Source organism: Dromaius novaehollandiae, chromosome 3, assembly GCF_036370855.1.
Source record: "Dromaius novaehollandiae isolate bDroNov1 chromosome 3, bDroNov1.hap1, whole genome shotgun sequence".
Classification (NCBI taxonomy): domain Eukaryota; kingdom Metazoa; phylum Chordata; class Aves; order Casuariiformes; family Dromaiidae; genus Dromaius; species Dromaius novaehollandiae.
The window spans coordinates 50561252-50849609 of NC_088100.1; the positions used below are offsets into that span (position 1 = coordinate 50561252).

General features: G+C 41.7%; 2 protein-coding genes and 2 long non-coding RNA genes across 21 annotated transcripts; 2 read left to right on the forward strand and 2 right to left on the reverse strand.

Annotated features, from left to right (window-relative positions):
- Positions 1 to 5619: 5619 nt before the first annotated feature.
- AFG1L (AFG1 like ATPase) lies at positions 5620 to 80371 on the forward strand. Of its 2 annotated transcripts, XM_026119952.2 has the most exons (13): positions 5620 to 5765; positions 12998 to 13221; positions 22525 to 22576; positions 23208 to 23309; positions 25742 to 25872; positions 32425 to 32524; positions 35479 to 35537; positions 51965 to 52047; positions 55507 to 55577; positions 55834 to 55934; positions 73124 to 73264; positions 74968 to 75081; positions 75828 to 80371. In XM_026119952.2, the coding sequence occupies exons 1-13, from the start codon at positions 5669 to 5671 to the stop codon at positions 75954 to 75956; spliced, it is 1404 nt and encodes a 467-aa protein (XP_025975737.2). In that variant the 5' UTR covers positions 5620 to 5668; the 3' UTR covers positions 75957 to 80371. The 2 variants fall into 2 exon arrangements, with proteins under 2 accessions (XP_025975737.2, XP_025975739.2); XM_026119954.2 differs by lacking the exon at positions 23208 to 23309.
- On the reverse strand, positions 68574 to 103508 carry LOC112995158 (uncharacterized). Of its 16 annotated transcripts, none has more exons than XR_010388324.1 (10): positions 103333 to 103508; positions 98533 to 98720; positions 91592 to 91657; positions 88532 to 88583; positions 85267 to 85334; positions 83967 to 84130; positions 74856 to 75012; positions 73726 to 73861; positions 71684 to 71769; positions 68574 to 71597 (listed from the first exon to the last, which is right to left on the reverse strand). It is a non-coding gene; the product is annotated as an uncharacterized LOC112995158 (long non-coding RNA). The 16 variants fall into 16 exon arrangements; XR_010388325.1 differs by having other exon boundaries at positions 91545 to 91657; XR_003262105.2 differs by lacking the exons at positions 85267 to 85334; positions 91592 to 91657 and adding an exon at positions 72950 to 72993.
- Positions 103509 to 108942: 5434 nt separating this feature from the next.
- On the forward strand, positions 108943 to 209024 carry FOXO3 (forkhead box O3). 2 transcript variants are annotated; one of them, XR_010388326.1, is made up of 4 exons: positions 108943 to 110859; positions 190837 to 192271; positions 194438 to 194869; positions 204946 to 209024. XR_010388326.1 is itself a non-coding variant. In XM_026119955.2 (3 exons), exons 1-2 carry the CDS (start codon positions 110287 to 110289, stop codon positions 192235 to 192237), a joined length of 1974 nt encoding a protein of 657 aa, XP_025975740.2. In that variant the 5' UTR covers positions 108943 to 110286; the 3' UTR covers positions 192238 to 192271; positions 204946 to 209024. The 2 variants fall into 2 exon arrangements, 1 of the variants encoding a protein (XP_025975740.2); XM_026119955.2 differs by lacking the exon at positions 194438 to 194869.
- A 52836-nt stretch (positions 209025 to 261860) lies between these two features.
- Positions 261861 to 266708, reverse strand: LOC112995164 (uncharacterized). Its single transcript, XR_003262113.2, has 2 exons — positions 265114 to 266708; positions 261861 to 264972 (listed from the first exon to the last, which is right to left on the reverse strand). It is a non-coding gene; the product is annotated as an uncharacterized LOC112995164 (long non-coding RNA).
- Between the last annotated feature and the right edge of the window lie 21650 nt (positions 266709 to 288358).

Consider the following 288358-nt stretch of genomic DNA (forward strand, 5'->3'; position numbering starts at 1 on the left):
TGCATTTAATAGCAGTTTAACCGGCTGACCCAGATTTTATAACCTCAGTAGCTTATACAGAGATAAGAGTTTGGTGTATGGAAAGAAAAATGATTTTATTGTGTTTCAAAAAAAAAAAATTGGGCAGGGAGTTTAGGACCTTGAAGAAAGATAGAAAAAAAGAGAATGAGAGAGTGGGAGAAGTGGGGCTAGTGGGATTGTTCCCTGCAAAGTCCGAAGGTCTTTGCTTTTTCTGTACCTGACTTGAATAGATGGTGTGTTATGATAATGGAAGTATTGACAAAGAAGTAGAATGTTTGCCGTCTTCTTGCATGTAGCGCATCAGTGAATGCAAATTATGTTAACATGTTGCTAATACTTCCAAATGACTATGTTATCTGAGAGGTCTTCCAGAAGATTTTGTGTCTGTTGAGAGTACCCCTGCCAGTAATGAAATGCATATGTTATTTTTCTTCTTTCCTTATAAAAGAGTTTTGATGACTCAATGTAATGACTGTTCAGGTAGACTGAGACTGTAGGAAAACTAGTTAAGTTTTTCTGAAAATTTGTGTCTAAGCAGCAGGTGAAATGGCAGGTTGCCCAGAAATCAGATCCAAGATGCTTGAAGTTAACATCAGGCAAGTTTGGTTAGCAGTTGTCTGTGATAATAAAAAGATAATCAGAAAGCAGAGATGAACCTGAGGTACAAAACTAACCCATCCACGTAATGAGAATGCCATGGGTGGTTTGCTTTGTAACTTCTCTGTGGATATCCTTTTTGTGACTCCTGCAGTATTATTTCTCTTCCTTACTCATGCACCTTCCTTACTTCCTTTCTTTCTGCTAATAACTGCCATCTATTCACTTTTTAATTATAAACAGAAGTTAAGCTGACAGTTTTATGAAGTAGGAGTAAAAGGAAGCATCTAAACCGTACCTGAATTATATTAGTTATTAAACTGGTCTTCCAATGAGGCAGGAAAAACTCATTAATTCTAGTGAAATTATATATGCATACATCTGGATAAGCTTTTGTTTGTTATGTAACCTATGCTACTACATCTGATTGCAAATGTGAAAATATGGTAGAGCACTGGTATTATCTTAAGTATAATATGCTGGCTGCCCTCCAGCCAAATTAGTTTCATTGTCCACTCCAATAACAAAAAAAAGTGCCTAGTACTGTATATTTGGGAAAGTTTGTGAGCATAAGATGAATCAGGAATAATTTGTTTTCGTGGTAAGTAAATACTATTAATAGTGAGGCTTAAGTTGAATGCTTTTCCCACAGCAGATCATCTTAGCTACATCGTTCTGTCTCTGCTTTTTCTATCACAGATATCTGATGGTGGAGGCAAGCAGCAGGGAGTGAATGCTTTAGTGCCCATGTGTCAATAATTTTCTGAGGAGGCCACAGCGATTCGGTAAGATCTCCCTTTTTTTAATAAACTTAACTAGGGTCAGATACAAGTCTTCATCTGACCTGGGAGAGAGGGGAAGATGTCCAGTTTCATGCCTATCGTCCCCCATTTTACATCATGTAAAAGCAGACATGCCATGCTAACTAGGCTAATTGGGCAAAGAGGAGGGAATGAAGGCAAGGGAAGATCACAGTCCTCTGAGCCTCCAGCCCTCAGAAAATCTGTTTGTTTATTCCAACTTATATTTTGGAATTTGCAGCGATCCATGAGACTCTGGGCTTGCACTATCTATTGTTGCTGCTCCTTGCTAGAGAGATTCTCCCCTCAGGATGGAGAAAGTGAGGATAAGTTCAGGAAAGAAAGGTTTTTATCCTGTCTTTGAAATGAACACTGGGTCAAATTTCAAATCCAGAGGGAGGCAGGTCAGCTGTGTTTATAGATCCAGAGATTATATGCAAGAAATCAAGCATTTAGAGTAACAACCGAGAGATTAGGTACTCATGGATTTGTTACTGTACATTATTTATTCAACTGTGAAACAAAACTGTGCTGGCAGAACTTCAAGTGGCAATATGTATGCTATAATCTTATAGCAAGTACCCACAGCAGCAGGTATTAACATATGTTTAACTCTTAAATTTGTTATAGTATTAGCTTTTGGGTAATTTCATTTGTTTGTTTTTAAAAGATGAAAAAGTCACATTTAACTGGAAAGGAAACCAAATCTCTTCGTTACCCAGTTAGGATTCTCCAGCCTTCTGACAAGTGCCCAAGCTGACACATTTTAGTCAACATAGGCATATTTTGTCAAAACTTGTGGGGAATGCTGACTCAGGATAAGGCAAAAAAAGCACCACAAGGCATTGAGCTAATTGTGCAATGCTGTATGTGGAAAAATGACTTCCTGATCCCTGCACTAGGCAGCCAGTGCCTTGAAGCACGGTGTTTGAGTATCTGCATTCCTCATCTTCCAGTTAAAAATATATATTTACACGCTTAACATTTTTATTAGCCACATATTATATATATTTTTTCTATTAATGTTTAGCCATTGTATTCAATTCTTCTCCGTTTTTACACAATATTATCCCTTTCAGCAGGGATGATTATCAAATATATTTCTATATTCCTTACTTTCCCCACTGTTTGCATTGTTATTTACTCTCTCAAGCCTTACCTAACTGTGCTCTAGAGCCTATTCTGACTTGCATCTTCTAGCTTGTTGATGTGTAAATTCTACTACGTTAAACCTCTGTATTCATTGAAGACAGATTCAAGGACTGAGGGCTAATCCGCCTAGTCTTTGTACAAGTATTTTTGTGTTAAAATGACCATCGTCTCTGCCTTTGCATTCATACAGAATGTTATCCAGCAGCACACAGGCACTCACGTCTACTGTGAACCACTTGTTCTGAGAAAAGCTGAGTAGTGCCAGTGTAGCTGCAAAGTTGTGCAATAAATTTGTAACATATTGAGCTGGCTGAAATGTGAACTATAAACAGGGAAAATGATAATAAGCCCGTAAGTCTGGGAACATTTTTGCAGCTTTATTAATCTGAGGTCTTATAAGCAACACAGGCTGTTAATAACATATTTGATTGTTAATAGATGAGGCTAAAATCCAGCTTACTGCAGAGTGTTTTGACATAATTCTAGGAAATGGCTTTTAAAGGAAGCTACATTGATGAAAATAACCCACAAAATCTATCTTCCCAAAGTTGGCTGACTGGTCAGTATGGGATCAAAAGTATTTATGTATGTGTATGTATACGTGTGTGTGTGTGTGTGTTTGTGTGTATGAGGCAAAGATGTTTCCTGTGGTGGGAATACCCTGCCTTTCAGGCAGGTAAAACCTGCCTTCCTTCTGCAGAAACCCAGAGGAGGCCTGTCAGAGATCTAGAGATCCTTTGACATGTACATCCCCATAGGGTTCAGCAGAGGAGTTAAAACCTCGCTTTTTTGGAGGTGAACAAAAGGACAGGTATAGTAAGTGAAGTATACAAATGTACTGCAGCATGGATCTGTATTTTTTTAAAGGACATTAACCATGACAAGCCACAGAAATATAGTTGAAATTCTTGTTCTTTTAGATTAACAACAAAGCCCGTTTTTGCAAAGCGTTTACAACCACTACAAATTCAGTACCTTGGGTGTGCAATACAACGTACGGGGGCATTTCAGAATTTGCCAGTGTTTAAAGACTCATAGCGCTGCAGAAGGTTCATTCACTTAGGTAGAAAATATCATAATAGACCCAAATGGGAAGTTTTATCATGCTGTCTTGGATAACGAGGTTAAACAGAGGATCTGTTAAGAAAAAACAGTGACAATTTAAATAAATCAGATGTTTTTGCTGAAGATTATGCTGTCATTTTCTCCAATTATTCTTGACATTTCACCCATTCTTATTGTGATCTGAGTTAATAATGGAAGAAAAAAAGGCTCTTGTCGCTTGTTTATTCTTTGTTCTCAAGGAGATAAGCTGTTTATAAAGATAAGTTATTTGTTATTTAAATCACTTTTACTGAAGTTGTTTGTTTCCTTGTTTGAGTTTCTAAAAATATTGCAACAATTGTGGTGCATCTTTGAGATGTCTGTTCAATTCACGATGATTTGTACTGGAATTCATGGCTAAATGGGCACAGGTGTTGACAGCTATAACATGCTAGAATGAGTCAAAACCAATAAATGCTCAATAAAGAAAAGATGAAAGAAAATGCACTGAAATCGGCTCTTTTAAGATGTGATAAATTGGCACTTTAGCTCGCTACTTAATTAGGTATGTAACACTGAAGATGTGTCTGGAGAAATTATTTTAAAACAGATGAACATGTTAGAACATAACTTCAATCACTGTTAATATTTTCAAAATCATAAATATTATTTTAAAAATTAGCAATACTAGTCAGGCTGTAGTCTACTTTGTTTACAAATAGCTCTATCATGCCCTGACGTGACATTTTTGCTATACTTGCATTAAAAAAAAAGTGTTGAATAGTATTCTATGAAAACGACTTGTTCCCTTTTTTATGTTGCACAGAAATTTACCTCAAGAAAAAAATAGAGGAATTCTCATGTTGCAAAACTAAAAATTAGAAAAAAGGAGGGGGAAAAAAAGAAAAAACACACAGCTGTCAGGAAAAGCATTTCCTGTGCACTTTTAAAATGAGGAGACTTATTTTTTTTATCTTTTTTCTTGCACAATGCGCTCAGTAGGCAATGTCTTTTGAAGCCCCATGCTGACTTTCTAGTGCATTTCTGACAGGGCCAGCCAGCACAACAGGCAAATATGGTTGGTGATTCCTGTGTGCCTGTGCGTCTCTATAGGGTTTTTTTGGTTGGTTGGCTTTTTGCATTATGTCATTCTCTCAAAAGACCTTTGTTGTCAAAATCTAGGTGCTAGGATGAGGTAGCCAGCTCCCTAAAAAACGCAGTAGTCAGCTGCTGGGAGGGTACCTGAGCTGATTCCACCAGGCAGAAGCCTTGCTTAGTACATGCTGGCCACACACAGCGGGATCAGCCTGGGCGCTTTGCGTTATCTGTAGGAAAATGTACTTTTTTGTCATTGTAACTTGCCCTTGCAGTGTAACATGAAACTAATGTTCATCTGTGTGACATGTATTTGTGCAGTTAATGTGTACATGGGCCTGCCTCTGGTCGGGAATGTTAGTCCTTGTATTTCACAGGCCACACATTTAAAAATTAAAAATAACAAACTGGAAAACATCGGCAAATGCAAATTCAATTTTGCTAACTCCTCCGAGTTAAAGGCAGGTTCGGTAAAGCAGGTGCAGCTTTCCTGAAAGCTGCGGCATCACCCTCAGTCCTGGTATAAAACGACACAAATTACATGTGACGTGTAAGTTGTTTGGAAAATCTGAGTAAGTGGACAGGAGCAGTAAAGTACTGCAAATTGCCCCAGTTTGGCGCTGAGTGGGTCCGTGGCAGAAGCACAATTTGTGCCAAGCGGTGGCAGAGGCTGCAGCAGGGAAGCAGCCGTTGGGCGGGCCAGGCCTGCTCGGCCTCGCCGCCCCCGCTCCCCTCTCCCGCTCGGCGGCCTCGTCCCCCCCCCCCCCCCCGGGGGGCTGCCCCGCCTCGGCGGGGACGGAGGGGGAAAGCGGGTGAGGGGGGCTGGGTTGAGCCCCCCCGGCCGGACTGAGCCCCTCCGCCTCGGAGACACGCAGCAACCGCGGGCCTCCGCAGCGGCGGCGACGAGGGGCCGCGGGACTCCATTTCCCAGCGCGCCCCGCGCCGCCGCGCCGGGGAAGATGGCGGCGCCCGTGTTGCTCGTGGTTACTGCGCGCTGCCTGCTGCGAGCTGCGGCGCGGCGCGGCGCCCGCCTGCCGCCGCCGACCCTGCGGAGAGGTCAGTACCGCCAGCGGCGAGGGGGGCCGCCATGGCTGCCGGGGACGGCCCTTCGCCATGGCCGGAGCGGGGCGAAGGGAGAGCGACCGGCGCCGCCGGCAGCGGCTTGGCTGAGCCGGGAGGGGGGCTGCCGGTGCTGTGCTCCGCCGCGGAGCTGCGCCCGGTCGCCGCGGGGAGGCTGCTGCCGGCTCCCGAGGCGCAGAGGCGGCAGCGCGGCCTGCCGGGCCCAGGGAAGCGCCTTCGCTGCCCGGGCTAGGGCGCCTCGGCGGGCAGCGGCCGCGAGAGGCGGGGGGGGGGGGGGGGCCGTTGCGGTCCCCCCCCCGCCCTTCACCACTGGCCTGGCCTGGCCTGGCCTGTGCCGCCGGCCGCGGGCTTTTGGCCCTCAGCTCGTACAGAAGGGGCTTCTTCCTCCCCTCTCCCAGCGTTACCTCTTGTAACTGGCTCCCTCTTCTCCGGCTTCCTCTCGTGCCTGGCAAAGAGTTTCTTGTACTGTTGCAAGACCGAAAGACCTGTTGTCTTCAACCTGCCTTAAAGTATCTTGAGTCGTTAGCTGCCGTCATGCGTATCCGTGCTGTCCCACTCAAGCAGTTCACGTCTGTCCACCCTCTCCCTCTTCTGCGTTTTGCAGTTCAAGCACACCACATGACAAAGTCCTTGCCCCAGTTAGTGCTCTCAATGCTAGCACAGGTAAGCGGCAGGGCATTTTGCTGCAAGGTAGAGCTGCTGAGGCGCTCCTGGGTGCTGGAGACCAGCTGGAAGACTTGTGGGAAATTAATAAATAGTTTTGTGACTTCCAGAATTAATGATGTTTGTCCTCCAACAAATAAGAGTTTAGTTGATTGCCTTTTTAAATAAATTACATGTGGTTGCATCGTGAACTCATCTGCTGTTAAACACCAGAGAGCTCACGGAGGGGAGTGGCATTGCGGATATCCCAACTGCAGGCACAGCTTTAGGCAGAATTCACATCTCGCTGGACACCAAATAATGCAAATGGGAGAGAAAACCTGACAGAGGGATGAGTTCTTTGGTGTCCAACAAAGTGCAAATGTGGACTGAAACTTGTACAGTGTTTAGAGTAGTTACAGTGACTTATTCCCCACAGGGATCCTCTGATGTGTAGTAATGGCAGAGCTTTATCTGGTAGCCAAAATGACTTACCTAAAAAGTCAGTACAATATACATGTTAGTAGGAAGTTAGGCTTTGTTAATTCCAGACTTGTCTTAGAAGGTGATGGCTTTTGTGTTTTTTTTTTTTTGGTTCATTTGTGGAAACCATTTGTCCTCTGCCAGAATCTTACAAAAATGGAAGAATTCAATTAAAATTGGGGGTGCACAGAGGTCTGAAATACACTGAAGTTAGTCAGTGGGTCTGAAGGTTATGTTTGGGAGGACTGTTAAGTGTTCATATACACACATTGTATTGTGATGGTACAGTGCTTATATCCTCAGGAAATCAGACTGAAAATAGATTTGCTGATTAAATAAGCAGTTCAATCAGTACTATAGTTGAGTATGTTCTTTTTTATTTGATTTTATTTGATACTGGCCTAACACTTTCAATATGTGTAGATTAATTTAATTGAGAACATATTGCTGTTTTATAAAATGGCAAATTCAGTGGCTTTAGCCACTTTCTTTGGCTATTAGCTTTGTTCCTCTGAAGACTTAGGCGTGTGCTTAACTTTAATGCATGTGCTTAACCTATGCAAATCCTTATACTCCATGTGACAGTTTACATGTTTGAGATCGATTTTGCAAAAACTTGCACATGTTTAGTAATAGATGAGACAAGAGAGCGTTATTACCACCTAGAGATACTAGCAGTGCAAAAAGCTTGTCTTCTCTGATCTGACCTTCACTCCCATTCTCCTGCAGGAAAATAACCTTTGGAGCTACAAGACTGTACCATTGTCTTTCCCCATCGCTGTAGTACCATCTAAGAAGGAAAGATTTAGCAACAGTTTTGTTATCAACTTAATTATGAGTTTAGCAAGGTGTCTGGTACCACCATCTGCCTGTTAATCAAAGTGCCCTGTAACTTCGAAGTCCCTTTCTTCTGTCATGGCAGCTGTGTTTCACAAGCAATTTTAGCAGCTTTACATTAGGGGTTTGCGGGTTTGCAGCAGTTTGACTCGAATTCAGATTCTGAACTTCTGCTTGGATTGCTGAAGACAAGGACAGTTTATAGAAGTTGTTTTCTATTACATTTTTTTCCACGCTAATTCCAGTGTTTGTGAAAAGCTCTTGAGATGGAATCCTGTCTGCAGAGCAGTAATGAAACAGATGTGTTTCCTATATTGGCACTGTGCCTTAACGCTGGTTTAGCAGAAGCTCTTCCAGCTTTTTGGTTGTGGCTGTCAGCAGAGGTGGCACTTGGGTGATTTTGGTGTGTTAACTTTGGTGCAGTTGCAATCTCAGGGAAAAGAGTTTGGTTTAGATGCAATTCTCAAACAATTATTAGTTGGAAATTTTTGTATTGGTAAGACAAATAGTGATTAACCATTAGGATGATGTAGCATAGGAAATGTTTAATTCTCAGTCTCTTATGTCTTCAGAATATTTTCACCAAAATATCCTGTAATCAAACATAATTCTTGGCTGTAGCTAAGGATAATTAGACAAACTTACTGTCCCTAATAGTGAGAAAGGTTGATGTTTTCTTTCAGCCTTAATCTCCATGAGTGAAAACTACTGATCATTCTCGGGATGGAGTGGTTTGAAACTTACAGCAAAGGCAATTTTTTTTCATTATCAGTTTCTCGAACTGCTTACTTAAGTTTCCCAAATTAATAATAAATATTTTCATGTGTGCTATAGGTCACTCACCCTCTAGTGAGGTGAATAGTGTAGTCTGAACCATGACTCGCCTTTTGCAGTAAAAGGAGTTAAGTTCTATTTGTTTGACCTTTGCTTCTTTAGCTGGATGCTATATACCTCTCATGGTTTTCCTTTTATCCTTACATTGCATTGCATTTCAGGCTACGGTTCTAATCACATGTTTAAAAGATATTTAGTCTATTGTGGTAAGGAATCTTGCAGACCAAATTTTAGTTTTGCTGTGTGGAAGTATGACAATTCTTTTCTTCGGTAGTGAATAATCATTTTAAACACATGAAATCTTTTGCATGACTTTGAATTTATTAATCTGTGGGCTTTTGAGGTGTCAGTTTCTGCAGTAAAAGAAAGACAAAAAATAGGAAAGATGCATTAGGGAAACCCAGGCTCTTTTTTTTTCTTTTTCCAGGCCCTCAAATATGAGGGAGATGGGGGCTTGCTGGAATTCATCAAGTGAGTTCTTTTTTGTCAGATTTTAGATGTTACAGTTCAAAACCTTACATAATGAAATCCAACTACGAGGAAACAAAGGTCACCAGGGAGAGAGAGTGGTGTGTATCTCAGTTACCCTTCTTTGCTCCTGGCTGCTGTCAAGATCTGTTTTTTGATAAGCCACAATCTAGCTTCCATTTCAGATTATCTTCTCACAGAAATAACTCTAGTGGTTGCCTCAGCTGCGACTATTGCTTTAATAAGCAGTATCACTGAAACTCGCATGCCTTTTTCCTGTGTCATCTCAGACCAAAGTTCTAAGTGGCTGTAGGAAAAGTTGACAGTAGGCTGATTAGTTTTTCAATTTGCTGTCCTTTCCAGAGCAAAGGGTCACCAAATTTATGAACACTTTAAATATTTTTATTTAGGCACTTATCCTTTCAGTCACAAATTAAAGCTTGTTCACTGAAGAATTATACAGTTCCTCACTTTAAGGGAAATTTTATAGTTTCAGATTGGTATTTTCATTAAAGCATTTATACATTAATATGTTCTTGTTGGCTTTAGTGATTTCTCCAAGGCAGGATATTTTTTGTTTGTATCACAGTAGGTCTTTACTGCAATTTGGTCTGTGATGCTTGGATAGGCAAATAGGCAGGCGAGTGCAAGCAGGTAATTATGCCAATTGAAATAAAATGAGATTACGTTTGAATATTTATGATTTAGAAACAGATTTTTAATAAAAAGTTACAACCTGGTGGTGACTCCTTAAGAAGCAGTGAATATCAGGCTAAAGGTGACAGTATCTAACGCTGTCATGCACCCTGGAGATGCGAAAGATAGTTTGCTTTTATTAAATGTGTTTCTCATTAGTTTTACACTGTCTTATGTAAAACTAAGTGAATCGTGAATTGGCTTTGCACTTTATGGTAGTCATATCGAGAACTTTTCATGAAGATTAAAATGCTTTTTCTATGTGTGACATATTTAAGGATTGCAGAAGGGAATTAATAAAAACGAGTGACAGTTGTTTGCAATGCAAAGCTTAGATAGTGCAAGGGAAGAGATGCACACGAACCTAGTTTTTGCAAGAAAGGCTATAGAAGAAAAGGTTATAGGACTCCTATTAAACCATTGAGTTGTATGCAAGCGAGGGAACTACTGTTAAATAGGAATCCATCTAAAATTATAGAAGGTAAAAGTAGTCTTGTATTCTTTTGTGATGTATTAAAATTTCTAAAAGTTCCTTCTTTTTATTGGTCTAGGAATAGATTACCAAGTATAGTAGTGTGAAAGATTTAGTAATCTGTCCCACAAAATGCAGGTTAGAATGGATGACCCACAATTTTTTTCTGTCTCTTTTAGGAGAGTTTATTCACTTGAATAGCTCTTCTGTTGACTGACTTCCCTCTAACTCCGTTACATGCTTTCTTCCCCCCGGCACATGCCCTTGTTTTGCGGCTACAAGTCTGAATTTATCAATCTGCAGCTACTGTTCTTCTCCTGGTGAAGATATAACAGTGTATCCCCTTTTTATATTTAAATTCCAACACTGAATATTATTTTGGGAAAACAGTGAGTACCGTGAGTAATTTGTCCCATGACACCCTCTGTCATCACTTGAACATACTCTCCATCTCTGTCGTCTGTTAATGAAGTATTTTCTTCACGCTCCTGGGACAGTTAGCTGTAAGTACCTGTAATCTGAAACAAAAAAACATACTTCTCAGCAGTCCTAACAAGTGTGCTTTGTCCATGTCCAAGAAATTCATGAGCTCCAAACCCTTTCTTATCTCTAAATCAGCTTTTGGGTTTTTTTCATCTAAGCTTGTGGTAAACAGTAGGAACTTGAGGCCTTATAGATATAATGGCATACTGGGTTTTCCCTCGGATTGGAGCTCTCAGAATGAGAAAAGCTCTATATGTTGCAAAGGCATGGATAGTTTTGAGGTACGCATCACAGGATCCAGGTTCACTTTATATAGGAATAGAATGGTGGAAAAATAAGCTCAGGACACTTTGAAAGATCATCTGTTTCTCTCTCCCCCTCCATTCAGGGCCATGTAAGCTATCACTAACCTGTTCCTGATGGATGTTTGTGAAACTTATTCTTAAAATCCCCGTCCAGCAGTTAGGGTTTTGCAACTTCTAGACTAATAATCTGTTTCATTGCTTTAATTAGGTTTACAGTTTATTTCTTTTTTCCTTTTCTCAGTACCCTTTTATGTATCTGGTGATACCTATTATGCTTTTCTTTAGTCTTCGCTTCTCTGAATGTTTTGCTCAATTTTTGCAATCACAGACTTTGTGATCTTTCTAGCTTGAGATGAGCTAATTACTTTTAATTCATAGCAGTAACTCAGTTCCTTTAGGGCAGGAGAATTTGGTATAATTATTGGCTGCAGATGTAAACAGTGACTGTGTTGCTTTAGAGAAACTAAGGTGTTACTAGCAATAAATAAACATAATTTTGTTTTATTGTTCAATATTATTTTTTTCTTTTTATAACTGAATTCATTTCGTACTATTTTTATAGCAATTTAAAACTCCTCTTGTGCCTCTTAGAGCCCTCTTACAACTTCTCAGTGGGTTGTGACCCATGGTTTAACAAATACCGCTTTGAATAGTCTTCTAGTCTCTCTCATTTAGTCTGTATCTTCCATGAAATATGGTGAGAAAATTGAAAAGTGTGTTCCAGAGGAGATCTTACTCCCTTTGCTTATTGAGCATAACAACAGAGTTATTCCATGTGTGTTTATATTGCCCCCATATGTACATCTCAGTGTATTTGGCTTTTTTTTCCCAGTAGCGTTATGATGTCTTACTGTCAGTTTGTGACGCACTGTAGCCCCTAGATCCTTTTCTACGTAGGTGCTCTTTAGCTGGTCAATTCCCAGCTCTTAAGTTCACTTATTTATTCATCCGAAGCATAGTACTTCATGTTTATCTTTATTGAATTGCATCCTGTTTGCAGTAAACTGTCCAATATGTCAGAATTGCCTTGCCTTTCAGGAAGGGGATGCAAGTGCTCTGGCTTGGTGCTACTTGTGTGCTCCGTTTGTGTACTTTATTTTGACCTATAGAAGTCATGAATGGAAATGCAGAATTGCACCAAGTTGAGATTCTGAGCCCTTTCTGAATCTCTGATCAATGCATCTGTCCTAACTGCATGTCTTAACTGTAACAATTCCTGAAGCGTAGTCTTTCTAGCTGGTTTTATACCCCATCAAAAGCTGTTTCCTTTAGACCTTATTTTCCTACTTTACACATAAGAATGCTGTGTGACATAATGTTACTGCAATTAAGATGCCTCTTGTCTACCCACCCAGTACGTTAGCTGATCAGAGAGGAAAACTCTTGATTTTACGCTGTTCCTGAGGAATTAGTGTTTACTTCCTAATAGTTTACTTCAATAGTTTGAGCTGGCTTCCAACAGCAGAATTTCTGCTTAGGCATGCTTAGGTAGAAGCTATGGCAGCACATTGCAGGGCAGCTGTTGTTTTGCTTGCTGTGGTTTTGCTGACTCCTTAAATTTCCTTACAGAACTCTCCTGTTTTGCTCTCCTGTTCACTGGCTTTTAAACCCTCTTTGCCTAGATCAGCCCTCCTCTCTCAGAAGGATTCATCTATTCAGAAAAATACTTCGTTGGAATTTTTAAATCGTTTTGCCCCAATTTGCAACAAATACATGAAAACCTCTCCTTGCAACAGTATTTCCAAATCTTTTACCAGCTCTCCAGCTGGGCTTGTTTTTGTGTGTGTTTGTTCATGAACAAATGTTAAAACTACTAAAGGTGTCTTATAGGAGGAAGTTTATTTAATGAAAAACTAGGAGTAACATACTAAAATGGTTGTATAGGTAAGTAATGTATATCTGGCATGGCATAAATTGTTAAAATGTTATGAATATAAGAGGATGCTTTTCAAAAGTTCCTTATTAATACTCTGCTTTTCATTTTACAGCATATACAGGTCAGGGGGATGAGAAGACAGCCCCCGGTACTCTTACAGATGCTAACTCTAGAGCCTTGTTGGCTTGCAGTGGACCTTTAGAACATTACAACTTTCTGATTGAACAAGAAGAGCTGAAGAAGGATGAGCAACAAAGAAGAGTTGTGCAGCGCCTACAGAAGTTGCATGAGAGCCTTAAAGGCTACAGCATAAGTTCAAAATATTTTCTCTCAAAGGTGAGGCTTGTGATGATGCAAATTTATTTTTAAATTTATGCTTTCTCATAAGAATGTGCTTAAAAATATATCAGTTTCTGTCATTAACTTGGGCCTTAGTTCTGCAGCTGGGTCTTTATGAACAGATCACTTTTTCATTTGGGGAGTTCTGTTCTTTGGTTTGCAAAATGCCAGTGGCACTCTGACAGCAACCAACTTAATATTTAAATAATTTTGAAAGAAAATCAAGTATGACTTTGATTACATCTGCTTTTTGCCTTTTTTGCCATTTTAAAAATGAATTTTTACCATTCGGATATAGGAGAGAAAGGCTTAGACCAGATTTTAACTCTCAACTGCTGGTATAATTTTTGTGTAGTTGGGTTACACATGCTGAACATCAGTGTTTTGTGTTCTAGCAGACTTTTCCATGAATATAAGTGAAATTAGCAAGCAGAGTCTAAATAATCTAAAGTTTAATTATTTAGCTTATGAAACATTATAATATAGATCAGACATGGCTTGTTTAAAAATGTCCATTCCTTCCGGTGTTCTAAGTCCCAGCTGAGGCGAGGGAAAAAGACAGTGGTGTGGTGTGCATCTGTGTACCCCGGTTGCTTATTTTTGGGCATCACAGACTCTTCTCATAGTATTAAAAGTTCAAGCGTACCCCTGTCAAACAGTGCCTTACCCTTAGTAACGCTAAGGGCCTGCTCTGTTTGCAGCTCTGTAATGTTTCCTTGAAGCTATTGAGGCAGTGTTTCCCAGAGCCTCTGTGGCAGTATTTTTCATTTATTGTTCTCATGCTGTTATTCTCGGATTGTTGCTCTTGTGGCCTTGCACCTGCAAACCCTGATAGCGTTGTTATGGCAGGTTCTCATGGGAAGCTCCTGGAATAGGCGTGAGAAACACCCCTCTTTTGCTCCACTTTCCTTGCTTCATGTTTTGTAGATTTTAGTTTTTAGCAGAGAAAGCCAAAGATAGAGCTCACCAAGGCAGGTACTAGTTATTTAGATACTCAGTAAATGTTAGCCAGTAGTAAGTGTGTACAGAAGCTTAACAACCAACAAATGTGCACCATTTTCACCTGGTTAGAATACTCCAGTCAGCACAAATAGCATCCTAAATGGGAACACCCAATAGAGCTTTTGAGTGGGTCCTGATGAAAAGTGTTTAGTGCCAAGAAAAGTATGGCAAAAATCACCCTCACTGTCATCGTCTTGACCATCACTTCTGCTGTGATGGAGAGACAACACCCTGCCCCGAGGAGGGCAGTCATTTGGGACCTGTCACTGCTGTTCCCAGCCAGCCACTGGGAGTTTTCCTTTTGTGTCTTTCTCTTGCCCCACTTCTATTTTTATTTTTCTGTCAAAGTAGCTTTTATCATTGCAGTCAATGTATGCTATGTAGCTGCAGACCCTGCTAATAAATCTCTGTGCGTGTCAACCTCTCTCAACATTCTTTGTGCAGCACCCCTCATCTTATGGGCATAAGTCTAAATATCTAACTGATTGGATTTGTTACTTGACTGTATACTTCCTATTATAACCCCAAATTCTCCTATTACATGACACAGCTACTACATTTTGTCCATGTGGCAAGTCCAAGTGGTGTTGCATGAGATTAGAGATGCCAAATCCTGCAGGCCTCAAGTGCAGCTAAACGATAGGGCGTCCTCTACCCCTTAGGCACCAAATGACATGTTACTACTCCAAGGCTCTTGCGATGTACTGTATATTAGCTTCAAGAGATGAAAAAAGTAAAGATTGCTATGAGAGTGAGTATTACACTTGTAAATGGCTACTGATGTGCTTGTTTCAAACAGGCAAGTGTATCAGGGTGTGGAGCCTTGAGAAATGTGTTTGCGTATCAGACTGCCTCTTACATCCCTTGAATGCTTTAGAATAAGATTTGTAGTTGGAGATCATTTATTTGCTAATCATATCCCTCACTGGAAATACCATAAATCTTTTCCTGCCCCTTGATGAAAGGAAGCAGAATAGATACCTAGGAAGGAGGTACGGTGAGAGAAGAAGCTTGAATGTGAAATATTTTTCATGGAGCAGAAGGTAGACCCTCTGGAAGGAAATACACAAGAGTGATGAAGTACAGGAAGCAAAGTGCTAAGGCAAGATCCTAAAGAGCAGTGAGTGTGTCTTTGCAAGTTCTGTTGTGGAAGAAATTAGCCCAGCTTTGAGCAGAGGGTTAGACTACGTGTCTCCTGAGGTCCTTTCCAACCTAAATGATTCTATGTTTCTAACTCTGAAACAGGAATTACTCTCCAAACAATTGCTTAGCTCTATTTTTGCCTTCTACAGCTGGCTGGTCAGCCCATCACATTACTTACCTTTTTATATTTTGGATTTCTATGATTAAAAACTATTAAAAATACAGAAACAGTGTAAAAATGGCAGATACATTCTGAGGAGTGTACGATTATGGTATTTGGAAGCATTTATTTCATTGTATGTGGATGTTTACCTAAGTATCCACGTTGTCTTGATGTCTTTGTAGGCTAACTCTTGAGCCTAAACCAGACTCCTGACTAGATTTAGGCAAGCAGCAAATAAAGTTTAAAAAAAAAGGGGGGGGGGAGGGAGGGAGGGAGGGATCCCTTTTTTCAAAAATAGGTATTGCTTACCTGTGTTATCTAAACCAATATGGTGATACAGCTCAAAGGTACTGTTTTCCCCTGAGTATAAGGAGATCAAGCTGAATACATAAACCTCCTTTACTGTCCTCGATTAAGCAAACTACTTTCGTAAACATAATCTAACATGCCAGAGACTTATATCAGGAGGATGCTTCATGTGGAAATTTTTTTTTTCTCTCTTAGGTTTCTTTCCAGTTTCCATCTTGGGCTCATAGCCTTTTAAATTGCTTATCTCAAAATTGTCCCCATACACTGTACCTGAATTGTGAAGGAGGAGAGCACTCAAAAGGAAGCCGGTTATTTGACTTGCTGCTACATTATCTTCTGGGCATACTGCCAAACTTTGGTTTGCTTTCATTCTTTGGAAAAATGTTGTGACCAAGGGCTTGCTCTTACTGTGCAAGCCAAGGATCAGTAGGTTAGCATTCTCATCTCTACTGGTAAACTGTTTCGGACATTTGGACTTTCTGTTCTACGAACTCACCATCAGAGAACAACTTTTAGGACTGACTTGGGTTGACCAGAGTTCCCTGAGTCATTATCGTTGTTACAGCAGGTGTCTTGTAAGGGCTTTGTAGATCAGTAGCATTACGTCGGTTTGTTATTTACTGTTCCTTTAATTGGGAAGCATGAATAGGGAAGAAAGTCTCTCTTGCACAGAACAGAAGTAATACTGGTCTTATTTAGGAGATTGTGATAGTATTATGTTTCTGTATAACAGTGCTAACTGCAGTAAAGCCATCCTAACTGACATTTTCTTAAAATCAAAAAGTCAAATGCCATTGTGTTAGGGGGTGAACACGGTGGTCACTACTTCCTTTAAAATAGCCCACTCTTTCATTTAATATTCCTTCAGTTCCATGCTTTAAATTTGAATCAGCTTTAAAATATTGTCACATGACTCTGATATCGGGAAAATAACGCTGCCTTCACTTCATAAAAGGTGGCTGTAGAACTACTTGCTCTTGGAATAAGAGTTGTTGCACTTTGAGTTTTTCTTGTAGCACTTGGTATCTGTGTGAAAATCTTCACAAGATTGATGACCAGGTTGAGCACTATGATGTTGCACATGAGAACCCCAGAAAAGGAGGCGAGCAGTAGGTTTTGTGTAATTCTGATAAAAGCCTGCTAGCTTGTGTAATTAAATCAAATCATGGTCCATGATGGAGAAGCGCAAATAACAGCCTTTCTGTTTCTCTTCTGCTATCTTTGGGGAAGTTATTCATCAACTCGAACCGAGCTCCTTTTGGAACATAGTGAAGTCTTAAGCCAAATAAACTGGGGTTTAAATGCTAGTGCAGGCCAGGTTTTGCTACAGCAAAATTGTAATCAACACTCTTAATGAAGGTTTTCCTCAGAATAAGAGTCACAACTCTAAGAAGTAGTTGGTAAAATCATAGGCATCAAGCACTGTATCAGTTGTAGATAGTGACGTAATGGCATGTTCCTCTGTCTGCATCCAGTGAATTTTTTCATGCATGCTTTTCTATTGTGAATTTTTAGCCCAGGGTCTGTGATACTGTTGTACACTTGGTTCACTTTTGAAGAGCAGAATGAAAGCTTTTCCTTTCAAGAAGTGGTCAGCACTGCTCACTGAAGTGAGAATATGTTTAACAGAATTTAGGCTTGTGAGTGAAAATAGTTCACGTAGCTAGTATAAGGTGTCTCCAAGAAGTACTAGTGAATAGGGGCAGCTAAATCTTGTGTTGGTGTTTAGCTTGTTGGCCCTCTCCTCCCATGAAGATTTGTTAGTTTGTAGCTTTCAAATATACTAGGACATCAAGATAAACATTATGCTATAGATATTCCGTTGCTTTTATGATAAAAGTGTTGACATTGTATTTGATTACAAAATAATACATAATAGTGTGTAGATCAATGTTTTGCTTTCTCAGGAGGCTTCTGGAAACTTGACTAACCTCTTTTTATTATGAGATCACCTGTGTTCAAAAGAATCTAGTGGCGTTTTTTTATAAATTAAAAATAGCGAGGTGCAGCATTTCAAGCATATATGCTTTTTTTCTGGTTCTGTCATTGAAGAGAAAGTACTTGAGAAGTGGCAGTGAAAAAAAGGAGAGAGAGCAGGGAAGCTAGTTTTCAGTCTCTTCTTTAGTGTGATACTTATAATTTTATTGCCTGTGATAGAAATGCAGGAGCCTCTTCTAAGATGACAGTTACTCCAGAATTAGAACCTACTTGCAGTTATGAACCATTGAAAGAATGTTCTGCTTTGTTTTTAACTTTGTTCTTTTAGTCACTTTTTATCTGAATAGTTTTATTCAATAAAAATGCTGTAAAAATAAGGGAACAGTTATTAATATCATAGGCGATAGAAGCATTTCGTCATTTTTGAGAAACTTGCATTAGCTCACAGTCAAAACTTTTCTGAAGTAAGTAGTTTTGCAAAAAGAAAAAAAACCTGCATCCTTCATGATAATAAAATTATATATATTTTATTATGATGCAGGTTTTCTGTGGGGAGGGGGATTAGCTTAAAATGAGTTTGTTGGGGAACAATTAGTCTGTTGTTGTGAATCAAGTAGGCTTCCGTTTTTCAAAATTATTACTCAGGTTTGAACAATGACTTTGATCTTCGACTTGGTGAAAGGATGGCCTTGTATGTTGGGATATTTTGAGCTTCTCTGAATTGAAGTTCAAGGCCATGAGAGTTTGCGTAGCTGTTTCAGATCTCCAGCTTTTCAGAATAATACCAATTGGGACATCTTAAGAGTTGTTGAGTTGCTGTACTAATGACTTGAAATAAGCTCCATTATAAGTGAGGTCATGTTTTGAAGAGGTATGAACAATGCTAAACACCATTCAGGACCTTGAAAATATCTTCAGCTAAACAGCAACCAAAAAGAGGTCTGAAAGAGTGAGAGAAAGAGGCAGATTTGTTAGGTTTTTTTAATCTACTGTCTAGGTACTTCTGTATTTTGCATATTTTAATTAATGAACTTAATATTGAAATGTATTTTCACCTGGAAGTTTCTCAAATGAGCGTGTGAGTTTTCCCAGGAAGTGAATTGCTTGCTTTTAGCATCCAAGGCAGGAAGTATAGGGGGAGGTGGGAAGATGTTGTACATCATTAAAAATACTGAAGAAAGAATAAGTTGTCAGAGTGAAGGAGGTGTTTTGACCAATGTAATGTCTTAGAGGAGAGAGAATAGCAATTAATTAAAGCAAAATGTCTGACATGATAAAGCAAGGTATTGACATTTTGAAACAGAAATGTGTAAAAAGTTTTGACAGTAGAACAGAATTCTGTAAAGCAGTGGACACTGATGTGTGTTTTTTCTTGTGGAAGTGTAAATATTTTCATATATGAACAACTTTGAAGAAAATCTGTAAGACAACAGATCTATAAAAGCAAAAGAAGCTCCTGCTGTAAGCAGATACTAGTGATTATGAAACTCAGTCGAGCACATAAGCTATGCTTACTGGTTATTGCGAAGAATGTTACAGGACTTAAGAAACTTTGAGAACTGAAGGGATTTGACACATCTGTGGTGATGCTTTCATTTGGTAGGATGTTGTGAGCATTCAGAAAGTATATTTAAAGACTTCTAAATTATCCCCTTCAGACTCAAATTTTATCTCATCCGTTAATATCTTTGCTTTCATACATTTTAAATACAATTTTTAACATCCTTAAATCTTGTCATTGTAGCAAAAGCAAATTTGTTGTCAAGCAATTGAACGTAATTACTCTGAGATCCCAAGTACATCTTTGGATAATACTGAAGTACCAAGACCAGTCTTCCACTTTCACTCCCATGCGCCACTGACTTTTCTCACACAGTAGAGCAGATCGGCCTGCCTGCTTGCTCTGGTCTAACTTGAGCCAACAGCATTGACTGAATGTTATCAGAGATCCTAGCCAAAGTTGCTGTTTTCCTCATGCAGCTTTCAAGCTTCCAAAGATGTGTGAGGATCGCTACCAAAAAAAAAAAAAAAGTAGTTGTGTCCACTTAATGGTCATGCAGAATAGCTGCAAACCGTGATCCAGTTGTAAACTTCAGTTGTTTCTCATGTATTCTGTTATTTACTTTCCATCTTCTCTAACTTTAGCCACATAGAAGTTAAATCCCATGCAGCTTAAAATAGGATGAATCTACACCTGTAGGTGTGGGTTTTCTGCTTTGGCTGCAGAAGGAGCCTAGTTAATTAGGTTAGACAATGCAAAACTTTCAGATAGATTGTGTTGAGGGATATGAATTTCATCCAAATTTTATTCCATCTCTTCCATGTTCTTTTATTCATCACAAGATTTTTGGGAGGACTGGTGAATGATTTTGTATGTCTGGATTTCAGTACTAAAAATCTACAAATCAGGTTTATTTTTACTTTATGAAAGATATAAAAATAAGAATGCTTCTATGAATTCTTTATTTTCTGCAGTATCTGACATGATTGAGGAAGTGGGTACCTTAAAAGGGGCAACAGTATCACTTCTGGCAGAAGTATATGAAGGGCAACATAGTTTTGCTTGGATGTAAAACCATTTCCTGTAATTTTCTTTAATTGCTCAATGAGGGTAAAAATTTTTCTACTGTTAAATTTGCTTTTATGGAAGATCACTTACAGAAAATCCATTTAGATTTGCCCCAGTATCCCTCCATTTCTTTTAGCAATTAGATATCATTTTGCAATTGCTGCCTTCAAAGAAACCTAATTCCATTTTTAAAATCAGCCAGAAGTTGATTTAGACATTTATGGAGCCCAAGCTATTATATTTGTTTCCTTTAGCCAAGAAGAACCTTCTTCTTTAACATGTTTTCTGGAAATGGTAAGTATTGGAGTGAGAATAAAATCTGCCTAAAAGGATTTTTAAATGTAATTAATAAACACATTAAAGTTGAAACATCTGTATAAAAATGTAGGCCTTACTGCTTGTTCTGATTATATAATATTTACAAAGACAGATAAATCAGTACTTTAAACATTGATCTTTTTTTCTGTGTGTCATTCTTTGTGAAACTGTTCATTTCATTATTCATCATGATTTTGTCACTTTAATACAATCCTTTTATGTAACAGATTTTATATAATAGGCTTTCCCCTTGTAAGAATGGCTGTGTGCTTATGAATCTCAAATTAAAAGTAAAGAAATTCTTATATATTTGTATCTAATACAGATTTTTTTCCATTTCTCCTTTCTTAGCTGTGTAACTTTGACATTTAGTTATTTTAATGAGTGCAAGCTCTTAAAAAGGCACACAAAAATGTTTGTCAATTAAATTGTCTTGCTGTGCTTTTAAAGCACTAGCAACTAGTTGCAGCCATGTCTGTTAATGGAACTGTTTCAGAACATCTGAAGCCCTGTTCAGCCACAGATCGATGATACAAATTTTTGAGTATCCTATTAATATAACTCTAAATTAAATCCATGAGTGGATCTTTTATGAGAGCTATGCTTGCATATTTTCTGGATAAACTGGTACTGTAAAGGCACATAGACCTGAGACATTCGTCCTTCTACTTTTGGTCATATATTTTCTTTCATATTGTAATTATTGTTTTGCTACAGACTTCCCCATTTCTTTAAATACAATACTGTATTTTGAAAAGTGCTCTAGATTCAAGTTGTTTAGCAATTACCCAGCTCTAAATGAGACCAAAGGGTTGTAATTTTAATTTTCGCCTGTTTTTGCTCTGCTCACAGAACTCCAAGTGCAGCACTTTAACCGAATACTCTTGTGCAGCATTTTTGTAGATGTCAGTTCAGCTGCATGAATTGATGAGAATTTTATTGAGATTTCCAGCTTTTTAAGTACTGTTTCTTTTTACAATTTTACTTGGAAGTGGCTGCACAATATTGGGGGAGGTGGATTCAGATTGATAATCTTGAGGTTAGTGCGAACATTTCCATAAACATATATATTTATTGAGTAAAATAGAGAAAATAAACTGTCAGGCGTTACAGCATTTGTACTGAGTAAGATTAAGAGATTAAAAATTCTCAAGCTGTATTCATTCAAGATAAATGTAACTTATTGGAAAAATTATGATTAATAAAATACATACTTTGAAATTAATCCTTTTCATATATAAAAATAACATTTTTGCTGTGACTCCATTGATTTTAATCATGTCTAAACCATAGATAATTATTCATTTAAGATTCAAAGTGGAGAGGAAAGGGACTCAGAATGCTAACCAGATTTTCCATATTTATTATCTAAATCCTTATGGCTTATATCTTAAGCCATGTATCTCATATCTTAAGCTGCTTTAATAGGTATATAAAGCATATATCTGCAAGTACTGTGATACTGCTTAATTTTACATCCTTTTTCCTAGGGCTGCTTGTTCAAATGGCTTAGTGAGGACGAGGGTTTGTTCTGATGACGATAGATTGGGAAACATTTAATAATTTTGTACGTGTCCTGGTAAAACTGCATGTGTACGAAGACTGGAGGTGGTCATATTTTCACACTGATTTAAACAAAACTGCGTATGCTTTTGACCTCTTTATGTTTATAGTTTTCACACAAATACAGCATTAGATTGCTTACTGGTTCTGAGTTACTAATTCATTCAAGGTTATATTTTGCTAGCTAGTCCTACTTAGGTAGTTAAATGGAGCTACTTTCCTTCTTTACAACAGCTGTGTGCTCACTTTTGTTATACCCGGTATTCATATTTATTCTTGTTCTCTTGATTCGCAGCTCTTTGCAAAAAGCAAGCCTCCAAAGGGTCTTTATGTCTATGGAGATGTTGGTAAGTTGCAGCTGTGTAAACGCTGGTGGAATTTGATGTAGACGTGTGCTTATTCTGATCCTAAGCTACCTAAAAGCTTGGCGTTTATAGAGTATTATTACATAGTTTAATGAATCTTCCAGGGAATTTTTCTTCCAGAATATGATATGTTATTTAATGCAGTTGCAGTTAGTCTGGATACTGTCAGTCTGGACCATCTTAGTATATCTGAATTTTTTCCAACATGTTACCTACTCACCAATATTTAAGAATACAATTTAAAGATTTGGGAAGTAACAGAGGGGGGCAGGGAGAGAATTTATATAGTCTAATTGCAACAATGCAGAATGCAAACATCCTCACTTTTGAGAAGGAAACACTAAGGATGTTTTTTAGGAGAGGGAGCCATTTGTCCAGCCTTTGGGCCAACTCTCTACAGATCAAAATTTTAAAACGATAAAATAAAAATGTGATTGTTAGGGGTTTTCAAATGTAAAATGCAACATTTCTTCCCAGTCTGGTTTTCTAGTTATTTGGTGGAAGAATATAGTTTCACTAGTTCAAAGCTAATGAACAATCATTATTGTAATCAGTACATACTGTTTTTAAATTAACTACCTGTTGGATGTGTGTTTTTGTTTTTTGTTTGAAGGCACAGGAAAGACAATGGTGATGGACATATTCTATTCTCACTTAGAAGTAGAGAGGAAAAAGAGAGTCCATTTTCATGGCTTCATGCTAGATGTACACCAGAGTAAGTGCAGACACTGATATTTGCAAGAACTATATGAAATATGATATCTATGAAGAAAGCCTGTGTCATTCTTCTATGCATATTACTCTATGTAACTTCAAGTATTTAAGCAAAAAAAAAAAGAAAAGAAAAAGAATAAGTTAAAGGACTTCAGCATTGTCTGTCATCCTGGGACAGGTGTTAATTGGATATTATTTCTGAAGAATCTCTTCTCAAAGTTTCTGTATACCTGATTGCATAGAAAACTGGATGTATATTTAAGATTAATTCCTTAACTAAACATTCTCCAATTACCCATTAGCTTACCCTCAATCTGAAGAAGACAGTTCCTAAAACTGAATGATAAAGTGAATGTGGAAAGGAACATAATGCTGTCACAGAAAAGGACAGATAAGTATGTAGATGCTACATCATAATTTTCTGTGTTGCATCGAAATTCAGAGACAACTAAATCAGTGCTTCAGAGATATGGACTAATTTTATCGATTGTATGTGACTTATCAAGTGGTTATGTTATTTTAGGCATTACCACCTTTCTCCATATTTCTTTCCATCCCAGTCTGGAAAGAGTTTTTGTTTTGTTTTTATGGAAAAAATCAAGTGTTGCTCCTTCATGTGTTTTGGGTTTTAGTAGTAATTAGTGTTCCTCACTTTGTTGCTAAGGGGTAGGTTGTGATCTGTACACATTAAAAGAAAAAAAGATCATGTGAGAAAAGAGAAGATGTATAAGGGGAATGGAAAAATTAATTAAAACACAAATAACCCCAAAGTTGCCTTCTCTCCAGTTTGAAGAGCTGTGTGTTAATGGAAAAGCTTCAGCTCAACTGCTTCACGTACAATATTGGATATACTTTTTGATTGAAAGAGCCAACTGATACTGACAAACTTAGTTTGCATGAAACCAGATAGAGTGGGCACAAGATAAAAGGTCAAAAACAGAAGGAATTAAAGAAAAAAACATGGAATAAATAAAGTACAAAATACAGAAAAGTACAGCTTCTGTCTCAATTGTTGCTCTTGGGTTTTTTTTTTTTTTTTGGTAAAAAAAAAAAAAAAGTGCATAACCCAAATTGATAATGGGAAAAGGGTTATGAAGATTGCAGAGGAAAGTATTGGGTTCTTTAACAGAAAATAAAATGCTGAGAGAAGAATGGAAAACTCTTGTGCAAGATGGGAAATAAAAAATGATGACTTCACATCTTGGGAGTACCTATAAAAATTGTAGAAATGCTCAATCTGAGAGGTTGGGAAGTAATTGTTCATTCTCTGAGGCACTGGTACAACCAAATCTGTAATGACCAACTGATTACCTAGTCACCAGAAGAATCTTAGCCAAACTGTTTGAGAGCTGTATGTCAAACAGGAAAGACTGAATTCAACCTGTGCATATTGAATAAGGGATAACTAAATAACATACAAAAGCCAAGGAGAACTGCTCTGTGGTGGCAAACTTTATAATATATCAGTAATTTTGAGGAAAAATTATAGAGGGAAATTGATCATAAGTATCAGAAAACTTTCTGACGGAGTGACCTTATATGGAACAGCAAGGTGCTTTACATTGCCTGAGATACTGTTTTAGATATTTTTAAAAGTTGTGTCTGTCTCTAAATTCTGTGATCCTAAACTACTTTGGAGTTGCTAAGTAATGCTGTAATTTACAAGTATTGTGACAGCTACGTTTTTTTTCTTGGGAAGCTTTTATTGGTGTAAACAATTTCCACCATTACTTCTGTCCTCTTTCCTTTGTTGTGTCGCTGTTAAGATTTTCTTGTCATTTGTGTTCTACTTCCATTTTATCTCAACAAGGCTAGCCTCTTACTGCAGTATCCCTGTTTATGAAATATTTATTTTTAAGCAGATAGAATGCAGTCTGTGACATAGTAAAGTATGTACATTATCTTTTTTTACACCAGTATCATCTTATTGTAAGTTTTAAAATATAAATGTGTTGCTTTATCTGAGTTCTTTTAGCTAGATGTACTCTAAATATGTTTTCAGAGCATGTAGTGGACAGAGCTGTGCCATTGGTTTGTAAACACTGTAAGGGTTTCTTGATCTCTGAGGAGATAAGACAAAGTACCAGATTTTGAACAGATACTGAAATTAAGGTGATGAATTGGAACAAGATAAAACTGTAATATATATTCTTTTTTAAAAATAAAATAGGTGTTTAGCACTCCAGCATTCTATGATGATTTATTTTACATTTTTCTAAACAAGAAAATACAAATTACAGAATCTGTCAGCCTTTTTCAGTTATCTTGAAGTGATTGAAAACTAAACCTCTGTGTCTTCTTGAGGTTGTACTAAATTTGTCATTTCTACTGGACTGAGTAACTTCATTTGCTACCTAAACAATTTTGTTTTCCATATTTTTCCAAAAAGAAATAAATGTTTGATTTTTTTTTTCCTCTGTTTTATCAACTCAGGAATACATCGTCTCAAGCAGAGCTTGCCAAAAAGAAAACCAGGATTTATGGCCAAATCATATGACCCAATTGCACCAGTAGCAGAGGAAATAAGTGAAGAAGCTTCTCTCTTATGTTTTGATGAATTTCAGGTAAGGAATCAGAGATTACTCTTTGGTGTCACGGAAACGTCATAAAATTATTTATTATCTTTAGATATGATGCTTGCTACTACTAGTATAGCAGTTAAATAACTGGCCAGGTGTTCAAGAATAAAAGTCATTTCGCAGGTTTGAAGATATTTGTTTTTTCACAGATAAGATGTGAGTTGGCCATGTAAGTCTATTTGCAGTCTGTTTGCCTATCGCTATAGTTACTGCTCACTGTAGAAGATAATGAGAGTTTGGTGAGATGCTCATGAGTCGTTTGGGGCTGAGATTGTTGCATTATGGTAAGTCTGTACAGTGCTCAACACAATAGTGGCCTGATACTAGATTGGCACGTCAGTCGTTGCCGCAGTTCATATAACATAACAATTAGTCTTACTGTGATTAAGGACATGGAAATAACTTGCCAAATTCAACCTACATGCTTTCCCGGAGCTGTTGGAGCCTTTGGCATGTCAGTGCCTGATTGCATCAGCATAACTGACATTTCAAGAAACTTCTATTGAAATAAATATAAAAACTAAAAATAAATTGCTTAAAATACACTTTGCCCAAGCAGCTTGGTTGTTTCATTTGTTTTATACAGCTCATGAATTTTAAGGGCATGTCACAAATTTAAGCATGTAACTGCTTTGTAAGAATATTTTAGGAGAGAGGTTAGAGGTATTTGGCAGCTCTAATCAGCTGAGATTTTGGGGTCCAGAGAGGCACTGCAGAGCAGGATAAGAGCTGTTCTGTATTATTGTTCAAATCTATAGTATTGCTCAAAAGTAGAAGAATCGTATTAAGTGTAAATTGTCTGCATTAGGCTTTTGAATTAGTAAGTACATTCCTGCAATGGATAGAGCAATTTATATCTCGTAATTATTATTTTAAAAGCCTGTGCACCAGTTTATGATCGGTTCATGCGAACAGGGCTTTGTAGCTCTAAAGAGCTAGGTATTTTTGTTTTCAATTACTTCTACATTCTGCAGCAAGGAGTAATCTTTTGATCCATAGTTTCAAAATGTGTTAAGTCATTGCAGTCTCCTTTTAATAAAAAGTTATATTTGAGATATATCCTGCAGTGTTTTGGTAGGTTAAAAGAACGTTATCCTGATCTACTGCTAGTTTAGAGATTGTTAGTTTATACTAATGACCAAGGATGAGTTGTAGATTATGAAATTATGCAAATGAGTACCTCAACAAGTATGAAGATGGTACTATTACATATAGGTATATAGGTAATATAGGTATTATATTTTGTTTAGCATTTTGTCCCATATTAAACCTTGATTTCTATTTAGTATGCTCGTGAATATAAAATAGTAGAACACTTTAAAATTCTCTTTGAGACACAGGATGAGAGAGCTGTATTTTTTACCCAGTGTCCTGTGAAAATCAGTTTTCCAAAAGCGATGGGTTAATTGTTTTGGGAATCTTTCAGCTGTAAGTGTCAAACATATTTTGGTGGAATACTTTCTGTAAAATGCTTTAACTTTCTTGGAACTTTTCAAAGCATTATACATATGTTTGTTTGCATCTCAACTAAAAACCTTTAACTTGTGGTTTGGGTTTTATCTCTGCCTTAGACTTCAGGTGTTCATAGTGAAATTTATAACAACAAAGTTTAAGAGTAAATGTACTTTCTAACTGTAATTCTTATGGACGTCTCTAAAAAAAGTTTCATAATAGTCTTAAACTTTTTAAATGTGTGAAGGCATACATGCCATTTGGCATATTTGGGGGTGTATCTGCCTATCTCCATCACTGTATATGGTATCTGTTGGTACCGATCCAAGTAGGAGACAGATAAATGCTTAATGAACGTGTCCTCCTTTCCCCTTGTAGTGTTTTGTACTTAGGCTTAGTAGTGCTTAGTAGTGTTTTGAAGTTGTTTCACTGGTAGGCAAGATCGTTATGTCAAGCTCTTTTGTTGTATTTAATTCTCCTGTCATCCAAAAAAACCCCAGTGCCACTGCAGAGTTTAGAAGCTGTCCTGTACAAGCATAGCACTTGAACTCTTCAATGCCCAGCAGTTTGCTGTGGTTTTTCTATTGCTCGTCAGCTCTTTTTTCATATTTTCTAGTTGAATGCACTTGCAGCAACCTTATTCATGGATTGAAGAGAGGAATGGTTTGAGTTTCTGGTGCTGTACATATATTCATCTTCAGTTTTGAATACAGTGCTTTTTCTGATTTTGGTTGTTGTTGTTGTTTCATAATTTAGCATGTGCTCTATCTAGTGAACATGGATGTAGGGCTTTTGAAACTTAAGGTTTAAAATCCAAATACAGAGAAGTTGTACTTATGAAGAAATGGGAAGGTTTTTTGGAGGGGGAGTGGGAAGGAAAGAAGAGTTAACTGCCATAACATCAAATACTTAGATGTTATGAAGGGGCATCGTTGCTTGCTGTAGTATTATATATTAGCGTAAATACCTATTTTCCTGTATAAATGCTCTCTGCTTTCCTATACTGGTGTTGCAGTGTTTCCAAACTGTCTTCTTACCACTTTTAAGGAAAGATACTCTGGTAATTTCTCTTCCCCCAAAATTGGTTGGTTGCCTGCTCCCCCTGCTGACATGCTTGAGGTACATCAATCACTTTAATTATAAAAATCACCCTGTGTTTTCGTTGGTGGGCCACAGGTGGGAAAGTAATACAAGAAATATACTTTAAAATGTTTTTCTTGGACTTTGCATTCTTATGTTAATTTTTAAAAATCTACTTGTTCTTAACGTACTAAATGCGCTAAGTTCATAGATTTCCAAATAGCTCGATTTCTTGACTGTTTGGCTGTAGCATGGACTGCTATGTAGGCTTTGCCTACTGGTGGTGAGTCGCAGTTTTCTGAAAGTTAGCAAAGGGTAGTGAATTTGGGATAAGAAATCTTCTGCTTAAGTAGTCATAAAATAGTGCAGTGGCTGGAAGAGCAACTGAGACAGTGACAAAATTAACATTCATAATAAGGAGCCATACCTAATTCTGGACTTTCCCAGTTGATTTCCACAGTGGAGTTAATGGCCAGATTTCACTACAGCCTGGGTCACACATTTAAAGAATTGCTAGATTAAAATGAAGCTGGAAAGAGCTGGAGAGTCAGTACATTTACCGCTCTGACTTGCACTTAAAACTACTGTCCGCTTTGACAGCTGGAAAGTCAAGCTGGAGTTCCCACTTGCTTGGGAATAAATCTGCTTGTGCCCTGAGGAAATACCAGAGAAACTATTGAGACTTACTTGAAACACTTGAGTTTTCTTTCAAATATCTGTTGAAAATGAGAGAATATGCGGAATTTATTTATTTTCAGATCAGACATGGAGACAAGTGATTCTGTACCCGTGCCAGCAAAAAGCAGTGTTAATGCTCATATTTCAGAGGAAACCAAATGCAGAACTGTGAAAGAGAGAAGCATTACTGAGGTTGCAAATTCCTCTGTAAAAGTGAGCTGAAGCAAAATATAAGTACTTTGAAGTGAATCATGGTGTAAAGCCATGTCCCTTGACAATGTCAAAAAGAGTTTTTGTGTGTTCCAAAGTATGGTTGTGTTTTTTTTTGTTTTTTTTTTTTTTTTTTTTTTTTTTTTTTTTTTTTTTTTTTTTTTTTTTTTTTTAAGTCTTAAATGTTTCTTTTTGCAAATACTGTTTGGTAGCCAGGATTTCAGTGACAGTATTAAGCCTCTGAACTTTTCCATTCTGAAGCAGTTGTTAAGATTGTAAAAGCATTGCTGCTGCTTACAGATTTTTATTGTACATTTTACAACAGGATTTTTGTTGTTTTACAACCACAGAAGTCTTATGCCATTCTAAAAATTTGTCTTCACTTGGAAAAAAACCCCCTAGAATTAAGCCATTTGTAATTACAATTTTGATGTTTCAAAACACAGAGGTTGGCCAATAAAATGAGACTAGCTATTGTCTAGTGATCAAATAACTATACACAGGTAATTAGAAACTGTAATTTTGCAGTGTGACTGAAAACTCTGTTTGTTAGTTTTGGTAATAAAAATAAAATTCCTACATTTTGGTAAGTTGAATGATCATTCAGTGTTAGTATTTATATGCTATCAGTATCACTTGGACTTAAAGCGGTCTACAATTTAGAGAGTTTTTACTAACCTGCAATGCTATTAAAAGCCTCTAATAAAAATTAGGCTCTTATTTTTGTGCTAATACTAATTACTGATAATACATGCTTATGTTTGTCATTCATTACATGGAACTGCACCAATCAGTGGGTGACTGAGTCTCAAGCACTTACACATGTAAATTAACTATTAGATTTTTTTCTTTTTTTACTTAAGTGAGTCATAATGGAAAGCAGCACTAGGTCATAAAAATCTTTTCTCTTAAATGCTAATGACATTTCTCCGTTCTCTCCATTAGCAGGCTCTCCTTATTGGTAATTTGTAGCCTTTGCTTTTGTTCCTTGTTGTAGTGAATGCTGGATACAGAAAAAAACATGAGAAATGAGAATGCTTTAGCTACTGTCTTCTGCTCGCTTATGTTGTAGAATTCTGCTACCCTTCCAAAGCTGTACCAGATCAAAAGAGCATAAATTTGCATCTCTGTACTCAAAACGGCTGTTACTTTTTGACAGCGCTTTTGAGAGTTAATTTTCTGTTATACAACGAAAACATTAGAATTCGGCATCAAATAACAGTTCTCACTAGTAAGAGAATTTTATTCATTGTTTTCTTTTATATGAGTGTTAACATTCTTTCACTTCTGTTTTTCTGAAACTAGTGTGCATTGTAGTATTTTCATAAACAAAAATGTTTGTAACAATAATTTATATCATGATTTTTAAACCTTGGCTTGCTTGGTTTGCTTTGTGATACAAGAAATTCAGTTGTCTCTAAAATGTGCATATATCCTGATTTCTTTTATTTCTTGTTTTTTAAAGACAACTGGGAAAGTTCCTAAATTTTAATATTCAGGAGAAATAAATTATCAATAGATGGGTGCATAAGCAGCTACGTTAGACGTGTAGTATGTTAGTGAATCAATACATGTGCTTTGGAAGATCAGATCTTACTGATCAGAGGTATGCAAATATGAGGAGTGTGTTACTGATCCTGCAAAAGTTTATTTTTGAAAAAGAAAAAAAATACATATTGATGCATTCCGTAGAACAAAACAGAATAAATCTTAGGAAGAAGGAAACTAGTATTTACCTAAGGTCCTTCATGGACATTATAGCTTTCAAACTAGGTGTCAAAAATGTAACCGAAGTCTTTACTGTCCTAGTATGTCCCCCAAAAGGCTCAATAGCACCCAAGAGTTTGCAGTCTAAGGCCTGGTGTAGGATTAAATTTTTTGATAAGGTCATTTAGAAATGGGAGGGGGTAGGAGGGGCTTGAAAAAAATTATACTGATTGAAGTCTTTCCCTAGCTTAATCATAAGATATGTATCAAAACTGGCAAAGGCATAGCAGTCCATCAGTCCATTGTGTGATGAATGCACCTAACTCTCTGCATGCCACCAATTTTTTTTTTTATTTCCTTCTTCAGAATTGGGGACTGTGGTAAGTCAAAATGCAACAAGTGGCTATATAATAAAGAGAATGCAAGGGAAACAAAAGTACCGATTGGAAAGATGGCTTACTTATTAGGAATGCTGATCTCAGCTGGTGAACTCCTGTAAAATATAAATTACTGTTGTTACAATGTGTCTGTTCAGACAGATTTATTATGTTCTCTTTCATTCATAATGTTTTTTGGTTTGCATTCTTTTTATTTCTTGGTACGGTAAAGCAAGTTAGTTTAGCTTAACTTAGATATTTAAAGAAATTTTACATTATTGCTTATTTAATCTCTCTCTCTCTCTTTTTTTTTTTTTAGTATCACTTGCCCCACCCATTTTTATTTTTTGTTAGTGTTTTGTGCCTGAAGGTTAGAAGAGGCTGACTGTGCTGGAAGTGACTGCTGTGCCTTTTGATTATTCATGGACAGTAATAGAAGGCACTTAAAAAGAACAATGAAATTGCTTATTTTTGTGATGGGCCATCTGTTGAATTGTTTTTTGCAACAATCACACAATAGTATCTATGTCATATCATTCTATTTTCAACAGCAGCTGATTATGTATAGTTGGCTACTTGTCTTTATTTCTGAAGTCCCATAACCATTTAAATTCACCTCTGCAAACCTTTGCCTCAAAGGTAATAGAAATGTAAAACAGCCGGTGTGTATTTTCTTTCTCTGTCTTCTGTTTTTTCATGTTGTTTCTAATTAATTAGGCCTCTTAAATGTTTAGGTCTGTTTTCTGTGTCTCCCACCTGTAGTTTTATAATAGAAGTTAACATGGAATCATTTAGCAGTTGGTAAAGAAATGGTGGAGTTCTGTAATAAAGAGCAGGCAAGTTTTAAAAGACCATGGTACATTCACTGCTTATTAATTATCCCTTTTATTTCTTTCTCCCCAAGCAATAATTAGAATCTTTCTCTACGGCTTTCACTAACAAGCATTTTTTTTTCCCTAGCTATAAAGCCACTTGCAGATCTGTTGCGGCAGAAGCGGAAAGCAAGATAAAACAAATGTGTTGTCTTTCATAGGTCACTGACATTGCTGATGCCATGATTCTGAAACAGCTTTTTGAAAATCTGTTCCAAAATGGGGTTGTCGTTGTGGCAACATCTAACAGGCCGCCAGAAGGTAAAAACAAACATGCTGCTAGTGTTATCCAAATACAATGAATCTCAGTATCTTAATAAACAATCTTACAAAAATCATCCAGTATTTAATGCTAATAAACTCTGGAGTCCTTAAGAATTGACGATATTCCCATTTATGCCTCCTGTTTCTAAGGAAGAAAGGGTCTGTACTGCATCTTAGTCCTCTCTTCTCTCAAACCCGGAGATGTTTCCCCCCCATCCTTCTGTAATTTCTAGTCTTTTGTACTCTGTCCAAACCGATGGGAGGGTACTGGGGACAGGGGAGTAAAGGAGCGGTGAAATACTGCCTCTGGTTTGGGTGTATTCCACGGTAGGTAAAGACCATATTCAGCAGAAGAGAGGGGAAATGAGACAGAATACATTCCTTCCCCTGTTTAGTAGCTAGGAAACTTGCATACTTTATCCAGCAGCTCAAGGGAGAAACATACCCCTCATCAAGATGCCATTCTCACAGCCTGGTTTGAGATCACTCATTGAAAATTATTTAGGTGGAGAGTTGTTTCCATTTCTAACAATATTTTTAGATAGAGGGTGAATAAACAGGTAGATCCTTTTATAAAGCCCCCAAATCTGTATGTGAGTTTAACCAAACAATTGTATATTGTTTTAATTTTTTGGTAGATGAGGAGAGTGTTCGTTACAGCGTAGTGTTAGCAGTTAGCATAATGTATGAATTGTCTGCAACTTTTTTGCAGACATTTGAAAACTAATTAATCTGTAGTGTCATAAAATACTGAAGACTTACAGTAAATTAACTGGGTAGAAGAGAATCACTGCAGATTTGCAATGTACTTTCTTTTTAATCTTAATAAGTCTTCTAATAGAAGAAAACAATTTTTGTTCCTGAAAGGTGAAAAAATTTTGCCATAGGTTTATTCTCCTTGTTGAAGCAAACAAGTTGAAATCAATAACTACTATAGCTGGATCTTTTACAGGTAAACCTGGTGCTGATGCCTCACTCAGTTGGGCATCATCTTTGTGTTGTTTGAAGCACTGCTCTTTCAAGTTCAGGACAGATTTTTATTGTAATTTGGGGTTTGTGCCCCACATCTTAATTTAAAGCATCAATTTGTGGCCATTATTGTTGTTGAGGGGGCGGAAGGGCAGGTGGATGTTATACACATTAAGTCACTGTGTCAGCCTGAAAGACATGCACTTGTACTAGCTACCCAACAGAGAAGGTCAAGACAGGCATCTCTAGAACTGAACAACACTGCAGTCCAGAGATCAGTCACTGCCTGTCTTTACACCTTCTCCATCCTCCTGTGTGCTCATGGTGTGTGTCTGAAATCCTCCCACAGGTTAGGTGTTGGGTTAGTGCAATATGTTGTATCTAGATTTAGGATTGTATTCAGGAGATTCACTTCCTGTGGATACAATGGGAAAATGTGGTGTTTTCATTAGAGCAGTTGTAGCCACCTGATAATCATCACTGACATGTTTAATCGTATTAAATTTCTGCCCCAGTGGAATATGAGGGGAAGTGCTGAGGTGCAGTGTTTGAATCCTGGCATTATTTCTCCCCCAAAACTGTTGTATCTTTTTCCTCATCCTCACAAAATAAGGACATAATACAAAAATCATAGCCTTACTATCTAGAAGATCTAAGAGAAGTAACTTTCTTATAGTACTGTTACATGTTCACTAATTTTTCCAAGTGTGCAATCAATCACTGTTCTTAAAAATATATATATATATAAATATATATACACCTGTCATGATTTGTAGAGCTGTGAACGCTATGTGGCTTCCCACAACTTTGTTATTAATTAGGGTTCAGAACCAGATTCACTAATGAATTTCCTGAACATTTTTGCATATGTATCCACATTCCTGCAGACCATGTTGTAGGTGCCCTATTGGTTCCTCAAGCACGCTGTATCCTTTGTCTACCATGATACGTTGGTAGAGCAAAGAATGCTTAACCCAGTCATAGCCTGCGGGCATTATGGTGAATATAGGTGTTAATAACCTGGCATAGTCTTTGTGGGGAATTTTGGTAGAGATTTATAGCTAGGTGTCTGTATTTTCTTTTTTATTTCCCCTGTCAGCAATAGCTACCATACTGCCTTTTTATAAGGCTTCCTAGTATTAATGAAACAGAGCAGCCCATCATACAGTTTGAATGGCAGAGTTAGCAATGAAGAAGTCATTCTGTCATGAACGTGTTAGGCAGTTAGGTAGTTTCCAGGAAAGGGAACTTTAAACTGTATAAAATATACAGATAAATAGGATATAAAATGCTGCTTTGCAAATTGTTTTTATTAATATGTATTTCTTTGAGTGCAGATCTGTGTTTTGTTGCATAACATCCTAGTGCTTTTTATATTCAGCTGTGTTTTGCATAAGTTTACATATTCGTTTAATTTTTTTTTGCCCCAGGGATGACTGTTTTTCTTGCTTTGGAAAAAGGTTATATGTAGTAGAATTGCTAGAAGGCAAAGGGAATAACTACAGTACACCAAGTAGGGATAACACGAGGTTTATAAATTCAACTTCTTACTTCAAGTTGTGTCCCCTCCCATCCCCCCCTTGCCTCTACCAAATACTGGGGACTTAGCAGTTGCACAGTTTTGGCCTTATAATTGTACCAAGGTATACATAGCATTACAATTTTTTTATATCCTAATTTTAAAACAGATGCTATCCTATGTATTTCTTCTTCTAAAACCAGTTATTTCTCATTAGGGACTTAAGTCTTCTTTTGCTTCCTGCCTTTTTGAGACTTTCTTTGGATGTTCCTCTCTTCCTTAAGAAGGTAATGAATTTTCATACAGCAAAAGAACAGAAATCAATTTCAGTTCTCCTTTTTTCTCCCTTTTATTTATTATCTCTGTAGCAACACAGCTTTATTTCCCAGGCTAAAAGACAAGCTGGCCTTGTTACTAAGGCTAAGTAACAGAACTGTTAATGATTTTTTTTTTTTTCTTTCAGACCTCTATAAAAATGGGCTTCAGAGAGCTAATTTTGTACCATTCATTGCTGTGCTGAAGGTAAGGAGAGTCACATGCTCAATACTTTTCAGTTTTACCTGCTGTATTAATAAATCAGAGATTTGTACAGGATTATTTTGATATTAGTTTCCAGATAATATATACATGCTTTAACTGTTTGGGGCAAAAATAATTGGAGATAAGGCAAAAAGGAACTCTTCTGCCCTAGAATTAACATATCTTGAAAAGCTGAACATTTAGTATGACAAAAAGTCTTCTTTTTTGATGAAGATAGCAGAAATTGTTCACTTAGATGGGATTTTCTTACTGCTCTGTGTATGCCAAGTGATGTTGTAGTATTCCTGCAGTAGTTATAGTGTGGTATTTGTGGATGTCTTAGATTTATTATGCTACAAAAGGTTGCTTGCACGTTTATAGAAAAAGTGCTATTTTTTAAAAAAGCAAAACATATGATCATTTCACCTAGGCAGATTTTGGTCACTCAGCTCTGCAGTAAATCAAAGTATCAAAGTATACATACATACTGAATTTTACAATAAATTATATTTTTTTTTCAGGCACTTTGATTGTCTGGTTAATATACATTACGTTAAACAAACAATTTACTCTGACTTTCCATTTAGTCTTATCATTCCCATCTCATCCCAGCAAGGGGGGCCAAGTCTGGTGAAAGGGCAAGGAATCTGGAAAGTCAGACTAGTCAAGTAGTAAGCACAGCCGAGAGAGTTGCAGTCGTTGTAAAGGGGAGAGAGAAGTTGAAAAAAAACCTTGAACTTCTTGTAGTTTAACCCAGGCAGCTTTCTGTAGCTCCTTCAGAGAAGAACCACTGAGAATTGCACTTGAGCATGAAAAAATGGGTAATTTTGAATAATATTTGCCCTAAACTGTATGTTGAAGGATTAGACTGAGTCCTGTAGAGACCTCAGTGTGGGAGTGAATCCATTCTGGACTGAAAAGGGATTTCACTGGCTTGTATCCTTTCTTCTTTCCTCCTCTCAGATGTGTACTTCCTGCACACCTTGCCTCTTCCTTCTCCTGCTACATGTGTTTTTCCATGCCCTGACCAGATGGGTGCACTACCAATATGCCTCATTTCATTCTCTTCAGGTCCTGGATGTTCTGCTGGCTGGCATTAGACAATGTCAACCTCTCGGTTCCTGAGCCTTCCTTCATAGTTATTCCATATGTGTTAGGAAGTTGCTCAAATATGAGAGGTCACGTTAAGTAATCTTGCAGCTTCCTGCAGATACTGGCCAGCACTCCTTGGGCCGTGGTTTGAGAACCGTCCCTGTGCTAATTGCTGGATATGTTCTTACTGTTCTTTCTTGAGAAAGAAATATTTTGGAGAAGTTTTCTGAAATCCACCACTCTTTCAAGCCTTGAGTTAGTGTTAATAGCGTAGACGTACTAACAAGTTACCATGCTATGAACACGTTATCTTGTGTCATCTGCACTGTCATGGCTTCTCATACATGCTCACTGAATGAGATCTGCACGTAGGGAACTCAGTGTTCTGCATGGACTCCTCAATCACCTTGTTTCTGGGCTGTGCATTTTTTCTCATGTAGAAGTGACTTTCTGAATGGGTATTTGTGAGGTTATATACAACTTCTAACAAGTTCTGGAGCAAGCTTCCTGGAATTTGCATGTTGTGGTGTGGCAGGCTGGAAACTTTATAATTATTTCCTTTGGATTAAAAATGGAGCATGTTATTGAAATGTGAACAATATGATTGGTATTTATTTTGCTATTTAAAAGAACATATGCTGAACTCATGCTTTCAATTCTGGGCAAGTCACAGATATTTTTAATTCACAAACTATGATTGTATTGTCAAGTTATTCAGAGTTAGCCTGCAGCTGGTAGGGTTCGCATACAACTCCTGTGTTCTGATCTGCCTGGTTTGACATGGCATGTAAAATGAAAATAACAGCATTTCCCTACCTCACAATAATAATGTCAGCATAAATACATGACTGACTAAGGCGGACTATATCAATATCCAAGATAGAAAAAAAAGGAAGCTGGAAGTTTAGGGGAGGTTTGGATTAGTGAGATATTTGCATAATAAGTATATTGGTTGGCTGTTTCTGCTAAGCTGGTCAGCAGTGAAGTAGTTAAGTGTCGTGGGCTTTCAGTGGGGCATGTTGGAGTCATAAGACTGCTTAATTGCCTAAGTACCTTTGAAAATCCCATCTGATGTTGACATATGAGCAATTAGCAGTTTTCAAAGTTAATACGCCATTGACAGTGAATATGGCAATATTTGTATCTCAGAATGGCTGTGTGTAAAGTCAGAGAGGTTGCCGCTGAAGGTGGTTCTCATCTGGATGGCTTTAGAAAAGTAAGAAACAAAAAATAAATGAGCAACCACCTCCCCTTTAGAGTCTTGAAAAGGGTTTATTCTGTAGCCAGCTGTGTTAAATGCAAGATAGGTTCTGATTGTAGAATGTTTTCAGGAATACTAATAGTCTCATAGGCTTTTGCTTTTTGAAATGCAGCATCATGCTCAGTCAGTGTCTGTGGCAATTCTTTCTTTTCCTTGCTGTTAGCCAGCCGCCTTTCTCTATAAATTTTTCCTTGTTGACTCTTAATTTTCTTGCTTGATAAACGTATAGTTCTTTTGTTTGACCGGTGAGCAGACTTAATGAAAATCTATGATGGATGCTTATTTGTAGTTTGCCTTTCTCTTCTATTTGGCTAGCAGAACTAAAAATGCAAAATGTAGTTTATATCCATGTATACTTATGGGGACTGAGATAGTAATCTAAATTTTTAGAAAGGATGTTGTGGATAGAATGTTGAGAGAAACCTTAAAGGTGGGTTCATTTTAAAGCTGTGATTAAGGGTGAAATAGTAGGAAAAGAAACAGAATGTAGCACAACCCACACTAGAGATGCACAAAAATTACCGTAATAATGAATGAAGGGAGAAATAAGGTATTATTCAGCGTTCTATTTGCAAGGGCCTTTCTAAAATTCTAGATTACTTTCAGTTGTTTTTTCCCCTGCGTCTTTGTGTTTTTACATTGCTCTAAGTGCATTTGCCCTTAACGTCACTTTAACAAATATTACCAAAAATAACATGCTTTCCCAAAACATAATGTTTGTAAAGTAGATCAGGGGAAGCTTGTCAACAAATGCTGCTTTGGCCTTTATTTGGAAAACTGAGAGTAATGGCATGATATTAAAAATAATAACTTCCAAATCTACATTTCAAATTCAACACATCAGAAATGGGCATTAAAAAGAACCAACCAGCCTTGAATAAATTTTAAAATAAGATCTTAACAAATGATCTTAACATTCCACAGGCATCGATAAAACTAAATTGATGTTCTGGCTGTGGTGCCCGAGGAGGGCAGGTTTAGCCCTCCCCAAAGCCTTGAACCTGTGTATAATCCATATCAGTTTATCCCCATATCTTCTTATGGAAACAGTGGTACTGGATGGAGTAGCTTCTACTTAAGCTGTTCGTAATTCCATGTATAGCTTTAGGAAATGTAAAGATAAAATCCTCCATAGTTTTGCCTGAAACATGATGGAAAAATATTACATTAGGTGCTTGCAAAATGTTTGACTTCATATCTTCAATACCCTTCACCTCATTCCAAAATGTGTGTCTGGGTTAGTGTCATTCTAATGTCATTCTAACCTGTTTCCTTGAGGTAACCTGGACAACTCAGACTAACTCCTGTCTTAGTTTTTTCTGGATTCAGAGCCTCCTGTGGCTGTTTTGTTCTGATCTTGGAGGGATTTTTGTCATTTTTTTTTGCTTGTTTGTCCATTTGTTTTAGAAGTCGACTGCTATCATCCTAAATCTTAAAATAAGGCTTTAGCACTAAGCAATTCAAGTTCACTGCAGGAACTTTGATTTCCTTTAAATCGTTTTGGGGACATAAGATGAATGGCAAGTATCCACTTTCTGTCAAGGGACACTTTACTTCAAATAGCATAGATTTCAGGCTGTTTGTATTCATTCCATAAAGAGAATGAGTAGTTCCTGGGTATATGAGGTTATGCAAAAATCTTTCCTTATCTTCAGATGATCAAGAAAAACAGTCTGTTTCTCAGATCTAGAATTACCCACATTCATCCTTCATTCTGTTTTTGTTTTTATTTTCTTTGGGTTATATAATTGCCATATCTGTATTTTGAGTTTCTGTGTTGTACAAAGTTAACTAACACGTTCTGTGGAATGAGCAAGAAGGTAAAACACTGGTCTAGAGAAAATAGAGTTCTCTTTCAAGGTTTGCCCATGTTGCATTTCTAAAGATAGACTACTGGGAACAAATGATTGCTGAATACCTACAGTGGAAGGTGCAATTAAGGTAACTGATGCTACCTTCTTAAAGGCCACATAAAAGCTCAAGGTACAATAGCTTGTCTCTGTAGGTGGACAGGCCAGTAAGACTTTATTGGCAAATCTTTCTGTGGTGCGTGCAGTCTTCTGTCCAATTCTGAACCCATCCCAGGTGTACAGATCTTTTAAAATCTTAAGTAGATTGAGACCTATTTTTTCAGTGATTCTTTCATCCTGCAGCTTAAAGTATTAGTTTCCATAAATGGGGAAAACTCTCTTATTTGGTTCATTGTGGCAGCTAAAATTCTGTGGGACAGAATATTCTTTATAAATGGACTTGGTTTCTGCAACAGATAAGACTGCTTCTTCAGTCTGCTCAATTTCATAAACAAAGCTTTTCAAAGATAAGAAGTACTAGGAAGGAAAATCTTTTAATTCCGTAACAGCAATAAGATTCAGTCCCTTCTGACTGAGCTTTCAAAATGTTGCAACATCACTTTCTGAGCATTTTAAAGCGAACTTGTATGGAACTCCTGAGTTATTTATATCAACACTGTTCTTGACAAATAAAATGATTTATTGCTCACAGCTAATTTCTTCAAATGAGAGCAGAAATCCTCCAAAAATTATTACTTACGTAAAACAATATGAAAATATGAAACTTTCTACACATTTTGAAGATAATTTACAAATGGAGCTATACATCTTAATGTAAGATCTGAAATGAGTCCTTCAAAAAGGAGAAAGCATGTTTTAATTTGCCGGTTTGGCAGTAATTTGGCAACATTTTAATTTCTGCGGACGTTTAACGAAGATATTTGCATTAACCACTACATATTCTGAAATCCTAATTCTAATTCAGTGACTAGGTCAACATTTAATTCTTTGGACGAACAGGAAGGAAAGCTCCTCAAATAACTCGATGTGTATAAGCTATAGCTTATATTACCGGTTCTTGAGCTTTCAGAGATTTATTGGAACTGTAGCATGCATTTTTTTTAAATGACAAGCCAAGTCAAAGCGCCAGTTATGTAACTGCAGCATTTTGTCAGGCTTTCTTTGTGCAGCCGACCTGGCACTACACTAAGTTCTAACTGAAAGGCAGGAGATTTTAGGGGCGTTAGTAAGTATGAGTGTATCTTTAAAGGTACAGTTTTAAAATAAAATGTTTGGCTTTGGCTACCTGAATATTGCTTTAACTGAAGATAAATTGCAACCAGAAACCTGTTATCATTAAGACATAAATTTACTCTAACCTTCCTATCGTGGACTTTATTTTTTTCTTCTGCTATTGGGGACCAAAGCGTTATTACTTATTTTCAAACTGTTTAGTTAAAGTGGCTCATAGAGGTAAGTATTGTACACTCCTTTCAAATAGACAGCAAGGTGTATATACACTCTATTCTGTCTACTGTCTTTCTCAGAATAGTTTTAATTAAAATGTACTGTTTCTTACAAAGCAATAAATGGAGAAAGTTAAAAATATTGTCACTTTCCAATAATTTACTTTGAATATATGAAAAATACTTGTTTAAAACCTTTAGAACTGTTTAGAACTGTCTCTAAAGGAAATGTGTGGGTGTTAGTTTTGTACAAAGACACTTGGTGGATATAAAATTTCTTTTTATTGTGTATTCTGCTTTTGTCCAGCCACCTGTGTTAGAAATGCACGGATTTGTCGATTGGCAGATCTGCCCATTTCTATTAAAAAAATAAAAAATAAAAAAGTCATCTCACTGATGAAATTGATTTGTCAGCTTGTCCCATTCTCCTGGTGTGATAGCCCAGTGGCTTTCAGGGTGTTGAATAGTTAAAACCTGCTTTTGAGGTCAGTGTCAGCCACTCTGACCCCTGTGAACTGTCACCTGAGTCAGAATTGCTGGGATTAATCCTTTGATATTGTGATGGCTTCGCCTATCAATTGACTTTTTCATTACGGAAGATGTTGGGCCTTTTGTTTCCCTTCTTAGTATGTAACCAAGCAAACTCTGAAGTAGGAGGCGCATTTGTTCTTGTTCTCTCTCTCTTTCTTTTTCTCTTTCTCTTTCTCTCTCTCTCTCTCTCTCTCTCTGTGCAAGCAGTAGAAATACTCATCTTGTTTTGAGAAGTATATCTAATTAAACACAAAAAATAAAAATATATCATGGTTGTAATTATTTTTGTGCTTAACACTCATTTATGGGTAGTTTTAATGTGACAATTTAAAAAATTTTAGCGAACAAAGGGTTGTTTTTAGAAAGCAAAATGTTAGATTCGATGTATTCAAACCTTTCTGCATACAGCTTTCTATGTTTGTGTATTTGAATTTTGTAGTCAGAAGCCTTCAACTGTTACAATATATGATGTACCCACTGCTTTAATGTGTTCTTTAGATATGAAGCTGTTCAGTTTGTTTAGCTTCCACTTCTCTCTCTGTCACACACACTTACGTGTATGCGTAAACACATACACCTGGACAGTTTGTTTAGATGCAGGTCAAAACTTTATCTAAGGATAAAATAGCTGCTCCTGTAGCTCAGTGTTGGGCTCCCTGTCTTCTCCTTTTCCTTCTTTAGTTGTTATGATTTCCTGAGTTCTTGCTTGGTTAGTACCCCCACTCCCCCCCCCCCCCCCCCCGATTAAAATGAGTAAATCCAAGCATATCATAGATATGTAATAGTTGATTCTTGCCGTATCAGGGTAAATTAGTCTAATTACACGTGGCAGTTTTATTTGCTTGTGATGTAATGTGAAATGAGGTCCTGCCTCTCCCCCCAAAGCCCGAGCCAATTAATAAGGCTTTTAAGCTCTTTGTCACAGGCCACCGTGGAGGTCTGCAGAGAAGAACTTTAATCCAATAAACATTTCATTTAGATCATGAAAAGAAAGCATGAGGAGAAGCTCCTACAAGAGAGGGTGTTACCAGCAGTTCTAGCTATCAAGAGATGTGAGGAATTTGCCAAATTAACCAAGAGGCCTTCATATTTAACACATAAATGTGTCAAAACTAATAATGGAATTATTTAATTTGCGTTGAACCTTATATTGTTAAAATTCTAAGAAGCCACAACTGTTTTCTTCAAAGACTTTGCTGTTGAGCTGGATGGACAGGGCAAGGGGAGGTTATGAGAAACCCAGATAGCAAATAACAGTAGTTGAAGCTGGTGGAAAGGAAGGGGGACAGAAAAAAAAGGAATAGATAATTAGGTGTAATTAGCGTGTATGAATTGTTGTCTCCCTGCCCTTGGCTTGAATAAATTTTGGGGGAAAAAAACCCCTAGTGGTGAAAGCGCTTTGATGTGAGAAGAGTCATTGTGGTTTGGCAGCATAAAGGCAGTGTTTTATACTTCTTACATAATGGTTGTGATACAGAAAGAGTGAATGGGCTCTGCACCCCCCAGCCTGCTTTACAGCCAGGACTTTTGGAATCTCTTGAAACAAAATGCATCAGAAGTTTTCAGTTGTTGGTAATGAGGTAGTGGACCTCATCAGAGCTAAGCGTAAGCCATCTTTAGCCTTTGTTTAGATCTTAATCACTTTTTTTTTTTCTGGGAAATCCAGTTTCGTAAATCAGTACTACTTTTTTTTTCCCCTGCCTGCCAGCAGCTCTGGCAGGAGCAAAGGCTAACACTGGCAAAAGAAATACAAATCAAATGTTAAAAAGAAAAACAACGGCAAAAAAGAAGTCTGTCGAACTAACTTCATCGAGGGTATAATTCCTGTGAGATGCATGCGTTAGGGGTGAATTTGACCTGTAGTTTATGAAACGCTATGTTATAATTCAGTGTGAACTCCTGGCACCTCTTTTTACAGGACAGTACAGCTTGTTTATTAGAAGATTGAAAATTACAAATTCACAAAATTGTGAATTTTATACAGTGATTTTTTTTTTTTTTTGCAAGGAAGTTTTGTTTGTTTGTTTAAGTGACATGCAATGGAGGGAGCTGTTCAATGTAATTCTTACTGCATAAAGATTTACTCTTTGCCACTGTTCTGCTCCCTGACTGGAAAAAGGAGAGACTGCTTGTCTCAGAACAGCCACATCTGCACCTCCTGAAGTCTTTCCTTTTTGCTTGAATATCTGAAAAATTATTCATGTAACAGTAAATTTCTAGACTCTTTGACTTTATTCATAAATGACTGTTTTACAAATTAATTGTCCAGTTTTGTTGTTCTTGGGGGATAGCTGATTTATAGATAGATTTATAATAAGTTACTGAAAAGTTGTACAATTGATCATATGTTTCTTGTGGTAGCAGGGATAATGGGGTTTTTTAACTGTTAAATCTTTGAGGGCTGTAATGTAAATTTGTGCAATTTCTACTAAATTTTACCTCTAAATATTTTTCTATGCCGAATTATTAAGTTTGAGATTAAAAGTGTTCTGGTCGCAAGTGTAAGACAAAGATTCATATTAAAAATTCTGTTTGTCAGTATTTCACTTTGCAGATTTTTATGCACTTCCTAAGTTGATTTAAAAGTAATTCACAAATAAAATGTGCTTGCATCATCGAAAATAACGCAAACATTACTAGGTTCATTGATACTTCACAGCATCTTAGATGCTATTTTGAAAGTTCTCCTCAAAGTTTTTCTGTTTCTTTTTTTACAACATTTAGATTGGAACAAGCACAATATGTCTAAGGCTATTGTAAAAATTTTCAATATTTCAGGAACTGAAAAATACAGGGGAAAAGACTGTAAAGAAAATAATGCTGTTTAACCCTTTGAAGCAATGTACTATTTTGTAGAGCAAATAGCCTTTTGTACTTGAAGTTGATTTGATCTGTGAACGGTAACACCTGAATATCATGGAAGACTAAATAATTATGCCTGATTGTGTGTTTTTTTTTCCCAAGTATAGGTCACAAGAAATTCAGTTAGGGTAGAGTATGTACAAAGCTAAGAAATATGCAGATTTTCTGTTGTAAGATTGTGTAAAAATTATTTACAGTTAATACTTGCATAAAGGTTAGAAAGGTTGATGAAGTGATATTTAGTTTTGCTTTACTATTCACTGTGTGTCAGAATGTAATTATGACTGATTCATGAAACCGTCTTAGCAATGAACCATCTTTATTAAAATGCTGATCAAGATAAGAGCTGACAGTAATAAAGAATAGAACATTTTAGTCTTGTTGCTTTTGAATGATTGCTAATTACCCTAGAGGTCATGTATAGTGCTTGTGAGGATTCATTGACATTTTCTTTTAAGTCTACTGTTTCAACAACATCTGAACAGGAAGACAAAAATTGTATGCATACCCAACAATGCTTGGACCAAGTTTTATATACCGCAAAATACCTGCTGGTTCGTCTTGCCTTCTTCCTCCACCTCAGTCCACCTGAATTCTTATGATTCGTATGTAGCGGAAACTGAGGAGTGTTACAGCGTGATTTATTTTTTTAACAAGGGCAATTTTAAGTGTGGATGAAATAAGCAACCCTTTGAAGGTCCTGCCTCTGTACCATGCTTGCTTCTAAGCGGTGGTCTCGTTGATTTTGTTTTAGAGCTTGGAGACTTAGGGAGAGGAGAGCATGGCACGCGTTTCTTAGGCTCCTCTCGGCAGGTGGTGGACAGCACCCAGGCTGCCTCTAGCATCTAGGGCAGCCGGTGAATCGCAGGCAGACCAGTTTCAGGCTCTGAAACATGCTGGTGATTGTCACATGCTGACGACTTTGAGGCTAGGCCAATATGAAAGCCCGCAGGGGGTTTCGTAGGTAAGAAAATAAGTTCTTCATTGCACACAGCATTTTTGCTTGAGAGGATTCTTGTTTTACTAGTTATGTATAATTTGGGAAAACATGCATAGTCATATCCTTTGGGTGGAGAAACCTCTTTTTGTTTTTGAGATCACTTAAATAAGAATTTTAAAAACAAAGAAATAAAATTCTAGCTGCTAATCTGACACTAGGTGGGGACAATAAATGAAAATGAGTAGGCCGAGTGAGCTTTGTTTCCCAGAGGAGGAGTTCCTCTGTTGCAGGCAGAAGGCTCTCATAATGTGCCTACATGTTGTGCGATGTGAGAGAATTTTTTCTCTTGGGATGGAGGTAAATGTATGAGAACGATTGCCAATGAACAATTTCCTTTTATCAAATCAGGAAATAATGAAGGAATATCAGTGATCTTATGTATTGTCAGTAGAGACTGAATCAGAAGGGCAGGCATGGGTTTTTTGGGGTGGGGATTTTTGCAGGGGGATATCAGCTAATACGAAGAGTTAGACACTGAGGATGGATTTGAAAAGGGGAAATGATATCTAAGTGGAAATAATGACTCTGCTCGGAAAAAGTGGTTAGAAGTTGCACTTCTTGCTTAGCCATGGCTTGGCTAGAAATCGTAGGTGTTCCAATGTGGTGGTAGGAAAGGCTAAGAGTAATAATTCTATAGCTTTGCATGCCTGGGGATAGGACTATACTCTGCTTGTATGGAAAGTATATTTGATACCACAGATTCAGTGCCACCGCCTCATTTGCAGGTGTCTGGTTTGACAGGAATCTGAAAGGCTGGGGAAACTCAGCAAGTCAGAGAATTAAGGTAATGGTCATCCCAAGGTGAGTCACTGTTAACCTCTACCTCAGTCCCCCCACACACCCTCTCCCTGGGGTCCTCAGATTGTTGCTTGATCCAGTGGGCCAACAGGAGGATTTGTGTTTTAACTCATGTAGGGCACAGCTATTCCATTAAAATTCAGAGCAAAGAACAGCAATTGGGTTGACTTACAGTGGTCTGAAATAATATTGAGGTATCTACTCATCTGCACTAGCAAGAGTCATGAGCTGATTACAATTTTTGAATTCAGAGAGACACATTACATTTTGTATAGTGCCTAATATAGACCATAAGGCTGTCTATTGACATTTCAAATTTTTGTGACGTGTGGGAAATATGATGAGAACTTCCAGGCTATCCAATTAACTGCCTGCTTTTTGAAGTTTTTCCGAAATCTTTGCTCCTCCACTTTGCAATCTAACGTGTTATGTCTTTTAACCAATGGAGCATTTTAAACATTTGAATACCTACCATTCATGAATGCAGAACTGAAGGAATATGGGAGGTGCTTACAGGAAGAAAAATATATTTATACAAATCTATATTTAATAACGTAATACAATAGATGTACTCAAAGTCTAATCGTCTGTTCTGTCTGAAGACTGATACCATTTGAGGTTTTTTGTCTCAATTCAGCCTTGAAGTTTTGCCTTTTTTCCTTCTGGAATAAAAAGTTTTTCTGGCACTTCAGTGAAAATGAGTGCATGATTATGTCATATTTTTAACTTGCTAATTGTGTTTTCAAATTTGTAATTATATTTGTTCTTTGTATACATAAGTACATAGATTGCTTCAAAATAAATTGTATGACTAATTAATTTTATGTATTTGAATTGAATAGGGTAAGAAGTCAGACTTGAAATGTCTCAATAGAATAGAAAATCTGTTGAAAGCTATACATACTTCCACAAGAACAGATTAGACTAGCTGTAGCTTTGATCTTACGTGTTTACTTCAAACAAAAAATAGAAGTTTAGCACAAGTAAATGAAATCTGAGAGTTTAAATCTCCATCTAAAGAAATATAAACCAATAGTTACAATTGTGGCTTTGACAATTAAGTGCTAACAATCTGAGGACTCCTGTTAAAGTTCTTTGGCTGCTGATTAGGATTGCATGGCAGTGATTAGTGAGTGTGAGGATGCAATCACATCTGTAGGGTTTAATCAGCCCAATGATGGAGAAGTTAGTCCAAAGATGGAGAAAGAAACTAAAACTTCTATATGTAATTCCTATTAGGGTTTTTTACATGCTACAAAAAGATGAAAGGTAAAAAAAAGTAGAGAAGCCTGCCACTTTTCAGAATTTATAGGGTTTGTAGGTGGTACTATTGTTTTTCTTGTTCATAATGAAGAAGTATGATATCATTGGTGTCTGTGAACAGGAGAGAAGATGCATTGTGGCACTCAGATATGCACCCTCTGTGATGCTCAGTATTTCATTCTTATGGCTGTAAGCAGTATTTGGTTTCTCCATGCTGTACAACCATATATCTGTTTTTCATTTCTGTGAATCTAATACTTTAAGTCTTCAGCTTGGCAGTGTGCAATGTTTTAGTGTGCTTTTTACATTCTGATTATACGCTATCTTCTTAGTACTTAGAGCATTTCTCTTGGCAAATTTATTTGCTAATATGACCCTCTACACTCCTGTGACGCAAATAAGTGAATGTTTACAAGTATAGAAGCAAAAGACCTCAGTGGCTAGCCTTGTCTACATTAGTAAACCCTGAAAGGAGAAACTTTTGGATCTCTACTCTGTGCATAGCTTCTCTGTCACCCTTTTGACTCTTGCTTTGAGTAAAGGTAACCCTGTTCTGAATCCCCCTGTAGAGCGGCCTCCACCATACATTATTCACATGGATGAGAAATGCTGTTATTGCCTGGTGGGGCAAGCAGTCCTCCCACTACTGTCTTTTAGTTCACTGGTACTGTTGTCATATCCTTTCAGTGTTCTAATGGGCAAGAGCTGAGTTTACGTAAATAGTGCCAGTGCTTGCTTTTATGCCATTTTGTTGCATTCATTTCTTCCACATTATCATTTTATGATTGGTTTCTTTATTCATGCTTTCTGTTTGATTGGTTTTGTTGTGCTTTTTTCTAGTAGCACCTATAAATCTGTGCTGTACTGTCATAAATTCACATAAGGAGAAGGCTGTTCCTATCCTACAAAGCTTATAATCTAACAATAGCAATCGTGTTATAAATAAACATTTCCTAGGAGCATGTTGCCACGCAGATTGTAATGTTTTATTTTAATGGCCATCTGTTCTATGTATATTTATACAGTGCCTGACAGAATTAGTGCGAGTGAGCTTGGAAGTGTCTCAGTAAAAATAGTTAATGATGGACACTGGTAGATATTTATTCACATGACCCTTTAAAAGGGTTAGGAAATCTTGTGATTTTCTGTTTATTTAGAACATAGGTTGATGGGCAGCAGTTGGAGTACCTTGCGGTACAGAACGTTGGTCTGGAGAGGAGAAAAGACAAAAAAGCCCAAAACTTTGAAGTCTGAGTCAGTGGTTTTAGAGACAGTAATAAGTGAAAATTATGCTAGAGATGTGAAGTAAAACATAAAACAGAACTTGATTGGTTTGCAAAATAGAAGACAGAACTGTATTTGAAGAATAGGACAGAATTAAGCCAAAAAACTCCCCAAAACAAACAAAAAAAACCCCCAGTGACAGTTCATTTTGGCCACAACAGGAAAGTGAATTAGGAGCATCCAGAGAATAGAATGGTAAAATACCAAATATCTTCCAAAGGGGCCAGTATCCCTCTTTTCCAGCAAACTGGCCCCTACAGCTATACTTATTATCATGTGATACAGAACACTTCTGTGTATCAGACTGCTCTTTTTCCAATTTCTTCATGTTGCTTGCTAAGGAAGAAAAAGACTAATAACTGTATTTTATATTATTTTTGAACTGGATGCTGCTGTTGCCTTTCTGGGCATCATAGGCATGAAAGGCATCCTAGCCCAGATGTGTGTCTCTAATGGATTTTTCAAAATAAACTATGTAACGTCATAGCATATTAGAATCAATAGTAGTATGTTATTGTAAACATATGAGACAGCAATTGCAGGGAAAATTAATATCTCTCATTAAATTAACTGCTTATAGTTTGAAAAAGACCCAAAAACTTAGATAAGCTTTTGAGCACACAAGCCCTTCTTAACTAGTATGGCTAATGCTAGCAATTTTTGCTAAATAGTGATAATGCTAATTATTTTAAAGAAAGAGAATAGGGAAGGAAGGCTGAAGAAATGCACCTACTTCATAACTATATTTGATAGTATTCACATCTACAGTTCTTATTTCCAGAACTCATTCACTGTAAAATTATCACGGAGTCATTCATATAAGACTGTCATGGCATTTAAGCCATGGTAAGTTTGCTAGCAGAAAACAAGTGGACTATAATATTATAGCACTGAGTGTTGATATATACTTCTGCAAACCAGTGACCTGCATATTTCATCCTGTTAGCACTGTGAATTTAAGTGTTCAGCATGTCTGCTTTACACTGTAGTCGTTAGTTGAGCCATAAGCACCACTATTAATAGCGCAATAAATTTACACCAACTACAGTGTTTCAGGTGCACCCTTTTGTCTTTTAGCTATACAACAACCTTGCCACACACTCAAAAGTACATGTAGTTCTGTATTTACTCTTCAGTCTATATATAGCACAACACCCTGAAACAGTGGTAGAGTTTGAAGACCCTTCTTGAAGGCCAGAGAGGTGGAGCTCAATAAAGTTAATCTAAATAATCTCACAGTCCTGATAGCTGTAGTCAATAATTTTCTCCTACCAACATGAAGAAAATAACACCCGAGCTCATCTACTTCTTCAGAAAAATAAAGTACTAGAGGGAAAGATGGTCGGCATCAATACCTGTTAAGGAAAAGCAAAGTACACCAGCTTTGCTGTGAAATTTCAAGAATCCACCTTCTAGCCTTGACTGCCAGGCTGATGCCAAAGAAAAGCATGGACTTCTTTCCTCCCTCCCTTGTGCATATTATTAAATGCCTCTGGAACTTCTTTTTTCTGCTGCTGTGTTACTCTTTGTCTGCTTTCACCAGCAGAAAGGGAAGAGATTATAATAATATCGCAGCACCAACGCTATCATGTTTACATAGCCTTAGCCCAACATAATGATTTGATTAGCATGACTTTTTCACTTACCAGAATTAAAAATATTTGGATGTTCCTGGGATTTTGTGCTTTCAGGATGGGTTTTCTTTTTCATCTTGTTTCTTTAGCTATGTATCTCTGCAGGAAAGTTGGAGGGATAAAATATATAGTATCTTCACTAATAGACAAGGGCAAAAAATTAATGCAGTGAGTCATCACAGTCTCTCCTGCATGTGTTTATAATCAATAAGTCCAACAGGTAATGCATTTGTTCCTTAAATTGCTGACAGTAGTTCTTCTAAAACATGAGTTTTTTTCTCCCTGCAGTATAGTCATTGTCCATGAGATTTGACATTTCCAATTTTGATATCTGAATAACCTCAAGAAAGCTTTGAAAAATTTCTGGCATACAAAATATGAAATCTTAATGAGAGTTTTAGAGATAAACTAATAGTTCATAGTGCAGTGAAGATGCAGACTAATTTAGAGTAGTTTGGATTGCTAGAATCCACGTGCTACCAGAGTAGTTTAAACGATGTTGAATTACCTGCAGAAAAGAGGTTTCATTGCTTTAATTAAATTGTTGATAGAGAGCTATCTTTAAAATATTAAAACTTTTCTTCTCTTTCTTTTACAGCTTCTTTTGCTTGTAGTTATGTAGCACCCAGAAGCTGTGTATGTTGGCAGTAGTAATAAGATAAGCAGAGATATATTCCCTTTGCCAGAGGGCAAAATCTTGATCCTGCTGAGATTAATGGGAATTTTGCCACCAACATCAGATCTTGAAACAAAAATTGCACCCTTTAGTTATTTTGAGTTTTCTAGCAGGAGCAATTATTGTGACAGTAAACTTGGAGACTAATCAGCAATATCTATATCACACACTGAAATTTGGAGGTTGTTTAGAGAGAGGGAAAAAAAGCTTCCATTCTGAGTCAAGTCAGACTTTAGTCCATTTTGTAGCAAAGCTTAGGTTGATTTATATATTTAATGTTCGACTCAAAAATTTTAATCAACTTAGCATAAAAAGATAAAATTTTTTAGCTGATAAAAATAATTTTAGTCATCTCTGTTGTTAGAATTTGATTGTGGCCTTTTAAACATTTATCACTCCTGATTTTCAGTTTCTAAATTTGTATACCTTAATGTCAAAATAATTATTTCTGCCCCCCATAAAGCACTTTCCAGAGAGAACTGTTAATGACCACCCTGCTTTCATTCCCTTTGCTTCCAATCTATATTAATTTTCTGGTTGCTGGACTTTTGAAGATGGTCACTTTTTTTTTTTTTTTTTTTGAATATGTTAATGACTTCTAGCTTATTTCTTTGCTTAAATAATTGCAAAAGAGACTTCAGTTCTGTGGTCTTATTTCAGCTCTGTAGATGGTATTCATGCTGATGGTTTATCACAGCAGTGTGTCTTCTCTCTGATGCAGACAATAAATATAGCAGTGACTTGAGGAAAGCTATTCTTTTTTGTCTCTGTAGAAATACTGCAGCACAGTCCAGCTTGACTCTGGAATAGACTACAGGAAACGAGTGCTTCCTGCTGCTGGAAAACTTTACTACCTGTAAGTTGATCTATGATGAGGTATTTGCCCTCTTTTTCCTCCTTATTAGCCATTAATTTCCTAGTCAATAGGAAATGAAAAATATATAATACAATTAGCAGGGTGTGACTTTTCCTTTCTTTGCCTTCTGGTCCATTTTGTTCAGCAAACCGCCTTCCATTATGCCTTGATATTAACTTCATTAAACTACATTTTCAGTATCCCCACTAGCATCATTTATAATGTGTTACTGAATAAAAACTAATTAGATTTTTTGGGGAGGTGTGGTGTTTGGAGAACTGAAGTGACAGATGGTTAGAAAGTAATGAATATCCTCTTGTAAGGATTGCACAATTCTCTTATAATAGAAGAACATCCTTATTGTATTTAAGCAATTAAGTATTTATAGAAATCCAATGACAAGGATTCAGTTAATGTTGGGTGTTTCCAGTGCAGTGGATTAAAAAAAAAACCCTCTTATTTTGACAGATTAATTGTTTCTGTTTATCATGACAAATTTACTCTATCTCTTTAGTCTATATTTGCAAATAAAACATATTTAAAGAATACATTCACAGTTGTACTTTCAGTTATATATCTGCATAATGAAAACATCTTCTCTGTTATTTAAAATAACCTTAATGATAGCTTAAAATAAGATTTATAACCGCAATATATTTCAACACAATGTATAGTATTATTTTAAAAATAAAGCATGTTTCCCTTAATAAAGACACAGTATTTTCCCCGATGTGATGGACGTTTGAAGTGAAATATCCCTGTATCACTTTATGAAGTTGTAGTTGTTTGTATGGGAGAAGGAAGTCCTGCTTGGTAAAATTACAACAATGAATTGTTCCTGAAATATGCATTTTATAAAATAACGCAGATTAAATGCTAGGTTTCTTCTCAATTTTCTTTGAAATGCATGTGTTGAAATGTTATCCTTTACTACAGCTGTTAAGGTCTAACATTTACCACTGTTATTTGCACATGCTTAGGCACCAGCTCAGCCCTTTCTATTCTGGAAATAATGACATCCTTCTATATATGGAAAATGTATATCAAATATATACAGGTTTGTATCCACAAACGAGGTGTGACCCTATAAACTCAGTATGCTTAGCATCTGTGAAAAGTAACTCTTGTTTCTTACTGTTGCCTGGTGCCAGTTTCTTTGATAAAGTTTTCTGATGTTTTCTTAGAAATACTGTTTGAAGTAGCCACTGTTGTCTCAAAGCTGCTCTTTCTGGCACTTGTTCTGATGTCTGCGTAGCTGCCCTTAAGGCTCTGCTTACTGTGTCCCTTGCGCTCTTTGACCTCCTGTTTGATAGACAACCATGACTCTTTCTCACTGCCCGTACTCTGAGAAAATGAAGACCATATTTGTGGTTGCCAGCAGGCAACAGGCTCAACGTGGCACCCACAGCCTCAGCTCCCAGAGGAGAGGGAGTGTGGGAATAAGCTGCAGGAGTAGCATCCCACTAGGATATTTCATGGTGTTCTGCTGCAAAACTTCTGAGCAGGTGAATAGCAGAGATCGGTGCCAAGTCTGTCCCCTGTTCTGTCATTGGGAGGGTGTTGGTTCTCTCTAGAGCTCTTCGTGTGACACAATAGGAAGCAGTGAAAAAGGAGTAAAATCCTTTAGCTGCCCATGGAAATAAGATACTTGTTCCATCTTCCTTTCTATCTATCTGTCTTTGACAGAATCACATTCATTCTTCTATTGAAACTTGTTCACTGGGACTTTCAATCCTGCAGAGCCCAGCTTAGTGTTCTGGTTTTTAGTAATGTACTGTAAAATATTTTCCTACAGAATTTTGAAATTTATTTCACAGTCTTGTCCCAAAAAGAAAATGTTCTTGTCCTACAAGCTTACATTCCGCTATTAATGGATGCAGTATAATGATTTTTTTTTAAATCGTCTTGTTGCTTCATAATTTGTGTAGTCTTTTCTTCATTTAAAATATGCAACTAGAGGTTGGTTAAAGCTGTTTTATACTCATCTGAAAGCAATCAGTATAACATAATTACAAGATTCCCGATCAAAGCAACTTCCTTGATCTCAGTCTCAGGTGTCTGTTTTCAAAACAAATTTTCTTGGCAACATATTCGAGCATTTCTTCTTGTAGCCTTTACATCAGACTTTTTGATACATATGTGGATACCCGTGTGCGCACACTGATATAGATACGCTCTTTCCCCCCTTTATGACTTGTTTCTGGTTTTGTCTATTCCTATTCATTTGTCATTTTGTCACAGGAAAGCACTGCTGAAGTATCGGTGTTAGGAGAGAAAACTTTTAGGAAGTTAAAAATTTGAATTTATATAAATTTAAAAGTTATTGTAACTTCCTATTCAGAAAAGGTTTTTTTTAAGAGTTTGAAATGGCACTTGCCCCCTTCAGAAATTCTCTGTGCTATGCATACCAGCTTTGCTATAGCTAATCTTGAGTTCAGGAGTGGTTTTAATTCAGTTCTGTTGTTAAGGTTTTTAAGGTGTTTAGGGCCTAATGAACAGGAATGTAATTGTGTAACATGCTGATCATCACTCCTTATTTAGAAGAGGTGTAGAACTGTGTTAAGCAATGCAACTTGAGGGCATCCATGGTCTAAAACAGTCAACTTTTAATACAAACTAGATTATACAAACCTCAGTGAAGTTTTATGTATCTCAATTCTAGTCTGTGCTGTACTGTAGCTTTAACTTACTGTTCTCAGTTTTCAAACTCAGCTAGACATATTATTTATCCTCTTTCTTTAAGAATGAAGCACACAGAAATATTGGCCATAAACTCTATGGTGATCAAAAATATTCTGTGATCAACTGGTTTGCAATTCTTGTGGATTCTAGTGGAAGATGAATATAAACTTTGCTTATGCTCTGAGCACAGATATTTTGTATGGGGCTTCGCTGGCTGTGATTGATCTTTTCCCAAATTGTATTTGGAAAAAAAAGATGAAATTTCTAATGCAGCGATCATTCCAGTATTTCGAATTTAATAGTTTAATTTTGCAAATGTTTGATCAATAGAGTCAGTTGACTTGATTTTTTTTCAGAAAGCTGCTCCAATATTTAATTTCACAAAGTCCTCTCAGAAATTTGAAAGGATACTTCTTTAGATGCTTGACTGCCTTGCCTTGTCTATTTGCTCTTATTTTGCATGCAAGATAGAGCCAGAAGCCTTTTTTCTCATTGTGTACACATAGTGTTAATGGATCTGCTCTGCCTGTATTGCCTCATTACTGGAAACAGCTCAAAACACAGAAGTCTTTCAGTGTATGCAAATAAGGCAGAATCATCTACCTGAGAGTTAATATCCTCTACTTTAAAGTGTATTCTAAATCTAATGTTTGTATTTAGAGCATAACATCCTGTTCTCTTTTTTTTATGGGCAAAAAGCTAAGCAGGCTCAGGCAGCTGTTTGATGTTGGCTTCAAGTGTTATTAATTTCATATTCTATTATTCTTTTCACTGTAGCACAAGTGAAGCTGATGTGGAGGCTGTCATGGATAAGTTGTTTGATGAGCTGGCTCAGAAACAAAATGATTGTACGTAAGTTAATTTCTCTTGAAAGAGAATACATTTAGAACACAATGCCCAATCTCCACTGACCAATTAATAAGTTCCATTGCTGTATATGGGTTGATGCCACACTCAAGTGGCAGTCATTGTATCAGCATTTTGTCTAATTTATGTGTTGAATCATGTGCTATTATTCATCAAGCTATGCATTTCCTATCTGTAAGAGATGAATTTTATAGTAATTATCCAGAGAAGATTGAGTCTTTGTTCATGTTCCCATAGTAACTAGACCAAGGATTCTAAAAGTGCAAGGCAGAGAGCTGAGGCTGAATAAAGCGTGTGGAACCATTGCAGACTTCACATTTGAAGAGCTGTGTGACAGAGTGAGTACCCAGTCAAATCTAGATCAGTTAACGCTCAGACTTTTCACAGTTTAAAAAAAAAAAAAACTTGCTATTTTCCCATACTGAATTAAAAGGGCTTTTTAAACTTGCAAAAAGATTTTGAATGTAAAAGGAAAAAAGAACAAACTCCTGAAAAGAAGTCATTTGCTTTTAAATGATATAGTAAATTCACTCTCAATTATATCACAGACTGCTTTAAAAATCCAAGTACAATTATGTGTCTGGTGTAACATTATTGTTGGAATATGAGTAGTCACAGTGTATCAATTTGTAAATGGTATTCAAATACTATTTTTAAAACTTGGGATTGGAGTTGGTGCTCAATCAAAGGAATAGTAATCCTGACACCACTAGAGTAATGCTGTGCTGCTGCTCCAGTCTGTTGTTGCATGCCTTCATTGTGACTAGCTGTGTGGGCACTGCTCAGTCCCAGGCCTTTCCAAAAATATTGCCAAATTTTGCTAAATACTGCCAAATTCTCTGCTAGATTTGTGTTGTGATTGTATTTGGGATATGATTCTTGGAATGCTGCGTTTGTATGTGACCTCAGGCCGGTTTGAATAAAGGCCCTTAGAAGGTGAGCTGTAGTGCAACAACTTTTCTACTGACACCTGAAGTTATTGTTAAATGACCACAACTCTAAAATGGGCTGATAGCATCTTTTGTTCAAGATGTTACACACTCCTTTAAGATCATGTTTTCACTTGCTTGTAGCTACCCAGGTGCTAATTATTTGAACAGGAATTTCACTGCTTATGTTTCAGATTGTAGGCTTTGAGTTTTGTTGGTCTTTAGTTTCAGACAAATCCAATTCACCTTTTGGGAGAAAGGAAATATGTCATGCATAAAACAACGTACTGTTCATTAAAATTTTTGAGACTTTTTCTTAACTGTGTTATAGTATCTCTTAGTTTATCAGGAAAAGGTAGTGTGACAATGCTGACAGCACACACTGGTAAAATTCTTTAGCCCTATATATGCCTCTTAAACTTAGATGGGATGATAAATTGCTTCTAATGAGATGTGCTGTGGAAGGTTCTGATCCTGTGGGAACCGTGGGGTTCAGAACATCTTGATGTAAAGGAGTTAAGGTGCTTGGTTTGCTATCGAAACAAGCAAGGAGTCCTTATGAAACAACATTTAGAAAAAAATTCATTTAAACAGTCTTATGTTGGTCACTCAGGACTTTGGAGGTTATGCTATCTTAATTCGAATACCTTCTGCAGATGAATTACGATAGTCTTTAATAGGATAATCACATGCTTAAAATTAAAACAACATAGCAGACAAAGGTTTTGCTTTAACAACTTCCTCAGTTATTGTGACTGTACCTTAGTCTCTTTACATGTGCCTTCATTCATTTCTCCTTTAAAATAACTTATTATATATAATTGTTTGTTTTGCCCTGATTTTTCTCTTGGGATCACTGATGTACCTCCAGAGATATTACATTAATGTTTTGGTAAGATGGTATGACTGTGCTCACTTTATAGATAGAGAAGTAAATCATGAACTTCAAAACTGTCTGTTAAATTTGGGTGATTGGCTTGAGGTGCCTCTAACCTCCTTTTTTCCATGAATGTAAAGTTTTTTAGCATTGTATAGATATAATAAAAAACTACCATTGACTTGAGCTTCTTTTAAAAGTTTAGCCCTTCAGTGAATCAAGCCCCTCAAATTAGGAATCTGGAAAATTGCAAAAACTGGATGACATTCTGTGAGAAATTTTGGCTTAATTGCTGTTTCTTCCATTTTGCTCCATTCTCCTCCCTGTTTCCTTTAAACACTTTGCTAAAGGCAGAAGAAAAATCCAGGATGGATTCGGTTGTCAGACCATGAGACTGTGTTCCTTCTGCCTGAAATTTTCCAATGCTTTGTTTGAAAAATTTATAAAATAGTATCCTATTTGACAGACTGGTAAGTCATTCCCATTGATGCCACAGAAGAAAGAGAAAATTAGGTAGGATCCAGAAGAGTGTACACATGATTTGTAGCCAAAAACAAATGAAACCAAACTGAGAATAAAATGAAACCCAAAATCAGAAGGCATTCAACCTGTCTAGAAATATTGAGTCATTTAAATATATTCAAGTAATCTGGATAATAAAAGATCCTGTTTGTGGAGGGATAAAGCAGAAAGCTGCAAGAGACATAGCTATAAGGTATTTGTTAGTGATTATGATTTGGATAGTAGAAAATTGACAGGCATCACGAGTGCAACTATTTAAAAAAAATGGGAGGAGGGCAGGCAGAACGTGAGGTTTGAGGAAGGTGTAATGAAACGGAAGAAAAAGTCTGCACAGGAAAATATTGGAGGGGAATTGTTGGCTTTGTGGCTGGAGTGAATCTGCAGATTTGTATGAAACGTTGGAACAAAGTCCTATGGGATAGCAGATTGTATGAACGGACACTGGTGGGGGGGGCGAATGTTTCTAGCTGGAGCCTGTAGCAGCTAGGAGGAAGCCCTAGGTAGATGCATGGAGTTTGAAGTTGGTGTATTAGGAACATCTTAGACACGCATGACAAGAGAATTGAAAACAAGATTTGCAATTGATTTTATGTCAGTGATAAAACCTGGTGACAAGCAAGATAAATGGAAAATTCTCATTAATGGGGAAAAATATGATAAAATTGACATTATTGAAACCTCTAGGGACAATTCACAGAATAGGAATGTGAATTGGATGCTTACAGCCTGTTTAAGGACAGAGAAGCTAAAAACAGGTGGAAGGTAGGATGCAATGTTAAAAATGCTGGTACCTGCCTTAAAGTTAACTAATGCAAAGATCTCGAATATGTATTAATCAATGTGCTAACTAACAAACCCAAGAGGGTAGTACTGGCATGGGTCTGTTGCAAACAACATAAGACACAATCCTTAAGCAGTTGGCTGCGAAGTGTGTAAAGAAAAATTATGGTAGCACCTGAAGCTTATGCTGTAGATGAAATGCAGAAAAACGTAAAACGTAATTAGCCTAAAAATTGCAAATTGTAATTTTCTAGCATAAAAAGTACCGTATCCAATACAAGGTCATTTTGTTTTCAGTTGCTTTATGGTAGCACGTAGTGATCAGTTCATGTAGAAATTTGTGGTTGCTTAGGGACCCTCTTCATAATTTTCTTACATTCAATATGACCAAAAGATAGTTCCAAATAGTGAAATTACGCATTTGAGGGTTCAGAAAGAGTAATTTTCAAAAGCACAAGAGAAGTGTGACCAAAACAACTGGAAAGTGTAAACAAAAAACATGAATCAGAAGGACTTTATGAGAAAGCAGGTGCTAGAAGTATGCCCTGCATCACTGTCAAGACAGAATCAAATAATACAGAATGAATGGCAACTAATTAAGAAGTGCAGAAAAATTAAAGAGAAGCTAAAGGTAAGGGGCCAATACCATGTATGCTCAGCTGTAAGGCTTTTTAAAGAAAAGTAGAAGTTTTCATATGATTTATAGTATCTGAATATTGCTGGTTTATTCCTAGATGGAGGTGGCTAATCTTTTAATAATGATGTGGAAAAATGAAAAGGTTTTTCTTAAAATATTTTGTTCTAAATGAAGCAGAGTGAAATATTTGTTTCACTAAAGGATAGTAAAATAATTTTCAGTCTGTTAGTAACTAGAGAGTTTGTTTAAAAATACCCTGCAAATATGTTTCAAGTCACCAGAGTCCTGGAAATGTAGGTTGAGATCTCTGACTAGCTGTTTGTTTTTCATAAATGTTGGAGTGCAAGAGGAAGTCTAGAGTGCTAGAAGAGTGTTAATAATATATCAAAAAAAAAAAAATCTACAAGCAGGATGACCTGGATAACGACCGACTGTCAGTCACTGGATTCACACAATAGATAATTAAATAATGGAAGCAAAAAGAATTTCGCTTACCCTAGTTTTGTCAAAAAGGTTGACTCTTACACATGCCTTTATTATTAAGATGTTGGCATTATAGAATGTTGACAAAGTACACATTAAATGGATTGAGAAGTTAGCTAAGTAACGTATGAAAAGAATTATTAGTGAAGGATTCTTGTTGAATATAGGATTTCTAATGAGTTTCGACATGTCTTCATACCAAGCCCAATACAACCGTTCCCCCCACCCCAGCAGTTTTGAATATAACATAAATGCTAATTCAAATTTGTTGTAAATCTAAGGACTGCCACATGTATGGCAGGGGCAGGGAGGAAATTCCTGGGACTTTGAGAGGGGGAAGGAGATAACTTGTTTTGTTTTGGCTTTTTTGATATAGTTAACAAAAACTTACATCTTGGCTTTGGGAATGCAAGTCGTACCTACAGGAGGAGGAGGAGACTCTGTCCTAGAAGTAGTGACTTGGAAATGGATGGAAGTATTGTAATAGAAAAGCAGCTCATAATGAGCTTCCAGTCCAGTGTTAGTGTTAAAACCTAATTTCACCTGGAATAGGTGGGGTGGAAATAATCAGGAGGGTAGAGAGGTGATTTTAATTTTGAAAACATCTCAGGGAGGTTGATAGCAGAGTGTTGGGTTTGGTTTTGATGTCAGAATTTTAGAAAAGATACTGAAAAAACTGAAGAGACAAAAAAAAAAAAGCCACAGAAATTTTTGGAGCTGGAGAATTTGTGCCCTCAAATGGAAGACTTTAGAGCTCAATTTGTTGAGCTTATCAAAAAGAAGATTGAAAGGTGATTTCTAGAATACAGCTATCTTCACAGGAAAAAAAATATAGGTATTAATGGGCTTCCAAATCGAGCAGAGGACATCATGAAAACCAGAGACTACAGAGATTCAGCCCAAAAAAAAAAAAAAAAAGGACATGAAACAGTAAAGGAAATGGCAGAGCCTCCTTGTATTGTTTCAAGTCAAAACTGGATATTGTTTTAATTTTAGTTTTAGCTAAATGCTAGTTCTTAGGCTTAGCTGTCTGTAAAATTCAGGAAACTGGAGAATTTCATCATCTCTTCTGGTCTTAGACGGCCTGAATCTCCCGAGGTGAAAGAGCCGGGGTCCCTGCTCAGGGGTGACTAGAGCCTCTGCAGCGGCTCATACGGTAAGCGAGAGCTCAGCTCGCCCACTGCAGCCTTTGGGGCAACAAACCCAGTCCCTGCGAGGGGATAACCTGGGCTGTCAGCCACCTGCATTCAGCCCAGTCACACTTTTGGAAGGTGGATGTTTAGCTGACTGCAAATCTACGTAGTGAGTGCTGACTGTGTTTTTTTGGCACTTGTAACTTCTCCAGATTCGAGCGGAGTTTCACCAAAGGGGTGTGAGACACGTCCCTGATACCAGCACAACCTTTTTACCAAATTTGACATTCTTGATCCACAGCGTGGAAGTCTTCTTGTCTAAAAGTCGTCTTTGAGCCACTAGTAAAAGAAAGTTCAGCTTGAGCAGCAAGATCTATACTAGCCTTACAGTAACTAACTGAAGCTTCTACAAATAAATATGCACTGACACATGCAGACAGACATACGTTCATATTCATACATTCAAGTCAGTTTGAAGCATCCGTTCAGAATGGAAAACATTAGTGTAGCTAATGTAGGAAGCTTTTAAGATGAAAACTAGTTTCATAATGGAAGGTAGATACTGATTCTGTCTAGATTTTTATTTGCCTGTTTCCCATCTGCTAAATACAGTATGGAAGACTTTTGTGTGTGTGAAGATATTCTTGCGTTGTCACCATCTTCTGACAGGAAAATACCATACAATTTGATATCATACAATACATAATGCAGTTAATTTTAGTTAAACTTCTATCTTCTAAATTTCTTTCTTCTATTTAATTCATAATTCTGAAAACATTATATGATTTAGAGTGATTTAGGATAATTAAGATAAGTGAGTGCAGTGAAGGGAATCTGTTGTTTTTGGAAGTTATTTTTGATTGTGCTGAATTGTTGCAATGATACCTTGGAAGATATTACCTGGAGTTTTCTGAAATTGGCATGTACCAGTGTTCATGAGGTTCTTGATAATCAGCTTGGCATAAATGAGCAATGCTGTAGTTAAGACTTGCTGAATTTATTACTTTAGCTTCCTGTAACCCTTAATGGTTCCAGAAGGAAGAATTTAATTTGAGTTTATGCAAGAGTGCATATGTGAAAGGATGGATGCTCTTGTTATGTTGTAGAAGTAGCTTGTCACGATACTGTGTCATTTGGATGATAGTGTCTTACAGTCTGGTCTGAGATAACTCTGTTGCAGTGCAATCTATAGCGATAAACATCCAGGTCTAAGAACTTCATTTATGCTCCTTGGTGTAGGATTAAAGAGGTACATTTGGAGCCGCTTAGAAAATTTCTCATTTAAACAGTAATTTTGGTAACAAGACGTTTCATCTGAACTTTCTGTAAAACTTTTTCAAATTCAGTCGTGTTTCCTCTGAAATAAAATTACGATTTTGTTTCAAAAAGAATTACTAAAGTATATTTTTTAAATTTGGTATTACGTGATTTCCTGAAATGTCAGCCAGTACATAATATCAGATGAAAATAACAATTGAAGAAGCAATTGGTAACTTCACACTATTTGAAATGTCTCCAAGCTTAAAATACAATGTTCAAAATAGCTGCTCTTGTAATTAGTGGCCTGAGACTTTGGGAGATCGACTTGGTGTCCTTCTGGAATTAATCTTTTCTCGTTTGATCTATTAGTATCAAATTTTTGCCTGTCAACCAAATAAGGAAGTATTTCTGTCTAAAAAAAATAATGCTTCAGATCTTGGTAATTGACAATTGGCCTTTAATGTTTTTGAACATAAAATATAAAGAGTATATTGTATGCCATCCTGATGCCATTTGCAGTCAACTTAATAGAAAGCATCTTGACACATTGTTTACATCAGTCTTCAAATCATAGTCTCCTCGTTGAGGAAAATTTCAAGTTTCAGCTAATTTAGTTAAGATCAAATCCATCCAGTTAATTTTTTGATTTACTGGCTTATGTGATCATGTGGAAAACTAAGAAATGCTGGATAAAAGGATATTCATCTATTTCAGTTGCTTTAAAATGAAATAAAAAGCAGTTTTTCAAGTCTCCAGCACACCAAGGGTTCATCCAGCAGTGTGGTGCATTCAAGCATATGTCATGGCTTAAAAATAGTTACCTGCTCATTAGAACGGATTCCTTTAAATTAGCTTTTTTTTGTATCGGTTTCTCCAATCTAAATTTCCAGAGGAACTGTATTTCATCGAAAACATTTCTTATCCTACCGTCTTGTCTTTTCTAAAGTCCCAGAAAATGAACAAACTTAGCTGGAGAAAGCTGGGAGAGGCACCAAGCAGAATACTGATAGACAGTCCCTGAATTTTAATACTAATACTGACTTCCTCTATTTTCTGTGGCTGTAGGCAGGTAACTTGATTTCTTTCCCTCAGTTTCTCCATCTGTACCTTTACTAATGTAGCTAAGTGGTTGCAAAACATGAGTAAGTTTTTAGGAAGTGCTGCATGCCTTTTTGCATGTGAATAAAAGATTGCTATCATAGTGGATTCTAAGGAACTGGTTCTTGATACTGAAATACAATTTATAATTGTTCCTGACAAATTCTAGAAGACTTTTGGATGGATCGGATCTGATAACTTGAACTCAGCTATTTTTTTTTTATAAAAACTCTTTTTCTTATCCTTTTCCCAGCAGTAATTATAAGTATATCCAAAGTTCAGATGAATATATATTTTTAAAAATAAAATGCTCATACTAACTTGCTATTAAAATCTCAAGGTCATAAACTAGCGATCATGCAAGTGTAAGTCATACTACCTCACAAGAATAAAGATTGGTTTCTCTGTTTCTACATTAAGCTCGGTATTCATTAATGAGGCCTTACGCTTTGCCCCTCCCCTTCCTTCAATTTTGTTTAACTTAAACTGTTTGTTTAAAAACTGGTAATGGTGGCAGTTCTGACTTGAACCTTGATCTCGTATGAATAATTTAAACAACAATGTACATCATGGTATCATTCTCCTAGGTCCAAACGGGGTAAATACAGTCTGGCTCCCAGTATTGTCGTTTAAGGGCTTCCTCTCACTGATGCATAGCAAATACTGTCCTCTGCTGGCAAGAGTCACTTTTCCGTTTTATATGTTCAAAACGCGTTTTAGCCTTTTCTTTACAGAGGCAGAGTAACTTTGCTTCGTGGATCATATAGTATTTTCATTACGTAACTAGGCAATTAAATGTATCCTTTCATCCAGCCACCAAATACCAAGGAATGCAGTCTCTTTAACATGATAAGAAAATGTATCTATAAAACTGTTATTGTGGATGGGTAAGCTAAAGAACAAACAGTAATGTTAAATGCAAAAGGTTTAATACAGAAATGCTTGTAAGTCCATGAACAACGGTTCGCTGGAACCTGGGATAATAAATTGGAGAAATATCCTCCTCTTATATTCACCCCTAAATAACTGTTACTGGCCGCTGTTAGAGGATATGCAGCTAGATGGCTCTTTGGAGTGACTCTCTGTGGACTTTCTTATTTTTAAAGTAATTTAAATGCAGTCTTGTTTTCTCACAGAGCTGGAAAACACAGGGAATTTGGATTACTAACCATTAGCAAATATGCTGTAGCATAACATCACTAAGAAAATAAATTCAATATCCGTATCATGAAAGGCAGTATGACCTTGTTTTTTGTCTGGATGTTTAGCCATTCTATAAGTGGCAAAATATAACATTAATGTAGGTTAACACAACAAAGAAGTGGCCAAAGGTTTCTGTTAGGTTCTTGCAGTGAGCGCACTGCACAGACCAGGAGGAAGAGCCGGTCCCTCACGTGCATAGCTTGCGCTTCAAAATGAAAGATGTCACCAGCTATTAAGAAGAAAGAAATGCAATTTTCAGGACACCAAGTGATTTAGGAATGCAAGTCTGGGTCTGTCTTTAAGTTCAGTTGAATTTGAACAGTTGAACACAAATGATGACACAGATCAGCTGCATTTGCACTTTAATGATTCTGAATCATTTTGAGGGGGGATTGCTTTCAGTAAGAACTGTCCATTGTACAATTTGGTGTTTTCTTTAGAATTGTTAAGGTGTAGTTGTAAATAAACATGCCATGGAGTTGAGGAGAAGTGAGCACCATTTTCGGTAACTTTTTAGAATCATAGTTTTTCTTTTAATCTCTAGTTTTATTCTTAGCAGGAGATTAGCTTTTACAGCTAAAGATCTGGACTGAGAGTCTGTCTTTGATTAGCCACATTTGCTCTGAGGATTTAATCAGTTTCTATACCAATAAAATGTTGCCATATCTAATTCTCAAGCACGTTTTTATAAAATATATTGAAAACCTCCTCTCAGGTGGAAATACTGTTATATAGTTATATTGTTAGTCAAACCATTTTGTTTTATACCTTCTTCTGTGTTTATCAGGGCTTAATTATTATTAATTTTTAGTATTCTTTTCAGTGGAAGCTGCACAAATTGCAGTTTTAGAGCCCATACGTTATAGACCAGGAAATCCACAAAGCCAAGGTTTTTAAAGCTCATTGTAGTTCTGGGATACGGCTGCAAGGGTTTGCCTTCTTATTTTCATTCTTTGTTTCTTAAATGCCTGAATGTAGAATTTTTAAAAGCTTTGTTGTCCCTGGGCTTTGAAATCTAATAGTAAATGCCAGTACTTAACTAGACCTATAAACAGAATGATAACTTCCATACAGGCTAGGTTCTTTTGAAGACTTAAAAATCACAAGATAATCATTTGACTTGTGATCTAGTAACTCATTTAAGGGGAACTTACTTTCGCATGAACTTTTGTGTTTGTGTTTCTTTCTTAGGGCCTGATCACCCTGTTAGAACTTCTTTATTATTTTTATTTTTTTTATTATGCCTGATCATGCCTGTTAGAAATTGTTCGTTTGAGGGTTTACTTACTGTAAAAAGCAACAGAAACTATCTTTTTTTAAGCACCGCTAGTTTTTGAGACCTTTCCTTTGACAAGTGCCATACTTCAGAGTTGAAACTGGAAACTTGGCAATGAGGGATTTTTGGCAGAAACATGCTTTTTGCCATTCCACCAGTCTATCAAAATTTGACCAGCTTATAGCTCTTTGAAAAGGTTACTTGTTCTTAGGCATAGCAGAGATAGCATTAGCCTTTTAGCAGATAAATTCTTCTAAGGCAGGAGTGGTTGTGCTTGATGATGAACGAATGTAGTAGTGTGCTCTAGTGAGACTAGTGTGCTCTATGTTTCAACTCAATTGGGATAAAAAGTCAGTCAGCAAATATCTATGAATGCTACAGTATTCATCTCTGTGCAGTCTAGATGAGAAGACTATGCATCTTCTGCCCACAGAAAAAAAGCCAAGAAGAAATGTGAGAACCTCATCCATACAGCTCCATTGTAATTACCAAGAAAGGAAAGGCACTGTTTCAGTTTTAGATAGCACTGATATATAGGAATATAAAGTTGTTTATGAATACAAAAAGGCTGGAATTTATAAGTACGTTCTTAATCATCAGAAGAGCAAAGTTCTGAAAAAAATTTGCCGGTGTGAGGAACGGGACTAAAACATTTTTGCTGCAAGACCAAGCAATATCAGTTTTTACAAGGATTATAAGGTGAGGTGAGCTGAGATAGCAGGGGCTGTACTTGACCCAGATCTCTTCTACTCCAGTGTTTATAGATCTCAGATTCCCACTCTGCTGATGACCCGTGTAGGTGTCAGTAAAGCTGGAAAATAGCTTACGCAGAGGACCTACAATAGGTGGTATAGGGTAAGGTGCTATAAAAACAACCTGCAGTGAGGAAATTCCAGAATGACTGTTGCTAGTGAAATCTTAATTTGCCCCATTTTCTGCATAGGTACTATAGTAATGATCATTGATACATGACATTTTAATTATATGATCACATACTTCCCCTCCTGCCCTCCCTCCAAGAACCCATGCTTCATTCAGGAATGAACTAGCTTAGGGGTGATGCAGGCTATGTAACAACAGAGGAGAAGAGCAATGATTAAAGCAGCTGAGTGCTGCCTTGTGTAGTTGGACTCTATCCTAGTCTGCACCAGAGATTTCGTGTGTGATGTTATTCTTGTCAAAAACCACCTTTTCACTGTTGGTAACTGGAATACGAGTGTATTCCTCACTTTCTGGATGTGCTTCTTGAGGCATTGGGGCCTAAACTGCAATAGTGCTGGCAGTAACTGAAGTCAGTATGAGCTCTACTTTGAACTGATAGTGCTCTACGAAATCTGAAAAATCAGGTTTCAGAGGTCCTTAATCTGGCACCAAGAACTTGTATATGCTTTTGACCTTACTTTCATTGTCCCTTGTTTGTAAAATGGAGATAATATTACCTTCTTGATTCACAGTCATGGTTGTGGAGATGAATTCATTACTGCAGCTGAAGTACTGCAGCTGCTATGGTAACAAAAGCATAAGAAGAAAAGCATAATGCTTTCTTCACACAAGCATTCGAAAAGTCCATGATAAATGAGATCATGTAACACACCTCCAGTAATGAAGCTAAAACATGTATTGATAGATGCGCACTATGTGAGAACCACTATTCTGTGTACTAGGTATGTCAAGGATCATGTTGGGAGGGAAGAAGTGTCAGTTAATGGAATTAAAGACTATATTGTAAAACATATTGAAGGGATTTAAATTAAGGACACACAGGCAACTGTTGTCTAACATGGATGTGTGTTTGCCTTTTCAGCCTTTATGTTTTTTCAGTATAGCTTTCATTTGTATGATTACCACTGGAGATGGCACTGACTTATTTATTTCTGGTGTCTTGCCTCTGAGAGTAGCCAAAACATAATTTAAAGAATATTTTAAAAGAAGGAATGATAAATGAATTGGCAAATATTTTAACAAATAAGTTTTGTAGCCATCATGTCAAGTGGCAGTCAGACAAGTTAAAATAATGCAGTTTAAAGTTGAAGGCCAACTCATACTGCTTAGTTAGGACACACCAAAACAAAACTGAATGTATTATTTTAATTTTTCCTCAGTATGCACTCTGATGTGATCTTTAAATTACATGATGACATGACATTTCCCCCTCCACAGGACCTCTTCAGCAAAAGTTGGTAAAAAATTGCCACCTTCTTAAATCCTCAGTTTATTAATTGTGCTTTAAATGAAATCCTTATCTTTGCCTGTAAGTTTACAAGGCTTTCCAGTAGATATGCACTGCCATCGGTGTCTTTAAACATCTTCACCAAGATAGCTGTGCCCTCTTTTTATGTTCTTATTCAATGTGCAGTTGCATCGCAAATCATGCCTCAGATTTTCATTTCTCTTGAGTCATGATCTTGAAACACTACCCCAACTCTCCATTTTAATGATGAGCCATACTAGTGATAGAGAGCAGCTCCTCTGAAAACAACAGAGAGCTTTATAATGTTTTGTTATTGCTTAATGTCTATTTTGTAAATGTTATACAGTCTTGAACTGTGTTTTGGTTTTAGGAAGTTTGGGAATATTTTAGTGTCTGCACTAAATTATGGTTACTGTCAATTACTAATCTTCAGTGTTTTATTAGAACTGGACCTAGAATATTTTCCAACCCAACGAACATAAATTTTCTCTTAAGATGAAACACCTTTTTCTAACATATGTAAAGTGTTTTGTATTCTTCAGACAATCGCTAAAAGATGAGCTACTTTGTCACTGATGAGTCAAAGCAGGATGCTTTATACTTTAATTAAATGTAATGTATAATAGAAACAGAAGACAACTGACTCTTAATACAGTCCACAGAGAGCTGTAAATAATAAACATCCTACTTGAACTGAGATGTCGATAGCTGAAAATGCATTAAGCAGACAGAGAAACAAAAACAAATGAAGGTGAGAATTCAGTCAGACAAGCTGAAGTGGACTAAACACTTTGTCAGGAGGGAAGCCCATGTTAGTGCTAATGCATTTTGCATTAGTATGATGCCTGTAAAATAGTGACTCCTGGCATCAGAGTTAATGACAAAAATCTACAACAGTTTTACCTTATCTACATGTTTTTAAATACAAGAACAATAATACATAAGAAAGATTTTTTATCTGTTAATGTTTATTGCAAAAGATTTGTGCAGCTTATTGAAAGAGCTGGTATCAAACAGTAAGTGAGAGTTGTTACATAAGTGTGTTATGGTTCTAAAGTTCAGTTTTGATGAATAATTGATGAAAAGAAAAAAGATCAGACAATACCAAAAACACGCACCAAAAAATTAAGCTATTTTTAGAATGTTGTTCATAGAACCAGATTAATCAGGCTAAAATTTTAGTAAGAGGATTTCATATATTATCAATATTAGGAGGATTTGTAGCCTCATTTGTAACTTAAGAGGAAGTAATACCTTCATATATGCTACTGACTAAAATGGAATACTTTCTGTGACTAAAGTTCATAAAATAGATTTCAACCCCAGAGAGTTATACAGAGGGTAATGGTAAATTTCTAAAAATCATTTGCCACCAATCTTGTTGTCTTGTCCAAACCTGTATTTTTGCAAGTCAGGACGCAGCCACTGCTGAGTATCTTGCTGCAAGATGAGGAAAAAAACGCCTATAGACAATACACCAGAGAGATGAGGATATTTTGACAGCGTATTTAACTGGGGAGGAGCGGGCTGGCTGGTGAAAAAGGGGAACTTTGATCCTAAACAGAGTTTCTGTATATGGAATACACAACCAGAATCTCTAGTACTGGGGTAGTGTATGGGCAGACAGCAAGGGATTGGACAAGACAGAGTTAAGGAGCCGAAAGCCTCGGGAGGAATAAATAGCAGTATGTATATAAGGTAGTAGCCGCACGGAACGAGAAGGAGTGATGATGGGAACTTGACCTTCAAGAAAGTACCGATCTAGGCTAGAGCTTATATAAAGGGCTTGCTTGCTTGAATAAAGTTGATTCTGATCCAGCACATCGGAGTCCGTGAATCACACCGCCACAGGGTAGTTTGGCCTTGAACCCATTTTCTCTGGCCCTGATATTATTTTGTTGCCCAGAATCGGTGCATGAGTGCTGGTGCCAGCCTCTTGCCAGTGCTGCAAGAATAACAGGCCAGGGAGAGGTGACTTGAGGAGAAGCTGTCCGAGTGCTGCTGCGTCACGCTCGCCTGCGCTTGGAGCGCTTTGACCATTAAGGGACAGTTAGAAGAGCTTCTGAGCAATTGGGAGCAGCATGGAAATTGCGTCCATACCTAGATTAGAGGAATACAAACGGGATTTAAACTGTCCCCAGAATGTTTGCAAATTTGGTAATTGATGCTTTTTACAAAGTAGAATAAGGCGGAAGGAAATTAAATGCTTTGTCCAAGATAAGAGCAAGTCCCTGTTGAAAGCAAGATTAAAAATTTTTGTCTTGATCTCTGTGGTCCTGTCTTTCTACACTCTAAAAGTAGAAGGCTTGAAGACTCTTGTATGTAGAGGACTACAACTGCGGCCAACTGAGCCAAATATAACAGAGTGACTGAGTTTCAGTTGCTTTTCAGTGGGCTTGAGTCTTGACAGGGATGTATGAACTTTATCAAACTAGTCATGGCTGTTAGGCTCAGATCTTTCGTATGATAATGTCTCCAAAGACATTTTTCTGTCAACATTGATAAAATATTATTAAGGTTTGGCTTAGGGGGTTCAGAAATTCTTGTTAAACAGCTCAAAATGATGTACTTTTTACATGTTTAATTTGAGGAATTTCGAAATGCCTGCCTCCTACACTGCTGAAATAGTTTGAATTCTTGTTTGGCTGTGACAAGGATGCGAACTGTAACCCTCTGTTTTTATATCCACGTAAGAACCAAAAGAATTAATTTTTCCTTTTCTCACATTTGAAATATATTAGCCTTATTTTTGTCCTCCATAGCCCACATCCCACCTCACAGTTTTCCATTTTCATGTCTGGATACCACCAAGGTGCACACACAATTCTTGCAGTTTTAGGAAGGTGTACAGCTCTGTGGCTGCGTGTTTCAGTTTGTGGATTTTGCAAACATTTGAAGCATTAATTTTTTTTCCTTTTAGGAACTGGCTTTTAATATTTGAGACTTTGCCTTTTTATTTGCAGTGAGGAGGGCATTCAGAAGTATGGTCTGGGGCACAGGGGAGTAATTCCTCAGAGTTTTGAGCTTTGATAAAAGAGTGCTTGGCCTCATAATGTGATAAAAGAATGAACATGAGTAGCAGTGATGTCTGTAATTTCATACCTGGAGAGAGACATAAGAAATTATTTCTCCTCTCACATGCAATCAAGTTGCTGCTCTTGTCCCTTCCAGGTACCCTGCATACAGGCATACTTGATCTTCTCCATACTTAACAGTACTTCTGTGCTAAATACAGAATAAAAATTATCATTACATAAGTCCTTTTCTTTTTCCAGACAGTCTTAAAATCTCCAGGAGCATCCTCATATATGTTGTTTTTAGTGCTTCTCTTCTTTTCTTTTGCATTTGATATGATTCTCATCCAGCTAGCTATAATCTGTATCTGATATTGGAATATTTGGTGGCTTTCTCTGTAATATTTCCATCCACCTGTCGCTTCAGACTTTCTTGAACCTTTTCTTGCTTTATTTCATCAAAACATTGCAAGTTCAGCTACTCTACATTTGCGTGAGACTTTTCAGAGGTTGTATGTGAAACTGTTGCTGGTAGCCATCATTGTGGTGGTTAGTCTCCTGGTTTCTGGCTGTGAAGCCCATAGTAACAGAAGGGAGGCTGAAATGAGGAGAGAAAATAAACAGTGTATATAACTTAGAGGAGAGGGTATAGTATATACTGCTGTTAAATACTGCTAAAAATACCTGCAAGTTTTTGTAGTCATTCTTTTCCATAGATGTCACAGGGAAGTTGCGTGGTTGCGAACGGGAAAACAGGATGATTCATGAGACTGCAAATGGAAGAACTGGCTTCGAGTCTGAGGCTTTAATACCTGCCTTTGGGGTTAGCTGGTGAGATGCTCTAACTTATTTCCATCAGCCTCCAGAAGACTTTTTGGAATGCTGTCAAGACTTCACTCGCCTTTGCTTGTGTATAAGACCATTTCTACAAATTCTTCATTCTCATCTCTAAATAAAGCTCAAAGCCTGATCTGATCATAGACAGTCATTAAGAATCCCCCGTAATTTCTTGAAAAAGGATTCTAATTAGGCATTATGTTCAACCTACAGCAAAATTGTTTGGTTATTTCAGTTGTGTAGAATATCCTTAGTTTCCCGTTTTCAAAATATTAGCAGTATTGCGGTGCTTTATAACCATAGTGTACTACTGGGGCAGTCCATTTCTTTAGCCAGGAAGAGAGTTCTAACGTAATCATGCAAAATGCTGCTGACCTTGCTCTCTGAAGTATTTCCATCCAAGGTACTGAAGTGCTTGCACAGGTAAAACTAATGGGACTGATTTCAGGACTTGCAAAGAGGAGTATGAAGCTTTTTTTCTCCTAAGTAGAATGACTTAATAGCTCAAGATAAATTATTGGCTGTGGTACTAATAGGGTAGATCTTGCAGGAAAAATGACCTTCCATGTAATGAAAAAGTCATTTTAAACAAATGTACTTGAATGTGTACTTGCATGAGCTGCCACTGTCTGTGCATATCTTCTGTTGATGGTTTAGCCACATAAATAGAAACTAAATGTACTTTTAAATTTTTTATTTCACCGTTATAGGTGAAACCACGTACAATTTGTCTTTTTGTCTGCTTCCTGTTACTTTCAGTACTTGGAACATAAGGTTTTATTAAATCAGAATTACTCTTAGTTGAACCAAATACAGTTGATTGTACATGATTTTAGTAGCTAGCCTATGCATTTGTTTTTGTTTGAAGATCTTGCTACTGGAAAGCATCAATAATAAACACTCCTAATAGCTGTTCAGGTTATTTATGCTTTGGGTTGACTTTGTGGGTTAACCATCTTTAGTCTGTTCACAGATATGGTTCATAGTGATTATTTTGTTTAAGCTCCTCAGAGAGATCATAATATGATGCCAGGATGCAGAAAAGCCAAATTTTTAACAATCGAGCACTTTTCAGGTAAAGCCAACAAATATGAACGAGCACCCATATTTTACCTATATCAGCAAGAGCGAAGTGAAGTATTCCAGAAACATAAGATCTGATGGAACAAAAATTAGAATATGATGAGGACTTTTCACCCTCGCTTCTGTAATTACAGCATCTCAAGATGCAGAGTTTATGTATCATTCTGTTATGGGTTTCCATTTGTAACTTTTTTTTTGTTTCAGCCTCTTGGGGCCAGTGACTATTTGGAAATATCCAAGCACTTTGACACAGTCTTTATTCGCAACATACCACTTCTTACAATGGCAAAAAGGACGCAAGCTCGCCGCTTCATTACTCTTGTTGATACCTTTTATGAGCATAAGGTGAGAACTAAGCATTTCATAGATGTATTGGAATAATATTGGGAGCACTAAAACCTGACTGCTAGAAAGTCTTACTTCAAATTAATTACTTATTAATAATTTGGAGAACATAAGCAGAATGGACTAGCACTATAAAGAAACATCATTCCAGTTTCACGCAAGAGGCCCCATTGCAGAAGACGCAAATAAGCAGGTAGTTTTAAATACTTTGGGTTTGTGTAAATATTAAACATGACCATAATTATAGGCCTGAGATTATTTGCCTTTCTTGAATTGGAATGTTATATTTTTTCTAACTGAAGAAAACCACAGAAGCTGTGTCATTATTTTAATAATGAAAGATTGTGTTGCTAACTACACTGGAGCTGAACTGAGAGTAAATTATTTTAGTTTGTATGGACAGTTGGTCAGGAATCAGTGCCCTCCTGAATAGGGTACTGAAGAGTTAATAGCATACTTACATGTATTACTAATTTCAGAAGGAATGGTCCCTGTAGGCTTTGCATTATGTTGCAGAATTGCTAATGGAATATTAATGATAAATGCAGCACTTCACATGGATTTACAGAGGTTTCAATCACAGAAGCAAAATCAGCACTATTAAAACAAAAAAAGGCAAATTCATGTTTAAGAGTTTTTTTAAAAAGTAATGAAAGATATTAAACTCCATTCTATGTGCAATTATATATGCACACACTTAAATATTCATGCAATCAGGAAATATCAATAGAGATTTTTCAAGAATGTCCTGGCAAGATGGTCAGAAAGGCCCCGATTCAACACAGTGTGGAAGTATGTGCTCTAACTAATCATGTGAGTAGTCTCATTCACATCAGCCAGATTCTTTGTGCTTTCTGAATTAGAAATGGATAGTTTCTTAGAGGATATACTAATATTTATAAACTAATGATAGTGTGTCAGAAATACTTATTTTTGTGATCTGCATGCTATCATTAAGAATTGTCAGCAAGCAGTTGCATTCTTCCATAGAAAAAGCACACAACTATTAAACTCCCATTACCAGTAATTGTGTGGGGAAAAACTATCTGAGAGTGCTTATTTGTAGAGACCTGTCTACAGTCGAAACATTTTGCCTGGATGCTTTCAACAAGTGACTGCTTCTGTAATGCACTGCAATCCCCCAGAGACAGCTGATCTTACTGCACATAGTATCTCCTCCCAACAGACACGAAAACAGCATTGTCGTTATTAGCAAAAAAACGTTCGCTTGAGTATCTTAAGTGAAAGCAGACTGGCAAAACTCAGCATTTGGGGAAATCTTGTATTTAAGTGTTCTGTATATGGAAGTACCTGTGCAGTTCACTTACCTACCCAGAGGAATCCTAACTATGGGGGAAAAAACATTGTTGAATAATATTTTATAGCTGTTATTTTAGAAAGTAAATTTGATTGTGAACTCTTTGCAAATATTCGGATATAGCAGATTTTCTGAGTATTTAGGAGCATAGTTACACTGTAGTCTGAGTAAAAGTTATTTCAGTTACGAAAAAGATCCTGTAAGGTTAATATTCCAAGTGACTAAGTCAGGTAAATCTGTAACAGCACTGTTAATAAGAGAAAGGAAAAATACCTGGGAAAAAACAAGGTCATAAATTGAAGTTTGCTTTTCATAAAAGATGCATTTTTATCCCTGGTGTATAAAACCCAAGTGATCATATTGTTGCGTGTTTTTCCTCTCTCAGGTGCGTATTATTTGTTCGGCAGCAACTCCTCTCCAAAGCTTGTTCCTGGTAGAACATGACAATGGTGAGCTAGAGGACAACAGAGTGTTGATGGATGATCTGGACTTGAGCCAGGTACATGGTATTAACATCGTCTCCCTTTTGTGGCAAAATTGGTTTTGGTCTCATAATTACAAGAGCAATTTAGGAAAAGAAATCAAGTCAACATTTAACTAGTGATTTGCTGCTTCTTCTGCAGTGTATTTGTCACTCTCATAATTGTATGTTACATTATTCATTCATGGTCAAAGAAATTATCACAATATATAGAATCATTTTGCGTAAGTTTTAGGGGCATTTTGTTTGGTAATGGTTATATCTATTCAACCATTTATGAAAATAGTGATTTAAGTTTAGCTCTTATATTTAAAATACAGAAATAAAAATGGTCTATTCTAGCTCTTTGTAGAATATACAGGGCTATCTCTCAGTTCCTCACAATGAATACTATTTTGCATGCCCCTTACTCCGTTTTTCCTTTCCCTTGTAACGTAGTCATTCTTAGTGAATTTTTAAATGGTCTTGACAAAAGCCCTGTACAATTAGAGTCAACAGAAAAGTGGAAATAGATGGTTACAATGTCATCAAGTTGTTTTTAAACCAAATTATTTGCTTTGCTATGTTTCTTCAGAGGATTAACTAGCTGAAATAGGTGTTCCTCTTTAATTTTAGGGGTTAACTTTATTTTGCATTGGTGTCATACTGGTGTCTTGTGTTATTCAAGCCTGTAAAGCATTCAGTGTTACCGTTTAGACAGGATGGACTTCAGTACAGCTATGTTTCTCACAGTTTTGTGGTACCATTTTTGTGTATTTATGTAGGATTCCGCCAAAGGACTCTCCATGTTTACAGGAGAAGAGGAAATTTTTGCATTTCAGCGTACTGTCTCACGTCTTACAGAAATGCAGACTGAACAGTATTGGAAAGATGGGGACAGAAGCAAAAAATAGTTATAATTAGAAGAGGAATAAAAGAACACTAAAAAAAAGTGTGTAAAGAATTAAAACTACAGAATTGGAATGCTTTTTAGCACAAATGAAATAATTTATTGCATTTTATCTTCTGGACCACGTTTTTTTCATCGAGTGGTTTTTATGCTTCAGACATAAGGACTCGGTTATTTTTTTGTACCACTAGTTTGTGGCCATATGAAATTTTGCCTTTATTTCCTTTTTTGTAAAACATAAATTTGTACAGGAAATTTAACTGGATCAGAATTTTTCTTGACTGGAGACCCAGTCAATGGGCTATGCTGGGTTGATGGTGGATTTATACTGTTCTTGCACGAACAGGGTGCTTTGTGGTTCATGCACTATTCCTGTCATGTATAAGACAGCTTGCGCACAAGAAGGATCAAATGTTTTGTATGTGAAACTCCTCCTGATGTAGCAGAAGTCCCTGCTAGAAACGCAGTTTCTTGTAATCAGACTGTTGCTCACTCTGGTTGATTGAAAACTAAGAATTTGATCCAAGAGAGAAACCCAAGAAAGAGTTTGAATGTACTTGAAACCTCAGATGATCCAAGTAAGCATGGGTGACAAAAGAAAACTATGATAAGACAGGGTATAATGTAACATAAGTGCAAGCCAATACTTTTCTTATATTTTCTACCAAAAATGAAGTTTATGCAAGATGGATGTGCTGCCTATACACTGATTTCTTTCTACTATGAAGTTTCTAAGGCTCCATCTTTACAATACCTTCCATTGCTAGTAGCACACCTGCCCTGTTGGGGGGACACTAGTACACAGTAGTGCTGAGGCAGTTCATCATACTACTATATGAGTGTGTTTTATGAAAAAGATGGGACCTTCATTGATTTTCAAAATCATGTCCTCTATTCTGGTGGTTGTAGTTGAAAACTTCCTTTTAGTTAGAATTGCCTTTAACTGTGCTTTAATCTGATTGAAACAACACATGGTATTGCTCATATTAGCTCGTACACTGTTTTTATAAGATGTCATTTTAACAGCGTATTTAAAAATAGTTTCCCTGAATAGGGAAAAATATTATGCAGATAGGCTGAGAAGACTGCCCTGATTCCTTGGCAAGGAGATGTGTTATATACCATCCCCAAATCTGAAGGTTTTCTTTAGATTTTACAATGTGACTTCTTTTGTATCATATGTGTCATCAAAATTTTTTTCTCTGCATTCATTAAGCCTCATTAAATTATTTGAATCATAACTCCAGTTACAATCAAAAAAAGCTTTTAAAGGGGATTTTTGGAGGGTGGAGGGGGTGGGAAGCAGGGAGTTGTCCTCTGCATCTAGATGTATTATGGCAATATAAATGTTTTGGAGCCATGTGCTCTAGTCCTGGTTTTCTGTTCTGATCATTTCTGTTTACCCTGGAAGTTACTTATACTGGCTATACCAGTTCTTCAGATAATTTTCAAAGCCTATACTTAATTGTGTAAATTGCAAACTGTGTTATTCCCACAAGGGCGACTACAACAAAGAATTCTAATATATATTTATGAAAAATCCAGTCACAGTAGATTGCATTTACATAGGAATTTCAGAAGAACTGATGTATGTTCTCAGAGATTTAATTTATTTATTAGATTAATTTAGATTAATTAGGTTTCTCAACAGAGGGACTATTGAGAAATGGTTTTCATGCATGCAAGTGTGTGTGTATATATATTTTTAAAGATATTAATATACGTAATTTAATTTTGTATGCATATATATTTATACATGGTAGCCTCTACTCATTAGCCTGAGCCTAAGCTGATGAGTCTCCTGAAGTTTCAGCCTAGGCTTGACTTTTTTTCTAATAGCGTTCAAATGCCTCTGGCCCCGTCTGAATCAGAAGCCCATGTGCAAAAATGGGAGGTGATGGTAGATAGCCTAAGGCATTTGCATCTAGGTATTTATTTGCATTGTTTTAAAAACTGATCGCAGGTTTAGCCTGCGTGCCCTCCTCCATCACACGGTACAGTGGAAACGAGCCTTGCAGAAACAGGCGAGAAGTCTGGGACATGCGAGAGGGGATGTTGTTCTGCAGGTTGTCTGCTCCTGCAGAGGCTGTCACGGCAGCCAAGTGAGGTGCTCCTCCTCGGTCTGTGGGCAATGACTGACCTCACTGAACCGGGGGGCTCCCTGTGGCCCCTGGGCAAACGTTCTTGTGCCCAAACTGGCGTAGCTTTGCTTGATGGCATTTGGGGCTTTTTTGCCTTCTGGGCGCCCATCCCAAATTGAGGTACGCAGGGTTTCTGGAAGCACAGCAGGCCCTGGGAGTTGTTGAAAGCTGCCTGGGATGTAGGTGAGCTCCCTCCAGTTACGAGAGGGACATCAAGTTCCCAGAAGCTTCCAGAGTCACTGCTGCTTCCAGGACGTGTTCCTAAATAAAATCTTGGTGCAGTTTGTTCCTTGCCCAGCAAGGAAGCCTTCTGGTGGGAGTCTGGTAGGCACCTGAAGTAATCAAGGAGAGGAAATGAGGGATACTGCAGAAGTGAGAGACTGAAAACAAGAGAAGCTGCTTAAATCACTGTGCAGTATCTGTGGTTGCACTGCACAGTGTGGATTGCCACCTCCCGGTCAGGACCACAGGCAGAGATTGGTGGGACCAAATTGTCAGTCAGGCCAGATGCCGGGATGGAGATCACTACAGTACCCGGAGGCACAGTTACGTGCACCCACTTCAAGTCAGGCCCTATTTCACGGTGCTGCTCGTAATGCTGTAACATGCACAAACCCTCTTTCCAACAGGGAATTTGAGGGGGCTTCTTCTGAAGCCAGACAACTCTCAGGCAATTGGGTGCTGCCCAGAAGCGGTTGCTGAAGCCCGAAGCTGCTGCGTCCTGCCCCCGGGGGCCGGGCAGCCCGCGCTCCCGCTACGGTTAGACAGCAAAGCTTCTCAAGCTTAAAGGCTGCTTCTTCCTACATTAAGGTATTTTAGTTGTCAACATGTAAACAGTGAAATGCCTGCAAATAAATTATGCACACTCCTTAATGGCCTTAAAATTGCTGGATTTGTGCTGTACACATCTATACCAAATTCAAGCACAGTCTTTTTAGTTTTTTTTAATTTGCAAATTCCTGTCATCTTATATCTGCAACATATTTTTATTTAACTTTTAGTCTTTCAGCAAGCATTACTGCTGAGTTATTTTTAAACATCTTTTAGAAATAATCTTATTGATGTGGGATGATACTTTGCTGTCACAGTAAGTAAAACCCTTGTGATGATATTCACCATGTGAAATGTTTCATGTTGGTTCATAAAGGCCACAACCTGGCTGCGAATCTCTCAGCTAACTTGTTTCAAATACTTGACTGATTGAGGAATGTTCCTGATGCCCAAAAGTTTAAGTTACAGCTTTTGTGCATGTAGCTGCTCTGTCCACACAGATACTTTAAAGTGTCTGTATTTTCATTTCAGATTTTGTGCAGTAGATCTTATCTTTTTTAAAAAATAGCACAGTTCTGTCTTTCTAAACTAATGGTTTTGAGCATTTACCTTCACAGAAATAGAGGGAACAGTTACAGTATTTTGGGTATAATGAGACAGCTTTGCAAAGGTCTTTGGAGGGACTGAAGATATACTTTTTGCTGTTGTCATTTTTAATCTAAAAACAAAAGCCATTAATGCTTTTTTTGAGTAAACATGATCATAATGAAACTGTATAGATATATGTCACCTATTTTGTTTAAATTGAAACATGAAAAAATGGCAAGGTTTCAAACAGATGTCACCAGACATCTCACAAGGAGGAAGAATGGTCTCTCCATTGAGATGTGTCTGAGAGGATCAAGACCCAGGAATTCTCTTTTTGGAATTGCCTGGATCTGAATTAGCCCTGTGCCTCAGTTTCCCTGTTGATAAAATGGGAAAGATGTTAACTTCTTATTTACTAATACTGGAGCGTTGCCAGGCTTAGTTCATTAATATTCTAAGATGCTCTCTGAGGCTCTGGGATGAAAATACTTCAGTAAAGTATGTAAATAGCATCAGCTACTCACAGTGGATTAGTTTTCTTGTTTGGGTTACAGAATAAATGCCATCAACAAAACACCACATGCCTCTTTGTAATGATGTTTTTCTTTGCATAATGCATCTATTTTAAAGAAAAAAAATGAGATTTGTGATAAAAAACAAACCAATTCATGTAGTTTTTCTTCTACCTATAATGTCAGATTTCCTTTATGATTCATTACCACTTAGTTCTTGTACTTGTGAGCTACAGTAGCTTCATAAATTTTGTTGGGATTTTTGTTTTATTGTATACTGAGAATATTTTTAAAATACATAATTTGGAGTCTAATATATAACAAAGTGAACATTGTTAAATCCTGCCATTTGAAAAGTATGCTGTAATAAGGAAAAACTAATAAATCCAGATTTTATAAACATTTTACTTGTTGTTCATGGTATTTATAATGTTCTGAATAAACAGGACTTATAATACGTTAAAGTACTTAAAGTGAAATTTTTGCCTCTGTCTCCAAGGGGCCAACTCTGCCGCTAGGCCTAGATGAGCTGTAGCACCTTACGCTGTTGCCCTGTGCATGGCCCAATTCTCGGTAGGTGTCTCCAGGACTTATGAGAAAGGTCCTCTGGAGATTAGGCTTGTCTTCAGTTACTGCTGCAGGCAATCCTACCCTGGTAGGATCCAGTTTTGGGTTTTGGAAGCTTTTCTCCACTCTTTTGACCCTTTTTCTGAGCAGCTTGAGCCTGGATTGAGAGTGGGATGCTCTTAGTGCAAACCACATTCAAATGCTCTTTTTCTGTTAATTTGGGATTTTTATTGTTAAAAAATCTGCTTTCACTGTCAGCCAGTTTAGTTCTGTGGTTAGTTGTTACGGGTTTTGCGCACCTTAGAAAAATCTGACGGAAGAATGAAAAGAAGCAGAAGCCTCGTGTCTATTAAAATAAGGTTTTGGGAACATTCTTAATATTTAAAATTCTCATCTGTACAAAGTGTTTGATCTCTTCGCACTTTAAATCAAAGAAATGGACTTGTAAATGCTTCTGTTCAGATCTGCTTTGAGTTCAGCTGGGCCATGGTTCTGGTCATTCTGATTCAAGCCGATAACATTTTAACTGCTTTGGTGACACTGAATTAACCTGGAAATGGTTGCTGCATTTGTGCATCCCTGTCTGCACATGTGCTGAAGTGTGCACATGTGTAACTACTAAAATGTGCAGACGTATGGCTTAGGAGATGCTTCTGCTGATGGGTACTGATAGGACGCTGCTGGCAGTGTGGGCCTGCTGCTCACCACAGAAAGGGCAGTGGAGCTTGCCCCGGCACATGGGAAGAGGTTGGTTAAATTCCCTTTAGGCAGGCACCAAAGTCCCTACGCTGATGGGTCAGGAGGGTCTGAGGGGCACTGCAGAGCCCTGATGCTGGTGCTCATGTGCTGCCCGTCATGGTGGTGCGAAGGGGAGAGCATGGCTGCAACACGACACTGCTTGGCAGCCACTAGTGGCAGAGGGTCGAGCAGTTCTTTCTGACAGACAAGCAAAAGTATTTTACAGTTTGGGCTAGAGAAAAATTTTTTAAATGTTGGTTTAGGAGAGGTTTAATTTTAGGGCTATTTCTCCTTTCTTCTCCAGGTGTTTTTCCATCCTCTCTGTCTTTACTGGAAACCTTCAGGCTCCCCATTTGTGCCAAAGAGGGGGACCGTTGTGTCGGATGTCAAGCTGTGACCACTCTGCTCCAGTATCTTGTTTACAGCAGCAGCAATATCCTGTGTTTGAGAAGAGCAACCAGAAAACTTCTTTATGTCATGTTCAGGATTCACACAGGTTTATGGAGCATAAGGCTGCACCCTCTCCAGAAGTTACATGCTTGTTACTCATGTAAGCTTTGGATCCTTCTCTAAACTGCTATATTTTTTTTCCCCTCTAGCATCCTGAAGCAGTGAGACTGCCTCCAGGGAAAAAAAGGTTCTTTTGCATGCTTTGTTGCCTTTTTCCCTTTTCTGAGATACTTCAAAGATAGATGCAGCCTCATCTGCCTTTGCAATTTTATCTAATGTACATTTCTCCGTTCCCTCTGACTTGTTTTCTCTCAGAGATAAGCAATATCAAATGTCCATCTTTTGTCAGATAAGAGTGCTGCTGGTCTTGTGATACTTGCTTTTTCTTTTGTTGTTCTGCAACCTCATTTTTGAGGTAGCAGCACAGGTTTGCAGAGGCTCAGCTTCCCTGAAGGCCCTGGATTTCATGTTGGTTGGTTTTGGACCTTGAGGACTGTAGCATATAGGCGCTATGGGGACATGGATCTAGGAGGAAGTTGGGCTGTATCAGTTCTGGGCCAGAGACCATAGTGAGATTTTTCAGTGAGGCTGCCATAGTGCCAAATAACAGGTCATATATTTTCCATCATATCCATTTCTGTTCCTGCTTCAGCTACACTCTTATCATCAGCTGCCCCAGTAACCCCTATTTGAGCTGGGCGGCATCCTGTGAGGTGTCAAAAATCATTAAAACTTTTCCACCCCAAGTGCATTATTTTGTGTATGTGAGCACTGAAGATTTTTTGTTGCCTTGTATTCAGGAAACAGAACGCTTTGCTAGTGTTTGTTGCCCACTGCCAGGAAAGCTACTTGTGCTAAATGTTTCGTAACAGCAGAACCTGGGTTCCCCTCACCCAGCATTTCCTGGTCATTGTGGAAACAGTCCATTTACTTACTTTCATTCTGTTCATCTTAATGTCTTAGGTGAACAGCTGGTGACAGAAACAAGCCAACTAACTCAAATCCCTATGATGCACATTGTTCTGAGCATAGTACTTTTGCCACCCCTTGGGCAGCAACGTGACTGGAAACAACCCCATCAAGGCTACAGCTCTTCATCAAACTCTGCTTTCCTTCGCTTCTATGTACTTCAAACTAGTCAAGAATCTATATGGCTTTTATTTTCATAACAGAAGGTATATTGAGCTTAACAGTGCTGACATACTAAATAACATTCCCTGTATTCTGATAAAAATTCAGTGGCAACACAACCTCTCAGTAGATTTCTCTAGGGTTGAATACATCATTCTTCTGTGCTGAAACATAGCACAGTGCCTCTTAACAAAGGGCATGAAATGGAAGGTAAGGTGGGGGCCTCCATGCCCCTGCAAAAATGGAAGAAATTTCCAACCTTTGGGCTAGGGCAGTACCTGCATTTTCCTTTCTGTCTGCTGAGAAGGACTTGTAGTTTCTAGTGCAAGAGTGGAGGGAGGATAGAGCAGATGGAGGATGCAGGCCACTTGCTCCCTCTCCAGCCTTCTGCATTCTCCGCATATTTGTAAAACAACTTTTATTTTAAATTGAATTGAATTCTAAGAGCGCCATTAAAATACAGAAATGCTTCTCACTGACCTATTACTCTGCATTCATGTTGGTAAAATTTTGGATGAGTTTCTATAGTCCTCCCGCCAGTTCTTTGTCAGGGTGAAGGGTTTAGTTGGCTCTGTTAATCCACTCTCTAGCTGAAATTGTTCATTTAAATCGTTATAAAAATCCACTCTTTTCCAATGAGAATTCTATATTCCCAGATTCAAGTACTGCTGCCAGTGCAAAGATTTCAAATTCTTTGAGTGCAATCAAACACTGTCAGTCCAAAGCCAAATTACAAACACTTGTCCACAATTCCCCTTACTCAGCTTTAAGCTAATTTTTCCAGCAGGCACCAATAGCCATAAAAGTATATGAAAAGATTATTAGAAGAGCTCAAGAAATGGTTAATCGATTCCTTCAAAAGCTGTAATATAATTCTACCACATGCTCCTATTGCAAAAAGCAAAAACTTCAATTCCATGACTTAATTTTAGATTAACAGAGATGACAGCCACTGAAAGATGAAGCACATAACAAAAGATCAAGTGATTGTTTAAGCTAAAGTTAACTGAACCAGGAAAAGTAAGCTGCCATGAAGTAAAAGCTTTCTTTGTATCTTCTGTTCTTTTACAATCAGTTGAGCCAAAAATACTTGCAAAACTGTTTTATTCTACTTACAGCAGTGGATAATTTTCAGGTCATAAAATGAAATGCTGGTTGGTTGAGTTTTTTTCTTGCAGACTTGTGAACAATGTTCACATCAGGTCTTCCTTATAGCTGTTGTATAAAGTACTCAACAATATTTCCCTGGTAGAGTCAAGATTCAAGCAATCTGCAAACAACTAACAAAGTTAGTTGGAGGGGGGAAGAAAATCAGGTTTGTTGAAAACACAGGCAGAAGACCAGTCTCCTCCAGTTGTGGTGATCTCATAAAAAGTAAAATTTCAGAAGGCAATGGAAAGAGAAACAATTACTGTCCAGCAAAATTACAATCTGAATGGGTTACCATTTTCAGTGCTTAGATGGGATGGCAATGATTGCTATAGAAACTCCTGAGAGTGAGACAGAGAGGTTTTCCAGCATTGGAAATTGTGAATTGAAAAGGTTAGACTGGGTGCAAAGCCCATTCAGTGAGGCAGCTGCCAGTTGAGCCTGTTTGCCAAGTAAATTGTAGGAAATGCTGATTAAAATGTCCACTGAACGCACCAGGCAAATTAAATTTCAGTCACAGCTGCCTGGGCAGTTTTGGTGGAAGATGGCTCCAGCGTGAGGTGCACCTGTGCTCACCCCACCCCCCGCGGCCTCGCCTGTGGGCACTTGTCCTGTGGTTACAGGTATTGCAGTGCTGCTGCAGCTGCAGGAGTCTAAGAATATAGGTGAAATGAAGTTTGTAGAGAAAGGTGGTATCAGCTGGTCTAATAAGGGATGTCTGGGGAGGAAAAAAAAAAAACAAAAAACAAAAAAACCAAAAAACCCCAGACATATTTCCAGGTGCCTAAGGCTGTTGGGGGAGCAGTGTACCTTCTCATGCTGGTTTCGCCATCTCTTCCCAGGGCACAAGCTCAGCACATAAGGGCCACGTTCACCCCCCCACACACACAACTGGTAGTAACTGCAGCTCCTGCGCTGCTGGGACTGCCAGACACATTTTGTCTTTCCCATCACTCCCTGCCTCCATGTAAACAGGCTTGCTCTCTTTGAACCCATTGCTTGCCAGCCCCCTCCCTTGAGAAACCTGTGATGGACAGCTGAAACTGTCCCTTTGGAGCAGAATGACTGGCCATACAGGCAACTGGGAGAGAGGGCTAAACCCACTGGAGGTCTCCATGCATGGGGCTTCCTGTTCACCACCTCTCCAGAAGCTTAGACAAGTCCCCAAAATCTCCACTGCAGCGCATCAGTCCCGGGCTGTGACTGCATAGCTGCCTGCGTTTGCAACTCTATCGATATCTTTCCTTCAGTGGCTGGTCTTACTTACCTCCATTCCCCTGTTCCTTTCATCTGCGCTGAGGGAGGGTTTAACATCTGTTCACGCTCTGCACTGGCCTTGGAAGAATAGATTGTCACCCTTCTGGCACCAAGCTGGTAGAGCTTATTCCAATAACTTGCTCTGCACAGATCCTCTAAAGGACTTCTGGTATTACTATGCCTTATCGCTGTCATTGTTTCATTTCCTCCTTTCTCCCATCTCTCATCATCAGCCTCCTTTGGTTTAACTGCTGGCAGTCAGCCAGAATAATATCAAGCAAGTAAACTTAGACATGTACAGTACTCTGACACAGTAACACAGCCATCTCCCTTGTACTCTACAAGTTGTATACAGTCAATGTGCCAGCTCAAGCAACAAAGCATTCAGCGTTGCACTCCTTTACAACAACTCAGCTTAAGACACTTGCTTTTTCAGTTGTGCTTAAGACCAAAAAAAAAAAAAAAAAAAAAAAGCAAAAAAGAAAAAGTTTGCAAATCAACAGAATCTACTGTCTACCTATATCGCAATATCCAAATGTACTGGTCCTTCATAGACTATCCTTGGAAAAATGTTTGCCTCTAAGTACAAAAAAATATATGGCATGTGTTAATAGAAACAATCAGATTTGTCTTGAAGCATAAGGATGGACAATGTAACAGACCATAATTTATTAAATCCATGAAATATTTATTTTATGGCATCTTTTTCTGCAGAAAAAATGAAGCACTTTTATAGTAAAAGTTATTAACATTTTGGTCTGACTGTGATTCTGTTCATTTGCAATTTCTAAACACACAGGTATTCTTTAAAAATTATACTGACTTTCTTCTCTGCCATCAAAGCATCTCAAGATTGTTCTCTCTTCGCTGAAGACAATGTCTGTCATTGTCTACTTAGGCTCTTTTGTATGCATTGATTATTTGATTTACCAATGGCTAATGCCTAACCAACCTGTTACAGTTGTTTATATATTTATATGTGTGTGTATATATATATATATATATATATGTACGTATACACACATACTCTTGGACCTATTAATGGATTTTGCTGTCCTTGTGGACTATAATTGCTCCCATAGTCATAAGTTAAGGCTTGGTTAATGGACTCCAATCTGTCAATACTCGAACAATTTAGGAAATTATTGACATAATGGAGAAATTATCTGAATGCATCACAGTAACCCATACTTGAGGACACCTCTGTCTGCTAAGGTTGACCCTAATAATTAACAACCTTACCCAGTGCACCAGAGGTGCTTTATAAGGCACAATGCTGAAGGTTAAACAGCTTCTGTGCCTCATATGTGCTCATTACACTAGTACAGTTGTAATTGTTTTCCTGAAGCCATAGTGGCTTGTTAATTGATTGTTCTCATTTTACAGTCTTTCCAGGGCTCCCCCACACCATTACAAAGCTTTGCCCTTGCTCTTGCCAGATTGCCTTTTCCAGTTCAGTCCAAGACCCAGTGTGCCAGACAGGTCACAGTCCTCTCCAGACTGAACAGGGAGACCTGCCTGCACACAGCTGTCCTTCTGCTTATCCTCAGTCAGCTGTACAGCACTGCTCTGGCAGCCTCCGTTCCTCTTTTTCCATCCCCTCCGATCCACCTCAACTCTTCCTTCTGTGAAAATTAAATCCTTGATAACCAACTGCCTCCTGTTTAATCACAAGCCATTGCACTTTAGTATCTAGGCAGTCTCATGGTCCTCCTCCACTAGGTTCCAGGGTTTATTTGACTTAAAAATTTTCCAAAATGGCAAAGTGATGATGAATCAAAGGCTAAGCATCATAGGTGAGTTGGAGTGCAAAAGCAACAAGGTCTGCAAGGGGAGAATGACCAACTAATAAACCAACCGCTAAAACTGGAAAAGAATAGAAGAGTTTTCTGGTCTGAGAACACCTTTGCCAGGTCATTTGGAGCTGAAGCCACTGCAGCTATTAATGACATGCTCATGCCTATATCCCCAGTGAGAAATGAGCTGCAGGTGCTTCAGCCCTTGGGTCTAAATCCTCCAGTTGTACCTGGACATCTGGTTTCAGTGAAAGGTAGATCCCTACACAGGAGAAGCTGGGCTTTAGCACCCACTGTCTTTTAAACAGGAAGATGATTGAGTTCATGTGTCTTGCATAAAACAGTGTAAGCAGAGCCCAAAAAACAGGGGGAAGTGGACTTCAGTGGCGCTTCCCCTTTCTTGGCTTAAAACCAGAAGAAAGATCACCTCTTCTCATTGCCTTTGCTTCACAGCACTTCCCTGTCCATGTGCATGCAAAGAGTATATGCAAACACTTATATGTGCTATTGCTCTTAGGAAGGTTTTTCTGTTTCTCTAGGGCTGAGATGCACAAAATTCACTGAAGGGAAAGCCTAGAGAAAGAGTCAGGATTTCTGGCTCCCTCTCCTCTAACTGTGGTACATTTACCATCAGTGACAACAGATAAGGAATCACAAGGCCAATGCTGTATTTTAAATGAGTTTAGGTAATACTGTCCATAATCTAGACAAAATGTGGAACTCAGGCTAAAACTGGATAAGCAGTAAACTAACGTGTAAGTCTGAAATCTGTGAATAGAAAGCTAGTCCCTAATCATGTTTTGTAGGAATACCGAGGCTGTGTATGAGGGCTATGGAGGCCAAACTCATCAAATGCCATCATCTAGCTCCACCATGCGTTGGGATCTTTCCTCTTGCCATAGGGGAGAGAAATTTTTTTCCCTCATCTCTTCCTGTGCCAGCTTGCAAACAATAGTAATGCGCTTTTTTAAGCATTACATGTTTTGATAACACCACACAGGCAATTTCACATAAATCACATTTGTTACTTGTGTGGTTCCTTAGCACTTCCAATCAAAATGCATTCCCTGTTCTCCTCTCATCTTCCCTAGAGCATGCATATTCTGGTCTCTCTCGTGGTAAGAAATTAGCAAGCTGGGGCTATGAAATTCCAGTTTTGCACAGATTTCTTGGGATACTTGTCCTTAGAATAAAGGAAGGAGACAACTGGACAATTCATGACCCCTGCCAATTTTACAGCAGAAAATTCTGTTGCTTTCACTCCACCAAACTTTGGAGCCCAGCTCACTCATAGTTGCACCTACCAGGATATCCTTTGTTGCCTCCAGAGAATTCAACATAAGTCCAGGTGCCTAAAAGAGACTGACCAATCTTCCCTTCTGCCTTTTCACTGAAGTCATTGCACCACATCCACCAACTCAACAGCTGACACATTTTGAAGAGAAGAGAGTTCAAACTTCAAGGAATATGTCAACTTACCAGTTGTGTTACTGTCTGAGAACTCTTCCAGATTCTAGTGCTAAGTTCACGTCTGCAAAAGAATCAGACCACTGTCAATAAGCTTAGTGTACGACCACTTACAAAGGTAAAGGTTTCTCAGCAAACTTTCCAAAGTACGGGCAGTGGAGCTGGGGTTTCGTTTCGGCCCTATGTAGAATTGCAAAGCTCCAGATAGCATTGGGAAAGTTAGACTAGCAGGACAAGTGATACCCGAAGGCTGCTAAAGCATGAAGCAGTGGCCCTCACTGACTCAAACCTGGCATCCAAAAGTTGGGAGCCTCTACACAAGCAGATAATTCTGAAAATGTCAGCCAAGGTACTTGCCCTTGTTCTTCCCCTTTTTGGTGCAAAACTTGTTTTGAAGTTATTTCTGATTTCACAGAACTATTTTTTATTCAAAGTTTGGTGTCTTTTTTTTCTAAAAAAAAGGATTTGACTAGCATGTTATTGACTAGAACAATGATAAACAAATTACAGAAAAGGAGTTTTACTGCATATGTTGTATGATTACGTTAAAGTCAGAATAGAATTCAAAAATCTTAAAATATTAGAAAAAGAAGAAATCTTTGTTGTTTACAGTCATTTTTGAAAGGACTAAAAATAAGATTTTCTTTTAGAGAGGTTCTTTCACTGTCCTCTTCCTGAATTACTGGAGAGTTTCTGATAACACAGAAAAGGACATGACTGATGTCTTTGACAAGTGATAAACTTCCGTCTGAGAGGTGGATCCCACTGCAATGAGTACTCTCTTCTTGCAAGCTGCTCTGTGTTTATGATAGCAAAAGCACAGTTGGCATTTGGAGCAGCAAGAGGCAAGCCTCAGTTCCAAACTCCAGACAGATTCAAAAGTTGGGACATCCAAAATGCTTCCAGGCTAAACATAGCAGAGCTCAGAAATGTCTATCTGGATTTCTGTCTGTACAAGACAGGCAAAGCTCTCACTTCACCATTGCAGTCATTCACCACCTCTAGCAAAAAATTGGTTTGATAAGCTTTCATTCAGGAGAATGTGGCTGCTAATTTCTGATGCTCCCTATGGTGCCACCTGATACATTTTAGACAATTCAGCACATCCTCTCTAATGTCGGAGGGAGCAACTGGGGCTCTGATACCATGTCCACTTCCTCTTTAGTTAGTTATTTATCCCGGGTGATAAAATGGATTGTGCACACCAGGACAGTGCGTAAGGCTTTCTCCTACTCTTATTTCTAGACCTATTTTAACTTTTAAAACTGCTTTGAAAAGTTAAGAAAAAAAGTAAGATGAATAGGCATACTGCATTACGCTCTGAGCTGTCAAGACTCAGTTGGAGTTTGCCTGCAAGTATGATTAAGCCCACAAGATGGCATGATCGGTTCATGGCATACAGGGCACTAATACTGCTGATTTCAAACAAACTGGGAAGTGAGAAGGGATTCACTTTGCCTCTGTCACATGCAATTGTGCAAGTTAACCCTGGCAGCCTAACCCAGCCTCTGGCCATCTAATAGCTGTTACTGTAAAAGATTTTATGTTTTTCCTGAGAAGTTGATTCCCAAGAAGTGGATGAAATATGCTCAGACCCTCACCTCACCATCAGACTGAAAACAAAGGAAAATAAATACACCATATTATCTTGGACAGAGAGAGAGATTTCTTTTAGAAAGTAAGTGCTGAAAAAAATGTAGACTCCAGATATCCTTGCTCTGGCATGGGTTTACAACTTTAAGTGCCTCTGCAGTACCCTTTGGCAGCAGATTGGGTGTATGCCGCAACTGCCAGGACTTTGCTGGACAACTTAGCTCAGCCTAAGCAGCCTCAATTAGACTAGGACCTGCTGCAGGGAGAAATCCAGCTACAAACAAAACAGTGCTAAATGTGGGCAGGGTAGGAAAGAGGAAACCAGTCAACTAAACTCTTGCAAAGCTAAATCAACTAGAGGTGTGCATGTGATGGGATACACTGCAGGGGCTATTTCCCTCCTCCTCCATTTGCAGCACCTAAGTCCATGGCTGGCTGTAGGCAGGAGCAACAAGTGCAATCACACCAGGCAGTTTTCGGGCACCCTGTATCTAGCAACAGAGAGCAGTCAGGTGGGGCGATCACAAGAATTGGGGGGCAGAGAAGTGGCATGGGGCTGTGGGGAAGGCAGGTCTATAGGGCAATATGGGGCAGAGGGGCTGTGGCTCCTTGTGCAGGAGTGGGATGACTTGCCCTTTACAGTGACACAGAAGATTTATGTTCTTAATACACATCCAGTCAATTTTTTTGGTTTTTTGTTTTGGAAAACAAGGATTTCCTTGGAAGGAGGGCTGCCTTATATTCAGGTAAATACGGTATTTCCCAAGGCTTGATCATATTCCAGCCTTTCCCCCATGGCCAGATCCTGCCTTGTGATTGCTGCTCATGTGATGGCTCCAGCAATATCCTCACCACCACACAGGATCTCTGCTGTGGGATACTAGGCATGCATGCTCCTAAGCAAAGGGAGGTTCTCACTGCAACACAGGGCTGTGTGAAGCAGAAGAGTAAAGAAAAATGACTGTTTATTTTTGGAATCTTGACTCTTAGCCCTGAGAGCCCTTTGCAAACTTAGTTATCCTATTCGCCCTTCTTCTCAGATAGGTAAATAGTATTTTTCCTACAGCACAAATAGGGAAGCTTAGATTACTAGTTGGCTTGACTAAAGCCACAGGAGGTGTGAACATCAGCACCAGGATTAAAATTCAGCAGTTGTTTCCTTCTCTTCCAGGCTTGTTCTCAAGCCATACAAGCTCAGCAAACCACACAGTCAGCAAAACAGAGCGATCAGCAATTAAATATGTATCAATCTGTTCATCCAATCAGCCACACAAAGCCACGGGCTTAACAGGCTTCACAGTACCATCTTCATCTGGTTCTTTTAAGAATAAGATAAACAACAGGCTTCTGACACAGAATACATTTGTATTTTCAAAGCTATCATTGCAAGGAAAAGAACCAGAGATGAGGGTGGTAACTGATCTCATTATACCTGGCCCAGAAATTTCAGCATTTCCGCAAACAAGGCTTTCCACACACCAATGGCTGATCTGACTTGCTTGAAGCATAAGGCTGGGATTTTGTCCATCTCATGCTGTTAGCCTGCTGGAAAAGAAAATCTGGAATTTGTAGAAGGAATAAGGAAAAAAAGAAAAGCTCTAGTGGATGGATTTGGTTACTTGCGTGGAGCAAGTGATGTGCTTTACAACACCATGTTAAGAGACCAGTTCAGCTTTTCAGACTCATCACAGTGCTTTCACTTTAGAGTCCTCACTGCTGTTGGTATGACTAACTTCCCAAACTAGCTACAAAAGTTTCAGCCAAGGTTCTGTTCTGGCACATATCCACTCTGAATAAAGCCCACCAAGGCATTGCTCATGGGGCTGTGGGACAAGCCAAACCACAGGGAAATGCTAATTCCAGCAGACAGATACAGCAGAGGGGACAGACAGCAAGTAAAGGGAACAAATCCATGGAGACGTGCACTGGAGAACTGGTGAGATGAGTGAACAGGGAATATTAAGCAATGAAACAGATACAAACCAGATCTGGAGAGAGTGGAAGAAAAGCAACTATATCTGAGAAAGCAGAGCACGTACAGCACGTACTAACACAGGGAGAATGACCATGAAAAACTGGCAGCTGTCTCTACCTTTGTATATATATGTCAATAGATTTGTAGGTCCCTGTGTTGTAATCAGCCTCTGCTGAGAGGAAAAGTCTGGGAGAGAAGCCAGGGTTGGGTTTAACATGGAGAGGTGACCTCAAGGCAGGTGGGTGGAAGGCGATGAGCAAAACTGGGCCCAGCTCTGATGGGGTGGCAATCATAGTGACCATTCCTCTGCCTGAGGAGCCAAGCTAGACAGCAAGATCCCTTATCCATCACTGCCACCAGATCTCCCTGAAGGATTGCTCCCACTCCTGGCTGGCCCCCACTTCTGATTAAGCCAACATCTAAGTGCACATTAGCACACTAGTGCACAAAGGTATGTAATCACTGCTAACTCTACTGAGCTTGAATCTGAGGGAGGAAGCATCCAAGGGGAGAAGTAGCCTCCTCCACACCCCAGGTCCTTGTCCAGGCTGAAGCAGGCTGGGGGAAGGGCAGGGACAGACACAGTGCTCAGAGGTGGCTCTTGAAACAAGTACAAAATAAGAGCATGCACACTTTGGCCTTTGCGTTGGCATAGGCATCCACCCCTGTAGCTTCATCATGCCTCATAGTTGTTGGCATGTTGCCTGGCAGCCTCCATCTGGGAGGAGCTGGGCATGACAGCAACAGGCAGGCCCACAAAAGGGTTTGGAAAGTCCAGAACTTCTGCACAGCTGCCTCATGACTTCCCAAGCAGGAAAGTCCATCTGGATCTCTGTCTCCCAGCTCACTCCCTTTGACACATGTTGGCACTATGCTGGCTTGGTGCTGGGAGGTCTCCTCCACCCTGGGGCACAGTGGGCTGTGTGTGGAGACATTGTGGAGACATCCTCCACATGGGCACGTTTTGGCAAGTCCCTGCTTATAGAGCTGGTGAGTAGTGCTATCCATTCTCAGGCTTTTATTTATTTATGGGATTCTCAATGCACTTGCAAGTGGCTTTATGAGAAAGTGAGAACTGCCCAGCTGTAGGGGCAGTTGTGATGACAAGGAGCTGTCTGTATCTCAGTGGGGAAATCTCTTAATGCAGTCAATCTTCTCCTTCATCTGCTGGGATCCTGACATTGTTCTCAAGAATCAAGACATCAGAAACGGATTTGGAATTGATGCAGCCTCATTTCTCCCCCACTGGTACAAGCCAGTGCCCTCCTAGTCAGGAAAGTTCAGCATTTGAACAAGCCTGAAGCCCAGCTGCTCTGAGCTCTAGAGCACTCCTAGGATTTGGCTAATGGGGGAATCAACAACAACAAAAAAAGCCCACAAAACAAACAAAAAGACTATGGATGCTGTGCCTCTGAAGAGCTAGTATTTGCCCAGGCTTTCTCCAATAAAGCTTCAGAAAGCTCCCCAGTCCTGTTCAGCCATCCCTTCAATGCGGGTCTCTCCACTCCTTTCCCTCCCTTGTGATTTGACTTGCCAGCAGTCCTGTCCATTGCCTGTAACCCAAAGTAACTGCACCCTCTCCAAAGCAAGGGTGAGGGTACCAAAGGAGATGAGCCAACCTCTCTGTTTAACATTACCTGTATCCTTGTTGGATTGGGTGGACTTTGCTTTGTGTTTTCCCTTCCACATTCATTATCTGCTGACAAGCTCAAGTGGTTCCTTGTGTAGCCTAGTTTTTGTCCTTCTGAGGCACCCAGCTCTGCCTGTACAGAGTGCAAGTGTGATTCAACGGGCCAGGAGTCTGAAAGCTCAGTGTTGTGCGATATTTAAGACCCTTTTGGGCTATATCCATTAATCCTCAAGCTCTTAAAAATTCTAAATTTAAGTGGGAAATAACATACATGAAAGTGGTATGCATTGGTCCCTCTGTGGCTTGCCTACAGGAGGAAGTGCTGTTGAGGCTTTTTTAAATCAAACTATTGTAATCACAAACTTGGAAGGGGGCCACGTAAGGAAGGACTTCTACTGGTAAACTTCACTCCTATAAATAGTTGCTGGAAAAGAACTCTGGTAACATGTAGAAAACTGCCCCACATTTCAAAAACAAGAAAGATGATCAGTCCAGCAAGAATGAAGAAGAAACAAGGAAAAAAGAGTCCGCTCCCGTCAAGCATGCCAGAGCATAATGCTCTCTGCAAATCTCTTCTCAGAACACTCCAACCCTATGAAAGAACTTGCAACCAATGGATACTAAAGTGTATAAAGGAGCACAAAGGCCATTAATGTAACAAGTCAATTAACTTTGGTGGAACTGACTTTTCTGGAAAAACCAATTGGATTGCCAGGGTAACCAGATCACAAAAGCACACAGGACACAATCAACACGCAGAAGGATACAGAGATTTGCAGAAAAGTTGTAGAGGCATGACAAAATTAAATGAAACTGGATGCCCTAGAAAACAGTTTTCACTTTCATCATGTCTGTTGGCTGGATTCCACGGCATCACAGAAATATTTCTATAAGAACTGATTATTTCTCACATTCTGGGCCCTGGAGAGCTTCCTATGCCACTCAGAATAGGTAGGTCTTTGAGTGCTGGCCTAGAGGTGAGATCTAAGCCAGCTGGGCAAAGCTACCATCCTTCAATTATGCATTACTAGGCATGTGAGTGAACCCTGTGATCAACAAGCTGAAAGGAAATGGAGTAAAAGGACTAGCCACTTATTTTACCCACATTTAGCAGCAGGATGTGCATAAAAAAGTAAAAGCAGATAAACCAAGAAAAGAAGAAGGGACAGAAGCACAGTAAGCTAAATCTGATCCAGACAGCAGGGAGAAAAGGTGCATATTTTCCTGATGCTGAGAAAACTCTCCAAAACTGACAGGTTGGGAATATTTTGGGCTAGCTCCTGCCTGGGTCTATTTTCAGCTGCAGTTTTGGCAAATAAGAATAGTCATTGCAGGACCTCACCCAGTACTCTAAGCAATTTCCCTCTCTCTAGTCAGAACCCTATTCTTCTCACATCCACTGTACCTTCCCAGATTGGAGCCCTTTGCTCATGCAAATATTCTTATTGCTTTCCAGAGGCATATAGGCCTCTGATTTTTTTGACAGCTGCATGGAAAAATGCATACATCTCCCTTAAAAAAAAGTTAAGAAATTCCTTGTTCTTGAAAAGGGTTTTCGCATCAAAATAAGCATGGGGCTCTCACCTGGTATTTGGAGATCTTAGTTCAAATCCCTGCTCCGCATTATTCTTATAAGAATTTGATCACTGACTTCCCATGTTCCAGACATAGACTCTGTGCACCAGGTTATTGCCTGGTGGGTACTGACCAGAAGCAGGTCTCTCTATATCCCTTCCTCCATTTGCCTTGTTGCAGCTCTGACTTTGTACAAAATTACTCTTTGGAGCAGGGAGAAGCCAGTAGACTTTACTCAGAACGTAAGAGAATAGCAGATTCTTACATCATCCCAAACAGGTGGGGTAGAAGTAGGAAAGGACTGTGAGCTTAGGAACTGGGATCCTGGAAAAGATGAATAGTGAGAAATTGTTGTTTTCCATCCCCAACTGGTTTTCCAGGAGAGAAGTTTTCTGTGTTTTTAAAATGACATTAGAGTGCTTTTCTAGCTACAGATTGCAGGAAAAGGTATTTTGCAAAGATACTTTTGTGTGTTCCTGTCAGTAGCTGTAGTATCTACACATTTATACTTCAGGATGAAAGGCAGTTCATCAAAAGTTTCCTGACAAACTTTCATCTAAACAGCACATCATTGACATACCCATCCCATGTGAAATCTTTAGAAGAGAGAGGGCTCCTTTTGTCATATTATGAAGAACAAATGGTCCCAGAACTTTTAGAAGGAAGCCTCTGAGGTCTACTGTACCAGAAACTATCAATGCAGTACAGTATTTTAAAAGCCTGGTGATAAAGGAAACATAAGGAAACGGGTACTAGGGAAACTAGGAGGCTTGGAGAACAGTCAAGTCCAAAGCTCAAGAAGACAAAATAACAACAAATGAAAAGAAACTGCTTATCCGAGCTACCATGTGAGCTGCTGAGCATCACAGCTTTTTACTCACAGTCTAGTCAGATGAAAGACACTGACACCAATGGACACAAAGGGTTTGTGGACTGGAGAGAAATCAGTGTTGAAAATACATAATAAAGCACTGAGCAGGTGAAAGATACAGTCCTCTTAGAAACAGAGGGCGCATTAGTGCGCCAGTGATGAGGTCATCATTTCAATTCTTCCCTTCCACTTTCTGCTAAGTGCTATTTTTCTCAGTCTCCTAGAAGTTAAGGATAGATGGAGAATTATTAGATCTTCTGTAGGTCCTCTGGGAACTGTTAGTCAGACCTCTTGTATGTCACAGTCCTCAAATTTCACCTGCTTACCTCGGACTTGACTAGTGTCACTCATGCTTTTAACTGCATTAGAGCACATCCACCAGGAATATGTCCCGTCTTGGCTTGGACACATCCGAAGACGGAAAACATGCCAACCGCCCTAATAGCTTGTTACAGTGATTAATCACCTTCATTCTAAAAAATTTGCCCAGTTTCTCGTATGAATTTATCTGGTTTCAGCTTTCTGCTACTCATTCCCATAATTTACTAGAATAAAGAGCCTTTCAGTACCCAATATTTTTCTTCCAATGAAGTTTCTTAGCCATCATAATCAACTCCCTGCTCAGTCTTTTTTGATAAGCTATAGAGTGAGTGCTTCAAGTCTCTCATTGTAAAGCATTTTCTTCAAGCTGTGAATCATTTTATGTGGCTCTGCTGTTCCACCACTGATCTTTCCAACATCAATTTAAAACACACAGTGCTGGTCTCACAAATACAGTATATGCTCATATCCAGTTGCTCTTAAAAATCTATTCAAAGTCATACGCAGATGCAAGTGACCTTCCTATCGGATGGCAGTTGGAGCAACTGAAAAACATCCATCAGTCACGTTCACTGATGCTGACATTTCAGCAGGTGAAGAGAAAGTATGACAAGGCTGTTTCCCTGCTTGTTCTCCGTGATGCAGTTTAATACCGGAAAGCAACACTGTCCCTTTGTAGAGAACCACTCCGAGAACAAATTGCCTGAGGCACACCCAGACCACATCTGCATGAGCATATTAGCAAACTGGCACAGAGCAGCCATGTCCAGACTATTAAACCCTCTTACCCTTCAAAGTGGAGTGGCTGCATCCAAACTTTTGCATCCATGCCTGGGAATTGTTTGGGAAAGCGCTAGTAGCTTGGGCCAAAACTGTGCCAGAGACCATTTAGCAACTTCACAGGGGAACCGAACTGAGTTCCAGTGCCTGGGAGCACTCCCTGGAGCTGCCTGACTTACTGAACTAAATGGTGCCTTAACACAGAGCCAGCCCCCAAGAAGGGAGAACAACAAAATGATTCCCCCATTTTCTTCCTCTAAACCCCATTTTCTGACAAGTTTTCAGGTTTCAGATCAGATTAGGGCATCCTTCTCCTAGCACAATGATGGTCTAAGGGCTGATGCTGACACTATAGAGGCAAGATTTCCATTTCAGCAGAGCCTCCAGCAGGTGTATCAAGCTTCTCAGCACAGCCTGATTTGTCACAGCAAAAGAAAGTACATAGGAAGAAAAGGCAAAGAGTAAGGAAGAAGAGTTGGTGGAAATGCCTTACATTTAAGAGAGCTTTTTCAAAGTAGAGACCATAGGGAGAGACACTTTGCAACATCATACCACTGCTTCAGCAGCAGAAGGCTGCGAAGCCAGAGCTGCCTCCTGCAATTCTTTCTCTTACAAAACCGCCATTGACAGCAATGACATTTTTGCATAAGCTCAGAGAGAAGGGCTTGGGTCTGAGCTCTTGCATCATCATAGGGTTGAGACCAAACGCAGGCCAGGCAGGGCTGGCCAGGCCTGGCAACCTATCATGGGCTCATGCATTAACCCTCGGCGGGCTCGGAGCTAGTCATTCTACATCAAACATCTGCCTCGACACCAGTACCCAGAGCTTTCTCATAGTAGGCCTCTCCTGCTGTCGTGAAACTCAAAGGGTCACTTTTCAGAGTCGAAACAGCAGTAGCCCAAGCATCTAACCACTACAAAGCTGGAGGTATCTCAGGTCCCTTGCAAGTAGCTGAGCAGTTGAAATATCCAGGTTGTGCCTATATGCCACTTTTTTCTAGATTACTAGTATTCTCACATTAGGAAGGTGAGGAAGGCATGATTTGGGGAAAAGATATTCCCCCTTACACATCTCAACAGAATGGGAAAAAATTAAGAAAAATACTTGATTACTACTATTTTGTAAGATAGATTTTGTCTAGAACAACAGAAACTTCCTCCTTTCCCATAGAATTTTTCCTTTTCTTACATTCTGTCACTAGCAGAAAATGCTGAATCACAAACCCAGAGCATTTAAAAAAAAATCATATGCAGAAGAAATATCTTACATCATTTCATGCTTCCTGATCTGCTCTCTGGTGCCACGTTCCTCATTTTCAGGCTGCTTTAAAGGTCAGTTTCACAGAACAAATCCTGACATCAGAAATGGAAAATACGTTGCCTCGTCTCTCCAGGATCTTTTCTCAGATGATTGATCCCAACATTGCTGCAAGTGGAACAGTCCCCATGACTACTCCTGCAACAGAAAAGCATGATGATATTTTTCCTTTCCATTCTCCAAGTTAATATTCACCACAACCATAGCCACATTTCATAAGCTCGGGGCTACTTCAACAGTGTAATGTTATTGCCATCTACGGGCAAGTAATAGCGTTACCAGTCATACTTAAAAATTAAAGTAGAAATGCATACGTAAATTGACAACTACCCTCAGGAAAGTTTTAAAGGACTTCAAAGAGGATTTTATTTAAGATTTTCCAAAAAGCTAAGATATAGGATCTTGATAAAAGTTAATCACAGCCAGCAATTACTTTTCATGGCATTTGTCTTGATTCTAATTATGTATTCATTCAACTGGCTTCATTTTGCCTAAGCAATTTTATTTTGATGCTACAGTTGGAGCATGCCACCCGCAGAGGTCACATTAAAAGTGTCCACCCAGAAAACAAGAGATTCCAAGTCATTTGAAATGGCTACTACTAATTATCAATTTTTTAAAGAATGATGGAAGACAATATTGACAAGCAAGCTTCAGCACTACAGTAAAGTTGAAGATTAATTTACTTGCTTAATAAACTTAACTGTTCTAAAAATATAAAAGACCAACTTTAATATAAGAACCAGTCTAATGTTTAATGACAAATATATACTGCTGAAATAGTTTGATTTAAATATCAAAGTTATTACAAACTCTTTTTAGCTTGCTTATGCCTTTAAGAAAGAGTCTGGCTCTTTTTCAGTAACCATGTGGATCACGTTCATACAGGTTTTTGTCAGTATCTGTAAAAAACAAAAACCAAAACTGAAGCTCCCACTCACTGAAAGTCTCTACAGATGACATTTAAAAGAAAGCACAACAATACGACAAGATGAAAAATGTGTTTTATGTTAAGTTATAACTAGCCAGGCCATTATACTGCTCTCACTTTCATGATAAATGCATAAAGATTGCCTCCCATGCCTGCAAAACTCTTTGCCAGGTGGCATGAACCATGCATGGTTAACTTGTTAGACCCAACCTCTTGTCCTTGATCCCTGCAGAATCAGTGAAAGGAAAATGTTCAGGCCTGAGAGCAAAGATTGCCCCATAGCTTGTCAGTCAGCAACAAAAAATTGGCTAAGGCATTAGACCTATCTCAGCCCTTTGCACAAGGAAGGTCACTGTAATACTGAACCTCAAGGGAAGAGTTGTAGAAGTCATATGAAAAGGACTGAAGAAAAAAGAAGAAAAAAACCCTCTTCCAATGAAGTCAGAACAAAACGATTTGGATAGGATTTCTGGAGGAAAGACCCAGAGGTGTCTGTGAATAAGCATGAGAATAGGCACTTCCAGTGCCTTACCGCAGAATTATAAACAAAAGTACTTTTGTGCACTCCCGGATTACTTACTCTTATTTTCTCTTACAGTCACATGCTTATGCGGGCCTGTGCTGTTTAAAAACATAATTAAGACATTTTAAATTGCAACGGAGTACTGTACTGTTAATACTGACTTTTTTTCAACTTTTCTGTTAGTATAATTTGTCTCCTAATTGTATCTCTTACCAGACCAAATCCCCAGAGAATATTTTTAAAAGTTTTTTGTTGATATGTGTGCTACGTTTCCAAAGCATTTCAGATTTGTGGGCTGCCCCCCATTGTCATTGTTGCATTGGTTCAGGGACATACTCTTCTTTTCAGCACACTGAAACAAGCAGTAATCTGAAACAGATTTGGTGACCCTTCAGCATTAAATCATGCTTTGTGGTGCTTTATTCCTACTCCAAAAGACTTTATGCATTAGCAGGTACATAAAATTGCACCAGAGGCTGAACGCATACTGAAAAGAAAAGTAATAAATGATTCCACATGGCCTTAATTTTTCAAAGCAGTGCACCACTGTTTTAAAGCAATAGTGCTTAATTTTCCAATTAGGAGACTTTAAATAAATCTTGTAACCCACAGATACAGAAACGCTCTCACTTCAAGTATTCTTCGCAGCTGAGAGATCTGGGTGCACCAACAATTTTCACAGTCAAACGGTGCCCTTGGTGTGCTAGCTAGCAAGGGTACAATTAGCCAAGGCAGTTAATTTCTTCTTTTTATTCAAGAAAGCTTGTGTCATCATTACTGCACAGACACAGGTCACAAAGCCTCTATGAGCAAACTGAATAAGCATACGTTACTCTAAGCTTCTTGTACTTGAACATCTGTCAGACCTCAGCTACAGTTCCATCCCAACTTTCCATGTTACTTCCAAGGAAAAAAATCCACTTCAATAAAACAAGGCTTATAATACCTCTGCCTAGATACATTTTAAGCTTAATATGCCTATTATGGAAAGTAGCTACTGTATTTAGAAACAGCAGCCTCTTCAGCAGATCATTTCTCAGTGTGTATTCAATTATGTGTGCTCACTTAAATGATACAGAAAAAAAAACAAAACAGGTTTTACTCTTCTATTGTCATTGGCCCTCCACAGGTAAAACAGCAGTGAATGACTTGAAACGTGTGTCTTTAGCAAAGTGGTTTGCTAAACTGAAGGAAGTGATTTTGCAGGGCAGGTGAGGATGCATATGAAAGAATGGATTTGACTTCTCAAATTCCAGGAGAAGTTTGCAGGGCAGTTAGCTATAACTGCATGTCCCAAGCACGTTTAAGCAACACTCACATGAGCCACAAGGAATGTAGGCCTTTAATACCACAAGCAAGACTCAGGCAGAACTGAGGCACTAAAGTTCAAAACTGCACTCTCAAAAGCTTCTGTTCAACTGATGCCTAATCCTGGAGGCTCTGGAGTCCTATTTTTAGACTGTCAACATCTCAAGATACAGGACATTTTGCTTCTGGCATTCCCAGAGCCGCCCTATGTTGGGCAGTTCTTTGCCTTTCTTCCCCCTTGGCCCAATTTTGGAATTCGGAGCTTAGCCACTTCTCCATGCAAGACGAGACCCACAGCCCCAGCTCCGCAGCCCTCGGTGCACATCCAACACATGCCAGCAGGCTCCGGCTCCTTACAAAATGCTGTCACGATCACTCTCCCAAGACAGGACAGTAGGTAGGAGGTGCCCAGCACCATCCCACAGCTCACTGAAGCATTTCTCAGACACTCAGAAAATGTGACCCTCTTTCCAGTTCTCTGACTTGATGCAACTCCTGAGTCAGCAGCCGCTCAGTTCCTCCAGGGTGGGAGAGAGAGAGAACCAGCTGCAAGTGCTTATCATCGACTTCCCCACCATGTGCTGAGCTGCTGACTGGTTTTGCTTAACACTTCACCGGCCCCTTTGAACCCTTTCTCAACTCCCCAGGAGGGACTTCCTTCCCTCTGTGTGCCTTGCAGTGCCCCACACTAGGAGATTTAAGGTTAACTTCCTCCCCTTCTGCCTGAGGGGGTTCAGATGCCTCTCCCTGACCAGCCTGAGGAGCATCTTACCAACCAGGAGATAGGCTAGCCTAACACACACTCCATTTTCAGCCAGCCTGTTGAACTTGTACTGCTGCCTGGGGGTGAGGGTGGGGATGCAGGATCCAGGGGAGCAATCAAGGAGAAGCCAGGACCTAGCAATAACAACATTGCCACGGGGAAGGGAGGGGAACAACCTTGGATTTCAATCCCCTTTTCCAGCACTGCTTCTGCACTGAACAGTGAGAGGACAAAACCAAAAGCTCTGGGAAAAGGGCCAAACCCCACAACTCCAGCTCTTTCCTATGCAAGTGCTCTGATTGCTTGGGATACATAATGGGGGCCTTTGGACTTCCTCCTCCAGTGGCCATGTGCAAGAGAAAATAATACAGCCTTTCTCAGTTCTTTCAAAGAATGAATGTAAGCACCTGCTCTCAAAAGAGGCCAGGCTGTAAATCTCAACCAGAGAAAGATCCTCTCCTGCAATCCAAATTCTCTTAAACTGATCCCTGATTCAGGCCTCCACTGTACAAGTATGTCCTGTATTTGGAGGCATAGGGAAGCAGGACTGTGAAAAGCAGTTATTTTAGGGCTGTGCTGTATAAGCACTGGTAAAACAAATTGGGCATCCAGGCTACATCTCTCTGCACAGCACCATGCAGATACGACAGCCATCTCAGGTATGACAGCCACCTCAGGGATGTTTTTGTCCCACAAAGACATCCAACAATGCCACAATTTCAGAGGCATAACATTTTCAGGCCTCCCTTGCAGTGCCCTAACTCTAGGCACTTAGGAAACTGGATCCTACTGCAAGACACGTCACTAGTCCACTGTGTATCTTACAGACCTCAGCTGCCTCATGCAGGGCAGTAAATTCCCCTCCAGAGGTAGCCTGCAATTAAACATTGAGACGAGTGAAATAGGAAAACCTAGAGATGATTTTGTGTAATCTTCAACATAGCAGAAGCTTCTTGCAGACAATTTTTAGTGCAAGTTTTACCATACTGTACTTTAGAGAATGATTTCCCCCCCCCAGATGCACTCATCCCCAATTAGGTTCAACGCAGCATTTTAAGCGCACATTCAGCTGCCCCGTGTTTCCACTTTTAATTAAGAGACTGAGTCACTCAGGCAGGAGCTCGCAGCGCTCCCCACGCCGAGCGGCCGCCAGCCGCCCCTCCGCCCGATGAGTCTGCACCGAGCCAGGCGACCCGGGGCCAAGGCCTGCGTCCCGGCTACTTACTCCGACACTTGCTCGGGGAGAGAAAGCGAGCGACACAGCAGGCCCGGCCTGGCGGGGCGGGGGGCGGGGCGGGCGGGCGCGCCCGCCCCCCGGCCTCCGCCTCACGGGGGGGGAGGCGAGACCCCGGCCCGGGGCACTTTCCCCCCGCCGCATTTTACTAGATTGTTTATTATTTTCCAAGGGGCGGGGGCAGGGTGGCGGCGCCGGCCAATGGGAGGCGCCGCTGCCCTGACGGGCGACGCGCGGCGGCCAATGGGAGCCGAGGGTGGGCCCCGGCGGTCACGCGCGGCCCTAGAGCATGACATCATCTGTTTGCACGCCGCAGCCTAGCTTGGTGCGGACGGGGCGGGGCGCGGGCGGGGCCGGCGGGCGGGGCGGGAGGAGCCGCCGCGATGCGGGGCGGTGGCGCCTCCGCGGGGGAATGATGAGGGCTGTTAACTCCTCTCGCCCCGCCGCCCGTTAGGTGACGAGGCGGTGCTCGTCCGGCGCCCCTCGGAGCCCCTCACCCGCCCTCGTGGCAGCGCGGCTGGCGTTAACGGGGGGCCGCCGGCGGCTCCCAGCGCTGACCCCCGAGTGCACGGGCAGGGGAGGGTGTTAAGCGATAATAATGGGGTGATGAAGTCCGGAGCGGGCATAATCGAGGCCGCTGGGCCAGCTGACATGCCCAGGTTGCACAGTGAGGCAGTGTCAGGGCAGAGCTGCGTTGATCTGCCATGAAGAGCCCAAAAAGGAAACGAGAGAAGCGTCTCAACAGATACTCGGGGATGTTGGTACATGAAAGGGTCCTGTGTGGGGGGAGGAGGATAGGGGAGGTGATTAAATGCCTCCTTGAATCATTAACAGAAGCTGTTGTTACCGAGATTAAGTCCTTGTTACAGAGATTAAACCCTTTCTTTTCATCTCAGCAATGTTTTTTTTTAAAAAAAGTCGAGTTTCTTTTTCAAAGCTTGCTGCATCTTAGCAGTTTTGATTCATTTGACCACAATAATCTAAACTCAGTAACTGCATGTATTCCCAAGTATTTGAAAATTATGATGCAAACTTTTAGGTAGCATAATGTTGGCTTAAAAAGCAGGTTTAAAGGGTTTAAAAAATGCAATTAGTTTTTTTTTTCTACTTTCTTCCTGGGTACTGAGCCCTGAGAATGTACTTGGGTCCCATCCATGGAGCATCAGAAACTTGGCTATTGGTTTAAAATGGAAACTGAATGTTCCTTTAATAGGACTTTAAGAGCAGGGTTTTCAGGAAAATACCAGTGATGCAGGACTCATAAATAAAGCTGAGAGAGCTGGCAAGGACAGGTCTGTGCTTCTATGTGTGATTGTTATTAAATATATGAAACACTGTTACAAACCCACTTCTTCCATCCACAAGAAGCTGCGGGTCTTTCTTGGGCTACCAGGCACAGCATTTTGGTTGGGCCTTGGCAATGCAGCTTCAGCAGATGGGAAGCCGCTTTAGGGACAATTAGAAGTTATAGGGTTGAATTTTCCCACTTCATTGGCATCACATATAGACCGGGGCTCTTGGAGGTTTTGGATAGTTTTCTCCAGAAAGGTCATCCCCTGCCTCCCCCACTCTTCTCTTTTTTTATGTAGGCAACTGAAGTCACTGTATTCCACAACGTGCAGAAACAGGGAGTTCCTCAGTGGTGGGTGCTCCAGTTTAGGTGTATTCAGACCTGAATGCTTCCAGCCTTAGGTCTGCTCCCCCGATTGTCAAGGTCACTTGGGGAAAGGATTCTCCTCTCCTTTCCACAGCAGTAACATCACCATTTCCTTCTGCTACTGCATAGCTCTTCCTTCCCCCTCCCCTCTGTTACAATGCTCCCTCCGTCAGTTCACAGGCTGAAGGGTAACTTCAATTCATCTATAAATCGCTGTTCATCATTCAAGGGAAATTTTATGGCCAGAAGTCTGTAGCCATCTCTGGCAAACCCCTAACATCTCCATGGCAAGATGTGGACTCTTGATCTGTGCCTATCTGCCAGTCGGTCCCCTTTATAACTTTGGAACCCATTAGCCAGTTTTCCCCAAACTGGACAGAAAGGTTAAAGTCTCAAAGTATGAAGTTGGCTGGCTTATAGATGACATTTCTCACTAATCAGCAGACAGGTTGCTCTGAATCATCCACAAAACCTGCTGCCCTTTGCCCAGTTTGTGCTGAAAGGATGTAGTAGAGAACTCCGGGAAGAACAAGAAATACAGCGGGGGAGCAACTATCTCGCGGGATACATGGGAGGGGTAGATGGGGTTATTGCGGTGCACACAAACCCGTTGGAGACCAGGCTCCAGGTGGCTTACAGAACAACCTGTTATATACTCTGTGTGAAGTCAATGTAGACAATGCAGCCATTGTTTAAAGTAGCTGCAGTATAACATTGTCTTAGTGAACAGCAGTATACCTAACAATGGATTCCTATAATGACGAGCTTCAGGTCCTCCACCCCAGCGCAGCTTTGACTCTGCCTCCAGCTGTGCACCTACGGTTTTGCAACAGGGTATTTGCATAAGAGAGGTAAAGATGGAAACGTGTCCTGCACTCCTCTAGCTACCAGCCCAGTGAGAGTGTAGGCTATTGGAGCATGAAGGAGTGATTGTATCTGGGTTACTGCTATAAACTGGTACATTATTATCTTAGGAAAAGCTGACTTTCTGAAACAACAAAATGGAAGAATCAGACTGAAAACTGAGCCACTGATAGCCTTCTGTAGTGGAGCGTAAAGCTTTAAAGGGTTTTGCCCAACAAAAAAATCACTTCTGCAGATTCCCACTCAGAGTTCACGATACCCTGTAAACATTACTTTCCCCCAAGCAGTAGGCAATAGGCTTCACATCTCATGGGCCTTGAACCGTCCACGAGCAGCCACGCTCACCCACAGGCATGACTCGCAGCTGCAAAGTAGCTGTGACCCCACCAGATCCATATTATCAGTCACTGAATTCTGTCTTCCATCCGAGAAGCTGATAGCTGCATAGCCTTCTGTATAAGAAGGTGGCTACGTGATCCACTGTGATGGATACACATGCTCACAGTATAAACATGAGTAGGGATTATAGATAAAAAGAGATGCAGAAGAAGACAGGCACTGCCCTGAAAAGCTTGCAGTCTGAGTAGGCACAATAAATGAGTGAGGCTTTCAAACGACCTCTGGGCTGGTCTAACTTTATTCCTGTTGAAGTCAGTGATAAAACTCCCATAAATTGAGCCTTTTTCAAAATCCCAGCCTTGGGGCATTGAAGTACTTGAAGGAAGAGACTGGAAATCTTGCAGGCTTTAGATTCAGTTGCGATCAGTTTTCATACTTATTTTGGTCGGCCCAGTCATGGAATGGTGATCAGGAGGACTCATCTGTCTTTCTATTTTTCTCACATAAATTTGGCTAAGTAAAACGTGTAAGAACAATTGAACTGTGGTTTTAATTCTGCCTCTAAACTGCAATATCATGGGTAGGAAATGCTGTGTGGAGCTACAAAGAACTGGTGCTCTAACTTTTTTGATAAAGGCTATACAGCTGATATACCAGTGAATTTTGAAGAGGGAAGATAATCTTGTAGTAAAGGCCCCAAGGCTGGCACTCAGATCTAGTTTTCTTTCTCCTTTCTGACACAGGCTTCCTGTATGACCTCAGCACTGTCACATAATCTCTCAATGCCTCAGTCCATCATCCCTTTAATAGGGTTACTACATGCTTACTTCCTTTCTCCCACCCTGTGCCTGTCTTACTTGGACTGCAATTCTGCCAGGGAGTGGAGCATTTCTTGCCACGTGCATGGCCTTCACCTAGTGCAATGAGACCTAATGGCAATGCCTATACAGTAATGCAATGCCAATTAAATAAATAAACGAAGATGACAGTATAATTTAGGGCTAGATTTTCAGCTTGTAATCCAGCCCAAGGTCAAAGTGCTGTCCTTCCCTGGGACCTCAGGACCTAAAGAAAGCAGGGAGCTTTTTGCATTGGTCGAAATCTGCCCTAAGCATTTGAAAGTTTTGGGAAAGGGCTGAGCATCTTCTCATCATGAGCAGCCTTGTCTCATCTTGGCTCATGACTCTTCAACGCTGCTGCGGTACTACTAACCTACCAATTGCTAAGCAATACAGATAAATGCCGGTTTACAGTATCAATTTTACAGCCAATACAGTATCACAACTGCACCGTAGCTGATGTCTTTCTGAGAGACTGAAAACCCTTCCAGTCGCATGAGGGGCCATGGTACGACAAAAGCCATGGCACGATACACACGGTCGTGACCTAAAATGAAATCATGCACTGAAATGTGTTAGTTGCAATGAAAATTACTTCCATTACCTGAACCTGCATTTATTCTGATTAAGTCAGTGAACCTTCCATAGTTTGATAAGTGAGAATTAATCGTATGCCTGCTGAAATGCTGTCCCTTGTAATAAAATCACGCTGAACTATTCCTAATGAGTGCCACTTGAATTTGAAATATAACTAGATCCTGAGGGCCTTAGCCGTTATTTAGCAGGACACGACAAGCATCCAGGATCAGGGCCTTACTGTTTTCTAATCGAACTGAATGGCTTTCAAATCTCATTGCTCATCTATGATGCTAAATAAATCAGGGATAATTTAATTTGTCTGCTGAGCTAATTCTATCCAGAAATGCTTTAGAAGCACACCTACTTCTCAACACATGCAGTTGACTATATCTGGTATCTGAGACAACACTATTTTTGTACTAAATCTGATCCATAGTTTGTTTGGGTCGATACAAAGTGGGGCAAGAACTGATACCTTGACATTGCTTCACAAGGTATTTATAACTACATCTATATTAACAGCTCTCTATATTCTTTGGCTTTGCGAGTCACCCCTTTATCCAACCCATAATTAACTACATCTTCATCTGAGCTCCTTCAGAGGGCTTTCTGTTACAGCATGTACGTTGAGGAGGAAGTACAGGGGGGATAACATTTGTGCGTACATGCCTGAACATGCTCCTCTGTCACCCGCAGGCTGAAAGGAAGTTTTTTAAAAAATGGCTAGATTTAATTTGACTCCAAATTTGAAGTTTACCAAAATAGCTTTTACACAGGTTTACGACCGATGAAAACAATTTGGAAAAGAAACAACGCCGTGACTGTCAGCCAAAACTGTTTTTATAGTAAGATAAAAGCAGCAATTGCTGCAGCTGTGTTGCTAATGCTACTTGCTAGTCAGGTGGACCTAAAAAGAAAAGGTACGGAAAAGAGGAATTATTAAGTTTAAGCTTGAAATTATTCATTGCTGGAATGCAGAGAACAAGGAACAGCGTAAGCCTAGCAAAGCGTTGCTGTTAGACTTTTATTGCTTTTTGTAGCCTGCTGCGGGGACGCTCGGCGCACTCTCGTCCCGCCGCACGCTCTCCGGTCACGCCGGTAAATAAACGTGCGGCTGGGGACACCAAGGCCGGGGGATGGCGGGGAGCGTCGCGGCAGGCCCGAGCGGCGGGGAGCAGAGGCGAGCGGCTCGCTGCTCCCCCCGCTCGCTCCCCGCGGTCTCCCCCGGCGCCGGGCAGCGGCGGGCGTCCCGCGGACCGCGGCAGCAGCGAACCCGCCCCGTCGGGGCGGCCCTGCCCCGCCGCCGCCGCCGCCCGGCCCCCTCGGCCTTGTGGGCGGGCCGCGGCGCGCCGTGCGGTTAGGTTGAGGCTGGCTGCGTGCGTCTATAACTTTGTGTTGCTGCCCGCGGTTGTTAGGAGGAGGGATGTGGAGGTCGGCGGCGAGCGGGGCGCCAGGCGGCTGGGGCGGGCTGGGGCGGCAGCGCGGCTGCTCGGCGGCGGCGGGCTCGCCTTTCGGCGGCGGCTGGCCGAGGCGGCGTGCGGCGGGCTGCGCTCGCCGCCTTCGCCTTTAAAGGGGAGGCTCGGCGGAGCCGAAGGCGCAGGAGCGGCAGGAACCATGCAGCAGCAGCGGCGACAGCAGCAGCGGCAGCAGCGCTGCTTTTTCCTCCCGTGAATGTGGATCGCGCTTTCTGCGGGCGTTGGAGGGGGCTGTTGATCCCCCCCCCCCCCGGCCTCCCTCCCCTCTCGGCGTGGCTCTCGCTGCCTCTCCTGCCTGTGCTTTTTAAATGACTTGAGTGAAGGGGGGAAAAACTGTCAAGATGGCAGCAGCAGGAGCAAGGAGGTTATGAATGTGGTGTTGATGCTGGAACAAAACCTATTCTCTTTGGCAGCCCTAGGCAGGGCTTAGAGCTTCTGGACCTGTTGGAAGACTGGTGATTTGATTTGCTCGCGTTGCGTTTGCTTTTTCCCTTCGAGAAGGATTTTTTTTTAAGCCAGCCAACCCTCAGGGTGGCTTTTCCTCCCTCCTCCCCCCGCTCCGTCGGCTTTGAGATTTTGGGGGGTTGCTTGTGCGTGGCTCGGGGGGTGCTGCAAAGTGACAGGCTCATGCTAGTATGCAGTTGGATGCCTGCTAAGACTTCGGCTCCTTTTAGGGCGTTTTGAAGAAGGAAAAAGTCTTCGGTGTAACCTGAAGGAGCCCTCTCCCCCCCCTCCTGCCGAGAGAGGGGGGAAAAGGGGAAAAAACCCCAGACCCCGAAGGAAGATCTCTGCGGAAGCGACGAGGAGCGAGCTCGGAGGTGCCGGGGCGGGGGGTCCTCCCCGGCTGGAAGTAGCCGCGGTCGCCGCCGGAGCTACTCGCGCCGCTGCATGGAGTGAAACATAAACAAACACACGCACCGCGGGAGCGGCCGCGCGGCGGGCGCCGCCCGACCCCGCGCCGCCGCTCCGGCCTTTTATTCCGTTTTTTTTTTTTTTTTCCCCCCGGCCTTCTCCCCGCCCTCCGGCGGCGCCCCGCCCGCGGCAGCGGGGCCCGGGGTGCGCGGCGCGGCGCGGCCCTCGGCGGAGAGCGGCATGCCCGCCCGGCCGCTCCGCGCCTCCTAGGCTGCCCGCGGCTCCGAGCAGGCGGCCGCCCGCGCCGTCGCAGCGCCGCGGCGCCCCCGCAGAGGCCGCGATGGCGGAGGCGTCGCCCCCCGGGCCGCTCTCGCCCCTCGACGTGGAGCTGGACCCCGAGTTCGAGCCCCAGAGCCGGCCCCGCTCCTGCACCTGGCCGCTGCAGAGGCCCGAGCTGCAGGCCAGCCCCGCCAAGGCCGGCGGCGAGCCGCCCGCCGACGCCGCCTCCATGATCCCCGAGGAGGAGGACGACGACGACGACGGGGGCGGCTCGGCCATGGCCGTCGGCAGCGCGGCCCCCGCCGGCGGCGAGGCGGCGGCGGCCGTCCCGGAGGAGGCGGCGCGGCTGCTGGCGCCGCTGCCCGCCGGCGGCCCCGAGGGGCCGAGCCCGGCGCCCGGGGGGGCGGCGGGCGGCGGGGGGCTGAGCGGCGGCCCGGCGGCAGCGGCGGCGCCGAGGAAGTGCTCGTCGCGGCGCAACGCGTGGGGCAACCTGTCCTACGCCGACCTCATCACCCGCGCCATCGAGAGCTCCCCCGAGAAGCGGCTCACCCTCTCGCAGATCTACGACTGGATGGTGCGCTGCGTGCCCTACTTCAAGGACAAGGGCGACAGCAACAGCTCGGCCGGCTGGAAGGTGAGACGGGGCGGCGGCTCCGAGGGGCCGCGGGCTTCCCCGGCGGGTCTGGGGGCCGCGTCCTCCCCCTTCCCCGTTTATTCGTTTATTTAGGCTGTAAAGAGCGTGGGGTGGCGGAAGGGGGAAAGAAAGTTTGGGCGCTTCCCTGTTGCCGTGTGCGGGCGGCGAGGTGGCTCCGGTGCTGGGGAAGACGCTGCACCGCCTGCGTGGAGCTGGTGCGCAGGGGAACCAGCAGGGAAGGAAAAGAGGCGGCGGGGGAAAGATAGAGAAAGAAGAGAAATACTTTAATGACTTTTTCTTTCAAATGACTTTTTCTTTCAAGTTATAGACACCTTTAGCGTCCCCGGTGATAGAAACGAGCAGAGTTGCTTTCGTACCGTTCCGGTCCTAGTCTCAGAGCTCAAGTATAGCACGACTCTTATTTTCTTGCAAAAAAAAAAAAAAAAAAAAAAAAAAAAAACCTAAGATCCCCCACATGATTCCGAAAGGCAGCGGAGGAAAATCTGGGTGCTGACGTTTCTTAATGAAGTTAATCAGACCTGGGAGGTGTTGGTGCTCGGGCCCGGGGACGCCGGCTCCCACCGTGTCGGCGCAGCACCGCGCGCTGGTAAATGCCGTGTATGCGAGCGTGCTCTGCCCGGCCCCGTGGCAGGTAGCAGCTCAGATCACTCCCCGAATAGAAAGGCAGGAACAAAATCTGGCTTGGTGGAGTGTTTACCTAGCGCACACGAAAGCACGTTGCCTGCAGCGGGGGGGCTGGTTTCAGAGTCAGCCCGCCAAGGCCTAGCAGGAGCTACCGCTGCCCGCAGAGCCTGTCCGCAGGGGTTCACCGAGCCGCCCCCCGTTTCGTGTGTCAGCTTATCGGTGCGCTGAGATGTCACCGACGTGCGGCTGCCCGGCAGCGTGTGGATGCTGTTCGCAGGAGGAGATCCTGCTGCGGCTCCCTTGCCGCCGAGGGCCGGGGTTAGTAGCCTCGTAGGCTGAGTTTCTGAATGGACGACTGAAGGCGAATTTGCAGGGAAGTTTTCTTGTATTACAGAGAAATTAAATTTCCTCTTGCAGCTCTCTATCTTTGGTTCAGGAGGTAAACTTGCACGGAATGAGTCAGTCAGAAATATTACAGGGATGAACAATTTCTGGGCATTTTCATATTAGCAACCCTGCCTCATATTTTGGTTTCTGAACAGGGCTTGCTGCTAGGAATCGAGGTGCAGATGTGTGGTTTTTCCCTTCCAAAGGGAGCATTATAGCGGGAGCATTTCACTGCTGTTTGTCTCAGGTCTGGGAAGACATGAACACAAAGTTTATCGGCGGCATAGCTCATTCAAGACCAGGCTCTTAAAAACAGCTCATTCAAGACCAGGCTTTTAAAAACACAGATGTGCTTTCAAGCTTTTGCATCTGTGTTAAATGTTGAATTTCGCTGCAACTTTACAAGTGCAACATAGAGCGTGATAACGGGTTAAATGCTATGATGACAGCCTTTGCCTTCCTAAGTTGCTTGGCATCATATGCAGAAGCAATGGCTTTAGATGTCAGCTGTTATGAGAAATCCGGTCTTTTTATCTGATACCTTGAGTTTCCAGTAAATTATAGCTACCAACGGAAGGAAAGCTTCTGAAACAAAAGCCCTGGTACTGTTTCTACTCAGTTCAGTGGCAAAACTCCCGTTCACTTTGGCAGAAGCAGGATATGGGCCATAACGCAAAGTGCTCACATTGATTAGTATGCTTAATACAGTCACAATTTTTCTGACAATTTGTACTGTTAATTTGATACTGATTCCTTTTCTGAGCAGCATTAACTGGTACTTGGAGCTAATTAAAATGTTAAAAACTTGGATCCCTTGAGATTTCTTGGGTATAATTTAGTTCAGAAGTTTCTCACAAGCCTTTAAGATGACCTTTATCAGAATATGCTAGCACGTTGCAAACAGAAAATTCTTCCTGCTTTTAATGACTGTGAGCTGTCTTGGAAAGTTACAGTGACACGTTTGATGGTGTTAGCGGAGTGTGTGTGTGTGCGTGGGTGGTGGGGGCATACTGAAGGAGGCAAAGGAGAGGTCAGGAGCTAATAATTTGCCAGGCATCCCAAACTGAAGAATTTAATTTCTAGCAGGGCTGGAGTTTCCTTTAATGTATGCCTGTGCATTTGGAAGAGGAATATTTCAGCTTCTTGCCTGGAATAGAAGTTACATTTTGCAGAGACAACACTCTTAAATAGAGACTCCATCTTAGTCTCCCAGTGCTAAACACACATTATATGTTATCATCATCCTTGTTTCCCTCACAGGTAATGAATACGACCCTTCAGGAGCTAATGTCAGCTTTTCACTTTAAACTTTTTCAGGTTGCTAGTGAGCTGAGATTTTAAGTGAACGGAAGATACTCCTGTATCAGAAGGCTTTTATCTTAATTTAGAATACTTTTACACAACTAAGTTCTTTGAAGGCAGCAAGCACATTTAACAATATTCTGCACTGAAAGGGAAAATTGACATTTTAAACACAGGGAAGAAGATAACTTGGTTTTGTTATTGTATGTATTATTATTTATGAAATATTAGCACTGTTTGCCGTGAAATGTGCTGAAGACCATAATCCATAAACATCACTGGGTTTACACTCCTTGAAACAATTACTTTAAGAGCTATAAATTAAAGTTACAACTATCATTCAGATACACTTTTTCTTTTTTCTTGTTCCCCCTTTTTTTTTTTTTTTTTTTTGCCTAAGGCATTAAAGCAGAAGTGAATATTTCAGATGTGGTCGGGAAGGCATATATTACGTTTCCGCTAATTCAGATAAGGTTTGCCCAATACACACACCAGCAAGCTCTTTTGCCCCCCCGGCCCTGCCCCGGTGGGATGTTAGCTAACCTAATACTGCCTGACAGCTGACTAGGGCACTAGGATACACTACATTGCCCTGGACCCAACGTGCTGCGAACGCTGTCGTATGCCCACGTTCGACCCGTTTCGATACAATCCTGCACACTTCCAAATTGCTGGAAAGGATTTAGATGCATGCTTCGGTATCTGCCTGCTGTCTTGGCTGGTTTGGGGAAGTCAGTATTTTAATTTGTTATCTCTGGGGGTTTGAGGGGAAGGTCTGAGAGTGAGGTGGTTTCACTGCCGTGGGGATGTGCAGCGTAAGGCGAGTGTCGCAGTTCCTTGCACAGAGTTCCTCGATGACTAGATGTACCTGCGTTTCCAAATTCTGGTGGCTGTTACCCTACCTAAGTGCTGCAGTAACAAAACTAGTGTGCTGACTTAATTTTTCTTTTTTATTCAGATATTTAGGATGCAGTAACTTAGGTCGCTCGATAATCCTGAAATAGAAAATTGAAACACCTTTGTGTCTGTGTATATAATAGAGGTGCCCGAGTTCATCGTAGCCCGTTTAAGTACTTTCGCATCTCTTCCTATAATGTTATTTTGTCATTTCTTGCAGCACTACCCTGTGAAACGCAGTCCTTTCTGCATAAGGAGTACACTAGGGGGACTATTTTCCTCTTTGTTGAGCAGTATCGTAAGACAATGAGCCCAGTCCTTTATACACAGTAACTCCCAAATTTAAATGCAGCTGATTTGCTTTGCTTTGTTTTGTTTTTGCATCAGAAGCCTATTTGTTTTACACCTGTTGCATTCATCTTCCTCGTGAAAGAAAAGTACTAGCTGCTGGGATGTTTGATTTGGAGGGGAGAGTTTTGGAAACTTTGCACATGAACATTTTGTCATTTATTACCTTTTTTTATTGACCAGTATGTACCACAGTGCTGCAGTTTCTTCAGTGTAGCAAATGCATGAGTCTTTTCTCTAATTATTGAGAGTTGAAAAGACTCGCAAAATTTAGCAGCTATGTAGACAGATGTCTAAATCTGCTAGCCAGATGCTAATATGCAAGATGTGTGGGACTTTTTTTGTCATCCTTTTGCAAAGGATGTGGGAAGGAAGCAGCACTACTCTCTGTTCTTATTTCTCTTTCCTGGGAATGGCATGCAGCTCCATCAGGAGCAGCAGCATAAAACTGGAATTTGCCTCAGTTTCATTTTTTTTGTGCTGCTTTTTTTTATTTCCCAGTTAACTGCTAGCAAGAGTATTTTTTCCAACCTTTTTTTAAATCCTTCCTTTTTTCTCTAATTATGAGCTGCCTTGTTGGTCTGTGCAGAAGGGTTTAAGTTACAAACTGATCTGAGTGTTTAAAGTTTGATTTACCATAGCAAGCATGGTTTTAAGCATGTGAAAGGCTCTTGGTAGTTCACTGGGATTAGCTATATGCCTAAAGCTAACTTCATGCTTAAGCATCTCACCTGATCGAGGCCTTGCTATGCTGTGCTTTAACAAAATCCTTGGTAGCGCTTGTAAGTGCATTTTGTGCTGGACAAAATAGAGAGATGAAGGCCCAAATTTTAAACCGCTAGAAAACAAGCTTATTGCATCAAAGATGGGTAGAATATACTTTAGTATCAAAGTGATAAATGACTTTTTAAACTTTCCAGTAGGTGTTGTACGTAGGTATTATTACACATTACTATTTTATATCCGGAACCTACATCAAAGATCTCGCTTTTCCCTAGCTTATACAGGCGCACAACAGCTCTTAGGGGAAGGGTGGATATTGAGCAGCTCTTTCAGAATCACTGACATTGCTTCACCCACCATGTGACAGTGAGGAGCACCTTTACTTAAGGACTTAAATGCAGACACAAGCACATCACCTCAGTGAATACCATCAACTGGAAAGACTCACAGGCTCTGATAAACATTTCTTTTGATGTGGATAGGAAATCTTCAGCAACTGGCGCAGGATAATATCAATGTCAGGTGGATTGGCTTGATAAATACCACAGTCAGTGTTCCTCAGTTCTTTAAAAACAAAAGCTGTTTAAAACAATCAAGCAACATTGGCATTGTCTGTAACATTATTACTGTAAATATTTGAGCACGTTTAAGATACAAAGCTTGAGAGTCATATGTTGGCTCCTACACTTACCTGCGTGTTTGAAAGTGCACGGTTTGTGTTAGTAAAAATTAAATCACACTGCTGCCTTTTATATCTGTCATATCATATTGGCTTGAACAAACACTGCTGACAGTGTTTTATTTCAGAAAAAAATCCAGCCTTCCCTGTATTTGTGCAGCAGGTTTCTGAGCCCCAGCTGCATACTCTGGCGGGCTGTGTGGAGCCGGTCAAAGTCGGGGAGAGAGCTGGCATGGCCCTTCTGCCCCAGCGCCTCCTGCTTCGGCTTGGTTTTGCCCTTGCAGAGTGAATGTGCCGGAGGTTATACGCAAGGCCATTTTTTATTCCGGTCATTTTGGTAGTTCTGCAGCACTTTGCTGTAATCCTGGGAGATTATGGAAGGCCGGGCACGTGCTGGTGCGTTTAAAGAGGCAAGTGATTAGGGTTAGCCCGGGTGTTTTGTGAAAGCTCTTTGTGCTGATGTGGACAAAGTGGAAATCCAAAGTCGGTGGCAGAAGGCGAGCCAGCCCGGGGAGGGCAGCACGCGCTCCTGCCGCTGGCCTTGGGAAGGGAACTGCCTGGCCGAGGAGGAAGCCCCACCAAATCCCCCTGCGGCACAGGGCTGTTTTTGAGGAGCTCAAGTGGGGTGGATGGGGAAGATGGGAGACTAAGCATGAAACCACCTCAGAAAATGAGGATGGATGCGCTCTGTTCAAAGAGGGGCTGAAAGAATTGCCTTGGAGAGAAGGGAAAACTCGTGATAATCCGCCAAATTGTTTCTCTAGGTGGCAGCCTACTAAAAGTGCCCTGCAACGCTTTGGCTGCCAACTATTTTGTGTGAAAGTATGGAAAATCTTTAGCGAGGATTGTTGCTTATTCGCAATGCAATTACAGTGGGTCTTAGTGTAATGGCAGCTTGCCAAGGGAGAAACAGAAAATGTTTCATAATGCAAGTTGTTAGTTCGACTACAGTCTTTGCCTGTTCCCATTTCTCTCCCACTTTGAGGAAAGCTTTACTACTATCTTTGTCACAGAAAATGTGCCTGAGGACAGGGTTATAAAATGGCAGCTTTAATTTCATTTTAAGGCAGAAGGCCCTCGACGCTTGGAGAGGGAGCCGCTCTGGAGGAAAGCGGGCTCTGCGTCTCCTCCTGCTCATCCTCCCCCTGCAAAGGAAAACTGGAATTCCCGAGTCTGCGCTCCTGCCCCAGGACGTTCCATGGCAGGAGGCACTTGCAGGTCTCTCAACAAGGACTGAGTACGCTGATAAAGGCTGAGCCCGGTAACACACTTGCAGTTTTTTTGATGTGGCTTTTCTTACGGCTGACGATACGTGCGCAGTGCTGTGGTTCAAGTAGCAAAGTAACATGTTCAAGCAATGCACGTGGTCATTCAGTTTTCAGTAGTGCTTGTTCAGCATATCATGAGTTAAGTGAAGATTAAGTTTAACCTTTTATTCTCTCTTTTTTTGTGCTCCTACGAACTTAGACTCTTCTTTTTTATTACAATTTTCTGAGCATTGCCACACACAAAGCTTAGAAAATGAGGTGCATTTAGTCAATTTATGGCCTGACATATGTTAATTAACATTAATTACCTGCTTGAATAGTCCATTTAGCACTTATTATTAAAAAGTGGCTTGCCTACAGAAGGGCATTTTCCTTCAGAGTGAGATGTTTTGTTCTGACTTGCTTCAGACAAAGTCAGAATTGGGTATCCCATGCTTCTTTGCACAGCTACTGGTTTTCTTATGTTCCAGTTGTGCATGGTGGGATACCATTGCAATACTGGCAGTCACCAGCTCCTTGTCCGTGTGTATTTGACATTTGCTTAACATTGGCTTAGCTTTCCAAGCAAACCGGTGTGTTTCCAAGTGGCTTTTGCTAGCAATAGGTACAACTCTTTCTTCTCTGGCTGAGGCAGCTGGAGAAGGGGAGCAAAAATGTGAATTAGGTTGAAAAGACAGTGGAGTACTATTCCAGAAAGTCTTCTCTTGGTGCAGAGTTGGCAGAGAAGGTGGCACTGTTTCTCAGCTTGCCAAAAAATAAAAGTATGGATAGTGCTGCAGACCTGACAGGCCATTGGAGCCACAAAATTGAAGAAAAATAGCGGACAGGAGCTTTGCTGAAGAACAGTGAGGAGCTTGCTCCAGAGCTGCTGCCATGAGCCGCGAGGAGCAATTCCTTATTTGTTCGCGAGTTTTAGTAGGCACAGGGATTTTTTTCCTGGAGATCTGGATCACAATAAGAGACAGTGTTAATAGGACCGAAGCAGCTGCAGGATGCCTTTGGGAGAGTGAAGGATGGGGGGCCGTCAAAGAGCGGGAGGAAGCAATACCTGCTGTGGGAGATAACTGCATGCCGTGATCCACACTCTGTTGGGGTGGTGGCTGTTCAGAGAGCGTCGCAAGCTCTGAGTAGTCCTCGAGGTGCCCCTTACATGACAATTGCCAGGGGCACCTTATCAAGGATGCCTCATATATCGACTTAGAGGAAAGGACCTTGTGTTCTGGGGATGGGCTTTTTCTAATGTGGTGAGCGGCTTGTCGTGGTCTGCATTGCACGGCCCCAGCAGCAGAGCCCACAGTTTGTGGTTTTGCCTGGGATATTGGTTTTGCCATTCATTTAAAATGAAGCAGCAACTGTCCATCACAGCAGCTAGGGCTCGGTCAGGTCCTGTTGCACCCCTTCACTCCAGGAAAATGTCTGTGGCAGCACAGAGAGGAAGGTGCATTTCTGTGGGGGAGGGATGTCACTTCGACAGGTTGTATGTTCTCTAGACTGTAGAAGGTCTGAGAGCCATCCTTGTGGTGCAGGTACAGATTTGAGTGCTGAGACCCTCTTGGTGACATGGGGGACCTGTGTGAATTTTTCAGATGAGTGCATGGACTTTCAGAATATAAAACACTTTGGCTTAGGGGTGGACATTTTTAAAACCACCTTCAGAATTTGTAAATGTGTTTCCCCTCCCTTCTCCCCATAAAACATGAGTGCTTAAATGCAGGGCAGAGGGTGCAAACTGTAGGAGCTTAAACAAAGAGGCAAGGTTCATTTTGCTTCACAGGCCTCAGGAATTTCCTCTTGGTGGCCACAAGGAGATCTGGGAGCGTGGCACCAATCCCATGCTTGGGATGGGATGGAGGGGTTGAAAGAGCTCAGCTGTGCTAGATGGGCCAGCTGGAGGGAGGAATTGCTGGGGGGGACCTGCAGCACCTGGCAAGGAGGGCTGCTCTGAGCCTCGTAAGCCCAATGCTGATGAATCTGCAGGTTCCTGCTGCGGTTGAAGACAAGCTACCACTGGAGTGGAGTGTGGTCTCCAGCAACAGCAGATTATATTTTATGATCTTCATCAGCTGCATCTCCTGGGAAATGTTTCTGGCCTGTGAGGCCACAGCCCACCTCCGCTTTGTCGAGAGCCTCCCTTTCTGGCAGTTCGCTGGGTGCAGCAAGCCCTTTCTCGTCCAGCTCTTGGTGACCAAAAGGCCTTCCCTCTTGGGCTTCTCTGCTCTTTATCATCTTTGAGAAACCCACACAGCCCCTCAGCTTCTCTTCACCTACTTTTCTCTGCCACAGAGACCTCGAGGGTTCCCTCCTATGTTCCTTTTGTGTGCTCTTCAGTTTGCCATGCGCTGAGCAAGGGCTGTGGCAAGCCTTTGGTCTAAAACCTGTGAGATGAGGGAAGTAAGAAGCAGACACCACTTACTGTTCAGTTTCCAAAGCACCAACATTAAAAAAAGAATCCATTCCCCAATTCTCTCTTCTCCAATTCCTCATTCCAGTCTGGGAAAACTGCAGAGCTGATATGTCCTGCTTCACTTTTTTCTTCCTTGCCTTTTGTAACACCAGTTGCGGGACGTTGCGTGATGCACGGTTTGCCTCTGTGGTTAATGGACAGCTGACTCATCGCTGTGCAAGGCAAATTGCAGAGGACAGCAGCATTTCGGGTGCAGCTACAGCCCCAATGAATGGCAGTTTCGGGGCACTCTGCGGGGCTGGGAACAAGCGAGCGATTGCATTAGTGCGCTGCCTCATCCGTGTGATGAAACAGCAAGGGAGCTGCCTTGCAGTGGGGCTGAAGGGGAAGGGCATCACTGTGTCGCTGTTGCATTTTGCCCGAATGGTACCTCCTGCTGCTGGGCAAGGCTCAGGAGGAGCCAGCCTGGCCGTGCAAAGCAGTGATCTCTTCTTGGGGCCATCCCCTCGCATGTCTGCTCAAACATGCTTGTAACACTGCTTTGCACAGAATTTGAGGCAGGTCAGGAGTTAACAGCCCTGGTGCCTTGTTCGTAGTGCTGTGTATGTGTCCTACCTGGACTTTGCTTATTGGTGCAATTTTCTTTATCTGTACATTCATACCGATTAAAAATAAAGGCCATATTAAGATTTCTACTGATATAAAATGCTTTTGTAAGATTTTCCTGATAGTGAAATGCCTTTCTGGGATTTGTTCTGATAAAGAAATGCCTTGTGAAGATTAGTTCTTATAACAGATTTGCACTAACGAATTGATTTAATTGCTCACTTGATCAAAACACGCTATGTACTTAAGAGCTGACTTATGAAATGCTGCGTTCTCACCTTCTTGTGCAGCAGCAGGGCCTGGGATCTTTGTAAACGTGGGTGCTGCTTCTGGAGCACGTGGCATAGGCTGTAACTTCAGGGGAACAGGCGATCTTGGAAAACTTTTGAGATCGGTGCCATTTGAGGCGAGGGGGTCTTTTCAGAAAGAAAACACACTTCAGGTGGACGGCACGGCACGGTACCGATGGCGGCTACTCGGGGCCTCTGCAGCCGGTGCCTAGAGGTCCCCTGGGCAGCATTGCCTGCGTGTTTTTGGAGGCTCGCCGCACTAGGTGTGGGGCGCTGCTTGTGCAAGCTCAGGCTGTTGTGTGTCTGAGTGCTCCTGACAGTCAGGTGTGTTTTAGTGGCATGAGTCACTGTGTCATGCCACTTCTGAGTCCCTTCACCCATTGCCTGTGCCGATGTGAAAGGTGGGTCCATGCTGACGTTTCTATGCAAACACCTTGTCCAGAGCTTCAGGATAACAACAGGTGACGGAGGTGTTGCTGGAGGTGTGGTTAGGTCCTTTGACACCTCTGGGGCTACCTTAACGCTTCTTGTTTTACTGTGGGGCTGCATGGAGGCCTGCTCGTCACCCAGCTGCAAGCCCCAAGCTGTGCAGGGCCTTCAGACAAGTCCGTGTTACCACCCCTGCTTTTCCCAGGCTTCCAGCTCTCCCTGGAGAGCGGTGGAGGCCATGGGTCCTTCTGGGTTGGTGACTGGCAGGTGTGACAAAGTCCTAGAAAAAGGTTCTCAGCAGGTTTGCTGGCTCGTGACTCACACGAGCAGAAAAGGGCAGAACCAGGCTGGACGCCAGCGTTTTAACTGGGCGGTAGCTTCTGTTTATCGGGACCCCAGAGGAGTGGAAGGCAAACAGATAAATGGGAAGGCTGCTGGGGACAGAAAGCAGTCTGTCATGGGAGAACAGCTAGAGGAGCACCAAAACACTTTGAACAGAGCCACTTGGCCTTCACTGCACCTCCAGGGTGCTGCGACCAGGCAGTCCAAAGCAATTGGTAGCAGGAATGCAAGTTGTGCACAGATGCAGCCCAGTTCGTGACAGTGCTACCTTCATGGGTAGACGAGGTAAAGAGAGCAGGATCTGACTCCTGTCCCGGCTGAGGGCCACGTTAGAGCAGTGTAATGAGGCTTTTCTGTGAAAGCAGGGCTCTCCTGCAGTGCCGCAGCAGAGTGCATTTGCATTAGTGTAAGTAAGAGTCAAGCCAGCAGTGCTTACAATCCTGGTTGTAGCTGAGCCTAGGCTCCCCATGAGGACTAAGCAGGACCATGGAATGTTAGTAACAGTGTTACACTTAAGTAAACAAAGCTTTGCTTAAAAACATGTTAATTACCTAATAATATTCTAATACAAACCGCTTTCCTAGTCTGGACAGCCAGCACCTCTGAAATTGTAAATGATTTGCCATTATGGCTTAGTGCTTTCTCATGCTGTATCAGATTGGTTTCTGCATTTTTTTTTTCAAAATAGGATGAAGGAGAATAAATATATTATTTTAAATAAATCATTTTAGGATATGAATTCCAGGACCATATTTATTTTATCTGGAACAGGGACTGAATTATCTTGATACATACTCCAGCTGCATGTCGGCGCTCTTACAACCTGCTGTATTTGGTTTCTTCTCTCCATGCTGGCTCTTCAAGCAGACATTTCAGCTCTGCAAAGGCATGTTATGACCAAGGTTAGCCCCACTTTCTCATATGGAGTCTGCAGTGTAAACATACCTTAAAATGCAAGACTTAATCCAGATCAAAAATTTCTGACTTTGTGGGTATCGTAAAGTTAGGCTGTGAACCCCTATCTTGTGTAAATACATTTGCTAGTACTTCATGGAGGATTTATCGGTTTCACATAAAAAGTTCTAGATATGCTTAGTACATAAAATTGGCTTCTGATACTGCTAAACAAAGAGCATCTTTGTGTAAGACTTTAACAGGCTCCCACATTATCACCTTTTTTTTGCTGATTGGTTTTGCTCGGAGAACAGTAATGTGGTTTCCTGAAAACCTATAATCTATTATTTGTTCTGCTAAACTGCCGTGGACCTTAGCTAATTTTCAGAGAATATTTTTTCCAGGAATTCATAGGAGAAGGTGACACCAGTTCAAGTCGTGTCCTGAGATGCATGTAAGCTGAGACACGTTAAGCCACTGTCCCTGTTTTTGTGCAACACGATCTGTTATGTTTAAAAGTTTCACTGTATGGGGGAACTCAAAACCATTTGTCTGACATGTCAGGTTTCAAAGTGAATGGTGGTTCTTTAAGTATTCATCAGGACCTATAATGGGAGAGTCCTGTTCCTACTATGCCTTTGTAGGAGAATAACGTTGATGCTAAGAACGATGCTGCCACTGAGAAGCTGTAAAAACTCTAAAGTATTGTGTGACTCTTGTGCAAGCAGCTTCTGCTTTTGCATAGCCTGAGCCGTATATGTAGCCCAGATAAATAGGTCACATCTAAACTATTAGATTTGAGAATGCAAATCATGTCAGAGCCCTGAATGGATTGGACCAGAGGTTTCTAGCCTAGCTTGTGAGCAGCCAAAACCTCCTAATCTGATATTATGATTATTTTCATCATTATGTTGACAGTGTTTGATTCTTACTTCACAAAGCATACTGCTCTTATGACCCAGTTTACGCATGGTGAAAATACTTCTGATAAAAATGTACTAGAAGATTTGCACACTTGAGGTAGGAGAGAAGTCTTGTATGAGGAGCTGTTTCTTGGAAAGTTCTGGGGAAGGGAGCGGTGTGCTTGAGAAGGTATTTGAAAATCAAGAGGGAGGCCATTTTACATACAAAAGAAGAGGGAAAGTGTTTAGGCCATAAGGTAGCAGCATACGGGGCTTGGAGGAGGAAGAACTCTGTAAACTAGCAGTAGGAAGTAAATCAACCTGATTTATGTTTATAGACATCTGATGTCTACTGGGCCTAGTGGGGTAGCTTGGAGCAGGTGGAAGAAGCATACTGTTTACCTAATTAGAAACATAAATAAAATCTTTCCAACGTTTTTCTAAATTAAAATGCATTTGAAGCATATGTCAGGCTTCTCACATCCAGGAAAGATCTCTCAAGCCCTGTCATTCCCCAGGGAGGATATTTCCATTTCACCTTCTTCCAGGCTCTGCCAGGTAGCAGTTCTCCTGGTCAGAGGATGCAGTGGGACGTTCATTAGCAGTCGGAGGCATCAGGGTTCCTCCTGAATGCGTCCATACAGGTCTTTATTGCAGTCAGTGGGAAAATATGTACTATTTGGGGTGATAAACCGGGGAATTGGAAAACCAAAGAAAATGAGTGCGGTTGAAATCGGTAAAGACAAGATTTCACCTCTGTGTATTTAATTTAAAAGTTGGTGATGGTAGGGAGCAGAGCCTGGGTTGCTGTACAGTAAGAACAGCTCCATTTCTCCTGTGTATTTTAGACACTGGGGAGACAAAGGTGATGCTAATTGCAAGAGAAACTACTTAACTGCTTTGTATTATGTTTAAAACGAAGGGGGAATAACACTGATTGAATGACCTATTTTGACTTTCTCAGTCTAACGTTTAATGTTTCAGTGGACAGTGGATTATAATTTTATCAAATCCTGCTGGAAATGAATATGTTGCTGGGTAAAATATTTTAGCCTTGCAGTTTTAACCACAAAGTTACCTCTTGCCACTTGACTCAGTGGCAGGAGTTTTCTCTTTCATCTGGAAAGGTCTTTTGCTATGCAACACACTGACAGCAGGGTTTTTTAATACAAAATAGGGACCTGTCAGGAAGAATATAAAATAGGGCAGTGAAGGAGTCTAATTTAGAAGCAGAAAGGGCATAAATCTCCACCTCTTTCTGATGACAGAAGACCAAAGTACAGAAATGTACTTAATGCTGGTAAAATGTAGTCCTGGTACCAGAGAACAGGCTCTGTTAAAGGGGGAGCTGCACCTAACATTGTTACAAGTTTTTTAACATTATTTTCAGTATGTAGCTGGTTGATACATAAGGTGATTCTCAAATGACAGAGTGCCTCTGTTAGGATCTGCTCTGCTTATTGTGTAGTTACAGAAATTGTTTGCTGTTTTGGACAAGTGTCAGACAGAATAATACTGAATAAGTCCCAGATGAATGTGGGTGGTGAAAGGAGAAAAATAACTTCAAATACAGAGGGGTAATACCAGCTGAACAGCCAGTGTTGATCCTATGGTGCTGAAAACTGGAAACAGAAAAAAAATCTTTTTTTTTTTTTTTTAAATGATGGAAAATCTTAACTGACAGATCTGTTCTGATCAGAGTTTGGTACCTTTCTCAGATGTGCAGCAAATTGGCATCAGTGGAACAGCGCTGTAAATTATTCAGAGAGCGAGCACAAGTACAAACGAGTCTCCAAAACTTGGGAGTAACGTCAAATTCTTTGTCCATTTAGAACAACGTGACCTGTAGCGTCAGCTGCGGTTGCTGGATCCAAGGGTTTAAGAAGTGAAAACAACACGTATTTGGCCAGGATAAAATGTTCATTTGGGGCTTTGGCAACAGCTCCGTGGGGACTCATCCTTGGAAAAAACTTTTCTCATGTCATTTTTTATTCAGACTGGTACCAAGCATGTGGCATGCCAGTGCTTTCTAATTAAAGAAGAAAAAAAAAGTGGTAAATTGGAGCTAGTGTGGATTTGGTGCACCCTCAGCCTGGAGGAAAAAACAGTCTGCTCGAGCAGGAGTAGGATAGCAGTTGTTAGAGAAATTAAGTATGGATTTCCTTTGATTGTAGCTGAATCATAGCATCTTACTAAATTTATCCAGTTTTGAGTGCCTGGTTTCTGGTTTGACATTTTTGTTGTGTTGTCCCCCCCCCCCCGAGCTCTCTATGGGCCGCGAGATGATAGTTTCCTTAGTTTCTGCAGGAAACCCTATCAAGTATCAAACCACTGTTTCTTCCACGTGGCTACAAACGTGCTGGAAGCCACAGAAATCTCTCCAGAAGCAACACGATACAGCGGGTGGGGTTCAAGCAATGGCAGGCCTGTGCCTTTCCTGTTTGCCAGCAGCAGACGGGGAACAGGAAAGTTGCATTTTGCACGGCTTGACCAATAAGTTCAGGCTGTTGGTGTATCTCTGTGGATAGTTCTCACTGTTGAGTGACATGCCAAACAGAAGTATTAAAGAAGAACATACTTATACCAAAATCTACCCTGAAAAATATGTTTTGATATAAAAGCCAAGTGCTCAGGAAGTACAAAATGTCAGAATTAAAGGTGCCTCAGAAACGTGAAATTGCTTCTGCTGCTCCTGATGGCACTGTCATTTGTAACAGGCTCACACACACTCCCCCCCCAGCTCCTGGCTGGGCTGGATGCTTCCTGGGGTGGTCACTGTTTCCCTTTATTCCCATGGATCTTCCTGGGGGCCCTGTGCTATGTCTGTTGCATGCCGCTCGTGCTCAGCTCTGAGTCAAGAAGCATGCCTCTGCCTGTGTGCTCATCTGTGTCACTCCAGTGTCAGTCCTGTGTCAATCCCGCCCCCGGACTTCCTATATCCAGTGTCTTGCCTATCCCAGGCTACTTATCCTATTTCTAATCCCAGTTTCAGTACAAGTTTGCAAGGCTATTAGCAACGGGGAACAGGGTTTTATTATAGGAAGTGTTGGACAATATGAGGTATAGGTGGGGCTAACAGCACCGCCTATAATTTACAGCATTGTTTATTTATTTAAGTAATCCTCCCTTGGATAAGTAGTTACGGTGCTGTCAGTGTGCAAGTCCTTAGTCATTTGGATAGTCCCATTTGCTCTGCTGATACTGTGCAAATAGAGATTGCTCGTTCGTGTACGCAAATGGAGGATCCAGCCTTAAATTGGGAGACTTCAGTCTCTATTTCGGTGTGGCCCTAACTAGAGAGTGAACATTTTCTGAGATGATACTGTTCAGGGTGCTACTAAGCAGTCTTTAAAACAGTGATCATTTTAGACAAAAATCTTGGAATACTGTTTCTTTCCCTGCTCCGTGGCAGGGGAAGTACGTTAGCAGTGCTTAACCCCCTTCATTGCCTCTTCCCAGCGGCAGCTGCAAGGTTTTGTTGAGAGAGGATGGAGGCTGCTTCCCATCTGGTTGAACGGGTGGTGGCTGTGGTTTGGGTTGGAAGTGATCCTCTGCTACCTTTTTGCACTAGAACAGGCAACGTTTTCATGACAGAATGCAAGGTCAAAATAAGCTCATCACCCATTTTAACACCTAGCAAGTGCTCCCCACCTGAGTGATTGCTTCATCAGTGTGTACTAGTTCAGAGACCTGCACTGTTGGCTAATTGCCTTTGATATTCCACCAAAATTAGAAGAGAAATTTAACATCAACTCCTTAAAAGGTTATGCTATATTTGATTATATGTGCTGTAATTGTTCTAATTTCCATGGTGAGGGGTTGAGTTTCTTTCCTTGCCCATTGATGAGAAAAGAGGAGACATTACAGGTTCCTCATTGATAAGATTTATCAAAGTATACAGTCCATAAAACACATTCTGCATCTGCCAGTACATGCCTTTTCCTTGCATAGCTCCCTGGTTTTATTATATCTTCTGCCTCTGCTGTTGATGTCATGCCTTGTCTTTAATGATTCTGGTAAATGTCTCTGTATCTAGATGGAAAACGAAGTGCAATTTTTTAAGATCAGGATTAGACTGAGAAACTCGTACCAATTTGGTACGTAAAACTGCAAGGTAATGCCTTGGGATGTGGAAGCACGTCCCAGGTTCTGGCTGCAGGCCCCCTTTGCTTCTTTCACTAGGCCTGGCTTAGCTTCGGTTATAGTCAGTAGAAAGCTTCTTACTGACCTGGGTTGGATCGAGTCATTTAATGGTATGAATAACCTTATATTAACTTTTTAAAGAGTTTAGGCATAGAACATGCAGTTTATAACTCCCTTGTTTTGAACTTTATCACGAGGGAACTTTAATCAGGCAGTAGAACAGCCTGTCTTCTTTCCATCCCAATAAAGCGCTTGCAAACATGCATTGCCACAGGTAGTGCAAAGGCAAACCTGGCACACCCTCTCCCTCTGCTGCAAGAGAAATCTGTATTTTAATCTCTGGCATTGCTCTCCAAGCCATTTCGGTAGCTCGGCAGATCGAGGGGTTCGCTGGCAGTGGCTGATACGTTTCAGACACAGTGCTTCAGTTTCCCAACAGCTATTGATAACAGCTGTTTAGTCACAGATCTCTGGGCTGTGATGTACTGGGATTTTCTGAGTGGTTGTGACCTTGGGGGGGAATTAGACTGGATGTAATGTTTCCAAGAATTGGAGATGCCTGTGCCATTGAGCTGGTACACGTTGCTGGATCAATTACTAGCATTGGCAGGATTTTGCTTTAGGGGAATCTTGCAGCTACATCACAGTCTTGTTATTAGTAGATTATTGTTAATTGGTTTTAATACAGAACCAGATATTTGCAGTGAGGAAGAAACTTAAATAATCAGTTTCTGTAAAGTATTTTCCCTATATGCAGCACTGTTGCAGCGCATATCCTGGTATTGCATCTCACTTAATGTTTTCAGAAAAATATTACCAGCTTGTGTGCGGAAATATACATTTAATATAGAATTGTCATCCACAAATATGGAATCACTGCATGATGCCCCAATCTTCTCCAAAGCAGTCAGTGGCAACGGAAGCTATCTGCATGGAGATGTTGATTTTTTCTTTTTCCCTTTGGTAATGGGGGCATGAATTGTGCTAAGAGGACTCAGCACCTCTGTGACTCAATGTAGTGTAGCATAGGCCTCTTCCAAGCTTTTGCAAACAGGTTTCCTAGTGAACCTGTTGGTTTTTATGTGCAGCCCATGGTCTAAATCCAGGTCGTTGGCCTCCCTTGCACCGATGACGGCCACGCAACGCAGCGCAGGCATTATGCAATGTACTCAGACGCCTTTAATTTATGACCTACCAGATTCTGCATGTGCTTCTTCACAGGTGACAAACGAGCGCGCTGTGACCCGACTTCACCGGCTCGAGTTTTGAGCTGTCTGCTTCGGTCTGAAAGATGAGAGTCAGTCTTAGAGTTGCTTCCCTGGTTTACTTTTTAAATTTTTGTTCCGGTATAGTGTGGCATTTTCACAGCCCTATTAAGTTGAAGAGCTGTTTATGTTAGCTCTTGCTTGCGTGGTTGCTGGAGTCACTGGAAACCCTCGGTGGAAATGCAGCCCCCCTAATTCAGATTGTCTGTTGTTTACCTAGTATGTAATTGACTGTCAGAGTGTTGCATTTAATCAAGTGCTAGTAGGGTTTTCCTCAAAATGTCTGTGTAGTATTAAACCAGTGAGGAGTTACAAATGTAAATATGTTTACACAAAAATGAGGAATGCATGAAAGCTGGCATTGCTTAAGCAGCCAAAAGCAGCATGATTATATGCTAGAGGGACACTGAAAATGTAGCATGCCTCCAGAAGTAAATCCCAACAAGAAGTACGTACAGTCCTTGCCTTCTAGTGCACGGTATGCTATGGCTGTTTATGCAACGTGGGGGCAAAGAGCTTAGGAGTCTGTGGGCACATTTGTAGAATTTTTAAGAAAAATCTGAAATGCTGAAATGTGGGCTGCAGTTAAACCGGCCTTTGTTTTCGATTTTCCTGGCCAGTAGCAAGATAGCCAACAATTTGGAGACCTCTGACGTTAGCGTTTCATAACTGAAAGTTAGGCATGCTTCACAAGCTGTCATATTTAGGGTTGCGAGTGCAGACACACACACACACACACACACACACACACACACGTGCACACACACACACACAGAGAGAGAGAGAGAGAGAGAGAGAGAACATTGTTTACTTCCTCTGCAAGTTCTGGGACATTCAGTACTAAGAAGCATGATACGCTTGCATAAACACTGCAGCCAGATTTATCTCTCAATCCTATCTTTTCCTTTCCAGTCTTGGAAAGTGATTAATCTACAATACACATTTTGTTCTTTGATTGCAGGGCATTATTCTGTAATCATTTACAGTTTTACCGAACGGTAGTACTGACTTGATGGGATATTTCTGTCGGGTACCCATAGCTGTCAGCTGAAGCTCTAGCTGTGTAATATTGAAGGATGTGGGAATTCTACTAGAGAGGTCTATGCAATGTTCAAACTGCTTTCTTTTGCAGTGTGCACACTTAAAAAAAAATCAGATGTACATATTTAAACTGCAGATAAGTATTTATGCAACAATACATGCTGGGAATTGGTTTGTAGATTTAAAAGCAGTCTGATTACTACAGTGTGCTGGCTGGTGGCAGAGGTGTTCATATGTGTTTGTGGAGGGTGGAGGAGTTTAAGTGACTTATTTTCCATGCTGCACATCATGTATGGAAGCTTACTCCAGTCAAAAAATATGAGCCTTTGTAGTTATAAGAGCTTTTACACATCACCTGGTATCTGAGGAAACAGAAAAGTAAAGAGATTAAAAGTGAAATCAGAAGAGCTGTCCCGTCTGGACTGTGCCAAGGGTTTTCCATGTGCCCTTTGTGTTTTTTGGATTTTTTTGGTATGTTTTCTAGTGTATAAGGTGTAACAAGACAGAAAGCGGTTAGGAGAGGTAATAAGCTTGAGTTAACATGCTGTAGGTTGAGATTAGGCAATCAGAGTTTTGTTGGATGTGAGTGTCCGTGTTTTAAACCAGTTGTTCTTCTTTCGCTAACACAGTGTGTGAAAAGTAGGTGGAAAAAATTCAAAGAAAAACACACGATTTGGGGTTTCAGCATGCTAGTAAACTTATTTTTGCCATATATGTCCACCTTTCTCTCCTGCCAAGAAAGAGCTCTTAATGGACCTGAAGTAGGTGGGTCCAGAGTGGTTGCCTGCATTGCTGAGCCCAGTCCCTGGCAGCAGAGGACAAGCATGTGATGAGCATCTTGTCCCAGGGATGCGCAGAGGTCTGTGTGACCTCCACATACCACTCATGGCAAAAAACTTCCCATCACCTTACGACAAACCAAAGCCCTGCTATTAAAAGACAGAAACCACAACACAAATGTATGGTGTGCAAAGAACGGGGAAAACGGAGGGCATTGCCAGTGGCAGGGTATCTCTTAAATAAGATGTCCCGATGACCCCGTGCCAGGAATCAGGACAAAAAGTCTTCCAGCAGGCTTCCAACAGCTTGTTGGTCTGATCTTGGGACCAGGGCAGGGGAAGGGAGGGGGATTTCCTCTCATTGCAAATCTAGCAGTTATTTTAAATGGGAACATATTTGAATAGTACCCTACTCTGCCTTCGGTGCCTGAGAAGTCAGCGCCAGGAGGAGCACCAGCATCACGTCTCTAGCGATGAGCTTTGGAGGAAGCACAACAGACAGCACAGACAAGCAGTGACATAGTATTTACTGACTTATTGACATATAGGGGCATCTGGAGTATCTGGTCATGAATTTCACTTCCTGTCTCACGTGTTTTCTCTATTTAGTTACATTGTCCCATCCATAAATTCAGTGAATTCTGTTCTAAAAGGCATGTTTCCCTATAAAGTCCTCATGCAAAATCCTTAATGATAAATGAAGGGGAATTTAAAAACAAGGAGAAGGGAGACTAAAGCTCATGTGAAACAACTGCTGTTTGGGAAAACAACCAAATTTTGTAATGAAGTGACAGGTTCAGGGTGAGTATGTACCCAGGTATCCCACTGCTTTGTTGGACTCAACCCCAGGAGAAAGATAGCTGTCCTATGGCTGTTGGAGGGGAATGTGCTCCTTGGGATTGCAAAGTTGCACTGTCTGCAGTCCAGTGGTGCTAGGCCTGTGTTTAGATCATGTGCGAGGAATGGACCAGGTAAATAATGTTTTTCCATGGCTGTGAATTGGTGGCAGTGGCCTCCAAGCCTAGCAATGATGTTGGCAACAGACAGCTTTCCTTGAGTACTGAGATTATACTACCCAGTGGCCGCCACTTCCCATGCTTTGCGTTCACTCTGAACTAAACGGAGCTTGTTCTTGTCTCCTGATGATAGTTTATTTGGGGAGTTGATTTTAAGGACTGGTATATGAATGGCGAGCTTTCAGCAGCTCTGTGCAGGGGCGGAGCAGAGAGAGACTGCAGTATTCCTAAACCGCTACGCTGGAGGCACTAACTGACGTGCTAGTGCACGTACCCGTGGCTGGGGCCTGTTGGGGTGAGTTGCAGCTCTGTTTCAGGAGCTGAGCATCTGTATTCAGTTGTGCGTGGTGTGAGCTTCCTCCTGCTGCGCTTGGATGGGTGTCACTGGATCACTGAGTGTGGCGGTTCAGAGTCATTTACCCCAAATCCGGGATCACCTCAATGATCGGTAGCTGTCGTATTCACTTTCATTTGACAGCTAGGGATGAAGCCCCACGAGACTCTCTTGTTTATACAACTGTTTATGCTGTATAAAGTACAGCTGTCCACAGAAGGATTTGTAGGAAACGTTAGGTTCAGTACAAAGAAGCTACACACTGAAAACTTGAGGTCCTATCCCATCGGGCAGAAAGGAGCCTTTACCGCAGCGTGTGTTAATCATTTAATAGTTGGTTGAGTGGCCAGATGATGGGGCAAGGCATCAGGCTGCTAAAGTACATCCAAAGGACATTAACCTTTCTGAGAGGTAGGTGGAGGCGGTCCTTAGCCCCCACTCCAAGGAACTGTTTTCCTCAAGGAATTACTTTTTAGATGGTGTAAGACCTGCCACTGTTAAGTGTAGCGCTAGTGTAACTACACTGTTTTTGGCTATGACGGCTGCAGCTGGGTCGGGTCTTTCGAGTAGGCAAGTCCTGTGCAAGACCCAGTAAGTCAAATGATAGCTCCAGCAGAGGCTAGAACCAACTCTGATGATACCTAAGGGAATAGCAAATGACAGGGACCCCTGTCCAAACCCACTGGTAACTTTCAATCTTTTTTTTTCCCCCTAAATCTTTCTAAATCACAAAGCAGCAAACAGGGGTCAAATCCTGTTTAAAGAAAAAGGGGGGCTTGTAGGTCACCCATTAGGGAAATTGAACATTAAATTCTAAACTCCTAACTGGGCTAAAATGTAATATTGTTATTTCATGTTAAAGGTTGGTTCTGGGTGCAGTTTTGAAAGCACCTCCTGTGCAATGGAGAATAGGGCCCAGAGAGAGGAAATGAAATCAGAAATGGAGAAAAGTTACTTTAATTATAAATAGCTGTGGTGGGAAGGTAGATGTTTATATGTGTAATAGTACAGTACCTACTGTGTGTATTTTAGGAGAACCTGAGAATAGCAGCTGCACTGAAATACTTGACAGTAAAGTCAAATATAGTTTAGGCTTAAAAAAAAAAATCCCCACAGATAGTGGAATTCTAATCTGAGACCTGTTGGTGTTATCTCCGCTTCGCAGCACAGAACAGCCTGTGACTTTGGCGTTGGTTTACGCACATCAAGTGCTAGTAATGGGATATGTCCCGCTCCTCTCAGTGCAGTGTTGCGCATTGGTGGACCCCCTAAATTTCCCCCAGAGCCAGAAGAAGCTGACAGCTTTATTTCCCTGCTTGGCCAGTGGAGGCTGTGTTTTCTGAGGCCTTGCTGGAGGCTGTGTTTTCTGAGGCCTTGCTGGCTTTGCAGCTCGTGTACCTGTTGAGTTTTATATCTGTATAGGAAGCAGCAAAGCCGCGGGCACTAAAACCAGAATGCCTGCTAACATGCTAAGGTCAAAAGGATCAAAACCAAAATTAAACTCGTGCGTGAAATTTGGGTCTGAATCACAAATTCAGGAAGTTGTACATGAAAATCAGTCTGGGCACTACTTCCTCCTCAAGAGCTATTTGGCTAAAAATAATGCCTTGCGCTATAGTTATAAATAATACGGGCTTTTTTTTTTTCTTTCCGTCTAATTAAATTGTTACTCTTGCCACAGTGAAGGGAAAGGGAAAAGATAATAACATGAATCTGGTTGAACAAGTATGTAGCTTGCAGGTTTCAGCGGGAGTTTTTGCAGCTGATGCTGAATTTTCTGCTAATATATTTAATTGTTAAAAGAAGGTGCTCTGGAGAGGTGTCAGGGTTTCGCTGGTGGTGTTTGTTCGTTCGTTTTTTGAGGGAGAGGGAGGGGACACAATAAGTCTGTCATTAGGAAAACCCACTTATCATTACGGAAAACTCATGCAAAGGGGGTTTGTCCTGTGCTTTCCAAGTACAGAGGAAAGGGGGTTTTATCTTACTTTTTTACTTTTTTTTTTTTTTTGAAGGAAACTACGGTGTGTTTTCTAAAAGTTTGCCTAAAACATAGCATAAGATATCTTCATGGTCTCTGTTGTCCTTTGCCAACTTACTAAAACAATGAAAAGTGCCCACAGATAGCTCTGACTTTTCCCCCTGCCTTTTAAAGAACAAACTGGGCAGGTTTGCAGCAGGCAAATAATGGGCAAAGCCGGAAAAGGAAACTTTGTGAATCGAGATCGTGATGCTGAGACGTCCTTTGAAAACAGTGTTGGCAGCCTGAGCGAGGCTGTGGTTGTGCACCCATCCAGCAGTGACCGAAGGCTAGGTCTTAATGAGAGAGTATTTATCACACCTATTTTAGTTGCTGTGTTAACATGGAGGAAAGTTTTGTGTATTTTACTGCTGGGATTTGTCTGCTGCTGCTGAGGCCTTTTTGCAGAATTCACCGTTGGTTGCGGATTGCAGGGGCCGTCGGAGAAGCCATTTAAAGCAGTACAGCTCCGGAGCCAGCGCTGATGATGGTCAGTGAAAGCCCTAATCCCAGCGGCCTAAGGGGATAACGACAGTCAATAACATGGCTGCCAATCTTTAAGCTTAATCGTGACATCTTTGAGCCTGAGAGAGGGTTGTTTTTCCAAATGTGTCCACAGTGGGAAAAGGAAGCGTGCTGAAAAAGTAGGATGCTGTAATGAAGTTAGCCTGCATGTGAGATATGCTCTGCGTACCACAAATACCAAGCTAAAACACACACTCCAAAATATTTACTGCATTGGAATTAGCTATCACTTAAAAAAAAAAAAAAAAAGAAAAGAAAAGTGGAGAGACAGCTGTATTGTTTCCCTGGAAGTGATGCAATGCCGCTGACCCACTAGGACAGAGCAGCACAGTCTGTGACAGCATATCATGTACCCAGTGTCACCGGAGCAGTGTTGCACAAGCCAAAAGCTCTGTCTAGTGCAAGGCCTTTTTTTTTTCTCTCTCTTCATTTTCAAGAACATATTCGTACGTAACAGCTTGAAGAGCGTTTTTGAAATCAACACATAGTTATTACACATTTTATAATTTCTAAAATGTCCCATTCAACCCTTCTTTCCCCTATCTGCTATATGCTATATTTTAAGAGTTTTAAGACTTTTTTTCATTAGTCAGTAGCTTGTTTGTATTCTAATTTCTCATTCACTTCTCAACTGCTCTGCAGGAGTGAAAATCTAACCCCCCCCATACTGCGATATGGTTGTAAGCAGAGATACTAGTATTCTTTTATGGGTTTGCTGCATTTTGCAGAAGTTGCTGCCCTGCAGAAGTTGGTTATGGCACAGGCAAAGAAAATACTGTGATTTTCGAAATGAAAAGCCTAAAAAGAAGAAACTTAAGCACAACAGAAAAAAATCGTTAGCCAAAAGGGGGTCAGAGAGAAAGCTGCTGAATAAGTATCTGTGTTTATTTAAGGAACTGAATGGGTAGCAAATACTGCTCCATGTGTGTGGAAAATATGAGCTGGCTTTTGCAATAGCATTTTATGGGGAGAGGGATCAAGGGTCCAGGAGCTGAAATACTTATTCATAAAACATAAGGAGCAAAGACAAGCCACTTGTTGTGGTCCTGCCTGTTTGCTTTAAGTGCAGTCTGGCTGAATCATTTCTAGGAGCGGAGTGGGTAGCTGGATTTCCAGCCTCCTCTCACTCCTTGGCTTTTCTGCTATATGGGTGCTGACTAGCACTGGTGGCACTGAGTGTGACGTTAAGGGTATGTGCCTGCCTATTTGATTGCTAAAGCTTTTACCACTTTGGGATCTAAGTGCAATCCACTTGAAACTGGATTAAAACGGCCGACTCATTTTACAGAGGCCTTTTAACAGCTCTCAGATGGTAACCAGAAGCTGACCTTCGTGGGGTTTTGATCTGGGGCTCTGAAAACGAGAGGCTCTCCCAGCACCGGTCCTGTCGCTATGTCGTGCGTGTGGTTTTCAACCCAAACACAGCTCGTCTTGGGTCTTTTAAAAGGCTGCGGACGTGGGATCTGTGGTGTGAAGCCCAGCTATGCGGCAGGTGTAATATTAGTTTGGTTAATGTGATTTTTTATTTGTTTCTGGGGAGAATTTTGGTTTTAAGGCACAACCTCGCTGAGATCCCTCTCCAGTTCCTCAGGTGACTTGCTTAAAGATTGATACACCGCAAAAGTTTGCCACCTCTTCTTCCATCCTGCTTGGGCCATGTTGCCTTTATTCCTCCTGCCTCCTTCACCTCCAAAAATACAGAAAGCCAACATGAGCTGAGCTGGGCTGCGCTGGCTGGTTTCCCATGGGTTTTAGCGGGCTGCCTCCCCGGCCCCACATTGGCTGGCCGATTTTAGCTCTGCTCAGCTGCCAGGGAGTTAATATAGGTCAGTGCGGCAACCTGGGCTCGGCTGGCTGCTCTCCGTCCCGAATCCCGCCTTGTTTAATCTGGCACATTCCCAGCTCTTCTTAAATACTGCTCCAGTCCTAAAGTCTGTGCAACACGGCAAGGTTGAGCCACGGAGGGGCGAAGTTTGATTTTTTGCCTTTTTTAAATAAATGCAACAGGGGAAAAATTAGAACCACTGCTGAGAATATTTTTTGAGACCTTAGACCTGAGGCTGGTGATTGCACTTGTGTGGAGTTCAGTACATTATCAAATACAGCTTCAGTGTATTGTCTTTTTTTTTTTTTCCTTTTTTTTTTAATAGTAAAAAGGCAAAAAACTTGCCACCTGCTCCTCAGGGGGTCTGAACTCTTGTGCTTCCTATAAATTTCAAGAGTGGTTGATGCTATATCTGAGGACTCAGGTTGTGCTTCAGTCTGGAGACAAGGGGGTTGGTCCAGTGCGATGCAGGCCACATTTGGTTAGGTTTGGTTAGACAAGGTAGCCTCATTTTTCTTGTCAGTGAATATATAAACCATTTTGAGTGTTAGCTATCAAATTTTAGCAGTTTCAGTTGTTGAGATTTGATTCTGAAAGAGTCACAGTTTAGAGCTTGTGCTCCTTTTCTGCAGAAAGAGGGAACGCATACAAGGTAGTTTTTTTTTTTTTTAAGACAGCCTTGATATGAAGTGCAAATTGTTTTTTTTAGCAGCAAATGAAAAAGCTTCCTCGAAGAAGAAGGTTCTCAGTAAAACTGTCACCTCTATGTTCTGCAATTAACCTATATTTAACAAATGGCGTGAGAGGTCTCACAAAGTTTATTAAAAGCAATTTATTTACCTAAACAAAGCCTGTGTGAAAATGCTGTGACTGAATGGACTCAAAACCCTCTAATGATTGTGGGAAGGAAAGTTCTTTTTTTTTTTTTTAATCCTTACATGTGATCTTTCTCACCCTCACTCCTGGCGTTTCCAGCTCTGCCCATGTTTGTGTGCCTGCGTGTGACACCGTGTTGTTACCAGTCCAAATTAGCCTGCAGGTCCCCGGAGGCAGCAGCTGTGCCTTGCCTTATGGCTCCGAGAGGGCTCCGCATAGCCAAAAAGATCCTGGCTATTTACAGTTACCACCCTGTTTTTATTGCATGCCTCTCTCAGGCACCAGCGCTCTGCCCAGGAGATGCTGCCTCCGATAAGAGACTTTTCTCCTGCTTTGGAGCAGCGATTGTAACTGCAGGGCGTTTCTGCTGTGCAGCCGCGGGAGGCCGCGGGCAGCCCAGGCGCAGCAGCCCTGGCTGGGATGGATGCTTGCAGCTCTCCCTGCCCTTGGCCGAGGTCTCCTCCCGCGTGCTGGGAGCAGCGGCGGGGGGGAATGGGTCAGGGTGTGCTTTACTTTCGGGCATGATATTGCAGACGCACTTCCCATCTGCAAACAGGGGTGCCCAAGGGGCCGGTATACGCTCCCTCCTGCTCTGCGCCCTCCTGTTCTGCTCTGCAGCAGCAGCGTATGAAATTAGTTAAATCCACTGTCAGGCCCCATTATCCTTTGCTTAGATGCTTTTTTCCCTTGCTTGCTGCCCCCTGGGTAGCCCTGTTGGCTGGTTTTTGGGCCTCAGCAAACTGCCATTGCTTTGGGCATGGTATGTGGGCTTAGCTTTAGCCAGGTTAGGGGAGCTGCTTGTGCAAACAGCAGGTCTGGCTGTTGGTGGAAGGGGTGATGAATTGCAAAGGGGAGAAGGCAGCCAGGCCTTTGGAAGTGAAAAAGGAGGCCTCTTCATGTGTCCCCCCAGAAATCCTTGGGATGGTGAACTCCCAGAGCAGGTTTCTTGTGAAGCTGGGCTTTTCCTCCAAATGTTGGTTCTGTGTACTGAAGCCAAGAAAATGTTTTACCCTGCCCTAACTACTCACCTCGGTGAACTTGCGTCCTTCTGTCTTTAAAACAAGCAGCTTAAACTAATATGAGAATAAGCCAAGTCAATACCAGAAGATTTACGACGGCAAAATAATAATTAGTGGCTGCTGTTTCCTTCTCGTGTGAGAAGGCCCCCTCTGAGCTGCCAGGACAACCTTTCTGATTTGTCACGTTTCCAGTGCCGGGAAAGGCCTGGCTGACCTGAAGCTCACACCAGCAGTTTCTCACCGTCGTCCTTTCCTCAAGGCTACACTGCGAGTCCAGAGTTGAGGAGTGCCTGAGGTCTCGCATGTGCAATAGCACATTGGTTTTTGTGTGTTGGAGCCAGAGGTGGACACTGAGGACGTGTGAATGCCGTTTCCATCAAGACTTTCCCAGCCTTTTGGGAGATCCAGTGGACGGGACTTCCCATCTTTCTCAGGATTCCCCTTTTTGCCCAGGGAGACATCCAAGTCAGGGACTAGAGCCTATACTGATGCCATAAAAGGAAGATTGTAAATGTATGTGATAATTTAATCAAATAGCATGGCTGTGTTTAAATACATTTATGGCTGTTGGAATGAGGCGCTCATACCTCAAACTCTTATTTAAAGGAATGAACAGCAAGAGATGGGACTGAATTGTTTTTTAAATATTTTAATGCTAGCCAAGATATAGATGCTCCCATGACCTTTGGCAAAAAGAAATTAAAGTTTTCCATCTAGTGTATTAATAGTATTAAAACTGCATATCTTTTAGGAATTTTCTGTCTCTTCTTCCCCAGCCACCTCAGCAAAGCAAACCTCTTCCTTTCGAAATAAGTATTTCTTTACTGTGCCGGCATACAGTTGTCCTGTCTTCCCATGTTTGCCTTCCTTTGTCTCCCCCAGCCAGTATTTTATTTATTTTATTATTTTCAGCCCAAGAGTGCATCTGGAATTAGTGCTGTGCTTCCACAAATGAATAGTCAATTCAGATCCTTCATTATTATCTCTAATATATCAAGCAATTAAGATTGTTCAGTCTTCTCCAAGACAGGAGAAAATAAAGACATTCTTCCCTTCTTCTAGCCTACTCAGTGTTGTGCGAGCAGTTTCATTTGGAGGCTACATTTCTGGAGGTTTTTTGACTATCTTTGCATGTCAGGCCAGCAAAATTTAAATTCAAAGGTTTAGAGGCAACTGCGTACGTGATCTTGCAAACGTTGTCTCACACGGGGTGATCGTACCAGGCCATTTGAAGACGGAGGATGTTTACGTGTTCTCGCAGCGTGTGGTTCACAGATATGCTCCCTCAGGTGGGAGGGCACGGGCAGCTCTCCTGGCTGCGCACACCTCATCGGATGGCCACGGGCGCCTGCGAAACCTGGGGGGCGGCACGGAGGAAAGCTGCATGAAAGCCGCCCTTGCAGTGGGTCTTAGCACAAGGCCAAGGCAGTTTTGCTTGACAAGGGCATGTCGGGTTGCCCTGGCCACCCCTCTCTTGCCAGGGCCAGGCATTTTTCCTGTAAGACCAGCAAGGCCTATGGGTTTCCTGAGCTGCGGAGTGATCGCTGCCCAGCAGGTTGAGGTGTTTAGTGCCAAACAGGGGCTCCTTTTCACTGCCGCTGATCTGATCCAACAAGACTTGCTTTTCTCCTCTGGCCACCACCTTGATGTAATGCCACTTCTTAGCCTTAGCATCTCCTAAACAAAATGTTACTGTCCCCCCCCTCAGCGTATACGTTATCCCAGAGTTAGTCTGGGCTGCGGGAGCATTAGCGCCATCCCCAGCAGGGTCTGCCCTGTCCCTTCAACCGCCTCCCGGGCAGCGCTGGGTCAAGCCGGGAATCGACTCGTGTTGGGAAACCGTCCCGATAAGCCATTTGGACCTGGCCCCCCGGGGGTTCAGGGAGGGCAAGAAGCAGCTCGCTGTGCAGGTGGGAGCTGCGTGGTGCCGCTTGGCTTCGGGCACAGAAAGCAGTTCCTGGCCAGTGATATTTGCTGCCACAGATGTAGCCTGAGGGCCAGTTTTTGGCATTTGGTGGCATGTACCACTTCCTTTTGGGAGGCTGTCTTTGCTCACAGCTGGCTGGTTCCTCTCCTTTCGTTAGCCATCTTTTTTTGAGCACCTACTGACCAAGTAACCGTAGAGCCAGGGTGATTTATTTTGGTGCACTCTATGTCATTTTCAACCTTAAATCTCCTCTTTCATGCATCTGTTCTAGGAGGCTTTTGAGTTCTAGGAAATCTGTTATTTTATTTGGCGATGCTGACTTCTCCTTTTTTGGAGCGAGAGAAACTAGTCTTAACATGTGCCCTGTTCACTGTAGTATTCTCCCTTGGGGCAGCCATTCCCTTTTCCCTCTTTCAAACATAATCTTTTGACTACTTGGAGACATATTTTCATTCCAGAAAGGAGCTTTTACCAGTGGGCTCTGTCTAAGGCATTTCGATATAAAGAGGACACTACTGCTGAGCAGGCTGTCAGGAAGGGACCGTTTTATCCTCGCAGAGCCAGGTCCCCAAAAGGGTCCTTTCATTCCAGTATCCCGGCAGGTAACTCAAAAATCCAAACATTACCTTTGCAGTATTAAAAAAAAAATCATTCTGTTGTAGACAATTAGCTGTATTCATTAGCTCTATTCAGAACAAACGTGCAGCATTGCAACCTGGTCTCTTGTGCATCATTTTCCTATCATTTTCCTATACTCTGTAGTGCTGGGTTGCTGTTATCTTTGCATCAGTTTTTTGGACAGGAACTGCTTCTGCATATCAGAATGAAGACGTATTGATTATTGTATCGGTGTATACTACGTGAAATGGTTCCTCCTACGTAGAACTCGTTTCAGAATTCACCTCTAATTGAGTGGACTTGAGACCAGTTTTTTAAATCCCTTGCTTGTTTTAGCTAGTTCTTGGTGGTTAGTTTTATTTGCTCCCTAAGTAACCTCTCCCCATTCTTTGCCTTTAGTGATTATTTTCGTGTTTGGTTGTTTCATTAGCTCATGGTGTGTGGTGGTCATAGTTTGCAGCCTGACATGAGTTATTTGGATTCTAAGTAGGAAAAGGGGAAGACAAATTTGTAGTTGCATGTCGTTCTGATTTTATTCAAATACAGGAGCTGGATCATGCCAGGCAATTCTTACAGGTACCTAATACTCCATATGTGTTCGATTTAATGCGGGATGATCTTCTGTGTCTTTTGATTCAGAAAAGAGGGAACGAAAATTGAACTAATGTCATAATAATGACATTAATTTTAGACTATAATTCAATTTTTTTCCCACAGTCTTAAGGAAGAGTGTGAACAACTTTTCCAAACAATAAAAGGGATATATTGAGAAATTTTTTTTTGAGTTACCATGTTCAGACATCATTTTACAAACTCTTGCTTTAGCATGACAGTTGTTCCATCAGAGTCAGTATGGGGAGAGTTTTTAGGCTGTGTTTAAACAAGTAGGGGCCAAGAAGTTGCACACTGTTCTGGAACTAACTTATTCTGGAGATGGGAACTTAAGGCAGCATTCACACAACACACAGTAGCCACCATTAACAGCTCTAAAGCTTCTCTTAGGTCTCTGCTGGGCATACATCTCAGGGATGAAAGGACGTAGTCATGAACTTGCAGCAGTGCTGCAGTCAAGCAAGACATTTTGTATGTGGATGAAAGTCAAATTAAGGCAACACAAAAGCTAGTTCATTTAGTGTTGAAAAGCCCTGTGGTCTGCTTCTCTGTGTTGGTAGCCTCTACACTCAAGAAGAAAGTCATTTGGGAGTTTGGCTGTTATTGTTTTCAGTCTGTCTGACATGTTACTGGAATGTAGCTCAGACATTTAGTATGTTGTGACAAGCCAACTAAAATTAATACCATATTTTACATTGTTTTAGAGAGTGACCTCCCCTCACTTGGGAAGCATAAAGAAGCTCATCTTTTTCCCTAGCATCGCTTTCTAAATATATGTTAATTTCCCTTCAGTTGGACTGAATTTATGACACTGAAACTGCAGTCAAAATCAGAAGATTTGAAAGAGCTGGTTCTTGAACTTTTAGAGCTCCCTTAATAAACTGGCTACTTCTGAATGTCTCCTTATTTACATCTTTTTTCTTTTTTCCCCCCCTTTCTGGAATTTGTGAATCATGCGAAAGAGTTTTCCAGCATTACCATTCTGGAAATTTATCTGTGCCTTCCATAATACTTTAAGAAAATGATCTCCCCTCCACCAAAAGTTTGTTTCTTTCCTTTGCATTGTTAATCTGATTATTCTAGCTTTATCTTAAAACACCTGATAAATCAGATAGAGTATACAAATTCTCTTTGCTGAATTTGTTTGCATTGCATTGCGTTTCTCAATCACAAATCTTTCATCTGAATGAGGGACAGCATAGGCTCACTCCACAGCAGTTGCCTGCATATTCCTGTGTTTGAAGGATGGTAGTTGTAACGTTGTGCCCTGAACCCTCTTCTCTCTGTTACCATAAATCAGCAAGGTGTTCTTTATTTTGGGTTTTTAGAAATGACAAGTAGCAGAGTAGATTGGGTCTTAGATCTGGTATATTTTCTCAGAGAGATTACTTATGAATTTGAATGTGTTAAACACAGCAATGAAGGAAGTGCTTGTACTTACCACTCAGCTGTGTCTCTCAGGGCTTTGTTTAAAAATGTTAGGGAGCACTTTAGCAGATTCCTCTTACCAAAAGCACAATGTTTTTGTTTACTTCTAAAATTGAAGCACCTGGTATCTTCTGTGGTCAGTGACTTGAACACCAACTTTTCTCAGTTAAGACTTGTGGTTGACTCTTTGGATAACGATTTTTTTTCTCTAACAAGGTTAATGTAGTTGAGACGAGAGCCAGCTGGAGATTTTTCCTAGAACAGTCAGAGTCTTTGGATCCAAATCATTTTGGTACTGATGTACATTCAGAGATTCAAAGGCAGGGTCCTGCAGGGCTTTCAAGATTCCCTAGAGCTGCTGGAGACCTCAGCTGTCTTTTTGGTGTCCATGGCTCTAGCAGCAGGCACGACCTGTGCTTACAGGTGTCTAAGCCCTGGGTGCCCCAGCTCTGATGGACAAAGAAATGAACCCCAACTGATGTGCTCCAGCCAGCTTCAGTTGTGGTCTTCCAGCAAAGTGCTCAGTGGAGAGTTAAGATCTTTATATTGCTGCATTAGCAGCTTTTTGAAAGTAGGCAACCTTTGTCTTTATTAGCAGAGTGGTGATTATTGCTCTAGAATACCCTCCATACTGTGTTTTGTAATTCATTTTGTTGATTCATTTTTGGTGGGAGGACCTGTTAGGCACGGGCTGCGTCTGCTGTCTTCTCACTGCGCCTGTCGTTCTAGCGATACGGCAGGGCATGCATGCCCTTGCCTGGACTGCATGTCTGAATGCATCCGTTTGAGCTCCAGAGGCTTGTGCAAGGCCTCTGGATGACTGGATTTTTTTAGTTCTTTGTTGCTTTCTAATATTCTCAAAGGAAAATGCCCCAGCTTTCAGTGCCTTTAATTTTTCACAGTAATTCAGATTAGGGGCAAGTGAGAAGCAGTTGTTGCAGGCAGTGGACACAGGTTCCCAGTCTCAGAAGAAACCTGATCAGTTTGCTCGTTTTGTCAAATAACCAAAAGCCGTGTTCTCCTCACTGGACAGCAAAACAGCTGACCTGAGCAAATCTGCTCATTAGCTCTCTACCTTGCTTCATCTCCCTCCCAGCCAATTATTCTCAGAGAGGGAAAATTCCCATAATGTATTTTCATTCACACCATCCAGGCTTGCAGACTGCAGTCTAGAAAGATTAAACTTGTATTCTGCATTTGCTGCCAAGACATTGCAATTTAATGGAGAAAATTTAATTCTCTCTTTGCCGGGTGAGAATTTAAAGCTGTTTATTAATAAAGACAAGAAAATGCCAAATCTTTCTCTTTCCCCTCTCATACATGTGGACCTGTGAACAGTACCAGTCCTACTTTTGACCTGCCATCCCCCCTTTCCCTGGAACATTTGTGTATAAATCAGCATTGGAATTAGGAAGTTTTGGAAACCAGGTGTGACAGATATGGCTTTAATTTAACTGCCTTTTAATTTAAAGTCACTCATGCTTTCCAGTGTTTCCATTTGAACAGTAATGAGAAGACTTTCAAATGTACTAGAAGAGTTGGTCTCTTCAGCTCCCATCAGCTATTAGTGGGATATGAACAAAAAGTTGTTTCTTCTGTCCTTGAAAATCTCTCCCTAAATGCCTAGCGTTTTGTGATGAGTTTGTGTTTCTCTCAGGAGTCTTTGAAGCTAATATATTCCTGAACTTCTTACCAGAATTACCAAGCAAAGCTTTATATTCAAATATTTAAAAGATTGTAGTTGCTTTAATTAAAAAACATGCACACACCTGTATTTGATTTATATTACAAATACCTGTATTATCAGGTTGTATTTGCCAGAGTAAATACCTGAAAGGTTTTAAGAAACTCATTACATTGAAGTTCATGGACTGAGCTGGCCTGTTTCTCAGGTTTCACAAGGTTTTGTCCTGTCTTTGTATGTGTATGCATGTTTATATGGGCGTATATATGTCCTTGCATTTACCCTGCCAGTAAGCAAGTAGTGTGAAGAGCTGTAATCATCCTTGGTCAGGATAAATACACATTGCTGTGTTTTCTAGAACTGCTGCAAACACTGCTAAAATTGTCTTGATTCCCAAAGAGAAAAGATTTGCTTTGCTCCCATGTAGACAGGCTGAGTCTCTCTTCCATGCAAACTAAGGCGAAGCGAAAAGGCTTTGCTGCAGAACTGGCCTGCAGTAATCAACTCGGAATGCCCAGGGGTATATATTCAGCCAAATAACGTCACACATAGCAGTGTGAGAATTGCTACCCTGGAAATGGGGTGCATAGCTTGTCTCCTGCCACCTCAAAATCTTCCCTTTTTCTTTTTTTCCTTTGTGGATTTATATTGTTTGCTTCTGCTCCCAATTGGAAAATATGTTGGAAGGAAGCAATAGGTAGGAGATAGCATTTTTTTTTAACCTGTTTTAACCTGTCCTGTAGGGGATTTAACGCGCACTTTATTGAACGTTATATCTCATCACCTGTGTGCTTTAGTGTCTGCTTCCTACAGCTGTACATACTGCTACATCAAAATATGCCATGTGAGTACTTTCAGCTTGTGTGCCCACCTGAGGTAGGGGCTGGAGTGAGTGAAGCTGCCCGCACGGAGTCAGGGCAGGTATTCCTGCACTCAGCCAAATTTTGGGAGGGAGAAGTTAAATTTCACTGAGAACTAAGTAATGGAAATGAAATAAGGGCCAAGTATTTTTCCCCCCCAGAACAGTATAGTCCAGTTGCATGTGCCTTAAATATGAAAACAGCATTGGAGGCTCTAAATAACAAGCCCAACAGGTGAGGAAAGGAGGAGAGGGAAAGGAGGAGGAAGGTGGGACCTTTTTTTCATCACCTTTTTCTATGGAGTGGAGCCGGTCCAGAGCTGCTTACAAGAGGAACAGAGGGCGGCACTGGGGTGGTGGTGGGGGTACGAAGATCCACATGCAAAAACTGGAAAGAGCTTTCAGTTTTCTGTGCAAAAAGCAATCTTTGTTTGAAAGTGGCCTTCTGAAGGGGTAGAACAAACAATGCTATCATAATGCATCTTCTCTTTCTTTGCGTGCAGTTGTCACTAAAGATTTGTAACTCTTTTCTTGGTTCATTGTTTGCTGGCTAGTGTGTACTCTCCATTCAGTAGTGCCAGAATTAAGATGAAGCCTGCCTGTTTCAATAAGGCTGCTTTGTTGTCAAAATGGCAGTACTTGTATAGAAATTGGAGTGACTCCAACAGAGCTTGCACGATACACTGCAAAACTATTGTCATATGATCCTTTTTATTACTAATAAAAAGCCTGTTCTCAAAAAAGACAGAATAGTCCCTTTTTTCTGTTTTCTCGCCAGAAAAAAAAATCACCAGAAAATTCTTTCTATTAATAATTTGCTGCAAATTTGAAAACGATGCCTAATGATTGAGTGTAATAAAGAGATCGTATTAAGTGAAGTGACATTAAGGTAGAAATATGATGGAGCCATACCTACTTCATTTTATATAGCAGCAGCCTTGATTAATCAAGTCACAAGCGTAAGTAAGCACGTACAGCTAAGCCTTAGCAAGAAGGGATGGGAGATGATTGTCTCCATAAAGGGGAAGGGAGAGACTTTAGAGCGATGCAGAGTGTCATTGTGGCTTCTGCAGAGTCCCTTTCTCTCACCTACCTGTATTTCTTCAAGATGTGGGAAAGATACAGTTCACTGTAAAAAAGCTGTTTGACAGAGAGAGAGAGAGCACATTCCTCAGTATTCTGTGTTCATATGGCACCTGGTACTATGAGGCCCTCATCCAGGTTTGTCGAAAGGTAGGATATATTCTTATGAGAAATAAATTAATTGCCAGTGTCTGCTAGTGCTAATAATGGAAACTCTTGTTCTAAATGCAAGTATTTTATTCTTCAAGAATTTTTACTGCACGCTGGAGTAAAGAGAGCACCTCTTATCAATTAAGATCTAGATGGTGGATTTGAAATGGGAATTCGCCTCCCTTTGTTCTTTTTTCCATTCATGTTCCAAAAATAGGTGAACACGTTTTGTGATAATCATTGATATTACTTGTTAACCAAGGAGTATTATTAGAAGTATTGTGTGTTACCACACAGCATGTTGAGAAATGGCATTAGGTCTAGATGGTTTTTTTAAGTACATCTTTTTATTTTTTTAATAATTAGCGCACTTTCGTTTTAAGGTGCAAAAGAGGCTGTCTTTTGTGATGCTTTGTGACTTTTAAACTGTTTCTTCTTTGGCTTGCATTCTGCAGAGATGTGATAATATTTGTATAGGTTTTGCTAGCTACAAAATGTAATTGAGTTTCTAGCACATACAAAGTAGAATTAATAGATTTTAAGGCTGGAGGGACCCATTACGCTCATTGTTTGCCGTCTGTGTGACATACAGGACATTGGATTTCATCTAATAATTCCTGCATCAAGCACATATATTCTGGCTGAGCTTGAGGGTACTTTAAAGGCATCCAGTCTTGATTTAAAGACTTGAGATCATAAAGAGTTTATAGCTCTTGGAAGTTTTTCCGGTGGTTAATTATCTTTTTTAAAAGAATTTTAGTGCTCATTTTCCACTCTGTATTTGTCAAGACACTGTTTCATATTCCAGACACTGTTTCATATTCCATTATGGTGTACTAACTTTGACAGACGCCTGCTATCAGAGCTCTTCTGTTAGTGAAGGTACAGATGATTCAGTCAGCTCTCAATCTCCTCTAAGATAATCTAAATAAGTTGGACTCCTCCTATGCTCCCTGAAAGGTATACTGTTTAGGTCTTTATTCTATTAGTCCTTTGCTGTTCTTAATATCACTTATGTAAGTATTGCTTGCTGTGTTATTTTTCTATTATGGATGTTCTAAGCTTTTTAAAATAAATGGAATTCTCTAAAATCCTATTTATCGTTCCATTAACGAAGCACTAGTTCAACAACCATCTGTAGGCACTAGAAAGTATCAGTTGTGTTTGGCAGGTATGGAGCATATGTGTTTGTGTGTGTGTATGTGTGTGCACTGTGTGTGTGATTGTGGCACTGTACATTTTTAGCTACCTCAGGAGTCGGGGAGGTTATATACTACACAGAAGTGCTGGGTGATGTGATGAGAGACAAGTATGTCATGTTTCAGAAACTTCTGCCTAACTTCTTCCGCTCCACAGACTGAATATAGTTATCTGGAGATTGACACCAAGCTGCAGACTTGCCGTTTACCTGTGGGGATTTGCCAGTTTCTGAAGCAGTGAAAGGAGCCTTGAAGTGCTGGGGCATCCTGTTATCCTGGCTTCCCCCCTCCCAGCAATGAGAGGTGGTTGGGAGTAGTGATGTGTGTTTCACAGAGAGCTCTGGATTTGAGATTTTGGCCTGAATCTGGAAAAAAGTTGAAGCACTAAAATTTTCAGTGCACTGAAATAAAGAAAATCTGCAGTTTTGAAATGTTACAGCATTTTTCACCAAAGAAAAATGCTGGGGAGTTCAGTTCAGTTAAAATGAAGGTGGTACCAGGGGCTGTGAGAGGCAACCAGGGGAGCAGTCCTCTCAGGTCAAGAAAAAGAAGAAGGGGACCTTCACTTGCTGAATGATGGGGGACAAGTGTCACAGAGTATTGTTACCTCAGAAACGGCTGAGAGTTGAGGACCGTCATTGTTGGCTGAGTATCTTCCTTATGGAAATTACAGTGATTTATTAATCAGTGTAGTGAGGGTTTCTGAAACATGAGCAATTTCACTGGGAAGAAAATGTTTCAAAGGGATAGACTGGGATCAGGAAAAAAACTAGTTCAGCGTAAATTGCAGGTCTAACAAATGAGAATGACATAGAGTGAAGGGCCAGTCAAGCTGCCCTCTGTCGTGTTACGTGTCATATGCACCAGACTATGAAAAAATGACTTGTCACGGCTGGAAATTTGGGATCTTTGAATTCAGTTGTGTTATGAAGTTAAAGGTACAACTGTGCTTCCTTTTGCTCAGCAGCCTGCACTGCAGCTAGTCCATATGCTAGTTTCTGTTCCAGAGGTGAAGAACAGAAACACACCAACGCATCCCTATAGTCTAGAACTAGTCTTAACTAGTTCTACCCTACCAATTATTTATTTTTCCTAACTGTGACTTCTCATGATTCCTCATACCCATCTTATCAACAGCCGTCTCAGTCATGACACAAATTTTGTCTGGACATCTGACTTTCAGATGGCTACGGGAGGGGTAGGCGGAGGCTTTTATCAAATTGGCTTGGAGTTTCATGGAAAGTTAATGCTGTTTGTATACCTTCCCCTGCACAGACTTTCTTTATAGTTTGCATGCAGCTGTGCTCCTCAGGATTGGGGCTGAGATTTTTCTTCTGCCTTTTCCTTTCTCACCTCCTTTGGTACCTCCCGAGAAGATAGTTCATAGTATTTGAATCCCGTGGTCCACAGAAACACCAGTAGTGTCAGTCGTTGTAACTGGATTCTCCATGAAGGTCCATTTCTATCACAACCTCAGGAAGTTTTCTTTTAATAATAAATTGGGTAGTCACCATTAGGGTTTTTCCTAATTGAATTTGGCTATGGATTTTTGTTTGTTTAGCACTGTAATTGAATATATTTCTTACGCCAGAGCCCCCAAATCTCCATTTCTCTAGACCTCTCAGGGAAAAATAGATTTCTTTTACTTTACCTTAGGTATGCCAAGTGTTTTTTGTTTTGATTTAAGTAAGAATAATGTGGGACTTTCATTACTTTTTCTGTATTCTTCATCCACTTCCCTGTTCTGCTCTGTATGTGCTGGAGAATTTAGCCTTTTCTTTGCTCCAGGTTGGTCACTGCATTTGTAAATGATGGGCTGTTTCCAAAATCAGCCCAAACATACACCTCACTGACTGTTTTTCCGGCAAGAAGGTTGGTTCCTTATGTTGGTTTGTAGACTCAGGAGCTGTGACTCTTCTAAAGCTCTTGAAGCTCCAAGCTCTATTTTCTGTTCTTTTTTATTTGTCTGTTATCTGCATTATATTTTGCACGTGGAAGTAAGACTGACGATCTTGAAGAGGAGCAGGAAAATACTAAGCTCTGAAGTGGCAGAACAACTTGCAGGAGGCTGCAAGCTATTCAGTCAGTAAGGTCAGCAACATGTTAGGAGACTTCTCTGCCTTCATGAGGAAGTAGAAAAGTCAGAGAAGACTGAGTGCAACATAAGGTGACTCTCAGAATTTGAAAAAGATTCCAGTGTTGGCTCTGTCAGAATGTTATCAGTCCTATACTCTGTGATATTTCTTTTTTGTATTTGCTCCCCTTCTCTTTAACTGCTCAGAAGTATTTGACTTTGTGTTTGTCTCAAGAATGGAGCACACGCTTTGGCTGTTCTGACTCACAGTTCACTTCTGGAGGAGTGAAATGGAGACCTAGGAATGGTAGGGAAGCAAAGAAGGGTTATCAACTCATGCTGTGCATTTGTTTCCTCGGCGCTAGAGTTACTGTTCGTGTCATTTATGGCTTTCGTTACTTGAAGGTTAGCCATAGGCAGGAAAGAGTTTACATCCATTAAACGGTTATAGCGCTGTCATTTATATATCCACAAAATGGAAAGGCATACGTGTTTTCTTTCATTCGCAGACAATTAGAAACTCCTACGACAATTTTGGTTTGCTTTTGTCTTAATCCAAATTGACAGCTTTCCAAGTATGTGGCACAAGGGAGGTTACTACGGGTCACTTAACAGCAGTTTACAAATTCAGTGAAGCTCCCATGTAGCATCTATTAAGGGCTTGGGAGTATAACAGGTAAGCTGAGTAAACGGATGAGCTGTAAGCAGTCCTATTGTTGGACTGCCTGAAGATGGGCTGGGAACCAAGTAGTCATCTCTTGCAAGTGCTAGTCTTTCATCCTCTGATTAGAGAAGAGTAACATAAATAGAGTGGCCTACATTGAAACGATTCCTGGAGGAAAGGGGCATTTCACGTCAGGAAGGGTTATGGGTACTTGGAGCAAAGTGTTCAAACATAATACCATTTCCAAGAAGGGGGTGGGGGGAGAGGGAAAGAAGCATTAAGCCAAGCGTATCTCTGTCCATCTCCATCTGAATGCTTGAGATATTATGGACAAATGACTCCTCCGAGGCATGCAGCACTGCTGTCTTCTTTAGGACCTTCCTGGAGCAGCTTTTACCTTTAGCTATTTTTAGCAGTTGACTACTGTTGGCTTGAGGGGGAGTTGCATGAAGAAGGTCACTTAAAAGGACGCCTTTGCATTGTGTTAACGAGACGGGCTGGGGAAGGGTAGCCTCTTCATTAAAAGAATCGATTTTTTGCTTCTTAAAGTGCAATGTTAACATTTTTAGCAAAAACATCTGAAACAAAGTAATTGCCAATAAAAATCATCGTTTACACCTATACTACCTGTCTAGGAAGGATAGGTAGCCTTTGACCCCCCTGTCTGCAAAGGAGTGTGGTTTGATCTGGCGGTGCAGGCTGAGGAGGCCGGGCCGCAGGGGCACGCTGCGCTGCGCGGGCTGGGAATGCCGGCGGGCTGGGATTTGTCCCGAAGCAGAGCCCCGGCACCGCTGCTGGCAGCGCCTGCTCGGGAGGGCGAGCGTCTGGCTGCGGAGGAGCGCCCGATACATGCTTTCATTTCCTCGACGCTGTGGTTTTCTTTAGTTTTCACTGAGATACTGCATAATATTTTTTGTGTTAAGCCGTGTTTTTTGGTTCCTCCCACAACCTCCTGGAAGCACTGAGGTAGGTTTACAGTACTGCAAGTACTTGACCGCGTGACTCACAGACCAGTGATCAAAGGAGCTCGGGAGGCTTCCAGCTGGATATTTATGCATTTATTTATTACCTGCTATTGTCACTTGTATTATCTGAGATTACTCCAACTGAAACGGCTCAGGCAAAGCGAAATTGCCTCCACGGTTTTCGTTTGCTTATTTTTTGCGCTCTGGGCCTCTTTGGGGGATAGGTAGAGTCACCTGGAGTTGCCTCCAGTGGACCAGCTCCTTTGGGCTCTGCCTCAGTCCCTTAAACGGAGGCACTTAACTGAAGTGCAGCCCGGAGGGCAGTAAGCGCCCACGGCCCTCTTCCCAGGCGAAGGCAGAGGGGGCCCCCAGTGTCCCCCCAGCCGATGGATAATTTGGCTCTTGGGTGAGCTTGCAAGGAAACTCCGCTCCCCCATCTTTCCTGCTCTGACACTTAGGTGCCGGAGATACCTAAGTATGGTGGCTTTAGGTCGGAGAAGAAGGCTTTCCCTGGCCTAGCATCAGGCTGGGCTTTCCACCTGGGTACAAACAAGCCCTTTCAGGCAGGCTGAGTGGGGCTTGCACATTCACACAGGCTGGGGCAGTTCCAGAGATCTGCTTTTTAACCTCCCCACCCAACCCCACCTTCTCTCTCTTTTATTTCTTTATTTATTTATTTTTGTTAAGCTAAGGAGATTTTGAGCTGATAGCAGGTCTTTGATGAAGATAGAAAGGCGTTTTCCATTGTGTTCATTAAAGCCTGGTGTAAGGTGACTTCCATACAAGCCACATAGTTTAAGTGTCCTACTGTTCCTGGGAGGTGGAGTTGCAGGAATTAACACAGTTTTAGCACCTAGAAACAACCGTCCGCTCTCTGCAGGCATTAGAATAGAAATTCAGGCATTTTGTGTGTCCAAACTAAGACTGTTCAGAGGACACAATAAGCATCTAAGGGTCACAGGGGAAGCTCTTGGGGACCTGTCCCTTCCCCAGCGTCACCCTGGTCCTGCAAAGACTTAAACATAGATCTGTGAGTCAGCTGCGGGAGCTGGGCCTACCCCTGCATCCACAAAAGGTGCATATTATATTCGCCATGAGCCCTGTCTCTCCTCTGCCTCACCCATGACTGGAGTCCCATGTCAGAGACTGCAGAGTGATCTGGGTCTGTGTCAGATTTGTTTCCACATGTAAGTGGAACAAATTTTGCAATTTCTTCAAGTGCGTATCTATCTTTTGATGTTTCTCCTGCTGAGTAAAAGGATTGAAAGGCACAGCAGTGTTTCGAGCCACGTTAGAAATGGATCACTTTGCTTTCTCACATCCAGACAAGACCTGGAATGATAGGCAATCTGCAGCCCTGCCCTCGCAATAGCACCGGGCGCTGGTATTTCAGTGGTGGGTGTGTCATTCGCAGACACTTGTGTAGGAACACTTACATAAATGTCCTGCGTGCGCAGAAACGCGGTGGCGAAACGTAAAAGAAAAAATTGTCCTTTTTTTTTTGGATAAAGGAAATGAGGCTTTGATTTGTGTGAAACTGTGTATTCGCAAAAATACTGGTATGACCCTGGCAACGGATGCCGTTAATGTTTTCAAGCCCAATAAAAGCTTCAGCCTCCCGACACTCCAGCCAGGGCTGGAGAAGCAGCACCAGAAGTACGTTAACCCGACAGTGCTCTTGTTCAATTAAAATGCATAGCTCTTTTTATTTTCACAACTAAAAGCTGACGCAACAGGTTTTCACATTTTTAAATGCCTAGTTGGGAAGAATTATTAAAAATATTTAGGATGTCAACATGTTAGTGCTCTGGTGCACAGATAGTGGGAGCGGGTTAGCTATGCAAATAGCTGGGGTAAACAAGATATACTTGGAATGACAAGCTCCTTCAGCAACTCAGGTGCATGCAGCCCCAGAAGAAAGTCCTCTGTTAGTGAAGGGGAGATCAAAACAGGCTAGGTCTTTTCTGATTTAGCTGTTAGGACAGACAGCTTTTAGGGTCAGAAGTAAACACGTAGTCACGTATCGTATCAGTTTACCCAGAACGTCCTATATCGGGCCAGAATCTGTTGAAAGTATGATAGGTTTTTTAGAAGGACATCGACTTTAAACAATTGGTCTAATAGGATTACTCATTTTCTGATGAGTTTGATTTTAAATCTTTGTAAATCTCCACGTGGCTGATCTCCCCTTCAAAATGATTTTCTTTCATGGGAAATGTTGTGCACTTACACTGAGCAGAATTCACGTTTAACATGGCATGGAAATAAAGTAATTTGAGTAAGCCCAATTTTCATTTGATTTTTTTTTTAAGGATTTATTTTCATGTGGACTTCAAAGTATGGTAGAATATTGTCTGTAAATATAGGCATTAAATTACTGTGATACTTAACTCCCTGCAATTCAGCGGCAAGGCTGAAGAGCTTTCTCAGTACGTTGCAGTAAGTCAAAGGAACTACTTCAGCCGCGTTCTTGCACTGCCATTTGTGTGATTGCACATTGCCTCTACCATAGGAATGATGAAGTGGTATTTCACATAATTTTGCTCCTTTGGCAGTTCTTCACAGACAACTTTGTGAAGCTGCAGTGAGCCATTTGAACTCCACTTGAAACATTTAACGTGTCAAAGAATGGGTATGTGCCATCAGTTTTGGCCTCATTTTATGTGGAGAATTGATGAGTTTCATTTCAGGAATGTTAATCAGCCCCTTTGAGCTCAGGTATGAACTTCTTGCATAACTGCCTTTTATAGAGGGAATGAATTCATTTGACCCTGGCCTATCCCTCCTCACTTCTGTAATATTTTTTTTCACTGCAGTCCTGCTCATAGCTTATTCCACTGAGAGGATTCCGTAATCTAGATTATGGTCGAAGGCAAGACCTACATAAGCATATGGTGCACGTTGCATTATCTGAAGTCATGAGGGTGTGATTAATGGGCTTAGAGTTTTAATTTGGCCTGTCTTACGTCTCTCCTAAGAGAGGTTGCAAAGCCTGACAAGTGACTGCCGGATGCACACAAAAAGTGGTGAGGTGGCAATAATTTCCCTAAACAGAGTGCTGGGCAGCTAACAGAGGTAAACCTCTAGTGAGATGAATGGGGTATTTGCCTCCGACTGGCCAACATATTTTAGATCATATTTTTTCAGACTCAGCCACATTGGAGAGAGTGGGTGGTCCAATTAATGGATTGCATCAAATGATAGCAATTCCCCTGGAGGTGGAGCTCAGCCTGATGGAGCAGTGTAAATGCTGCAGGTTTGCTCCCTGTAGGAGGGAGCTACTCCCAGCATACTTCCCATGATGGGGTTCATCAGTTGTGCAAGGACTAGCAAAGGAGAGCACGTATGGGTTAGACTGTGGGATAATATCCTCCTTGTGTTGTCAACACCATCAAGCCAGAAGACTGATCTACCTTATCAGCTTGTCTTTTTGAAATTGAAGGTTGTACCTCCTTCATCAAATTTAATGTATAAAATTGTTAGTTAACATAATACATGGATATGCAGGAAAAATATGGTAGGAAGCTGTCCGCCATGAATAGCAGGCTGCCCTGGCTGTCCTGACAGCTCTCTATGCTAGAGAGGGAGGGACTGTGTCTACGTTACCAAACTGTTCGGCACAGTAGGAATGGATGAGTAGATCAAAGCAGCTGGTGCAGAGGCCTACATCTACAGTGTGTTCAAACTGAGCATTTTATTCCAGACAAGATTTAGTCCGGTCCTCTGATCCAAATGTCCCCAACACTCAGACAGTTTGAATCTGTCCAAGGGACCTCTTGCTTCCGACCCTTAAATCCCTGTTAAGGACAGGAAGGCATTTGGTGCATCGCTGGAGCAGAATTTCCCCTTTAGCTTTCTCAGAAGGGAATCTAGTTCAGGCACAGCACAGCCACCCCGTGAGCCAAGCCAGCTTGCAACAGGAGGGGATGACAGGGGGATTTGCTTTAAAACTGCGCTGCTGCTGATCCACACGCTCATGTAGACACAGCCAAGGTGATCCCAGTCACGGGTTTAGGAGGTAGGGGCTTCCTTTGCTGTGGGCCACTGCATCCCCAGCTCCACCATCTGTTTCAAGGGGATGATCTGAGCTCTCTAGATGAACATGGTTTTATTTCAGTTGAATACTCTCATTGTATTTCCTATCTTCTAGGGTTCCACTAAATGTTGTGCCTCTTCATAATGGGAGATGGGGGACCCTGTACTGTGTTCATCTTTCACATTGTCCCCTTTGCTACTTTTGTAACAAAGACAATTTATAAAAAAACATTTTGAATGTATAGCTTTGAGCTTCACAAGGCATAGGACATGCTTGTTAAGATATCAGCTTGCTGTTGGCTGTGTTAGCTTGATGATATTTTAACTGTGATAGAAAGATTTGCGTTTACTTGTAGTAACTCATCTTGAAAGGAAAAAAAGTGAAGCTGTAGTTTCTAGCCAGCTTGCTTAAGGTAGTGAAATTAACTGTAGAGATACAGAAATTGAAGTTGTATTTATTTTATCCATGGTGTGATGTTCAAACAAACTAAATTAGAAGCTTTGTTTATGGGCTGTTAGTCAGAATTCTAAGTTTTTATTTATCTTGGAAAGATCTGCTGGTTTGTTTTTAGTAATAACAATTCTGCTAATTTTTATGTTAGGCAGCCAAAAGTTGTTGGCTTAGATATCTGTGTCCTCAGAACTGCTGTTTTTAATTTTTGGATTTGGAACAGCAACGGTATCCTATGTTAAAGGCAAAACTTTTCTCAGCAGGTTGAGACAAAAAGGAAAGCGATTGTATCACAGAATGTATGCACTCAGCAGCTGAGATTTTTGATTCCATGGTTACAACAACAAAACCGAAAAAAAACATGCATATAGCCAGTTTTTGATTTTATTGTTCAAGTTGGAGGGCCTTTCATAAAATGAGTTTTAATGGACAAGCAAGAAAGAATGTATTGCTGTACTTGTGCAACCGAAGTTTATGAAATAGGATTGGAAAAATACACAGAATAATTGGGCACATCCTGTACTTAGTGAATCACCAAGCTAGCACAATAAACATTGCTGCATTCAGGAGTTCAGATCTATATTCTGCTTTTGCCAAGAACACTGGGAATTGCTTAGGATCGTGGATGATCTGCAGCACTGGCTACCTGAACTGTACTCTTTTTAAAGATTTTCTTTGTGTATTTCATATTTTGAGGCAATTTTTAGTTTCATGGCATGGGCATTAGTCCATTTTTGTGATACCTTGCATCTGCTTAAATTAACTCAGTGGAACCTAGGAAACAAAACAGTGGCTGTAGCAGGACTTGTATATACGTTGTTATGATAAAGAAAAAAGGTTCCTGACGACCCTAGTTTGCATTCTCAACACAGCTTGCAGTCTTTTGTCTTCACAAGTGAAAACAAAAGCCACAAACATTTGATAGTGCCAACATTGTTTGCCAGATAAGAGGGATAAACTTATGAAAATGTTGAAGAAATTACTGAATTTCCAGAAAACAGGCTGTTATTTAAGGGAGATGAAAACCATTATGAAGCCAGAAATAAACATAACATCAAAATCTGCTCTCAAATACACACGTGGCTCTTGCAAAGTCTGAGCGAGCTGCACATGCAGATACTTAATGGGATCCTGATGGAAAACATCCAGGGCTGGAATCTGGCTCCCAGTAAAATCAGGACTGCTGTCTGGCTACGACTGACGTTTGGGTCTCTGGCAAACCAATAGCGATGTTTTCTTCCCTCAAGGAAATACGCAGTAGTAGCCAGCCAGAAAGAGAGGATGGCTTATGTGCAAGGCTTTTGAAGTGGTGTTTAGAGTTAGCTCTGGGCTTCTTCCATTTGCTTTACTTCTCCAAAACATGATAGTCCTTTTAAGGAGAAACTTTTAGTGCTTTCCCCAGTGGCAGGGAGAGTGTACGGTCTGTATGCTGAAGACTGTGGTCCTGTTCTTTCACACGGTGAGAAGTGTCTTCCAGGAAATGCAAATACCTGTCTTGTGTTCCTGGTACCATTGAATCGAATGGCAGGATTCATATTTTGATCAAAGCAAACAGTAGTTTCCTCAAGTGTCTGCAAACGGGGAGCAGTAAGTCCCCAACGGGTCTCTTTCAGTTCCACTTCATCTAGGGAACGAGAGCCAAGAATGTGAGAATAGATTGGCAGAGTCTTAACCAGCCCTTTGCTGGGAAACTTGCAGAGAAATGTTCCTGCTCAGAGCAGCAGAACAGCCCGAAAGAAACGGTATCAGTGAAATTTCTTTATTAACAGAATTTCTGGAGGTTAAACATGGAACACGTTGCCTGTTTTGGTAAAGATGCCTCCTCTCCTGGGTGAAGAGAGATGTGGATTCAATGAGAAGAAAATGCGTGGTGGTCTGCTCGCCCTCGCAGATAAAAGCAGTAATAGCTCAGGACATTCCTTGTGAGGTGAAATCAATTTTCTGCACTCCTTAATTCAACACAAATGCAGCAGCAGGGGCCATACCGTAAGTGATTCATTCTGCGGCGATCTTTTTAATGATGAAACTGTTATGTGCTGCATCTCCCATTCAGGCGTTTTGTTTTCTAATTCCCTACTCCTGGTTCCCAGAAACATGAATAATGAGGCTTTTAGCAGAGAGGTGGAACTGCTCCCTGAGACATGCCGCCAGGGCAGGACATGCTGTGAGTGGAGTGCTGTGAATCATATTAGGGATACAGGGGCATAATTGACTTGAACGTCTGCTCACCCCCTCACATTAAATCTAGACCTTTTTATCAAGTTAGGGTAAGGTCCCTCCTGCTATTTGACTCCCATTAGAGCTCCCTCTTTCTGAGTGACTCCTAGTGATGTCTCTTTTCTTTTGCTTGGGGTCTCAGGTAGGAACGGCAGTGTGTTGTGGATGGAAGAGTCGAACCCTGGCCTACAAAATCTAGCAAGTTCAGGCTATAGGGAAGGACAGTTTATTGCTCCAAAAAGAGCTGCCTTTCCCACATCAAGTAGATTTGCGCCAGGCAACTGCATGAATCAGATCTTGATCTTCATTACCATAAAATACAGTAAGGAAAGTTGCATTTCTGAGTGTTTCTACTGTACAGAGGTCCAAACATACAGCACTGTTCTGTGCACAGCAAATGGGGCTTGTATGTATTTTATTAATGTAAGTGTAATGTAATTATTCTCTTGTCCATCTGGCAGGTGGTGTTTTCATTAAGAAGTGAATAATCTAAGCTATAGGCTCTGTAGAGGGGGATGAGTATGGAGGAGATTCAGGTCATCTGCTGTGGGACCATAAATAGAAACCAACAAGGGAGTCCTTTCTGTCCTTGCCTACAAAACCTGCAAATCTGTTGCTTTTATTTTTCCTTTAGCAGACTGTTCGCAAGCTTAGAAGCTAGTCTGTTAATGAAATCTTTTCACTATCATACAGTTTAACTCCTCATTTATGGTGGTGGCTGGAGGCACAACGTGAAAAAAATAGGTGTTATGTAAGAGAACGAAAATTAAGCCCTTGTATAAACCACTGTGCATAGGAAGATAAGATTAAAATCACATTTCCGGAGGTGCCCAGTACATCTCTGGGTCTAAAGTACTGTTTGAAGAAGAAAGATGAATTACTTAAGGGTTTCATGTAGAAATCCTTGATTAAAACAAAACAAAAAAAACATGGAAAAAGAACAATAATCCTGAACTGTCCTCCAGAAAGTTTTCACAAGTGTGGTGAGTGAAATCCATATTTTCTAAATAAAATCTGATTGCTCTCTGACCTTCTGTGTGGCATCTTCTGTTTCCGGACAAAGTTTTCTGATGTCCACATGGAAACGAGAGAGCAATTTCCTCTTTCCATGTCCTAGCAGGACTTTTCTTGGCACAAATGATAGGACAAGGCCTAGTTTGAGTTCTGCCCTGGAAAGATATAAATATCCTGGCCCATTCCCAGGAAAGTTCAAGCAAGGATTAGGTTTTATATTTTATCTGGTAACATTCAGGGAAACCTATCAGGGTGACCAGGCTTGGAGAGGTGTTTGTTTAGCAAAGCCTGCAAGTCAAGAAGAAAACTGAGCTTTTTTTTTTTTTTTTTTTTTTTCCCCTCCAATTCTATCATTTTGAATTTAGTGAGGGATGTTGAAATGACACTGTGCATTGTTTCTTCATGTATGGTGCAGGTACTGACAGGCAGAAGGTTAGAGATTGTGTTGCTGTTTTGTAAAGGAACAGCTTTTCATTCAGACAGGCTTGTTATTTCCCAGAGGAGCCTTACTTATTTTTCTTTCCAGAAAAGCTCAGGTCAACCGAGGTGCCAGGTCAGTTGCTGTTCAGCTGGGGGGGAGCATGGGGGCTTCCACGCTGCCACATGCCTCCTCTTTCTGATTTCCGACGAAACACCGACGAGGATGCTCACCCTGGCACACCAGCGCTGCAACTAATAGGGAGCTGAAACCAAACCTGAGCAGCAGCCCCTTGGAAACAGCTTTGGAGGCTGTTGGGTGCCGAACGATTTAGGGAGTGCTGGTGTAACTCCTCATTAAGGATGCTGCCGAGCTTCTTTCTTTTGTAGGTCCTGCAAATATTTGAAAGGAAATGCTTAACTCCTGCATGAGTTACTTAGTGCAGGGAGCAATGGGAGTAGGAATAGTACATAAAACATCCTAGGCAAATAATGAGCTGGAGCTTTGCAAGGCTGTAATAAAGCATGGGTGAGCCTTTGCCAGACAGGCAGCTTCCTCTCTCTTAAGGATGTTATTTATCCCTCAGACTTCATGAGGTGTTATCTGAAAAGGCTTGCTGTGCGGATCAGCCTTTACCCTAAGCCTTCTTTGGTGCACTTTGCTTGGGGAGCTTCTTCAGTTTTTGCAAGAGTCAGCGCTCTACATCTTTAATAGTTGTATTGTTTCAAATGAGAATCAGCCTGTCTGAATGTATCAAGCCTCAGTCATTCGTATGTATGTTTGAAGGTCAGTGGGCTTGTCAGATACCCTATTGTAAATCCTGTCACTAAATCAATTTCTTTTAATTAAAAAATGTGCTGCTCTTCAGAAGCGACGCACACTCTCATGTAGACACAATCCATTATATCCCAACACAAATGCAATACCTGTGAGCTCTCTGCCGCTCTCACGGTGGCTGTGTGTTTCAGATGCTAAGTTTGGGTTTGTAAAATCTTGCTGGTCAGAGCAGCTACGCTTTCTGTGCTCTGATGGAAAGGGTTACTGTTATTACTCTGGCATCGTCTAATGCTTGCAAAAACAGAAGCAGAAAAAGCCAGTGGCAGAAAACAGGTAGCCGAGCCCACAGGTGAGAGACGCTCAGACCCCCTCCTTCCTCTCCCCGCAGCACTTGGGCGCAGCAAGGCGCGGGAGTCTGACACAAAGGCTGAGAGCAAGGCAGGATTTCTCGTTCATTTAGTAATTCCCTTGGGGTTATACTCTTAGATGACTTAATGACTTAGGGTATACCCTGTCTGGAAGATAAGCAGGCATAATTCATTGCGGGCAGGTCATTCATGCTTCTAGATAACCAGCAACTGCACGCCATAGGGAGCAATGAGATAAAGATACTATACATCAGCAGCAGTAGTTCAAGGTTGCAAGCTCTCTGCCTCCTTCTGTGACCCAGAAGTCATTTGCAGTTGATTATTCAGCCATTTGCTTTCTTTAGAGAGAAATACTCTGGCAGCAGTTGGTAGGAGTGAATACATTTTCCTCTGTCCATGCCTTTCAGCGCAGCCACAGCATATCTCTACCTGGAAGTATTCATCTGCATGTAGCTCGGAGAATTCGTGGCTGTATTAAATGCTGCTTTTGAGAAGTTACTGTAAATTGATTCCAGTTTTTTGAGTGTTGGTTAAGTGGTGGCAGTTTTCATCTACTGCTTGCAGTCCAGGAAGGAGAGAGTGGGAGATGTAACACTGGTAAATGTGCAAAGTCTGTGTTTACAGCAATGTACAGCAGTGCTGCCTCTTGCACGTGCGTGCACATTGTAAATATTTAGCTTCAGTCTGGGAGAAGGCTTTTTGGAGCCCGATTTATGTGTTAGCAATATACATGTTCCCAAGTGAGGCACAAAGAGAGAAAGAGCATATATATTACACAGTGTATTTTATTATTGATAGCATTTTTTATCTTCTTGTAAAAGTAAGTTGCACAAAGACACTCTGCTCTTAAGTCAACAAGTATTAGGATCAAACATATTACATATCCCTCCCCCTACGTTTATGTTCCCTCCTCTCAAAATCTGCAGTTCATAAACAGAAATCAACATCTCAAGATACCCTGCACTGAAAAGATCAATGATTGACTCAGCAGGTATTTTATGATGACTAACTCTCAGTGAAACATTTTTCTCTCGTCTACACACAGAGCAAAAGAAATGGCAAGTACAGGCTTTTGATACGGATTTTTGATGGCAACTGTGTGATTCATGGTGTGCGCTGTTGCTTTGTTGGAGGAGGAGGGGAGGGACAGAAGGGGTCTATTTTTGTTTGTTTTCTAATTACTTGAGCTATTTTTTCTTTGACTCAGCAACTCCGAACGGTACGTACTGTACTACTGTAACTGGTAGTCAGGACTGGGAAGTCAAATGATGGTATTGATAAAAAGCAAATATCCTGCATTCTCAGAAGGGATTAGGAGGAGATGGAGGATTAGTTCTGTTATGGTTTTGTTTGGTATCGCAGTCCCTTTATGCATCAACGCTGCTCCGTAATCTTTAGATCTGTATTTCTTGAGTGAAGTCCTAAAAGCAAACATGAAATCAGAATAGTTTTTTTTTCCACGTAATGTTTTCCATTTCCAAAAGCTGTCTCTTTGGATGAAGGAAACATTTGCCTTGCACAAGGAACCATGCTGCAAAGAAATCAAAGGAATCTGTTGTCTTCGGTAGCACTTACGGCCTAGCTGGAGAGTGTCTTAAGAAAGGTGTGGAGAATGGATGTTATGTGATTGATCTGTAATACTTAAATAAATACATATAAAATAATACTTCATATGTTACCATGTTTTCCTGTCAGTGTGCTGTTATACGCGAAGGCAGTGCACTGATCACGGCACTCTTCAGCTTGGTCCTCTCGTTCAAAACAGGTCAAATTCTAACTTTCGAGGTGACTCCTTGTGACCTTTAAAGGTGTTAAGTTGCATTTGTGTTGTCACATAAAGCCGTGTTGTCACATAAAGCCGTGTTGTCAAGCCTGTAATGGATTGCAGGGGATTCTGTTTCTGACACGCAGGATCCCAGGAAGAGTTTGCAGCCTGTTGGCTGCTTTGTGCATGACAGGAGGCTCACTCATGTGCTTGTCATCTCTGCATTCTGCGCCAGTCTGCTACATCAGCGCAAGACACTCATGTGTCGGGATGTATTTACTACAAGTCTTTCTGCTCCTTGAGGGAAGAGCCTCACTTTGCTGAGAGTCATTCGCTATAGTTAGTTGGGTGAGAATTTTAAGCAGGACACTCAGGTGGAAAAGTTGGTGTCAGTAGTCACTGGGGAAGGGACTCCAGAGACCTTCCCTTTGGAAACGCGTGGCCCCTGAATAACTGGGATTTCAAAAATGTTTCTGATTGTATATTGCAAGGTAAAAGCCCTGCAAAGTGCATTTGTCGCTTTGCAGATGTTCTCTTCTCAGCACTTTCAAGCATCGAGGAGGTTTTGTGGAAGGACGGTGGGATTCATGGGAAGGACGTGGTTCTCACCCAGGCTCTTGCATGGATAGCAGCTCCCACCAGGTTCTCTAGAGGCTGCTGTTACAGTTTTTGAATTCCTTATTCCATGCTCTTACTTTCTATAGTCATCACTGTACTAGAAAACTTAAATGTGTCCTCTTGCAGCTTTTAATTGCATGATAAAAGCCATGGCTATTTTAGAGCCTATTCTTTTTCCAGACAGTATGACTGTGGATGGTTTTCTCTTGCAAAGGAGTAGGACTTCACATTTGCTTATGCTGCCTGTCCCCTTCTCTCCGCTCCTTACCATATTTTTCTCTCTTCAAAATGGTTCTCTGTGATTGTAATTGCAGTGAGTACATTTGATAATACAGAAGTGACCTATTTTGTGCACATCTGAGCTGATTCTGCAGTTGCCTGTAGGGTTTCCTAGTAATGTTCTTCAATCACTCCTTGGCTTGCAAAAGCCTGATAAGTTAAGCATGGCCAGCATGACATACTGGAAGCAAGGAACGTTCGAGGTAACATAACAGCAGAGGATGGGCAGTACAGGTGCAAGTGGATTGAACCAAGTGTCTATAAGGCAAAGTGGAGGCCACTGTAGTAGACTGGAGAGACTAAAATAGGCCTTGCTGAAAATACCAAACTGTTGGAGGTCCTTCATACAAGTGTTATTAATTTCCCAATGGCGTGGCCTGCTATTGTGCTTCTGTAGGCTCAGCAGTTAATATATGATACCACTGGCATCTGCTGTACATACTCAAGTACAAAAAAAAAATAGATAACTTGGGACCCATTACCATAAACACTGTCTGCAGCGCTAGGCCTGGTAACAGATTGTTCAGTGTCTCATTAAAAAGAAGATGTCATTGTAAGAATAGTCAATGTTTCATTTTGCTGTGTTTGCTACGTGATCAGTTAATTTTGCTTAATAGTGTATTGCATTGCAAATGTGCAAAAGGGCAGAGTCATTTTGCTTTCTGTATAAGCTTCCACTCTGGTGCAGCTGAAATTTTAATGGAGTGTCTTAGCAGGCTGCCTGACCTCAGCGTGGATCCTGGTCTTACCCTGTGTCATGTATTCTCCTAGCAGCAGAAGAAAGGAGTAAAAGAAAGTGGATACGAGCTGTCTTGCTAAAAGGGGGGGCACCGATCCTCCCCCAGCACCCCACCGTGACCACAGCCCTTCTCGACACCCTGAATACGAGCCGTGCTGAATAGGAGCGTTTCAGCCTGCCATGCTGACACAGTTCTCTGAATAGTTTTGCGCTTGTGTTGTTCTTGGCAGGTAGTCCTTTTTACGGCGGGCTGCTGAAGCTGCTTCAGAGACAGGGAGTAATGGCTTTTCTGAGATTCTGAGCGAGATACAGAGAATGATCTAATGAAGATTGAGTGAATGCTCTATATCGCTTGGGTGTGGGAGCACAGTATTGCTTAAAATACCTATATGCATGACAGGGCAGCTCTGAAGAAGAAGATTAGAATTTGAAGAGTCTTGAATATGGCTCTTTTTCCCTCAACTGGGTCTCAGGATAGAGGTGAAACAATAGCAGGATTCTGTCTCTTAGGACTTGCAGTCAGCTCCATGTTTGCAAAGATTCAAGATACAGTTCCTCAGAGTAGCAGTTAGATGTGTGTTGAGGTGGTCATTCAATGTCTGCAGCACTAGTGCCTTTTTCATTTAATCTTACATAAAGTATTGTAGATTTTCACTGGGAAGTACTTTAATGCCTATCTTTCATCCGAGCGTTACCGATTTCAAATGAGATGAATCCATTTGTGTCTATCTTAGCATAGATCTTTTAAATATACTGCTCTTTGAGTGCAGCTTTTGGGAAGAGTATTAATAAGTTACATTTGGTTAAGTCAAAATATGTAGAGAAGGTGAATTTAGACCACTGTTTAGGGACAGATTATAAAAGATGACAAGTGGAAGGTTTTAGAAGATCAGCATATTACACAGTAGTGTGGCATATCCAACAATTAGTGCTAATCGTATGCTGCTTAGATTTGTAGAGAAACTGGATATGTGTAAATGGTTTTCTTTGGCTGAAAATTAAAATATTCAAAATAAGTAAGTATAATCTGTATTCACATATCACAGTATGAGTATTGTAGGGATCTAAGAATAACTGAGTTTATAAACTCTGTAGTGTGGAGTTAACATCTTGTTTTAAAAAATAAAAAGAAAAATTCGATGCCAGAAGTGTAAAGGGCCCCCATTTATAAAAATACATAGACATGCAATTAAGTTCATCTTTCTTCAGAAAAGTTTGCAAGCACCTCCTTAAATCTAAACATGCTTAAGTTGCATTTACTTAAAAAGATACTTAAGCACATGTTTAAAGTTAATAACACACACAAAAGATTTTCCTGAGTAAAGACTTGCATACACACAAAGGGAGAAAGTGCTTCAAAAGTTAAGTATGATTATAGGTGTGAACGGTGGGCTTGCTTTTAAAAGAACCTAAAGGAAGTAAGAGCCCAAATTTAATTGAAATTCAATGAGTCTGAAGCATCTGATTGTCTTAGGTCCCTCTGAAAGCCTCAACCTCTTTTAAATGCTAACAGATGAACAAGGTGCAGACCCTTACAATCTGGTTTCACATTAGCACGCCTTGCGGGATGTTCCTCCCCAGATGCTCCTCCCCAGATGCGTCCTGTGAGAAGATAATTCTCTGCGTACTGTTTCTCCAATATTGCCAAATACTGGTGCTGCTTTAAATAGATTGTGAACCAAAAAAACCCACGTCAAAATCCCTGCATGTTTAGAGCACCTATTACCCAGGGAGAAGTGTGGAAGTTAAAGAGGGGGAAAAAAGACAATTCAGCTGCAGTGCTAGGTACTTTCTTCTGAGTAAAAGAGCCTTTTGGAAGCTAGCAAGGTCCAGATGAGATTTTTAGTTGTGTTGATATGTGCCTGCCCTGGCTCCCTGCCTTAGCCCAAGCAACTACCTAGGAGAATTTGGACCTGGATCTAAATTTTGTGTTTTGCCCTTTTTTCTCTCCTGAAAGAGGAACCAAAACTTAAAAAATCCTGGAATTTGGGGTGCTCGATTGGAATGCTGAGAGCATTGCCCCAGCGTAGCCTGTTTGTCTTTTTATTTTTTCACCTGAAGCAATGGCTGTAACTTCCCAGAGGATGTTTCTGGGCTCACTGAGGCTGACTTCATCTCTGGGCACAGAAATGAGCATTGCTTTTGACAGCCAGGTGTTTCCATGGTGGTTTGAGGTGACCAAAGGGCTTCGGTTGTCCTGTGTCTCCTCTCCCCTCCTTGTCCCCCCTGTGTTTCCCTGTTTCCTCCCTTTCTCCACCAATGTTACTCATTGTACCATGTAGTAGGTCAGTTCAGGGAGCTGATCTTGTTACAAGACAACATCTGGCCAAAATCCGTCAGCAAAAAAGTGTGTGGACTGCGGGAGTCCTGTGTAGACCAGCGTGGTCCAACCTGGACCTGCACCCACAGCTGTACTGATAAAACTGTGTGTAGCCAGGCAACTCTCTAGACTGGGGAACTGGTAAGGGTGGAAACTGATACAAAAAAGGGTATTTTTACTCTTGGGTTGGTTTCCCACTCATGCAGCCATCTAAGCAGTTCCAAAAAAATCCTCATGGCTGGCCCAGGGAGAAGAGGCCATCCTAGGCCAGCATTACCGCTGATGTGGCTTTCATGTCTCTTGGGAGTTGCAGATTTTACGGCTGTAGCAGCACAGATCCAACGCCATTGTGAATAGACCCATTGGGACGTGGAAATGGATGCTTTTTAAAAAGTGGAAGATTTGAGGGGTAACTTGCATTAACTCTAGTGATACTGAGATGGAAACAGTAGTCATGTTAGTGCAGTGCATCTTGCAGGCATAGCACAGCTCCATGGGGTCCATGGACCCGAGCATGCAGTGGCGCACACCAACTCCAAATTGCAGGTTGCTCAAATCAAGGAGTCTTGCATAACGGGGCCTACAGGATCTCTGAGATGACTTTTATTTTTTTATTTAAAATGACTGACAGCAATATGCCCTTCTAGAGTTTGCATACTTCTCCATTAGCTCTTCCACTTGCACGTAGACAAATACAGTCAAACTCACGCAGCAGCCTGTCACATGCAATTTGTATTCTTTGTTTGAGAAGCAGCCTGTAGACAAAACGCATTTGCTTCTCCCTTTTGTTGCATTCAGCTATTACTGAGGGGATTTCAGAGGCACAAATGAGTGAGGCACCTGATTTCTGCTGACTTGAGTAGGAATCAAGGCACCTACTACTGCCTCTGGTGACTGAAAATCTCCCCAAAGGTTTTGGCTCGTTGAAAGCTTCTTCAGTTTTTTCAGAGAAGGATGAATAACTTTAAATAAGCAGTACGTGCTCTTTGGGGGTGAAGGCCTTGTCTCGTTAAAGTTGTTAGTATGCAAGCTAAATAAAACGAAGCCTTAAATGCTAGGGCTGGTAGCAGCTTTGTTACGTCCTCTCTTTAGTCACATATTTCCATTGCAGCGAGCGAGGCAGGCGGCCAGGACTCTCTGCTGCTCTGCCTGTTTATTTCTTTTGTTAAATTTGGTGACGGCAAGACTCTGTCTCCATGAGGCTGCTGCACAGGGCTGGGTTATAGCTCTGATACCAGTAACTAGAGCCTCAGGAGGGTAGATTGCAAGGACAGTTTTGCAGACTGGGATTTTTAAAGCTGAGTTGTACGTGGGGGGTGGGTGTGGGTGTGTGTGTGTATGTGATGGCTGTTTCTTGTGATTTCTTTCTGAGCCGCGGACTTTTTTCAGTTTGTCTCCTGTAACACCACAGTGCAGTTTCTCAGTTACTTTTTGTTTTGATTAACAGAGCTAACCCTTGTTATTACCTTTATCTTGCGGGGGGTGGACTGTTCAGATGCACAAGGAGTTTGTGGGTTGCAGGAGAAATACAATCACGCAGGTTAGAGCAGGTTTTGCATAGTTAGTAGGTTTGAAAAGCTCATACCAAAGACTTTTTTAAACTCAGAGCCACTGTGAAGGAAACTGAAAATACTTCACATAATGTAATCTGCACTTCCTATCTGGATTTTTTTCCTATCTCTTCATACTATCCAGTCCTTGATACAGTATAAGCACCATAAGAACTTAATTGCTCCTTGATGCTGTTATGTTAAAATCAGAGTTAAAATGTTTAATAATTTACAGTTGCACGTAGGGTATAAGTGAGTTTCTATTTTGCTGTCTGTGGCTGGATTTAAAAACCCCAGTCATTTACAAGAGCCCTTGGCATAATGGGGCATGTTCTGCTGTTGCTCCGCGTGCAGAGCTCCTGCCGCCCTTAGACAGAGGTCCTATTAAAGCCCGAGAGGAGACTAGGATCTGTTGTACTACTTTTTTTAATAGCTGCTTATTTTCAGAGGTGCAAGTTTGGATTTCCCAGCACCAACACAGAGATTAATCATCTGGATCTAAATCACTGCTTGCACAGCCATTTCTGCACCTGATTCCCAAGGGTAAAGTGGCTAAAACAATGGATTCTTCCCCATTTGTTTTCATATGGCACCTAGAGAGTTCATCTGTTTTTAAGCTTGTTTGCATTCCCTTCTTGAACAATGTATGCTGTGTGTGCATTGTTTATTTTTTAGGCTTTTACTACAGCAGAAAGCCAACTTTTTTTTGCACTTACTTTATGCCAAAAGTGATACAAGCATTTTCCCGACATTCATAACTGGACTCGGTAATGAGCTTAACCATTTGAAATCTATTGTGAAGTAAGATCAATGGGAGAGGAAGGGTTAAAAATCATTGTAGGTTAGGATGTACTGAAATGTATTTACTTCTGCTTTGCTGGGACATGCACAGATATTCTGGGCATTGGGAAGTACATAGGAACTTGCAGTGAAATCTTGAGCAATCATTGGTGTGGATAATTTTGATATGTAGATTAATATACAACAAATAGTACATGTTCTGGTTTTCAAGCCACGGCTATAATTCAGCTAAGACACTTGATACAGTGCAAATGAATGCAAGATCAAAATAGTCTCTCCACTCCTTTATTCCTACAACTTCTTTCTAACCTTTCTTTCAGTGCTTTAGCTGACTCTCTAAGAGCACCAGGGGAAAAACAGAAAAGGCTAGTAGGCATAACCTGTGATTTTCATATCATTTCACCTGTTCCTACGTCACTTTTTACACCACTTCCATAGATCTTTAGTGAAAAGGAACTGGCAGCAATACTGTGAGTCCCGGGAAAGATGCTTTTATTTCTCAGTTCGCAGGGCAGTAGAATACTACAAAGCAAGTTACAAACTTGTAATCTCCCTTACTACAATCATGGGCTTACAGATGGTAATGTGTTGTGTGAATTATTATTTCGCAATGCCACTCACCAAAATATTCCTGTGTGGCGCTAAATGTAAGGAGCATGGTACCAGGTTGAGACAGTAGATTATCTGGCAAAAAAAAAAAAAAAAAAAAAAAAAAGGCAGATTGCAGTGTTTCCAGTAACATACTCTTTATTTTCACCATCTATCCTGGCTGACATTTTCTGGCAAAAGCCCAGCACCTACACCTGAGGGCTCGGTGCCAACCTTGTTCGTCCTGCCCGAAGCAGTAGAGTAACGCTGATTTTTCGCAGAGGCTTCCTCCTCTTGGAAGGGGCAGCATGAGGATCCTTCCCCTGGGTCGCTAATGAAAGGGCTGCCTTATTAGCACAATATCAAAACTGTATTTTGTGGAGTCCTCCTTCCCTGGCGTTTTCAGTGTGCCGCAGGAGCGAGGTCCCTGCTGAGGTCTGGACTCACGGGTGAAGCTCACCCCTTGCCGGGGCCGTGCAGGCGGCTGTGCCCGGGGGGAGGCAGGCAGCGCTCGCCCGCCCGCCACATCCCCGCAGGTCTGCCCTCTAATCCGGGCTTGAAATTTTAAATATTGACAGAGTTAATTCTTGTATGCTTAAAACTTCAGAAACTGGACTCTGATAAGGCTGTGTTTAATAAGGATTTTTGTGGTAAAGAGCTTTATTGGCTAGACAGGGCTTTAACTTGCTGAGCTCTGAGCAAGGAAGACAAGGTCCTCTCTCAGCGGAGTTCAGTCTGTGTTGTAGCTTGGCAGCGTGGTGGAATAAGAAATAAAAAGGGGCAATACATCTTTCTTCCCCTCCAAGAATTAGTCCACAAAGTATCTTCACGCAGTTGGCGGCAAGCAACAGAAGGAGATAAAGTAAATAAATTGCTGCATTAAGTCTAAACTTTTAAACAAATGCCAAAAATAAAAGCAGCCTGCTTTACTTTTTCTACCTTACCTACCAGTTTCCAACCACATCAAGTAAAAAGTCTAGGTGGGCGTACAGTGTTTATTATCACTGAGCAATACACATTACATTAGCTCGTACATTTGTTTTGTTCCTGACTACTAGTTTTAAAATGTTTTTTAGGGAGGATAGGAGAAATATGTAAGTTATATCGTCATCTTATAGATAGTAAAGTGTTCCTGATTTGAGGAGGAAAGCAAGGAAAATAAGTAATACCTTATTTGCTGGATTTTTTTCCACTATTGTAAGTAGTTTGAAAGGCAGACAACGGGAGCACAGAAGCCAGCGAGACAGCTGTAAGAGCTGGTGTTAGAATGGTTTTTTGTGCTCACGCTTATCTATAGCAATTGCATCTTCCAGCACTTGCAAATTGTTTACATAGATGACAGCAACATTTTCTATCCAAAAGAATAAAGAATTGAAATATAGATCCACATTAAAAAAAGTACTTTTTTTTTCCTGGTAGTGTCCTATATATGAAATATTGCAAGCTTCTTCCCAGTGGAAGGCCACTTGGCCCTGGCTAAAAAGCAAGCCGAAGGTGAGAGCTAACCAGAGTGAGGAGGATGGCATGGTTCAGTATGGGAAGGGAGCTAGGATATGGTTTATATTTGGTTTATTATGGCTATATTTGGTTTCTTTCTCCTCTGACCTGGGGATGGGACAGAGGAGATGGCACAGGAGAGTGCAGAGGCCCCTGAGGGAGCAGGATAAGTGGTGCCACTGTTGAAGCAGTGTTCTGCCAAAGAAGAGGGCAGTTTTCCTCTGCAGTGCTTGGACAAGGTCTGCTTCAAAACTGATGAAAACGAGTTGCAGAGAGCAAAGCCCCAGCACACGAGGGTCTTTGGCCTTTTGTGTTGTGGCAGGGAGACATCGGGGTTGAGCGGGCCGCCGGGGTGAGTTGCCATTATTCGGGGGAGAGCGACCACGGAGGCCAGTAGCTGTAGGGTGAGGCAGAGACTGATTCTGCCAGTTTTTTACAGATTCTGAAAGTCGGAAACCTACAGAATGTAGACCCAGAGGATACATAAGAGCCAGAGTAAGGGAAATGCTGGTACACCTGGAAATGCCAGACAAAGAAAACCACTTGTGGCATATTAGCCTTTGATGCCTTTGTTTTGGTCTCAAGATATTCCAGTTTAGCCAGGAGTTGGCAGACAGATGGACCGTGAGGCGGTTCACAGGGTGAGTCAGTCTAGGCAAGACCAAAGAGTCACCCGTGTAAAAGTAACTTATTAAAATATTTTTGCAGAAACTTCTCCCCTTTTCAGGGTTTTCATGTTTTTGTGGTAACGTTTGGGTTTTTGTTCATGTTAGTTTTTCCAGCTGATATGTTGCTTCCTGCCTGTTTCGCCGTCCAGTCATGCCTCCACCTCTCCGCCTCCTCCTAAGAGGGATTCAGTGATTTTGTTTGACCCGTAGGGCAGCTTTTGGTGGCCAGATAGTCTGGGCTTTTTGAGGAGCGGAGAGGCAGAAGTTCAGTCAGCACAAAACCCAGGGCCCTGTCGCTGTTTCTTTTCCACTTCCCTGCTCTCGTGCTCCAGCTGTAGCAGTCGTACTTCCTTTCTTAAACTTGCAGAAGCCCTTTTGCTTCTTTTTTGAGCTCAGAAGCGGCCGTAATGTGTAATTTTAAGGAACCCAATCAGCTGCTCATTGCTTGGTGTGACCATGTTTGTATAGTCAGGCAAACTCTTTAGGAACAACTGTTTTACTTGGCCTTTCTAGAAAGCCATGGCCTTGAGGCCATATCACATGGTGGGTTTTTCCCCCCCACGCCTCCTTTTTTTTTTTTTTTTTTTTTTCCCCTTAATGGAGGAGGAAGAAAAGAACTGTATTTGCTTATTCTGGGTTTTCCCTGAGGGGACGTACCTGGACAGGGACCTTTCTGCTCTCAGTGAGGGTAGAGACTGAGCTTTGTTATCTTGTCATTTGATGCTTGTTTAATTACTGCAGAAGCACCAGAGTGAGGAGCTAGTGATTTTTCAGAAGTAAAAGAAATAAAAAATGGAATATTAAATAGTTTACTATCTAAGGCTAAAATTACAGGTGCTAAGTGTTTTTGTCTATTTTATTGGTAGAGAAACCTTCATTCTTTGATACGAATCCTTTACTTGAGAAGGGTGAGAAAGAAAGTCTGTAGCACATTTTTGTTGGTTCAGATGAATCATCTAGTGTGTCTGTAGTATTCATTCCTCCTCCCATCTTTCGCTGCCTCCCTTCCTTCCTTCCCTCTCATTCAGGACATGAGCTTTGTGCCTTCAGTCAGTTTGCAAGACATTATGGTCTTGAGAGAAATTTGCCCGGTTTCGTACGCTCTTGCTATCGCTTGGTTTATTTCTCCAGGACTGTGCAAGGATGAGAACAGCTTGCAGTCTTAGAGACGGAAAGGGGGAAGCCAAAGGCAAAAAAAACTTCTGGGAGGGAGAAGAGAAAATCTGTCCAGTCTAACTTTCTAACTTGAGGTGCCTCTCTGCCGTACATAAGCAGCAGGGGAGCTATGATCTTGGGCGCTCTGAAACAAGCTTCGTGTCTCAGGACAGCCGGGGATGTGGGAGCCTCAACTCCCAACTTGGACATCCAAGATGCCTAAAGTTAGGCAGCATGAGCCTTGCTTTCTCCTTCCTCCTCTTCCTCGCCCTCTATCCCCAGCGTGGTGCACGCTCTCCTGTAGTGAATGGGCAAGGTGCATTTCCCAGTATTGGGATGTTTACTGTGGGGCTGTTGTGGGGTTGGTTTAATAGCAAGTAGTTTGAAAAACAGGCAGGCAAGCCAGTGGCTGCTGGTAAAATGACTCTGGGAAGATGCCTCGGGGGGGGGGGGGGGGCGGGGGGGATTAAGATACACTGCCTGAGCTGTTAACTGGGAAGCTCCTACCTCCTCAGCTCCAGTTTGTTTTGCCAGTGTTGAGAAGGAACAGATCAAAGGAAGTATAAACAGTTAAAAACTCTCTCCAGGCAGAAAGGAGGCAGTTGTTTGGGAGCCCTTCACTGGGAGCAGACACCTGCTTGCGAGTTTACGGGAATTCAGATTGGCAGCAGCTCCATAAACGTGTGGTGTTACGGGGTGAGCTCAGACAGATGTGTGCCCTTTTTCTCTGGTGGCTCTAGAAAACATTGGGCTGTCTCCCTGCTCTTAGAAGTAAATCGTATTTACTTTGTTTTGTGACGCTGCAGTAACCGTTGGCGCCAGCGGCCGATGGGCTCCAGGGATCCCCAAGCACCGCCCTGGAGAGGTGCAGCCCCAAGCCCCGGCTGGCGCTTTTGGGGAGGGACAAGGGACACGGCTGTGCCAGGGAGCGTATACTTTGCTGCCCCACGTTTCGTTGTGAACTGACCCCCGCAAACCCCAGGGGAAGCAGTAAATTTATGTTGGTCCATTAGGGCCAAGTTGCCCATGTCTGTTACTTCCAGCCCCTCCACCATTAGTGCGGTGTCCTTAGCAGGGAGGCACTCAAGGCCAAGGGTACTCTTGCAACCTTCAGCTCAAGGTGTGTAATTCCAGGAAGTCTGAGCATTTTGAGCGGTCTCCTTTTCAATTCCTCATGTCTTCTCTGAGAGTTTTAAAATTGTGCTTTTCCAGTAAAGATTCTCAGACTTTCCCCTTGCACCTCCCTAGCTATTCCGCTCTGGAAAAAAGGGTTGCATGGCCTCACTCGCAGACAGCCTCCCCTAAATCTGTCTGTAGTTTATTGCCCACCTATTGCCCACCAAATATTCTTTTCAAAGCACTCACGTTACTTGTTGGCCTGACTCTTTTCCCCTTTCTTCCCTTTTTGCCAGACTGTTTGTCTGAGGGCTTTCACACACATGGAAGTCCTCCATTTAGATACATCAAAGTTGTTCACCTGCTCTGCTTTGGATCTGGTTTTCCCACCTCGACTCTGACTTTCCTGTAATAGGACAGTGGCATAGTGTTGCTGAAAAGTTCTCTGGCTTTTTGGTTGCCTCCTGAATCTCCCAGAGGCATTCAGTGAAGCAACAGAGGAGGTTTAAACTGTGTCCCTTCCTGGGTCTTTCTTGCCACATGTCATTTCTTGCATGTGAAGTTGTTTGTTCGGCTAGATAGTGGCATCCTCTGGCTTTTGCTATCTCTGCAGACACATATGGTCCTGCTGATACGGAGCCCTGCGTGGCTCCCTGAGCGCGGCCGGTGGCAGGGCCATGTACAGAAAGAAATGGGTGGAGCTGGCAGCGCTGCGCCGCGTGCGAGGCTCTGCAAAATCCCTATCTGTGGAAATTGCTAGTCAGCTCTTATCGGTCACGTCCCGACGCAGTGAGTTGTAGAAATCAAATTAGCAGACAAGTCAATTGCTTATGTCAGTCAGAAGTTTTGCATGCAGGGTGATATGATGATCTAGGGCCCCTCGCTGTGTATCTGCCTTAGTTTTGATTATGAAGAAGAAAATGAAAAACTGACAGTGCAGTTTTGTTTCTATCTTGCTTTTTTTCTTTCTCACTCAAATCATAGTTTTCCCTGTCATTTGGGGCAAGCAGAGAAGAGAACCTGTCCTTGTTACAGAAGTAAAGAAAGCTTTGCCCTGTTATTTTATAAAACAAGATGTTATGACATACCACACAGTTCCTCACATCGCTCAGTAGTTCATTAGTCTGTCATTGCACAAGCATACTAAATGACAAGCTAAAAAATGCAAGACAGTACAACAGTCCATTAAAATTCATAAAGGATATCAAATATTCAAAGTGAGGGATGCAAAAAAGAAGCCGTTTGCTGTAAATACTAATACCTGTAGTTACACAAACATAACGAAACACTGCTCAATGCCACGAACCGGCAGGGCGCCACTGACAGCCTGCCCGCTGCCTGTGGGTCCCTGTGGTTAGTTATTTCCAGCAAGCTGCCATGATTTCAACAAAAGGTCTCCTGCAGACCCTCGAGCCCGCCACATGAACCTCGCCTCCTGAACTGACACCACAGCTCACTTGAGATCCAAGGCAAGATCAGTTACTCTAAAGCTCTCGGTGACATAGAGCAACAAGACAGGACGTTTATTAATTGCTTGTGCCAGGGTGAAAGCACCGTACGTTTCACTTAACATTTTGCAGGGGGTTTTTGGGGGTGTACCGCTTTCCCTGACTACTTATGTATGTCACGGTATCCTGTGGTAATTCTGCACTTTCTTCCTAACAACGAATGCCTGTATTAGCAAAGCAGAATTGAACTTTCCAAACACAATCAGCAAACAAACTTGTGCAGATTTTAAGGTTACGTTCTAAGTTTTAGAGCTTCGTCCACTTCTTTCAACAGCAAATCCCTAATTCGGTTTCAGCTACATCCCATCTTTTAGAAGAATATCCAGCTTTAAATGTAAAAACTTCAGGCGATGAAGAATCCACCACACTTTTAAATGAGTTGTTCGGATGGTTAGTTACCTTCATTGCTAATATGTGCATGTTATTTCTGCTGTGGTTTCAGTTTCTAAATATTTGGGCCTTGTTAAGTCTTAGTCTGCTCTACCCGAAATCTCCACTAGATCTTTCTTTTTGATGCTTTTGTCTGAAGTGTTTCTAAAAATAATTTCTTACTGGAATTCAATCGAATATGAAGAAAGCGAAGTGATAATCAAATGATGTCATACTAATGCCTGGCTCTGCATCTTGCAGTCTGCCAGTACTAGCAACTGTTGCTGTGTACCAAGTGGAAGGTGATACTCCCAGCCTCTTCGTGATGGTGGAAAGCATTCATTCTGAGTGCTTGTGTAGGGCATGTGATATCTGCTGACATTTGTCCCGGGTTTTTCATTCTAGCATTACAGTTTGGGATAGCCCTGAAAGAAAATATATCATGTCCTGTAGGATTCTCTGAATTTTTCTGTTCATGAAGACCAGATTTTCAAAAACACCACCACTCTAGAGGAATGACTTGATTTAACTTGTTAAATATTGGAGTGCCTGTGTCACAGTGCTTGAGAAAGAGCTCTGGGCTGGGTGGAGAGGAGGTGGAGAGCTCACAGCAGCACGTATGACAAATGTCTGAAAATCTGTGCGTCGGGAAAACACCATGACGCCGTGAAGTTTCTCAGCCATATTGCTTGTTTTTCTCAGGAACACCTGTGCAAACTCTGCTGATGGTGGGATTCTCCCTCCACCTTTTCTTTAGGTACTTTCAAAAGAACAAAACAGGGCTTTTTGTCATTTGACGTGTGTGGCTCCAAAAGTTCTTCGATAGTGAGCCAAAGGATTTGGGTGATCGAGCAGATTGCTTTTCTCTCCAGTTAAAGTCAGCATGAATTGAGGGAATTCAGCACCTCACAGTGTTCAGCATTTTGTAGGAACCAGCTACTGACAAGACGAGAGTTTTCTTGCATTTCTTTTCACACTCTCCTGGCAAAACATGCCATTTGCAGTGTCCTGAATCCTCTGTTGCTAAGACTTTTTATTTTACCCAATGCAAAAATGACAGCGTGTGCTAATGAAAGGGTAGACTCCACTCCTGATGAGCATGTGACTACTATTAATACTCGCAAGAGTTAGACTTTGGAGCTTTTATGACCTTCCGGCCGGCACTGATTCTCTGGAAGGCAGAACCCAGTGTTTGCGGGGACCTTGCCAGCACTCCCAGTGTCACACTGACCTCTGTGCCCTGCATTGGCAGAGTGGTTTGTCTGAAGTCACCAAATCTTGTGCCTTCCTTGAATAGCACTCTTCGCTGCTCTGGCTCTGCCAGCTGGCCCCGTCGCTAGCCCCTTCCCCAGCAGACTCGAGGCTGCCAGTGCTGTGCTCTTCTGGACCCTCTTTTGTCCTGAGATGACTTCCAGCCACCAGAGACTCATAGTGGAAACCTGGGAGTGAAATAAGTCAAATGTTCTTAATGTGCTAGCGAGTGCCAGAACGTCTTGGCAGCCATTCTGGAGCCTGTATGCATTTAAAATGGATTACTTACAGTTTTTGTCTCCATTTTGCTACAGTCGTAATCTAAACATGCAAGCTCCAACTTTGTGTTTTGGGCCGTGTTGGGGTGCTGGGTTATAGGCAGCCTGAGATATGGTCCTGTTTTCAAACAGTACTTCATTTTTTTAAAGCATATATGACTGCAAAAAGCACGTTATCAGGTTCTAGCAATGTCCTAATCCTGGGAAAGGAGGGGTGAAGGAAGACGGGCATGGCAGAAGGAAGCACTCTGTGTTTGCTGGCTGAAGTACCAAAGAGATGGAATAGGCTTGAACCACTGTGGCATTTTAAGGCATTCTAATTCTCGGTGACTGTTTTGCAAATTGCACCATGTCTCAATATACAGCAGCCATCCAGAGTTAACTGACGTGTAAGTGCACGTAAGTAGTGGAGTAAAGAAGTTTTGCCTTGCACCAAGTGAAAAAATAGGTAATCTGGATGGAAAAGGAAGAGAAGAAAAAAACCGGCAGAGTACCAAACCATGACTCATTTAAATTAGCTTCTGAAAGTATCTCGAGGTAGTCTTTCCTGAAAGGCCTTTGAAATTCAAGCTATTGGCTCTTGCCTCCTGGCACACAGACTGATTCTCTCTCTTGGAAGATTCTGACTAACAGTTGCCCTTTTTTTCCTCTTTTAAATACCCTTGAATTACGGAACTTGCACATTCTGTTTTTCTTGCTTCAGGTCTAAAGCCTTGAAGACTATGTCAAAGTAATGAAGAGAACACTGTGTACTGGATGCTAGAGCTGAGGGAGAGGGAGTAGGCAGAGGGAGGAGATTATCCTGTCTTCAAGCTTAGACCTGATCCTGCAAACTTCGTCTCTCATGAAGAGTTTTGTAGAGGTCAGCCAGACTTCTTGCATGAACAGCGATTACTTGCTATTCAGGATCATGCTTGAATTATGCTTAAAGCGATAATAATAACATGGCCAGAGTTTATGATAAGTCATGGCTGGAGTGCTTTAAAGTAATTGAACAGAGAGGCTGTGAAGACATGTGTGGGATTAATTATGTAGAAATTTCGCTCACTTGGCAAGTGAGCCAAAGTTAGCCCAAAGTCTGGAACTAAGAGAAAGTGACTTCCTTAAAAGAATGCATAAATGCAGCACCACCAGTGTTTAATGCATACTCCCTGGCATCTCCCCCAAGGAGGAAGGTAAATACAGACACACATAATCTTTCCAGGAATTATGCACCAGGTGGCCTCCTTCCCTGCGTTCCTGTATCTCATGCACTCCCCACTATCAAACCAGGAGGTAGTGTTTGGAGCCACCCCTCACTCCTATTTGCACTTGTGATGACGTTGTTGGCTCCTGGAGCAAGAACCATTTGTTTGGGGCTGGAAGTGGGTAGCCGTCAGCCTGGTGCAGCCCTGAGCCAGGGCTGTCACTCAGAGATGGTGCAGTCTAGCAGCGGGGGGAAAAAGAAAGTGAGCAAAAATTTTGCCTTGTTGTGCCATAATGCTTTATGAGTACATTTAGGGTCTTCTGATACAGAAGGCTATCAGGTGTCATCAGTTGGGTTCTTGGAAAATCAGCTTCAGTCCTTACTCTTCTGCTGAAGAGATATTTTCTGGTGTACGCCTTTGTGAAGCTACCTTACTAAAATATAACTCCTCAGTGACAGGGTCCTGTGGGTGCACAAGTAAGATGCGCCCAACACTTCGGCAGCATTGGGGGGAGGATGTTCCTTTATGCATATGGCTTTAAGGCTTCTCAGCTTCTTAACTTTGACTGCTTTAGATGCGCTCATTTAAGGGTGCTGGGGTGGGGGGAGAAATCTTTGGCCCAAGTTAAACGAGAGAAACCAAAATGCTCTCCGCTCCAGCCCATATGGGCAGAGGGCCACGGGGGCAACAGCTGACGAAGACGGCAGCTGCTGCAGATGCCGGGAAATACAAGTACCCCATCTGTTGCCTCCCGCTCTTCCCCCCGCTGCGTTGACAGCATTGCTGTTTGTTCCACCGAAACCTTGTGTGGCTATCGCTTACCGTCTCCTCGAATGCACAGAATATGTTGAAAGGCTGGGCAGCCTCCCAGTCTCTTCCTACTTATTTATGTGTCACAGGAGGGAAAAATACTAGACGGAGGTAGGTTGTCCAGGGTCATCCTATTGTAGTTGTGATGATGGCAACAATTCATAGCTGGAGCAGTTGATTTGTTAACCTTATAAAAAGATGCCATTAAATACTGTATTTAGCTCCTCAGGGGAAGTAGCCTAGTTTCTGTTTTATTTTCCGTTTCTCATCCCTGTTTTAACATTAGTGACTCAGCTGTCACTCTGCTTCTGAAGGGCTGCTGGGGTTATAACTGTGATTGGATGGCACCAAGGACCCATTTCTGCTGAAAATAATTAATATCATATATTTTTACCTCAAAGAGAGCCTGATACAAAACTGCTAAAAAGTTCCCATTAACTTTTGTGAGCTTTTAAACTTGCCTATGAAAGAAATTGGAAACTTCCTTGTGTGGGTGTCTCTCTCCTTTTGCTTGTCCTTTTCAATAAGGAGCCCATCTGGCAAAGACTTGTGCTTATCTGACTCTATGCATTGTGGCTATTCCTGTTGAAGACTGTAAAGCAGCTTGCAGGGCACACATTTAGGTATATGCAAAAGCCTTTGTAGGTGAGAATCTGTATGCAATGCAATAGGGCACATGCTTAGAAAGCCTGCGAACAAAATGAGTTTCCGGTAGCTCTGAAAAAAGTCTGACTTGAGAATCAAGTGTAGACTCTTCCATCTCCTTAACTTTATTATCATTTCCCAGTTTGTACACTTTGCCAGTCTTAACCAAAAGCTAGGCCACTTCATTTCTGTATTGTAAATACACCATCTCCTAAGTTTTAATTGCAAAGAGGACCTTTGCTGTTTGTATATGAAAAGGAAAAAACTAACAAACTGGTTTGTGTTAGCCTGTTTTATATTTCGCATATCAGCTCATATTATAAAAGTATTAGCTAACCTGTCGTAATGCACACACATAAACTTAGCTCAGTGTGCTTGGTTAGTGGGTTTCCTCCCTTTCCCAGGAGGAGGGAGAATATACCCATAAGCATTTGCCAATCAGTGCTCCTTTCTTTCTCTCCTCGTCTGTTCAGCTGCAACTTGAAGGCGTGTGTTTCTTACGTCCCTTTATTGTGAAAATGATGATACCTGACATACTGAGGAGGCCTGGCATTCTTGAGCTATGAAGACTCTGAAGAGCATCATTAAAAAAATAACGATGTACAAAGGCATCATCATTCTTAGCATTGTCCTTTAAAATCCACCCTGTGTTTTGGCCATGCAGGTGTTAAAAATGGACTTACTTTCAGGCTATATAGTTTCACTAATATAACTCACCCTTTTCCTCTAAAGGCAGGATTTGAGATATGTGTCCACCCATCCTCTTCAGGGTTTGTGACTCGTTTCTTTGAGAAGTAGGCTTTAGTCTACCCATCCTGGCACTATGAGAGAGCGCATATCTGCAGGGATGGAGGGGCCATCTCAGAATACACACAGCTATTGCAGCCCCGAGAGGCAAACATTTTGATTTGGCATATCCACACGTACAATTTTGCAGAGCAGGTGATACTGTCCGTGAAGTGACGCCATTTCGGGATACGGAGCTCACGCTGATTCCTGTCCTGAAGGACAGGTAACATACGCCTGGTTTGTGCTAACTAAAAAAAAACAAAGCCACTCGATGTATGTTCTGTAGCATTTTCGTTGAATTAAGGCTTCTTTACCTCTCTTTGCCTGTTGAGAGGCTAAGCTTTTGGGTGCACAGTGTCTTCTACCTGTGCACTGCTTTCTGCAACGGGAACTCGCCCTGCAACCCTTGCCCGAATATGTGGTGAAGGCTTTGACTGCTTACACTGTCGAGGTCCTGAGATTGCTTGTCCTTGCGGCACTCTGAAAAATTACCCAGCGTACGTCCTGGGGGATACAGCTGCAAAGACCCCACCATGGCCCCGGCGTTGGCTTCGGGAGGAATTAGTCACGCGTACAGGTTCAAACCGGGAGCGTGAAAGGGCTCTAGTCATGGTTGTGCTATTCAGGCACTGGTGTCGGGGTGAGGCACCGATGACGCACCGGGAAGTACCGAAGCATTTGGACCCAGCCTAGCTTTGGAGTCAATGTCTCGCACCTGGGATTTGTGATTGTCGCAATGACAGTGATGTTAGTTCCTTGGATGAGGTAAATAGCTTAAAAAAAAGGGGGGGGGAGGGGGGAAAGGCTTTCATACCTGTGCATTTACCTCGATCCTGAGGTTTCTGGGATGGGGCTGCCGCCGATTACGTGTGAAACAGGAATGTCCAGCTTGTCACAGTGAAGGGCTGATTCACTGGCAGCGTAATAGGTGTCATCTTCCCTTTTGTCAGCTCCTGAGGTGTATTTTACCCCTGCAGTGAACAGAAAATAAATTTTAAAAAATCCAGTAAAACCAGTAACATATAACTCATCTGAGTGAGGTGAGGTTTGATTGAAAACAAAGCAGTTTGTGAAGTGAGTTACATGAGGCTGAGATTCATCTGAAAGGGGAGAAGGAGAGTTTGGCCTGACTAAGGGCAAACTCTGTAAAACTCCTGTTGAAGCCGAGATAATTTTCCCAAGGACGGATGCGGGGCTGTGTCCAGTTGCATGGGCAGAGTACCTGCCCTTGTGTGGTCGCCTGTGTACCTGTGTGGTACTTTCAAAAGATATTAATATTTTATAGCTACCATTATGTTTTGAAGAGCGCATAGGTCATTGTTGGTAGTACCATAGTTATCCTATGTTGAGTTTTGAAAGAGAAGATACCTGTTTTTCAAGTTCACTCGTCCATCATCTAATTCACACCCCAGCCACACTTGCAGTGGAGTAATTCTGTGAGTAATTCTAGTTGGCGCTCTGCGTTCTCACCCCAGCAAGCACTCGCATGGAGCTCACAAGGGTTTTTGCCTCTAACAGCAGAGAATCAGACCCACCATAAGAAGAAGCCTGAAGATCACTTTTCACACCCATCCTCGACTTCCCACCGGTGCTCGGGGAGGTCGAGCAAAGCGTTCCTTCTGACCTGTCAGCTACCAACCAAAATGCATCATATTTTAAAATGCACATTTTTTTTAAATTAGATCATCTCTTGTGGTTCACTAATAAGCTAATTATGTGCTTTAAATAGCTCAGGAGAGGGGTCCTGTTTCATATTAGTGTGCTTAATAGAAATGCCCAGGGCTGTACTGGAGGTTGCTCCCTTGCTAGAAGGTCTCGTATGCTGGCTTGCTCAGGCCCGAGCAGACTTTGTCATTTGACAGCATATCAGATCTGTTCCTCTTAACAGTCACGTTAGCTATAACTGTCACCAGATTTGCAATTTAATATGTGCAGCTCAACACTTCCAATTAATACAGTCCATATATTTAACAATATATCATTTTGGAGTTATGTCACTTCAGAACTAACACTTTTGGGAGACACGTGCAAGACAGCATTGCACTTGCGTAAAGCAGAAGCTCTAGAAGGCTTTCTTAACGCCCACTGATTTTAGCCTGACACAGTACAGTGGAAGTTATTGTTGATTTAGTTGCATTTCTCAGGCATGGTAAGTGTTTTAACAAAACTAGTAGATTTATAATAGGTGATTCAGCATTGACAGGCTTTTGTGATCTTTCATGGGAAACTACTATTTTTAGTGAATTCTTATGAGCAATAGCAGCACTCCCATTTATTTATAGCGACATGAAAGAACGCCCATGCACGTTACTAAATAGTCAATGTATAGTAACGGCCATATGTAGAGAATGAGCAAAAATAGAACCGTAGCAGTCTGGTTTCCACAATACCGTGCGAGGTTTTTGCAGCGATCTTTGGATTTAAGAAAGGAAAAACCGAGGGGGCAATTTTTCTTGTGGTTAAAAAATAATAAAATAAGCACACTTAGGATGAAAATCTGCCGTATGATAAAATTGCCTTGTTTTCACAGAGGTCTAACTTGGTGACCGCTGAGGTCTCTGAGAATTCATTCTTCCATTAGCTGCAGCGATCACTGGATTGGGTCTTTGATGACTGTGATAGCTATTTTTATGAGTATTACTGTATGCATAATATTCACGTTGATTAGTTAAGTGTGTGCTTGCACTTCTCTTGGGGCTTGGTGGAACTGAGGAGGAGAAATGCAGCAATTCCCTCCTGAAGGTGCTCTGCAAATACAGTGTGATGTAATTGCCAAAGTTACTCCAGTGAAAAAACTTTAAATGATGGGTTTAGCTATAAAAAAAAAAAAAGACAAATCTGCTAGCGACACTGATCGTGAGCAGAGATTCTAACCATTCTGCTGTGTCTCTGCAAAGGCCCAGCCACACATGTCCATTTTGGCTTTTTTCGTATGCAACTGTTTGTGTATAAGTTTGCTTTAAAAACCGTAAGTGGCAATATTGCTTGCTTTCTTTTACTGCTTGCATTCATGTCCCGGGCAAGTCTGCACTGATGGGATTTTCATGAATTCAGCACCTTGCAAGATCAGTTCCTTAAAGTAAATTCCTCTGCTTAATTAAGTTAAATCCGTTGATTGAAATGAATTGCGTGCTCCAGTTTTGCGCCGACCCGATATGATGCATGTGGAAGGGGAGAAAAGAGGAAGCTCTGGACAAGGTGCCTTTAGCAAACTCCTGAGGACGTTGCCTGCTTCCAGCTCCCTAAAGCCGGTGCAACGCGGGAGGAGAAAGGTCTGCATGACATTTTTACGAGGCTGCGTACGGTAGCGAAGGTCAGCATATGCGTGTCCTTAACGCGAGCAGGAGCGCTGGAGCAGGCGCCGCGGCGCAGGTCCGGCGGCGGGAATGGAATGTTCTCCCCAGCCCTCCAAGAGCACACACAGCTGGGAAAGGGGTTACGCGGGCCCTTTCCCAACTTGCAAAAAACAAATAGACGCCGCATGGCCACTGCCCTGCCTCTTGATGAGGTTCGTTACGCTTTTCGGCATGTGGGGTTTTTTTTTTCTTTTATCCGAGAGGATTTTTCCTGCTGCCTTTCCTCTGCGTCCGTCTCTCCTTCGCTTCATCTCGTCCCCGCCTCAGACTTCATTCGTTCTAGTAGGGCTCTGCACTTATGTTATTGAAAATACCAACATTTTCTTCACTTTCTTCTTCCTTTCTCCCAACACGCAGTGGAAAAAAATAAACTCCAAGCAGCACGCTCTACTCAAAGCAAAACAAATGTTATTTATTAGAGTCCTCCTGTGGTCAGTAGACATCTGACTGTAAAATAACTGGAGATTTTTTTCTGCTAACTGGAAGCGTGATGCTTTGAGACAATTTCCAGGCAGTCTGTATTTTGAGCTAAGTTTTATTTACGTCAGTGCAGCGATTCACAGTATCAGTGTTTTCAAAGAGCGAGGCAGCAGTTGTTTTAACTCTACTCTTTCTTAATAGGAAAAACATTTGATTAGGTTGTGACTAAGTCCTCTTCGCCATGCATTTTCAGATGCCACCCGCCTCGAAAGGGAGGGCATAAGCCTCCTTCGCCTGCGAATGCTCTGCGGGCTGCCCCGGCGGAAAGGAGCAGCTCCGGCGGTGGGGAGCGAGGCACGTACTTAGGGAGCGCTTGTTTTTCCCTGCTCTAACCAAAGTCTGCCATTGTAATTTGGCACACACCTCCTTTGAGGAGAGGATGAGGAGGGAGCTCCACAAGGCGACCCTGCAGATGTCAGGTGGATTTTTTTTCCTACATCTGTGGGTTGGGTCCCCCCCCTTAGCAGCAGGCTGTGCTTGGGTGACCTGTTTGCCAGGAGCTGGCCGGGCTGAGCCTGCGTCACTCCCCGCTCTCCCCTTCTGGGGCTCTGAGGGCAGCCGGCCTTGGCCGCGGCGCACAAAGAGCCGCCGAAGGTCACTTTTGTGGCAGTGGTGCTCTCTCACGCCCTGCCGCTGCTCAACATCTGGTGCCATTTGCGGAAGCTGCCGTAAGAACTTGCGGTAATACCAAATCATGAGCATCGAAAATGTTGCCATGCCAGAGACAGTTTCTCTTGCTGTGTGCGTACCTTGTTCAGTGCTAATTTTTCTTCAACTTTGATAATTTAGGGGGAAATATAATAACAAACAAGAATACATAATATATGCTTTATATGAAAAAAAGCAATTAGAAGGATGTCTATTGGTACAACATGGCTGGGCAGGTGCTAAGGGAGGGCTTTCCTTACACTTTAGTTCTTGCTTTTTCTGCATCTCCAGAGCGCTCTCCCTACTATATTATGTTATTTGTCTTTTTCTGGTTTGCAAAAACTTACAGGGAGAAAGGTGGGAAAGATAAAAAGTTTTGAGACCTCTTGGCCCATAGACTTTTAAGTTCCTTGAGAAGGGCAGCACTGAAGGCCTACAGAGCAGAGCAGGGAAGGACTGTGTGGAGCCAACCAACTGAATTCCCAAGTCTGAGACTTGCAAGTTCCTTTTACCAAAAATTCCTATATATATGCGCACAATTGGCAGCTTTAATTATTCCTAGTTTTGAAATGACTGCATCTATTTTCACGTTTACTTGCTACTGAATCTCAGTGAGGACTTTAAAGCAAACAAAACTGGTAGTTGAAGCAAATTTTGAGTTACTTGATGAAAGGGCAGAAACTTTGGTCCAGACAGATGGGCAAAAAGTGTTGATTATTCACAAGCTCCTTTTTCAAGGACAATGAATACAGACAAAGTATTTTGCTCTGTTTTGCTTTTCTTAAAGAAAAGAAATAATTTTGGGTGGAAGTCTTCTGGAGGAGTGTTCATCCCAAAAGAGATGCTTGCTACAAAACTTTGAGCAAGGTGACGTGGGTTGGAGACTGAAATTCAAATTAGCAAGGAAGAGCCATTGAGAAGTGAGGCTGCCAGTCAGTCGGCCCATGCCAGCTGGAGGCTGATAAACTGCAATTATTTTCATGGCTTCTTTTCTGTAGTGTTAGATCTGACTCCTTTCACTGCTAGATGGCTACTGGAAAACTTCATATGGTGAAGTTAGAACATTAAATATGTTCATAAAGTATAAAATAAAGTATTATTCTCCCAAGTGAGCTTTACCAGCATTTATGAGTCTGCAGATAGTGTTTATTTTTCTCTCATCATTTCCCAGTATCCCAGTTTTTAAAATAAACTGCTGCTTTTGATTTGTAGATGTAACTTTACAGTTTAGGAGCCTGTATCTGAAGTAACGAATTAACCACTACAAAACACTGTAATGAAAACAGACCAGTGTGTAACTTGGACTGGGCAGTCACCAGCTGCACCTCATCTTGCTAATCTTTAGCTTTTTTTTTTTTTTTTTGAGCAGGGACTTTTAAGAGTTAAGTTACACAACTCTCTTTTTATTTTTAAAGTGAGTGGATTCCTTGTTGCGTTGTTGAGAATGATAAATTGATACCACATGTTGCTTGCAGACAAAAAGGACTCTGTATTCCAGTGGAAGCACTTGCAGCTGGTGTCTGCGTTAATGGACGGGCTCCACAAGGTAAACACGGTTTGGAAGAGGCGCGCGCAGACACAGGCGAGCAGGGGTGGGGGAACTCGCTCCTTTTTTCAAAGCGAGAGGATTTGCTGGTTTTGCCTGGCCGCTGTCGAATGTTGAAATCGCTCGCCGTCCTAAAGCCTTTCTGAGAGGCTTGTTTCGTTGTTCACACCAAATGAGGTATATAAGGCTTTGGAAATGTTTGCAAACGTATCCGTTTGCAGTCTTACAAGTGACGTGTAATTCGGACGTGCTAGGTGTTTTCATTTTTTTCACGACCAAATCGTGGCTGCTTCAAGGACTGGGGACCAAACACAATTCTGTGCAGCGGGTAAGCGTTTACCCCTTCCAAGTTCAAAATGTGGCCCTGGGTTTCAGGAAAGTAATATCGCCCCACGTGTTGCCCGTCCAACTATGACAGGGTGCTCAGCTGCTGATTTCTTGAACGGCTGTGGGCTGGCAGGCCCTCACCTCCCCTGCACCGTGGTGTCCTTTGCACGTACAGGTCTGTATGAAAAGCTAAAGGTTGCAAGAGGTATCACGGAAAGAAGGACCTGGTGAAGGAGCTCATCCCTCGCCCCCGGAGCTGTCTTGGCGAAGCCTTTGGGCAGTAACCTTTGGGAAGCTTGCAGTGAAGTGAAGCAGTGTTGTTTTCCTGTACCACCCTAGCATCCTCCGCTCAAATCACATCTGCTCTGTCTTTTGTGTTCCTCCTGTGCTGAGTCTTTCCTATCTTCCGTGCCAATTTATATGTATATTTTTTTCTGCAGCACCACTTAAAAACTTTGCTGAGGGCCCAGGACCCAGCTGGGCTGGGCACAATGCTGTACTGTGTCCTCTTGATCTTATCTGCAGGAACCTCGGTCTTCTGTCTCTGAGCAAAGTACATAGAATACTTCAAGTCCGGTATAAATAGTAACACTAATGAAGGGAGGAGCTCATCATATTTCTTTTCTGCTCTGTTCTTGCGCAGCCCATATGCTGTACCCACCAGTGGTATGTGAGCTCTTTCCAAGTTGTCTGCAGTCTGGCCAGCATCTGTCCCGTGTACGTATGTTCGGCAGGGCGGATTCAGGAGAGTTCCTGTATAGATCTTTTAAAGCTTCTCATTGTATTTTGGCATGGAAAAATGTGTTACGTTTCCATCGCAATGGCTAAATCCCTCTCCCAAATTAAGTCAAAGGCAAATTCCCCTAGATTTGAGCGGCAGCAGGTTCGAATCATAAACTGTATTCTTTTGGCTTCCCCACCTCCTTTGTGGTTTGTCACATGGTCATATATCACTAACGCACGTGCTCTTGGGCAAACATTGCCCCAGAATCTGTCCTTGTATTTTAAGCAGACGTGAACTTTCTTTGACAGTTCAGAAACCAGGTGCAAAATGGGCTTATTTCCACCCAGATTACAGCCCGGCAGCCCAGCGCACCCGCCTTTGCTCATGTGAGCTGTCGATCCCAGTGCCTTCTGTAGCAACACTCACATGTGAAAGGATTACAGGATCCAGCCCTAATGTGGTTTGGCAGAGCTTTCAACAAGAGGAGAAACCAAGAAACTCAGATACTGTTGCTGGTGAGGTTAGTGGGGGAGGTTACGTGAAAGAAGTGGGTTTTAAGGCAGTGTTTGAACAGAGGGTGGAGATGGGGTACACAAAAATAAATTGGTCCATAATTATGCTTAAGAAAACAATCTTCCTGCAGAAGAAAAATAAAGAAAAAAAGGGCTGGAACATAAATGGCACATTGCGTAATGTAAAGGAAAACAAACTGCTTGGATTTGTTCATAACCACCAATTTTCAATGCAAAAGTATTATTACATTCTTTTATTACTTGTGTATTACCAACACTGAGCAATAAGATGCTATAATAGAAAATTACACATGTGCATACACATATCCACACATGCGAGAGCCCTCATCCTGAAAGGTGCTTCAATCCCACAGTTTTACTGATAGACTGTTTTGAATTTTTAGTGGTTTTAGACCAGGTACTTTCATGCTGTGGTTACTGCCAGCAGAAATAAGCCGTTTTATGAGAATACCATGGGTCGAAAACTGTTAGCTGATAGCACTTGGCTGTTTGTTTTCATGTTTGAAGCTATATAGCGTGCTGTGTAGGCCACCTCTGGTATTTCTTTTCTGTGTTTTCTAAGATTGTTTTAGTTAGCAAGAGTCAGGGTTCTGTTTATGCTTATATCCAGCATTTTTAGCTCTTGTTCAGCATGGTTTGTAGGACTCTGGTAGCCTGGTCTGGCATGACGATTTAGCTCTGTTGATCCTGTCACTGGCTCTTTGCAGAGATCCTCATGCAAATATTCTTGCGTGCCGGTGTACATTGCAGTCAGGAAGGATGAATGTGGGAGCTACCTGCACTGAAGCAGTGCAAGCTGGAATCTCAGAAAATGTTATTTTTCAAAAAGTCAGCAGTCCCCAGCCAGCTGGGAGAAACCTGAGGAAGTAAGCAGTGGCATCTAGTTAGTAGAGGTTAGAAATAGATTTTTGCCAGGCTCAAAATACAGTTAAAAATATCATCAGTTAAATAATAAAAAGCTCTTTGCCTCCTAGACTGAAGCACTATTATTCTGCAACTCAATCCAGCATATTTTAATGGCATTATAGTCCTTTGCAAATAGACGACTTTATAGCTGAAATACTGACCCAAACTTATCTTGAGTATGTCTGTAAAGTCTGGTCTGCTCTGTTGTGCAAATTGTTTAAAACATGACAGTTGCTATTTTGAACCATAGTCAATATGATTTCTCTTTTCATTAAGTGATAATCGCCAATGTGTCTGCTGTCTGTGAGAGGAATTTTAGGAGTGTTTTTCATTTTGAAATCTGATAAAAGCCACAGCACTTGGGAGAAGGCAGTGTATACTGAAAAGAATTATTTTTAAAAAAGCTGGACTGTATTTCTCTATACATCCAATGCATCTTCAGTTCACATGTGTCAAATGTCCCTTTATCCTAATGATGGAAATGTCAAGATGCTTGGGAGTGATTTGTTGATTGGTATGTTCGTTGTTCATTTAAATCTGAAATTCCTTCAGTGCCTTGTAAATGCAGGGCTGCTTGTTCTGGAGGGCTTGATTATGCTCTAATCCTATGGACTCTGTTTTTAAGACATGCTGATAGAACACATGTATTTTTATCCTTTTTATAGATATAGCTGATGTTTGCCAATTAAAAAAAAAAAACTCATGCAACTTTTTAAACTTACTCATCTTTAGTGTGCAGGGAAAGCACGACTGTTTTGTCATGAGAATATGGCGTAGCTCCAAAAATCTTTGACTTGCATGTGGGAGAAAAAAAAGCCTGGAAACATTCTCACTAGCAAATACTACTTGTTGGTCCTTTTTTGAGCTGTATGTTAAGCCCAAGATCAGTAGGATGAGTAAAGTTACGTTTTTGATCTGTTATTTGGGTATAAACCTGGAGTCCTTTTACTAGGGCTGCTGCGAGCTGGTTTCCTCTGCTTTCCTTCTTGTTCTGGAGTAATTTTGGCTGGTTCGTGCTGATGTGGTTTTCGGAGCATGGGTGTTCCTGACTAGCGCGAGCAGGTAACACCGAGAGCGGACTGTGCACCAGCCTCTCCTGAAAGCACTGTATTTTATAGCCTCTGCTAGAGGCTATAAACCGTGTACAACTTCATACAACTCTGTATCTGGGAGCGTGCAGGGACAGAGATATCACTGTGTACTGTGTCATGTCATGTTTTGAAGACTGTGAGGATACTGTATCGGGGGGACAGCTGGCTGGCTGCTGTGGTTCAAGCGTAATGCTGGTGCCTCTGGTCAGGAGAGAAAGTAGAGCTTACTCAGGCGCCGCATGCCTCTCGGGGAAGGCGACAGCAGGTGTAGTTTTCTCAAGAGTCGTTATAATAAATACACAAACACACATGCCAATAAAGAATAGAAGACATCTGCAGAGGCTGCAGTGGGGGTGGCCACCCTTCCAGCCAGTTTTTCTGCAGTATTTTTGCAGTTCTTACTAGAAGGTACTCATGGCAAGGTTGCCAATAGTCGTAGGGCTTTGTCCTGAGTTGAAACTAAAGGAGAAATGCAGCTCCCTCGAGTCCGTTGCTGTTGAATGTTTTGAGCGCATGGGTAGTGGACTTGGGTTTTACCCTCATCCCAGCAGATGGATGGTTAGGGAAGAGGAGTTGGACACATTGTACCCTCGTGCTGATATTCCTAGCTTGTCTACCTCCTTGCTAGCAGGGACGGAGCTGGGTCGCACTTCTTTCCCTCCGATGCAAATTTGGGCGTATAAAGATGGGCACCAGGATGGCAGAGCTAGTGCAGATGCAGGGCTTGCGTTGCAGCAGCAAGCAGGCAGTCTGCAGTCACGCGCCAGCCCTCCTCCTCTGTCCCCCACCAAAGAAACCCACGGTGATGTCCATGAGGGCACAATGTTTTTATTCATGTCGATGTTTTTGTGTGATGTTGGTTTCATGACTGAGATTTGGGTAGCAAAAGAAGTAGTGCTGGTCTTGACCTTTTTGTTTTATTCCTCTCCTGCAGAATTCAATCCGGCACAACTTGTCACTTCACAGCCGATTCATCAGAGTGCAGAATGAAGGCACTGGGAAAAGCTCTTGGTGGATGATCAATCCAGATGGTGGAAAAGGTGGGAAGGCACCACGGAGACGTGCTGCGTCGATGGACAATAGCAACAAGTACACGAAGAGCAGAGGGCGGGCAGCTAAGAAAAAGGCAGCCCTGCAAACTGCCCAAGAGGCAAGTGAGGACAGCCCTTCTCAGCTCTCCAAGTGGCCAGGGAGTCCAACTTCCCGCAGCAGCGATGAGCTGGATGCATGGACAGATTTTCGCTCCCGTACAAATTCGAACGCCAGTACGATAAGTGGCCGCTTGTCACCGATTTTGGCAAGCACCGAACTAGATGACGTTCAAGATGACGATGCTCCACTTTCTCCCATGCTGTATAGTAGTCCATCGAGCTTGTCCCCATCAGTGAACAAACCATGTACTGTGGAGCTACCTAGGTTGACTGATATGGCTGGGACAATGAATTTGAATGATGGACTGACAGATAACCTCATGGATGATCTCTTGGACAATATAACACTCCCTTCCTCCCAGCAGTCACCCACAGGAGGGATAATGCAGAGAAGCTCCAGTTTTCCATATGGTTCCAAAGGTTCAGGGCTGGGTTCTCCGTCAAGTAGTTTCAACAATGCCGTATTCGGGCCGTCGTCCCTGAACTCCCTTCGCCAGTCACCCATGCAAACCATTCAGGAGAACAAGCAGGCCACCTTCTCTTCCATTTCTCATTATAACAACCAGACACTGCAGGATCTGCTTGCCTCTGATGCACTTAGTCACAGCGATGTCATGATGACACAGTCTGACCCACTCATGTCACAAGCCAGCACAGCTGTGTCTGCCCAGAATTCCCGCAGGAATATCATGCTCCGCAATGACCCCATGATGTCGTTTGCCGCGCAGTCCAGCCAGGGTGGTCTGGTCAGTCAGAGCCTGCCCCATCACCAGCACCAGTCTCACAACTCCTCTCTTAGTGGCAGCCGTGCCTTGTCAAATTCCATCAGTAACATTGGCTTAAATGACTCAAACAGCTTGGGATCCACCAAACATCAGCAGTCACCTGTCAATCAGTCTATGCAAACACTTTCTGACCCGCTCTCAGGCTCCTCTTTGTATTCCTCTAGCGTGAACCTCCCGGTCATGGGACATGAGAAATTCCCAAGTGACTTGGACCTGGATATTTTCAATGGGAGCTTGGAGTGTGACATGGAGTCCATTATCCGCAGTGAACTCATGGATGCAGATGGGTTGGATTTTAACTTTGATTCCCTCATCTCAGCCCAGAATGTTGTCAGTCTGAATGTGGGGAACTTCACTGGTGCTAAACAGGCTTCATCACAGAGCTGGGTACCAGGCTGAAGGATCTTTGAGAACAGGGGAAATGGGCAAACAGGTCAGTGCCCTGTAGATGTGGTAAAATACTTGGTTCCTTAGTTTTATTGGAGTTTGCACCAAACACTTAATAGTTAGTGCACACTAAGAATATTAATGTGGCTTGTGATGGCTTGCTATATTTTGGTATGCAACAGGCACAACCAAGAAAAATTTGGAGGTGTGGAGGGAAATGAGGCTAAGCTGTAGAAGTCATTTAGCTGCACTGTCAGCACACATCTGATGCTATGCGTCCTGCTTAATTTAGACATAAGAGATGTTAATGACAAATCAAGCAAACCAAGGTGGAATATGTCCTCTCTGAAGTCACAACAGATGGATTCTTCTCAACACCAAGGCCTCACGTAGTCAAGCTGTGTTATACTGGGATAGGGCAAGGCACTTCGCAGTCAGTGGGGCAATATTACAGCAGGGGAGGGGAGAGAAATGTCTTTGCAGAATCCATATGCATGCGCTGAAGTTCTGAGGTGTGGAACAGATCAGGGCTGAATCAGAGTTGTACTTTTCACTGTGGTAAAGTAAACCTAGTGAAATTGTTTATTTTTATTTTTAGATGTATTTCTCAGAGCAAAAAAAAATAGCAACTCAAGGAATTATGTTTTGAAATAGCAAAGGTAGGATCCTGGACCCAGGAACATCTTGATTTTAATGCTTTAAATATGTAAAATTGGTTGGGCTTCCCCCAGATCTAGGTAGGTGTCATTTTCTTTCGGATTCCACCAAGAGAACATACATAGGTTGCATTTTGACATAGGTCCTGTTCAAATGTTAGTTAATTCAGATTAATTTTTTCAGATTACTGTGGAGGTTTTTCTCAGAGCTTCTTTTCCACAACTCTGGGGACATTTGAACCTGTAAGCATTGTTTCTGTCATCCTTTGTGATTCTTCAGGCTTCTGCCCATACCTCTCTGCCTACTGACACGTACATATTCACTGACCCACGGAGCAGGTTCCGCACAAAGTGCCCTTTTCCCTTTGTTTATTTGTTAGTATAAGGGAGTAGATTTCAAAATATTATACGATAAAAGGTTAGGTATAAATTATTGAAAGTACTGTATTAACTTCAGAATAATATGTAGAGTATCCCAGCGGTGAGGTTAAAAGAGGCATTCATGCAGTCTGCAGCTTACTTCCAACTTTCTTTTTTTCTGGGGAAAGGATGGAAAGAAGGAGTCAGTGTCTTTTGACTTTGTGGTGCATAATTTGCTGGTGAATGGCCCCTTCATCTTTAATCGAGTTTTCCTTCTCTGTTTCACAGTTAGATGTTCAAGGGGAAGCTTTGTGGTAGGTGAACAGTAATGATGAATCTCCTGAATATCTTCCTGTGTGTCTAGAGGACCATGGAAGACATATGTTGATCTGCTGTATTTAAGGGAAAACAAGACTATACAAGAGTCCTTCATTTAGTCAGTGTGCAAAGCTTTCTTGCTCTCTTGGAGCGATTAGTTTGCACTGTATTTTAGCTTTTCTAGAGGAGGCGAGTTCCTCTGCTTCTTTCGCATCTTGGCTCTAACTGCAGGAGCGTTGCACTGCAAGGCCTGGAGGTGGTCTCTGGAGGAGCTGCTGTGCAGAGGGTGCAGCTTGGACAGCCAAGCTCTGTCCCACTGACCATGCATGAGCTGGCACCTTGGAAAGCCAAGGGCGCCAAGTGAATGGCTATGGACATTCACAGGCTTCTGGTTTCTTTCAGTTCAAGCCCTTCAAAATTTAAGAAAGAGAAGGAAAAAAAAGAGCAAAAATAAAAGTGATTAGAGAACCAGGAAACAAAAGCTTCCAGAAGGCCATGCTTGTTGATCTGTTCTCTCTTCCTCCAGGTGCATGAGCAGTTTGGATTTAGAAACTCTGCCTTTTTGTGTGAGGTTTTTTTTTTTTAAAGAAATTGGAACTTTATCACTGTGAAACATCTGACAGTACAATTTGCCAAAAGGAGCTTAAAAAATAGATATTATTGGCAGTCTTGCTTGACATGTTCCTAATAGGAAAATAGCATGGCGTCCTCTTTCAGTATCATCATTTGCTGTATAGGTAAAAGATACGTGGAGGGAGACTTGCCGAGGCAGTGCGAAGGGAGCACATGGCACTGGCTTCTCCCCAAATACCCTCCGCTGCCCCTTAACCCCAGCCTGTTGCATTCACAACAAGTGTAGCTGCCTCCACCTTTTTCAGGCTGTACCCTCGGAGGAAAGGAACTGACACCTCCATGTGAAGGATTCACGTTTCGCAGGACAGATTTATTAACCAGACAGTCCTCCATGGCGGATTACTGTCCAGTCATCTGTGGAAGCCTCTTCCTCTCTCTCTGACAACTGGACCGGCTGCTCCTGGGTGCCTCTGGTATCAGGTGCAAGCGGAGATGATTTCTGCTGAGCTTGTTCGTAACACATAGCTCCTCGTCCGTTAAATAACGCTGCCTGAGAGTCTGCTTCCGTGTGAGCGTCTCTTATTTTGATAGGAGCGTCTCGCATGAAGTAGGATGTAATCATTCTGCATTGTTTTCTCAGTTATTTTCTCCACTTCACTGTAGCAATAGGGGCTCCTGAATTAAAATCTTCTCTTGGCAGTTTTCATGACCTCAATAGAGTCTTTACAGAATCGAAGGTAAGGAAACGCTTGCAGCAGGACGGTCTTGCCCATACTGATGTTAAATCTGTTTTGGGAAGGTGGCTAGCAGACTAAAGCAGTTACAACAGGTTACTGGCATACCTAGCCATAGTGAATGCTGTGTTTTCTATGAAGAAATAGGAAAGAAATTGGAGTTAGTTTGGGGGAAGAAAAGACAGAAGCAATTACACAGCTATTTAGCTTATACATACCCTAGGTATAGAGGGGGATTTACTTAGGAAAAAAAACAATTACACTTTTTGTGTAGGGGAGGTAAAACATGCGTGAAAGACTCCAGCGTTATGGGTTTAGTGCCGGTGCACGTTTATTGGAGAGAGCGTTCCCCGCTTCCAGTGCGCTGGCTCAGCGCCCGTGGGGTTTGCCATGCCCAGCCTTTCAGAGGGCCGTAATTGAGGCATATGGCTGGATTTGTTTGGGTTTTTTTTCCCCCTACGAGAAGGAAAGGAGAAAATCAATATGCTTTTTTCTTACTTTATTCACTCAGCCATAATTTTCTCCTCTCAGGCTGGTTGAGGCCTCTGTTCTTCTCTGTCTGTCTGCTTCCCACGAGTACTGAATATACCCTCCATCCATGCCAATAATCATCAGGCCGGTTTTTCAGCCCATTTATCAATAAATAAAGACATCACTATTCCCCATCCTTTCTCTAGAATACCTTTTATTTTTAAATTAATGTGTCCTCTCTCAGTCTGGTATTCCCACAACTCTCCTCTTTACTCTGTGGTCCTTCTCAGCCCGTGAATCCTAAGGGACTTGGCATTTGCTGAAGAATAGCCCTAAACAACCTGACAGGAGAGACTAGCTGGGAAATTTATAGCTGCCTGGAATGTCATGAGCTGGTGATCAACCACCAGTTAGACAAACATTTCCCCTGGCATCAAAGCCAGCGTAAGGAGTTGTTTTTGCCTTGATTGTTTCAGCGATCCAGTTTATAACAGAGCTCCCAGACGGCTCCGTTGGCAGAGTTTGGAAAGGGGCTGGTGGGGGATGGCTGAGTTACAAGTAAGGCAGGAACTTCTTCAGCTGGCCTTGCTGTTTGAAAAGCTCCTCATATAACTATCTTTTGAGAGAGATTTTAATGTGCCATTTAGCTGGATCCCTCAGGGCTCTGTATCAAAGTCAAGTTGACTTGCATGAAAATAGAAAGTAAAATACTTCAGAGATCGGTTAAAGTCATTCATTTTATTCTAGCATCATTTAAGTCCTAAGTCATCTGCAGCAGTAGAGTGCACAAAGTACTAGTAATAGCATAGAGTATTCACCAAATATGATGATTAACCTCTCCGATAAAGAAAAATCCTATGAACCATAATGAAATGCCTGTTTACATTTCATTAGTCCATACCTGTTTGGACTGCTAGCTGATTTGCATTCAACCTGTTTCTGGGTGAAATCCATACCAAAGACTAGCACATAGTGAATACTAAGTGATCCACAGATCTAAAACACCATTTTAAAAGTTCCAGTAGATCATAGAAAGGTCTCCATTTGAGTAGAGTTTGTCCTCTTTGAATTGGAGAGCTCTTGCTAGACAATGTTCCATGAGGACAATGATTTTTTTTTCTTTTTCAGAAAGCTTATTTTCTGCTCATGAAAGGTAAAGTGCAGAAACCAGAACTTGAGGACCTGTTGCCTAAGGATCCTGACTGCCTCAGGACCAAGCCGCCTTCCCTTCTCTGTTGGTTTCAAAGATGAGGTTTTAGGAGTAGGGCTAGCAGGTTTCATATATGGAGCCAAGGTGGGGCTAAATTTAAAAATCTGAAGGAAATTCAGCGGAACAAAATGCTTCCGCTTCATTTCAAACAGGCTTGTGGTTAAGGTGGTGGCACGCTTTTAACATTGAAGTGTTGTTTCAGCCAGCCCAAGCTTTCAAAGGTGGCTTTGTGATTAGCTGCACATCAGACTCGCTAAGTTTAGTCTTCAAATGAAAATGGGTGAAAAACTTTGTATTTTGCTGGGAACAGGGATTCCAGTGACTCCAAGCAGAGCAGACCCCAGAGCAGGCTCCTTGCTTGCTGGGCACGCACCAGTGGTGTGCAAGCTGCACGGGAGCTAGCGCCTGGAGGAGCTGCCAAGCTTGCTCCGAGCACATTGCCTCCAGGGAGGAGGAGAGGTGAAAATCCTGGGCAAGCGCCTGCAGACCCTAGCCCGCAAGAGCCCTGCCAGGGCTGCCCCTGCCATCGGCATTGCCTTTATGGCATTTCCCTGCAAAAAAGAGCCCCAGGTGTAAGCAGTAGACATGGCTTGAGTCCCTTCTGCACCCTCACGAGCAGTCTGCGATTTGGCTCCAGATACTCACGAGAGCCATCGCAGCCACCCAAAAATATGGCAAAGCGGATTCAGCTACTCTTACTCACGCTTTGCTCTGTGAGTCAGGACTGCTCACCGAGGCCCTGCTCAGAGTGAGCAAAGGCAGACGGAGCTCTCATATAAACACCATGAGTTGCTCACTGCTTTGGGAAGTCACTTTTTTTTTCTTAAAAAAAAAACCAGGGTTATGTTTTTGGTTTTTATGAATTTAGGGAAAAGATCTGTAAAAAAACAGGATTCTCTCCACAGCCTTGTGTTGGGAACAGCAGCTAAAGCCAGGATAATGTTCTGATCTTGTGGTTTGGGTGTTTTTCTGTTTTTGTGTTATATTTTTTTTTTAGTACATTATGTATTGTCATGTGATTCAACAGCAATAATTAGGCAGAAACTTGCTGTCCCTGCAGATGCCAAGATTACAGGATGACATACTCTCACCAGATGACAGCATAAACTGGTATTTTTAGAACAGCCTGCATCAATTGGTCTCCCCAATGCTTTCCTCCCTGTATCAACAGCGTGCACATTTTAGTACAGAATGAGTCTTCGTAAATTGTCTCTTTCGTGTGAATGAGCTGTAGTGATTGTTAGGAGCTGGAGATTAGCGCTTGTTCTGAGATGTGCTGTGATGGTTACAGGTTGATTTCTTTTTTTCGTTTCTTCCGTGAAGCTAGTTTTTTAAATAGCTCCCTGAAAACATATTTTCTTAGAGAAGTGCATAATCAGAGATTCTGTTTAGAAATGTAACATCATGCAGCTGAGTAAAGGTCAAGATATTTTTTCATAGGAAGTTAGTGCTCCACTGAACTGATGACCTGACAGTCTGAGAGGTTTAAGTTTTATGTTCATGGCAGTCAAAGAGCACAGGTGTAGCATAGACAGCAGAGATGCACTATTCCATATCTGAGTAGTCTCGTAAGTAAATAACTGGGCTTTTTATCCTGGCCTGGAGAGGGAGGATGAAGGAAGGATGCTCATACAATGCCCTCCTTTGGCTCCTGGTACAGCTAGTGGAGAGCGAGGGCATCTCCACCAGAAAGCCACTGTCAGGGTTGCCCCGATCAAGCTGGTCTCACCATTGACTCCACAGAGTACGTGAGGACACTGGCTCCATTAAATAAGGTACCTGCAGTTGAGTGGTGGGAGCACACCCCTCTAGTCCAGTCTTACAGGGCTATTTCATCAGCTTTTCCACTCGCATTACCACGCAGGGTGGTTAAAAAGAAAATAAAAGGTTTTGAGGGAGGCCCTTGCCTCTCACGCCTCTCTCTACCACATGTAAGTACTGATACGGGGGATCCTGCCTTACAGCAGCATGGTGGAGCTCCTCTTCAGTGATCTAAGTGTTATTGGCCTGTCATTCTCAGTGAACTGCGGAGGAGGAAGAGAATACTACGCAGCAGGAAGGATCTTTATAAAAAGCGGCTTGCTACCTGGCCGAGAAAAGATAAACACTCTGTGAGGGTATTTAGAATAAAGAAGAGTAGATAGTATGTTTCCATTGCACTATAACCCACCATTCAGAATGTTTATTTCTGTTGCCAGGCATGTAGATGCTTTTTACTGTCCAGTTAGGAAAGTGGCATTTGTCCTCCAGATTCAAAAGCATAAGCAGTAAGTCCTTCACCTTTTTTCGCACAGATGGGGTAGTTACCCATCCGTTCCTGATCTGCAGAGGTGGTAGAACAGTCTTCTTCCCAGTGCTCCCTAGTGAATGAAGAAAGGGCCGTTACTGCAGCCGATGTACCTACCCCTCACAGGATATATATTTTGCGAGCAATTTGGGCTTTCTTCTCCTGTGCAGCAAGCCTGTCCACTGTTGCAGCAGCATCCTGCCTAAAAGCTGCTGTGCTGAACACCCAGGCTGACCTCCTTCCATCAATGGCAGTGTTATCTTTGATTTCAGAACTGCCAGGACCTCCCCCAGAACTGGCACGATTTCCACCCCCCTGCTCACGCCCCTGAAGGAAGGACTGGGGATAAAATTTGCCATAAAATTGTCAAGTAAGAAGCTTGGAGACTGTAGAGAAGTGATGCCCTGTATCAAAATTTTTCACAGTTGGCCAGGGCAGGGAATTAAAGTCAACCAGATGTGGTGGTTCTCAAAGACAATTGCATGTTAACAGGGCTTGTGCTAGAAAGCCAGCATAGCTGCATATTGACATATCTGTAGGTGTAAAAACAAGTGTCGCAGCATATGGTCTTTTTGTATGGGCAACAACACAGTGGCATATGTAGTGTAGTCTGTATGCGCCTGCTCCTCTTGCAAGCAAGTGCAGAATTTCCTGTGAATTCAGTTGTTCAGTATCAGGTCCAGATACGTTAGGGAAACCCTGAGCTACTTTTCCTTTGTACTGTGTGAGCATGGTTCAGTTACCATTTTCTTTCTGAACGTCTCCTTTTCATCTGTAGAATGGGTAGAAGAGACCTTACCTACTTTAGAGCAGTAAAGTGAACTGCCCAGAGATGCGGTAAAATCTCCCTTGCTGGAATATTCGAGACTTGGCTTGACAGAGCCCCGGATAACCTGATCTAAGGCCCTACTTTCAACGAACATTAGGACCAGATGATCCCCAGAAGTCCCTTCCAACCCAGACTTTCTGTGATTCTGTGAGCAAGACTTAGTTTGTTAAAAGTAGATGTTCAACATACTATTTTTTACCTAATTCAAACTATTCACATGCATAAAAGAGATGGTAGTTTATTAATGATTTAATTGCATATGATATATATTCTACACAAAATAGAAAGAATAGGAGAAAAGAAAAATTTCTTCTCCCTCCTCTGGTTTGCCTTATACAGACAAAATATACAGTTCGTTGGAAGATGAAAGTAGATTTAGATGAGTAAGTGCTGAGATCCATAGAACTGAAGTCATTTTATGCCAATAAATTAATGCTAGTCTCCCAAGCAGGCAGTCTGGTTTAAAGCTTCACTCTTAAATCACAGAGGTTTAGTCTGTATTGGGGGGGGAGTACAAAAAGTAAAGCCTTGGTTTATCCTGAGTTCTAAACTTTTTGTGATGCTGCAAGTTTTTTTGTTCTGCAAGAACAAGCATTAGTGTTGTTACAGTCGTGACAAACAGCACTATCTCCCACAACGAGAGAGGAGGTAGAAGACTGATATATCAGAGTAACCTTCATGTTAACAGTCATGACATCTCATGACAATTCTGGGCAAGCCTTTTATCCCAGAGTGCAGATACAGAGAGGGAGAAAGATCTGATGTCTTTCCTCAGTTACATTTAATTCTGAAATACTGGGTTATCTTCTATGTTTTGCAATGTTTCTGGCGTGGAACAGCAGCAACAAACAGAAGAGTTGCTTTCATGTTTTATGTGCATATGCAAGCACCAGCACAGCAACTTCTTAGCTCCCGTAAATTCTGTTCTGTGCCTACTTTCTTCCTCTTTCCATTCCTCTCCCTTTGCTCTCTGCCTCCTTTTCGGAACCGGAAAGATTCTATTTTTATGAGTGCAATTTAAAGAGAAAAACTCAAGTTGCAACATGCCTGAAAGTTCATGCCCTTGAAAGAAGATATATTAAATTGCTAATTCTCTTTTTTTTTTCCTTTGGACTTTGCATCTTCACCTCACAGAGTTGTATTTCAGCACAGTGCCATTCTAATGCAGTATGTGCTGTGCCTGTACAGTATCCCTATGACATAACGTGTCATGACATTGGTTTTCCTCATTTTTATTCTGCTCGAACAAAAAGCTTATGTGGCAACTCTGTCATCGTAGAAGGATTGGCTGCAGAAGTTATCTTCCTTATTCATTTCTAAGTACTTTGTATTCTTCAAGACCAAGCTGTGAAAAACCCAGGCAGAATATTTACTTAAGTAGGAGAAGAATTGTCACCATACATAATCAAGTATTGCTTTTTGAGCCCAGCCCCATTTTAGAGTAGAAGTGGTACTGCTGGTGGCTTTCACAAAAACAAGGGGCAGAGGCACTAGAATAAATGTACATCTACCACTGATGGATGAAATTTTCCTTCAAAATGTTTATACCAAAGCCTCTGGACAGTTACTTATAAAAGCAGTTATTGGAATTTCCTGTCACTGGGGAGCAGTAATGAGTGGTACCCAGGGAGAACACTTGCTTTACAGACCTTTGGTGATATTTTTCAAGATTCAGTCCGCTTAACAAGCCTTTCAGCCAAATCAGGAGCTCTTTAGTAGGCTGCCAGGCAGAGGAGCTGTGTAGGAGCTGTGTATTGATAGTGCAGTTTCGAACACTGTAATTCTGTGAAGGTACCCATGACTTTTCTTGCTGCAAAACACCGTATGTGCTGATTGTTACGGTTACCTTACTGGTAAACTCACCACCGATGCACATTATCTGTGCCTTGCTCTCGGGGAGCATCAATGCGTCACTTTTCTGTTCTGAAGAAATTTCCAGTGCTGTGTAATTAGCACTGATGGGAATCAAAGGGAGAAAGTAGTGTGTGGCTGGTGATACTTCAGAGCTTCTGTGATGGTGCATGAGCTGCCATGGGGCTTGGGAGACCCTCTTCCAGGTAAGGGGTGGAATGAGGTGAGGTAGAGGTAAGGAAATGTTATTGCTGGGAGGGAAGTCCCAACCAAGGACTCAGCCCCAGAGAAAAGCCTGAGTAGCATTTCTAGCAGGTAAGCAGCAAGCTAGAGGATTGGAGGGAGTAGAAAAGGACAGAAGAAAGGGGCACCTCATCTCCCACATAATCACTTGCAAACTGAAGAATTAGAAAATACAGAAGTATTTGAATTGTGTTATATACTCCTCCACCAAATAGGATAAACAGACTTAGCATCTGTGTTTCAAAATATCTGTGGGATATGACAAAGCAGGAGTTCATCTTGACCTACCCTTTATTTAATGTTTTTTGTATTGCTGTTTTAAAGGTATTATTTTCATAAACCATACACCTATATAGCATAAGCTAGAGTTTGACATAATACTGTGGCAACTTCTAATGCCCAGCAGATGTATCTTTTATTGAAACCTTTTGCACACAAGGTGTCAAAACAGCCGTAGTGGAATTGCCTCTGCTTTCAGCACGTGTGTGCTTGTGTGTGCATGTCGCAGGACCAGCTATCAGTGCAGTTGTGAAGACTGCGCCAGACTTCAGAAGAAAGTCTAAAATCCCGTATTTTCACTTTCTGATGATATATAGACTCCAGGTTTGGCACAGGAACTTTTCAAGGGACAGCTGAATTTTCCAGGGATTGGCTTAAGAAGAATGGGCAGGGGATGCTTTTTGGGAAGCTCCCCATCCAAAAGTTCCCCCCAGCCTAAGGAAACAAGAAACCATGCCACATATAGGAGCCAGAGGACTGGGCTCTATGAGTGTTTACTTCCCTGCCTGATATGGTTTTCATGGCTAGGAAATAGCAGGCTACCAGCTTAAAATTAATAGTTTTTTGTGGCGAGAGAGAAGGTGAGAACGTGTGTGTCTATTGCGGACTTCAGTGGGGTAATATAAAGGCATGTAGGTTAAGACTTTGATCTACTTCTTTTCAATTTCTAATCCGTTTGCAAAGTCTGTGTAAACAGAGCTGTGAACACAGAATGTTTTTTGCTTTGGCTGTGAGCAGACGTCACCTTAGCTGTGCATTTGTCTTTGTTAAGCCTCAGTCTCCTAAATGTTTGTAACCTCCGAAGGGTAGGTGCTCTCAGGAGTAATACCAGGCAGTGGCACTTGCACAAATTATGTCCATGATCATCTGTCCCCCAGTTTTCATAGTACAATATTTTACATACATTTTTAATTTAAATGTTAAACACTACTCTGGCACTTATTCGTGAGTTTCTGTGCTCATTTACTTTTAATTAATAGCTCCATTTGAAGTCAGGGAGACTTCTCACTCGTGCTGCAGCTTAAGCCCATGCTTCGCTGAAACGGCTGCTGAGTGAAGCCTACCTGGTTTGCCAGGCTGCGGTGCTCAGGGCAGAGGCTTTTCCCTATAACGAGTTTGCACTTTGGGAAGTCATCAGTTTCCAGCCTCACGGGTGCCAAGGTTTTAATGAAAAGTTGGGGAGTACGGTGGTGAAAAGCGGACGGACTTACTTGGTCTGCGTTCAAGTCACTACTCCGGTTATGCTGGGAGTTGCCAGGCCCTGTGTGGGTGTCTCCAAGTGACCTCGTTAGGGCCATCAGGACACACTTACTAAATGGAGTCGTTGCCAGGCAGTCACATTAACGAACGGCTAGCATTAATTTACTCTTTGGAAATGAAGAAATCAATATGTTGATCCAGTCAGAAATCCCTTTATTCATAAAAACAGCCTACCCCCCCAAAACCCCACATAATTAAGGCTAAAGCCAAATTTTGTTTGGGTGAAATGCGCAATCTGTCTGCTCCCTAAGCCACTCTGAATGAAGGGCTCTCCGAATGGTACTGGCAGCAGCTGTCGTGCTGTTGCTCTAATAACCAGGAGACAAAATGATTAAATTCCCATCAATCATTTAGCATTATCAGAATAGGTCATTTTAATGAAATGTTACTGCAGGATCAGTGTCTGGCACCTTAAAAAGGAGAGGCCTCAGAACGTCCTCTGCAGTAACGGGGAGTCGCTTCACGATGTCCTTTCTAACATGTTGGGTGATTTCCCTTAGAGGAGCATAGGAATTGCTGTCCCAGATTAGTCCAGCAGTCCTCCTGAATCCACCCTTTTTTCTGAGGGTGGCTGATACCGGGTGCATTAGAGAAGACAGACATTCCTGTAATCAATTTAAATGGCTTTCTGGTGTCAGCAAGCACCCCGTTGTTCTTGGGCTGTGGGAAACAAGCAGTCGTTCGTCGCGGGGAGAATCCTCCAAAGCTTGTGAGTGGTGCAGGGCACCAAGCCCTGGTTTCAAAAGCCTCTTCAGGGCCAGGTCTTTAAGAGAAGGTAGGTGCCAAGCGGTGCAGATGGCTGTCAAGTGGAATTTGTGAAGGTATATAGAAGGAGTTCATGGGAATGTCTAAAACTACATACTTTTCAAAACCCTACTAGGTGCCTACCTGTATGTTTAAGCCACTGAGTACCTTTAAAAACCTGACCCCTCGGCAAGTTGAAATGTTTTCTTTTTTCACTGTTTTACATACTTTACTGTGTCCCTTTGTAGACATCCCCATGCTACACCTAAGGGTGTCCCTTTTCAGGCTCCCTCTACACAAAATTTTCACAGTTCCACAAGAAACTGGGCCCAAACTACATTTTTAATCCCAGTTCAGCCTGTCTATTGATGGTATGTTACACTGTGCAGGAAAGTCAAAACTCCAAAGTGCGAACCAAAATTTGTGGCTTCTTGCTGCTTCTCTTGAGCGGCCTCCTTCAGCTGTCATTCAAGGGCAGTCTTCAATATCAAACGATTTATCCAGCCTTTTGGTGATGCTGAGAAAGGGCGATCATGAAAAATGGAGAAAAACTGAAGGATCCCTCCATGCTTCACCTGGAAATATGCTTAACAAATTGGCAATGTACTGGGTTTCTGTAAATTAAACTTGTTTTTCCTTTAAGAAGTTTTTTGCTTTAATGCTTGGTAGCAGCTAAGGTAGTAAAGAAGCACACATGAACCTTGGCAAGAGAGAAGGATTTTCATGAGGGATGAGTGTACAACTTGCTCAAGGGTTCGAAGCTTTTGGGTACAAACAAATGACAACTGCTTGTCAATTTGAACTGTTGTTGGGTTTGCTTGGTTGGCTTTTTTGTTTGTTGTTTTTTTTTTCCTCTACATGCAGCAGTCTCACTGTCTTTTCTTCTCTTTCTTCCTCCTCTCCAGGCCCTCAAACTGACATGAGACATAGAGAGCGAGCGAACCCTTTGCCAAATCTGCTGTCAGCAAGTGGACAGTGATACTGTTTACAGCTTATGATCTTTGTGAACCCTGCAGTTTTTTCCTAATGAAGCAGACTGTTAAAAAGCCCCTTACCTGAGTGAACATCCTCTTTTTTCTTTTTTCTTTTTGTTTTTTTGGAGTTGAACTCATTCTAAAGTATCCAAAATCTTCCTTTTCTGGGATGGCCAAACACCTGCTGTGGAGACGATGTTCAGCACCATCCTGTTGAGAACACACTGTGTAGCCTTTGCAGTAGTTATTTGTCAATGAGTATGTGGTGTTTCAATATATTAATGGTTTATGGGATGTTTTAAGTTGGCTTTTTATTTTTGGAGGTGTTCCCTGTCTGCCCACCCTTCCCCCCCCCCCCCAACCTCCAGTTTGATTGCCTTAGATTTTTGACCATTTTTGCTTTCTCTCCCTGGGGAATCTGAAGTGTACAGCATATGCGCAAGAAAACCTTATCCTGATTATCATAACCCTACATTGCTCTGGCACGAGCTTTTCTGACTATACAGCATTCATTATACCAATCAACTGACTGACTTCCAGAGAGAGGTGACGTGTGTGCTCTGTTTGTTGGGTTTGTGTTTGTTTGTTTGTTTTTTACTCTTTTCTTTAAATTTAATGGTACGCCCCTGTTTCCCGTAAGCATCAAACCAGGGCTGAGCACAAAACAAGGGCAACCAGCAAGTTTGCCTCTTGGCCCGTGCTCGCGAGGACCGGCTGAGTGAGGAGGCCGTTTCCCTGACGTTTACAGACGCGGGACCTGGTTCGCCGCTGGCCGGAGCGGTCTCACCTCTTGCATTATGTTTGCAGGGCTGCCCTTGCTGCCACAGTGAGTACAGTTAGGCTGCCTCAGTTGTCTGGGAAGAAGTTATAGGCTGAGGTGCCCCTCTGATGCCAGACAAGATGAACATAACCACCCATAAAGATCTGTTTAAAAATGTGAGGATGAAGGAAAGGAAAATACGCTGCTTGGCAGAAAAGAGCAGCTTTCAGGCTGGTCATTAGCAAGTAGCTTAACAGTGGCAGTGCCGGGAGTTCAGGCACAGATCGTTGCAGGGTGTGTTATTGCATCAGTGTTTTTTTTTTTTTTTTTTTTGACATATCCTTCATTATTTTTTCCTTCTCATTATGCATAATCCATTGTGGAAGAAGCAGGAGAGGGAATGGCAAGGTGACAGTATCGTACAAATGGCTTTTCATATGAGCATAGATTGTGACAAGATAAATGACACTGAAAGACAAGGCAGTTTTATATATTTTGCTTCTAAGATTTTCTTTTGTAAAATGAATGATAATGAATTAATAATAATGAATAAAAGGTATGGTGCTGTATAGATCCTCTCTATAATCTGGAAAGTTTGATTACTTTTTATTAGTATCTTTTGGGGGGGGGGGAGGGATATGAAAAAAGAGGCGAAAAACACCAATGGCACATATGAACTTGGTATGAAGAAGTTCTGAATAGGACAGTGTATACATAATTCTCCAAAGCGATATATGAAGTTTTTTTCTTTGCATAAAAGCATTATGCATATAAATATATAAATATATTTTATTATGTACAGAAATGGCTCATTATGCATGGGTGTTAGGAAAACAAACTAGCATTTTAACCCAAAGTTTCAGTGCATGAGTTCCCACTGATACGTGTTACCATGCAATGTGGAGTGACTCCCTTTCGCCACGGCCACCACACATGCGCACACGCGCAGTCACGCGCACAGACACAGCACAAGCATTTGTGGGCCCTACCTAGCTCCTTACTTGCCAGGTCCCTGAGGTGATATTGGTGAAATAACAGCTCCTTGTGTGATGGAAGTTTTGTTTTGTGTTGTGACTTCCTCATGCTCCCGCTGTTCCCCGGTGAAGATGCACCTCTTGGTTGCACCACGCAGTTATGGCTGTGCAAGCTCTGTGCGGTTGTGGTTATCATAGCCCTGTAGCCTTCCAACTCTTTCAAGCCGCTAAGGGTTTATCATTTTCCTTTTAAAAAAACTTCTCTCTTTCTTTTTACGTCAAGGCAGTCTATTGGTCGGTATGGGGACTAGTTTATTATATGTTTATCAGAGTTAGCAGAGGCTCATTGCCGATCTCCATGTGTGGGGAGATATTTCCGGTAGCCAGCCATCCCAGACAGCTGGGATGTACAGCGGTCATCCGTGGTTGTCAGGTCCCTGGTATACCTTGAAACATGAATTACGCTGACAGCCTTTCCCCCACTGGCTCATGCCCCACGTTTTGGCCAGCCTCGCTCAGCTGGGATGGGGCGCTGCCCTTGTGCCACCACTGCAGAGCTGGCGACCGCCTGCCCAGAGACTGCCACCAAGACCTCTCTGTAATCTGCCTGGCTCCAGCCTGGCCTGATGGTGTGACAAAAATCCATCGTCTTATTTTTGTTCTCGATAGGGAAGCAGTCCTTGTCGCATGCAGGGTGGTCAGTTTAAACGTAGCTGGGCGGTTTCTGCTCCATTAGTGTGGCGTAGCTCCACTGAAGCCCATGGAGCTAACTCACGCTGGTGTCAATGAGAGGGAAAAATATGGTCTGCTCTGCTCAGAAAATGGAGGAAAGAAAATGATTTGGAGACAACCAGTCAATGGCAGAGAAGTTTTTTTAAAAAAAGCGTTAGCAGCTGAAAGGCCTAATCTACCTCCCAGCAATGTTGAGGAAAGCATTTTCCTTGGCTTGTCTAGGACAGATTGGGCCCCTTCTTTTGAGGATATCCCCTGCACTAGCTGGAGAGGGGTGGACTTGGACAACCTCTTCAGTTTGCTTTGGTTTCTCTCTTGCTCATTCTTGTGGCCAAAATTTTCAAACTGAAGTGCCTCATGCCAGGCACCCAAGGCTGGGACCTTGAAATGGTCTCGCAGGGCGAGCTGCTCTGCCGTCGTTGCTTTTTCAGGGAAGGCCCACTGCTTGCCAGAGGCCCACTGGAAGATCACTGCCCTACATGGGCATTTAGGTATCTAAAAATTGCCCTCTTCTTCAGAGGCACTGGGTAAATACATCTCCCTGCATTCAAAGGGTCACTTATTTCTGTGTCAAAATACATATTGAAATGGCTGATTTGGGGAACCTACCTTTTGAAAACTTTGGCCTTTGAGTCTTTGAACATCTTTGTGCATAGAAATTTTCCTTCTGAAGTCATGTAAAACAGATACAGGTCCAGAACAATTACACAGGTATTGCTTAAACCCTTTGTCTAAAAAAAGTTCTAAAAAAGATGACATTTATATAGTTCCTACAGTCACGGGTTTGGGGTTTTATTTAATAATTTTGTGAATTTTTTCTCTTGAGAATAATTAGTTAGTTGGCCACTGCCTAATTCCAGAAATATTTGTGCCACTGCTCCAAAAAGCTACCTTTTAGGTCATGTATTTCTCTAAAGTGATGTCATTGCTTGGCAATCAATGTCCTGTAATTGTTTTTTAGTACACAGTATCCATTAGGAATGCCAACAGATGTGAAGGGGGACCAGATACACTTTGTTACTATGGGTTGGAAGAATGGATTGTACATTTGGCTTCACATGTTTAACTTTTTTTTAAAAAGTTGCATGATTGAAAAAAATATGTATACAGTATCTGTAAAGCTGTTTTATCTGTTTTTGTTTCAAGACATGTAAATTGGAAGAATTTTAAATCCACAGCCTTATCACGCATGGCCATCTTTACATACCGAAGAGCTGAACAATTTATACTTTTCATTTGGGCTATCTTGTACTTTCATTTGAAAGCAGACACTCTCATGTTGCATTCTTACGGAGGATTTTATAAAAAAAAAAAAAAAAAAAGATGCTGCCCTGGATGAATATACTACCTTACTACACAGAGATTGGAAGCAAGTTTGTTTTTGTTTTGGAGCTCTGCCCCTTTCCAAGCGAAGTTGAGACGCAGTGCTTACTCCACTTGGTGTTAGTAGATATTGCCTTGTGTATTCCATTTTAAATTGTAATCTAGTTTGTAAAAGAGATGGTGACGCATGTAAATAAAGCATAATGGATCTCTACATTGCAGATTTGCCTTCGCTCTGTTTTATTAAATCGTAGGCATCTAAGCACGGGATCTAGAAAATGAATGACTTCAAAGCAACCGGTGTAACAGGGTGGCTGGGGGAGGTAGGTGCTGGGCAGAAGAACCTGATCCTGAGACCGCTGGAGGGGACGGGAACGCTGGCTTATACCAGCCTCGGTGGGCTGCGGACGTGGACATGCTGAAGGGTTCAAATGGAAACCCCAAGCGGGGTGTCCTCGGGAGCAGTCCCGGGGCGCTGAATTGAGATGCTCCGGGCTGAGAAGCGCTGGCTCTGGGAAGGGACACGGGCTGGAGAAACACATTTATAAAATACATGGCAGGGCTATACAAGTTCCCAAGTTGTGCAGGGACGTTAGCAGCAGGCTGTTTGTGACTAAGATCACTTTCATGATAAACAACACGAATCACAGTTAAAGAGAAACTGCCCATCCCAGCACTGGTGCTAGGGGCAGAGGATGCTGCATCCAGGCACTGTATCGCAGAGCTGTTGGGTGGGTGAATTTGGAGGGGTGCAAGCAGGATCTTTTCCTTGTCTTGCATTTGAGGAGGAGAGAGACTTGAGGCAGGTTTTCTCCATCCCTGAGCAACGTTTAGAGGCAGGACGGAGACAGCGGGGCAGGAGCACGGTGCAGAACGGGGCAAGCGACGGTGTGTGAGCTGCGAAGGGGAGCAGATCGGCGTGGGGGCCAGCTCCCTGCTACATGGTGCTCAGGATGTCCCTCTGGAGCGCTTTTTTCTTTCACCTCGTCTAGTGATGCCATGGGCCACAATGGGCTGGAGTTGGGAATTTTGAGTGTGGGGAAGTTTGATGGGGGATTGTTTCTCTTTGAAGTGGCGAGGTTGAGCTCCAGGGCAGCCCCCTTCCCCAACAGGCCGAGGGGTGCCTGTCACCTGCCAAGGCGCCAGCACGCTGGGTAGCTCGGGGGGAGCCCCGGGGCCTTGCAAACACTGCGGCTGCCCCTGCGGCAGGGTGCAACTTGGTCTGGCTTAAAGCGGGGGGACCTCAGACCCTGCAGGGTGCTGTCGGCTCAAAGTCAGCTCTTTTGGTAAGAAAGGCAAGCAGCAGTTCAACTTTGCAGCCAAGCCAGTGTCATTTTGGTGGTCAAATAGCCCAAAATTAGATTATTTACTGCTGCTAAAAATCACAAAGTTCACTTGATTTTTGGGAAGGGGGTGCTGGCCTCTGGGATGGCTGTGGCAGCCTTGCTGCTGCAGGCCTACTTGCTCTTCCCAGGAGAAAACCGACTCAGTTGCAAGTCAGCAGAAGAATTACATCCCCATGGCCTTGGTTGGGTTTCAAACTATAGCTGAAAAATGTCTGGAGTACTCAAAACCACCCGCTTGGGATTTGGGATAAGGAAACCAGCAGCCTGACTCAGCAGAAAGTTGTATTGACGGCTCTGGCCAAGGCACAGGAGAGCGTGCTGAGAAATGTGGACAAAAACTGTTCTCTGTGCTGATGGGAAGCCACAGATGTATATGTTTTTTTGGAGTCATTTTCCAGAAGTAAATGATGTTTTCAAGAAAGAGGAGATTTTATATGCAGCAGGGCGGGGTTTCCGATGAGTCTAGGACTGTGACTGCTGCGTTGTCCGTGCAAAACTCATGGGAACATTGCTCTGAAATGCTGAAGTATAAAAAGCAGCTTAGGGATAGCACAGCCTTTGCCTTCTGTTTAATATAGCTAATGCAAGAGCTATGTGGGTTTTGTCTTAGCTAGATCCAGTTTGAAATGTAAGACATAGTCAAAAAATAGCCTTTTACTTGGATGAATTGAGCATTAGCATTCCCAGCATGGCAGCAAGTGTGCGTCCTGCAGCAATTGCACAGTTTCCCCAAGTTGCTCAAAAATGGATCTACCTTACTGAGCTTTCTAAAGGGTCTGCTAACAGTGCTCTGGCCAAGCAGGCCGGTGCAGTGACAACCCGTGTCCTCCTCTCGCTGACCTACCTTGACTGCAGTTTGGGACAGACGATGACAGCATCTGGCCTTTAGATGCCTATGCAAAAGGTCCCCAACTTCAACCTGAGTTTAGGTAGGGGCAGCAGCAACTGTGAGCTGATCAAATCCCATGCAAGTTGTGCTAAACCTACTTCGTTATGTTGTGCAATATCTTAATAGTGGCCTTCAGTTCACCCTGCCTTGGAATATATCCTTCTTATCTTTGAGAATACTTTCAAACTTAGTCCAAACATTTTAAACTTCTCCAAGTCCCAGAAGACAAAAGGCTTTTCAAACTTTTGCTGGCACTGGTGAGGCAATCGGGAGCTATTTTGGGAGCTCCTCACCACATATGCTGAGTTGCTAGTTAGACCAGACTGTGGAAAACAACGTTGTACAGCTCTTGCTCGGCTACTGCTGCCAAGGAAGTTAGGGGTGCTTTTAAGAAGATCGAGATAAGCAAAGCTGAGAGTCCATCTCCTTTTCTGATGGAGTTATCTTGACTGATATCTCACTTCTCCAAAGGAGGACTTCTTGGGTGAAGCTGTGCACAAGCTAGATTAAGTAGGTACATCTGTCACTGGCGCACGGATGCATCCCACCTCCAGTGACTTTTCAAGTATCTCATTGCTTCTGTGTTTGCCTTACCCAGCCCACGTATCCTTTTCCCCACTGGCTCTGCCTGTGGTTTTTTTGATTAAGATATCTTTTGATAAAAAGTCTATTTTCATATAAAAATGAAACACAGGAAATTGTATTAGAACAAAAAAAAGGAGTTTTTTTACTTTTGTTTGAATCTTTGGAAAACTTTGGAATTGTCTGATAAAATTCTGAAGCTTGATTTTTGGAATTTTTCTTTTCAGATCTGGCTTTTCTTGTCATATTAATGAGACCAATAGTTATGTGTATGTCATGCATGCCATTTACTTTTCAAAACAAAGTGTCTCCTATTTTTATTGTTTGATGCTTTGATGACATACCAAGGAAACTATTTAACCTAGAAAACAAGATAAAATGTCTCAGTTTAGTAGTGAGAATTGGCCTAAATGACGATAACCGTTGTATTGGTCGTTTATTGTTACATTAGGCCATGCAGATTTAAAGGTATGTATATTCTATGAACGGCATATAATAAAGTGGGGGGAGGGAAGAGTAAAAATGCAAGGAACTTCATAGAAATCTTTTCAACTTCCACATAACAGGGACCTCAGTGTTTTTACCCCCTTCTTCCTCTGTCCCCGTCTTGCCACCTGCCCCAGCTTCCTGGCCTGTAGGCCCGGCCTCGCAGAGCAAGGATTGGATTTAAGCCTCTTCCTTTCTCCCGCTCAAACAATAATTTGCCAGGAAACCTCCCCTAGGAAAAATCCCAGTGCAATAACACTATTGTGTTCCACTAAATGGCGAGTCCGAGCACAAGGGAGCACTTAAGCAAACATCCCCACTACCCCCCTTCTGCTCACCGGGGACTGAGAAGTGCAGTGGCAGATGACTACATGGTGAGTTCGTTTGAGGACTTTGACTTTTTCCCGGTGAAGGTCAGGTGCTTACCTGCTTGATGCTGAAATGAGAGGCCTAATGCTGCGAGAGCTCTTTCATCATCCTATTTCCTTATAGCACTGTGCAGCCCCTAATGAATAACTAACTAAAGAACAACTTTTTCTTCTTATGCTTCCTCCCCCAGAGGGGAAACTGAATTTAAAGCAGCATCTCTTATTTTCAGGAGCTTGGCCTGAATGAGACAGGGCCATGTGTTATTCATAGGCCTTTATCTGTCCTAGAGTAGCGTTTAGAGGCTCTGACAAAAGCTGAAGGCTGGGTCTCCTGGGCTGTGTACATCCATATGGTATAACAGCAGCCTCAACACTGAAGAGCTCATGCTCAAAATGCACAAAATGGGCCAAAGAAATGGTGGCAGTTCTTTTTTAAGTATGAATAAAATGAGGCAGAGACCACTGGCGCTGCTCCTGATGCTTTCCCGCATAGGGAGGCCAAATGATGTCCTTTCTAAGCCTTGGCTATGAATGATGGGTCTGGTGTCACATTGCATTTGTTGTTTCAGCTTCCTGGATTTGTAAGCTCATTTCCAGCACCAGAATAAGGACTTAACCTTTTGCTTTGATGGCGCAAGCTGTGTGTCTTCGGCTTTTTAAGCTCTTCTGGCATTTGTTAAGAGTAAATTCAGGTGAAATCGAAGTATGCAGTATCTCTGGAAACAACAGGTCCTGACACAGTCATGTGCTCAAGTAAACCCTTTGAGGAACCTGCAGCACGAGCGGGACTGAGCCTGCAATACGTTTTGTGCTGACCTGCTGGTTTGCATTTCCATGCCCAGGTCCTGAAGAAGCCACCCAGGAGATGCTGGTGAACCATCAGCAAAGGTAATAACTCTTAGTACCTCCCCGACCACCACAGAGCTGGGATAAACACTGCTGTAGTACCTCCGCTTTGTGGCCATCCTTCCTATGCAGATCCAAAACTTCTCTCTAGATAGAACATTCCTACTCTCTCAGCATTTTATTTTAAAATCACTATAGGCTCCTCTTATTTAAGGCTAGCCAGCCTTGTACACCATTAACTAGTTTATGAATGAATGTCCTGGAGAAAAATCAGTATCTAGAAAGCAATTCATAAAAACATAAAATAAAATAAAAAAAGCCTATCCCTTTTATTCATTATATGAAACCCTTCGTCAGTCTCCCTTCTCTTGAGAGTTGTCCTTGGAATATCAAACTGGGTTACCAACTTCAGTGTTCGTCCATTAGGCAAAATTTATGATGATGCTGTCCCATTTATACAGAAGTTTTTGCTATTCGCTTTCATTCAGCCTTATAGATTCTTACGTCATAGTTTAAGTCAAGAACACTACTGTACTTGCACAGTTATAAAATTACAGTGTCTTTCAGACCTAGGGGATACTGAAGTTTCTTCCTGAGGAAGGCAGCTACCTTCAGGTGTCTGCTCAGAAGTGCCTGTATCTAAGACTATAGCTAGAAGCACAACAGGAAGCCCATAGGAAGCTCAGGTGTGGATATGTATGGAGGTCTTCACTTTGCAATCAAGCTGTGTTCACTCTGCAGTCAAGGTAAGGAGAGCTACCTTGCTTTCATGAAAGGCTCAGTGCAAACTAGCTTACTACAGAGAAAAAGCAGTTATGGGGGAAGTTACCCTGGAATAGCTAATACATGTAAATACATATCTTCACTTCTTTTTCTCTAGCTTGTTTTGTAGCTAGGACTTTAGGCAAACCCATTTCACTCCACTGTTTGTGAGAGAACACGCAGATGACAATTCGTTTGCGGAAAGTACTCTGAACTGCAAGGTCTTGGGGGACTTGCCTGAGATTCAGTCGCTACATTGCTAACATCTTAAAGCCCTTGCCTGGAGTTCTTTGCTTTGTCTGCAATTTCTTCACTGTGTCTCGCAAAAGCTTTGTTCCTATCTTGAGAAAGGGCCCTAGGGAAGATGACATGATGTTGCTGTTAGCGGGAGCGCCTCTTGGTTTGGTTCTCCCTCACAAATGCGTACCCTAGCCAGCTCACAAACTATGCCTAAGAGTGAACTTTTTTGTACGTGTGGAGAAAAATTGCAAGAGATAGGAGAATACAGGAGTGGCACACAACAGAGTAGGTGAAAAAGGCCTAATAAAATGCTACCGTTTAAGCGATATGTTGTCATGGGGGTACCTAAACTGCTCCTTCCTCCTCTCCTCGCCTTGCCTCTCCATGTCTGAAGTTACCAGTGTTTCCCACTGTTGTCAAGAATGTTCTTCCTAACTTTTAATCTCCTCGACCCTTTCTTTGAAAAGGAGACTTTTTCTGCAGTCTCTGACTTTTGTGCATACTCTGATTTTCTAAGGCCAGATATTAAAATGTTTGTGGGGACAGTAATGTCAGTTGTGGGTATGATTATTTTTAATGATGTTTTTACACAAGCAAGAATCCCAGCATAGACACAGTTATCTGGCATGAGCTCTTTGCCAGTACAACTCATTTCATTCCAGCTCTGCTGGCAAGAAGCCCTTCTTTTTTGCTGCTACAAGCTGTGCCTGTGTTCAAAGAGTTTGCTGGTCTAGCTACGCCAGCCACCTTTTTCTAATATAGGCTAAGCCTTAAATATTGCCGCACACAGACTAGCAAGTTTACAGCCAATATGAACTGTTTGCTATATTCAAAGGTCTGCTAAGGTCAGGGGATGTGGAGCTGAGAGTATGTACAAGTAGGCTGTGGCCCAGGAATGGCTGCTCAGAGTGACAAGAGCACACCACTTCAGAGCAAACCAGCACAGTCAGTGCAATGGGAAAAAATGAATGCCTCTCTCCTTTTAAAAGTGTGTTTCTCTTTGTCCATGCTCTGCTGAGTCTTTCCGTGAGAAATGGATGTTGTGAAGTAGCTTTATACATCCTAGATGCAACCTAGACCAACCATTTGCAGAATATGCCAAGCTGTCTGCCCTCTTGCAGCATCGCCAGATGCAATTCAATTACCTCTAATACTTCTCTGGTCTGTAATCTGTTAAATAGAGTTGGCAGCCTCCGATTACCTTTATTTCAGTGAGTCAAAAATCTGCTAACCCTTAAAGGTTAAAAGAATTTGAAGGGTTTATCCTGATCGCCTCATCCTTAAGCTAACAAAAGTCTTACCTGTTTCTTTCCCATTGCAATCGACAGCCCTCTGTAAATGTACATTCAGCTTTTCAAGACTGTAACTTAAAGGTCAAATTTATCATACAGGCAGATTGGATGAGCTCATGATTGAGGAAAGACCAGCTAAAGGTGACTTGTCCGGCACATTTGTACATACACACACGCACACACACATGCACACTGCTTTTCAGTCTAGCATTATTCAGACATCTCCTCTGTGCCAAGAGCCTCAGGATAAAGTTGTTCTAGAAATCGTAAAGGTGGGTTGAATTTAGCACCTGGAATGTAAGATGAAGGGTCTGAACAACAGAGATTCATACAGAGATGGGTAGAGCAGAACTTCACTCTTCCGACCCCTCACATCTGAAATCATAAATATATCAAACTGCTGAAATACCTTTGCCTTTAGGTTTGCCTTTAGGTAGGTGACTGTCCAACTTTGCGTACCCAAGTATGGGTCTTTGCAGCATCAGAAACAGTGACTGTACAGACCCTTATATTTCGCTACATGGAAGCCACTTCCATGCTCAGTGTAGGGGCTGCCACAGCTGATAACGACACCTAAAACAAACACTGGGGACCCTTGTAGCCCGTGCGTAGGATAGCCACCAGCAAAAGATTATCTGTAGCATGCACAATGTGTACGTGCTAAGCGTAAATGCTAAGGCTGATTCAGAGCACAGCTCTCACTGCAAGCCCAGGAGTATTGCAGGTACTCAGCTTCACGCAAAATGCATGTATGAAGCTTGAACTGTGTGATAAAGCTGCAGTCAAGGCTGAAAGTGTGAACTGAGTAGGGAAGGCAGATAATGTCACCTAATTAAAATCAAATGTCTTCAGAGGTGTCCCCTCCTTCATATTTGGTAGTGCATTATGGGATACTAGCTCTTCTCTGAAGAAATTGTGCAGAACTAGAAGTCACTTTTCCACGGGGACTTCTCTGTGTTATCCCATAGCCTTTCTGGCCACGTGTTTGCACGTGGTGGTTTTTCTGCAGATGGTGGCTGCAGACATGAAGTTTGGAGATATGGACCGGTTCTCCACCAAGTGAGACACTGGACAGCTATCAGGTCTCACACCTGGGCGCCAAAGCATGACCCCACAGGCTATCTCTCCTCTGACCTGCCATATCCTCCTCCTGCGAGCCTAATCTCCTGCCAGACTTGTCCCCCAATTCCCATGCTCCTGCCCCACCCAGCCTTGGCTTGATGCCTGTGGCTGTGATGAGGGTCTGGAGGCCCAAAAATTGGCAGCAGTGTCTGCCTGCTGGTCTGTCAGTGCTCCCACAAGCTGCAGCCACTTGCTCTGCACAGCGCGTAAGGCCCTCGCGCAGAGCGAGAAGCTGCTGCCATGTGCCACCGAGGCACCCCTTGGGTGATGGCCTTCATGCCACCTTCTCAGAGAGACACTCTGCCAGGCAGGTACATGGCTCGTTGCAAAAATGGGCTCTCGTAGGGCATTACGAGTAGCTCCCTGCCACATCACAAGGGTTTCATGGGACCTCTGTCATGGCCCTGTTTCTACTCAGTGTTTTCATAAGTGGTTTGGATTGGTGGAAGACAACGTAAAAGCCTCATAAACGGGTGCAGCTGACGCTAAGCCACAAGGCGTCTCAAGCACTCAGGAGGAGCGACTTCCTGCTCAGGTTCAAAATGACCTCAATGAATTGGGAGAGAAAAGCAACAAGATGAAATACCGTACACAAAAGTGAACAGCACAGTATTAAGGAAGGAGAAATCAGCTGTGGATATGCTAAGTGGAGGACAAGCAGCAACACTGAAGAAAAGGAGTTATGGGCACTAATGAGCTAGAAACTGTCCAAGATACTGATGTGGTGTTGTAGCACTGCAGCAGACCTGGACACCAGCCAGCTGGAGCCAGTCTGAAGAAGAGTAACAAGAATGAGAAGAAACTAGAGAATGGCGACCCATGAGATAAGGCCACTTTTATTTCTTAGAAAAGGATGAGAGGGGACACAAACTTCCCATTATGTAAAAAAGTACGAAAAGATCCCTCTGCCTGCTGGGGAAAGGACTTGAAGTTGTGTTTCATTTGCATCAAATGCAGGCTATGTTCTCCTGGCTGTGAGAGTCATTAACATATTTTCTAGAGGTGTGGAATCGTCTTCATTAAGAGTGTTTTGGGGAGGAAAATGTTTGATGGACGACCGCTTGAGGTCCCTTTGAACGTTATGCTCCTATGACTTGCATTAAAGCGTTAAAACAGTTAAAAAAAAAAGGGCAGGAAAAAAAAAGGCAAAGAGACTTCTGCCCTTTCCTAGCTGAGGCACAGGTCTCTATGTACAGTAGCAAATCGTTATCTTTTTGTCTGGTTTGAGTGTAACAGGTATTGAGTAATGTTGTCCTGGTGTGTTGACACATGAGCCAGGGTGTGCCCTAGACCCCAGAGAGGTATGGATGTAACGCGGCTGCCTGCTAAGAAGTCTCGAGGTGTTTTGTTTCCTACTGCTTTCTAGTATCTCCCTTTGCCACTGGAGAAGCCGCATGTTGTCCCGATTCGTTTTTCCAGCACATCTTGCTGCAAACAGAAACTGATCTCTTTTGCTTGTCCTGAGTCCTGGACTCAAAGCTCTGAGATGATCCCTGCCCTATAGGTTTCTTCTTCTGGATGAAAAGCCAGTGCTCAGCTGTGCAAAGGTGCCCTTCTCGGGGCACTACACGCTCAGGCTTCAGATGACTTGGCTCATCTGCAGGTGTCTGCAGATTTGAAGGCTCAGCAGTAGATATATAGGGGAGAAGGCAGATATGCAAAGGTCAGGTTTTATCAGAGGTGGCCAGCTTCTCCTTCTGAGGGCATGTTTTAGTCCTCCAAGAGGGAGGATGGGCTGGATTAGGAGAAGGCATAAATGAGAAACCACCAGCGACACCAAGCAGCAGAGCTGGGGCGGTGGCCGACACGAAAGGTATGGCGGGAGAGGCACTTCTGGGTGAGCCCTCGCTTATCAGAAAACCCAGGCCCCAGGGAAACAGGCAGCCCGAAGCAGTTCAGGGCAGCCTTGCTGTTATGAAAGGGCCACTAAAACTCGCTGCGAAGGAGTGTGGGAGGGCGTCCCTCTGGATTACGAGGAACAAGACAGCCCTTCCTAGGAATGCGTGGGCAACACTTAAAGAATACCTGAGCAAACGCTTGCTGAGGCTGTGTCAGAGGACAAAAGGGACATTCACGCTGCCGTCAGACTCCTCCGCCGGCAGAGAGGAGCAGCTGCTGCCTCCTTGTTCTGCAAGCAAACCCCAAACCAGGGCAGCAATAAATCCTCCCCACCTCTGGAGCAGAGCACAGCGAGCGACTAACTTGCCCTGGACTTGGACTCCCAGACAGAAAAAACAAACCACTGCATTTTCAGTGTTTACACTGGGTGTTTATTTTACAGTTCATTTCACAATCTGTTTCTCTTCTCCGTTTGCAGCGCATTGATTTATGGCGTTGCAGATTCTGTCTGGCTGCCCTGCCCAAAGCATGTCTTTGGAAAAAAGTGCAAGGGGTTTGTCATTGTTTTTATTGTTGTTTTGTCTACAACTTCCCTTACGTATTAGTTAAACTACAGTAGCTTCTTCCAAAGGGTGACAACTTAGTCTCGTGCTCTCTTGTGCTTGCCTTGGTATTTTGAGGTGGTGGGTGGGAGGAATGGAGAGGGGAAAATGCCCAGGGTCAGTGAAGAAAATAAAAGCAAATAAGCAGTGTGCAAAGTACTTCTCCACGCGTCCTTCTGGCTGGTTTCTGTCCTTTTGGCTCATCCCTGGACCAACGTGGGTGTTGAAGACTTCTGGGGTGCCGTGAGGTTTGCAGAAACTGCAGCTGTCCTCGGTGCCCTCCCGGCGCGTTAGGTCTGCAGCTGAGCTGGAAGCAGCAGCAGAGGGGTCTGGTGAAGAGGAGCCAGTACCTAGCCACAAAGGCAAATCTCCAGGCTGTTGCGATGATTGGTGACGGCAGGGAACAGTTGGTCCCTGCCCTCCGGTGACCGTAAGAAGTTGGCAGGGGCTGCTGGGATTAGCTGGGCCAGAGAGGGCTACGCGGTTCGTTTAGGCTTCGATTTCTAGAAACACATATTTATCAGAGCTGTATCTCCCCCGGTGTTGCCTCCTGCAGCACCCTGAGTGTTGGGGCTACTGAGGGCTTGGCCGCATGGGGGACTAACCGGAGGGGCTGGAGGACACCTCTCAGCACCCCAGGGACAGAAAGGACCCTCTTTTATCCAGGAAGGAGCTGAGGGCAGAGCAGTGGGAATGCCGCCCTCCGGTGAGGAGCGTCTTGGGAGGATGCCCTGGCCCCACTCCTGAAACACGGCATTTTGGTGCTCAGTGCCCAGCTAACTGTGGCCAGCCGAGGCAGGGTGCCCTGGGGGTGCCCTGGGGGGGACCTGCCTGGCGCAGCACCCGCTTGAGGGTGGAAGTGCAAGTCTTAATCACGTTTGGGGTGGTGGGCTCGCTTCACTGGTTTAAACACAGGCTTCTCTCTGCAGGGCTTGGAGCTGAACATGTGGAAAAGATGTGCCACGTTTTGCTGAGAAAATATATATCAGATCTGAAGATGTGGTGGAAAATCCCTGAAGAACATTCAGCCTTCCTTGCTGCCTGCATGTTTTAAAGCAGGAGAAGAACTCGCAGTTTCCGCATACAAAACTGGGTGCTCCACATGAATAACTGGACCCAACCTTAAAGCAGAAGGAAGTGTATTTAAAAAGAATCGAGGTGTAGTAATGACACTGCCATGCCTTACCCACATTGTGCAATCTGTGACGTGTGTGGGTCCTGAAGAGCCTGGTCCCCAGTCGTGGTTAAATCACTCCTTGAAAACAACAATAAAATACTAATAAGTTGGCTAGCTAAAGGGGTTTATTCCTTTTCCCCAGGAAAACAATATTCCCCACAAACGTGTTTTTTGTGGACTGAATGCTCACATGCCTGACCTGGTGGTTTGTGTAAACCCAAGCCAAAAGCTTTGAAACAGAATGTCAGCCTTTTGTGTTTTATTTATCATTGCTAATTGCCCTAACAATGGGTTTGCGCTTGAATGGTAAGAAATAAAATAGATTCACGTAGAGGGCATTGAGAACCTGTGATTATCTAAATAAGTGTCTCCCCACAAACTTGTTTAGCAATTTGTATCTTTCAAATTTCAGTTGTGCAAAGGGGGCATTTATTGTTAAGAAATTATTTTCAGGTACAACTTGATGTGAACTATAGTCTAGAACAAGGGATCGGTTTGGCAAAGCAAGTCTTTCAACTCTAGCTCGTTGGTCCAAATTTAACCCATTCTAGCACTGGTGCAAATTCTAAAAGGTATCTTCTGGCAATACGAGAAGAGCTGATTCTTTCCCCTTTCCTGAAGAAAAAAAAAATGTATACACTTATTTAACAGTGGAATGGTTCTTTCTTATCTGTAATAATTCTGCAGGTGCTAGAGAATGATGTCGCAATTGGAGAAATGGAGCGGTCAGGGAGCATCAACTTCTTTGCTTTTGTGCACATCAGGATTAAACATTTGAAAGGAAGATCATCAAAGTCTCAGCATTTTGTGTGTCAATAATGTGTCTGAACAGTACATTAAAGACTAATACTGCAACAATCGGAGCATAAAAATCAGCTGTAGCTGAGCCAAAATCTTTGTAATAATAAGACCTAGAACATTTGCATCAATACTGCGAAGCTGGGGTTGGGGTTTTGAGTTTCTTCTCCTCCGCTTGAAATTGTGCATTCCAGGAAGTGTAACATTGCTTGACACACTGGTATCATGGAGACGTTTCTAAAAGCATTTAAGAAAGTCAAAGGTAGAAATGAAAATCTGAGCAGTGGCACTATTGTGGGTGAGGATTGCTTCTGCAAGTGCAGGCTGATTGGGAGGTTTATTTCATAAGAGAGAAACCTTCTTTCTGGAGAAGTTTCCATAGCTAGCACCATGCCCTGCACAGTTTCTGCACTGCAACAGATGCTGTGTGTGGAGATTTCGTCTCCCTACCTGACTTGTCTGTACTGCAAGAGTGCCATGAAGCCTCAAGGGAAAAAAAGCAGCTGCTGGGGGCCCCTCCTGACATTGCCCTTAGCTGCCTCTTGTCCTCAGCAGACTGGCAGAAAGTGCAGTGACTGACTGGGCTGCAGAAGGGGGGAGACGCTGCCAAGGGTAGGTCAGAGATGGGGTATCCAGTACCCCCTGGGAGGAATAGCAGCAGGACTTGCCTGGAGCTGGAGTTACCCTAAGGGACTGGAGCATTTCTCATATGAGGAAAGGCTGAGAGAGGTGGACCTGTTCAGCCTGGAGAAGAGAAGACTGAGGGGGGATTTTAACAATGTGTATAAGTGTCTGAAGGGAGGGTGTCAAGAGGATGGGGCCAGACTCTTCTCAGTAGTGCCCAGTGACAGGACAAGAGGCAACGGACCCAAACTGAAACACAGGCAGTTCCACCTGAACATGAGGAAAAAATTCTTTACTGTGAGGGTGATTGAGCACTGGAACAGGTTGCCCAGAGAGGTTGTGGAGTCTCCTTCCTTGGAGATGTTCCAAAGCCGCCTGGACAGGGTCCCGGGCAATGTGCTCTAGGTGACCCTGCTTGAGCAGGGGGGTTGGATTAAATGATCTCCAGAGGTCTCTTCCAACCTCAACCATTCTGTGACTCTGTGAAATACAGCAGAGTGCTGGGGCCTCCCAGGGATTGTCCTTGGGCACAGTTGGGCACCCCAAAATTGCAGAGATCCATAGGCACCCCAGCACTGCAGAGGTGCGATGGGTCCCCCAGCATTGCAGAGGTCCATAGGCACCGCAGCACTGCTGAGATGCCACGGGTATCCCAGTATTGCAAAGGTGCTGTGGAAGGGTGGGGAGCGCACATGGCTAAGCTCTCTCCTGGTGCTTGCTGCCTGCCCCTTCTTCCACACATGCCAGCTGCTTTGCTTTTTGCCTGTCATCTCCATGGCCACTTTTTGCTCTTCCCTCCCTATTGGCTCCCCCAACATGTGTCTGTGGCCTCAGTGCTCCCCCATCCAAGTGCTGGCTAGTGGCAGTACGTGATCAAACCTCATCAGGGCTGTGAGCAAGCAAAATAACCTTGTCCTTCCATGAGCATCCAGAAGTCTGTCCATAACCTCTCACGCTGCATAAACCCTGTCCGAGAGGCATTTGCACAATACAGGGTTCCTCCTCGCGAGACTGCCTTAATGTGGAGCAAAAGTGGAGAGGTCGGCCTCCTCACCTCCTGCCAGCTTCGCCTGCTCGACAATCTGCCATGTTCATAAAACTCAAAATCCCAAGGGGAAGGATTTCACTGGTGTTTTGCAATATCCTTCCTCTGTTTTTGCTGACGCTCTTTCAGTCTGTTGGCTAAGATCAAGTATAGTAACCGATCAAGGACACCCTGGTCCCATCCGTCTCTGCTCCTCACAGGAGTGGGAACAAGGGGAGACAGAAACAATTTTGAAAACACTTGTTTACATTATTTTGTGATTTCTTGGGACTCTTAAATTAAGTATGGCAACCCATGAGCTTAAAATAACCTGAGGAAAGTAGTTAGTAAGGGGACATTCAATATATGCAACGGGGGCTGAAAAACAGCAAACATAACTCTATTAAGAATAATGGAGTTACATCTGTGAGGGTCTGGGCTTTGGTTTGTTTCTTGCGTTTGGAAGTCAAATTTCATGCCCAGTAAGGACATCTGGCTCACAGCTCCTGAATGGCCTAACTCCTGAAGCCTCTTCTTGCAGTAGGCTCCGTAGGAGCGGGTCTTTGCAATTTTTTTCCTGCAAAAATATTCTGGCAGTTCCTGAGGAATGGTTCGCTAGCCCTTTGCTCCACCCCATCTCCATACAATCTCTTCAGAGCAGTTTGCACTTAGCCATGCTGTACAAATTTATAAAGGTAACTCTTCCCCTAAACAAATGTGCTATAAATAGGGCATGACCACAGGGGTATCCCAGCCTTGCCATATGAGGGATACCTGTTGTGACAGTAATAGGAAAATCAGCAGTCTTGTCCCAAGGAAGTTCAGTTTCCTGTTATATAGGTAGCTCAAGGGTCCACTGCAGAGCAAGCAGTGAGAGCTTGGGACTATAGGCAATGCAGAAGAGATGCAACAGAGCAAACCGCCAGCATGAAAAGAGCTCCTGTTCTTTGTTCAGTGTCCAGAAACGGCCTGTGATATCGGGAAGGGCCGGATCAGAGATCTGTGGAGCGCTACTTTTTCTTGCTGATGGCAGGGGATTGCATTAATAGGGCTGCTGAATGTCGATAAGGACTGTTACGGGAAAAGAGGCCAACTGATATGATAAGGTATGTATTTTTGTGTCACATTTTAATCCATTTAATAGCCTTGGGTGGGAGAGGGGTGAAGAGGAGCAAAGACTGGGTTAAAAGATGGCCTCGATGTTAAAGGAACCTACTTGACATCACTTCCCTTTAGCTTAAATGAGAAAGTGGGTTAAATTAGTTCTCATAAAGCACTAACTGCATGAGTTATGTTCACAGGCAGGAAAAGTGCAAATTTCCCTCACAATTCTACCCATGCAACCTTTTGGGTTTGGATGATTTTTTTTTTTATGACCTCCCCTTAGACCTTTCCCAAACAATAGCATCAATTGTATCAAATCATGTGATGATTCTGTAGTATTTCTAGCACAGGGACAAGAATGCCAAACTTACTTTCATTCTGGCTGATTTTATCAACCTTTTATTAAGCCTGTGAAAGGTGATTGAACTAACCTGGATGCCTTCCCTGTGTTTCAAAGGCCTGAGGTGGTTTTCATCCAGTCCCTCCCCTTTCTCTGAGAGCACAGAAAGGCTGCAATTATGTCCTGCTTGCAAGGTGAACTGTTCTTACTAACAGCTGCAACTTGTTGGGGTGCAAAGCAAAAGAGCCAAATTGCACTTTTGAAAGACTGAAAGCCATTTGACCCGGTGCCACTCAAACCCCTGGGGCCGGGACCTTCCCTCATTTCTGGACATGTGCAAATATGGCCCTCAGGCAGGTGTAGCTCACCGTTCAGGCCCTCATTGGCTGCTCTTCTGCCTTGGTGAATAAATACTCAAGTTAGTGATGTGTCCTCTGCTTGCATCCCCAGCCCATTCAGGCTTTGCGTCCTCATGCAAACTCCTCTGCACGGAAACCCGCCTGGGGAGCTCTTCCCCAAGCTACAAGCTCCTCTCTGCAAGTCCAGATACCCCACGCACATTGGAGTTGGAGATTACTCTATTACTACTTGCTAGCTTTATTTCATGCTGTTCATAAAACACCTGAAGTGCCAGCACTCACCAAAATAAGACAGCTTGGCTTTCCTATAGCTTTGTACCCTCTTGGATTTGGTGGTGGTGGGGTAGAGGCTCTAGCTGAAGCTTTCCTTGTGGTTGGAATATTTATAAGGTGATTTTCTGTCGCCATCCCTTCTTCTGTCCCCATATAGATTCCCCACTGTCTCGTAAACCTTTCGTCGAATGATTGTACAAGACAAATCTCTCTCCGTTACCCAGGAAAGGGTAACATTTTTTTGTGAAAACTCATGGGGACGGAGTGATCACAGAGATTCTAATTCTCCTGCCATATTTGAGTGAAGTCAGCCAAGAGTTTCAAGAGCTTCTGTGTATTTGTACAGGTTGCATCTGACCTTATGAGGTCTGTTTCCATAGAAAACTAACCTAAAGAAATCTTCAGCTGATATGAGTGCTTTTGCAGAAGACGAAATTTCTTCACTTGTCTCCTGTTCCCTGGAGCTCTTCAGAAGGGGCCTGGGTCGTTCCATGGCCTTTCCTGAGCACTTCTCTGGCTCTCCCAGAAGCCTTATTTGAAGCCCTTGAACATGTTCACCATCTTGTGCTTTCCATCAAGAGACTATGGTAGCATTAGCATGTGGCAGAATAGAAATGAATAGCATACAAAGGACATACCCGGAGGAAAGAGAAAAGGCATAATACATGAGCTTTGGTCTTTTTTGTGAACTTTAAAGCCTTCCATTAGAGGACAGTGACCTGTACCTAAAATTTTGCTCTGATTAGGGCGTTCCCTTTTGTGAGCAGCTGTGTTAGGACTCGCCTCCCTGCACTGATATATTTGGATCTACACTTAAATCTAAGTATCCTGGTGGTGCTTCGTCATGTCAGATTTGTCTCTGAAAGTGATCTGTCTCCCATATTTCAGGCAGCTCTACCACCTCAGTCTGCAGTGTTGATAGTTAGCTAGTTTTTACAATGCTGTAATAAATTTCTGGTGAAGGGAGGAGAATTTTCTTTCTTGCTTTTTGTCTTGGCTCACAGAGTTATCAATGTTGTCAATGGTCATAAAATTATTCCACCCTTTATTAGTATCAGTTGACTTTGGACTTGACAGTCAGTGCTTTACACTTTTGCATTTCACAAAGACTTTAAATGATGGCAGCAAGAGCTGGGTATGAACTAATCTCTGCAGCAAGTTGCAGCTGCAGTGTTGCTTCGCTTAACTTTTCCTTGTATTGACTTCAGGATTAGAGTCTCTTTGTGACTCCACACTATGTAAATGTGAGAGTTCATTTTTTCCTTGCTACTTGTTGTAACTGAGTTTGAAAAATTAGTTCCTGTGAAAGCCAGGCTATTTTAGATCTGCTCAAATGAACTTTTCTTTCCAGACAAGCATAATACTGGGCTAAGATTAAACTGTGACTGAATCCCTCAACTTGTAGTACTTTTCTCCCTTGGCATGAGGCCGAGGTGACACAGGGTAGACACCATCTCCTCCAAAGACAAAACAAAAGGTTCTTCCAAGCAGGCCTGAAATCCCTATAGCTTGAAAGCTCCTTAACGAACATAATTTATAGCACATGTTTGAAGGTGAAAAATAGTAAGTAGATGTATCCCCATACATTTTTATCTACTCTACATGCATGTCTCTTTCTATGATCCTTCACCCACAGTTATATTTTAATAATACAACTGAAGACATATTAAATTATTGTGGTGCCTATAAGAAGGTACAGGTTCCTCTGAAGTATTTTGAAACAGTGTGAAGTGTTTCACAATGTATTGAAAGGTAATTTGCATTGAGAATCAATATGTTAATTATTGTGTCAACACTGATTGCTTTGGTTTGTTTCGTGGCTTCTTGTCCCGAGGTATGCATCTATGTACGGTCTCTGTTCATCCATGCCACATAATACGTCCCTTGGTTGTGTGATAGTCACACAACTTGTTGAAAGAAATGCAAACTGAAGATGGAGAAGACTGGTACAGTTTGTACTGTCTTATCCAGTCTAGCTTCATTCTGTCATGGAAGATCAATTAAATTAGATGAAGAAATTAGGGAGATTTTTGTCTAGACAGTAAGTTAAATAAATATTGATTAAAACAAAATGATTGTTAAACAGATGAGTCAAAATATCTACCATACCAGTCTGTATGGTTTATATAATGTCAAGTGTTGTTGGAATACAAGTGTCAAATATGGACCCAAAGATGTTCTCCTCCTTCATTTTATTTATTTCTAACATGGTTGTGTCTTGAGTCATGGACCAGAAATAGCTGTGCCAGGCACCATACTACCTCAGAATAAAAAGACGACCTTTGCCTCTTGGCTTCTTCTACGGACTGACAGCTCTTTGGGACATAAAGTGAGTGATGCACACAGGAGGAGCATGAGAAGTAAGAGGATAGGATGGCTTTTAAAGTCGTGGCTCCCAGCATGAGACTACATAAACACAGGATGCAATCTGTGACGGCAGAATAGCTGGCTGTGGAGTTTCTGCCATATAATATTCTGTGGTGTGGCAAGCCTGGGAGCCGTCCAGGGGGAATCCAGCCAAGATGGTCCTGGGAGCTCAGAGAAAGCAGTCAGAAATACCGGCTGGCTCTGCTAGGCATGTTAGTTCTTAATTGCTCCTTAGTAACTAATAACTAAGGTGCGCAGGAAGAATTATAATGCAAGCTTGGATTACACTTCTAGCCTTTTTCAAGTGCTTGCCGTAAGGGCTATGTATATGTGAAGCATGGGGAAGGCTGATGAAGTGGAAGGGTGCTGTGCATTGGGATAAGCAGTTAAATGAGGAGAATGTGGCCCTTTACTCACCCTTACTGTCCCAAGGTGTATAAAAACACAGCACAGGCAAAAGGGACAGGTACATATCTGAGAGCTCCTCGCTGTCTGGGGATTCACAGGGTACAAATGAGAGTGGCCGAACCTCCTGCAGTCGCCGAAACCACCACTACAAACTTGGCGGCCAGATAAATTTGCATCCTATTCCTTCCTATTCCACAGGAAGAAAGTCGCTGTGTTGCCTTTACAGCTCTCAGTGTCCCCTTTTAACCCGGTGGTTCACATCCCAGTCTGACACCCTCCTTCCCTTCCCTTCCCTTCCCTTCCCTTCCCTTCCCTTCCCTTCCCTTCCCTTCCCTTCCCTTCCCTTCCCTTCCCTTCCCTTCCCTTCCCTTCCCTTCCCTTCCCTTCCCTTCCCTTCCCTTCCCTTCCCTTCCCTTCCCTTCCCTTCCCTTCCCTTCCCTTCCCTTCCCTTCCCTTCCCTTCCCTTCCCTTCCCTTCCCTTCCCTTCCCTTCCCTTCCCTTCCCTTCCCTTCCCTTCCCTTCCCTTCCCTTCCCTTCCCTTCCCTTCCCTTCCCTTCCCTTCCCTTCCCTTCCCTTCCCTTCCCTTCCCTTCCCTTCCCTTCCCTTCCCTTCCCTTCCCTTCCCTTCCCTTCCCTTCCCTTCCCTTCCCTTCCCTTCCCTTCCCTTCCCTTCCCTTCCTTCTTTTTGCAAATAGCTCTAATTTTGCTTTATCAAGGCCTCCAAGGACCTTCAGAGGTTGATGATGAACCTTTCCCATTAAACAAGCACATCTTCAGGCGGCTTTTGCTTCCCTTTCTTCCTTTGGGCTTAAGTTTCCTTCCCTAGCTCTCGTTTGTACTGCTGATTTTTTTTCTTCTTGCTCTCCCCCACCTCCATGCCACTTGGTATCTGTTTTACACTTTTTAAAATTTTAGTTACGGCTGCTTTTTCTTCTTTCTTTTTTTGATTTGGTTCGGTTCGTTTTTGCTTTACAGCCAAATTTCTGAGCCACACCTGTTAGGCTTATGTTCTACCACCTTGCCTAATATTTTTATTTTACGTGGCAGCTTTTTTGCTGTCAAGGTGCTGAGTGACTCCAGCAGCGCAACTGATCTTCCTGTGGCTTCTTTCTCAAGCTGTGATTTATCTAGTTTGGGAAGAGTACTTGACTGAGCTGCAAATATCCTTGTCAAACCCTGCTAAAAATGTAGTAAGATGCTCTCGGTCACTCAACAACAGCAATTAGCCCCCATGCCGCCAAGGCAGCTCTGCCAGCAGGACCCCAGCAGCAGCGGCTCCCTCGGGCAAGCCAGGGTCACGGCGCAGAAACGTCTTCAGGCCCCACTCATGTCAATAGTCCACTTGGCTGTGCCGAGCTCAGCCATGCATTTTAAGTTTCTTCCTGAATCGGGGTTTTAATGCTTCTGCCATTTTAGTGGAACAAAGAGGTCGGGCTGTTTATCCGGCAGACATCCCTGCATGTGTGCAGCTAACAGTGCCTTTGGTGCACCGTTTCCCGGTACTCATTTTCCCTCCGGGTCTTAAGTCTCGGCTATTCTCTGCTAATGCAATAACAGTAATTATACTATCGCTGGCCGCTGCGGCGCCCTCCATTAACGCAGCCCTTGTGCAGCGCGCAGCCCGGGCTGGGAGCCAGGTAGAGCCCGTGTAATTTATAGCTCGTCAGAGGAGGTGCCCAGCCCACGGCCGTCCTGCTTTGTAAAGTGAGGTACGTAGCACCTGGCTGCTACTGCGATGGGTGCGCTAGGAAGGCAGGAAGCTAATACAGTGTATGGACAAGCTCTGGCCACCTTTGTTTTAGTCTCTGTTGTTTCATCCAGGCATGCAGTCGAACAAAATTATCCTGGCTGGATACGAGCAGAAGACAACACTGACATATCTTGCACTGCTTGGTAGACCCACGGTGTTTCACACTGTGACTGTTGTTTTGCTGAATCCTGGCCTTAGCCGAGTAACCATGGGGGATACAGCCAGACCCATGTATCTTCTTTTACATATGATGGCTGGATGTGAAACAACAACCTCTTACATGTTTTATCTGATCGGTGTCCTGTTATGGTAGGGGTTGCTGTGTTGTGCCTAGACCAACTTCATGGCTTATCCAGTCCTCAGTCACTTCCAGTGTCACCACCAACGGGTCCATCACTTGGGAGCACATCATGCTGAAATCACGACATGGTCCTCTGACATGTGGCTTGGAGTCACATGAGACTGCAGAAAAGGGTCCAACTGAGGAAAAACCCGTCAGCCCAAAGTAATAGGAAGCCACCTGGCAGGGCACGAGGACCCGCTCTCAAAGGGCAGGGACGTTTCACTCCTGGCTGTCCTCCTGGCTGCTGAATCCAGGTGTTCTCACCAAGGGCCACCCATCAGGTTGTCCAAGAGCTGGTGGTGGGAGGATCTTCGCTCTTTTGCACAGTCCAACTTTCTCTTCTTCCTCTCCTCACTCTGGGAAGTGTTGAGCCAGTGACTAACCTGTACATGCAAGATTTTGTGTGCTCGCTGTCTCCACAAAGCCATATGCACTGCAAACGGGGCAGGGATGAGCTGTTGAGTTGTTCATGATCTGAACTGTCCATAGCCAGCCTAAAGGCTCACATTCCCATTTGAGACACCAAAGAACTTCTGTTGTTTTAAAAATTACTTTCAAAAGCATAACCAAATGGAAGAAAGCTATAAAATCTATAAATTCTCCTCAGCAATAGCATTTGTGGTGCCCATGCTCTGGAGAGGAGCAATTACATTTCTTTAGCTGCTAAGGTGACACATCCAGAAGGGCTTGGAGAGCACAATTACCTGATGAGGTTAGTTCAGATGAAGAGCGGATCTTGAGAGAATCACTCCTGACACGGATCCCAACTCTGTTCAGGCCAGGCTGGATAACCCTTCGTTCAGAGGGTGCAGCATGCACACACCTGCACTTGTGTGATTGCTAAAGGAAAATCTTTTCTGACATCATTTGGACTTAGCCTGCTTCTGTCCCCCAGCTAGCTAAAAGTATTTTCTGTTGTTCATTATAATGCAAAAAGCTGATAACAACTCACTTTTCCAGCTGACCCACGCTTTCCAGCATAAAAGTTTCTGGCAACACCTTGCTGAGAAGCTTTTGCAGTTCTGATGCTCACACATGGCCTTTGAAATTCAGTAGGAACAAAGCACGAGATCAGAAATATGCTTTATCTTTGTTCCTTTAGCTGCTGCTCCTGTATTTGGCTGACATAGAAACTCTTTTGGAAATTATTCATATCTTCATTTAATGCTTTGGCAATCTGGGGAGATTGCATTAGTCTGTGATGCCTCAAGCTGGTAATGGCAGGACCCAGATAATCTTGGATGTGACAACCAACAAATGTCTTCATCAGTGAACTAGTACCAGACAATGTTGTTTTGATATGCAATTAAGTTATTGTGGATCTAATCACAGAAAAGAGCTTTGAACTGTGTAGATCATGCCATTTGAAGCAAATGGTGGAATAAAGAAAAGTATGTATGCCTCTGAGACTCAGTTTGCTAGTGGGCAAACTGATGAAGCAAGATGATGCTCGTCAGCAAAGCCAGCTTGGCTGGAGAAGGCAGAGCTTGAGGGCAGGGGAGGCCTGGTCAAAAGCGAGGGGGCTGCACCTTGTGTGCTTGCAGCACATATCCTATGCAGCTGTTTTTCCATTTAGTTCTGGAGAACTTTGAGAAGGTTGTTAAAAACACAGGAGTTCACAGATTGTGGAAAGAGGAACTGACAGCAAAGAAAGCTATGATCTAGGGGTCAAGAAATGTAGGTATAAAGTGAGAATGGTCAGAATTAAACCTAAGTTTGAACTTGCAACATATTCCAAAGATAGTGGGAAATGCTTCTTGAGATACATGAGAGTAAGAAAAGGAGTGTGAGGCTGCAGTAAATAAGACTAAAGATAATCTAGGCATGGCCTAAAATCAAAGGAGTATTTTACCTGTGTTCTCATTTAAGGAAGACAAATCCTAGGGGCAAGAAGAGGCTGGTTAATGGGAACAAGGATATGGAAATGGTATTACTACCCCTGTGGGGGAAGCAACACTCAAAGAGCAGACCGCATTTCTGCTGGGGAGGCAGGAAATGCCTGCCCAGGCATTCTGGAAAGAACAGCATGTGAAGAGGCAGATCTACTAGCAATCATTTTTATAAGTCTATCAAGTCAGTGAAGGACCATGTTACTGCAGAATATCTATTACAATGTGTTTGATTGTACAGGGTTAAAAAATAATCCAGCCAGCTGTAGTCCTTGTAAATCTGACCTCAGTGGTACACAAAGCTTTGGAACATGCCTTGAAGGTTAATTAAAAATGCAAAGGCACATCAAAAATGGGATAAAATGCAACTAAAGGTACATCATGCCAGATTAACCTGATGGTTCTCTTTGATGAAACAATTATTTTTCCAGACAGGTGATACCTGCCAGATTGCCTTTATCTAGACTACTTTAATGTATTTCCTATGATGTCAAGTGTGAAACAGCTGGTGCTGCTGGAGACAAAATAGATGAGCAGAGGAATTGTGCTGTTGGTAAGGAACTGACTGAAGAAGAGGAGACGCTGAGTGCCCAAGGTGGAAATATGAGGCTAGGCAGAGCTCCCTGATAGAGTTCTTCAAATAGGAGGTTTGGGACCAATTTCTTTTTAATGTCTTCATTAATGGCATGCTACTGGCACATGTGAGAATTGTGCTGGGGAAACGTGCTAGCACGAAGCTGTGATGCTGGTACGGCGGTGGTTTGGAGGCTACACAGGATGAAGGAGGCACCTCAGGAACTGTTGTAAGAGAAGAAGAACATTTGACCTAATGATGAAAAGTCATGCAGGCAAAAACCAGTGACAGAGGAGGCTTTTGCTATTAACAGGGAATGAATCAGTTGGAAAAAAAGCTGAGAAGAAAGAAAAATCCACACAGAAGAGTTGCATACTGCCTTCTTGAGCCTTATGTTGTATCTATTTCCATTTGAGATGAGGAAATATCAGTGCCAACATACAAGGCTCAGATCTTCTCTCCCCCTTCCCAGCCCTTGTTTGGGAAAGATGCATTTATAGCCAAACAGCTGCAGAGAAGCGCCACAAGGAAGATGACGACGGGAGGGCCTGTCCTGCAGGAGGACCCTGGAAGACCCTGGCTTGTCCAGCCTAGCGAAACAAAGGCGGGGGCAATAAGATTCCTGTCCATAAATATACTGGAAGGTATGCAGTAGGAAGGGAAAAGATCTATTTAAACTAGCACAGCTGCAGATGTGTCTAAAGTGAACAGTAGCAGAGCCTTTCTGAGTTGTCAGAGCAATCCGATGTTGGAGGGCATTCCAGGTGGAGTCATAGGGGCAGCAGTTTCCCTGGCTTTGAGGTGCTTGATAACCACCTGGAGTGTATGCGTATGACAGCAGGAGGTGAAGCTAGGGAGACAGGCACCCTCTTGCAGCCTTGTGCTCATGCACCAAAACTCTCGCTGCAAGGCAAGTCCACCTTGCTACTAGCACACTTAAATTTATTTTGTTTTCTTTGGATTAGGGGCAAAAGCAACCCTGAGGCAAGTGGTGGAGGTGGGAGTAGAGCAGAGGAGAGAGGGAGGTTGGACACAGTTCAGTACTCTCAGTGCCCTGGTACAAAATGAGGCCCCAGTGCAACATTTTGCCCTCCATCCAAGTGGTTATCACCACCACCTAATGCTGTAGTTAAGCTCAAGCTGTGCTGCAATGTCGGAAGCTCAACTCCAACAACGATGCATGGTAAGACGCGGCTGCAGTTGCGTGCAATTAAAGTTCTTTTACTATTTTTCCTTAAAGCTTGGAAAAGCGACTTAAAAAATGAATGAAAACAACTACCTGTCTGTGCGATTCATAGCCAGAGCAACAACCTACAGACTGCTCTGCCTAGCAGTTAGCAGCAGAGAAGTTTTTTCTGCATGTGCAGTGGAAAAGTGAGTTTGCAGGAGCGCCCTGGATTATGCCTGAACAGGCAGGTATGAACAGAGCCAGACTCTCTGGCCACGCTTCAAGCTAGTCAGGCATGAAGCAACCTCGGTTTGCAAGCCCTATTGCCATGGCTGTCAGACACTGTCTGCGAGGGGCTGGTGCTGGGGGCTGTTAGATATGACCCAGCAAGCTGCTAATGAATGGCTTCCAGCCCAGGTTTGCTGCCCAAATATTCAGCTCGGCAAGTGGAGCAAAGGTGCTTAGGGCTGTGAGAACCGGGCTATGGCACCGTGCCTTTCCAGACGGATTGAGCGGTTATTTTCAGAATTTCTGTAGCTTCGCTAGGAACTAACATCATCTCCATCACTGGTGGCTTTCTAAATAGAGTGCAGAGAGAAGAAGGAGGAGTGTGAGGGAGGAATAGATGAGAAAGAGAAGAGCTGGCTGCCCATGCAAAAACACAGGGATGAAAAGTGGAGGCTCTTAAGGATTGTGTAAGACCCACATACACTTGTGAGCTTGGAAAAGCAGCCAGGAGGGCTCCTGTTCTCCTCTTGCAAGAGAAAGCTGGGAGCAGAGCGACAGGCAACCCAGGCAGCAGGGTGATGAGCACGTTGGTTTGGAGACACTAATCAAATACAATTACTAAACTGATTATTCATATTCCATTCTGTTCACTGGGGGAAAATACTCCTTTTGGGGTTAGGTTTATGGGCCATACAGATTGTCAGAGCAAACCTAATTGGCGAGAGAAATCCAAATGGAACGACGACTAGTAACTGGTGTTAACAATGCAAGTGTATTTTACCAACGCAACCGAAATCTTGGGCTGCGAGGCAGTGCTGAAAGGCAAACGAACATTAGCAGTTGTGTACTAGGAATATACGTGTCCCTACTTCACTGCTGTTAGGTGTGGCTAACGAAGCCAAGCTCCCAGCCTTAAAACAGCAGTTCTTTGCCAAGTGCTCCTCAGCAGCCAGTGGAACAAAATACTGCCAGAAATGACTGGTCTGGAGAGTTTGGGTAGGAGAGGTGGTCAGTGGCGACAAGGAGCTTTGGTGCAAAGCACCGTGGAGGATAAAGCCCTGGAGAAACACAGCATCCCTGAAAACGGCATGCAAGCTTAAAGCTCTCCCCTGCTTTGCTTGCACCAAAGCAAACCTCAGCTGCCTCCAGAGCTGGTGGAAAAAACAGCATCCATCTTACTTGCCCGGTCTATGGCTGGTGCCTCTGTGCAGGTGCAGGGCCTCAAGCCTGGGAGTCGAACCGTGCTGGGACGCACAGCTGCTTGGGGCTGCTCTCGGCATGTGTGCCCAGCTCTGCCAAGCACGCTTGGGGCGGGCTGCCATCCAAGTACGTTGCATTAAATTTGGACTGTGAATTATGCAATGAGCACACGTACACACAAAATCTATGTTGTTGCTTCTGCCATCAGATGTACGTCTGCAGACCTCTTTGACTGTAACACAAGCTGCACGTGTGAATTCACTGGAAGGATATGCTCCAGAGCCTGTGTGTGTATTTTTGTTAGCAGCCCCTAAATGAGAGTGTTAACCACCAACACTCTCAGTTGGTGGAAACTGCTGTTCTCTGACAAAGTCAGCAGAGCTGGGTCAACTCATAGCGGTCACAGATTTGGTCCAGCTTTGTTTTAGGTCTTAGAAGGGATGCCCTTGATGCTGGAGCTGGTTCCTCTCTTTTTAGCCTTTCTAATGTTTCAGACTGGCCTCTAGTTCAAGACCTATCTAGCCTTCTTAGGTTTTTGTGTAGTGTGGGTTTGGAAGAGCTGACTTGTATTGAAACATTATTGGGGCAGGTGGTTTCAGACCGCATCATTTTGTTTCTCAGAGGTTAAATGCAAGTTATCTGGTTTTTTTGGCAATATTATAAATGCAAATGTGATAGAATACCTGGACAGTTGAAACATTTTGCACTTATTTAGTCTTCCAAACATGTGTGGGCAAGACGCCTGGTACAGACAAAAATACAGACCCTCCCTTACATAATTTACTTTACATTTTCTGTAGCATGAAAGATGAAAGTTGTAACAGTCAGGAATGGGAAGGAAAGAGGAAGGATGAATGTGAGAACAAGAGCTTTAAGATCATGACACAAGATACACATGCATCCAGACCATCACATTAAAAATAATTCACTTGTTCTTTGTCCATCCCCCTGTACCTCTCGTTATGCATTTACTTTTTGAAAAATGTAAGTCTGAGCTCATCAGATGACAATTTTTCTTAAGAGGTGACATTTCTCAATCCCAAGGAATCACTTCCCTGCGTGCCAGAGGCAGGGACTGCTGAGAAAAAAAAAACCCCAGCATGTAAAGCCTTTGCTATTGCAATGGCATGTGATCCAGCCCATCCCAACCACACAGGGATTTTTCCAGGACCCTTTTCGGGCAGCCCGCGAGGAACAACGAGCGCATTCAGCCGTGCAGGGAGAGCCACTGGCTGCCCGTCGCAGCAAAACGCAGGCTGGTAGGCATTCGGCGGGGACGCCTTCAGCAGTGCCGGCTGGTTCAACGGCTGTCTGTTCCTCGTGAAGTTCCCACTTCTGCTCCTGACCCTGAATCTGCCACCTATCTATTAAATATCACTCCATTAACGTGTCAGTGCTGAAGATCTTGAATAAAAACAAACAAAACAGCCGGCAAAATCCAAACCAGATTCTCTGGTTTGAAAGAGCATTTGAGGATGTTTGGTCTCTTTTAAAGCCCTCCAAAATTTCGACCTAGATTTCCAAGACTTTTTTCTTTAAGAAGGTTTTAGCAAAATTTTTAAAAATGTAGGGAAAAGAAACCTTTTTTCAGTCTAGTTCTCATCTTCCTGATGCAGATTTTGAGTCCGTATGAGTCCATTGATAAGCATTCGGTTCTGCCAAGGACACTTAAGGTTAAAAATTAAAAAGCTGTGAAGATACTCAGTTTGTTTAACATATTTTAAGGAGTTTTGTTCAGTTTTTTTTTTTACTGAAGTGGCTGGCATAAAAGACTTTCATATATCCAGATTCATACCTAGAAATATATTTTCAACAGCTGAGTGTCATCACACCTCATTTTTATCTATTAAAAATAATTATGCGATTTGACTTTTTCTATGGTTTTATTTCTACAGGAGTTTAAATGATGGTTTATTTCTCTTTGCTATTCAGATGTGTCAGGGAATTTTGAAGGAAAAATAAAACTTGGCTATTGAAAAAAAAATTCCTACGTTGTCAGGCAGTCTTTATTTTAAACATCAAGGGTGAATTGTTTCTTTGCAAATTATTTGAATAAGAGAATGCATAAAAACAAAACCTCCATCTTTGGAGATATTCAAAACTAAGTTGAATAAAGCCCTGAGCAGCCTTGAAGTAATGTAGAAACCGGTCCCGCTCTGAGCAGGGGGTTGGACCATCCGACCTCCAGAGGTCCCTTCCTACTCAAATGAGTCCATGAAATCAAGTTTTCTCACTTTGCAATTTTTAGCATATTCTTTATACTCTTACTTGCATCTAGAGTTCTTCCAGACAGAAACGTATTTTTTATCAAAATCTGGGTCAGAGTTCATTTATCTCTTCATCGTCATTAGTTATAATAAATAAATCTGTTACCTTCAACGAGAAAGCTAGGGAATCAGGAAAAATGGTATCTCTTTAACAAAAGTGAACAAAGCCTTGAGAGGGATCTTCTGATCTAATCCCTATGCTGTAAATTAAGCTCAAGGATATGGCCAATTTTCAGAAGTTCTCTTATATTAAAGCTAAAATGCTTTACTAAAGAAACTAAACATACTGAAAGATGCCAATAAAAATATACGCCTACCCAGAGCACAAAGCACTTTGCTAAATCACTTACAAATATTGTAAGTAAGAAGGTATAACAGAACCAGCAAGGTAACTTCCATCATATTATAAATGAGCTTTATTCTGTACCAGCTTCAACAGCTTATTCTCAGCTTATTCTTTAACAGCTACTAACAAAAACCTTAGGTCTTTATTACCAAAAAAATTGCACTGTGTCTAACTTAAATTGGCTGTTTTTTTAAATGCCCATTTACAGACAAATCTTCCTGATAGGTTTCTCACGTGTGTGTTGACATTATCCATCAATGGGGTGTATAAAAATAGGAAAACGGGTGAGGCATGGCAGTACAGGTCCTGTAGGGACTCTTGGGCATTAAATCGTATTCTGTCTTTTGCAGTGGTTTAGGGAATACTGCCATACGTCACACACAGTCCAGAGTGCAGCCAGGATGAATGAAAATCTTACTCACTTTAGACTCCATTAACCTGCATAGGTGGAAATGGCTAGTTTATTCTGTTAAGCTGCAGATGAAACTTTCAGGCCTGTTTCTCCTAGTATGATAACTGCTGGCTTTCAAGAACTATCACTGCCCCATCTGTAAGAGGTTTAAATACCCAGTGGCCAAGAGTGGCTGTCAGTGGCGCAAACCCTTGTTAGTAGCTTGTCAGAAGCTAAAAGGACAAAAATGACTATTACATTTATTGATTTAAATGACATCACCGCTTTCCTCCTTGATGCACATTCGATGTTATATTAAAATGTTGCTTAATGTCAGTGTATGCTCTGTTCCCTGAACCCAAGCTGTACATATAGCTTATAGGTTAGCTCCTTAAGCAAAAGTCTGCACAACTTCACCATTGCCAAAGACGCAGGGGCTAAGGGAAACGAGGAAAGGGAGCTGCAGGGACAGACCTGCTCCAGGAGGAGTGCTATACACAAAACCCCCAAGTACTCCGCACCAATGCAAAGCAAATGCCATTATATTTATAAGCTCGCCCATAAAAATATCTTTTGAAACCTCACAGTCCCCAGTTCACTGCTTTCCCCTATTTCTCCTGTCTTTCTGCTCCTTTTTGTCTCCATGGCTTCTTCTCCATGCATTTGTTTTCCTATGGGTTGATGTTTTACCTTCTCTATTAATACAGAACTGGAGGAGGTGGCAGCAGGAAGTAAAAAATCAACAGCTATCCAGAAAGGATGGGAGTAAACGTGCTCCCAGCCTGTGAACATGGAAGCATGAAAGGAGATCGATATCAGAGCAGGATGAGGTTTAGAGCATCTAAATTCCACGTCAGTCCCTACACCTAACACTTCCTGTTGGCTGGACCTGCTGGTTGGACCTACGCTGTTTACTCATCTCCTGCAAAACACTGTTAAAAAAAAGCAAAGATTTTTTTTTAACCACTTCTCCCTAATGCAATAAACCTTGTTAACCTTCTAAAATGTGATTATTGAAGAACAAAGAATTCCCTCTACTTGCTTTATTACGTCTAATTTACATACTACCGCACACTCCAAGTGCAACTTGATAATATTTAAAGGGCATTCAAATATGATAATAACAACTACTGTACTTGCTGATGTGTTATGAAACGTATCCCATTAGTCACTTTGTTTCTGAAAGGCAGAAAAATTTCCACCTAGCAACAGGAAGGCGTTTAGGACGAAAAAAAGAACCTTTGGCAGTCAGTAAGTTTGTTAAACTATGCCAGGAGGAACCCAATCTGGGGTATCTAGAGGAAATAAGAGCGTAAATAAGTTGCTGTCAGTGCTGCCCACCGCATGGAAAACAATTCGATGCTCTGTCACCAGAAGGAGCAAAAGACATCTGAAGGTCAATGCAGCAGCAGCGTTGTGTGCTCAGGAGAGCGCTGGCTGGGGAGGCTGCTTGAAGGATCAGTTGCCCTCCAAAGCTACGGAAAGGAGATGTGGCAGCAAATGCTCCAACTTACCCCATCCGTCGTGTGCTGAGCGCCCTTTCTAGAGTAGCTGCTGCAAAGTAGGTGCCTCGCTTCCTTGCCTTAGAAAAGCAGATCTACTCCCCAAAATGCCCTGTTATTGATAGTGTTGGTGAATGAGAGTGAGAGATTCTTGGCAAGGCTTTTTTTTTCCCCTTCTACAAACAAAATGAATAAGTAAATCAAATAAAAATCATACCTGATGTAAGGGATCACATCACTGGAAACCAGAGTAAGCAGAACACTTTCATTCTGGACACGAAGCAAGCTAAAGTTTAGCTATATTATAGCTAGTCCTTCCTCCAGGATCTTTCCAAAAGCATATCTTATGTGTTTTTTTTCCTTTCGTCCTGAGTAGTATAAGGCCATGCACAAAGGACAAAAACTTTTCCTCTCTTTGTGCATCTCATTAACTAGCTAAAAAAGGGGTTTTCTGTAATCTCTAATTTATCCTGAAACATAGAGTAAGCAGATTGCTTTCAGAAATGTTCTTGATAGGCCACGCAAAGGCCACACTCTTTTTTTCCAAGACTCTGTTCTAATTAAGTTAAAATTTCCATACAACTCTTTTTCTTTGAAGAAGGATCTCTTATAGCAGAAAAGTGTGGAATCTGCAAGCCTTATTGTGCAACTCAAGACCTGCATGCTGAAGTGAACTACACAGGAATACGCTTTGCCTTGTCTTGTGTGTCCATGCCTAGAACTAGGTATTCCAGAGCGCTTCCAGGGAACTTCTAAAGGCAAAGATCAGAAATCTTCTCCTGCCTCAGAAGGACGCGTGCCTTTACCTCCAAGCACTATGCTGCCAAAGAGTCATCCTAAAATGAGATGGAAAAATGGCTTTCTCCATTTGCAAAGTGACATTGCTTTCATATCTTAATGTGAGTAAGACAAACAGGAAAGATATAAAGGAACATAGTGAATCTATGTGACCACTCAGTCTGGGTTCTGGTCCTGGAGGGAGCTGGTGTATTTACAGGATATCTTTCTGCTACACAGTGAAGACCACTGAAGAAAAGAGGCTGAGAAATGGCAAGCTTCATCAGCTCCAGCCTTGTTAAAGTAGGTAGGGAATTTATTGCGGGAGCTGATGATCCTGCCCTCTAGGTACAAGCTGTCATATGGACATTGCTGGGTGTCTCAGGCCATTTGTCATGATAGAAAGGATGGATCACATCCTCAGCTGGCATTCACCAACTTTCTCCTCTGATGGGAGGAAAGGATTTTTGCCTTATTTTAATGGTGATGAGTGACAATATTTGTGTTAAACCATTGAGAATGGCTCCACGCTGCCCCAAACAAGTGTGGGATCAAGTGCTTGGCAAAGTTTAAGACCAAAGAAACACTGTCTATGCACCCTGCAGCCTGTTTCCCAAATGCTTTGTAGCCTCAAAGGCTTGATAATGTTCCCAGTGAGGATGTTAGCCAGTAAACCAGTGTGGGCCAGTGGAAAGTGATCTGCTGCTGGTTACCTAAGATGTCTTCGTATGCTTTATTATTCCAAACTAATGGGGAACAACAGTGCTGGGACTGATAATCTGGCATAAAACTCGTTTTATCCTTCAAGTCAAATGGAAAACACTTTATTCTAGGTTGGGGACAAGTCATAAGGCATAATTTGAGGATAGTTAAAATTATTAGTCACTTCCCATCTGTTCAACTAAGTCTTTGTGCTCCCTATTGCAAATAAGGCAGGGCAAATACAGTCAGATAAAATAAGGGCTGAAGCCTGCCATCAGAGTTAGGCCCCATCACACAATCAGTGCCTGAGGCTGGAATTCGATCCTGGGGGAACTAATAATAACACAGCTAAGAGCAGAGTACTTTAATGCTGATGCTAAAAGCACGAAAAATACCATCTTAATTTAGAGACTGATTATGGCATATTATGGCAGGGCATGCCAATAAATGTGTGCAAGGTAAAAGTGCTGTGCTATGGTACATATGCTCTTATTGCAGTAATAATAAAATTACCTTCTGAAACTATAGTTTCAAAAGAAAAAGCAATGTTCTCTTGCTTATCCAACAATAAAACCAAAAAGTTATAGCATACAAAAAATGTCTTCTCTTTAAAGGGGTTAAAATAAAATAAAATGAACCAAGGCTCAAAAAGTCATTTTTCTGCCTCTTGAAAGTTTTTGCATGCTTCTGTGGTCTACAGAATATTCCGTGCAAGTTCTTTGCAGCCTTTTCAGATTTGTTTTTCATCTTACTTAATATATCCATTGATTGAATTTTATCCTTAAAAATAACAAAGCTAACAGTCAAAGAAACTCAGGAACTTCAAACGCTTGATAGCACTCAACAGCTTTCATTTTTCCGGGGTGTGAGAACAAAGCTAGAAACATTTAAGACACAGAACGCAATGCTTGCATGAGTGTCTCCAACACAGCGGCATATGTGCAGGGCCCAACTGGTCTGCTTTCCTGCCTGTTTTTCACCACTCTAGCGATGAAACCAGAGCTGGAGAGCAGACCCATTGGAGACGTCCCTGAACTTAGGATGTCAGCTTCTGAATAACCAGGTGGACCGGGAAACAGGAGACATGGAGAAACTTTGATGTACAACAGTGCTGTGGGGTTCTTCAGCTGCTGCTGGGGTTGCTATCAGTAGACGTGTCCTAAAAAGGCATCATCATTATTTTAGCATCACTGGGGAGCCAGTGTGCCAAGCTGAATGCAGGCATCTCTTCACGCTTTCACAGAGTATCCTGTAGTGCAGTGCATAAAGCAGTACCGATACGAGGGCAGGCTACACCATAAGCACAGGGATAGGTCTGTTTTCATATGCACCTTAGAAGGTGACCTGCATTTCATGTATTATTCACTTATAGTTATTATCTAGTAATTGCAGTAGGTCTTTTTAGTGAAATACTATAGCAATCCTATACGTGGTAAAATTATCAGCCTTTTCTGTCTGTAGTTATTTCTGAGAGAAACTATTCTCAAGGGTTATAAACCATTCTTTAGCAATGAGGGAGTGTTTGGGATTTCTAGCACTAATGTTTGTAAGAAATCATTTGGCTGTCACTAACGTTATGTAAATAGATGGTTCGTGTTTATACTCAACAAAACACTTTTACAAGAAAAAGGCTGACTAATTTGGAGGTCAGGTTCTAATTCAAGGTTAATGTTCAACAGTTTTTCTTTCTGTCAAATAAAACCACTAAAGGCTAAATTAAAACCATGTGCTCTAACTTAACTTTATGTAAGTTTACTGATACAAAGAGGGTGGAAGTAGTTTTGCTATCTAATTTAATGCCACTTTCTAAGAACTGAAGTAAAAGTTGTCATATACAAATTTTGCATAGGGAAATGGATGAAGCTTACGCAACCCAGGTGTAAAGTGCTTGAGTACATAAAAGCTACATTTCAGTGAATAGTCACGGTTATGGAGTAGAGTCTTGATTTCCCAGGAAGCCATTGAAATAAATAGTATTTTATTCAACAAATCATCTTGCTCTGCAGGAAGAGTAACCAGCTACACAAAAACTCTCAGAACAAAGTGGTCGGCTTGATGAAACTTGAATCTCTTTTAGATATTTGGATATTCCGGTGACGGTGAAAGCAGTTAGGTCCATTTACTCCATACAACAGATATTAGACGGTAATATTGAAGATGACGGTCAAATTTCTGAAAACCATCATCTGCCAGAATCTGCACCAGCATTTTATTCTCTCTTCCAGCTATTTGTTCAAGTTGGTCTTCAAAGTTTCACATAAAAAAGAAATGAAAACTGAAAGTCGTTTTTCTATTAGCTTCCCAGGTGCAAATAAAACCTGGAAGTGGCTCAGCATCTTCTTAAAGCCTTTTGCTACGAGAGAGTGGGAATGTTGACTTGAAGAGTAGGCAGATGGTCAGAGATGCTACTCAGGCTCTGCCAGATTAGAAAAAAGATGTTGTGTTTCTGTTCAGCCCCATGACCGTAGTCCCAAGAGGCTTGAGGGGTGAGATCTGGCTGGCCCCTTCTCCCAAATCTCCACATTTGGCCCAGGTCAGTGAGTGTGTGAAAGGCTGAAAAGAGCTCAAGAAGATGCACTGCTGCTGAGCTGCATGCCTGTGGCATGCTGCCACCAGGTCCCGCTTCATGTCTCCTGTCTCCTCAGGGTGAACCTGGCCACTGAGCTAGGGACCACATTGAGGTGATTCAGCCTTTGCCACAGATCCCAAAGAATATTTCTAGTGCTTACAGTGGCAGAGGAAAACCTTCAGTTTATGAAGGGAGCATTCAGTGGTGCAGCGCTCTTCTGCAGAGGCAACCTGTTGCTGTTCAGAGAGTAGATTTTTTTCTGGCAAAATCATCCCACTTATCTGAAGTAATCTGATAATTTTGGAATATAAAATAGCAGCTGAATTATGAAATAAATAACAAATGTTCACACTTCAGTGTTTCAGTACAAGCAGCCACTGAATTTGTGTGTTAACAGCTTTCCATCGCATCCACAGCATCAACTGTTTCACCTGTCCAAATGCCAAAATGTCCTGTCTGTCCGCACTCCCAGCTTTTATAACATAGTTCTATGCATCAGCTCAAAACACAGCCATCAAAGTGCATAACTCAGACAACTGGTACTTCAGGGAAATGCAAATAACAGATTAACAGATAACTGCAGGATTTGCATTCACTTCAGAGAAGGCCAGTAAACAAAATGCATTCATTTATTAGCTGATGGTGCCATGGATAGCATGGACTTTGGGGCATAACCTGCACCTTGCATTCAAGAGAACGGGAAGCAGGTGTCTCCGAGTTCAGCGCTTTCCCTTTGCCCTTTCCCCTCATATTTTGCACTGTGTTTGGCCAACAGCTCTTCAGAACGGAGTACCAGAACTACCAACAGCAAACATTCGTGGTATGGTGTCAACTTCTCCTTTACCTTTTAACACTTTTAAACCAGTGCCTGGCTTCTTAATTGTGAAAGGAGTCCCATTTGCACTGGGGTTCAATATCACTTAAAGTTTGTTGTGGGCCTGAACCGTGGCATTGCTGCAGTAGCGGGTGGTTCAGGTGAGGGGGCTCCAGGTTTGAGGCATCAGCTATTGAAATATGGTATCCAGGCCTCTAGTTTGGCACTTATAACCCAGGTAAAGAAATGTCATGAAGGGAAGGGTTTGTTCATAGTTGTGTAACTAGCAAAAGCTTGTTATGTATGTATACTCGTATGTTTTGTTGTAAACTTTCAGTGATTATAGTGGTCAGTACAAGGTTTGGAAAGACAATAGCTATGCAGCCCTTCATGTTAGGGTCTGGGAGTTCCTGGGAAACCTTATCAGGCTCTGTAAATAGAGGAGGTTTCAAACCAATTTCATCTGAGTAGCTGGGGATGTTGTAGAAGGGCTACAGAGCAGTGGAGTACAACTGGAAAAACAAATGGTCTCTCTTTCAATTGAAGAAGTATTGTGTGGGTAAAAATGAAGGGACAAACTCCTAAAAGCAGGGTACAGCCTGCCTCAGACACTCAACTGACACTACAGCTTAAAAATTACAGAATCTGTCCAGAGCAAAACAAAAATCTGGCAATTACTAAGAAAAGTACTAAGTATTCACTCTCCCAGCAGGACTACTGAGAAGCTGAACCTGAGCCATCTCTGATTTCCCAAACCGTCTTGTTATTTCAGGGTTTTTCTGGAGATGAAGCATATTTCATCTCACACAAGAAGAGCTCACATCTATACAGTACCTTCAAACCCAACAGATCCTAAATTTCTTTGCAAACTGAACCATCATCAAAGTGTAAAAAGATAAATTTAAATTTAAAAATGTGTGCCCAGACTAGAGCTAGTCAACCTAAAAGAGCTATAGTTAGGATCTCATATACTCAAAATTTGATATCTAAAAATGGCCATATCACATAGTTTTATAATAGGCTCAATATTGTCTACATCTCTAGCCCAGTATCCAGAGGTTTATTGGCCCAATAGAGAGGAGCATTAAGCAGAGTGAATCTAATCTGACACTGAGCCTGTGTAATTTTAACCGATCAAGCTACATGCGTACCTGGATTGTGACCGTGACTGCAGTGGTAACCCATCTTCCACAAGGCAAGATATACAGCCTAAAAAGAAAGAGCTTTAGGCTTTTGGAATAAGTGGAGAAATGGTTTTGAATGGTTTTGACAAGATAGCAATAATTGCCCTAAGGCTTAGAGTTGCTTGTGCAGAAGATGCTTCTCAGTTGCTTATGGTGGGTTGTCAGATGCAAGAGGAAACAAATGAAGCAGGTGATTGTGAAAATAATCCTACCATAACTTCCAACAACAGAAGTTAAACTTTTTTGTTTCTACAAAATGTGAAATTACAAAAAAACAACAACAGCAGTTGCTGCAAAAATGACAAAAGCATACAATATCATTAGCTACAGTCATTCATTATACAGCATCTGATTAAGATAAACTGCTAAGCAGTATTTTCCACAACTTGCCCTTAGATAAAATGATACATCTTGGCAGAACAGGTCTTCTGTATGGGCAACGACATAATGAAGTTTCCTGTAAATTGACAAAACAGTTTTAAAACTTTGCCGAAAAGGGTATATTTTTCCCTCTGCTCACCAGAGCCCTGAATTGTACCAAAACACTTCCAAAGGTTTTTCATTATTTTACATCTGAAAGGAGGCTAATGAGTTGTTTGCCCAATTATTTTCAACATGGCAATGAAGCAATGTTAGTAATATTTGAAAAACAATAAACTGTATGACAACCAAATTATCTGAATTTCAATACTATCTTTATCTGGAGATGCTAATGCTAACTTAGGGAGATGTTACTCTCTGAAAACTAATGAAAAACGAGAATGAATGATGGCTTCCAGCTAACTGTTGAAATCATGTATATTGCATACTATTACTACATCCATAATACATGATCATTTAATCTTGAGGGTTATACATAGCTTTCAGTCTTTTAGGGTTTTCAATAATCTGTCAAAAGTGTCAGAATTACAGACTTTTGTCAGCCCTCAATACATGGGAGTAATAAGGCATGTCCTCACATGACAGTTTATCTCTATACCCTACAGTTGAAAGATTTTAAAATGTTTTCCAGCTAATAGAAGTTATTTTTGTATAGTAGTTAAGAATTGCTCAATTGCAATTTTTAAATTCTTTAAGGATGACAAAGATAGTGATGAAGGAAAGATGTTTTCAGTGACTGAATACTTCTTATCTTTATCACATGCTGTGCTAAAAGTTTGACTGCTCTCATTATAAAGCCATCTAATCTTTTATGTGCTAAAGCACATGAAAAAATGCATTATTAGAAACATAAGTTACACTAAGAGTTCATTTGTTTGGTCTTACATAAAAGCTTTATCTAAAACTGCATTGTGGTAATTTTTTTTAAAAAATCATTTAGTAATGTTCATTAGGTTTCAAATACACTTTTATTTCAGAGAACAAAATTGCTTCAACCTGATTGAGACATTTTTTCTCGGGGAAAAAAAGACTGATTTTTTTGACAAAGTCTGTAAGCATCAGTGAATGTTTTGAAGCTTGACAATGAATTGGATGTGAATCTTGTGTGTAAAGGTGCTGGGAGATCTGTTCAAGTGAGTGCACAGGCCTCAGGAGTCTTGCACTGGAAAATAGTCACATTTTCTTTATTTAGAAATGTGACTTTTTCAAATTTCAACACATGTGGCATGTGTTATTTCACTGCGCATCTGAGGCATGTATGAATATTTTCTTTGTACACACATAGTTGGAAAGATTGCAGAAATATATTAAAGTCATTCTCTGTTGAGGTCCGAGCTTCAAATTCAAAGTGATTTTAACATAAATGTAGTGAGTTTTACCAACGGATTTTTTTAAGATGTACTTAAATGTACTAAAATGATGCTTATCAGTTTACCAGTAAACTAAGGCTTATCGCAATTGAAGGCTGTACTTGAGAGCAGTGGAAATTTCCACCTTGGAGAAAACACTCGTGATATTTGACAGGAGGAATAGTGTTTCCCTAAAATGTCACTTAAAATAATGTTCTTAATTTCTATCCAAAAAAGGTGGCCAACCTGCCCAACAATGATTCTTTCAGGACACATTATTTGTTTCACAGAGAAAATACAGTGTGAGTCTGCACCCATGCTTTTAGTTTAGTCATAGGCTTTGGGGTTTTGTTTTTTGTTTTCAAGTGTCATTAAATCTTTCTCCCTGCTCCTTCCACTGCTAAATTAATTATTTTCCGTGCAAGGGCTCTTCTTTCAAAGTCTTCCATTATTCTGCTTCGCCCATAGTGGGGAACTTGTCCAAGTCAACAAGAAAGGCAGCCTCTATCACAGCAAGGCTGTTCATGAAGTGGACGGTCTCAGGCGTTACTGTGGGAGAATTGCCTTAACACAGCCTATTCATCCCGATGGGCCAGGTGCATCCACTTTGGCAGCTCCAACGCTGCTGCCACCACATCCTCCGCTGCCAAGACCATTGTGTCCTTTGAGTGATGGAGCAAGAGGCAGGACTAAGGTCTTCTCTACTGTGAAGTGGCAGCAGGAGAGAGACCAAGCTTAGTGTCTCCAAAAAAAAAAAAAAAGAAAGAAAGAAATCTGCTGCAGAGAGCCTTTTAACTCTGTGGAGCTCTGCACTGCCAGAGCTTTGAAAGAAGAGGAAGAAAGCACGAGTCCAAAGCAAGACTCTGCTCTGCATCACTGCCCTGAGATACTGTAAAGGGGACAAAGAGAAACTCGGGTATAAATAGAGAATGACATTTTCCTTGCATTGTCCGCAATGAATACATTTGTACATGAACAGAATGGTTGGAACAAGGCGACATGCATGCTTGATGTTGAAGAAAAGCTTGTTTGTGTGCAGTACATTGGAGGCATTGTTCAAAAATAGTTCATCCTTTTGTAAATATTGCCTCTGTATTGGTGCCAGGGTCACTGTTGGTTTGGGTTATCAGCTGAGTAAGTATCAGTCATGCACGTGCTGTTGGGAGAAATTTTAATACGGCACCAGACTTAAAAGGAGACGATTATCCTCCTAAGGACTGTCCTCTTCATTTGTAGTTAATGCTCCTTGCCGTCCCCGTGTTCTTCTTTCTTTCAGACTGACCCTGGCTTCTTGCATATAAAGTAGGGACTGTTGTATGCGAGTATGTGAGAAAATAAATGTTCTTCCCTGTTTCTGCCCAAGTTGTACAATGGTTTTAAAATAAGGACGTCTAAATCACAGCTGAAAATGTCCCTTTCAGGCAAAATCCTGCTCAGTGGAAATGTTGCCATTACCTTTCATCTGTAGTGATGCATCTACAATAGTGCAAGCTACATCCCCTCCTTGTGTAAACCGGCCTGCTGCTATTGAAGTCAGCCCAGCAGCATGAAGTTCAAGATTTTGGCTCTTGGTTTGTTTGTTTGTTTGTTTTCTAGAAAGAAACTTATGTGGCAGTATGTCTTTTTCCAGAAGTTTTGAGAACTCAGCAAAACAATACTTGTGCTACGTGCAAAATAAAACCTAGGAAATGAATAAAATATGTATACACCCAGTGAAATGCTTCTTGTATCTCTGATCAGAAAGCAAATAAAATGAATAAGAAATGTTTGTGTATGTTCTGCAAGTGAGATGGAATTTAGCCATTAAATGGAAAAACCTTCCTGTGATGAATCACATCCAAACCTTAGACATTTGGATCTGAACAAATTCTCCAGCCTCCCTCCAGCCAATGGAGAAAACAGGCATTCTGGAGCACAACCCACGTGATCTATTTTAGATCACTAGTTTGGACTGAGATGCTTTAGGGTGTAAAAGTGCCTATTATACAATATATTTATGTGTGTGAGTGTACATACACACACACACACACACACAGTTATACTCTCTCAAGTATAAGAGGACTTCAGACACAAACAGGTATGCACTGTAGATGGTTAAAGTCGGGTGAGGTAAATCCAAAATTTTTGGTTAACAGATCTGTACTAATGGTTTTTAGTAGTAGCTATGGCCCTGGATGAATACCTAAAAAGTAAGTAATACTAAAAGGAGAATTATTGCTGTAAACAAGGGTGTATCTGTCAGAATTTCCAACACACCAGTTAGTCCAGGAGGTAATTTTTTACTGCCCTGTCGTCCATTTAAAAAGCAGTTAACAAATGTGTTGGTTTTGGCAATCTAGGAAGCTTGTAGGTATGGATGAGGGTAAAGATTACAGACTTGGTCTGGTTCCTGGCTGCATCCCTGGCTCTTGTCTCACAAAAGGTCATTGGAAATCAGATGGTAGTAAGTTTCTTCATAAACTGCTTGTTATTTTACCAAGTTAGCCCTTTATTTAGTCAATGTGTGAGTGAGTATCTATAAATTTGACAAGAAAGGGATCTCTTTACTTCCTTCCCTGTTATACTATGCATGTTCTGGACAATAATGCTTCTAGAGCAACCTAACACTGTAAAACTTCCATTTCAGAATATTGCTTAGCAGAGTCATTAACGTAAAGATCTCTCCAAAAGTTGCACAGATGTTCTAGCAGGCAATGTGTCTTAAAACAGCCAGGAATAGGCTTGAATTTTTTTCCATTAGAAACAGGATTTCATATAATTTGAGTGAAATAATATTACCATTTTTCATATTTCCTTCTCCTCAAAAAAACTAAATCAGCACACTTACTTGTCCATCTTATACTAAAATTGCAAACATTTTATCTCACTTTAGTTATGCCATGCTGCCCTCATTTCCCTGCCTGAATAGGAATGGGCTTTTATTTCCTGAAAACCTTCTGCTCCAGGAGGGAAATTAATATATTTGTATCTGAGGATACTGTTCCCCATCAAGATAAACAGCAATCTGCAACCACATTAATTGCAGGACCCTCCAGCATTTTATGATAGCAGGCAAATACTGTTATTCCTATGACACAGACAAATAAATCATGGGAAAGTGAGCTACTGACTTGCCCAAAAGGCAGTCAATGGAAGACCTGAAAATTATACCTTTAAAAAATGTTATGATGATGAGGCAATTTTGAAAATGTTCCTCTGCCCTAGAAAAGGTAGAGTTCAAGCACAAATAAAATGTGGTAGGAGCTTATGCAGTTTCTGAGGATAGCATTGCCGCACATCCAGAAGATTACCATACTCTTCCATTCTCTCCTTTTATCTCTATGGCCATGCCCCAAAGTTAGAGAGGGGTGCCTTTCAAATCTGACCTCCAGATCTTGCAATCTGCAGTGCAAGTTTCATTGCGTTCGCTGCCAGAATGGGAAAGTTGGGGGCTATTTTCTTTTTTCAGACCTCATTGAGCCTTAATTTGAAGTTCAGTAATGCTACATGCACCCACGTTCACCTAGGCAAAAGACCATGCAGGCATCTATCTCTTATGGATCTATGGGTCAAGACACAGGAGACATGAGTCCAGTCTTGTTGCTGTCCTACTGGGTGACAGTGGACACATTTCTTCTTTTCCCTGTACTTCTCCAAGAGCCCTCTGGGATAAAAATGATCTTGTAAGAGTTAGGCACCACAGGTAATCCTGATTTCTTGAGCTGTCCATATGATTTCACTTTCACACAACTGATTTGGAGAATTTGATCTCTACCAGGGTTTATCATATAGAAGATAGATGTGTTTTTCGGGGTGGGTGCTGCTCAAGTGGACTCGCCTTGTATATTGTATCTCCTTTATGAATTCATGCTGATTGCAGTTGCTTAACTGATCCCCTTTTTGCCAAGAAATGTTATTACACTAATAAAGATTCCATATTCTGCTGTCTCCTAAGAAAAGAATCTATATGTAGAAATGAATGCCCAAAGATTGTGCTAATTAATGAATGAAGAATTTGCTTCATACCTGATAATAATGATTTACTGAAAATTAGTCTATTGTATGTAGATTCAGGCTTTTCTGATAAATAAACACCTTAATGCAGTCAATTTTGATGTCATCTGACTCAGTTTTCCTTGGTCTGCAGTTCAGGAATTATTTGGATTTTGCAAAATATTAGAAAATTGTCTCCAAAACTGTTGCAGTGATTATTTTTCCAGAAGTGATGTGATAACAACCCAAACTAAAACGTATATATGCTTTCACACATAATCAAGTCAACAAACAAAGAGACAGAGGATGGGATTCAAAAAACAGATAGGACAAATCTTCATAATTCAGTCAATTTTTTAATTATAAATCAAAACCTCTGTATTTACACTGCACAAGGTAATAAATGGATTTTTTTTTTCTAGAAAGATTAAGTAGTTTTCTGAATGAAAAAGTTGAGAAGACTGCTCTAAGCCAAGTACAGTGCCCAAAGAGCTTTTGTTTGCCCTTCAGACACCTTTGACTTTCATTTCAGTTTAGCACTCTGCACGTTTTGCAGTGCTTCAATGGGACCACAAATCCATCCTTTGTTTTTCAATGGTCTAAAAAGAATAAGAAAATCTAGGGGTCAAAGGAAATCAAAATGCTTTAGTAGTAAAATTAGGTTGACTAGAAATGGGATTTTCAATGAAAACTATTTCAAGGAATCCATCTATGTAGCATACATTGTTGTGATTGGCTTCCATATATGGTAGAATGCAACAAAGTTCTCTTTTGCATGAAATGCAAAAGAATCACCAAAATGAAAGCTGGGATGATCTAATTTTACTCCAATAGAAGTTTCTCCAGCACACTAGAAAACATTAGATCAAAAAGCTGACATTGTAGAACTGTGGACTGATTATTCAGAGGAGCAGAGAAACGAGTAGTCAAAGCAAGAGCTCAAATATGAGACAGTATACTAACTCAAAGTCAGTAAAACTTTCCTCTCTAGCTGCAGCATACAGTGTATCATGGGTATAGAGCCTTGACCTCATCCCATATTTCTGGTGAGCGGAAAGGAAGTTTATCCATATCTTTACAGAACAGGTAGATAACAAAAATATTGTAATACAGTGGAGTTATTTCAAAATATAGTTTCTCTCAGTATTGGGTTTTTTTTTTTTTGATGGATCACAAATAGGGAGTTAAATACAAATATTCAAGAGAATGCACTGTCTACAAGACAGCATCCTATCTTACACCTTGGGAGTGATTTAAAGTAAGCAATTTTTTTAATAGGATTCTAGCAGAAGCCTGTATTGCAAGGTTTCACCACCATTTTTAGATGACAGTTTGACACCATAAACACAATATACTATCGATTTTAATTTGCTTTTAACATCCAGGTGGCCCACTTCAGACCAGAGACCCTCATCTAGGCAGTACACAAACACATTAGAAAAGTGTCTGGAGCGATTAAGATGAGTATCCAGCTACATCTTGGCCTTGACTGCACAGGAGCACACTGTGAAGCATCTTAATAACATATTTACTGATGTTCAACCAGGTGCTAGAGAACAAAATTGATCACTGTGCTTAAAAATTTTTGCTGCTGCCTTACAGTGATGAAGAACGTTAACATTCATCATACATATGGCAGACTCATTGGCAGAACACCAGCTCTGCAAGCACTCTCCATTTCTTGCAAAGGATCGGTTAAATCTATCTAGCCTTGCTTCTACATGGTTTTCATTTTTGCACAAGTATCTGAGCAGTCTGGAAGGGAAATGCTCTGGGAGTCAGAGGGAGACAACACTTCCCGGGCAAGAGGAGCTGAACACATTTAATGCAACCATAAATATAATAGAAAGAAATGCAAAAGTAGAAAGACTAGTCCAGACCTCTACTGGGGCAGGCAACCTGGTCAAATAATCCTATTCAGAAGTCGACCAAGCCTAGCTTTAAAATCATTTTTTAACACTATTGGGAAGCTGCCCTAGAACTACCTTCTTCACAGAATTAAAAAACTTGTAGTTTCAATATTACTCACGGCAATGTTGTTCAATAGGTCATCTAGCTCTTTTCCCACTTTTGTGTTTACTTCTTTCGCATGTTTATTAAAAATACCCCTTCTCTGTCTTTCTTTTACTAGATTAATGAATATAACCCTTTTAATCAGTTCTCTGTTGTCCTGCATGTCCTGCAGTCCTTTCTGCATTTGGCGATGTTTCCTATTTCCTGAGCACAGGTGACCAGAATCATGAATGATACTGCAGATCAGCTCTGGTCCAGAAAACAGTACTGATACTGGAAATACTTCAAATGCACTTGTAATACCCCAGAATTGTGTTTGCTTCTTTCCCAGCTGCATCATGGCAGTGGCCCATGGGGCATCCTGTGACTTCCTCAGATATGCAGGTCTGTCTTGTTCTGTGCTGATGTTAGCTCAAAGGTCCCATGGGTAGGAGAAACTCCAGCTGAACTAATGATTTCCAGTGTGGCATTGTAACAACTGCTTTACAATTATTAGTAGATTAAATCCAGAAGCATAATAGAGGGGAAGACAGGTGCAAATAAGGGTCAAAGTATAGTCAGACTATGCTATTCTACATATTCATCTTCATCAGTGACCAGCATGTTTTCAGTAGTGCCACGACTAACATCTGTCCTGTGTTGCTTCTTTTCCTCCCTGCCTTTCTAAAGATGGGAGAGAAGCATGCGAAACCAGGTGGGGTTTTTTGAGCAGAATGATTTGTCTGGTTTTGACTTTTTAGCTTTGGCTTTGCTGTGCTTTTAAACAGGCATGTTGCTATGCACTTATGTAAAGGCAGCCAAGTAAAATAAACATGTACAGCACTTGGAAAGTTGCAGAAAAGATTTGCACAGCACCATAAAGAAGTTTTTTTATTTTGCCCCATCCCTTTCTTTATAATTCCTAACATTTTGCCTGTTTTTTGACCACTGCTGAGCAGTAGGTTCGTATTTTCATGGAACTACCCATTACAGCCCCACGATACTGTTCCTGAGTGGTAAAAACCAGCTCAGAACCCATTATTTCCCCGTGCACATCACTTTACTGTTATCTACACTGAAGCGCATCTGCCATTTGGTTGTTCGGTCACTCTGCTTCGTGATGTTTTCCTTCCTACCGTCTTGGTGTTGACTGAAAACTTTGCACCTTTTATTCAATCCCCCTTTCCAGAACATTTTGGAGTATGTTGAATAACACTAGTCTCACTGCAGTGTCCAGAGGACTCCGCTATTTATCCCTGATCACTGTGAAAACTAATCATTCACTTCTGTAGATTGTTTCCTATCTTTTAACAAGTTATTTGTTCATGGAAGGACCTGCCTCTTCTTCCACAGTGGCTTAGCTTCTTTGAGAGCATTTGGTGAAAGATGCTGTTGAATGTCTTTTTAATTTCCATGTAAGTGCATCGATCAGATATCCTCTCTCCATATGGAGGGATTTGCAAGGCATGACTTCCCTTTACAAAAGCTGCCTGTCTCTTTCCCCGTAAGCCACGTTTATCCATTTGTTCACTAATTCCATTCTAGAACTAGCTTGCCTGGCTTGGTCATAAATGGTCTGTTACCTAAGCCTTTCTCTAGAACTGCTCCTAAAAACTGGTGTCATGTTTGCCCATGAATTCTTTCTCAAACTCATTTTTGATACACTCAATTGTGCTTTTACATATATAACCTGCCAGATGGATGTTCTTTCCTATTTTCTTCATGTGGATATAACTTCAGCTTTTTAAAAGATGTCTTTATACTTGTAGCAGCCTTAATCAAGTTGTTTAGCTGTGCTTTTAGACATTGTAAAATTTCTAAATTATGACCACCTCTTGGTTGAACTAGCAGTGAAGTGTGAAAATCCTGGAGCAGTAAATTGGGAGATCTAGAGGCTTTTGTTTCTGTGGCCTTCTCAATATACATGCTGAAGATGCCAAGAAAATCCATGTTTCACCACCATCCCTGCAAGTGACCACCTCTGTGAATCCTTTAGATGGAGGTGAAAAGACAAAAAATGGTTTTGTTTTGGCTTTGGTGTTTATTATCTGGTGAATGAATTTGAATGAAGTGTTGTAGACATGATGATACAACGACACAAGTGAAATGAGGTTTGGCAATACCTCAAAGAAAAGACAATGTATTTTACCAGTCTTACTTCCTTTTGAATGAAATCACCATATCTGATGTAGCCCTTGACGAAGGGCTCTATCTATAGGAGCCATAGTCCTATAGGTAGTGTAGTTGTTGGATGATTAGACTCTTTTTCAGACTCGCTCTTGGCGTGCGAGGTGCTCCACCAAAGATGGACTGCAGTTTTGTCACATACCAGCCATTCAACAGTAAACTAGATCCGGGTCTGAACCAGTCTGAAGACTTCCTTAATTCAACAGAATGCAATACATACATACACTAGCTACTCTGCACAGAAGACAGTGCACAGCAAAACTCAGAAGTGACAGGAGGTTGCAGAGGAAGTTTGGAATTACTGATTAAAACAACAGAAATGGGAGAAGGCATACTTCTTGGCACTATACATGACTCTGAATCTTAGCTGAAATCACTAAATTAACACATATAACCCGAGCAACTTTTGTTGAGTCCTTGTACCATCAAAAGAAAAATATGACTTCTCATACATATTGGGCAAAACAGGAGCTCAAAACTGTAGTCTTCTCTGATGGGCACCTGCATGTGAAACCAGAGGAACCAGCCTTCACACCTACCACAGGTATCAACAGATGTGGAGAGACATTTTAAGCTTGTCCCACTCATCGCTTTGCCTCTTTTTGCTTCCTAGTATCAGCTGGCTCTCATTTCTGCTTTTCTCTGTGTGCAGATTATCCTGTCCTTTATTCTCTCCCATAATGCCTTGTGTAGAAAGGATGATATATACAAAGAGATATAGAGAGAAACAGACATTCAGATGAAAAGAAGAAAACTTGAAATTCACTCAGGTTGAATCTGACTTGCCAGAGGCAGGTCTACATGGTGAGTAACTCCTTACTAGAAAGATCTGAGACACTGTCCCTAGACTAAAGCCAAAAAAAGAGCAGATTCTGCTGCCTGACAGTAGGTCTATGTGAGTCGCCTGTGAAAAAGGATGCCAGTAAGAGTGGAGAGAAGCCCACTGCAAGCACCTGGTGGAAGGGGTTGCACCCGACTTTGTCATAGCTTGGAAGCCACTCAGGGAGGTATAGACTCAATGGACTTTCACAGAACTTGCCAGTAGTAAAGGAGACAAAACAAGATAATGGGGAGCAACCAAAGGTTCAAGGATTGCGCTCATGAAGAAGGCTTCAAGGCATTTGCACTTAGGTGTGATCCTCGGCCATTCATCTCTGCTACACTTGGTAGCGAGAGTTTAAAAGCAAAATAAGGGAAGGATTTGTTGCAATCTTCATACCTGTTTCTAATACAAATGGAGAAAAAAATCAGGTTAATAGTTATGTGCAGGATGGCAGACATCAAGGAAAACTGAAGTGTTAATACTCTACTTGGTATTAAGTAGTCACAAAGACTGCACTGCAGTAGTCTTCTACATTAACGATGAGCTAGACTGAAGAAACGAGAGAAAAGAAAGGCTATAATCAGCAGAACTTAAAGCAACTTTGGGGAAACCTGGTAGGTAGAGGCTATGTTGGCAGTGATAACTACATGGTATAATTTTTTTCAGCTCTATAAGTAATTTTAAGTAGAATACTATTTGAAATGGTGTCTGACTTTGATTTTCCATGTACAGGTCAGAGAGCAAGTGCTACTGTTTATTAGCAAAGTTCCATTGTTCCTAGATTTGATAGTCAACAGATTTTTTTCATTTAAAAAAATGCAAATAAGATATGGCACCATTGTTGATTTCTTCTTAGAATGCACTGCAGAAATTATAGAAAAAAATAACACGAGTGATCATGAATTAATTCAGTTTAACTTGAATGGGAGAATTAATAAGAATGGATCTCAAATGTAGTATTTGGTTTCAGAGAGGAAAATGTTGAAATGTTGAAAATCCAACAAAATGGAGTTTCTTAATTTCTGAGTAGGTAAATCTGTACAGACTGGTCTCCAGATCCAAGCAGCAGAGCAGCCACCTCAAACAGGGTATTAGAAGCAATCAGAGTTTAAAAGGGGAAAAAAATGGGACTAATCATCAAGAACTTGGATGCAAGGAAGTATAGGATAAATGGAAAATGAGAAAAATGCCACAAAACTTTACTAAGAATAGATTGTACCACACTAGCTAGACACTAAAAAAAAAAGCCCAAACTCTGCTTTTCTAGATCAAGGAAATAAAGCTGACCTTATCTGACTGGATTTCATGAAAACATTTGTTAGTATGCTACTTGAAAAAATGAATTAAGCTAAGAAAGAAATTACTATAAGAACTGAATATGAATAAAAGGCTGTGAAGTTGCTTTGAAAGGGAACTCTCAAGCTAGAGGAATGTTACCTGTGGACTTTCTTAAAGAATAATTGCAAACAGATTTTATTAATTATTTTCATTGGCTAACTTCACCTAGGAAGTAGGTGTATGATTAGCTGATGACAGCTTCAAACTTTGTTTGGGGGCAGTGTTAACACAAAGGAGGACCAGAACATCATATAACAAAGGGGATGAAATTCATTTTACATGGTGGGTTTTATTCAATATCCTGGAACCTGGCATACTCCAAACCAAGGAAAAATTCTTAAATATGACCTTTTTACTCTAAAGATAAATGATGCTGGTCAAGCTTTTTAGTTGTGTTGCAGACACAGAAGTAAAACATATCAAATAAAATTGCTATAAAATTGCCACAATACAGATTTCATACAATAAGTTCCAAGGGAAGACAAAGAGAAGAAAGAAAAATAGTTTTTGCTTGTTTAATTTTGCTTGATTATTTAACTGTCATAAGGCTACTTAATTTTCAGAAACACAACAAATAAAATCCTCCAACACAATCAAATTCTTATTTTCGCACATTATTTGAGTGCCACACAACTCTTGTATATCCTGATCTCCCTTCAATCTTACAGGCATAACCCAAAAACTGGAGATTAAACGACAAGATCAGTGGAAATGATATGATGTGGCACTAAGTCCAGATTCCTCTGTTGATCCTGGGAAAATATTTCAGGATTTGCGCTCTTGCTCTGAGAGCTGTCAAGTGAAGCCAGTGAAGGACATGGAGTCAGAGGCACTGTAGGACTTACTGAAGATTTACCTGAAATAACATACTGCAAGGTGCCTCAGGATATGCAATACTAGACACAATCCTGTTTCATGACCTAAGCCAGCCAGCTCATCTGCAAAGTCCAGCACCATATCATGTGCGTGTACCAGCTCATGTCTATAGCTGTGCAAAGCGTAGAGATCCCTGAACAAATCCGGACATGCCAAAAAATTCACAGGAAGCCTGTGGGTTAAATGAAACTGATGACGCTCTTCTTACAAAAAGAAAGTATTCTGACACCATCGTCAGGCAATACCTGTATAATAGCGCACAGTTCAAGGTCATGAACTCAGGAATGGGTAAGAACTTTTGCTATCAACAGCCATAAAAAAGGGTAAGTTGACTGCTTCAGTCAGTCCTCAAGGACTGTGAGATGCCGATACGATGTAGCTCTGAAAAAAATCAAAAAGTTAAAAACATTCCAAAATATTAGTTGCTGTATTTCTAGCATGGATAGGAAGGTATTCACAATACCATAAAAGGCCCTGATGAGACCTTACCTGGAGTACTGTGTATACTCCTAACCATGCATGTTAAAAAAAATACTAAAAAGTGGAAAAGTTGCTAAGAAGGGTTAGAAGAATGACTGGGGAAAGACATCCTCTTTTATGACAAGCACAGTATGGCTATTTTTGCAGAACTGAGTCTGAGCAGGTTTTCACAGACCTCTATGAAAATCCAAGGGGTGACAAGATGGAAGGGATTTAATATGGGGAGAGAGAGGCGATTCAAGGAGTCAAAGATGTCACAAGCACACGACAGAGTAAACTGGTTGTGAATACAAGGCATCTGAAATCTTTAAATCATTTAGAGGAATGGAAATAAGGAGCAACCTTATGACACAAGTATTTCCAAGATGGAGTTTGATACTTCTATAAATAAGTTTGATAGTACGACATGGCTGCCTACAATAGCTGAGGTTGGACCCTATGGTTGAGGAGGTCTTCTCCAGTCTTTTATCCTATGTCAGGATCAGAATTGAGTCTGAAAGCTTTCATTTTCAAAATGCATATCAAATTTACACATTTGCCACCAGCCAAAATTTATCACCACCTGCTATCTTGCATTCAATTGCGTTACACAAGAGTGTAAATTAATGTAGAGTGTAATCCTCATAATTATTATAGTTGGGGAACAAATGGGGCTGTGCATGGGCAAGTGTCTAATTAGGCATGTAGTGGTTGCATATATTTGGAAATACCCTATTTGTCTATGAAATCACACTGACTGCTTCTGCTTATACAACTATGTGTGTAGTTGCTCCTCTTGCATAAGGAGAATTAGGCCTTCTCTTTTAATAGTATTGCACCGTTCTGTTCGATTCTGAGCCCTTAATCTTGCACCACATCGAAGTATTCTTGTAGCAACAAATAATTGTATATTCTTTAAATTTTCCATTTTGTAAAGTGCTAGTTCATGACCTCTGTTAAAATGCATACAATGGTTTAGCTTTTACACGAAAGTAGATTCGTTTTAACTGAAAAAAATCCCACTAGAGCTGTAATAGTAAAAAGATGACTTTACCTACTTGAGAATTTTAGTTTTGTCTTCTTTTCTCACAAGAGCTCTATGGTTTTAGCATGTCACGTGGGTAGTTTCACCAGTTCTGTTCGTTTTAGACTGAGACAACTTGGCCTTATTAGCTCTTTCTATCCCCTCCAGTTTTGGTGGGGTCCCAAGTGCCTCCTTACTTGTATTGCAAAAGGAAATCCTCATAAACCATGTAAAGCCCTAAAAAAGCTGAGGGCAAAATTGAGTGGATCTGTGCTCTTGTAGGCAGCATTCTCCTCTTATGCAGTGCTGCCACTGGTGTCAATGGAAGCTCTGCAAAAAGAAAGGGAATCGCAGCGTACAGGTTTGCTCTCCACATCCGAAAAGATAGGCTTACCCCAAGTATTTTTTTTGTTTTTGCTATATATTTAAGGGAGATTATTGATGGGATTTCTAGAGCAGAATGTCATCACTGCAGCACTTCTGTAATTTACAGATAATGGTCTATGAAATGGAACTGCAGTTTAGGGGATTGGGCATGGTATGGGGTTACTTTCTCTAAGGCTGGCAAGATGCTTGTCTTTCTACTGAATTTGTAGAGGCACATGCTTATTTCTGTATTACCATTACTCCTTTTAGATGAGTCATCAGCAAGGGATAGATAAAAAATTATTTGTGTTTTTAAAAACTAAAACCTGGATCTTTTCTTTGGAAAATTAGAATTTCTTTTGCTTATCTATAGTAATTCAGATTCCTCCAAATTAATAATTAATTTTAAGCTTAGTTTTATCTCTTTATCTCTCTTCCAACCAGACATGTATGTATATATGTAAATGTACATATGCATACCCATCAAAATAATTGCAGCATACGTAGGAATACCATGAACCAAAAGTTTGGCACCCCTACTATAGTGAAGGCTGACTGCCACCTATGGGTAACACTTCACCTTAGCATATTTAGGATAAAATTTTAATATTATTCATTGTAATTGATTCAATTTGTAATTATTCTAGCTGGATACAATTTTTATTCATTTACTATATATTTTGTCAACAGCAATTACGTATTGTCTTCTGTAAGCTGAATATTAAAACCACCTCCCTTATGAAGGAGCATCAGCTTTACAATGAGCAAAAAAAATGGTAGAATGTCCTTATTTATCTTTTCTTATTCTGAATAAAGGATAAATAGAAGTATCCTAATTCTCCATGCAAGAAAAAAAGACTTCAAGATACACAGGTACACCATAATAGATAATGCTGTATTTAATGATTGCTATGATTTTAAAGTTTAGCTAATCCAATGAGTTAATATTTTTTACTGCTTTTTTTTACCCAATACATAAAAATATCTTAGTTATGCAGTCTCATGGAAATGTGCATATAATTAGAATGCAGTAGTAATTTTTGATTCAAAATTTTTCATTTTTCAAAGGAAAATGAAAGCTAAGTGGGGGGAGGCAGAGAATAGAAAAATGGAAGGCTTGATTATGTAAGACGTGCTTTTTCTTCTCATCAGTTTAATTAGCATTTACTTAGAAAACTCAAAAGGATGCACAGACTAAAATGTCAGATTTATTGTATTAAAATATATTTTCCAAATCAGCTTTCAGATACTTACAAGCAAATAGGCTGACAGTTCTGTACATCTGACTACTAGTTGAAAAGAGAAAAAATGGTAGATTGCAGCCACTATACTGTAGTAGGTTGCATTAAAATGGCCATCACTATCCTTTTTTCAGAAATTGCATACATAACAGTAGTTGAAAGTCTGGCAGATTAATGTATATATTTCATCTGGGGGAAAAATCATTTTGCTGCAGTAAATAGAAGTTAATCGTAGCCATGATATTTCTCCCTTTCGGGGCAGGGGCATACTATTTCTGAGGGAACGGAGATAGAAAGGATAGAAAGGATAGAAAAAATAAAAAGGAAAATCATATTAAAAGAGATAGCAACTAATAAAAGCAAGAATGAGCTCTATATTCATTTTTAAAATCCTGCTTTTAAAGTAATCTTCGTCCTGGGCCTCCTTATACGTGTTCTACTTCACTACCTATGGTAATAAGCCTGTCTAAAAAATGGAAATAAATATAACACCAGTGCTTATCTCAAGCATTTCCATGAAGTTTTATTATTGAACTTATGTTATAAATTTATGAAATATTGTAAAAGCAGTATATACCACTTAAGTATCAGATGTTATGACATCAACATTTCATGCTTACTCTTCGACAGCATCAGTACCCCTCATAATCTAAACAATTCAGACATTTACAGTAAAAATACTTGTGCTTAACAGACAAAAACATCTTACAACAAAATTAACTCTCTTCCATAGTAATTCATTTCTGATACATTTTTTCCTATTATTGAAGTAACCGTATGTTAGATGCTGCAAAAATAGCATTTTCCAATTTACTTACTTGCATCCACTTTGGCTACCAAATCAAGCTGTCAACTGTCCAGCAATGTTTTCCTATATTTTCAAACCACAGTTTAAACTTAACCCATTTATTCTCCTTGGATAAAAACTTTATATCAGACATAAATTGCTTCCTCCTTTTAGCATGCTTGATGAATCCAGTTTAAAACAAAACACAGAACTGCATGAGCACCTGTGACAAATGACCTGTCTCAGCTATTGTACTCTTTGTTATTTAATCTCTTACTAGAGTACAGTTTAGTACGTATACTACTTTAGAGTGCATTCCTCCTCCCCACTCTACTGCTAGCAAAAGGCATTAAAAATTATTTCCCATGAGTCATACTAAAACCTGAACAGAATGTAGTTGAACCTTTCAAAATGAATACTAGTAGAAGGGAAAAAAACCATATAAACTAGTCCTCCAAATTTCCAAGTGCAATAAAAAGGTTAAAAAAAAAAAAAAAAAAAAAAAAAGGATTGCTAAACTAATAGATCAATTAAGAGAACACAAAACAAAACCCTTCTGTCATGGGGGCACTTCACTGAGTTTCTATGTGTATACTTACACAAGTAGTGTAGATATACAAGCAGTATACGTGTAGACTCAGTGAGAATTTTTTTTTTATATAACCAGTATTATGAGTTCTGAGATATTCCGGTTTCAGTGTCTTTAAAACTGAGGCCTTGTTAAAGGAGAGGTTACTGGGGAAGATGTATGACATTGGCAAACTGAACTAGGTTTCTTCGGATTTTCTTCCGCACACGATCTCTGTGCATGACAGAGAAAAAATTAAATACCAAGCAACCCACCTAATTCTTTGAAGTGCTTGTTGTTAATTTTATGTCTTTATGAAGGGACAAGGAAAATTTCACTTCTCAAATAAAGAAATGTGGAACATCTAGCTTTAAAAATATCATTCTTTCTGTTCTTTACAGATATCTCATCAGTTTCACTTGAATGCTGATTATAATGTATCACACAGATTTTACTACTCAGTGCCTATATGGATTTTCATTATCTAATAACTTTGGTAATTGGTCATGGATTTTTATTCCACTATGTATTTTTCAAGTAGTTAGCTAAATGTCCGTATTTTTCAACATTCAAAACATTACTGTATTTCGGTCTATTCCACTGTGCTTCGACTCTGGAGAAGTGCATACAGGCACTCATAATATAATACGCTTATAGAAGCAATTAAACAAAAAGCAGATTAGCTTGTGATACACTGGAATGAATGGGACTTTCTTCCTGTTTGTTCATAACAATTTAGTTTATAGTTGAGAAAAGGAGCAAAGCACCTGAACTGACTCATTTTAAATTCCAGAAATGCAATCAACTTCACAAAAAGTCTGCAGTTACTTCATTTTTTAAGTAACCATGCAGAACTGACAGCTATTAACAGTAGCAAGGACTTGCATAACGAGGACTTGGAGGAAGGGCTTAGTACTATCAATGTCCGAGTGATTCAAAGAGAATGAAGGCATGTTTTTTCTTTATAATGCATTATGTAACAGCATAGAGGGCAATCTGAGACATACGAAAAGATACAGGACCCAGAGTTGCTCTTATACTTGTTATTTATCATACTTTATCATACTTTATTTATCATCATATTTATCAAAGTATTTTATAGAGCTTATAGCAGAAGGCTTATGAAACACCTAACTCATGAGTATTATCCTGTACAAATGAATTTAAAATGTTTTACTTGTTTTATGTTTTCTACATCTTTAGGAAAATTTAGTAAGTCCTTTAATTCATTTTATTCAAACTTCTGCAATACATGCAATCTCGGATAAAATAATATTGTCAAAATCTGTGATAGCTGGACTCTTCCGGTTCACATTAGCGTGAAGAGAAAACTGCTGTTGAGCTGACACATTGATAGATTAGGAGTTCTGCTGAAGAATAGCTAAAAATGGTGATTCAATCTTGTTGCTACTATGTAAGAAGAATAAAAGAAGTGGAGATGTTACTTACGATACCATGTCTTTTATCAAACCCTAAAGGGTTCTGGTGCATCAAACACACTCTCTTTTCTGAGATCTGCTTCTGGCTTTACTGGTATAAAATACCAACATAAATAAATGAAACTAAATTGGTCTAAAAAAAAAAAAAAAAGAGGTGAGCTTGGGCCCTAAATTTATTTAAACATGAAAATGAAAACCAGAATGTAGAAAGCTTGACTGGGGGGGTGGGGGGGAGAAGGTCTGTTCCTTTTTTTGCAACAGAGATTCTGGTTCTGTAATGATGAAATGGAGAGCTAGAAGGGCAAATCTGACCGAAAGAGAGGGAGAATGTTATTCCAATCATTAAAAACTTAGCTGGGTTTGTTTCTTAAACTGACTTAAATCACTATAGCTCCCCCGAAATCAATAAAGTGATATAGATTCACCTAAGACATAATGTTGCACATAAGATAATGTGGTCCATCATCTTGTGTTAGGACTCGTAAACATAAACGTATGCGGAGAAAAGCCTTTTTTATATGGCTTCTTAATCTTTAACTACTCAAAAATTACTTTTAAAAGAGGCATCTTAAGTGCTTTCCCTATTTTACCCCTTGTTGTCTGTTGATCTGAACCTTGTGTGATCATTTACACTGAAGTGAAGTCAGGTTTAAACACTGTCTTCAGTCTCTCAGTGCTTCACACGTAGCTGTGCTGCTGCAAATCACCACGAAAGGCTCAAGATGGCAGAGAACTGGGGCCTTGATGGTTTGTACCTTCCTCCCATGGAAATCACTGAATACTCCTACTGCTTATTTCTGAATCATTCAAGAAGTCCTGCAAAAACACAAGGGGAAACAAGATTTGGCAATCCTTCACCGAAAGGGAAAACAGGTAAGGAGAAGGAAAAAATGGGAATAGAGGGGAAAGGCTTTCTTGTTTCCCCTCTCCCAAAGGGAAAGAAACCTTGACACATACCTCATACAATATCACAAGGATACAAACTGGGATGCACCTCAGATTTACGATTCTTCAGTGTTTTTATTTTGGGGGAAGGATGAGCTGTTCTTTTGAATTCTGTTTTTCTTTTAGTAGGGCTTCTCTATAAAGTATTCACAGCTTCCCCTTTAATAATGTTTCACATTCCATAGAAATTTTTTTCTTAAAAAAAAAAATCTTCCCACCATTCCTGTGACATAAGTTTTCTTCTCATTTGGGTACGAAGGGGTAATGGGGGAGGGGGAACAGCAGGAAGGCAAAAAGTTAAGCATCTTCTTCAAAACCACAGGCAGAGCCAGAAACCAAGATTAAATCCAAGAAATGTCTCAGCCCAGCTCTGTGCTTTGCTGACAGTTCTTAACACAAACATTCACCTTCTGAGTATGCGCACGGACATTATTTTGAACGTCGTTAGGGTATTTAGGCGATGTACTAACATATTCTGGATATGGGAAAGAAACAAGTCAGAAAAATTCGGAGCGTGTGAGGCAGTAAGTAGAAATGTCTCAAGCAACGCTGTTACGGCTTGACGGCACAGAAAATTAACGCATTCTTCTTTCAAGCCCGCTGCGCTCCATAACAAGCGAAATGAGTTAAATTTTCCCAGGCTGAAACTTAATTTTTCTTCATATCACACGCTACGTAGCTCCTAAACACAAGGGCCCTTAAACCTGGGAACCTGCTTTTAAGAACAGGCCCCGTAACCAAAAGGCAACGCGCCGGGGCAGGGAGGGGGGAGAACAGCGCTGGCCCCCGGGGCCGCCCCGTGCCCGACCCCACACCCGTGCCCCGGGCGGGCTTTCACTCCGGTCAGGGCTCAAACGCTTCACCGCAGCTCCTCAGGGAAGGGGCCGCGATGCGGGCATGAGGCCGGCGGGTCCCCGCTCCCTGTGCCAGGTGCAATACTCACATCCGTGGGGGGCTTGGGGGGGGCGGGGGGGGTTAGCAGGGCGCCAGTGAAGCGGCGGTTGCCCCGGCCCGGGGCTCGCAGCCTGCCTGCGGGGAGAGCCGCGTCGCCCTGCCGGCGCTGGGCTGCGGGCAGGGGCTCCGTGCGGGCGGCCGGGCACAGCGCTGTTCAGCTGCTCCTCCACGCAGCATCCTCCATCTCCTCGTCCCAGCGCTCCGGGCCCTCCAGGGCCTTTTCCCCCTCCGTCTCAGCTCCGCTAGGCAGCACGGCGGTGTGTGCTTATTTCTCGTCCCGTTCCTCTCTGCACAAGCCTCAACGAGCCGGGCTAACCCACGGGTGGCTTGGGTTTTTTTTAACCTCTCCACGGGAGGGGGAAAAAGAAAAAAAAGCGCGGCGCAGCTACACGCCGCTTGGTATTTATGCTACATTTCACTGCCCCGAGGATGTCACTACCGGAGCCCTTAAAACAAAGGCGAAATCCGCACTTTCCACACTCGGCAGCAAACCTCTCCCTTCCCTCCCGAGCAGGCACCACCACGTTACACAGCTCGCCCAGCAGAGAGGGAAAAAAAGGCGGGGGGGGCGGAAAAAACCGATTCCCTCTCTCAGAAAATGCACATTTTAGCAAGGGAGGGAGGCGAGCGCGGCGGCGGCGGCGTGGCAGGGTGCACATGACAGCCCGCCGCGCCGCGCTGTATTTCCCTCCCTTAGCGACAGAGGAGGCGCGGGGCGGCGGCGGCGCTGCCATTGGCGGAGGGCGCGGCGCGGCGCGCCGATAGGCTGCCGCCGCCGCCAATGAGGCACGCTGTATCCGGGAGGCACGGGGCTGTGGAGCTATTTAAATCCACCTCGGTGATGTCAGTGGGGGCGGTGCGGGCCGGGGGGCGGTGGGGGTGCGGGGGAGAAGGGGCGGCTGGCGGCGAGGCGAGCGCAACGGCAGCGCCTGTCAGGCCGGGTTACTCACAGGGCCGCGGCCTCCCCCGGCTGGAGGTGAGCGGGAGTGGCCCGCCGCACCTGCGCAGCCAGCCAAAATACGCCAATATTACAGAATACTGCACTCTTCCCCTCCCCCCCCCCCCCCCGGGTTTTCAGGGACGCCTGTGTTCCCCCTCCCTAGCAATACAGAGCGGTATGATTACTTCTGGTGGTGATATCTGAATACATGAGGTAATTTCAGGGTGTTGGTACAGGACATGCTGAAACTTGAGCGCAGCCAAGTGGGCTCACTGGTTGTGAGAGTTTTACGCTAAGCTGTGTCACAAGCCCCAGCTAAAGGGAAGGTCAGAGAGCTATTGTCTGTATTAAAAATAACAATTGGCGGGGGTGGGTTCCCTTTCTTTACTTTTTTTTTACCTTGCTCTGTTCTGCATCCAGTGCCTCCCTATGGCCTTAGTGATACTGCAGAAGGAGTAAATCGTACTGGCTTTAATTTTTCAAATTGTGCCTTGAGAAATGCACAGCTTGTCCCTTGCTACTCCTTGAGTTTGCCTGGTTTTGGTCTTGACAGAATGCCGTGAGTAGGAAATCCCCCGCTGCTGCTGCTGCTGGTTAAAAGGCCTGCATTTGGCACATCTAGCTTATGAAGCATAATGTTGGTAGGATATAGCCACCTGGCCCATTTTCCTTTTGCATTTCTCCTGTCTGAGACAGGTGGTGTTCCTTGGATAGAAGAAATGGCTTTTAGATGATAAAACTTGATAGATGCTTCTAGCCACCAGTGTTTTGTTTGCTATTGTGTTCCCAGCACTGCGATCACAGATGGAATTGAACTGGTGTTATGGTACAACAGGAGAAGATAAGTGAAAACAAGATCCAAATGCACATGGCAGCATGGCAGAAAATGTCTTATAATCTGTTCTGTACTTCAGTATGTTGGAGATCTGGCCCAGATTTATATGCAAGTCTGTCCCTGAAAATTACTGAGGTTGAAAAGTGGTGGCCAACAATTAGCTCAGTTAAACAAGGCATCTTGTGTATCCCCATTATCTGCCCCTACCAGAGTCAGCACCCCTACCGGAACCAGCTCTTCATGAAAAATACTTTTCTAACCTGCTAGAAATCCTCCAGTGATACACGCTGCATAATCTCCACATCCTTTTCTTGAGAGGAAGACTGTGTACAATACCCTCGTTTAGGGTTTCAGTGGTGGTCAGCACCTGCATATCTAACATCCTACAATGCTCCAGATTATAATGCACCTGAAGGTATTACTGTAAGTTACTCCTTTCCTCAAAAGGGCCATTGCAGTTGTGTGTACCTACTGCCTTTGCATCTAAGCATGTGACAGGTCAGTTTAGGAAATTAATCCAACATGAAACTCTTCAGTTATTTTTGTTCCATTATTTTTTTCCCCATTTAGGACTCTGAATTCACCATTAGATCAGAACTGGCAGGAGCATGTGGCTGGTGCCTGGAAGTAGAGCTGTCCCTTTCAGCATCACGGAGCATTTAATTTGGCCTGGGTATGCTATGAAACTGCTTTGAGACTGAGGTTTCTGGAAAAGAAGTCCTGAAGCAGAGTCATTGTTTAAAAAAAGCAGGAACTCACGAGGTCAGGCTGCATTGTCTGAGGGTTGCAAGAGGTCTAAGTGCGAGGCATTCAAGCGGCTAACAAAAATACGCAGATTCAAACAGCCACTAATCTGGAGGATTTGAGATGAGCAAGTGTTTTAAAAAGTCTTTTGGTGGTGACCTGCAGAACTGCATATGAGAAAGCTTCCAGGTTGGACTGGGCAAAATGATTGTAATAAGAGTTAAAAACAGAATGAGAAATTACATGGAAGAGGTGTCTTTTACATAGTAGGCTGTAGCTTAAAATATTCTTTAAAAGAAACAATACGATGCTATTGTATCGATTGGATTCACTGGAAAATGCTGTGTGCTCTAGCACTTGCCTCTGGAGTTTCACAGGGAAGGCCTGGGTATGCAAAGATCACTTCTAAGGCTGAGTAAACAAGGGTACAGGGAAACCAGGAGACACATGAGTAACTGAAGTTCAGACAAGGCAGAGCTAGAAATCACCTCCCACTCTTCTTTGCTCCTTCCTCCTGTCCAGTCTTCAGAAATCATTCCTACTCCTGACTAGTGATACGATTCTGCATTTTTTTTCCCATCACGAACATGTTTTGCAGAAAGGTCTGTGGGTCTATACTGTAGTACTATGTAGGATTCAGCTCAATTCAGACTGCAAGATGAAGTCAGTTGCAGTTCTGTGTTTCAAAGTATGAGCAATAAGAATCTGTTTTAAATTTCAGGTCAGGAGTAGCGAAGCTTTTCAATTTTTGAATGTGTTTTGTGTGGAAAATCCCTCTGTTAAATAATTAGCAAGTGTTCTAAGCACCACTGCGTATTTCTGCATATTATCTGGAAGAACTGGACAGTTCCTAAAGATTAACCACAATTTATTTTGTGACCCTCTGACTGCTGGAAGAGAGAATTTGTAGTTGATCTTTCTTTTCATCTAATTATTCAAGGAATGGGGATGGACAGAAGAAAGGTTTAACCACAACTTCCCTTTTACTCTCAATCTCAGTTCCAGCAGACATTCGAGTTTACAAAGAAAAAAATCTGCACAAGCTGAAAAACAGCTTGCCTATATAAAAAACAGTGGTACAACAGTATAAAGGATTGCAGTGCTGTACTTTATTTCCTTGGCTTGCATTGGGTATAATGGTTTGTTTATTTTACCTTCGAGAAAGCCTTCTTATTACACACGTCAGTGTAAAATTTTCTTAGAGGAAAAAAAGAATCATTGCATCAGTTGAATTTGTCTTAGATACCATCGGACACTAATTATTGTGTTAAAAACAAATACTTTGTAATAAAGAACTGTTCAGATTTAGCCCTTTCCTCACAGAAATGGAGTTTTTAATAATTCTCTTTACAAAATGAAGGATAAAATCACATTTTAATTCATACAAATGATCAGGTCTCTGTTCTTACTGAGGCTTTTTAAATAGTAGGTTATGTCAGAAGTGTGTCCATGGCTTTCCTGTGTACAATTCTGTATATCTCAATACTGTTACTGATTTCTGGCCAGGAAAGGGCTACATCCACAGGCCCCAGAAAGCAACACAAAATGGTAACTGTTACATTTTTTTTCCTGAAGGAAGAAAATGCTTGAATCTTCATGTGTGTTGGACCTGACGGCTGTCCTGGCAGTTAGTGGAAGGCTTCAGTATACCAAAAAAAGGAAGACATGGGCTCCTCAGCCTGGAGAAATTGGCCTGGATTAGAGAATACAAATTTTGATTACCCAAACATGCCTGCAACACACAGAAGTTCTCTTAAAAGTGTAAGGTGGCTTCTAAGTTGTTTCCTGTGGTGTACTACCAGTATGGGCAGGGTGCCCTGGAGTCATCAGCTCAGGGGTGTAAACAGTCCTCTGCCAAATTTCACAGCCAGTGCTTAGATAGCTGATCCAGTTTGTTTTCTAAGGTCTGCTATAAAGACACCCATTATCTGTGCACAATTGCTTTGAATGCACTGGGTTCAGTTGTGTCATATTTTGTCCACATCAGCTTCTTCCGCAGTGTTGCCTGGGGAGCACTAGCAACAAGCATCTTGTGGAGCTATTAGAGAAGTCTTTTCCAGCTGGTCAGAGGCAAATATGTAGGACAGTGATGACCATCTGGGATTACAAAGAAGTATGGTTGCAGTGGTACTTGATCTGTTGAAGGGCTGGATCAACAGTCAGGCTAGCTAGGATTGCAGGGAAAAGATCAGGGATTTGAATAAAGCTAATTCTCCATTGTAGCAATCAAACTGGGGAAATCATTGCTGGTGCTTGCAAAGGCTCTTCCATCTCCAAAACATTGCTGAGATTGATGAAAATGACATGCAGACATACTTTACTTCCTATGCCACTCAGCTGCAAGTGCCTAAGTCGAACTCTTGTGTGCTCAAGTGCAGGAAGTAGAATAAAACAAATCAATCTATCTACAGGGGATGCAGACTGGAGAGGTTGTTTAGCATCACTAAGATTCAGAGGGATTTTTAATTTTATTGATCAGTATTTCTAAAACTGTGTTGAAGTGTAGCCTTCTTCTTGTGATAAAGCCATATGACTAATATTTTGATATTTTATAGTTTTCACTGATGGTTTGTTAATAGCTCCCTGAAATACACGACATATCAAGAGGTGGAGATACCAAAGAAGACTGTAAGAATGTATTCAGACTAGCATAAGGAGGAGTGCCATGTCATATTTTGTAAGTACAGTCTTCCTAATGCAGTGTAAAACTTCACTCTATTCTTCAATGTAATGTATCTATACATAATGTAGTAAAGTCTGTGTCTTCATTACTGGCTTGTTTTGAAAACTTGGGACCAAGTGTGATAAGATATCAGTAGGTAATATTAACCTCTGCATAATTTTCCATAAAGGGGAGGGCACTTGAGGGGAACATCCCTTTACAAGCCCGTATAATGAGAGGGAAAGCTTGCCAGCTAAATTTCCCAGTGTATGTATTACTTTTGTTTTTAAAGGTTAGCTTTCACATCATGTTGCCTTCTTTCTCCCCACAATTCTGAAAAACAACCTATTCAATAGCTAGCGCAGAATTTAAGCCCAGAGGTGACCGTTGTTGTGAGGCCAGTCAGACTCACCTCGATCCCTGGGGAGGTGATACAGCAACTTATCCCAGAAAACATTTCCAGGCACATAAAGGACAAAAAGGTGATTAGGAGTAGTCAACAGGGATTCACAAAGGGGAACGTGATAGTCTTCTATGATGAAATGACTGGCTGGTGATGGGGGGGAGCAGTGGATGTTGTCTACCTTGACTTCAATAAGGCTTTCAACACTGCCCCATAACGTCCTCATACACAAGCTGATGAAATACAGGCTAGGTGAACAGAAGTGAGGTGAACTGGAAATGCTGAGCGGCCAAGCTGAGAGGGTTGTGATCAGTGGCATGAGGTCTAGCTGAAGGCTGGTAACTAGTGATGACCACAGGGGGTCTGGTACACATATTCTCTATCTTGACTTCTCTTGCATCCTTTGAATACTTACTTTGTTAGGAGTCAGGCAGTGCTGCTTGATTCATATATTTCAGCATACAGAAGGACTTTGTATCAAATTTGTGGACCGAAAGGGAATCGTGAACCATTCATGAGGCAACACCTGCCAGAAGGAGCACTACTCACAGCTTCTTGTCCTGAACAACACTGAACTCAAAGCAGCTACTGGGTTAACTTGTTCTAGCGCAGAGCAAGAGACCCTGGAGTGAATCCAAGCATTACTTACTGTTTAAGAGTGTCCATGCATTTGATTGGTGTCCTGTTTTGTTTTTGTTTTTCCAAAGGGATCATAACTCATTTGCACAGACAATTCCTAGTCCATAATGAAAACACTTACTAAGATTTATAACAGATAAGTTAAAGGAGACCTCCTTATGAGACAGCAAAGCATGCAGTAGTAAAAGGGATAAGAAGCAGCCTTTTCATGCTGTCTCACAAGATTGATCACTTGGGGCCACTTGGAACACTTGGAGCAGAATATGATTTTAATTTCCAAGTTATCCAAACACACACATAGCAGAAGGAAAACAAAAAAAAGAAAAACTATGTGTATGGGCACACTGGTATTAGAAGTATCCTTGGTATCCTGCTTCTGTACATTGCATTCAATAACTGATAGATAACGTATAGCAATGAAGTGCACAGCGTTTATAAAGATGTCATTAAGGAATGTGACAATCTAGGCTGCAAGAGAAAATAAGAAATAACATAGTCCTATGTAATCACTTGCCTGAATCTTGCATGACTTTTTCTGGGGTAAGAAGAACAAGGATGATGGCGAGCCAGCTGCAGCTCAAAGAAGGGGTGTAACTCAAATAAAGGGAGCCGAAAAGAAATTGTGGTCTGCTGGAGAGAGGTGAGAGCATGTGTTCCTCTTTAAATGAATTTAATTTATCAGTTAAACAGCTATGATGGGATGGTAGAGAGAGAGAACCATGTTGTAGGTGTGGGTGGAAGGAATACTCACAGCAAAACAAGCTGGTCAGGTATGTAGAGAACCATGCTGCAGGAGAATCTTGCGAGGCACTTCAGACTGGCTGCAATATTGTATATAAACCTGTGTCATATGCTCTGAATAGGCAGAATTCATGTGCTGAAGAGAAGGACCTGTGTCAGAGTCCCAGCTTTGTGTGATTGCTGAACATCACGTGAACTTCTACTTGCTGTTTGTTACAACTGCTTAGAGAGTGCTGTTTCATGGCAGTTTTGAGGTTGTTTGAAGGACTGTGGGGAAGGAGGTCGTGAGTGGCTTACAGGATTGGAGAGAACACTACAGCAGCAGAAGATGCACAAGAATTCTTAAGGGATGAGAGGAGCAGAGAACAATGGAGGGGGCAGGAATGGATATGCACACAATGCGAAGGTAGGACAAAGATGTACTGTTATGGCATAGTTTGAGACCCTGTGTGGGGATGCTGGAACTTGCAGGAAGCTAAAGAGTGTATCAGTGTTGTTTGCTCAGAGTCGCAGGCCTGCTTGTCTCATTATTTTAGCTGTAGTATTTCTAGAATAGTAGCAACGTGCAAGCTGTACGGTAATGTGGAGACAAGCATTAAAGGCAGTTCAGCTGCTGGGTCCTGCAGATGCTGACTCCTGTGGTCCCTCATAATCATCTGGCATGTGGCTAGCAGGAGGGGAAGAAAGCTTAGGAAAGAGGAGAGGTGTGATATGCTCAGTTCTGTGGTTCAGTTACAGCTGACAAACAATAGTGTTTCTTATGTGGGAGTTAGCTTGGGTTGAAGCTCTTCAGACCTACAGCCTGGAGTAACCTTGCATGCCATGTTCCCATAAGGAATTTACAGCTTAAAGCTCCTTGGTGGTAATCAACATATGCCAGTTTTTGTGGCAGCAGAGCATGTTCCAGGGAGTGTGGAGAAGAAAGCTCAGAGGGTATTTGCGCAAGACCTGGGAGATGTATGTAGGGATGGGGAGGGATGCTGGGAGAAGCCAACAGGGTGTCATGGGTCTGTGGCATACTTGGGGAGGGGAAAGCTTTGCCTGGGGGAATCAGTCCCCTTCCCCTTACTCAGAGTACCCCCATCTCCCCCTCCCCAGGGCTGGCTCCTCATGTTCCTGGAGTTGCCAGCCTGTTTCCAAAATCCACAGCCATCTCCTTCCCAACTTACAGCTGTCTTCCTCTATCACCTCAACTGTGCCCAGAGAAAAGCTCCTTTTCATGGTTTTGCTGTAGCCTTTACTTAGTCTCTGCTGAAAACAAGAAGGTGCTGGGGTTTCTCCTGCTGAAAAGCAAAGAGGCAGAAGGTGTGTAACGGTCATTTAGACCAGAACAGCAGGCTCTGACTCCCAGGACACAGGCAAAGTCCCTCACTGTCTTCAGCTGCTGCTGCCTTGTCTTGGCCTACTGAGCTGACATGACTCCAGAAAACAGGTTGATGTTGGAGGCCCACAGTTAGAGTTTCATTCAGTATGTTGTTATTTAGTTGTAGAATGTAGCTTTTGTTAGATATGCATATTTAGGCAGGTGTTATGAAAAAAAAAGCATAATTGGTAGGAATAGCAGAACTGAACTTATGAAAGAATATTTGTCCAGCGACTTGCTACACTAATAAATGAGCAACAGTTTAGAGTGGTCCACCAGTGACTAAATATCAAAAAGTCTGGAACATGCTCCTTACCTCATAGCATTTATCCGCCTCAGCCTGAGAGGGAGCAACATGGCGCTACCTTGAGGGATGCCTGACTGTGGAGGACCTCCAGGCATGCCTGGGACCAAGCTTTTGTGGCTGGAACCATTACACTTAACACCCTGCTCCTCAGGACTCCTGAAAATTGCTGCTTCTGTCAGCAAGGAAAGGGGAAGTAGAGATAACTGCTTTTCTGTAACTTTGTAGTGATCTTCACATTATTAACTACTCTTTCACAGAGGCAATAAATATCCATACTCCTTCACAGGGGTCCAATCATTGTGTAGTAATTAATGCATGCATTCACTCCATCCTGACCTAAACCACAATATGCCTGTCTCTTGAGTTAGTTCAAGCCTGTCTTGTAGGTTTTCAGACAAGGATCAATTAACAGTAGGTACTTCCTGCACACTCTCTGCAAGCTCCTTTCTCCCAGTTTCTGCTCTTCCCTTTGCAGTCTGGTTCCCAGTGCAGTGATTGTCAGGAACTGGTTATTGTAGGATACATCACGATCATAGGTCAGTGGGAAGAGAGTTGATAGGAACGGTAACTTTCTCATCTTCATGTCTTTGAGTGTATGTAGAGGCTACACCTAAGTAGCTTTGTGTCTCAATTATCGAGCAACTGAATTAAAGCTAACTGAACGTGCATTGCTGGAATCATACTTTCTCCTCTCTGTTCCAGATCTCTCTTCTATCCAAACAAAAATATTGGCCAGTTGACCAGTCCCCTTCATTGGTATCTTCCCCTTCCCTTAGCATAGATAAAACACAGCTCTCTGTTTCCCCTGCAAGCACCCCTGACTTGGATAACTAACCATCTTCCCTTTCATTTAGATGTCACTTTTGACTGGTCTCTTCTAGGTCTTCACAGCCATGCCACGTGTAAAACTGGCTGATTGTTACCCCTAAAATTGCTCAGTCTTCCCAAACAATTGAAACTTAATCTGATCTTCCTTCCTCTGATAGCTTTATTAATGAAAGAAAAATTTCACTGGCCTGCAAAGACTTTTTTCCTAGCCCTTGCTCTCTCTGCTAGTTTTTAGGGAAGCTGCTTTCCACCTCTGCTCAGCTAGTGCTTCCACATTGCCTGCCTGAGTACCAAAACACATTTCAAAATGTTTTTTTTCATCACTGATCTTCATGTCTGAGAAAAGTAGCGCTTTACAAACATATGAGTTAGAATACTTTAAACGTTACCGTCCTTCCATTCACTCTCTAAAATGATCTGGCATGATCGGCACCAAAATCACACAGTTGACCACCATCTGGCTACAAATGTTCTGGGAGTTCTGCTCACTATTGTAGCCACTTCTTCACAAAAGCCGTGTTATCTCTCTGCATCCACCTCCCTTTTTCCTTATAATTAGCTTACAAACTCTTTCTGAGCAAGAATGTTATTTTGCTCTGTATTTGGAGATGCATCTAATATGTTTGGGTTATGGTTCGTGACCTAGGTATTACAGTAATACAAATCATTTTTATTTTATTCATTTATTCATTTTAAATAGCATGTGATTTTAGGGAGTATTTTAGGAGATTTTTGTGGAGTATTTCTGAGAGAAAATATAAACTGACAGTGATTCTGGATTCGATGCACAAAATGCATCTCCATCTCTCAAACTGCAGTGTGGCCCTTCAGCTTACCTCAGTTATAAAATCAGTATTCAGAACCTGGAAGTGTTTATCCAGACCCTCACCACAAGACCGTAAGCTGTTTCAACCTTCACTGAAGGAATGTTGTGATATTAGGGTGGAGCAGTTTCAAAATCTTAGCAATTGTGTATTCTTTAAGATACTTAAACTAATAGATGCTCTAAGCCACATAATCTCAACAGACTCTTAAAGCCTACCATCTGGCTGTGCCATCACAAAAATCTAAGCATAACCTCTTCATCCCCCAAAACAGAGGAGTTTTTTCAAGTATAACTATTGAATCAGTTTTTACAATTAAAGAAGTTACAATTAAAGGAGTTTTAACAATTTAATTGAAAATTAAAGAACGTCAGCAAAACCAGGAGAACAGATTATGTAGTTTTTCTAAGGGTCAGATTTTTGAAAATCCCATACCATGTGGGAATGTGGAGTTTGAGAAATGTTTGGCCTTTGTCACTCAGCTCAGGAACACTGTTCTTCTTGCACAAGGGACAAAAACATAATACAGATCTCTCTACAGACATATCATGAGAATAACAGAGCAGAATAAGGAAATACTTATTTGTGACCAAGTTCCAATGTGTTTAGTGTTTTGTCAAATTAGGACCATCACTAACAGTAGATGTGATCTCATCACAGAATCACAGGAGGGCAGAGGTTGGAAGGGACCTCTGGAGATCATCTAGTCCAACACCCATGCTCAAGCAGGGTCACGTAGAGCACATTTCCAAGGATTGTGTGCAGATGGCTTTGAATATTTCCAAGGAAGGTAAATGATGATAAAGACTAGCTCTACAATCAGCCTTTTTCCCATTGAGCTATGTCTCTTCAGTATCCCTCAAGCACACCAGCTACAGCCCAAGTTCTAGCTCTGCTGCTTCGAGGTCTGACTTATATTATCATCCCTAATGGCTGGGGAAAGAGCTCAGTCTGTGGAGGAGTCTGAGGCTCTGTTAAAGCCTTACTGTGTGTTACTGCCTATATAAAACGATCTGCAAAACTCTGTCAACTGGATTATGTCCTGTGCCCCAGCCCTGCCAGCAGCACCAATGGTCCTACAGCTCCACATTTACCTGGATTAGCCACCAGATTTGGCTAAAACAGCTGCTTTGGAGAGGAGATAGTGTTTGTTTTCAGTTGAGTCAGGTCCGGTGAGAACCAGTCCCAACGCTCAGTAAGGAGAGGACTGACTGGGGACAGGAGGTGAGATTAGCTGTCTCCGTAGCAGCAGTGCAGATCACTTAAACTAGTGATTTCTCTCTCACTAAAAAAGGTGTTAAATTAATAAAAATGAATTGTGCAAATTACTAGGACTTGACGGTATCTATTCTGGAGTTCCAGCCTAGCTAAAATATGAAATTGCTGCATTGTTGTCTGTGGTGTTTCACTTGAAATGGCCCAAGTAACAAAATAACTGAAGGGGTTTTTTTGTTTTGTTTTGGTTTTTTTTTGCTCTAAGGCTCTTCTATGTGTCTGGTAATTGTAAGCCAGTATGTCTGATTTCTGTATCAAGAAAATGGAGTAAAACTATGACTAAAATTAGAATTAGTGTATACAGTAAGTTGATTCAATGAGGAGAGTCAATATGGCTTTTGGAGAGGGAAGTTGTACTTCATAAAGTGTATGAAAGTGAGCGAGTTTTCACTTGAGAATCATCCAAATAGATGTCCAAACTACTTTTGACCAGGTCCCTCAGTAAAGGCTCATGAAAAATAGAGTTTCTGATGAGGTAAGAGAGATGATCTTCTGCAGGCGAGTAACTGCTTAAAAACTGTGCAGCAATGGATAAAAATAACAGGTTTTCGCAGCAGAGATTTGTAAAATTTTCCTGGGGATCTGTGCTGTTCTTTTAATAAATGAGAAAAAGGGAAGAATAAGGTGATGAGGTTTACTGATGATACTAAGTTCTTTAGGATATTACAACCAAAAGCCAGATGCGAAGTGTTACAGAAAGACCCCATGAATAGCTGAATGAGAAAAAGCCTGACAAAACTCTGTGTTAATTTTAGAAAATCCTAACTTTTCAGTGCAGAGTGATGGATTCTACACTAGCATTACTGCCATTCAAGAAAGAGGCTGTGGGATAATTTTGAACGGTTTGATGAAAATACTCAGTCATGGTCAAAAGGCAAACAGGTTTTGTGTAGCGCTATCAAGGAAAGAAATTGAGAACAAGTCGAAGACATTGGTATATTATTCTCTTTTGAATATTGTGGGGAGGTGTGCTGCTTCGTCTCAAAAAGGTTACCAGGAAGAGCAATAAGAATGATCAAAGATGTAGCGTGTTTGCCATATGAGGAGCTAGTAAATGAAAACTAAATAGACTAAGACTTTTCTGTTTCGAGAGAGGATAACTGTGGGAAAGCTATGAAAGAGATCTTTAAAAATAACTGCTGTGGAGAAGGACAGATAGGGAACAAATTTATACTGCTTTTCACAATAACAAGACCAAGTGGGAGACTATAAAATTCTCATGTGGCAGGTTCAAAACAAAAGGAAGTTATTTTTCCCAAAATGTAGAACTGAATGTAGAATAACGTACCCCTATAGCAAAAATGTGAATAAACTAAAAAAGGAATTAGAGAAATCGGAGAGAGCCACTGGCGACTGTTGTTCTATGATCTGAATGAAGTCTCTAGTTTGGAATTATTGGAAGCTATGGGATGTACCCTGGAAAGAAATCAGTTTATAGGTCTAATGAGCTTTTTGTAAGCACCCACAACTGGCCACTGTGGGGAAGAAAGAGCTAAGCTATGAAGACCTTTGGTCTGGCCAAGTACAGCCATTTTAACTTCTACTTTCCAAACAGAGTAAGTGACTTTATGCCTTAATACAAGGTGTAAAATAGGGCCTTAATGTAAAGCTTAATATGAGGCTCGTATACGTAAGCCTTAATGAGGCTTCTAATGATAACCACATAATGTGAGGTTAGCACAGGTAAAGAACATTTCAAATACTATATTTAGCTCAGTATTGCCTCAATGACAGCGATGAAGTAGACAAATGGCATTATCAGGCATTGCTGAAGTGGCATTGTTCACATGTAGTGAATGCAGCAAACCTGGATATATCACCAGAGTGCTTCTGCCTGGTAAACTCCAGCCGTATGTTTTTATCAGGTACTAGTTTTGGAGGGAATTAATCTTTATAAGGTATTATGTTAGAGTGTCCTAGTTATGTCAATGTATACAGCTGGGGGCTTCTTCATTCATGTAAATATTGCTAAACATTTAATTTCAGATTCTCAGTCTAGTGGATAATAAAAAATGACTACCCACCACACTTGGAGCATTAAACGGAAACTATATTTTTGGCAGCTCATCGGAGAGGGATTAATATTATTGGAATTGCTTTGTTTCTCAGCAATGTCTCCTTAAAAACAGCTTCCTCTGAACACATTTTTCTATTTTATTGAGAAAAGGAAATATGGTATTAGAAATCAATATTTTTTAAAGAGTAATTTAAGGAAATCTAATCTTGGCAGATGCTGAAGTATTTTCAATTTAAAACAAATAGTATTTCTGTCAGCCAGTCGGCTTGCTCAAATTAGACCATTACTCCTTGATAAGTTAATTACAAAACAGAAAGAGACTCAACCAATCTAAAAAAGCATATTAATGAAAGTATAGAGCACATGTCTAAAAACTGGTTTTACTGATTTATTGGTGACATTCTACTTTTTATATGAAAAGGCTTCTCTCTGACTTCTTAAATTGTAGGAAAAAATGGTGATTTTTTCATCCAATCAGGACAAATTTTTTTACATTGGTACAGTGCTCAAGTGTTCTTGTTCTATGCTACCATCCATTATAAAAAGCGACAGGATCATAATTGAAATTATTTAAAATATGGTGCATTTAGATAATTTTTTATTTCAGTATTTATAAATGTGACTACATAAGAAATGCTATTATTGGAAATATCTAGGAAGAGCTACAGCAATGGAATTATTGCTTAGTAGCCCATATTCTCATGGGGATAGCTAATGAAAAAATAAGAGAAGAATGGAAGGAGCATTTTTTGGTGTGTGTGTGTGTGGTTTTTTTTTTAAACTCTTCTAAATGTGTACTGGCATTTCGTCTGCCAAATCCTTATGCTACAGGTCAGATACCCAGTATCAAATGCTGCAGAAGCTTCATGGTGCAGTGACACTTAGGCTCCACGCAGTCATGGAAGTCACAGAAAATATTGCAACCATGGGTTGAAATGTCTCCATGCCCATCAGTGGGATCCTGCTCTCACTGAAGTCCCTGACAAGGCTGTCAGCCCAGTGAAACCATAATTTCACCCCAAGTATTTTGGGTAGAGGCAAGCAAAATCCACCAGAAATGGTGGTGCTCCCCTTTCTTTGCATCCTGGCTCTGTAACTGTCGTGGGTGAGGATAACACGACATGTGCCCCTTCTCCTGAAATGGCAGCAGCTGGCCATTTACACGCAGCTGCTAATATTAACAGGAAACTCTGTCCCTGCCTAGCTGAGTGGGCAAAGTCAGAAAGCCTAAAAAACTACAATACTGGTTATATTTCTATGTAAGTTGGCATCTCTAAATTATTAAGACATATTCAAGCAAGAGTAGCTCAATATCTGTTATCGTTTGTGGTATATGGACAGAAGTGTCATCTTTCCAGGCGACATACTTGTGCACATTAGTTTTGATAACAGTGACTTTGTTTTTGCCTTTATAGAACTGGACTATGTGGTAAACTTTGTAATATCTGCCCATGGATCTCTCTGCAACTGTGGTGGATGGCTTTTGTGTTTCTTAAAGTAACATAGAAGATAAAAAAGACTCTGAGCTTAGGTTCAAAGCTACAAGAAACTTTCCAGACACAAGTCTTGTGTTGTCTGTTGTCTTTCTAAGCCAAGTTTAGGTTTTGCTCCATGCAAAGAATTGGTTTTTTAAGGACACAGGTGTTTGATTTAGACCCTTTCTTTGATGGTCCTCACTGTTTCTTCAGCTTTTGAAGAGTCTTCAAAATACAAAATTAAATACATTCTTAAACGTGGTACAGTACCAATAAGATCAATGCTTGTGTTTACTTCTCCAGGAAGGGACTTGCACATTGTCAGAGACCAGACTTATGCCTGTACCATGTGGGTAATACTGTGCTGCTAAATAAACTGGGTGGGGACCATTCGCTGTCCTGTCACCAGCAGGTATGTAGCTATAATTCACATGTTTGACTAAACCCTCCTAGTCTTTCAATCAGGGTAGCTGCAGCGAAACTGCCTATTGGGGATGGTTCCTGGCTAGTGCTAGGGTCTGAACAGTGCCTGAGCATAATTTGGCAAAAAGCTAGTTGGCTTGAGCCAAAGTCATGGCAGGTATCATGCTAACAATTTAGTAGTATGGATGGTTGCAAGCCAGAATCCAGACCCAGTGCCTTGTCCCTGACTAGTTAACCAGTATGGGAATTATCCCACAGGGCCAATTGGTTTGGCATGGGAGCCTGTGAGTTACAGTGTGTGCTGACTGGTAAACCCACTTCAACTATAATACTCTTTAACCTTAAACTGGAATAAAATATAATGGAAGAGGAAAAGGTTTTAAATCTTAACAAAAATATCAATGCATATGTTCCTTACCCCAGAATGTTGCTTGCCTGATGTAGGCCAGGCAGGTTTAGCTTTTTCAGATACTGTACAGTTTCACAGAAACAACACCCTCCATAACCCAAATTTATCTTTGCATTTTTCTGCAGTCCTGTACCGGCTGGTACACATAGCAGAGGCTGAGCATATCTCCTTATAGCCATTTAATCTCATATGCAGTCCCATAACAGCACTCCAGCAATTCATGGAGAATAATATCATTCAAGTCACTGTTTTGACTTCCTGCCTGTATTTCAGCAAAATGTAAGTTCACTGTACAAATATATCGGGCTGAAATACCGAAGTCAATTACTAAGTAACTGATTTATTAACTAAGATGGTAACTGACTTGTAAATGAAGGTGGAATAGCTCCATTTCTGTCACTCCTCCCTGCTGTGGATCCATCTGTACCTTCTCAACAGATAACCATCCTTCTTCCCTCCTTTTCCAAACCTCAGTTGTTCTCCCCCAATAGTCTTTCTCACTCTGGATGTTCTACCATCACCTCCCAGTGCAGACAAGAACTAAGCTACCCTCCTTCCCCAGCAATATTGCACTTCCCTTCTTCTCCTGTCCTTGTCTTGGATGGTCCTAGTTTATAAATGGCAGATCTCAGTGCTGTCCCTGAGTGCTGCTGTCCTGGACATCTCTCTCTTTTGGCCATAGCCAGAACTAGAATATCATTTCCATCAAGTTGGTGATTTTTCTTTCAGTGTTTTCTGTCTGTCAGGGGGCAGAGTTTCATCTAGACAAGGGGATGTAACCAGGGTGAACCAAGCCTGTAATAATGACAGCTGTTGCATTGGCAGTACCTGGTGAGACCCGACAGTGGCAAAACTGTAAGAAATCTTAAGGAGAAAATGTTTGTATACAATTTTTATACTTCAAGTACTGTGCCAGAAAGCACAGGATATAGTAGAATGTGTATCAGTATATGCAGTCCAGTGGTAATTTTAAGAACCCAGAATTTTTGAAAACCAGGTCATTTTTTAATAACATGGGAAGTCTCTTTTACACATGGTCTTCCATATTACTCATCACTGCCAGTACTATCTCAGTAATAACAGTCACCTATAAATTGCAATATTACCCACCTTCCTAAATGTGGAATAAAATTCAGGCAGACCATAGGCTTCTGGCTGTACCCTTCTTTCTTTCCATAAACAGCAATGCATGTATCACTATAAAGACTACAGCTTTATTCCATTAAATGAGAATAAGCAAGGGAAGCAACTATGTTCATTCCCAGGAAGTGTAAGAGGACAGTGTCCAGCATCACCTCCAGATGTTTAGACATATCTCAGTGGGCACTGTAGTGGGAGATATAAGGTTGACTGGCATGACTATTTCCTTAAAAGCTACGTAGTGGGGGAACATATTTTATCATGTATTCCAGCAATTATGCAGGTAATTAACCGGCACATCCCGGGTGAGCCCAAGGAGCTCCTAAAATTAAATCTCTGAGCCTCAAAATGTTATTGTCATTTGCTGTCTTTATTGTTAATTTCGTTTTATTGTATCTGCCCTGTGCTCTAGGGATGGCAAACCATAATTCGACACAAAATATTTAGAATGGTTTGTTACTGAAGAGAGTTCACTTGCACAAACTATGTGGTCTTTCTCCCCTTTGTTTGCTTTTAATCGCAAGTATCCATGGAAGTAAGAGACATGGTAATGATGTTCACCCCTTCTGTTTAGGAAAACCTGTTTGCTTATCTGTTGTATCTTCATCTTAAAAAGTGACACAGTCAAGGTACCCTGAAGGACAGTCATGTTAGCTCGTAGTTTTGATTTGGGCTCATCCCAGGTTACAGCACTTTTCAAACACCACTAATTACCACTGTGGAACAGCTTGTCTTTTGATTTAAAGGAAGTGGCTTTCTTTAAGTACGAACTTCTAATTGTCACAGAGGAAAAATGGAAGTCAGGAGGTCTGTACAAAAGATAAAGACAAGCTGCACTGATAATAGGACTTTGGATCGTTATTCATTCATTCATATTAATTACATGTGTTTGGGAAAATTACTGTCACCAAGATGATAGAGATCTGAGCTCAGGTTCCAATTTTGTCATTTGTTTGTGGCTTTGCGAAGACTGGTTGCAATTCAAAGGCAGTAGAGGGCAGTCACTTTGGGAGGAGTTTCTTGAGCTGCTCGGCAGTGGGAGCAGGGTGCAGGGTGGAGTGGGAGTCACCCAAGAACCAGAGCAGGGACTGTGTTTGGCCTGGGAGAGTGTCGTCTCCCAAGGTAAGTCCACTGTCAGATACTATTTGACTCTCATGATGTTGAGTGTAGTTACTGAAGCCCCAGTTCAGAAGGTCGAAGTGACTTGCATGAGATTCTCAGTTTTCATTTGAAGGAAAGTGGGTCTCTAGCCTTGTACTTTTGGAGGAAAGATGAAAACATAAATGTACAAAGGCTTACAAAGCAGAAGGACATTTCACAAATTCTTCATGCTTATTATATCTTTTAATGATTTCTAGTCTAATTTTATGAATTGGACAAATTTATGACTTTCGAATGACAGGGATGGGAAAGATAAAGACAGACAACAGAAAAAAGGGGTAGAGGAATCTTCTGAAATACTGATTATTTAAAGAACTGTTGCTGCATATTTAAAACATGAGATGATCTTTTATTGTCTGTTGCTTACAAAAATAAATTCCAGCCAGTGAACACAAGACGAAGAATCCATTCAGTGTTGTAGGCTATGATCTTTCTGGTTGTTATCCCACGCTAGTCAGTAGGATTTTACTAATCAGAAACATGACCCCTTTTGTTGCAAAGTACATCCACAAAAGCCACATTTTATTTTCTGTTCAACTACCACAGAATTTCTCTCCACAAGGACCTCAAGACCTGGTTCATGGCTGGTACCTCCCATCAAACAGTTAAGTATATTTAATTTTATTTTAAAAAATGAAATCTGATTTTATATGAAATATGTTAGGATTCTGCTGACTACAATTTGTTGTGGGGTGATTAACAATGACCAGGCCTGAAATACTCTTTTGATTAGTGTTTGTTCATAATAGTAAAACACTGGAACTAAAAGTAAGGTAGTTTAGCAAGCTTCCCACTGCTTGTGCTATGAAGGCATACATATAACAGTATTAAGAACTACTAGTAAGGAACAAAAGAGTTTTGGTTAAAGGATTAGATTGGGTGTCAGAACTCTTGAGATTTTCACACTTGCCCCAACTCCAACTTTGTGCAAGGGCTGTTGAGTCCCTTGCTAGCTAGGGAGAAGTCTGTTGTTGCAAGCGTTGCTTGTTACAACTCTGAGTACCCTGTACTGGGCTTCACACAGACTTGGTGCTGGAAGCAAGGGGTGGAAATTGTAGCATTTTGCACAGTGAAATCGGGGAGGAACTGCTCTGCTGCCTTTTGGGTCTGCCGTAATGGAGAGGAACTCCCCGGGTTGCCAGCTTTTGCTGGAGGAAGATGTCAATCCTTACGTTCAACTGGAGTGAAAACAACGCAATGGGGAATCAAAACTGCTTTTGTGCATCCCACTACTGGCTTTGAAATATGCTACTGGCCTCCATTCTAATAAATATTTACTATGTGAGAATGGTCTCTTAAGCGGTTCATTAATTTCCACAAGTTTCACCATTGGACTTTCTCACAAAACTAATTTAATATACCTATTTTTTTAAATGTGTGAGAATAAGGGTTTTTTATTGATGTGCATTTTTGCATGTATTTATACAATGACTTTTTTCTCAGTGTTCAAATTCTGGAGTGCCATTGCTACATTTGGAGTTTTTATTTCGTTCGTAGGAAAAACAGTGTTCTAGTTAGGTTCCGCATTTAATTTGCTGTCAGAAGTTGTAGTGTGTCCTTTTCTTGGAAAGACACATTCCAGTGGAGTGATAAAGGAAGTCAGCTAGAAGAAATACGTTTTTTACAACCACTCTGAGCTTAGCAGTGCTTCAGTTTCATCTGCTTCTCACAGTATATCCTACCAAATATGCCTACCCTTCATAATTATCCCAACTTCAGAATGAAGGTGTCAGCTGCTGCAAGACCCCTCAGGGTACGATAATCTTATTTCTTGTCCACCTACCATGTTTAAACATAATGCCAAACTGGAAAGGTCATTTTTCTAGCATGACTCTAGAGTACACTCAATGATAGTTTTGTTACTGGCTGACTTCCTGTGCCTACACAAATTAAACATCTTGGACAAGTTTTCATTGCTTGACTCTGTGCCAAATCCTTTTAATGTATGAAGGACCTGATCACTTTTAAATCAGTGGTGTAGAACAAACAAGGTTCAGTCATTTGATGTCAAGAGGCCTGCTTGATTTTTACAGTAAAGAAACAGAAATTCATAACCAGCATAGGGGTAGTGAAAGAAAACATAACTTGGCAACAGTCTGAACTCGGCTGAGTGACGTTGCAGCAGCCAGCACTACTACAGTCATGCCACCCTACAACTGCAGATGAATACACATTATCTGTGTCCATGGCTTACCATTAGAAGTGTAACGTTGGCTTCTAAAATAAGGAATTTACTTTTTCTTAACTGTTTACATTGTTGAAATTGAAGTAAATTGTATCATGTTGCAGTGTTGGTTTTACCAACTTGCACTTAATCCACTTTCCGTGGTATTTCTTGTTAAATGCTGCTGAAAATCTTACTAAATCTAGGATGGGGCTATTTTTAGGGCTCTTTTTATGCAACATTGGCTATTAACATTTCACAGCATCTGGCAATACTGACTTTTCTGATTATATTGAACTTTGCTGAACAGGAATTTATGTATAATTTAAGAGTAATTCTTGGCACAGCCTCTATTCTATATCTTTTCCTCAGAAATAGGAATGATGACGGGTGATGTCTCAGAAGATAAGTAATCTTCCTCTACTTTTTCTCTGTCTACAGTAACTTCTCTAGATGTTGCACGAGTTTCACCAGGAAAATCCATCATGGCATGTTACCTACTTTATTTATCCATTCCACTTGATATAGCTACTAAAAATAGCTGTTCTTAGATGAGTGACTCTTTTCCTCTCACATATGTCACTCTGCAGCATCTGATTTTGTAACTACTTTTACCAAAGTGAAGACTCACAAGATAAATGGGCTGCATTCACCTACTGACAAAATCTGAAACTGTTCTAAGAACATTTTGATGATTTAAAAAATCCTTACGATAGCTGTCAATTAAACAAAAGGGGGGGGGAATTCCATCCACCCTTTCACACTTATCTCCTCTTTTCTTCATTGCATTTCCATTTCATTGCCTCTATTCTCAGATAAGCTTTCTGTCACCAAATTAATTTTGCTTTTTTGTAGGTTTTTTTTTCTTCTTCACTTTAACATATTTTACCGCATCTCTCTATTGAGAGAATATTTCTACTTATTTCTGTGCATTTCCTGTATTTTTGTTATTAATGGATGTATACCTATTACACGTATTTGATTCATATTTAAATGAATATTTAAACCTATTCGTCATTAATATGACTGGAACCAACTTCGGCGTCAACCAACGGCTGATTAGTTGTCCTTAGTGTATGTATGTGATAAGGATGGGCAACTAACAGTCCAGTTTTGAAGGGGCAGGTCAAGATTACGGAATTTTGTGCACACCCTGGCAATTGTGTTGATGCTTTTGGTATTTGTAAATGAGTGAATGAAACTTAGCTTTTAACCACTAGAAAAGGTTTTGCTTACATCATGACTGAATACTGTGCTGAAGACCACAGGAAAGCTTGCAAAACCTGAGCTTGTGGTTTAACATTAACAATAAATCTCCAAAGCAGTTCTGCCAGTGCAGTAAGAGAGATTGTCCAGACTGTAGTTTGCTAGGCAAATATGCATAGGGAAAAAGACAGAAGGCAAAATAATTCTTTCACCCAATTCTTTCATTCCGTATTCAGAAGCAGGTTGTCGGGTACAAGAAAAGATGAAAAACAGCAGCTGCAAAAATCCAGAGCAGCCCAACCATTCTTCAGAAGTGGTGCTGAGCAGAGCAGCAGGGTTTTGCAAGGAGGTGGGCTTGGCACGTGTACGAAGAGGGGACATCTAAGGTGGCTGCAAGGTCGCACCAAATCTGAACATTTGAGCTGCAGCTGTTGATACAGACTAAACTGTTTTTTGCCAGTGTAATTCTACAAGTAGAAATACATTTCTGTACTTAGGGGAGTATCACTCCCAACATGGATGTTCTTGTTCCAGAATAGCAAAGAATGCCTTTTGCCTTAGTTTACTTATTGTGGAATAAGTGTCCACATGGGGAGTTTTACTTTAATAAATCCATTACTAGATTTTCACTGGTTCACTTTCCAGTGAGGACAAGGCCTAAAACTATCACAGAGGGAGAACAGAAATAGTACCCATGCTGGGATTTCCTGGGGCTGTTTCCTGTACACCAAATCCAGTGCTGACTCA

Excerpts from the sequence above, each read along its gene's own strand:
- AFG1L (XM_026119952.2), top strand. The coding sequence starts at position 5,669 with ATGGCGGCGCCCGTGTTGCTCGTGGTTACTGCGCGCTGCCTGCTGCGA. Across the intron at positions 13,222-22,524 it reads CAAAATATTTTCTCTCAAAG|CTCTTTGCAAAAAGCAAGCC; the intron begins GTGAGGCTTGTG and ends CTTGATTCGCAG. Across the intron at positions 25,873-32,424 it reads TATGTTTTGATGAATTTCAG|GTCACTGACATTGCTGATGC; the intron begins GTAAGGAATCAG and ends TGTCTTTCATAG.
- FOXO3 (XM_026119955.2), top strand. The coding sequence starts at position 110,287 with ATGGCGGAGGCGTCGCCCCCCGGGCCGCTCTCGCCCCTCGACGTGGAG. Across the intron at positions 110,860-190,836 it reads ACAGCTCGGCCGGCTGGAAG|AATTCAATCCGGCACAACTT; the intron begins GTGAGACGGGGC and ends CCTCTCCTGCAG.